Source organism: Leptomonas pyrrhocoris (genome assembly GCF_001293395.1).
Source record: "Leptomonas pyrrhocoris isolate H10 chromosome Unknown, whole genome shotgun sequence".
Classification (NCBI taxonomy): domain Eukaryota; phylum Euglenozoa; class Kinetoplastea; order Trypanosomatida; family Trypanosomatidae; genus Leptomonas; species Leptomonas pyrrhocoris.
Genome location: NW_015438361.1, coordinates 1 through 229,211, shown reverse-complemented (window position 1 = coordinate 229,211; position 229,211 = coordinate 1). Strand labels below are relative to the sequence as shown.

General features: G+C 54.0%; 77 protein-coding genes across 101 annotated transcripts; 18 read left to right on the top strand and 59 right to left on the bottom strand.

Moving 5' to 3' along the window:
* Positions 1-135: 135 nt before the first annotated feature.
* ABB37_03217 (beta galactofuranosyl glycosyle transferase) lies at positions 136-1,848 on the bottom strand (the record flags this gene model as incomplete). The annotated part of the gene is made up of 1 exon (XM_015800483.1): positions 136-1,848. Exon 1 carries the CDS (start codon positions 1,474-1,476, stop codon positions 136-138), a length of 1,341 nt encoding a protein of 446 aa, XP_015660490.1. The 5' UTR covers positions 1,477-1,848.
* Positions 1,849-2,552: 704 nt separating this feature from the next.
* Positions 2,553-3,327, bottom strand: ABB37_03216 (splicing factor PTSR1 interacting protein; the record flags this gene model as incomplete). Its single annotated transcript, XM_015800482.1, has 1 exon — positions 2,553-3,327. Exon 1 carries the CDS (start codon positions 3,261-3,263, stop codon positions 2,553-2,555), a length of 711 nt encoding a protein of 236 aa, XP_015660489.1. The 5' UTR covers positions 3,264-3,327.
* A 1,199-nt stretch (positions 3,328-4,526) lies between these two features.
* Positions 4,527-5,096, bottom strand: ABB37_03215 (beta galactofuranosyl glycosyle transferase; the record flags this gene model as incomplete). Its single annotated transcript, XM_015800481.1, has 1 exon — positions 4,527-5,096. The coding sequence occupies one exon, from the start codon at positions 5,094-5,096 to the stop codon at positions 4,527-4,529; it is 570 nt and encodes a 189-aa protein (XP_015660488.1).
* Positions 5,097-5,159: 63 nt separating this feature from the next.
* On the bottom strand, positions 5,160-6,228 carry ABB37_03214 (beta galactofuranosyl glycosyle transferase; the record flags this gene model as incomplete). Of its 2 annotated transcripts, none has more annotated exons than XM_015800479.1 (1): positions 5,160-6,228. In XM_015800479.1, the coding sequence occupies exon 1, from the start codon at positions 5,889-5,891 to the stop codon at positions 5,160-5,162; it is 732 nt and encodes a 243-aa protein (XP_015660486.1). In that variant the 5' UTR covers positions 5,892-6,228. The 2 variants fall into 2 exon arrangements, with proteins under 2 accessions (XP_015660486.1, XP_015660487.1); XM_015800480.1 differs by having other exon boundaries at positions 5,160-6,219.
* A 911-nt stretch (positions 6,229-7,139) lies between these two features.
* ABB37_03213 (putative importin beta-1 subunit) lies at positions 7,140-10,169 on the bottom strand (the record flags this gene model as incomplete). The annotated part of the gene is made up of 1 exon (XM_015800478.1): positions 7,140-10,169. Exon 1 carries the CDS (start codon positions 9,750-9,752, stop codon positions 7,140-7,142), a length of 2,613 nt encoding a protein of 870 aa, XP_015660485.1. The 5' UTR covers positions 9,753-10,169.
* A 1,464-nt stretch (positions 10,170-11,633) lies between these two features.
* On the bottom strand, positions 11,634-20,833 carry ABB37_03212 (putative mitochondrial calcium channel protein, putative,ion transporter; the record flags this gene model as incomplete). The annotated part of the gene is made up of 1 exon (XM_015800477.1): positions 11,634-20,833. Exon 1 carries the CDS (start codon positions 20,016-20,018, stop codon positions 11,634-11,636), a length of 8,385 nt encoding a protein of 2,794 aa, XP_015660484.1. The 5' UTR covers positions 20,019-20,833.
* Positions 20,834-21,427: 594 nt separating this feature from the next.
* On the bottom strand, positions 21,428-24,259 carry ABB37_03211 (hypothetical protein; the record flags this gene model as incomplete). The annotated part of the gene is made up of 1 exon (XM_015800476.1): positions 21,428-24,259. The coding sequence occupies exon 1, from the start codon at positions 24,059-24,061 to the stop codon at positions 21,428-21,430; it is 2,634 nt and encodes an 877-aa protein (XP_015660483.1). The 5' UTR covers positions 24,062-24,259.
* Positions 24,260-24,903: 644 nt separating this feature from the next.
* Positions 24,904-27,173, bottom strand: ABB37_03210 (hypothetical protein; the record flags this gene model as incomplete). Of its 2 annotated transcripts, none has more annotated exons than XM_015800474.1 (1): positions 24,904-27,173. In XM_015800474.1, exon 1 carries the CDS (start codon positions 26,932-26,934, stop codon positions 24,904-24,906), a length of 2,031 nt encoding a protein of 676 aa, XP_015660481.1. In that variant the 5' UTR covers positions 26,935-27,173. The 2 variants fall into 2 exon arrangements, with proteins under 2 accessions (XP_015660481.1, XP_015660482.1); XM_015800475.1 differs by having other exon boundaries at positions 24,904-27,148.
* A 3,399-nt stretch (positions 27,174-30,572) lies between these two features.
* On the bottom strand, positions 30,573-37,427 carry ABB37_03209 (hypothetical protein; the record flags this gene model as incomplete). Its single annotated transcript, XM_015800473.1, has 1 exon — positions 30,573-37,427. The coding sequence occupies one exon, from the start codon at positions 37,425-37,427 to the stop codon at positions 30,573-30,575; it is 6,855 nt and encodes a 2,284-aa protein (XP_015660480.1).
* Positions 37,428-39,937: 2,510 nt separating this feature from the next.
* On the bottom strand, positions 39,938-43,844 carry ABB37_03208 (hypothetical protein; the record flags this gene model as incomplete). Of its 2 annotated transcripts, none has more annotated exons than XM_015800471.1 (1): positions 39,938-43,844. In XM_015800471.1, the coding sequence occupies exon 1, from the start codon at positions 42,929-42,931 to the stop codon at positions 39,938-39,940; it is 2,994 nt and encodes a 997-aa protein (XP_015660478.1). In that variant the 5' UTR covers positions 42,932-43,844. The 2 variants fall into 2 exon arrangements, with proteins under 2 accessions (XP_015660478.1, XP_015660479.1); XM_015800472.1 differs by having other exon boundaries at positions 39,938-43,207.
* Positions 43,845-44,561: 717 nt separating this feature from the next.
* On the bottom strand, positions 44,562-45,010 carry ABB37_03207 (Ribosomal protein S25; the record flags this gene model as incomplete). 2 transcript variants are annotated; one of them, XM_015800469.1, is made up of 1 exon in its annotated part: positions 44,562-45,010. In XM_015800469.1, exon 1 carries the CDS (start codon positions 44,928-44,930, stop codon positions 44,562-44,564), a length of 369 nt encoding a protein of 122 aa, XP_015660476.1. In that variant the 5' UTR covers positions 44,931-45,010. The 2 variants fall into 2 exon arrangements, with proteins under 2 accessions (XP_015660476.1, XP_015660477.1); XM_015800470.1 differs by having other exon boundaries at positions 44,562-44,993.
* Positions 45,011-45,598: 588 nt separating this feature from the next.
* On the bottom strand, positions 45,599-46,468 carry ABB37_03206 (hypothetical protein; the record flags this gene model as incomplete). 3 transcript variants are annotated; one of them, XM_015800466.1, is made up of 1 exon in its annotated part: positions 45,599-46,468. In XM_015800466.1, the coding sequence occupies exon 1, from the start codon at positions 46,313-46,315 to the stop codon at positions 45,599-45,601; it is 717 nt and encodes a 238-aa protein (XP_015660473.1). In that variant the 5' UTR covers positions 46,316-46,468. The 3 variants fall into 3 exon arrangements, with proteins under 3 accessions (XP_015660473.1, XP_015660474.1, XP_015660475.1); XM_015800467.1 differs by having other exon boundaries at positions 45,599-46,458; XM_015800468.1 differs by having other exon boundaries at positions 45,599-46,345.
* A 395-nt stretch (positions 46,469-46,863) lies between these two features.
* On the bottom strand, positions 46,864-48,606 carry ABB37_03205 (hypothetical protein; the record flags this gene model as incomplete). The annotated part of the gene is made up of 1 exon (XM_015800465.1): positions 46,864-48,606. The coding sequence occupies one exon, from the start codon at positions 48,604-48,606 to the stop codon at positions 46,864-46,866; it is 1,743 nt and encodes a 580-aa protein (XP_015660472.1).
* A 951-nt stretch (positions 48,607-49,557) lies between these two features.
* On the bottom strand, positions 49,558-51,107 carry ABB37_03204 (hypothetical protein; the record flags this gene model as incomplete). Its single annotated transcript, XM_015800464.1, has 1 exon — positions 49,558-51,107. The coding sequence occupies exon 1, from the start codon at positions 50,872-50,874 to the stop codon at positions 49,558-49,560; it is 1,317 nt and encodes a 438-aa protein (XP_015660471.1). The 5' UTR covers positions 50,875-51,107.
* A 635-nt stretch (positions 51,108-51,742) lies between these two features.
* Positions 51,743-52,309, bottom strand: ABB37_03203 (putative mitochondrial hypothetical protein; the record flags this gene model as incomplete). Of its 2 annotated transcripts, none has more annotated exons than XM_015800462.1 (1): positions 51,743-52,309. In XM_015800462.1, exon 1 carries the CDS (start codon positions 52,220-52,222, stop codon positions 51,743-51,745), a length of 480 nt encoding a protein of 159 aa, XP_015660469.1. In that variant the 5' UTR covers positions 52,223-52,309. The 2 variants fall into 2 exon arrangements, with proteins under 2 accessions (XP_015660469.1, XP_015660470.1); XM_015800463.1 differs by having other exon boundaries at positions 51,743-52,306.
* A 911-nt stretch (positions 52,310-53,220) lies between these two features.
* On the bottom strand, positions 53,221-55,283 carry ABB37_03202 (hypothetical protein; the record flags this gene model as incomplete). The annotated part of the gene is made up of 1 exon (XM_015800461.1): positions 53,221-55,283. Exon 1 carries the CDS (start codon positions 54,925-54,927, stop codon positions 53,221-53,223), a length of 1,707 nt encoding a protein of 568 aa, XP_015660468.1. The 5' UTR covers positions 54,928-55,283.
* Positions 55,284-55,394: 111 nt separating this feature from the next.
* Positions 55,395-56,396, bottom strand: ABB37_03201 (hypothetical protein; the record flags this gene model as incomplete). Its single annotated transcript, XM_015800460.1, has 1 exon — positions 55,395-56,396. The coding sequence occupies one exon, from the start codon at positions 56,394-56,396 to the stop codon at positions 55,395-55,397; it is 1,002 nt and encodes a 333-aa protein (XP_015660467.1).
* Positions 56,397-57,720: 1,324 nt separating this feature from the next.
* On the bottom strand, positions 57,721-59,716 carry ABB37_03200 (hypothetical protein; the record flags this gene model as incomplete). Of its 2 annotated transcripts, none has more annotated exons than XM_015800458.1 (1): positions 57,721-59,716. In XM_015800458.1, exon 1 carries the CDS (start codon positions 59,329-59,331, stop codon positions 57,721-57,723), a length of 1,611 nt encoding a protein of 536 aa, XP_015660465.1. In that variant the 5' UTR covers positions 59,332-59,716. The 2 variants fall into 2 exon arrangements, with proteins under 2 accessions (XP_015660465.1, XP_015660466.1); XM_015800459.1 differs by having other exon boundaries at positions 57,721-59,706.
* Positions 59,717-60,274: 558 nt separating this feature from the next.
* ABB37_03199 (hypothetical protein) lies at positions 60,275-63,856 on the bottom strand (the record flags this gene model as incomplete). The annotated part of the gene is made up of 1 exon (XM_015800457.1): positions 60,275-63,856. The coding sequence occupies one exon, from the start codon at positions 63,854-63,856 to the stop codon at positions 60,275-60,277; it is 3,582 nt and encodes a 1,193-aa protein (XP_015660464.1).
* Positions 63,857-64,163: 307 nt separating this feature from the next.
* ABB37_03198 (putative DNA-directed RNA polymerase III largest subunit) lies at positions 64,164-69,397 on the bottom strand (the record flags this gene model as incomplete). Its single annotated transcript, XM_015800456.1, has 1 exon — positions 64,164-69,397. Exon 1 carries the CDS (start codon positions 68,982-68,984, stop codon positions 64,164-64,166), a length of 4,821 nt encoding a protein of 1,606 aa, XP_015660463.1. The 5' UTR covers positions 68,985-69,397.
* Positions 69,398-70,478: 1,081 nt separating this feature from the next.
* On the bottom strand, positions 70,479-71,736 carry ABB37_03197 (putative eukaryotic translation initiation factor 5; the record flags this gene model as incomplete). Its single annotated transcript, XM_015800455.1, has 1 exon — positions 70,479-71,736. Exon 1 carries the CDS (start codon positions 71,616-71,618, stop codon positions 70,479-70,481), a length of 1,140 nt encoding a protein of 379 aa, XP_015660462.1. The 5' UTR covers positions 71,619-71,736.
* Positions 71,737-72,543: 807 nt separating this feature from the next.
* On the bottom strand, positions 72,544-74,904 carry ABB37_03196 (hypothetical protein; the record flags this gene model as incomplete). The annotated part of the gene is made up of 1 exon (XM_015800454.1): positions 72,544-74,904. The coding sequence occupies one exon, from the start codon at positions 74,902-74,904 to the stop codon at positions 72,544-72,546; it is 2,361 nt and encodes a 786-aa protein (XP_015660461.1).
* A 789-nt stretch (positions 74,905-75,693) lies between these two features.
* Positions 75,694-77,628, bottom strand: ABB37_03195 (putative deoxyhypusine synthase; the record flags this gene model as incomplete). The annotated part of the gene is made up of 1 exon (XM_015800453.1): positions 75,694-77,628. The coding sequence occupies exon 1, from the start codon at positions 77,521-77,523 to the stop codon at positions 75,694-75,696; it is 1,830 nt and encodes a 609-aa protein (XP_015660460.1). The 5' UTR covers positions 77,524-77,628.
* Positions 77,629-80,999: 3,371 nt separating this feature from the next.
* On the bottom strand, positions 81,000-83,283 carry ABB37_03194 (hypothetical protein; the record flags this gene model as incomplete). Of its 2 annotated transcripts, none has more annotated exons than XM_015800451.1 (1): positions 81,000-83,283. In XM_015800451.1, the coding sequence occupies exon 1, from the start codon at positions 82,074-82,076 to the stop codon at positions 81,000-81,002; it is 1,077 nt and encodes a 358-aa protein (XP_015660458.1). In that variant the 5' UTR covers positions 82,077-83,283. The 2 variants fall into 2 exon arrangements, with proteins under 2 accessions (XP_015660458.1, XP_015660459.1); XM_015800452.1 differs by having other exon boundaries at positions 81,000-83,274.
* A 698-nt stretch (positions 83,284-83,981) lies between these two features.
* ABB37_03193 (hypothetical protein) lies at positions 83,982-86,129 on the bottom strand (the record flags this gene model as incomplete). The annotated part of the gene is made up of 1 exon (XM_015800450.1): positions 83,982-86,129. Exon 1 carries the CDS (start codon positions 86,082-86,084, stop codon positions 83,982-83,984), a length of 2,103 nt encoding a protein of 700 aa, XP_015660457.1. The 5' UTR covers positions 86,085-86,129.
* A 754-nt stretch (positions 86,130-86,883) lies between these two features.
* On the bottom strand, positions 86,884-89,348 carry ABB37_03192 (hypothetical protein; the record flags this gene model as incomplete). Of its 2 annotated transcripts, none has more annotated exons than XM_015800448.1 (1): positions 86,884-89,348. In XM_015800448.1, the coding sequence occupies exon 1, from the start codon at positions 89,191-89,193 to the stop codon at positions 86,884-86,886; it is 2,310 nt and encodes a 769-aa protein (XP_015660455.1). In that variant the 5' UTR covers positions 89,194-89,348. The 2 variants fall into 2 exon arrangements, with proteins under 2 accessions (XP_015660455.1, XP_015660456.1); XM_015800449.1 differs by having other exon boundaries at positions 86,884-89,336.
* A 599-nt stretch (positions 89,349-89,947) lies between these two features.
* Positions 89,948-92,306, bottom strand: ABB37_03191 (hypothetical protein; the record flags this gene model as incomplete). Its single annotated transcript, XM_015800447.1, has 1 exon — positions 89,948-92,306. Exon 1 carries the CDS (start codon positions 92,126-92,128, stop codon positions 89,948-89,950), a length of 2,181 nt encoding a protein of 726 aa, XP_015660454.1. The 5' UTR covers positions 92,129-92,306.
* Positions 92,307-93,334: 1,028 nt separating this feature from the next.
* On the bottom strand, positions 93,335-98,200 carry ABB37_03190 (putative calpain-like cysteine peptidase; the record flags this gene model as incomplete). The annotated part of the gene is made up of 1 exon (XM_015800446.1): positions 93,335-98,200. The coding sequence occupies one exon, from the start codon at positions 98,198-98,200 to the stop codon at positions 93,335-93,337; it is 4,866 nt and encodes a 1,621-aa protein (XP_015660453.1).
* A 3,825-nt stretch (positions 98,201-102,025) lies between these two features.
* On the bottom strand, positions 102,026-102,519 carry ABB37_03189 (hypothetical protein; the record flags this gene model as incomplete). The annotated part of the gene is made up of 1 exon (XM_015800445.1): positions 102,026-102,519. Exon 1 carries the CDS (start codon positions 102,374-102,376, stop codon positions 102,026-102,028), a length of 351 nt encoding a protein of 116 aa, XP_015660452.1. The 5' UTR covers positions 102,377-102,519.
* A 521-nt stretch (positions 102,520-103,040) lies between these two features.
* Positions 103,041-105,616, bottom strand: ABB37_03188 (putative mitochondrial hypothetical protein; the record flags this gene model as incomplete). The annotated part of the gene is made up of 1 exon (XM_015800444.1): positions 103,041-105,616. Exon 1 carries the CDS (start codon positions 105,552-105,554, stop codon positions 103,041-103,043), a length of 2,514 nt encoding a protein of 837 aa, XP_015660451.1. The 5' UTR covers positions 105,555-105,616.
* Positions 105,617-106,250: 634 nt separating this feature from the next.
* ABB37_03187 (hypothetical protein) lies at positions 106,251-106,599 on the bottom strand (the record flags this gene model as incomplete). The annotated part of the gene is made up of 1 exon (XM_015800443.1): positions 106,251-106,599. Exon 1 carries the CDS (start codon positions 106,536-106,538, stop codon positions 106,251-106,253), a length of 288 nt encoding a protein of 95 aa, XP_015660450.1. The 5' UTR covers positions 106,539-106,599.
* A 1,098-nt stretch (positions 106,600-107,697) lies between these two features.
* Positions 107,698-109,256, bottom strand: ABB37_03186 (hypothetical protein; the record flags this gene model as incomplete). The annotated part of the gene is made up of 1 exon (XM_015800442.1): positions 107,698-109,256. The coding sequence occupies exon 1, from the start codon at positions 108,958-108,960 to the stop codon at positions 107,698-107,700; it is 1,263 nt and encodes a 420-aa protein (XP_015660449.1). The 5' UTR covers positions 108,961-109,256.
* Positions 109,257-109,822: 566 nt separating this feature from the next.
* ABB37_03185 (hypothetical protein) lies at positions 109,823-114,269 on the bottom strand (the record flags this gene model as incomplete). The annotated part of the gene is made up of 1 exon (XM_015800441.1): positions 109,823-114,269. The coding sequence occupies exon 1, from the start codon at positions 114,113-114,115 to the stop codon at positions 109,823-109,825; it is 4,293 nt and encodes a 1,430-aa protein (XP_015660448.1). The 5' UTR covers positions 114,116-114,269.
* A 909-nt stretch (positions 114,270-115,178) lies between these two features.
* Positions 115,179-117,473, bottom strand: ABB37_03184 (hypothetical protein; the record flags this gene model as incomplete). Its single annotated transcript, XM_015800440.1, has 1 exon — positions 115,179-117,473. Exon 1 carries the CDS (start codon positions 117,333-117,335, stop codon positions 115,179-115,181), a length of 2,157 nt encoding a protein of 718 aa, XP_015660447.1. The 5' UTR covers positions 117,336-117,473.
* Positions 117,474-118,606: 1,133 nt separating this feature from the next.
* ABB37_03183 (hypothetical protein) lies at positions 118,607-119,861 on the bottom strand (the record flags this gene model as incomplete). The annotated part of the gene is made up of 1 exon (XM_015800439.1): positions 118,607-119,861. The coding sequence occupies exon 1, from the start codon at positions 119,663-119,665 to the stop codon at positions 118,607-118,609; it is 1,059 nt and encodes a 352-aa protein (XP_015660446.1). The 5' UTR covers positions 119,666-119,861.
* A 718-nt stretch (positions 119,862-120,579) lies between these two features.
* On the bottom strand, positions 120,580-122,778 carry ABB37_03182 (hypothetical protein; the record flags this gene model as incomplete). Of its 2 annotated transcripts, none has more annotated exons than XM_015800437.1 (1): positions 120,580-122,778. In XM_015800437.1, the coding sequence occupies exon 1, from the start codon at positions 121,207-121,209 to the stop codon at positions 120,580-120,582; it is 630 nt and encodes a 209-aa protein (XP_015660444.1). In that variant the 5' UTR covers positions 121,210-122,778. The 2 variants fall into 2 exon arrangements, with proteins under 2 accessions (XP_015660444.1, XP_015660445.1); XM_015800438.1 differs by having other exon boundaries at positions 120,580-121,327.
* Positions 122,779-123,223: 445 nt separating this feature from the next.
* Positions 123,224-125,513, bottom strand: ABB37_03181 (hypothetical protein; the record flags this gene model as incomplete). Its single annotated transcript, XM_015800436.1, has 1 exon — positions 123,224-125,513. The coding sequence occupies exon 1, from the start codon at positions 124,862-124,864 to the stop codon at positions 123,224-123,226; it is 1,641 nt and encodes a 546-aa protein (XP_015660443.1). The 5' UTR covers positions 124,865-125,513.
* Positions 125,514-127,259: 1,746 nt separating this feature from the next.
* Positions 127,260-128,926, bottom strand: ABB37_03180 (hypothetical protein; the record flags this gene model as incomplete). 3 transcript variants are annotated; one of them, XM_015800433.1, is made up of 1 exon in its annotated part: positions 127,260-128,926. In XM_015800433.1, exon 1 carries the CDS (start codon positions 128,709-128,711, stop codon positions 127,260-127,262), a length of 1,452 nt encoding a protein of 483 aa, XP_015660440.1. In that variant the 5' UTR covers positions 128,712-128,926. The 3 variants fall into 3 exon arrangements, with proteins under 3 accessions (XP_015660440.1, XP_015660441.1, XP_015660442.1); XM_015800434.1 differs by having other exon boundaries at positions 127,260-128,835; XM_015800435.1 differs by having other exon boundaries at positions 127,260-128,812.
* Positions 128,927-129,457: 531 nt separating this feature from the next.
* ABB37_03179 (putative mitochondrial hypothetical protein) lies at positions 129,458-132,301 on the bottom strand (the record flags this gene model as incomplete). The annotated part of the gene is made up of 1 exon (XM_015800432.1): positions 129,458-132,301. The coding sequence occupies exon 1, from the start codon at positions 132,119-132,121 to the stop codon at positions 129,458-129,460; it is 2,664 nt and encodes an 887-aa protein (XP_015660439.1). The 5' UTR covers positions 132,122-132,301.
* Positions 132,302-134,991: 2,690 nt separating this feature from the next.
* ABB37_03178 (hypothetical protein) lies at positions 134,992-136,350 on the bottom strand (the record flags this gene model as incomplete). Its single annotated transcript, XM_015800431.1, has 1 exon — positions 134,992-136,350. The coding sequence occupies one exon, from the start codon at positions 136,348-136,350 to the stop codon at positions 134,992-134,994; it is 1,359 nt and encodes a 452-aa protein (XP_015660438.1).
* Positions 136,351-137,121: 771 nt separating this feature from the next.
* ABB37_03177 (hypothetical protein) lies at positions 137,122-138,205 on the bottom strand (the record flags this gene model as incomplete). The annotated part of the gene is made up of 1 exon (XM_015800430.1): positions 137,122-138,205. The coding sequence occupies exon 1, from the start codon at positions 138,175-138,177 to the stop codon at positions 137,122-137,124; it is 1,056 nt and encodes a 351-aa protein (XP_015660437.1). The 5' UTR covers positions 138,178-138,205.
* A 689-nt stretch (positions 138,206-138,894) lies between these two features.
* ABB37_03176 (putative mitochondrial mitochondrial malate dehydrogenase (mMDH)) lies at positions 138,895-140,019 on the bottom strand (the record flags this gene model as incomplete). The annotated part of the gene is made up of 1 exon (XM_015800429.1): positions 138,895-140,019. The coding sequence occupies exon 1, from the start codon at positions 139,870-139,872 to the stop codon at positions 138,895-138,897; it is 978 nt and encodes a 325-aa protein (XP_015660436.1). The 5' UTR covers positions 139,873-140,019.
* Positions 140,020-141,106: 1,087 nt separating this feature from the next.
* ABB37_03175 (putative mitochondrial malate dehydrogenase) lies at positions 141,107-143,185 on the bottom strand (the record flags this gene model as incomplete). 2 transcript variants are annotated; one of them, XM_015800427.1, is made up of 1 exon in its annotated part: positions 141,107-143,185. In XM_015800427.1, the coding sequence occupies exon 1, from the start codon at positions 142,076-142,078 to the stop codon at positions 141,107-141,109; it is 972 nt and encodes a 323-aa protein (XP_015660434.1). In that variant the 5' UTR covers positions 142,079-143,185. The 2 variants fall into 2 exon arrangements, with proteins under 2 accessions (XP_015660434.1, XP_015660435.1); XM_015800428.1 differs by having other exon boundaries at positions 141,107-142,408.
* A 1,243-nt stretch (positions 143,186-144,428) lies between these two features.
* Positions 144,429-145,521, bottom strand: ABB37_03174 (putative mitochondrial malate dehydrogenase; the record flags this gene model as incomplete). Its single annotated transcript, XM_015800426.1, has 1 exon — positions 144,429-145,521. Exon 1 carries the CDS (start codon positions 145,380-145,382, stop codon positions 144,429-144,431), a length of 954 nt encoding a protein of 317 aa, XP_015660433.1. The 5' UTR covers positions 145,383-145,521.
* An 803-nt stretch (positions 145,522-146,324) lies between these two features.
* ABB37_03173 (putative mitochondrial malate dehydrogenase) lies at positions 146,325-147,562 on the bottom strand (the record flags this gene model as incomplete). 2 transcript variants are annotated; one of them, XM_015800424.1, is made up of 1 exon in its annotated part: positions 146,325-147,562. In XM_015800424.1, the coding sequence occupies exon 1, from the start codon at positions 147,354-147,356 to the stop codon at positions 146,325-146,327; it is 1,032 nt and encodes a 343-aa protein (XP_015660431.1). In that variant the 5' UTR covers positions 147,357-147,562. The 2 variants fall into 2 exon arrangements, with proteins under 2 accessions (XP_015660431.1, XP_015660432.1); XM_015800425.1 differs by having other exon boundaries at positions 146,325-147,516.
* A 1,025-nt stretch (positions 147,563-148,587) lies between these two features.
* Positions 148,588-149,789, bottom strand: ABB37_03172 (putative mitochondrial adenylate kinase b; the record flags this gene model as incomplete). Of its 2 annotated transcripts, none has more annotated exons than XM_015800422.1 (1): positions 148,588-149,789. In XM_015800422.1, the coding sequence occupies exon 1, from the start codon at positions 149,296-149,298 to the stop codon at positions 148,588-148,590; it is 711 nt and encodes a 236-aa protein (XP_015660429.1). In that variant the 5' UTR covers positions 149,299-149,789. The 2 variants fall into 2 exon arrangements, with proteins under 2 accessions (XP_015660429.1, XP_015660430.1); XM_015800423.1 differs by having other exon boundaries at positions 148,588-149,606.
* Positions 149,790-152,122: 2,333 nt separating this feature from the next.
* ABB37_03171 (putative mitochondrial Adenylate kinase) lies at positions 152,123-152,943 on the bottom strand (the record flags this gene model as incomplete). Of its 2 annotated transcripts, none has more annotated exons than XM_015800420.1 (1): positions 152,123-152,943. In XM_015800420.1, exon 1 carries the CDS (start codon positions 152,777-152,779, stop codon positions 152,123-152,125), a length of 657 nt encoding a protein of 218 aa, XP_015660427.1. In that variant the 5' UTR covers positions 152,780-152,943. The 2 variants fall into 2 exon arrangements, with proteins under 2 accessions (XP_015660427.1, XP_015660428.1); XM_015800421.1 differs by having other exon boundaries at positions 152,123-152,833.
* A 571-nt stretch (positions 152,944-153,514) lies between these two features.
* Positions 153,515-155,845, bottom strand: ABB37_03170 (hypothetical protein; the record flags this gene model as incomplete). The annotated part of the gene is made up of 1 exon (XM_015800419.1): positions 153,515-155,845. The coding sequence occupies one exon, from the start codon at positions 155,843-155,845 to the stop codon at positions 153,515-153,517; it is 2,331 nt and encodes a 776-aa protein (XP_015660426.1).
* A 544-nt stretch (positions 155,846-156,389) lies between these two features.
* Positions 156,390-158,201, bottom strand: ABB37_03169 (hypothetical protein; the record flags this gene model as incomplete). Its single annotated transcript, XM_015800418.1, has 1 exon — positions 156,390-158,201. The coding sequence occupies one exon, from the start codon at positions 158,199-158,201 to the stop codon at positions 156,390-156,392; it is 1,812 nt and encodes a 603-aa protein (XP_015660425.1).
* An 865-nt stretch (positions 158,202-159,066) lies between these two features.
* Positions 159,067-159,996, bottom strand: ABB37_03168 (hypothetical protein; the record flags this gene model as incomplete). Its single annotated transcript, XM_015800417.1, has 1 exon — positions 159,067-159,996. The coding sequence occupies one exon, from the start codon at positions 159,994-159,996 to the stop codon at positions 159,067-159,069; it is 930 nt and encodes a 309-aa protein (XP_015660424.1).
* Positions 159,997-161,444: 1,448 nt separating this feature from the next.
* ABB37_03167 (hypothetical protein) lies at positions 161,445-162,281 on the bottom strand (the record flags this gene model as incomplete). Its single annotated transcript, XM_015800416.1, has 1 exon — positions 161,445-162,281. Exon 1 carries the CDS (start codon positions 162,228-162,230, stop codon positions 161,445-161,447), a length of 786 nt encoding a protein of 261 aa, XP_015660423.1. The 5' UTR covers positions 162,231-162,281.
* Positions 162,282-163,835: 1,554 nt separating this feature from the next.
* ABB37_03166 (glucose-6-phosphate 1-dehydrogenase putative (G6PD)) lies at positions 163,836-165,662 on the bottom strand (the record flags this gene model as incomplete). The annotated part of the gene is made up of 1 exon (XM_015800415.1): positions 163,836-165,662. Exon 1 carries the CDS (start codon positions 165,516-165,518, stop codon positions 163,836-163,838), a length of 1,683 nt encoding a protein of 560 aa, XP_015660422.1. The 5' UTR covers positions 165,519-165,662.
* A 1,732-nt stretch (positions 165,663-167,394) lies between these two features.
* Positions 167,395-168,482, bottom strand: ABB37_03165 (putative ascorbate-dependent peroxidase; the record flags this gene model as incomplete). 2 transcript variants are annotated; one of them, XM_015800413.1, is made up of 1 exon in its annotated part: positions 167,395-168,482. In XM_015800413.1, exon 1 carries the CDS (start codon positions 168,373-168,375, stop codon positions 167,395-167,397), a length of 981 nt encoding a protein of 326 aa, XP_015660420.1. In that variant the 5' UTR covers positions 168,376-168,482. The 2 variants fall into 2 exon arrangements, with proteins under 2 accessions (XP_015660420.1, XP_015660421.1); XM_015800414.1 differs by having other exon boundaries at positions 167,395-168,479.
* Positions 168,483-169,501: 1,019 nt separating this feature from the next.
* On the bottom strand, positions 169,502-172,801 carry ABB37_03164 (hypothetical protein; the record flags this gene model as incomplete). Its single annotated transcript, XM_015800412.1, has 1 exon — positions 169,502-172,801. Exon 1 carries the CDS (start codon positions 172,700-172,702, stop codon positions 169,502-169,504), a length of 3,201 nt encoding a protein of 1,066 aa, XP_015660419.1. The 5' UTR covers positions 172,703-172,801.
* Positions 172,802-173,293: 492 nt separating this feature from the next.
* Positions 173,294-174,328, bottom strand: ABB37_03163 (hypothetical protein; the record flags this gene model as incomplete). Its single annotated transcript, XM_015800411.1, has 1 exon — positions 173,294-174,328. The coding sequence occupies exon 1, from the start codon at positions 174,026-174,028 to the stop codon at positions 173,294-173,296; it is 735 nt and encodes a 244-aa protein (XP_015660418.1). The 5' UTR covers positions 174,029-174,328.
* A 556-nt stretch (positions 174,329-174,884) lies between these two features.
* Positions 174,885-176,681, bottom strand: ABB37_03162 (hypothetical protein; the record flags this gene model as incomplete). Its single annotated transcript, XM_015800410.1, has 1 exon — positions 174,885-176,681. The coding sequence occupies one exon, from the start codon at positions 176,679-176,681 to the stop codon at positions 174,885-174,887; it is 1,797 nt and encodes a 598-aa protein (XP_015660417.1).
* A 551-nt stretch (positions 176,682-177,232) lies between these two features.
* ABB37_03161 (hypothetical protein) lies at positions 177,233-179,413 on the bottom strand (the record flags this gene model as incomplete). The annotated part of the gene is made up of 1 exon (XM_015800409.1): positions 177,233-179,413. The coding sequence occupies one exon, from the start codon at positions 179,411-179,413 to the stop codon at positions 177,233-177,235; it is 2,181 nt and encodes a 726-aa protein (XP_015660416.1).
* Positions 179,414-179,891: 478 nt separating this feature from the next.
* On the bottom strand, positions 179,892-181,258 carry ABB37_03160 (putative protein kinase; the record flags this gene model as incomplete). The annotated part of the gene is made up of 1 exon (XM_015800408.1): positions 179,892-181,258. Exon 1 carries the CDS (start codon positions 180,909-180,911, stop codon positions 179,892-179,894), a length of 1,020 nt encoding a protein of 339 aa, XP_015660415.1. The 5' UTR covers positions 180,912-181,258.
* A 449-nt stretch (positions 181,259-181,707) lies between these two features.
* Positions 181,708-183,084, bottom strand: ABB37_03159 (hypothetical protein; the record flags this gene model as incomplete). Its single annotated transcript, XM_015800407.1, has 1 exon — positions 181,708-183,084. The coding sequence occupies exon 1, from the start codon at positions 183,040-183,042 to the stop codon at positions 181,708-181,710; it is 1,335 nt and encodes a 444-aa protein (XP_015660414.1). The 5' UTR covers positions 183,043-183,084.
* A 1,362-nt stretch (positions 183,085-184,446) lies between these two features.
* Positions 184,447-185,443, top strand: ABB37_03158 (putative mitochondrial short-chain dehydrogenase; the record flags this gene model as incomplete). The annotated part of the gene is made up of 1 exon (XM_015800406.1): positions 184,447-185,443. The coding sequence occupies exon 1, from the start codon at positions 184,523-184,525 to the stop codon at positions 185,441-185,443; it is 921 nt and encodes a 306-aa protein (XP_015660413.1). The 5' UTR covers positions 184,447-184,522.
* A 1,074-nt stretch (positions 185,444-186,517) lies between these two features.
* ABB37_03157 (hypothetical protein) lies at positions 186,518-187,717 on the top strand (the record flags this gene model as incomplete). The annotated part of the gene is made up of 1 exon (XM_015800405.1): positions 186,518-187,717. One exon carries the CDS (start codon positions 186,518-186,520, stop codon positions 187,715-187,717), a length of 1,200 nt encoding a protein of 399 aa, XP_015660412.1.
* A 78-nt stretch (positions 187,718-187,795) lies between these two features.
* ABB37_03156 (hypothetical protein) lies at positions 187,796-189,256 on the top strand (the record flags this gene model as incomplete). The annotated part of the gene is made up of 1 exon (XM_015800404.1): positions 187,796-189,256. One exon carries the CDS (start codon positions 187,796-187,798, stop codon positions 189,254-189,256), a length of 1,461 nt encoding a protein of 486 aa, XP_015660411.1.
* Positions 189,257-189,933: 677 nt separating this feature from the next.
* Positions 189,934-190,677, top strand: ABB37_03155 (hypothetical protein; the record flags this gene model as incomplete). The annotated part of the gene is made up of 1 exon (XM_015800403.1): positions 189,934-190,677. One exon carries the CDS (start codon positions 189,934-189,936, stop codon positions 190,675-190,677), a length of 744 nt encoding a protein of 247 aa, XP_015660410.1.
* Positions 190,678-191,844: 1,167 nt separating this feature from the next.
* ABB37_03154 (putative membrane-bound acid phosphatase 2) lies at positions 191,845-193,922 on the top strand (the record flags this gene model as incomplete). 3 transcript variants are annotated; one of them, XM_015800402.1, is made up of 1 exon in its annotated part: positions 191,845-193,922. In XM_015800402.1, the coding sequence occupies exon 1, from the start codon at positions 192,201-192,203 to the stop codon at positions 193,920-193,922; it is 1,722 nt and encodes a 573-aa protein (XP_015660409.1). In that variant the 5' UTR covers positions 191,845-192,200. The 3 variants fall into 3 exon arrangements, with proteins under 3 accessions (XP_015660409.1, XP_015660408.1, XP_015660407.1); XM_015800401.1 differs by having other exon boundaries at positions 191,869-193,922; XM_015800400.1 differs by having other exon boundaries at positions 191,882-193,922.
* Positions 193,923-195,342: 1,420 nt separating this feature from the next.
* On the top strand, positions 195,343-196,258 carry ABB37_03153 (hypothetical protein; the record flags this gene model as incomplete). The annotated part of the gene is made up of 1 exon (XM_015800399.1): positions 195,343-196,258. The coding sequence occupies exon 1, from the start codon at positions 195,515-195,517 to the stop codon at positions 196,256-196,258; it is 744 nt and encodes a 247-aa protein (XP_015660406.1). The 5' UTR covers positions 195,343-195,514.
* Positions 196,259-203,246: 6,988 nt separating this feature from the next.
* ABB37_03152 (putative fatty acid desaturase putativesphingolipid delta 4 desaturase) lies at positions 203,247-204,379 on the top strand (the record flags this gene model as incomplete). Its single annotated transcript, XM_015800398.1, has 1 exon — positions 203,247-204,379. Exon 1 carries the CDS (start codon positions 203,315-203,317, stop codon positions 204,377-204,379), a length of 1,065 nt encoding a protein of 354 aa, XP_015660405.1. The 5' UTR covers positions 203,247-203,314.
* Positions 204,380-205,420: 1,041 nt separating this feature from the next.
* On the top strand, positions 205,421-206,485 carry ABB37_03151 (putative fatty acid desaturase putativesphingolipid delta 4 desaturase; the record flags this gene model as incomplete). The annotated part of the gene is made up of 1 exon (XM_015800397.1): positions 205,421-206,485. The coding sequence occupies one exon, from the start codon at positions 205,421-205,423 to the stop codon at positions 206,483-206,485; it is 1,065 nt and encodes a 354-aa protein (XP_015660404.1).
* Positions 206,486-207,526: 1,041 nt separating this feature from the next.
* On the top strand, positions 207,527-208,591 carry ABB37_03150 (putative fatty acid desaturase putativesphingolipid delta 4 desaturase; the record flags this gene model as incomplete). Its single annotated transcript, XM_015800396.1, has 1 exon — positions 207,527-208,591. One exon carries the CDS (start codon positions 207,527-207,529, stop codon positions 208,589-208,591), a length of 1,065 nt encoding a protein of 354 aa, XP_015660403.1.
* A 1,041-nt stretch (positions 208,592-209,632) lies between these two features.
* Positions 209,633-210,697, top strand: ABB37_03149 (putative fatty acid desaturase putativesphingolipid delta 4 desaturase; the record flags this gene model as incomplete). The annotated part of the gene is made up of 1 exon (XM_015800395.1): positions 209,633-210,697. One exon carries the CDS (start codon positions 209,633-209,635, stop codon positions 210,695-210,697), a length of 1,065 nt encoding a protein of 354 aa, XP_015660402.1.
* Positions 210,698-211,530: 833 nt separating this feature from the next.
* On the top strand, positions 211,531-212,138 carry ABB37_03148 (putative mitochondrial cytochrome c oxidase subunit V; the record flags this gene model as incomplete). Of its 2 annotated transcripts, none has more annotated exons than XM_015800394.1 (1): positions 211,531-212,138. In XM_015800394.1, the coding sequence occupies exon 1, from the start codon at positions 211,548-211,550 to the stop codon at positions 212,136-212,138; it is 591 nt and encodes a 196-aa protein (XP_015660401.1). In that variant the 5' UTR covers positions 211,531-211,547. The 2 variants fall into 2 exon arrangements, with proteins under 2 accessions (XP_015660401.1, XP_015660400.1); XM_015800393.1 differs by having other exon boundaries at positions 211,546-212,138.
* Positions 212,139-212,844: 706 nt separating this feature from the next.
* ABB37_03147 (hypothetical protein) lies at positions 212,845-213,369 on the top strand (the record flags this gene model as incomplete). The annotated part of the gene is made up of 1 exon (XM_015800392.1): positions 212,845-213,369. Exon 1 carries the CDS (start codon positions 212,959-212,961, stop codon positions 213,367-213,369), a length of 411 nt encoding a protein of 136 aa, XP_015660399.1. The 5' UTR covers positions 212,845-212,958.
* A 588-nt stretch (positions 213,370-213,957) lies between these two features.
* ABB37_03146 (hypothetical protein) lies at positions 213,958-216,138 on the top strand (the record flags this gene model as incomplete). The annotated part of the gene is made up of 1 exon (XM_015800391.1): positions 213,958-216,138. The coding sequence occupies one exon, from the start codon at positions 213,958-213,960 to the stop codon at positions 216,136-216,138; it is 2,181 nt and encodes a 726-aa protein (XP_015660398.1).
* Positions 216,139-216,789: 651 nt separating this feature from the next.
* Positions 216,790-220,044, top strand: ABB37_03145 (putative protein kinase; the record flags this gene model as incomplete). The annotated part of the gene is made up of 1 exon (XM_015800390.1): positions 216,790-220,044. Exon 1 carries the CDS (start codon positions 217,555-217,557, stop codon positions 220,042-220,044), a length of 2,490 nt encoding a protein of 829 aa, XP_015660397.1. The 5' UTR covers positions 216,790-217,554.
* Positions 220,045-221,987: 1,943 nt separating this feature from the next.
* Positions 221,988-224,007, top strand: ABB37_03144 (hypothetical protein; the record flags this gene model as incomplete). Of its 2 annotated transcripts, none has more annotated exons than XM_015800389.1 (1): positions 221,988-224,007. In XM_015800389.1, the coding sequence occupies exon 1, from the start codon at positions 222,019-222,021 to the stop codon at positions 224,005-224,007; it is 1,989 nt and encodes a 662-aa protein (XP_015660396.1). In that variant the 5' UTR covers positions 221,988-222,018. The 2 variants fall into 2 exon arrangements, with proteins under 2 accessions (XP_015660396.1, XP_015660395.1); XM_015800388.1 differs by having other exon boundaries at positions 221,990-224,007.
* A 277-nt stretch (positions 224,008-224,284) lies between these two features.
* ABB37_03143 (hypothetical protein) lies at positions 224,285-226,062 on the top strand (the record flags this gene model as incomplete). The annotated part of the gene is made up of 1 exon (XM_015800387.1): positions 224,285-226,062. Exon 1 carries the CDS (start codon positions 224,488-224,490, stop codon positions 226,060-226,062), a length of 1,575 nt encoding a protein of 524 aa, XP_015660394.1. The 5' UTR covers positions 224,285-224,487.
* Positions 226,063-226,444: 382 nt separating this feature from the next.
* ABB37_03142 (hypothetical protein) lies at positions 226,445-227,934 on the top strand (the record flags this gene model as incomplete). 2 transcript variants are annotated; one of them, XM_015800386.1, is made up of 1 exon in its annotated part: positions 226,445-227,934. In XM_015800386.1, exon 1 carries the CDS (start codon positions 226,561-226,563, stop codon positions 227,932-227,934), a length of 1,374 nt encoding a protein of 457 aa, XP_015660393.1. In that variant the 5' UTR covers positions 226,445-226,560. The 2 variants fall into 2 exon arrangements, with proteins under 2 accessions (XP_015660393.1, XP_015660392.1); XM_015800385.1 differs by having other exon boundaries at positions 226,448-227,934.
* Positions 227,935-228,445: 511 nt separating this feature from the next.
* Positions 228,446-228,997, top strand: ABB37_03141 (hypothetical protein; the record flags this gene model as incomplete). 2 transcript variants are annotated; one of them, XM_015800384.1, is made up of 1 exon in its annotated part: positions 228,446-228,997. In XM_015800384.1, exon 1 carries the CDS (start codon positions 228,581-228,583, stop codon positions 228,995-228,997), a length of 417 nt encoding a protein of 138 aa, XP_015660391.1. In that variant the 5' UTR covers positions 228,446-228,580. The 2 variants fall into 2 exon arrangements, with proteins under 2 accessions (XP_015660391.1, XP_015660390.1); XM_015800383.1 differs by having other exon boundaries at positions 228,469-228,997.
* Positions 228,998-229,211: the final 214 nt, after the last annotated feature.

The following is a 229,211-nucleotide window of genomic DNA, read 5'->3' as shown; positions in this document are numbered from 1 at the left end:
TCGTATCTCCTAAAAAGGAGAAGAGTAACGAGTTTATCGTATCTCCTAAAAAGGAGAAGAGTTGTGCGCCTTTGTATTGGCTGGGAGTAGTGTTAGAATCGCGCGACGCAAACAACAACAAAAGAAGAAACAGGTCTACATTGCCAACGATAAACGTCGCAGAGTGTAGCCATTTTTGTAGTAGGCGACTCCGTCCACGGAAACATTTAGCTCATTCAAGAGTTGCTCTCGCTTCTCTGGATTCACAAACGCGATGATCTTCGCAGACTTCGTGCGGTCCACGCGGGCAGAGGCATTGCTGCGGTAGTGCTGCAGACTGAGCTGAATCATTTCTTCCAAGGCACGCCGCCGACGTTCATTCAGCACGTAGGCGTCGAGCGGCAGCAGTACGCCCGTTGGCGCTTTCCCGTGGACATTCACCGTGGCTGGCTTCCCGTTCCAGTAGACCTCCGACAGCTTGTAAAGAAGAATCTCGGTCACTCCCCGCAAGAACACAAGCACGTCGCCAAGCTCTTTCGAAGCGGCGTGCGCTTTCTCCGTATCGAGGAAGTTGAAGCTCGGATGGAAGACGCCATCCTTCGAACCGAGCGCGCGAATGTCGTGGAGGCCCAGGAATCTCACTCGCTGCATATAATCGGGGTCTTCCCAGTAGGCGGGGTAGCAGTTCTCGTCGAAGAAGCCGGCTGTTTCGATAGCAAGGCGGGTTAGGGCATAAAAGGCCGCCTGCACGCTCCAGTCCGGGAAAAGCACGCCAGCGTGGCTGCGAAATATTTTCTTGCGTTCGTCAGCGTTCATGTAGCGCACACGGTCAGGCAGGTAGCGCGAGGTCACCACGACGTGCTCGCCATCCCAGGAGCGCAGCGGTACGGCGCGGAAGACTTCCGGCGTGTACTCGTTCGGCTCCGTCGCCACCTCCGCCATGAACTCCTTCAGCAGCCCCGCCCCGCTCATCGAGGCGGACAGAAACTTGGGCAGCGCATGCACCAGCGCGTCACCGGGAAAGCGCACGTCGTTGTTCGACGTGGTGAAGAAGGGCACTTCCTCGAAAGGGAAGGTCATGGCGTGGCGCATGGCGACGTTGAGGGCGCCGGCGTAGCCAATATTCTTTGGGTACCGTCGGATCTGCAATCGTGTGGTGAAGGAGAAGACGGCCTCCGTGGCGTCGAGAAACTCCGACGTGCTGTAAAGCGGCCCGTTCTGGACGTACATGAGGTGCTTAAAAGGCACGGTGACGTTGCAGACGAATTGCTTGATGTCGCGCAGCTCAAATGTGACGGGAAGAACCAAGTACGGAATAAAGGGCTTGTCGTCGCTGATGGGGAGCTCCGTTTTGGTCTTGCGGTTCACCTGCAAACGCTGCTCCAGGCAACCAATGAACTCCATAAAGCTGATCGCCCTCTCACCAACGCGAGGTGGTAGCGGATCGAGGCTGTTGAGGTGCAGCAGCATCTCCGTGTTCCTTTCATCAAACGGCATGTGCGTGGCCTTCGTCGTTGTGTCTGTCGCTCGTGATTCCCGGTGCGTCGCTGCTGTCCCCGTCGAGCCTCCACGACCCGCCTTCACCCGATCCTCGCCAAGATAGCCGGCAACATCATCCGCGGATAATAATTGGTAAAGAGCAAAGATGGGGATGCACAAGACAAAGACAACGCCGACGCACACAACGGTGCGGCGCCAACTGTGTCTTTTCATACTGAAGCGATGTTCCATTGCTCGCTGCACGTATCAACCTCCAAGGCCAGCCGTAAAGCACCAAGGATATCCTCTTTGAATGTGTACGTGTGTGGATGTGTGGGTGTGTCTCAATGTACGAGCGTATCCCGCCTCTATCACAGCACAGTTGCGTCTACGGTGGGCAGCGATTTAAACTCGAAGCACAGTGAGAGAGAGAGAGAGAGAAGTTACGGTAAAGGGGGAGAAAACCCGGCAGCGCGTCTCTCCTGCGTTCGATTTTATCAGCAATACAAAATGCAATTCACAACAACGAGAACCAATACTTGACGTCAAGAGAAGGTCGCGTGTAAATGAAACAAAGCACTAGTGTACGAAAGCAGCGAAAATCTTGTCGTGCATAGATTCGCGGAGGTTACACATATATACGCACAGTCTAAACAAAGCGAGCAACCCAAGACGTTGACAGCTAGCAGGGCAGAGCGAGAGAGTTTCGCTCGCACGACAGCCTCGCGATGCGCTGTTGATGAAAGAAGAAACCGTGCCTTTGTTCATGAGTTCGTTAATGCTACGATTTTTCCTCTTTTGGGGGGAATGGCATTAATGCCAAGTTAAGAAAAGAAGACACTCCAACAACAGAAAGCCAACGTGTTAAGACTCAGAACACAACACGAACAGTCGAACCTCATACGCGGACGGAACTGAGCCAAACAACCGTGCCGAGCCTGCGATCTGCGTGCGTCCCTCTAAATGAGAAACGTTTAGCCCTCGATAAGGAATACACAACACCGTCGCCAGTCCAAAACTTTTTTGTCTCCCGTAAACCACGAAAGTGATCGCCAACGTCCACATATTTATTACGACCGTAGCACCCGCCCAAATCAACGCCGGTAGTTTGGAGCACGCCGGCGTAGAGCGTCCTCGCGGCGCTCTTCGTATGCACGACTGCGTGACGACCCGATGTCCCCTTCGCGGCGAGACCGACGGCTATCGTCATCGTGCGACGACGAGTGCCGCACCCGACGCTCTTCCCGCTCGTCGGAGCGACGACGACGGCGGCTACCGCTGCTGCTGTTACCGCCGTACTGTCCGTCGTCGCGAGAACTGCGGTGGTGGCCGCGGTCGCTGCGGCGCTCGGAGTCGCTGCGGTGGCGATGGTGGTGGTGGCGGCGACTGCGCTCGTGGTCGTCGTCGTCGTCGCGCCGACTGCTATGCGGGCGTCGCTCTCGATCGCTACGCAGCTCTCGGCCATCGCGGCGCTCTGCCTCCGCGGGTCGGCGCGCACCTTCTTGCGTGTTGGTGAGGGCAGAGGAGCCGGTGGGCGCGGTGGCCGACGTTGCAGGCACGGCGCGGTCGTTCTCCGCTCTCTGCTGCTGCTGCTGCTGGGGCGGCTCACCAGCAGGTCCCGCGGTGGGGACCTGAACTGGTCGCATCGGCGGTCGCTGATGCCCGTGAGGGAACAACGCGTGGTACTGCGCCGGGAAGTCACGCAGCGCAGCTTCGTATCCGATGTAGTGGAAGTGTTCGAGCCACTCCTGGCGATACACGCGCTCCTTCGTTGCCTCATCGTACTCTGGAGGAATCACGTCCATGTTGAACGTTCGAGGTCTAAGTGCGGCAGTCGCCTGTATTCTAACAGAATAATTGTAGATGACTTAAGTAGAGAAAGGTGAAGGGGGAAATAGGAAGAAAGTAAAGGTTAGGTAGAAAATGATTCAGATTGCACAACATAATCATTCTTATATATTAAAGAACAGGAAGTTATAAACTCTTCAACACTGGTGAGTTTGCTGAGAAAATAAGATAATTTGTATGTTGCATTTTGGGGGATTACTAACGAAGTGGTAGCTTTCTTTTACAAATCCGCCTGCAAAGGGGGGCGGAATGGGGTTGGGCGGGCAGGAAAAAAAAAAAGAAAAGAGAATCACGACAGCTGAAGACTGTAGTTGGGAAAGAAGGAAAAGGAAAAAGGGTTAGAAGCAAGGATCCCTGATAATGTTCACTTCTCATTACCATCCATACATCCAATCATTCCTCGCTCAGGCTCTACAAAAATAAGTCTTTTCACACAAGAACTCTTTTGCTATTTTAAGAAAGCGATTGAAGAATACGACGCAGACGGAATGCAGAAGTACAAGGAGAGAAGACATGGAAAAAAATCAGAACAAAACCCTATCGTATGTCAACACACGCACGGCACGTACGGCGCTCGTCGAGTAGTTCCATTCCTTTTTGTTGTTGTTGTGTCCGTTAAAGTTCTACGGGCAGTGCAGATGCCTTCCCAGCGACTGTGATCAAAAACCTGCAAACACCTCATACCGGCCATTGACACATACGTAGCGAGAGAACGGCAGGTAAATAGAGTATATGTGATTCAGTTTTTGCGACATGTCAGCGTAGCACCTTTTTCGAAATGGCGCCGCACAACTCGCAGTGGTTGGCCCGCAGCCACACGCAGGAAGAAAAAGGAGAGGAAAAGAGAAAGAGCAATGAAAAATGATCAATGAAAAATGACAAAATAGAGGAGAGGTGGAGAGAAAAGCATACGAAGAAAGAGAGACGGTGAAGGTTAAAGCAACCTTCCGTCGCAAGACAAAAAATAGAGCTTTAGAATAATAGTGTTGAGTTTCTCGACACTGCTCTCAATGCACAGGTGCGGCATTGTCCACAGCCGCACATGCGATGTTGGAAAGTGTCCATACGTTTCATCTGCCGAAGTTCTCGCATCGCTGGGTGCATTTTGTGCAGCTCGCATCTCGCCACATCAACGGTCAGCGCAATGAAGACAGCCATTGGTGTTCGTCAGCTGTGTGCCCTTAGAAAGAAAGGAGAGCACGGTGCACGCCAGGTTAGCTCTACGCAAGCGAAGGTAGCAATCGCAGTGCATTGCCGTTGCGGTAATAGAGCACACCGTTGAGCACCGGTTTCCTCAGCTTACTGTACAACGACGCATTATGTGCGTGCATATAAGCAGTGGGGGAACGAAGCAAAATAGCCTCCTCGGGAGATAGGCTTTTGTACCACACCGCCACACGCAGCAGCTCTGAGATAGCGCGGTTGCGCTTCTCATCCAGGATGAACGCATCCAGTGGAAAGCGCTTTCCAGGGTAGGGCTCCTTCGTATCCTCGATCAGCCACGGAGCGCCACCCAGGTCGTATTTTTGATTAATGTAGATCTCTGGAAATCCTTTGTGGATGACGAACGTCGAGCCTCGAATAAAGGGCACGACATCGCGAAGCTGCGACGCAGGCGTGAACCCCGGTGCGGCGAGAACGGAGCCACCACCGAAATGCTGCATTGTCATCGCTTCAAACCCGGGAACGTTGGACAACTTGAAGCCCAACAGCTTCAGGCGGCGCAGATATTCCGTGTCTTCGTAATACGCAGGATAGAAATTCTCGTCGAAGTAGCCCGTCACCTCCATTGCGAGCCGCGTCAGTCCCCAGAACCCGGTTTGACAATTGTGGTCGATGTATAAGGCGCCGTACTAGTCCGCAAAGGCTTTTCGGCGCTCGTCCTTCGGCTGGTAGCGGATCCGGTCAGGCAGCAGCCGCGACGTCACAAGCACGTGGCGGCCATCCGTCGAGCGCAGCGGCACGTAGCGCAACAGCGCAGGCGTGTGCGCGTTCGGCTCCGTCGCAACCTCCGCCTCCAACTCCGCAATGCGCGCACGGCCGGCAAGCGAGCGCGCGTACATCTGCGGGAGCCCCGTCCCAAGCATGCCGCCAGGGATGCGCACGTCGTTGTTCGCCATCATGAAGAACGGCACCTCGTCCAACGGCATCGACAGCGCGTCACGCATCGCAACGTTCAGCGCAACCGCGTAGCCGTAGTTCTGCGGCATCCGCAGCAGCTTCAGCCGCGACGTGAACGCGAACGCATCCTGCACGCGGTCCAGAAACGCAGTCATGCTGCCCACGTCACCGTTCTGCACGTACGTTATGTGCCGGATCGGCACCGACAGGTTGCACATCAGCGCTTTCATGTCGCCCTGCTCTATCGTCACGGGCAGCACGAAGTAGGGTATCGTCCCGTTCACGTTGCTAAAGGGGTGCTCCGTCCTGGTCCGGCGGTCGACATTGAGGCGTGCCCCGAGGCAGTCAAGGAAGCTCTCCAGGCTGATGTAGCGTTCGAAGGACCGTGTGAGGTTCTCGTCAAAGAGCGGCGTAGTGCCCTTAACACTTACCGGTTTTTCGGTAGATTCTGTAGGGCTCTGCATGGAGAAAAAGGTCGTGCATTCAAGCCCCACCACGAATACCAGAAGCACCACCACGACGACAGAGAAGCGATGGAACCTCCTCTTCATTTCTGCAGCAGCAGCAGCAGCTCCGGTGTTGATCGGAGTGACGGGGGAATCAATCGGCAGCGGATATGTGCGTGTAGAGCACAAAAAGAAAACACGATTCAGGCAATAAACGAGACACCATGATGAAGCGTTCATCAAGCACACGCAATAGAAAAAAAAAACCTTGAGCACGCAACGAGAGACAGATAGACGTACCTTGTGCCGCTGTGGAATGTGCCGTAGTTGCATAAAAAGGATACCTAGGGCGTCTATTCACCAACGCCGTTGGCATTCAGAAGGGCAACGTCGAATATGGAAAGTAAAAGAGCAGAGGAAAAGGCGTAAGGTTGCGCTCCAGGCGATGGAAACGTGCGTTGGTGAAGTCGGTGTCCCGTTATCTGAAATGACGCAGATTGCAGACACAAGATGCCGCCAAAGCACCGGTCTTAAAGGCCCCCAAAACAACAGAACATCATGTTGCAGCAACGCATCCCAGTTTAAACGCCTCTCCATTTCGTGTTACCAAACATAATTTTTTTTTTCTGAAACACATCAAAATCTCACAGATGAACGCGTGGAGAAGAACTCCTATCAAACACAAAAAGGCAAGGAAATGTGAAACAATCAAAGAGAAAGAGTTTCCTACACGTTGTCTCTTTCTGTTTCGCCAGACAGATGCCGAAGATGAACACGGCAGTACAGCGCTACAAAACGGAATGACGACAAACATTATAGACGAGTGAGGGAAATCACGTTTTCTTTCTTGGTTTCCTTGCTCACCGACACCCACCCTCTCATTTTGCCCAGGACCCCCCCCCCGGCCCACACATACACACACACCAAACAAACAAAAAAAAAGAGTAGACACGAATTCAGTTGGGTGCCCGTCAGCATCACTTATCGCTCCACACCACAAAGCAAGCACAGTGCCTCTTTCCCCCTCCATAATTGGCGTAAACAGACCTTACGGGATAGGTTACTGCCGACACACACAAACGGTCAAAATGTAAAAAAAGAAAAAGTCCGAATTAAACGAGAAGATGGCTCCTATGACAAACTACCACACCCATTTAGACAGAATTAGCTGCTTTAGGGAGGGGGGGGTTAAATGGTGCTTGCAAATGAAAAAGAAAGAAATAGAGGAGAAAAGAACACAGAAAGACACATCAGCATACAAAAATATCAGGAACGCTCCAAGTTGGTGAGCTGGTTGCGAATCCACCGCATCTGCTTCGCGTTGTCGTCGTCGGTGGTGTTCGCCGTAGCTTGCTGCAACACATCGCTTACGGCAGCGGTGAGCAGCGCAGACTTCGCCTGCTGGCGCAGCTGCGGATTCGGCGCGTGGCGTAGCACCGAGGCCATGTCACCGATCACCATGAGGGCCGCCATCTGCGTATCCTTGAACTCGCTCGAGTTGGCGGCGGCGTGGAGAGCAAAGTTCAGAATGTTTGCCAAGTACGGCGCCAGTGAACCGATGGCGGTGTTCTTGAAGCACTGCGTGATGGAGGAGTAGAAAGACGCGGTGCTCTCCCACAGCGACATCACGTAGTCCTCGCTGTCGGGGTCGCCGCGGAGATCAATTTGGCAGCTGGCCTGGAAGAGCTCATTCACCAGCGGCATCAGCGTCGGCATGTACGGCTCAAACCTCTCCCCGCCCAGTACGTTCAGCACAAAGTCGCTGAAGCAGCCGAGGAAGGAGCACTTGAGCTCGCGATCGACCTCGGGGTTGACCAGGTTGTTGTACAAGGTGTTCATTATGTCCGTCTCGAAGGGCAGCATGGACTGACGACAGGACAGGCTAAGATCGCCCACGGCGGCCACGACGCCGTAGATGCTGTCCGGTTCGTCGAAGGCCTGCAGCGAGCGCAGGACGTAGGGCACCACCTGCGGCAGATACCGAGCCATGTTCTCCTTGGCCACGTACGCGATACTGCCGATCGCCACCAACGCCTCCTCCTGCACGTAGTCGGTGGGGAGGTTTAGCAGCAGAATCAACGCCTGCATCGATCCATCCATGAAGGGCATGAAGGCCTGATCCAGCTTGCGCGCCAGGGCGGAGAGGGCGCCGCAGAGCAGGCCCATCATCGTCTCCGCCTCGATGTTATCGCCACCCGGCTGCTGCAGGGCGGTGAGTTGGGTGCTCATGCGCTGCAGCAGCTGCGTCGGCAACTTCGCCAAGTACGCCTCGCGGCAGTCGTCAGCAGCGGCGTCCACCAACGCGTTCAGCGTCTCCTGCGCGGCGCTCTTAAACTCTGGTGAGCTGCCGTGGTCGATGGCGTGCAGCAGCACGTCGACGAGGTCACCGTAGTAGCGGGAGATTTCGTTGGTGGCCTGGTTCTCCTCCTCCTCGTAGGCGAGAGCGATGTTGTTGACGATGTGGCACGCACGCACGCCCATGCGGGGGTTGTCGCCGCCAATCATCGGGCCGATGTCGTTCATGAGGCGCTGCAGCTGCTCAGAGGTGCTCAAGAAAACGTCCACGAAGTTCTCGCAGACGAGGGCCAGCACCCAGGCGCTCGTGTCGGCTACCATCTCGTTCGAGTCGCGCAGGTACTCCAGCAGGCCCGGGACGGCCTGCGCTACGGTGTCTTGGATTGCCACCTGCCCGGCATCGTCCTGCACGCCGATGACACAGCCAAAGGCCATCACGGCCGCCTCGCGCTCGCGCCACGACGCGCTATTTATTTTCGCGTACACGAACTGCATGACCGGGGCCTGCACCGGGGCGCCGACGGCCTCGGCAAGACTCTGCAGCAGCTTGCCGCCCGCCACAGAGAGGTTCCAGTCATCTTCGGTCTGCCCATCCTCCTGCCGCACCAGCAGCTCCTTACAAATGTCCACAAGAAAGGTGAGTCCCTGTGCGCTGTAGTTCAGCGACCGGCTGACGTCGCCGTCCTCTTTCATGTCGCGCTCCACCTCGCAAATGGAGATCCAGAACTGAATCGCCTGCAGCCCGACCGACTCCTCATCGTGGAAGATGGCGTTGGTGGTGATCTCGTGCAGCTGACTGATGTACTCGGGTAGTGTAGTGTAGTAGATCTCGGCTACCTTGACCAGGCTCTCCATCGCACGCTCGCGGGTGCGCGCCGAGGACGACGACTTCGCCGTGGCGCACAGGGCGGTCACCAGGAAGGATCGCTGCTCCTGCACGTCCATGTTATCGTGAATGTATTCCATGGCGTTGCACAGCGCATTCGTGGCACTGAATTTGACGTCCTCGTTCGCGCTCTGCATGCACTTCAAGATGGCAGACAAGATCTCCGTCGTGCTGGGCTTGAGGGCCTGCTCCACCTCCTCGTGATCCTTGCCCTCCTCGCAGATGTATCCGATAGCGGTCAGCGCGGCTTCCTGATGCTGTTCTGCCGGCGAGTTGGCCGCCTCCACGAGAATGCGAAGCAGCTGCGGCCACTCACCCGAGGGAAGTTCAATACGGGCGAGACTACCGATGATGTTTGACGCGACGGTGCGCACCTCGCGGCTGGGGCTGCCAAGGGTGCCGAGCACCTCATTCTTGATCTGCTGCCGCACCTCGGCTGGGAGGGAACGCCAGCGCTCCTCCAGGGCACGACGGGCAGCGACCTCGCGAAAGGTGGGCGCCACGGCGTTCTTCAGCAGGGTTCCGGCCATGTTGCGCGCGAACGTCGGCTTCGACTCATCGCGAAACTCCTGCAGCATCGTTGTCATGAAGGTGGCGAGATCGGTGTCCTTGGCGTTGTTGACGGCGGTTTCCGCGGGCACACGCACCGACGGATCAGGGCTGCCGAGAGCCATCAAAAGATCGGTAACACTCGCCATTGCGGTGATAATTGTGCTCCTTCGTTGTGTGGGTGGGTGTGTTGATTTTCCCGGTAGTGATTTTCGCCTTCAACAAACGCTCTCTATATGTGTGTGTGATGTCAGTCTGTCTCGGTGTACTTATTTTCTACGCCTTTCGGTACAGCAGCCAGGACAACAATATGAAAAGAAGGAGAGCTTTCTTTTAGAGCTGGTATCACAGAAGAGAATTTAAAAAGCCTGACGGTTGCCGGTGCTTTTTTCTTGTATATAATTGTTAAGGTTAATTAAATAGTTTTGCTGTTCGTTAGTGAATGATTGCCGTCGTGGCAGTCTGCAACAACGACGTCAGTAAATCCGAGAGAAACAAGCCAGACACCGCACTCAGACCAAGTAACCCCTGCTAAAGCGACAACTGCGGGCGGACTGAAAACAACTAAAAAAAAACAAGCAAAAAAAGGTGAGATGACACACATCGTTTCATGTAAAGGGCAGGAGAGATCAGGAGAAGAGAAAGAAGATGCAAGAGGCAGAGTAGAATAGCCTTATCTGCTTTTTGAGCAGTTCCGCCAACAGTTTCCCTTTCGCAAAAAACCTCCGGTATGGGTGTTGTGGGGAAGTTAAGTATCCGACGTGAACAACACACCCAGACGGCGGTGAACGCAAACCGCTTAGCTGTGCATGCTGCAAATACGAAGGCGCCAATGCAAGAAAAAAGAAAGGATAGCGCACTCAACAGCGGTCTTCCGTGTGGTGAAAGGCGACTCCACCCCTCCCTCCTCCTTTCTCGACGAAAAAAAAGGTTTGCATCTTTTCACAATGGCAGAACGAGCTTGTGGAAGACGCGCTGCTGAAATGGATGGCTGCAAAGGAGGATCCATAAGGGTCGGCCATTGATACCTGTTGCCGCCACATCGTCCCAGGAGGTGTCTCGCCTCCCATCAAGAATACGCATTCCACACTTCTTTTACATATATATAGTGAGTATTTGTGGTTGTTCAGGTGGAAAACAGAGAAACTGTAGGTTGAAGGACAAAGAGAAGCTCTAAAAACAAACAAAAAAGTGAACAGAAACAATAAAAGGGTTTCTCTCTCTTTTAAAGAAGACCGTCGCAAGCTCCTCTTGTGTTTGTTTGCATTGTTGGCACCAAACACGCCTCGCCGATCGTCCACGCTTTCCTTCGCACGACATCTACTCATTAGCTCCTGTCGAAAATACGAGTGCTGAAGAAAGCTTGCCGTACAATCCAGATCGTTCATTTCGTGGATGTGTGTGTGTGTGTGTGTGTGCGAAGGCGTAAGAGATGCACAAAGTTCTACACTCTTTAGAAAACACAAAGAAACGGAAAAGAAAAAACCTTCACCGACACGTGAAGCTGCATGTGCTACGAAACACCTTCCCAAGGCGATACCAACGACAGAATAGCCACGAGTCCCAAGAACAACAGCCAAAGGAGGGACCAAAAGAAAAAAAAACACCGATACTCATCATCATCACCACTGCAAAGAAAAAGGAGACAAAAACTATGTTGCGGCTCACCAAACGCTTTTAGAAAAGAAGAAGAGAGCAAAAGAACAATGACGGAAGTAATCACAAAGGGAAAAGATTCTAGGTGATAAGTTACTTTTTTTAAAGTCACCCGCACAGCACACAAGAACAGAGTCCATCGCCCAACTAGTGAGAGTTCAGAGAGAAACAAAAGCTGAAACAGGGAAGAGAAAAACGGTACTTTGCCTCGCCGCCCTTTGATGATGGTGATGGTGGAGAATAAATAAAAATATATAGAGGAAGACAACTCACGAACACGCCTTAGCAACATGGCGAACACAAAAGGCCGTCTAAAATAAAGGCAGCATAAACAGTACGCAAAAACACACGCATTGCTGTTTTGTCATTTGCAGCTACTCTGGGTTGTACCCTATAGATGTGACATCTTTGTACGCAGAAGGCGACACCGACGCAGCAGCAGCGGCAGCGTGCAGGCGGCGGTCGAGTTCCTCCTGCCGCAGCTCCTCTGGGTTCGTGCCGAGCGGGGGCTGATAGTTAGCATTCATCGGATCTAAGAGGTACTGACTGTCTTGCGCCGGCGACTGCGACTCTAAGGTGCCCTCGCGGTACGGCGCGTCCGTGTCGAGGTCCACGTCCGCATCTGCGCCCTCGGCGGTCAAGCTGCCTGCACCGTCGTCGTCGTCGTCGTCGACGCGACGGTCGTGGAAGGCACGCGCGGGGCTATTGGTGTGGCTGCGCTCGTAGTGCTCTCGCTCCTGCGCCTCCTGCGCCCGCTTTCGTTCGAGCTTCGCATCGCGACGTTCGTGACGGCGGATGGCGTCCGGGGCATCAGGGCCGAAGCGCTTCTCCTCCGGTAAGATGGCGGAGCGGTACACCGCCGGCAGCAGCGTCGACGGCTCCTGCTCGCCCGCACGCCTCTGCGCCGCCAGTGACTCCCGCATCGCTGCAATGCGTGCCGCAACCGGATCGGCGTAGGTGCGGTCCGCCCCTGAGTTCGCCAGAGTGGCGTCCTTCGGCACGTAGAAGCCGCGTCGCTGCCCCTCTTCGCGCGGGTCCGGGCCGGCGAGGGATGTCTTGCCAAAGCCGTAGCCCGCGTAAGGAACGCCCTGCGCATCGCAGGCCTGCCGGCCAAGACGCCACAGCTCCGACTTGGCGATGTAGTAGTTGCGCATCGCCCGGTCACGGCGGTAGGCCGCTTGCACCAATGTCGCGGCGTATTGGTCCGCCACCGTCACCGAGCTCGGCTCCATCTTGGCGAAGGAGGCCGGCAGCGCGCCAAGGGAGCGCTCTGACAGGCGCCACGCGACCTCGCTTGGCACCTGGCCGCCGGTGGTCTGCGCGTCCTGCGCCTCGTTGAAGGCCATCGCCATGACACGTCGTGCCAGCGGCATCAACACTTCGTAGTAGTAGACGCGGCCGTTGTGGTCGGGGATGTTGTACTCCCGCAGCAGCTGCATCACCGCGACGCGGTTGTGGCGGTCGCCAACGCCCAGTGGCAGACGCAGCTCCTCGAGCAGCTCCGGCAGCGCCGATGACGCCAGCCACATCGTGCCGTTGGGGTCTCGCCTCGACCAGAGCTCGCAGAAGCGGCGCAGATCATCGAGCCGGGTCACGGCGGAATGCATGCGCACGGCGGCGATGTACTTGTCAAGGATGACAGCCATGTACATGGTGCTGAGCATCAAAAAGAAGCAGATGACGATGGGGATGTAGTAGACCGGTGCCCAGTCTGTCGGTCCGCAGCGCTTGCTGGCCCGAGAGCAGTAGTCGCCGTGGTCCATGCTCGCGCGCAGCATCGTTGCCCAGTCCTGTAGCGTCGAGAGGCGGAAGACCATTATCAACGAGTTCACAAAGGTGGCGAAGTTGTTGTAGGTGCTGTCGATGTAATTGCCGCTGTAGGGTACGATGTAGCCGAGGAAGTGCAGGCCCAGAATCGCAAAGACGTACACGGCGATCATGTAGATGAAGGTGACGCTGACCAGCCCCGGGACAGAAGTCTTCAGCACCTCGTGGAAGAGCGTGAAGTGCGTCGAGAAGGGCAGACCAATGCGGAGGAGGTGGACAATGCGCCCCACGCGCAGCACACGCAGCACGTTCACGTTGAAGGGGACCTGGTGGGTGTGGGTCGTGTTGAGGCCGATCTGGATGTAGGAGAGAATGCAAATCAGGAGGTCCCAGCAGTAGGCCCAGCGCGTGAAGAAGCGGGGTCCGTGCGCGACGAGGCGGAGAATGACCTCAAGAGTGAAGAAGCCGCTGAAGACGTACTGGAAAACGTCCAAGGTAACCCGCTGCGTGTGGTTCATGTGATACCACTGCAGCGCCATCGTCACCATATTGAAGAGCAAAACGAGCCCCATAAAGCCCTCAAACCAGCGGTTCGCGACGATGAAGTGAATGAAACGGGAGAAGGGGTTGTTCATGGGCAGCAGGCGCGCCTTGGGCTTCAGACGCAGAATCATGCCCTGCATGCGCAGCCACATCTGATGCTCCACCGTCGTGCCGGCCGCGTCCTCGGTAGCGCTCTTCGCCAGCATGTAACAGTAAATGAGGGCGGAGATGAACAGCGTGAAGAGGACGAAATGCGAGAGGTAGTAGTACGCGATGAACACCAGACCCAGGTAGGGGTGGCGGTTGCGCAGCGGCGGCATCACCGGAGAGCGCGAGTCGACCGCGCTGTACATCACGTCCAACCACTCTGCGCCGGTGCTGATCTCCACCGTTGTGAGCAGGCTCTCGTAGAAGTTGCGGAAGTTGCGCTGCGCCGGCACCCACCGGTGGTTCTCCTCCAGACACTGCGTGCGGTTCACGATGGACGCGTCAGTGCAGTAGTTCATCTTGTTCATGAACATCGACACGAAGAGGATGGCCCACACAATGTAGTTCATCAGCATCAGCAAGCACACGTTGGCCAAGGTCGGGATGCTGTCCCACAGTGTGCGGGCGACGAGGGACATGCTGCTGCTGCCCCACCGCCAGTAGCGCAGCGGACCCAAAATGCGGAAGCAGCGCATCACCTTCAGGTAGCGCAGGAAGATGTCTGACTTGCCCCACGAGACGAGCGAGATAACCACGATGAAGCAGTCGAAGATATTCCACAGATGCCAGAAGTAGGCGCGGCGGAGCGGCAGAACGACCCCCATGCTGATCCACTTCAGCACCATCTCCACTGCGAAGATCACGGAGAAGATGTCGTCGAGGACGTGCAGTGCCTTGTACTTGCCGCTGTTGAAGCTGCCACCAAAGTCTCGGTTGCCGTCCGCTGGTGCGTACACGGCGAGGCAGATGGACGCGGCGTAGATGACGATTAAGCTGATCGCCTCAAACCAGATCGAGTTCGCTATCGCCGTAACGGCGCGGCGGAAGGGGTTGGAAGAGGACAGCACAAAGAAGGTGTGATCCTGCCACGTCTCCTTGTACTGCCGCTCCTGCACCTGCTCCTCCTGCTTCTTCTGGTGCGCCAGGATGTAGGCGAGGGTGGCACGGCCGACTTGCTCCTCGCCGACGTGCAGGCCGAGCAGCCACTGCTGCAGCTCCAGTGCCTCCAGCGTGCGGTCCCACGAGCGCTCCCGCTCCGGCAAGTCCATGCAGGAGAGGCTCTCTATTGTGTCGAAGAGCAGCATCCCGCAGCTCCACGCCTGTCCCAGCACAATTTCCACCATCCGCTTCGTCGGCGTCACCTCGTGGTCGGCCTGCATGCGGGCGTAGCCGATCAGTGCGTTCAGCACCAGCTGCTGCGAGCTGCGTACGGCGGCCATGTGGCAGTGCTCGGCGTGCAGCTCCTCTGGGGTGCGTTGAGCAACGCCTGGCGGTGCACGCAGTGGCATCTGCATGTGCGTGTTGCAGTCCAGGCACGTCTCAAACACGCGGCGACCATCGTCCTCGACGCGGCTGCTGTAACGCAGGCGGGGACCCGGCAGCAGCAGGTGCTCGAAGTCCGCCACGTCAAGCTCGTTCATCTCCCGCATTTCCTCCTCTTCCTCCGCGTCGCCAGCGTTGCGCTGGTCGGGGGCGGCGCCGACAACGCGCGAGTTGCCGAGCCTCGTCAAACGCGGTGCGAGGCTGATGTTAACGTTGTTGGTGCGCTCCTCCGCCAACGAGTCGGCGACGCGGCTGGCGTACGGGTCGATCACCGAGCCACGCTGGCGCGCCGGGGAGAGACTGTGGCGGCTGGCGAGTAGGGGGTTCACGATCCCACGACTGCCGTCCACGTCGTCCAGCAATTGTTGTTGCTGCTGCTGCTGCTGCGTATTTGCCGTAGCGTAGGTGGTCGCCGGGACGGCGTGGTAGTGGCGAGCAAAGCGTTGCTGGCCATGGTGCTGTGGCAGGCCGCCCTCGCTGTAGCCCATCTCCGTTGCGGGCAGGCTGGGCTGGCGGTAGAGGCGGCCGCCGATGTTCACGTACTGCAGCCCGTCCAACAGCGCGCTGTCTGGGCCGTACGCCTCCCCGTCCCGGTCGGGGTCGTAGTCCTCCGTGTACGCCCATCCGCTGCTGTCGCGACCGTACTGATCGCGGTAATAGTGGTCCTTCGCCTCGACCAGGCGCAACTGCCGGGCCATGTCCTCATTCAGAAAGTACACCTCGTCAGGTGCGACGTCGCGGCGCTCGAAGCCGCCGTGAATGTGCTTGAACGACCGCCAGACACTGTAGTCAAAGAAGGGCAGCCGGAAGAAGCGGCTGCGCTGATGGCGAGTGTGGCTGCTGCCAGACATGAAGTAGTAGTCCTCCTGTTCCTGCTGCGCCTGCCACGCGTAGGTCATCACGGCAATGAAGAAGAAGCGAAAGATGAAGGCGACGCCGACGGTGGCGATGAAGTACATGACGGTGTACCCACCTCGGACGCGCATGCCGGACCACGACATGTACAGCCACTGATCGCGGTTTACAGAGAACGCCTGGGCGACGGCGTACGCGGCGTGCGAGAAGGTCTCGAAGTTGCCACGGGTCTGATAGTCACTCGTGCCGTAATCAATCCAGCCGATACGGCTGCCGAAAAAGCTCATGCCGATCAGCAGCCACATGAACATGTACATGGAGAAGAAGACGAGCGCGTAGATCATGTCCGGGAAGCTGTGCAGCAGCACCCGTGCAACGCGGCGCAGGGGTCGCACGGGAATGACGCGAAAAAGACGAAGGAAGCGGACCCAGTTGAAGACGGCCGTCGTGTTGGCCCTGCTGAAGCCGAGTTGGAAGAGCGAGATGACCATGAACGTTGCTTCAACGACGATGAGGGGATCGGTGAAGAACGGACCTGGGCCGAGGGCGAGCAGGCGGATCAGCAGCTCCAGCATAAAGAGCACCGAGAAGCACACACCAGCCACAAAGGTGCCCATCTCCCAGTAGTCCGGCATCGTGTCAAAGCGTGAAGCGTTGAAGACGGCGTTGGCGACGATGAAGAAGTACCAAATGTAATTGAACACGGTGATGGGCGCGTTTTCGCGGATGTTGCGCGCCATGCGGATCGGCGACATGCCACCCGCCACCAGACCCTCGCGTCGCATCCACCGTTTCTCCGTGTGCCCGTCGGGGCCGGCCTGCTCCTCCTCGTCCTCGTCCTCGTCGATGAGGTGGGCCATTCCCATGCGGCGCAGCTCCTCGTGCTCCTCGCGGCGCTCCTGTGCACGGCGCTGCCGCAGCAGACGCAGCGCTTCGTCTTCGTACCGGTTCGTGTACGCCAGAGGCGAGAGGCCGTAGCGGAACTGCATCATTCGGTGCTCCCACAGGTACTGCGAGATGATGCGGGGGTAGCCCTCGGTGAACATGTGGACGATGTTGCGGATGATGTTCACCTTGTCGACGAACGTCTTGGCCTCCTTGAAGTCGCCACCCTCCGGGTCGTTGATGACGATCTCCACCTGGTCCGGCCGGTTCGCCGACTCCGGCTGCTGCACCATCGAGGCGTGGAGGCCCCTGACCGAGCCGCGGCCGCTCATGCTGGAGGTGCGAGACATGGCACCACGAACGGACATGGAACGTCGGTGCGGCACCACACCGGCCGTCTCGCGTGCCATCAGCACGCTCTGCGCGCGCTTGTCCGATCCCAGCGGAGGGCGTGCGCTGCTTGCCGCTCGGCTGCTCCCTCGGGTCATGGCAGCACCCTCCCCTGACTCCCCGTTACTGTTGTTGAGGATCCCGCTGCCGTTGTTCCCGTTCGCGCGCGAGCCGGCGGTGGAGTTGTACATGTCGTTCTTGGCCGAGCTGCCGTTGTTTGTGTAGGGGTCCAAGAAGCGCAGCTGCTCCGCCTGCACCTCCTGCCGCACCGCAAACGGAAGGTCTGACTGGTGGGAGGCACCGATGGCGAAGGCGGCGGGGTGGTGCTGCACGGCGCCCACGTGGCCGCCCAATGCGAAGTCATCGCGCCCTTTTGCTGCTTGCGGAGACGCACCGCGGGCGGCGAGGGCGTGACGTTGGGCGTTGTCCGCCGTGCTGCTGGTGCGGCGGCGGCGACGCCCGTTTGCACCGCCGTCCTGGCCCTCCCCCATGATCAAATCGCCCAGGGTAGCTTCCTGCAGCCGGCGCCGGCGCTCTGCGGCCTCGGCGACGTCGCGCTGGCGAGTAAGCGCCAGCTGGAGCTGCAGTCGCTGTTCATCCGTCCACGGCGTGGATTGGATATCGCGACGGTGGTCCTTCTTGCTGCGCGGCTTCTTGCGGGTCTTCTCGATGGAGCTGCTGCTCGGCATATCATCGTCCGTCAGCTTCTGCTCCCTGCTGCGCCGACGCCGGTAGGTCGGATAATGGGAGACGTGGCCGTCCTCGTCGCGTGCCACGTAGTCGTGCAGGCGCACCATGGCTGACATGCGCTGGCGCTGCTCCGTCAGCATGTGCTCAAAGAAGTCTAGCTGCTTCAGGACGAAGAGACGACTCGTCTTCTCCAACTTTTCCAGAAAGACACCGAGGTAGAGGGAGGGAACAATCCAGGTGCAGATGAGAATCGTGAAGGCGTAATACAAGAACGCCATCACCGCCACTCCGTCGTTCGTCTCCAGCATCAGGCCGCTCCAGTCCTGGAAGGTCATGATCTGAAAGACGGACAGCATCGCGTGGCCGATGTCGTCGAAGCTGCGGAAGTCGTAATGCGGATTGGGGAAGGCGTCGACCTGGCAGGTGAAGAACTCCCCGCAATGGTGGCCCCAGTAGAACCAGTACTGGCCGGTGGAGACGCTGCGGCACACCTGCGTCGTCACCGCCGCCGTGAGCGTGTTGACGCAGCGGTTGTGCAGCGTCCCGACGAACAGCTGTAGCCCGAGGAGACCAAAGAAGAAGATGAAGTACACGAGTACGATGGTCACCTGGATCAGCCGGTTCGTGGAACGGAGGAGAGACTTGGACAACAGCTTCATGCGCACGGGAACAGGCACGTAGGAGAAGCACTTGATGGTGCGGATCAGCCGCCATGCCGTGAAGTTCCACGTGTACTGCCACCACGTGCACTCTAGGATCATCATCACAAGGCACGCCGTGTCAAGCCAGTGCCACGGCGAGCGGAAAAAGGCGCGCTTGTGTGCAATGAAGCCGCTCGCAAAGAGCCGTGCAATCATCTCGAACCCGAGCAGGCATGTGTAGAAGACATCGGCCCACAGCATGTGGTCCGGCCTGCTCATCTGGCTCCGCGGCGCGGTGTATCGTCCCCATGTCGCCTGAAAAATGGCGTAGCCGAGAATGATGAGGAGGATAAACATCTCCATCAGCCAGTGGTGCATGACGTTGTACACCACCACGCGTGGGGTCCAGCGGGCGGGGAAGATGAAAAAGGAGCTGTACTGCAGGGCAATGTCGCGCTTGTGGATTTGGTAGAGCCACGAGGTGCGCGTCTCGTCATCCCACGCGGTGTCCTCCGGCACGCGGCCGTTGGTCAGCGCGCGCAGCTGCAAGGTGTTGTGCACCGACACCACTGCCCGCTGCCGCAGTGGATCGTTGCGCAGACGCTGCGGATCGCACTCAATCACCGTGTCACTAGAGGAAAAGAACGAGTCATCGTCCGTGTACTCGGCGAACTGCTCCAGCAGCACCTCGTTGTCGTTGCGCGGCTGCCCGTCATCAGCGCGGTCGGCATCGGCAGGGTTGTACTCGACGAAGAACTTCTCAATCGGCTGGGTGTGGGTGAGTGGGAGTTCAAGAAGCTCCTCCACGTGGTCGCCGCCACGCTTGCTGTCCCCGCTTGAGACGCCATCATTGCCGCTGTCGCTGCGATCGCGCGAGGGGGCCGCCTTACGTGACGCCGCACGGCTGCCCTTGGCGGATGCTGCGCGGCTTCGCGGTTGTTGCTGCTGTTGGGAAGTACTGGTGGGTTGCGAAGACTGTCGGAGAGTGGTGCTGTCGCCCACACCACCCTGGTTCTGGTGGTGCGTGGTCAACGGCCGGCGTGCGGCGGAGTTCATCGTGGAGTTCACTCCGGCCCCGTCGGGGGTGTTGCTGCGGGGCATCGCAGGTCGGCTGTGGGAGGACGACGCACGACTCGTGTACGTGTTCGGCTGCAGCGCCGAGGCGTCGTTGTGGCGGCTGACGCTCTGCGGTGGTGGTGTGCTGGCGGAGTCGGCGCCTGCGATCGCGGAGCCACGCTGCACGGGTGGGAGCGGCGGGGGGAGGGCGGGGCGGGGGTACACGCCTTGGATGGTGCCGTTCAGCGGGACTACGCCGTCGTCTGCAGCTGTTGCTGTCTCTGCTGCCGTCTCAGCGCGGTTCGGCGACGCGGCTCCGATGCTGGGTGTTAACACGTGTCCATTGGTTCTATTGCCGTTGCTGTTGCCTAGCTGCCCCCGACTGTGATTGGGCGAGCTCATGGTTGGAAGTGTTGCTGCTTAAAAAAGAATCGTCTTCGTTGCAAAAAAAAAAGGCTGGTAAAGGGACAAACAGCGTTACACCAAAAAGAAAAAAGAAAAGACACGATGTGTTCGATTTGTCAACAGAGAGAGAGAGAACTGTTTTCAACAAAAAAGGCTCTCCCCCTTCACGCCGTCGGGGTACAGGTGACGGCTGACTGCAGACGATGCTATAACTTCTCTGTATCGGTGTAGTCCAGCTTGTCAACACCACACGTCGCGCAGAGACGCACGCACAGAACAAGTGGAAAATCTAGCGAAAGAGAAAGATTGGAAAGAAAAGAATATCTTTGAAGCAACAGAATTGGAAAGCAAGTTGTAAGTACTCTGAGAAACAAAGAAGAAAAAAAAGCGTGCACTGTGTCTTTGCGTGTTTGTGATATGGCAGAATGAATGTCTCTGCGCGGTTGCTTGACGGTTTCCTTTGCTTTTATTGTATATGGAGTGTACAATGGAGACAGCGTGACTGCGGTTCACTCTATTAAGCAGACGCTTCAGGCGGTCTGACGCTAAAACAGTTGGCGGGGTCTTCTTCAACAACAGACACCAGCACATACACTCGCTCACACAAGTAAGCGGTAAAGTGGCTGCTAGCTCTTTACGAACTCAATACAGAAGCAAGGAAGTACGGAACTGGGAGACGGATGCAATCTGGATTGTTTCAAAAAGAAAGAGAGAAAATATACTACGCTAACGCCGACGGCTATTCGGCAAAAGTTGAGGGAAAAAAAAACTCTTGCGTCGACTCTACTTTATCTTACTCTCCCGTTCTAACTGTGTGTTGCACGGCAGCGGTAATAACACGGGACATGAGAAAAACAAAAAGCGACCGAAGAAGAGGAAGAGGTAAAGAAAACGGGAGGACAGTTTTGGTGGAGGAAGTGCTGAAGAAAGGTGCAGTGAAGATCGTCAGCATCATTGCAAAAAGGAAGAGAATCACGACGGTGACTGCCGTTAATCACCCCTGCGCGCCGTGCGGTGCATCCCAAACGCGCTGCTTCAGTAACGAGGAGAAAAAACCTTAGTAGTTGGCCTTTCATCATGGCAACCTACTACAAGCACAGTCTCCTTAGAAATCTTTATATTTCCTCCTCCTCCTTTTTTTAATTGTTTATGGTCAACTAGCTTCCATAAATCCTACGATTTGGTGATGAGGATGACGCATCAATGCTTGAGCGCTCTTTGTCATCTGTTGATATAAATTTGTTGTACAGATGTTGTTGCACACGACTTAGAAAGGCATCTCAAGTGCACACACTCCGCCTAGCAGGACAAACACAGAAGCAACATATATATATATTTAAAAAGCACGTGCCAGTTTTCTCTTTTTCCTGCACGTAACGTGGAGTCAAGGACAACACGTGCAGCTCTCAGAGATCCAGCTTACGCTTCATTTCAGCTTGCACATCCGCAAACTGGCTGTTGGCCTGCTGACGCTCACTCATTGGCCCACTTCGCGGACCACCCAGCTGAAACTGGCGGTGCGGCTGAGCTGCTCGCGGCCCGGGGCCCATCACTTCCTCTGCACTTCCTTGATGTGTCGTCATCTGTTGCAGCGCCTGCTGACGTTGCAGAATCAGTCGCTCCAGCTCAGTCATTGCCGCCGGGTCGTAGCGTGTTTCAAGGTACTCCATTAAGCCTTGAATACGCGCCAGCTGGGCCGCAGAGGCGATGTGTGGGGACGGCACGTTGGACAGAGACGGCGGTGCAAATGACGGTGATATGGAGTCAACGAAGAGGTCGTCCGTCCCTGCTTTGCTGCTCTTGTTGGCGGACGACAAGGAAGCAGGGGATATAGTTGTTGGCTGACCACCGAACAGGTCGTCCAGCGTCGTCGATGTAGCGTTTGCAGAGGAAGTTGGCGGTGCTGCCGTCGCCGGGGGAGAGAGGCCCAGCAGATTGTCTAAATCGCAGTCTGTTTTGTTCACATTGACATGCTGCTGCTGGGTTCGTTGTTGTGCGGCGGTTGTTCCAGCTGCTGTTGCCGTGGCCATGTTGCCACTGCTATTACCACCGCAGTGGCGCAACACCTGAATAGAGCCAGCACCGCCACCTCCGTTCACTGCACTCTCTCCGGTTCGCCGCTCACCAGAACCCGCAACGGGCATCTCCGCAGCGACTGTCGCAACTCGGTTGGTGCGCCGCTGCGGCCGACCCGTGTCGTCGCCGCCGAAGCTAATTCGGTTTGTATCGCTGGGTGGGTCGAGCGCATCACCCGGTGGATCGCCGCGGCGGAGACTGCTGGAGCCGCCAGGCCGAATCGTCATCCCCTCGAAGGTGCTGTCGTGCCCACCAGCACTCCGCAAAGCTGTCTGGGGCAGCGAAGAGGCTGCCGACGGATTTGGAGACGACGACGACGACGATGGTGCCGCAGCGGGTGGGGTGCTGCCGCCCAGCAGATCCTCAAAGTGACTTCGCTGCGGAGCAGACGCTTCAGTAGGCGCCGCATTCGGCACGATGCCTCGATCCTTTATTGAAGGTGCAGTAGGAGCTGCAGAAATTGGCACGGCTGGAATGTTCAACAGCTGCGCAACCCTTCCCGCCTTCTCCTTCAGACTGGCCTGCACAACGCTGCAATTCGCCTGGACAAGGTGCGGCTGACGTGCGTAGAAGTCCGCCACGCCGTCATGAATGGCAGCGGAGGAACCACGCAGCACCGCTTCCAACGAGGCCAACGCGTTGCGTCGCTCCTGCCACGGTTTCTCCTTCACAAGATGCACGCCGAGCGCAGAGGCGAGTTGTACGCCGTACGCTCCCAAAGACGCATCCGCCTGCTCCCGCGCATCTGCGGACTCGCCCATGACGCGCAGAAGGCGCGAGAGGTCGACACGTGATGGGACCTGCTTCAGACAGGCAAAGGAGTGGATGAGCTCCTCCGCCGCGTCGTGGGAGGCATTCGACTGCGGCGCAGGTGAGGAAGGTCCAGAGGGGAGCGACACGGCACTCCCGCCGCGTGTTTGCGGATGCGACCGCGGGGGAGAGGATGAGGCGGACGAGGCGCGCTGATCATCCAGGACAGGCGTCATCGACGGCGGTCGCGTTGAAAGGTGCTCGACAGCTTCACCCATACGCATCGGCACGCTGACGCCCACCGGCTGATAACTTCCCACTTCGTCCACGCCGCGTCCCCCGCCAAGGTGCCCCGCAACGCCCTCCTGCCGCGTCGTCGCACGCGCAGCCTGCCCAAATTGGTCTCCGTAGAGGCGCTCCTGCTTGCCCTTCAATATTTCAAATTGCGTGATTAAACTCATGCCCGACTTTGCCGTCGAGGCGAGTTGCTGCAGCAGTGTTTTACTCGGCTTGTCCGCCGTCGAGGCAGCGCGCGAGGAGCCGAGGGCCGCCACTTCGCGCCGATGCGCCGCCCACCTATTCTCTGACGGCATCTCGCCGATGTGCGACGACGGGGCGTCAAAGGACGACGACGGTCCGCCCACCTGCGGTGGTGGATCACGAAGAAAACTGTTACCACCGCATGGACTTGAGGTAGAAAAGCTCGGCAGGACAGGTTCGGTGCCGCTGCCGCTGCCCCACGTGCCCTTCACGGCTTTCTGCTCGACAGCTGAATTGCCGGCGCCACTCCAGTCGCCGTTCGCACCTCCGCTTAACGTTGTCGGACCCATCGAGGCTGCCGTGCGCGTTTGAAAGATCGCCTCGAGAGCAGCCTGCGCTTCGCATCGCACCTTCTCATTCCAGCTGTCGGCGTACTTGACATCAAGCGGCCCACGGTACGTGGTGAAGTCCTTTACGACGTTGGCGTACTTGCTCAGCTGCAACTCCTTCTGAAATCCTTCTTGGCCGGTCTCGCACAGCACCTTGATGAGGTGGAGAGCCTTGTAGAGCACAAAGGCGCTGTTTTTGTTCTGTAGCTTGTCGAAGAGCGCCTTGATGAGCTGCAGCTGTGTGGCGTAATCCAAGTAGGTCCAGCTGGCCATATCCCGGTAAAGGTACCCCGGCGTCGGGGCCTCGCTGTCCGCCACGGCCTTCTTGAAGTCGGACTTGTTCATACCGGAATCCGTTGCGTCGGTGTGTATGTTTTACTCTACAAAAAAAAGATGCGGGACTACGACTCGTGCTTCGTTGATGGCTGTTGTACACACCAACGAAAAGAGTCGATGACACCTTCTTCCGTCGGTGGAAAGCGTGCTACTCCCTATCCGCCGCCAGGCCAGAAAGGGTGGAAACAGAGGAAGTCAAGCAATTCTTCTCGGAAAGAACAAAATGGGGAAAAAAAGAGAGGTAGAAAGGCCTACAAGCCGCTGCACGGGGATGAAATATAACAACCATTTGCTGACACCTGCGCTTCTGCTCGTTAGCCTATCTCGAAGGTGAAGACCCCCGAAAAGAGAAGCGCCTTCAGGTAAAGCGCAGCACATATTCTTCCTCCAGCAAACAGATAGAATTTCCGGTTCTCTTAAAGAAAAACACGACGAAGTGAACGATTGTGTACTCCTTTTTTTTACCTTTTTGCAGAGCGGTGTCGCATGGAGTGCCTTGCCTTTCCGTACACTCCGTTAGGCTATTTGGTGTTCTATGAAGCGGCCCAAATAAGAAGGGCCGAAAAGATATATCAACTGCGCCAAGAGAAGTATCTATGCATGAAAACTAAACGAAAAAAATCATGAACACAGTGAAGGGGCGTTGACGTGCGCCGAAAACACACGCATTTGGCATCGCAAACAAAAGTACACCGATAAAGAAATGGCGGCATAGCCAAATCACCATACCTCTTGCAAAGAATCAAGAAGACCCACCGTGCTTGTGAGAGCTCCCTTCTCTGAAGAGCAGCAGGAAGAAACACGGAGCACCAGACTTTAGATGACGGCGTCCGATTTACTCGTCCTTCGCTCTACTCGCTCTTCAGCTCCGCCGCATTCTCCGTTTTTGTGGCACCCCCTGATGAAATACGCGATGTCAGAAGCTCAATGGCGCGCTTCAGCTCCGCTACACCGGCGTCGCTTCGTTCCGCCTGCTCCTTACTCGCCGCCTGCAGCGCCTTCATGTGCTCCTCCTGCTGTGTCTGCTGTTGCTGCATGTACCCTACCAGGGCCGCGACAGCGTCTTCTAAGTTTGCGACGCGCTCCTCCAAGATGCGCTCTCGCTGCTCTCGGTGGTGGGCACGCTCCTGCGCCTGCAGCTGCTCCTGCTCGCGCTCCTCCCCTGCCACACGGTCGGCATCGGCGGCCTTCAAAGCACGTACGTGGGCACTTGAGGTCTCGCTGCTGCTACGTGCTGCCCCGTTGGCTGTTGCACTCCTCCGTGCCGCAACATCAGCCGTGGATCCTGATTCGGCCTGAGCCGGGGAGGACGGAGCGCCGAGATGACTGTAGCGCTGCTCGCACCGTTCGAAGCTGCGTTCCCTCTCGCTGTTGACTGAGGTGTCGGCGTTTTGGCGCACCGCGGAGTCGTCGACCGGCGGCGCGACGAACTCTCCTGACAGCAACGCATTGGTTGACGGTGGGGCGAGGGGGATCGGCGGTCGACGAGACTGGGCGGCAGCTGGGCGATCCGCACTCGTGCTCCGTGTGACAAGGCGACTGGGAGAGGTCGCCTCTGGTTTGCGTTTGGTGTCACCCGCCTTCGCTGAGCGGGCGGGAGTGCTCGATCTCGAGGTCGTGTGATCGGCGACCACGTGCGGGGGAGAAGAAGGTGCAGCAACGCGTCCCTCCGAGGAGCAAACGGACATGGAGGTGGAGGAGGCGGTGGCCGTTGCCGGCACCAGCGCCCGTGCAGCACAACACGCCGCGAGCCCACTGCGCCATATGAGCACCGTCTTGTCCGCTCCACCACCCGTCACAAACCACGCCCCGTCGTCCGAGAAGCACGACGCCGCTACCGGTCCATCGTGTGCCTGCACGGTACAGTAGAGATGGCCCTCCTTCACATCCCACAGCTTCGTCGTGCCGTCGTCGCCGGAGGAGAGCAGCCACCCGCCGTTGGGGGCGAAGTCGACGCCTCTCGTGCCCACACAGCCGGCGTCCATGTGCGCTGCAGAGTAGTGCTGGAGAAGACTGTACGACCCACCGCCGTCCGCACCACTCGCACCAGGCGCGGAGGAGGAGGAGCGACGCAGGTCGAACAAATTAATGTCGCCCGCCTCATCGCCGCTGGCCAGCACGTAGCCGTCGGGGTGGAAGCTGAGCGAGTTCACGCCGCCCCCACGGCCGTAGATGACGTGTGCGGCGTCGCGGCTGCGCGTGTCCCACACAAACACCACGCCGTCATCGCCGCCGCTCGCCACGTAGTGCACGAGGTGCGACGACGCGACGGCACGCGGCACCGCTAACGCCGTCACGCGAGTGGTGTGGCCACACGCCGAGTACTCCGTCACAGGAGAGGCAGAGAAGCCGCCAGCAAAGCGGTTCGTCATGCGTTTTGCCCGCGAGTGGGCGGAGGAGAGCATTGCGAGATCCCACGATTTGACAGCCTTGTCATCGCCGATGGTGTACAGTCGATCGGAGCCGTCCTTGGCGAAGGCGACGGCGCGAGTGGCACCCGTGTGCGCCCGCCACGCACACGCGCAGTTCTTTGCCCTGCCGTCCGGATACGCGCTGTAAACCGCCACGGAGCGCCGCTCGTCGGGGGACCAGACGCGGACGTAGCCGTCCTGCCCCCCACTCGCAAAGAGATGCGGGTGCGAGCTGTACGAAACGGAGAGGACAGGTCCGCGGTGACCCGTAAAGCGCACCGCGCGGGCGGTGGCGGCTGTGTCCCAGCTAATTACCGCCCCGTCCATTCCACCGGAGATGACCTTGGGGGTGACGACGGTGGAGGACGGCGCGGGCTGGAAGGCGACACTCCGCACGCCGTGATGATGGCCTCGCAGCGTCATGCCCAGCGTGGGCTGAAACGGAGCCGCCGCATCAGCGTTACAATACATGTTCGCCTTTTGTCTAATGAAAGCTGTGTGTTGTTTTGCTGTGTTTGGTGGTGCTGCAAATTTTCGCCAAAGAAGACGTCACACTTTTTTCCCAAATTGTTGTCTTTCGAAATAGCACTCGAATGGAAGTAGTGTTAGTGGAGCCTAACGTGAGAAAAACATGAAGGGGGCAGCAACTACTTGCCGGCCGCATACCTGCTCAAAGCTAGGTGCTTCGTTTTGCAATAAAGGACGATCCTTCAGGTATAAGACAACGCGAATCAAGATGGAGATGAAGTGTTGTGAAGCAGTTTAGTTCGAAGGCGGGAATACACACGGAGATCACGAACAAATAAACAAGCAAAAACCGCCTAAGGGCAAGTTCATGCGAGTCCATCAGTCTGCTGCGACTGCGAGTGGCAGCATCATCACGTTGCATCACGCGTGTGCCTTCAGCTTCACCAAAAACAAAAAAGACTTCGCAAGTTTATTCGTTGTAGCTTCGTGTCTATTCTCGATGCTCCACCGCTGCTGGGAAGACAACACCTCTTGCAACGGCTTCCCCATTGGTTTTTCTTTTCTTTTCCTTTTTAGATGCGGGTGTACAAAGGAACATATTTATATATATTATTTATCATACTCCCTGATAATATATATGGCGAGAGAGTTGGAACGACGATATAAGACGATACAGAGAAAGGTAGTCCGATGAAAGAAAAGGCTCTTGCAACGAAGAGGGACACCGCCAAATTGTCCACCTCCAGTTTGGGTCTTTAGAAGAATCGAGTGAGGAACGGCTCGCTTGAGTCTTTCAGCAAAAAGAGGGGGGAAAGGAAGGAAAAGCTCAAGCAGCCCCCTCTCCTTTTCCGTAAGGAAACAATAACACTCGAGTTGGGTTTGTTGACGTTCAATAGAAACACGGAGAGTCTTTTTGTTTTCCTTTCCTTCCTACGGAGAGGAAGAGGAGGAGGAGAGAACGCGCCAAATGATTTCTGAATAATTTTAAAAAAAAAGGGAAGTTATGCATTCAACGAATGGCGATGATAGCGATTGCCCCTCTTTCTCTCTCCCTCTCTCTTTGTGTGTTGTTGTCCAAGGCGTGAGCAACGCAGCTTCTACCGGACGCACGAGCCAGCTGTGAGACTCCAGCCTGCGCGTCACGAAAGGAGAAGAAAACGACATGAGAGAGAATAAGAAGCACCTCCCTACGAGTCCGCTTCACCGTATCTGCTGCATTCGTCAGGGGGGGGATGTTAGAGCGTCGTGGCGTTAAACGAACACACACACACGCCAAACAGGAAGTGTGCTCCACAACGAAACGAAAGAAGACAACGATGAACGTAGGCGTCGCCTACAAAACACTCAAAAAGAAAAATATAAATTCTGAGATACAATTAACTTCAACGCACGCTGCCTTCTTCCCGTCCACCATGATCATCCGCCCCACTTTGCGGATGACGAAAAGGCGATTAAGAGAAAAGGGCATGTTGATCCCTCTTCCTTCGTCGGCTGAAGTTGAAAATTATTTTGTTATTATTAGCGGATTTCCTCTCTCCTACAGCAATTTCCGCAGTGGGTGTTCCTCCTCCCCCCCCCCCCTGCCGCGCTGAGAGAACCCGGATGGGAAACAGAAGAAAAAACAAACGAAGGAAAGAGTTCTTCTTCTCATGAAGAAAGAGAGAGAAGGTGTAAGGGCAAAAAATTATGCGCGGCGTGCGTATGACGGCAGAGAAGAAGAAGGAGAAACAAAAACGCTCGTTGATGCGAACAAGAGGTGAGATGAAACTGCGTGAACTGCTCGACAACGCTCACAATCCACCATTTCTTACTCTTATTGCTTTCGACCGATTTGAATATCGTTTGCTTTTTCCCCTTCCCCTCCTTTCCTTATCTCGCGGAAGAGAAAGTAGAACATTTTCCACCATGACAAGCCCCCCAAAACGTATACAACAGCACTATCATCGCAGAGAAGGTTCGATAACAGTAAAAACAACACATTTAGATAGAACAGTGAGATGATGCCGCCGTGTGAATATCTGACGTCACACACAGAATCAAAAAAAAAGGTGTAAGAGAGACAACCAAAAACTCAAAGCAAAGAAGACTACGAACTCCGTCCCACCGGCGCAACCGACGTGCGAGTTGCACAGTCGAGTTTATCGATGTCGGAAAATTCATATCGTAAACCACCCTAAAGAGCAAACCGTTATTGTTGAGAACAATGCGTCTCCATAGGGCAACTTCTGAAAAGCGAGAACAGGCATCGGTGTATCAGCAGCAGAGCATTTAACCACCGAGCTAAAAAAAAAGCACCTGCACCACAGGATTTAGAAGAAAAAAACTGCGCAATGATAATCACAGCGCAGAGACAAACTCCACTTCCTGAAGCCCTATTCCATTGATGCGGCCCCTCTCAGCGGCACCACGAGAACAACGCTGCAGCGAAACACAAAGAGAGAGAGAGAAAGAGAGAAAACACCACGAAAGGCATGAAGGCGAAAAGGATGAACCTTGCTGCAGTGACGTTGACATCGCTTCAGCACGTTCGCTCCCTAAACCCCAAAAAAAAAACGAGGTCAGGCGGATCTGGGACGATAACAAAAATAGATCAAAAATAGAATCGTTTTCCATCATGAAGAATTGCCTTCACAAGGCAGAAAACAGTAAAAGGGGGAAAGAAGCAATAGAAGTAGGAAGGTGAAACCACGACCACCGCGGATGCTCATGGAACAGCGAATACCGATTTCAAAAAAAGTACACTAAACACTTGAGGTGAGACACAAGGAGAAATATTGAAAAGAAAAAAGAACGGAGGGAAGCGACAGTAGAAGAATAATAAAAAGCTAACAGCACTCTCGCGTCTTCGAAAAAGAGAAGAGAAAAAGGACTCGTTCATTGATTGAAAAACAAAACAAATGAACTTCACAAGTACTTTTGTACTTCGGTTCTCCGTTGTGCTTCACCCACGGATGAGGAGCCTTCAAAAGTCAGCAAAAGGGGGAAACGGTTGTCCACTTTGGCAAAAATCGTAAACAAATCAGCTCCCACACAACCATCAGAGGTGGCAACAACGGGTCTGCGCCACTTTTCTTTTAATTTCCTGTTTCTACGCGTCACCAGAAAATATTTTCTTTAACTTCCTCATCATTCTGCTCTTTCATTCTTTTAACACCAACGAAGCAAAAAAAAAAAATGATAAATAAACTAGAAAAAATATTCCAGTGATGCGTAGAGAGAGGAAAGTAAAAAAAAAGTGGCGCAGACAAAGACCTACAAATTTCTGAGAAAAACAGCATTAAGGACTGCGAATAGTACCCGCGGATGCTCATGGAACAGCGAATACCTATTTCAAAAAAAAAAAGGGGCCGGTATCCGTGCAACGCACCGACTGACGCTCGAGGCACGATACCGAGAAGCCCAACCACTAAAAAAGGCAGAATGCCGCTATGAGCTGCATTCGACCATCCACTCGAACAGCTATGAATTTAGAGTAAAAAATGAAACAAAGAAGTACGTGCAACGCGGCCTTCGATAATCCTTCCTGCTCATCGGTGGCGACCGTTGGTTGAGTGTTACGCACTTTCCTCCCTCGTGTGTTGCACTTCGTTTACTTGGCGACAACTTGAAAGGAGCTGACGGGTCCAAGTGGGTTGATGCCGTCACGGAAAAACAGTGCTGTCCTCATCACTGAAGTCTCCGGTAGACACGACTTCAACGCCTATGTCGCTGCGAGACAATTCGCTGTCAATGCCCTTCAGCTTGTCACACACAACGCCACCGTCGCGGTTCAGCGGATTTGCTCCACCAGCCGCGGTTGCGCTTCCTGTGGACCGTGCCTTATTACCTTCACGGCCCGGTTCATCTTCTAGCATCTCCGAAAGACCGAACTGATTCGCAAACCAGCGGAGCCGCATCTGGATCGCAGCCTTGCCGATCATCTCCTGCGTCTCGATCTGTATCCGTTCTGTAAACTCGACCTTGAAGAGCATGAAGTACCGCCTCACAAACGGAACGGTGGATTTGGCGTGCATGAAGGCGAAGCGCGGGTCTCGCGCGTCGTCGGCCGAGGGCGGCAGCGCACGCGGCAGCAGCGGTGACCACCACCGATGCAAGGGGTGGAAGGCCTGCAAGTCGAGCAGCGTGAGGCTCCAATCGACGTAGTTGTATTGCTCCCCGTTGTCCTCGCGGTAGCCCACGAGTGTGCGAAAGTTGTTCGTCACCCACGGGAACTCCAGCTCGCGTCGGTGCCGGTACAGCCACACCCTCTCTCGCGCCTGCGCCGGTGTCTCTTCTTCCGCCTTCTCAGCTGGCTGCCGCGACACGGGCAGGAGATCAGCGCCTGTCGCGATCAACGCCTTCTCGAGTAAGTAATCGCGTCCTCCTTCGTTGACCATATCGGGTGAGAGTATAGAAGCGTTTTGATCGCTGCAGACGCCTTCAAGGATGTCTTCGGCTGACGGCTGCGGCGCGAGCAACACACCGTGTTGCGCTTTCATCATCGCAGCATATGACTTGAACAGCGTTCGAATGTTGAAGAAGGCGGTGTCCTCGCTGATCTCGATGGCGTCGCGGCGACAGTTCTGCTCTTCGTAGAAGAGGTAGAAGGTCTTCGCTGCTGGGTTGGTGCGCTCCATGCTGTAGAACAGCTCATGACGCTGCACCCTGTCGTTCCACTGCTGTGAAAGGTCGCCAGCAGCCGACGTCCGACTGCGCAGCTTCGCCAATTCACAGAGTGCCTCCGTGTCGAGCTTGGTGCGACGCAAGAACGTTTCTATAGGGAAGTCGCCTATGCTCTCCGCATCCACACACGGGCCAGCACCACATATAAAGTTTCTATACTTCTCCGTGAGCTCCTCACAGTCGTCCATGAAGTTTGTGTCGAGCGGCGCGCCATGCGAATCGATAGAGCACGCGTCATCGTTGCCACCCGTCGCTTCGGCGAGGACGTCGCGCCGCATTTCGGCCGCGCTGGTGCTGACGCCCAACCGGTTCGACCGTCCGCAGTTGTTTCCGTCCGGGGGGAGGTTCAGAAAGACGGACCACTCAGCCGACAAATCGTAATCACCCCGGTAGAAGGAGCCTCCGTTGCTGTAAACGTCGACGTTCCTTTTGAGCCCCGCCGCTTTCTCGACTTTTTGGTGGTGGTGATACCAACAGAGAAGGGCGACTCCGGCGACCATCGCCAGTGCACCGAAGAGGCAGCCGATCGCGGCACGAGCCACCGCGCCCCCACTCACGCCTCCGGGCTTCTTCGTCGTCGTCGTCGTCTTGACTGTGCAGTTGGTGCTCACCGTCACGTAGTTCAGCGTCGCGCACACCGAGGCGTCGTAGGTGTTCCACGCGCAGAGGCTAAAGACGGTGTTCGCGGGTTGGCGCCGCACCTTGACGTCATCAAAGTGTAGTGTGCACGTTCCGCCAGCCATGCTGCCCACGCCCACAGCGTTCGCTTCGTCACTGCTGCTGCAGCAGTCTCCAGGCACCACTGTCAGCCGGTTGGTCTGGTCATCACCACCTCCGTTGGGGGCGGTGCAATTCTGCAGCGTGTAGTCGGTGCACATGTCAAAGCCGGCAGGGGGGAGGACGAGGACAGACGGTGCAAACGAAAGGTTCCGCGCAATGATCGACCACGCATTCGGCAGAGCCGACACGGAGAGGTTCAGCGGCACCCGGGCGCACAAGTACGTGCCGCTGTTCGACGGCCGCGTGGCGGTGACCTCGATGGCGGTATCGGAGACCCGCGTCCACGAGCCGTACGCCGTCGAAAGCGCACTGCAGTCGGTGGTGGTGCTGAAGCCTTCAAGAAGGTGGGACGTCTGCAGGTCTTTCTGCATCATAATCTTGCTCGATACACCCGTGACGAACGACGTGCCACGCACATCAAAGAAAGTTGGGGCAACCACGCTGATCTTCTCGAGGGACACAGCAGACCTGGTAGAAGAGTAGCAGAGGAAGTAGTCGCCCACTGGCAATGGCAGCTCGTTTGCTGACACAATACTTAGCGTCCCGTAGCCGCTTGCGTCCGTCGTGAAGCCTAGCGGCGCCAGCGTCTGCGCATTTGTGGCGCTGCAACTAGTGTCCCTTGCGGTTAACCAGAAGGCTGTGCGTGCGAAGCTGGGGATAAAAATACTCGCTTCTGCCATGCCAGTGGTGAGGGAAGCGGGGTACACCTGGCCGCGCGCCACAGGCACGCCCGCAAGAACGATAGCCATGCCCGCGCTCGTGCTGGCGCACAGGCTCGCCGTCGATAGGCCTGTCATCACGCTGCTGGACACACTTGTCGTGAAATTCAGTGAGTCGAGTCCCGCACCTGTCCCATCCAACACGGACGCGCATTGATCTGCCGATAGGTACACTTGCCTCTCCCCTGCGGACGATGTTGCCGTGGTGGTATCAAGGCTGCAGCTGTCGCTGGAGAAGGTCGCGCTGTAAGAGGCGCCGCGCACGACGGCCACGGTTGAGCTTTGTAAGTGTGGCGTGGTCACCGATGCGAACTGTGCGACGGCGACCGACGTGTTGGTCCACACACCCTGCCAGCACACCGAGACCGTTCCGCAGAGGTTGGCGTGGCTGTAGACGGTGCTTGCAGCGGACGTGTTGAAGCCTGGGGCATCGCCGATGTTGTTCGCGCAGCCGACCCCACCACTAAAGAAGGTGTAACCCGGTGGCAGGGGAGTGTTTAGCGTCATCAGAACGCGTTCAATTCCGCTGTTGATGAGGATAAGCGGACTGAGGGCTGCAGTGGGCGTCACGCGGTAGTTTTGCACCGTCAGTGTCGCTTTCTGCGTCGTAAACGCCACCGTTGGGGCTCCAACTAGATATGTACACACGTAGAAGACGGCGTTCTCGCCCACGCTCGGCATGTAGCCGGCCTCTGCCACGCTCGTCTGGATCTTTGAACTGCAATCAGCCTTCTTTGAAATCCCGGAGACCGCGAGGTACTTTGTATTCACGCCAAAGTCGGTGATGGGCGTATTGGCAACCACTGAAACGGCCTTAATGGACGCCGTGCCGTCGTTCGCGGAGCAGTTATCGCCGCGCAGCATCAGCAGTGATCCGCGATACGTGGCGACGCCCAAGGACACGTCACAGAAGTGCACCGTGCTCAGATTACCGTTGGCGTCGCACGGAGGAACTGTAAAAGTGAAAGCACCGTCCACCGAGTCTGTCACTGAACCGCCCAGAATGCTGACGTTGCAGTCGCGTTCTCGTGTTAGCATCCCTTGCTGGCTGACGGTACCGGCCAGTGTGATGGTGACGGTAGAGGCGCTGCTCGTGGATGAAAACAAAATGTACGTGGGACTCACAAAGCTCACCAGTGTTGTCGTCATCACCTCGAAGGCGTCCGCGTATTGGCTGCTTGGCTTCGCGCAGAAATGAATCGCCTCAGAGCCAGCGATGTCCGTGACCGCCAAAGTCCGCTGAACGTTGGGGATAAACGTGAAGGACTGCGACTCGGCTGCTGTGGTGCCGCAGGGCACGGAAAGGGGCTGCACAACCACCTCCACACTCTCTCCGTTGCCACCCGACACAGTGGCGCTAAAGTTCACGAAAGCCTCAAGCTGAGTGAGATTTTCTGTGAAGGACATGGAAAACGGATCTATCACCTCGACAGTCGAGTTGGAGCCTACCACCCTTGTTGCGGAAGCTGTCGAAACGCTCTGGCACAGTAGGAACGTTCCACGGCTGGGTCTCGCAGTGACATTCGTCCTTTCGCTGACGGGGTACTGCGGCCACGCGCTGCTGCAAGTCATGGAGGCAGCGTTTGCACCGCACGCCGCGCCGAAGCACTTCACCAGGTAGAGTGCAGCGTAGCTCAGCACCGGCCACCCCGCCACTCCGCCGTTCAGACTGCTCAGTGCGTACTTGCTCACCGCAGTGAAAGCGTTGGAGGTCAGCAAACCACCATCCACGTAGCCGAAGGTGTTGTTCAGCAGGCAACTCTGTTGGGCAACGCACACGCGCAGGTTCATCGTCGTACTTCCGGGGGGAGTCGGTGCAATAAACATATCTGCTGCGCCGCTACTCGCGTTAATAATCCCACTGGCGTACATTGTAACACTTCCTATATCACTTGTGCAGTCCACAATCTCGCTCACCACCACGAAGCTGTCCACCAACGCAACACTCGTGTAATCAGCAGGGAACGTCAAAGAAGCCAGCTGGCCAGCCACAAATGAGACGTTCTTGGACGTGATGGTTGCTGTTAGCGAAACACGCGTGATTGTGATAGTGCCGGCATCTTCGTACGTGTTGCTTGTCTCAACACACACGCGGTATCGGGTGTCCATCATGTTGTCATTCAGCGTCAGCGTCGTGACAGGGACGTCCGCGTCACTGCCTCTCTGCAGTGCAGGAAGTACTGTAGCAAAATTGGGCACTGTCATGGACAGTGGACAGGCGATGTCAGCAGACGTTAAATGCACTGCCTTGTTTACCACAGTATGTGCGCCACCACCCACAACTCGCAGCTGCTGTTTTCTTCTATATAGCTCAATGACGGTAGGAAACACTTGTGTACTGGTGCTCGCGGCATAGGCCACTTTCTTTGTTACAGCTGCGGAGGCTGTTCCATCTTGCATTCCACGGTAGGATGCACACACGACTACCGTTGGAATATTTTTTTTCTTCATTGTTAAAGTCACTGCGCCGTTGCTGTCTGTCACGCCTGACACCAATATGTTTGCCACACTCGAACAGTGCATGTCGTCTGTTAAAAATACGGACTGAAGTGGCTGGAGATTGCCTATCGTAAACGCAGTCTCCATCTGAGGAATAATCTCGCGTGACCACACCGTTGCGTCGCCGTAAACGTGCACACTTTGCATCCTTGAATATGGATTGCTGCTTCCTTTTAACGACGCACACATCATCCACTGCCCCTCCGAAGGAAAGATCACGTCAGTCAACGTGTTGTTCTTCGTCACAGTCGCCATCACAGCAGCAGATTTCGCCGCTCCTGTCACGTCCGCACACGTGTACCTCGGTGCAGGCACGAAAGCCACGGACACTCCACTTGGCAGAGTCTCTACAGTGTCTAGGGAAATAGTGACCGTAGAATTGATGTGCAGCGGACCGTAGTTCAGCTGAAAATCACGCACTGGAATTGAGCCAACAAAGGCGTACGCCACCACCTTTGTTCCGCCGTTGTCAGCCGTGCCGCTGGTGATGGGGTTCGATAAGCACCAGTACAACGTGTCCGCAGCATTCTCATCGATCGCGAAACTCGCAGTCATGCCATCCGTTACTGAGGCGCTTCGATAAAACGAGATGCATTCCTTGTCGTTTGATAGTCTGATGATGAACTCCGCGGAAGACTTCTCCGTAGAAGACAGGGAAAACGTCAGAGATAACCCAAAATTTCGTACCACAACGGACTGTTCAGTTGTCACAGCTGGCTTTGGAGCCACCAGTAATGTGTTTGCATAGTACCCATTCGACGACGGAGACTGGCGCACACACGCGTAGTACGTCCCTGTAGCTTGAATTCTCCACAACGCATCCGCAAAATTCGACCAGTCCTCCACAGCAGTGCCGCTGCAACTCTGCGAAGAGAAAAGCGCCACCTGCATGTTGCTCATTGCGCTGAGGGAAGGATAAACTCTTGTGGGCAGCTGCGCGTAGGCAAAGGCCGGTCGGACGCCATACTCGATTACGCTGAACATATTCGCTGCTGCGTAATACAGTCTTCTGCCCTCTGCAACGCAGAAATAGTACTCGCCAAGAGGCTGCGTGATGTTAAGAATAAGAGCGCCAGTTTTGTCAACTTGCGGTATGGCCGGATTTGGCAAATCACTGCAGGTCCTGCTGCGGGATAGAGCGCAGTAGTAGATGAGGTAACTGTTGGGATTAATTGTGACGACCGAATCGCGACCACCATAGTTGGGAGTTACGATTACTGGAGGCCCGCCAAAGAGCGTGTTGCGCAACGTCATGAACGTATTAGTGCCCCCACTCACAGTGGATTCCACCATGGCGCACACACCCACGTTGGCAGCTCCAATTTTCAACTGAAGTGTTCGGCTTTCCCCCAGTACGAATTTTCCGTAGCCAATGATCGGTGTCCTGCACTCTCCATCCGCATAATAAAAGGCAATAGTTGAGCCAACCGGTGTGGCGGTATTGAACGTCATCGTGACAAGTTCATCTGTAATGTAGCGCATAGGAATGGTCTGCATCACGTTCATCTGCAGCGGGTCCACCAACACCCCTCGGTCACCGCTGTTTCGATAACACCAGTATGTCTCTGGAACAGAAACCACAGGAGCTCTCAAGTCAACACCTACCGAGGCGCTCGTCACATTAAAGGCAAACCAGCCACTCGTTCTGCAGCCGCTGCTTGCGGTTGCCAGAGTCGTCGTGCAGCTAGGGCGTGACGATACGAAGAGCGAGTTGCCTCGGCCCTCTGAAGATAGCACCGCGCAAAAGGGAACATCCAGTAATGGCAGTGTGGGGTCGGTGCTGACAATCGCTAGCTGAGCTTCTGAGAGTCCGACGGCGGCAACTGCGCAAAGCATCGCCAGTAAAATGCGCAACCCACATACCCGCAGCATGAGTAAAGTGGCTTACTGGGACAGTCCCAATTTGGTGTGCCTATGATGAGGTATTCTGTAAAGACGAGGTGATGATAGTGATTAAAAGAAAAAGAAGAGGAGAAGTTATTTGTTCAAAGAGAGCCCTCCTTTTGACTCCAGTGTCGAAACTCCGGAAGGGGAACGCACACACGGTCAAGACGGGAAAAAAGCCCCGTCTGTTTCGTTGAAATAGCGCAAAGCCGTACAAAGGGGAAAAGAATCTGGGAGAATGGAAAAAAATCGATTTAAATATATACTGATGTGAGAGGACAGCGATTAGTGCTGGTGAAGTAAAATAATTATTTCCAAAAGAAGAGGTGATCTGAAGCGTTACTCGAGTGAGCTGCACTCAATAGAGTCGAAACAACAACGAAAAAGAGCTGAAAACAAACGAAGTCTGGAAAAAAAATTCTGAAAAGGCCACACCGAAGCACACAAGTTCGATGTACCTGACCGCGAAAAAAAAACCCTGCTTCTGAAAGAAGTGCTGAAGAAGACACAACTCGGCGCACTGAAGGAGCAAATGACTCTTTGCAAACTAAAAAAAATAGAAATAAGAAATTAAGCCAAAGGAGGAATAATCTTGGGGTGGTTGAGCGTCTTCAAGAAGCATGCGCCATCATAGGAAGCTCAACTCCTTGAAACGGTTCCGCTGCTGTACGGTTAATATATATACTATTTCTCTCTGTGTGCAAGCCTGACCAACGAACCTGTAGGAGCAAATCTGCAATGAGTGAAATACAGCGATTGAGACTAACTACTGCGGAAAAGGGTAACACGGCACTTAAAAAAAAGGTGTCGATAATTCTTTATATATATATATATCTGAAAGTAGAGGGGGAGGGGGGAGACAGAGGGGAAAAACAAAAGGAAAGAAAAATTACTGCTTGGGTTCTGCTGTGAAGCTTCCGCGCTGCCTTGTGAATGCAAAGCCAACGTGAGAAGAGCTTTTTTTTTAATGAATGGGCTTATGCGCCAGAATTCGGAAGGGAAAAAAAAAATGGTCGCGCCAACACCAAAGCAAAAGACGTGCAAATGTGCAGTGGTGACGGGCTGAGTGAATTCTGTGGGGTGCGATCGTCCTTACTCGTCCTCCAGCCACCTCGACTTGCAGCGGTGGCGCGAATTAAACTTATGAAGTCTTACTGTGTGACAGCACCGGGGTGATGCACGTTAAAGAACGGCAAGATTTGGAGGAAAGGGCGTCGTGGGCCAGACAGCAGCAAAGAGAAGATTATTTGAAGCCAAGTGAGAGAGGAGGGGGGGGGCAGGATGTGGAGAGACAGGGAGAGCAGTCAATAAGAGAGGAGCATGAATAGCGCAGCAAAGGCTTTGAAGGATGCCTTCACTCAACGAACAGCTCGAAGCTTTTGTTTGTTTGTCCCCAGCGTGCATAAGTGCGCTGGCCACGCAAGAGAGCAGATACGTTCAGCCTCAAGCTTCAACGAGAGCACAACACCCCGCAGCACAGCATCGCAGGACTTCGTCTGGGCCCTCGACTATTACATTCCTCAGACTTCTCACAACTTCTCCTCTTCTGTCTTCGCTTTTCTTTTCTCAAATTCAAAAATATATATTAACTGTTTGTAGCCGATTCACTCCGAATCATGAAATGCCAATTCCGCCTGCTGCAGATATCGCTCAAGAGTATCTTGCACCGTACACGTAAAGGAAAACGCAAGGAGGAAAAAAAAAGAAGGAGCACTACGTGAACATGCTGAAAGAGAGGAAAAAATAAGAATAATCAATAACCAAACAATGTCAGCCAAAGAGAAAAAAGAAGGGGGAATGGTCACAATGATAATAAAAGAACTGTAAAGGAAAGCAGAAACTGAGAAACGAAGCCAACAGAAGTCACAGCAAACACACACGCATACAAATAAATGAGAAAAGTCGGAAAACCAAAAAAAAAAATATGAACGAAGGTCAGCAATATGTGCCACACTCCGGAGATGTGGTAGCACGTCTCTGTACAAACGTCAGTGCACTGGCTGGTACGTATATGTGTGTGATTTATATAGTTGTAGTAGCATCACATCTTGAAAAGAAAAAAGAAAAATAGAATTTGCTGATAGAGCGAAACAGCAGCAGTAAAAGAAAAGCCAAGAGTAAGAATGACATGAAGGGGAAACGGAATTTTAAAAAATAATAATAAAAGATCGTTTTTTACTTTTCGCGGCGACGCCTCTCTTCGTCTGTTCTTGAACAAAATAGTTAGCCAGTGGTAGGCAACTTTCTACACCTAAAATTGTGCCGTTTGAACGATCCCAACAAAGAGGCGCTGAAGAGACACCGAGAAAGAAAAGACATCAACGCCTCAATTCGAAGCAAAAACACATTTTCGTTCTTTGGTGAAAATCACAAGGAAATGGAAAAAAAAGCGTGTTTAAAACGGTGAGCTGCAGAATCGGGAAAGGAGCCGCACAGTAGTTAAAAATGTACATACTCGCACACTAACGGACACGCTGAATGCTCGTGCGACGAAAGCTTTGCATGGACAGCAAAGGTTCGTCATCATCGCTGGCGTCCTCTAAATCCTCAAACAGAACGTGACTGTCCGCACTTGTGTTAACGTCTCCTTTGCCGTTGCTAGGTTGTGTCGCTGTGGTTGGAGCAGGTTTGGTTGCCTCGTGCCGCGACCTCTCGTTTTCAGTGTGCGGGAGCGCAGGAGAAGACGGGTGACGGCGCTGCAGAGGTTCGTGCGCGTCGCGCGCCACGCCAAACGATCCGCCCTCCCGGCTCGCGCGGCACAGCACAAAGAAATTCTCCGGCCGTCTGCAGGGACAGCAAAAGCAGCACGCGTTTTCGTTGCTTCCGTCGTCGTCGTCCGCGGCGCTCATGTCTGAGGAGGACCTTCTCGTGCGGCGTGGCATGTGCTCGCGGCGGTGGCCTACACGATCAGGCGAGAGCGCGCTTGCTCTGGGCGGCGTCGAGGGCTGCGTAATCGACAGGTTCTGTTGATCCAGTGGTTGCGTGGAGGACAAGGAAGGTGTACTGCGTAGGCGCTGACTGCGCTGCTTGTTAAAAGAAAAGTACGCGTCATCGTCGTCGCCATTGCTGCCGCTGTCGTCGCTGTCACCGTGGGTGTTGCTTAGGAGCAACGACGAGGAACAAGGCTTCGTGCTGCGCTGCTGTGGTGGGTGCGAGCTGCTCTTCGTAGGGAGGCGCTCCCCCGCCCGTTTGGCCGCACTTGCGGTCGTGACAGACACGGTCAGGTCTTTGAGGTCGGAGGAGGGCGCCGACATGCTGAGAGAGCTGGGTCGATGCACCTCCGTATCGCCCTTTGTTCTTCTTAGCTGGGTGCCCCGCTTTCCTGCTTCCTCTTCCGACTCCTCGTCCTCGTCGCTGTCGGGCACCACCGCCACCACGATGGCCTCGCCCTTCATGCCGTTTTTGTTTACTGTACGGCTGTTGCGACGCTCTTGCTCCGCCGCGGGAGCAAATGCCGATGTTGTGCGGGCCGGCAAAAAAAACTTCGACGAGTGCCACGCCTCTCCCCCTTCTGTAGTGGCGGCGGTTGCTGATGCGGTTTTGTCCTCCGGGGTGGCGTCCATTTCTCCTCGTCCTTTTACACCTGCTGCCTCACTACCCCCCTGGGTCAGCTTCTCGTGGGAGGAGCTGGAATACGAGCTTGCGCCGTACAACGCCGTTCCGTTCACCTCATCCGGTGAGCCAAACGGTGAAGCCTGCGCTTCAAAGGCGGCACTGATCGTGCAGTCCAGCGAGTTGCTCATACGATTTACACTGCCTGCCTGGGTGTTCGACTTGTGGCGCGAGCGCAGCTTCGAGAGCGACCCTGCCAGCACCGCGCTGCTCTTCATGTTTGCGCTGACCTGCTCGCGGCCGCCGTTGCGGATAATCTCCATGTCGTGGTGCCGCTGCTGCAGTGCGCGAAGACGCTCCTCCTCCTGCTTCTTCTGCGCGGCACGCACCGCCGTCTTGGAGTGCCGCGGACAGGTGCTCCGCTTAATGTGGACAAAGTCTGTCGCGGACACGTCCGTCTGGGCCGGCGCGTCGGCCTGCTCGGTCGCCGTCGCCAAGGTGCGCACGTCGCGCTGCAGGGAGCGGTACTGACCGAGCACAAACTTGCGCATTTCCTTTGTCAGCATCGGCTCCACGCGATCACCGGCACCACAGCTCTCCTCCAGCCCTCCCTTCACGCCCCCGCTCTCTGCTCCTTTCCTCGAGGCAGACGCTGAGGTAGGGCCGTCGTTGGAGTACACGGTTGAAGCACTTCGATCGAACGTGATACGACGCGCGCTCAGCGGCGGCCGCTGCGCCACACGCGGCGACGCCAGCACGCGCCCATTCACCACTTGGATGGCGCTGCTGCTTCCGTTTCGCTGCAGCACCGCAGGACCTCCATTGGCTTGAGCGTGTGGGCTGGGCACCTCGGTGGGGCTCACGGCGGAGGTCGGGAGCAACGTGCGCGTAAACGACGGTCGAGCGCTGCTGCGGCTGCCGCTGAGGGGGGTAGCCCCTCCGCTCGTCACGCTCGCCGTGCTGCTCGAGATGTGCGGTGGGGTAGGGCCAGCATGCAGCTGCGGTGAGACGCTGACCGGGCCGTTGAGCTGCACTTGGTAGGTGGTCAACAAGGCAGAAGACGGCCGGGCGTCGTCGTTCAGCGTGGGGGTGAACAGCGAGGAGCGCAGCAGCGGCGGCGCTGGTCTACCGTTCAAGCCCACTCGTTCCCCATTACCAGATAAGGCGGTGGACGGAGAGGACAGCTTCGGCCCGGCAGAACAAGCACCCTCCGTGGGATTCCCCTGCTTAGACAGGGAAGAGATACCCGCAAGGCTGCTGGAGGCGCTGTTGTTCACCGGTACACTGCACGACAGGTTCGAAGGGTAGGACGCCAGTGACAGGGTGGCGTCAGTGCGGGGTAAAAGGAGCGGGCCAGGACGGGAGGATCTGGGGCGTTGTACGCGCGGCTGAGTGGCGCTGATGTTCGCGTTGGCCGCGGCGGATGAGTGAATAGGAGGGTAATGGACAGCCGAGAGTGTGGACAGCTCCGTGCGGACGTCGTCGCCGTCCGACTCTGTTTGGTAACACGTGGCCGCCGCAAACGGTGCCTTTGTGCTGCTAGTAGTAGTGGTGGTAGTGGACGCAGCGAGCGCAGGGCTCTTCGACTCGTTATCTGCTGGTTCGGTGCTACCACGTTCTTCGGCCGTGCCGCTGCCTTCCTCCTGCTTTTCCTCCGGGTACCTCGAAGACACCAGTGAAGGTTTTGCCGGTGGAGAGGCACGTTGTCCACTCAGGCCGTGGCTCGCCTGCTGGAGAGTGTTCTTACGCTGTCGCAGCAGTGGCCGTACAAGTCTGTGGTTGGCGGAGTTTGGCGGGGCGCTGGGAGGGGTATGTGGTGAGGTAACAGCGACGAACCCGTCAGCGGTGTACGATGGCGGTTCCATGACGACGGGTGACGGCAGCACATCCGCCGAGACGCTCATAGCCGCGTGTGCAGACGATGAGAAGCGTGCGTTGGACCCTCGCCTGTTGTTATTTCTTGTGTCTGCGAAAAGCAACTCTTGTCGAAGACACACTGAGGAAAACAAAAATGTATATAGTGCGGGATTTGTGATAAATACATAAATAACAAAGGGTGATGCACGAACTGTCGTCGCTTCTCTTCGCGTTACATGCCCAATCCAGAAACGGAAAATATGCGTTTATGTCCAACGATACACGAACACACGTAATGGAGGCCTTTTAATTTTTCTTTTACTTTTAGAGAAAGGGGAAAACTCACCACAAGAAAGATAGCGCCAAAGAGAATGGGAAGAAGAAGAAGAAACAGAAATGAAACAGAAAGTGAAAGAAAGAGAGAAGAAGAAACCGATTATTTTTGGAATTTGTGGTGCTGAGCGTCAACTACGCACTCCAACAAGTGAAGAAGTACAACAAGAAAGGGGGGAAAGGACCGGACGCAGAGGAGAGCAGCGGGCTGCGGTTCTTGATTCGACAGATGAAGAAGGTTCTCGTGTGCGTAGGAGCACTGTGTGTCAGGGTAAACGGTTTACCCAAATGTGTGGCAGACCCAGAGTCAATCTCTGTGCTCGCGTAAGTGTGACTCTATGGGATCTTGTCGTGTGGAGGAGCGCAGTACTGCGAAGAAAGCCAAAAATAACAGTGACTATGAAGAAAGAAAGAAAGAGAGGAGCGACTCTGTTGTGCGCCACGCTCGCACGCAACGACAGTTACGAGACTTCGGTGCACGAGAATGACACACACCAAAACAAAAAGAAGCACCAGTCACACAAGAACAACGTTGAAGATACAACAAACAAGGCTGAGCAGACAGAACCACAACAAACGATGGTACTCGCTCTCCTCCTAAATGGAAAATACCGCGTTATGGACGCTGATGCGTGGGAAACAGAAAAAAAAAAAAGAAAAAGGGCGAGAGAGAGAGGAAAGAATCGTTTATTGAAGTGGAAGAGTTACAGTTTTTTCTTTCATTCTTCTTCCCGTAAAAAAGGCACCGCGAGACAACATGCGAGGTACGGTAATATAAAATCGGCCGGCTACGCAAGCGTACGGCGGCGCAGAGAGCGCACGCGCTTCCTCTTTGCGGAAATACGAAGAAGGACACAAGGCAGCTGGAACCGAAAAGATTCGGCTGACCTGGTGATAGAACAAGGCCCGTTTACACCCTGTTTGCACAGCTCCACGGAGACCTTCACGAATACTACTTCATATCTCCGATTCTACTACTTATGTTTTCTTAGTAATACGTACTGCCCGATCCCAGCTTCTCCCGTCACCCCGCTAGAAGTCGGGAAGAAGAGGGTGAGTCAGCACACATAGAAAGAAACAGAAAAGAAAAGTAAATAAAAAAGTTGCGAGAACACGCCAAATCAATTGGCGCAGGCGCCACTCATATTCTCTGCCCCTATCACTCACGTAATACTCGGGTGCAAAAAAATACAAGCGGCGAAGCGCGTCTTGAAAAGCTGAAGAATGCGAGGGGGAGAAGGCTGAGAAGCGTCGAAATAGAAATAATCCGCGAGCGCTACAAGCCCACCCGCAACTCCGCACATGTTGACTTACTTCCTACTTTGCAGCACACGCCCTCTCGTTTTACTCGGCAGCAGGGGCCGGGGTAGCGGCGGCAGCATCAGCCGGGGCGGCCTGCACGATGCGCGTGTACACGCGGGTCTTGTTCGAGCACGACACCAGACGGATCTGCTGCTCGCGGCACAGCTGCTTGAGGCCGGCGGCGGCGATGGAGACGGCGATCTTCAGACGGTCGGAGATGATGGAGGGGGTGATGAGCTTGTATTTGGGCACCTCGGTGCGGAGCTTGTCGTAGGTCTCCTTGTCGAACATCACGGCGTTCTGCAGGGCCTCGCGGGACTGACCCTTGCTCCACTTCTTGGTCGTCTTCTTGGATCCCTTGTTGGCGGCCTCCATCTTGGCCTTCTTCGTCTGTCCCATCTTCGGCGGCATGGTTGCGAGAGAGAGATTGGTTGCTTTGGGTGTAGAACAGGAAAAAACAAGCAAGTTAACACTACGCGTGAACGCACACTGCAGGAAAGGAAAGGTGATAGGAGCAATATAATAGAGTGTAGCGTGCCAACAAAGTGGCGTAAAAGAGAAGAAAGAGAGAGAGAAAGAGAGAAGGGATTCAACACAAATGGTAAACGCAGCGGAGTGCACGAGTGTCAACCCACCAAGAATGCAGACAAAAAGTCGAAGCACGTCGCTTTCGTGCGCAGCGAAACATCGGTAGTCAGAAAAAAAAGGGAAAAAGCGCTTTGCTGCCAATTGCAAGATCTGTGTGCCGTGCTCCTTCCCAATAGTTGTGAGAAGCATCCGTACCGCAAAAAAAAAAGGGCGAGACACGAGAAGGCTGTGGGTCTGTGCGTCTCGATTTTGATATTTGACTCCGCTAAGATAAACGTCATCGCTTGCATGTGAAAAAAAAAAAACACCCAGGATTGAAAAAGAAAAGAGCAGAAAAACGAATAAGGGTATAAGAGAAAGAAGAAAGAAGGAAAAAAAAGAACATGAACTAACTCTTTGTGGGAACCGCCACATTACCGTGTAATCGGCGAGCAGGACAGAGGACAAGCAACCAGTGAACGCCAAAGGGAAAAAAAGAGCTATTGATCATCTTACGGGGCCGCCACTTCCTCGTCCTCCCTCTCCGCCGACTCTGCGTAACCGTAGACGTCTTTGTTCGACAGACCCAGCAGTGCCTGCTCCACCTGCGCCATGTCACCTGCCCAAACCGCCTCCAGCTCCGTGCGAGAGAGCTGCGAGGACCACCCGTAGCGCTTGTTTAACGCGCGATATTTGCGGACATGCAGCACGTTCTGGATGCCGCGCAGCTCGTAGCGGCCGCGAGCGAGGCAGCGCTTCCACTCCGCCGCGTCGACCGGCACCAACGCGTTCGCGTAGAAAAGCTGCTGCACGTGGGCGCGGTACTCCGCCTCCGCTGAGAGCTGCGGAGGCTGCGCCGACAAATTCGAGGCAGAAACTCTACGATTGTTTTCCCAGCCCTTCGGCATGTATGCGTCTAGCATCTTCACCTCCTCACTTGTCTGCAGCTTGAAGACGACCATTCGCTCCGATGCTGCGTCAGCGTCTGCGGCGCCTTCGTTTTTCTCTTGACGACGCGTGCGGAACTCCACCGCCCTGCCGCGTCGAAGCGGTACGCAGACTGGATGATCGTCTGCGACCCGTAGGAAGAACGGGCGTGACAGCGTCGGTGATGGTGGCCTAGAATTGGCGTTTGTCGCTGCTGCCGTGCCTCGTGGTGTGAAAAAGCTGTCGAGTTGGGGCAGGAGATACATGAACTCGAGGTACAGGAGACGAACACGGCGGTGCATTTACGATACAGCGAACAAAAAATGGTGGCTGGTGTAGCGGAGTATTCAGATGTACCGCGAGGAACCCGTGTAGGGTACACCGGTGACAACAGAAGTGGGAAAAGAGGGGAGAAAAAAAGAAAGACAGAAGTATCGTTTCTGCTGTTCGTTGCTACCGATTTTGTTTTTTGTAAGGCGCGTGAAAAAGTGGAAAAGAAAGCGGAAGGAAGATTCAAAATAATGCCAGTAAGCATAATAGTAAGAATCGGTGACGCTCGTTAAGGATGATGCGCGTTGGACGTCACCTTTTTTCTCTCTCTCTTTCTTTCTTCCTTTCCCAGGCGAGAAAGAGAAGCCCTGCCGATACAGAACGGAAAACAGCATACATAGAGAGCAACGCAGACGCTATTCGCGAATGCACTCAAAACCAGATTTCTGCTCTTTCACTGCTATTAGTGCTGTCATTGTCATCAGAGAAACTAGCGGTTGAATAGCAGAAAGACGCTGCAACATGGCAGACGACATCTTTTCAATTAAACAAAAAGAGGAAGAGGCTTCTTTGAGCGTGCTCATTCTGAAGATGATGCGAGTAGGCACCTTTCAATGCGACGTTGGATCACATCCACTGAGGGCAGCGACCACGGCGCCCTCGCACCCACCGCAACGGACGTGTCCGCAACCTCAGTACCCCAGAGAAGGCGGACAACCTCCGTTTTGAATTCTGGATGGGGCGAGCATGACACAATGCGACTCACACTTTCCGCGATGCTGCGACACAGTACTTCACGTGTCAGCGGCGCGGATCCGCCTGCAGCATGTGCTGCAGACGAGACGTCGTCGTGCACTGCGGCCGCTGCAGTGCTGCCCTTCTCACGGGGCGGGAAGCTAAACACGTCGATGTTGGCCGACACCAGCTGCCCCAACGCCTCCTGCATCGCAGCAGCAATCTGCCGTGAAATACCGTGTCGCTCCTTCGACACCATCGCATCGCACGTTGAACGAGCGTTGGCTGCCGATCGTGCGAGCTCACGCAGCAGTGGAGTGGAGAAGTCAACCACAAAGGTAACGCTACGAGCTCTTTGTTCAGCGAAACTGTCCGGTCGGTTAGGCAGCTGTATCGCGTAGCTGTTCCCCAGCTTCCCACGAGCTTTGCACACGTCACGCCGCAGCTCGCCTGACGGCGTGCGGGCCCATGAGCCGCCAACAACTGCGAGGCTGACAATCGGCATGACCGCATCTGCGAGAAAATCGCAGATGCAATCGAAAGCGTTCGGCTCTGATCCTTGTGTGATTGGTGCTGATGATGCTGCCGATGCAGCACAAGAAGAGGAGGTGAGCGAGCATCCGTCGTGGGCAACGAGACACAGCACACAAATAGTGTTTGGTGGAAGAGGACTTTGTGGCAGCGGCACGTTGCCGTTCAAGACGGCGGCGATTCGCAACGGCAACGGCGGCAGGCTGACGGTTGCTGTGCAGCCATGCTGCTCGTGCCGCCGTCTCTGCAACAAGGACGAGCCCTCACACGGAAGCTGCTTGTGGCCGCCTTCTTCCTCTCCAGTAGCAGCAGCAGCAGCAGCAGCACCAGAAGAGTCTCGTGTGGCGCCTCTCTCGTATTCACCACTGCACCCCACAACCTCGCTGCGGTCGCCTTCGTCCGCACTGCTCTTCCCCGAAAGGAAACAGCGGTGAGACGTACACACAAAGTGCTGCGAGCCAAGAACGCCGTCCACGTGGCGGTCCCACTGCAGCGGCGGAACAAAGGGCGCGAGACGCACGAGAAGCCTCGACACTCCCTGTGTTGCGTAGCGGCGGCTGTTGAGGCAGGAAACGCCGTCACCTTCGCTGCCAAACGACGGAGAAAACAAATCAGCGCCTTCGTCGCCGCGACAAGATGACGCCGTCAGCAGGAGGGAAGTGACACTCAGCGCGTGCTGCAGCAGCGCGCACCACTGCAGCGTAATGTGAGACGCGTGTCCGACAAGGAGAGATACGTTTTCAATGCACGCAGCACCGTCTGCTGCGGCGGAGGACCAGTCGAATCGAGGGCCTTCGGATGCACCGTCCTCCTCTCCGCCGGTCTGGCGCAACAACACGGCATAGAACGTGATGAAGTCGGTTGGGCCATCGGCCCAGCTTGCCTGCGACGGCGCAGGTAACAACCTGTATTGTGCCGTATGTGATGTCTGCTTTGCGTCCGATGCCGCGGTGACGGGAGAGAGTTGCAGCAGCAGCGTTGTTGCCGTCGGGTGTCGGTGCAGAAGGCTGGGAAGGTGCGAGGGAAACTCGGAGCAGGTGTACACCTCACGTGGCATGTCGCTTCCTGTCCGTTTTCGGTGTTTGCTTTTTCTCGTTGCTGCGGTGGCAATGGCAGTACTTTTTGTCCTCACGTTCCGTCTTCGCTCACCGAGTTGACACAATCGTCGGACCCAAGAAAAAAAAAACCCCAACGTTTGATGAGAAAAGGAAGAGGCAGAAAGGGAAAAACGGGTGGGGGATGTGAGATACATAGGTTGCTCTACTCAAGGCCGCAAAGGCAGCACATACTATTACTATTATCGTTGTTGATCCGCCCTTATCAGCGGTGCTTCTCAGCCAACTTTTCCAGCAGCTCAGCGCCCGAAGCCGCTAATGCACCGGCTGCGTACTTCTAGTGGTGGAAAGCGTGTTCAACCCTCACTCGAGAAGAGAGAGAAAGAAAGAAAGCGGAGAGTACGACGGCGTCTTTGTCATTGAATTGGGAATGAAGCCACGCTTATTTTTACCCTCTCCATTGTCGCAAAAGCCGTTGGAACGAAACGGTGCTCCATGGTTTCCTACTCCGAATTTTGTCTGTGTCTTTGTTAGTTTGTTTGTCCCTCCTCCATGAACGTTATCCGAAATGAAGAAGAGCGAAAACAACCAAAAACAAAACAAAAAGGAAGCACGCGAAACAACAGCAAAAGTGCGTGCGTTCCACCTGTACATGGCAGCTGCGTAGTCTTCGCCTCAACTACCCACCAGAAAACATCGGGCACTGTGAAAAGTGCAAAGAAAGAAGAAAACAAACAAACAAACAAGAAGATAGCTACATTACATTCGGAGGTAAGCACCTATTCCATTGTATTAGCGCAGAAACGAGGAGACGGAGGGTATCGAGCACATCGAGTGCGTACATCTGCGTGGCCACAGAGAAGAGAAAAGAGAGATGTAGCACCTTATCCTTTTGCAAAGTTCTATAACCTCTGCGCCGTGCAGCTGGCAAGCGCTCTGACGAAGCCGTGCGTCTACGCGGGAACAGCATCAGCGACCTGTTCGCTCGACTTTACAGCTGCGGTGTCTGCCGGGGTTGGTGGGGGAAGTGGAGTGTTCGCTGACTTACGCGTAATACGCTGCACAAAGGTTTCAGTGGTTCCCTCCAACTGATCCTCCAGCGGCACCATCGTTCCATCGTAGTTTCCACGCACTTCCTCCAGCTTCTCCTCCATCTCCTTCTCAATCGCAGCCCGCTCTTCCTCGGCCACGCGTACGCTCTCCCGCAGACGATGCAGGCGATGGCGCAGCTTCACCACGAGCTCCGTTGCCTCAGCGGCGGACTGCGTGAACTGCTGAAGGTTCTCCTTCACTGCCTCGTACGACTCCAGCGCCGCCTTCTCCTCCGTGTCCATCTCCGTTGCTGCCGTGTTGTCCGCTGCTGCACTTTCCGCGGCAGCGCTATTCCCCTTCTCGACAAAGAGGGTTGAGGGGCGCTTAGCGGATGACTCCGCTGCTTCGCCGCCGCCCAGCGTCACCGCCTTCAACCAGCTCCGTGCCCGCTCCGTCTCATGACGTGTGTTTGCGCTACGCGGCAGCAGCACCGGTGCCGTCACCAGCTTCACGCGGTAGTAATCCCGGATAGCACGCAGCCATTCCCCCATGCATCCAATGGGGATGCTGACTTGATAGAGTGCGGCCACGGCGTGATGCGGGTTCGCGCAGAAGAGCTCCAGCTCGTTCATCAGGTTGTCGTCCAGCAAGTCGCACCGCTTCAGCAGGCTCTCGCTGCGGGTAACAAAAAAGTCATGGAAGTAGTTGTAGCTCAGCAGCACCTGGGCCGCACCCCACGTGCACTCCTCCAGCGGCTCGCCGCGCACCTTCATCACGAGCTGCATGGTGGCGATGGCGTCGTCTGGTGGGCAGGCGTACTGGCTGATCATGCGCAGGGCATCCTCTGGGCACTCCAAAATGTGCTCGTAGCACCGCAGCAGCGTCTGCCGGGCTTTCTTCTCGTACTCCTCCGCAGCGGGCTTCATGTCGCGTACTTCGATAAACACACCGCCCTGCGAGCGCCGTTCCTGCTCCACCACGAAGCGCTCCAGCCATTCGATCTGCAGCTGCAGTAGCGATTCTTTCTCGGCGGCGGCGCAGGTGGTGCTGCGCAACGGTTGCAGCCGTGGCTCGTAGTAGTGACAGAGACGCATCTTGTTGAGGGTGTATTCGGTGTGCAGGTAGCCAAGCTGGGCAGCCTTCGCTTCCACGTCGCTTTCCAGCTCTGCGAGCTCGGCCTCCTCCCGCGCGAGCTCCTCCCGGAGACGGGCGAGATCATCTGAGGGGGGAGCTGCCATGAGAAGCTAAGGGTGTGTTGTGTGTGTGTGTGTGTGTTGTTGTTTTTTGAGTGGTGAAAAGGAGGAGACAACTAATACAGATCGATGCAAAGAGAGAGCCCTATTCCGCAAACGGCGCCACTTGCTAAAAGGCAAATTCCTTTAAGCAAAACAGAAAAGTGAAGGTGTTTGGAAGAGCGGGCGAGGGCGGTTTCGCGTGTGTGGGTGTGTGTGTGCCTGTGATTCGGTGTTCTAAGGGAATGGTGTTGTTTTTTTTTTGAAGATGAGCGTAAATGAAAAAAAGAAAAGCGAGGAGGAGCGGAAATTACCAGAACAACGGCAAAGATAAGAACAAAGGAGGAGGAAAAAAGAGGGGCTTCAACAAATCTCAGGAGAGGCCTAAAATCATCACTCAAGAGTGTGGAGATCATTCATGATTAACTTGCTTTGTTTGCTTGTTTGGTGCACCGAGTACGTCGCGTGGCCGGCTTGAAACGAAGCTACGCGGTGTAGCGGCCAAAACGCATCTATTTATGGATGATGCTTATTGTCTTGGTGGTGATCCTTTCCGTGCGTGTGCGTCGCATTTATCTGCTTTTCACGTACTCAAAGCGTCGGCATCTCTACGTGCAAGCGAGTTGATCCGCACTCTGATTCGTTGTTTTTTTTAAGTATATTGCTGTTTGTTCCGACGTTCACCAATAACAAAAAAAAAGTTATGAAAGCGTGGCACCGCCAACGACCCAAGATGAGACTTCAGCGGACACTTCAGCCACGAACACAAATGCACCATGAAACGTCTCCTCCGGCAACAGAAACCCAAAAAAAAGAAGGTTGTGAAGATTTATGTCGCAGTTCGCCTCGATGATCTCTCCTCCCAGCGTTATCCCTAGCTGCGAAGATAGTTGGACCATCGCGTACGCGAGAACTCCTTCCAGTTCATGTCTAGCTGCTCATACACATCTCCTGACACCTGCGGCGGCCAGTTGATCTCCTCCTCCAAGCGGGTAAACGTGTCGAGCGGGAAGTACGACGCTGCATTTTGCTTATTGTGCTTCACCCCAGGAGGACGCTCCAGGTTGTTCAGCCGCAACGTGATGTTCACATCGGCGTGCTCGCGAATAATCTTTTCCACCTTGTTCATCTGCTCCTCACCGATATCTAGCTGCACCGTGACGTAGCGGGCGTACGTGATGGCTGTGTTGTCGGCATCACGGAATCGACTGTAAGGGCGAAGAATTCCCTCATTCGACATTTTACGAAGGAGGCCTCCGTGGTTGTAGATGTTGACGGCGATCTCGCGGAGCGCCTGTGAAGTGAACTTCCGCGGACGCGGCTTCATCACGAGTACAAGGGAGTAGAAGACCATCTCTCCTGTCTTCCTTCTGCAACGCTCCCGGCTTGCTTATTCCCAGACCTCTCGAAGCGTCCTTGCTGACGAAGAGACCTACCTACTTGTCGTGAAATCAAAGGCGATTGTGTATGTGGTTTAGGCGACGCATCAAGTAACAAAAGAAATTATAAAAGGAAGCAGTGTAAGAACGAGCAGCGATTTCAAATAGAGAAGAAATGGCAGCGGACCGCAAAGTCGTCGGCGGGGCGTCGCCTTAGCATGTCCCACCGGCAACAGTCGCTTTCCAGCGTGCGTTCAAGAATCCAATCGGAGAAAAGTGCGAGTGCGCGAAACGGCCGTTTTGTCTCTCTCTCTCTCTCTCTTCTGAAGAACGGGGAGGGAAAAGAGTTCTTGTTGCATCGCGGTTGTCTCTGAAGAACGCTTTTCGATTTCATTTCAAATAGTAGTATTTTGAGAGCGCGAGGACAGCGTGTTTCTTGGCTGTGCTGCTCCGTCCGCAAGGTCAGCGATTCCAATCCTTAACCAAAAAAAAAGACAAAGCAAATTACTCAAGTACGTTACGGCAGTTCGCTCGATGTGAAGGAGACAAAGAAGCAAAGAAGAACAGAGCATTTGCCAACTGTGCGTGCTGCAACAGACGAAGGGAAAATACGGCGTGATAGCCGTCGTGCGCAGCGCACAGCGACAAAATGCAAACCCCCTTTTCTTCTCCTCTGCTTCTTTTTGTGATGTAATTCCGATAAGAATTAATAATTTGAAAAACAAACACAGAACTAATGCAATTATGATCCACAGTCAACTTGTGAAGACAAAAAGAAAGAAGGAATACGGGAAGAGTGGTGCATGTGTGTGTCTTCTGCTTCCTACGTATATTCAACAAGACGTGTTAGCGAGGAAGACAAACACCACGAGGGAGGAGAAGGAAAAAGCGAAAAACCCCAGCAAACGACATCAAGGCCTTTTCCTTCCCTTTCCCTCCCCCTTTACCCACCAGCAATCCTCCCTCATTCACGTCACACCATCCCCGGCAGTCCCGTTTCTGCGCTTAAGAAGTAATTCAACACCACCGCGCTCGCCGTCTCAATGGAGTAGCGGTACGAAGCCTTGGTGAAATCGTGGAACTTGTCGTCGCTCATGTAGTGCTCCTTCTGATCCCACGACACGTACCACTCGTCCCGCGCCACCTGATTCGCGTTTGTCGTGCGGTTCAGCAAGTGTACGTGGCGGGACAAGGGAAACATGTCGTAGTTGGACACCCCGCGCACGATCGCTACGGGCACGTGCGGGTACTCGCGCGTCAGGACGTGCAGTACGCCCACCCCTTCCATCGACTGCACACACGACAGCTCCTTCGCCGGGTAGAGGCCCTCAAACAGCTCCTCCGTGTACTGCCGACACAATATATCAGAGCGTGGGCCGGCGAGAATCTGGCTGGTCACCACCTCCGCACAGTTCAGCAGTATCGGCGTCTTGGGTGGGACACGGTTGTAGGAGAGAATCATCTCGGAGGCGTTGAGCTTCGCCGTACCGCTTTCCTCGGTGGACAGCACGTACTCAGGAACCGCCTCGTTCACCTCCCAGAAGGCCTGCATGGCCTCCTTCACGATCGTCGGCGGCGTGGGAAACGGCCGGCGGTACATCGCCCCCTTCATCTGCTCCGCGAAGGACGAGGTCGGGTGGCGGAAGCTGCACGGGCCGAAGAAGGTCGTTGAGTTGTGCATTGTGCACCGCGGACGCGCGCACAGCGAGGTCAGCTCGTTTTCCTCCACGCAGTGCCCACACTCCTGCAAGAGGGAACCGTAGGTGACGCAGACAGAGCCCAGGGCAACCTTCTCCGCGTCCGGCGCCCACTGTTGCTGGCAGGTGGGGTTTGTGTCCTTCTCGTTCTTCTCGCTCGACACCGCGCGGTGGGCCGGCGGTACCTGCGCGTTCCATCCACCACCGCCCACCACCGGCGAAGCGCCTGACGTGCCGATGAGCGTGACGCTCTGCACGTGGAACATCGGCAGCTCCATCACAGCTGCCGTGCACGCCGCGGAGCTGGTCACGTATATCCCTGTTGTTACTGCCAGCACGGGAATGTGGCGTAACCCTTTCGATGCGTCTTCGTTGGCGCCGCGCTGTTGATTCTGAACGCTCCACGTCAGCGCGTCCCGGTGCGGCTTCTCGAGAAAACCGAAGGTAGCAGAGCGACAGCCGTCGATCTCGAAAGGAGTGCTGTAGCGCATAGCGGCTTGGATGAAGTACAACTCGTGCATGCCCGAGTAAGTGCCGTTGTCGGCGGCCAGAAACACCTGCACTGGAACAGGGGACTGACCGTCTACGTCGGCGGGCGATGCAGCATCCGTGTGCTTCTTGTTTCGATTCGGTGCCTCGCGCCGACGCAGAGTTTCGGCGCCAGTCGCGAGCTGTCGATACTGATGGACGTAATGAATGGTGGCCTCCAGAGCCTCGTCGCCGTCTTTAAGCGCTACGCCGTACCGCGTGAGGGCTGCGGAGGCGGCGACGGCACCGAGCTGACTTTGCTTGGCCTCGCGTACAGCCAGCACCCGCGCCGCCTCCTTGTTCGCCTCGGCAAGCAGCTTCTGCGTTTCGTTGGGCACGAAGTAGTAGCCGTCCAGCGGGCGTGGCAGGTCGATACCGCCGCGGTTCGTGTAGGCAAACAGCAGATAGGCCAGGACCAGAACGAAGGCTGCGTTGAAAAAATTCTGCGGCAGCATGATGTGTGTCCCCTTTGTCTTGTTTTCTTCCACAACGACGACAGCGCTGCAAATGATCGTGACCGCCACTGGTGAATACGTTTGTGTGGATGTGCGTGACAAACGGAAGCAGCGACGCCAGCTTGTACTTCGCGGTACAGTAGAGTTGCCAGACGCACTGCGTACGGTGATATGTTGGTACAAGAGAAAGATGAGCGGAAAGAGCCGTGGTCTTCTTCTTTCTGACGCTTTTATTTATATGCGTATATAGAGAGTAGAGACGCGACTTGGTCAACGGAAAGTGATGTCGCTTCTCTTCTCTCCTGTTATCTTCTCTGTTTCTCCTTTACGCTGCTGTGAAAATGAATGTTCAAACTGTGCAGGAGGGGAGTCACGTGCATTGAATCAACGGCGAAGAGCAGAAGAGGGAGGAGGAAGAGAGAGAGAGGAGTAACGCATTTTACGCTGCCCTGCAGGAGTGTATTTTTTCATATCAGAAATCGAACCGTCAAGGGATCAGCAGGATTCAAGAACCTGCCGAACTGGGAGTAGAAGTCCTGTGGACTTGTTCCCGGGTGTTTGCTGTACATGTCCGCGACCCGCAGAGCAAACAGAAGCGCTTCGCTTTCGGCAAAGTCGAACTCATCCGGCTCGACCCTCGTGGCGAGGTTGTTCATGAAGGCCTTTAAGGCCTCCACAACCGCCCGTACGATCGGGACCGGCAGCTTGAGCTCCATCGCCGTCTGGAGCTCCAACATCAAAATCGCCTGGCCTTGTGGCAGGCGCAGCACAGGGACCCAAGAGCGCACGTCGTGCCACTGAAACAGTCCCGGCGCCGCTGGCACGTCGAGAGGGTACGGCTCGCGTCCCCGCAAGATGCCTTTGGCACCGCCCGCCACTGGATGTTGGAGGGTGCTGAACGGGGGCGGGGGTGGGCGAGCCGCGAAAGGAGCAGCCGGTGGTGGCGAAGGGCGCACCGGCGCCATCGAGAAAGGGGGAGGAGGGGGCAACTGTGCACCCGTGCGAGACCGCGGGGGCGGCGTAGGGGCTTCTGACGGCGCCGGCGCGACAGCAGCGGCAGTTTCAGCGTCCGTCGCAGGGCGTTCACCGCGAGCGGCCTGTATCTCCGCTTGCAATGCTGCGAAGCGTTCTTCCATCTGGCGCTGGTTGGTGCGCCAATCTTGCTCTCTTCGGAGCGCGTCGGTCAGCAGTTGCTGCTGTTCGCGCAACTGCCGGTGGAGCTCCTCGTCCCGCGAGAGGATCACCGCTGCGCGCTTCTCCGCTTCCTGCGCAGCCTGCTGTTGATGGAGGGCCTCGTCGATCTTGCCTCGCAATTCGCCCTCTATGTTGCTCAGAGCCGTGCGGCTCTGATTGAGGCGCTCCTCGGCCTCCGTCTGGCGGCGGTGCACATAATCATGATGCGCCGCTTGGGCCTCTAGAAAGCCCTGCCGCCCAGCAGCGTGTAGCTCTTCGGCGTGTAGGCCCTCCATGCGCGCGCGCGGAGCGCCGCATCGTGAGCGTTGAGGCGCTCACTGGTTCTGTCCACGCGCTCTTGCGCGGTGGCCAAGGCAATGCCTTGGGCGGTGGAGTACCGTTCTCCACGTGACGAGGCAAGGTTACGCTCGTGCAGGGCGAGCGCCTGTGCGTCAAGATAGCTCTGACGCGCGTCCAGGCCATAAGTGGTGTTATTCGCCGCCTGCACGGCGTTCGCCACATATTGGGCACTGTGACCCAGTTCCTGCGCCTGACGCAGGAGCGAAAACTCAGCTTGCGCCAGAACGTCAAGCTGCACCTTTACCGTCGCCTGCGCGACGGTGATCTCGAGTTGTGTCTCGAGTTCCCGAGTGAGAGGAGCCACAACCGTTCCAGCGCGTACGATCGACACACAACTGGCAGTGGAATCGACGTACGCTGCGTCGTCCCACGGCAAAGCTGGCCATTGGTCCAGCTGGAGGGATAGTGTCGCCGTTAGAAAGTTCATCGACATCATCCCACGATAAGTGGATCCTCCGAAAAATACAAAAATACGAAGTACTGCTAAACTCAAGCAGTTGAGGATGAAAGGAAAAAGTAAAGGGAGTCAGAGAGAGATAGGGTGAACAACTGTCAGGCTAGGTCATTCCATTCGCAAGCTCCAAAATAGATCCTGTTTGACTTTGTCAAGGCTTTTGGATGCGAAAAGGCTCTAGTGATTGTATCTTGCACGAAGCTCTCGCTCCGTAACCAGTAGCATCAGCCACCAGTCTCGAAAAAAGGCAGTTCCACCGCATGGCGGACGTCGTCTGACATTTGCAGGCCGAGTAGTTGAAAGGCGGCTGGTTGTCCTAGAACGAGTCTTCTATTTTTCTTTTCTTTCCTTAAATTATTAGCTTCCAGTTTTGACGGCTTCCTCGCTGATCTGCGATGTGATTAAATGCTCTCAAGAAAAAGATCAACGTGGTACCGCAGGTTAATGTGGTGGTTGTCATTACCTTCTGCGGCGTCCCCGTCATCGATTAACGTGCTGGCGCAAACAACGTCCTTGTAGAATCAACGGTTGGATTGAGTTGTGCGCTTTTTAGAGGTCCTCTGCAGTCGAAGCATGGAAGAAGGGGTGTGGGGAGGGGCGTCTGTGTACAGTCAACATCGTCACAGGTAGCGGAACGCCGAAAGTCAAAACACGCAGCTGAGATACGAGACAGGAGCATCGCGACCCGCAGTGATCGCCACGTTCGTGTCTTCTCGCACTACGCACGGTCGTCTTTGAGTTCGACACTCCCAGGACTTCACCCAAACGCGTGACGCACGCGGGCGTGCACACGTACCCGAATCGACCTACTCGAAGGCCCGCCCCCCAAAGAAGAAGTTCGACACGACGAACGTCACCGTCTTGACAGAGTAGTGGAAGGAGGCGACCACAAACTTCTCATACTCCTCCGCCGACATGAACTCAAAGTTCTGCTGCCAGGTGTACGCCGCAATGTCGCTCGTTGTGGACTCACCGGCAGCAGCGGCCTCGATCGCCTGCGCCACTTCAGGACTGACGGCCACCTTCCTTGACGTCACCGCAGCCCTCCACACCTCCGGCTGCACGTAGTGCTTCTTCAAGGGGTACATGTCGTAGTTCGAGGCGGTGCGCAGCACTGCCACAGGAATCGAAGCGACCGCGGCGGCATCGGCGGCCATCGACCGCAGAAACCCCACCCCCTCCATCGCCTGTACACACACGACATCGTTCACCGTAAGCGGCGCCCGCACCGGATCTGCGTCGCGGTGCGGCTCAGCCGTTTGTCGGTACATGGAATTCAGCGTGTGGGCGGTGTACTCGCGGCAGAGGAAGTCACGCTCTGCGCCGACGTTAATCGCGTTCACCGTTGACTCGGCACAGGTGACGAAGGACGGTTTGGCAGGCGAGACGCGGCCGGCGGCTTCGATTGCCTCGTTTGCGGCCCAGAAGCGCTGCAGTCCCGCCTCCACCAACGGCGGCATTGCCGGCCACGCGCGATCCGCCGAGGCCGCCTTGATCGCCTCCGCGAAGTTGTTCTTCGTAAAGTACATATTGGGCTCTCGCATGTATCGGATCTCGAAGCCGGAACAGTGCGGGCGGCTGCACTGCGTGTGCCGCGTGCGCTCCGTGCAGCTCCCACTCTCCATGAAGAACGCAGCGGAGGTGACACAGACGCTGCCGATGGCGAGGGGGGTGGCGGCGCCGACCAGCCGAGGCGCACAGCCGTCTTGCTCGAGCTGAACGCCCGCCTTGGCGTGCTCGAAGTTGAGCTGCGACGGCGACGGCAGCGGAAACTTCTCACCGGCATCGACGGAACTCTGCAGACGACGGGCTGCCTCCGCCTCTGCCTCCTGCACCTCCTTCAGGGTCTTAAACAGCGCTGGTGGGGCGGCGTCGGCGTTCACTTCCGTGTCCGGCTCTCCTTGCCGCATTGCCGCATTCTCTCGCTCCACAAAAGCCGCGAACGCCGTCGTGTTCCGCGGGTCCCAGCCGCCTACCATCGGCGAAAACCCCGACGTCCCGATGAACACGATCGACTTGTACTCGACGTGGCGCGCGTGGCGAAAGCGCAGCACGCTGCTCGTGCAGAGGGTAGCGCTGATGTAACCGATGCCCGTCGTGACGATCAGGCTGCGAATGGCATGTCCATCTGCGTGGCGAATGTAGCCGAGCTGAGCGGATTGGCAGTGCGCCAGCTTCAACACCTCTGCGTCCTCCATGGAGTTTTGCAAGATGCCAAGCTCGTGCGCGCCGGAGTAGTCACCGCTGTCGGCACACATGAAAACCTGAATCGGCTCCTCTGCCTTTTCAACCTCATGGTTGGCGTCGGTATGTGGGTTGGTCGAGGTGAGGGCGAGCGTGCACGACACCCAGCAGCCACACAGAAGCACCGCCAGCGCCAAACTAACCCACCACCGGCGAGAAACCGAAAGAGACATGCTTCGACACTTTCTTTTCAACTATTTTTAACTCTACTTTATTTTTTGTGTCACACGCAGCTGTTAATTGGGCTAATTCGGTCAACGTCAGGTGAAAGGCAGAAAGATAGTAGTCGCCGAGAGAGAGAGAGGGAGGGAGTCGTGAGCGTAGACGATAGCGTTGAGCCCCTGAACAGACAACAGAAAAGAAGTGTCTTCGATATCCTCCCAATAAGCCGTTCAACTTCGGCTTTTAAAGGGAAAGATGTCACGAGGATATGTATGTGCTGTTGTGTTTTTGGATGTGGACGATAAACCGAAGACGAAAGAGCCTAACGTTTGCGACGCGGTTCGATAGTAACCGATCACGCTTGCTAAAAGAAAAAAAAAGCTTCTTCACTAAACTATTCAGTTGAGGGCAAATTAGCGAACGAGGAAGGCAACAGAAGAGAGGAAGGTGATCATAATGAAAGAGCGTCCAGCATCTTTTGTATTTTTGAGGACTTGGCTTCTCCGTTCTACAACACGCATGGCACTGCCGACACCAACAGCAAAAGAGGAGGGAAAGATGGAAAACTACGAAGGAACGAAAATGCGGCACAGACGTGGAGAAGAAAGAGCGCTACGCTTCAATTAGGTCTCCGTCCTTCAACGGCTTTTGTTTTGCTTCTTTGTTTTGCTTGCGCTCTGCTGTCAAGAGAAGTAACACGGAAACGACGTTGATGAAGAGAGTATTCCCTCCTCGTACATCTTTACTCATTGCAAAGAAAAAAACGCGGACGCGGCTGGCAATCGACAACGAGCACCTCTTCCGTTTCGCGTACCCGCCGCAGAGGTCGTACAAACTGCAAGAACGAAAGCGCCTGCGCAGAGTCCTTGAAAAAAAGGAGAAGAAAAGCCCAGATGTGAATTATCGACAAAACAACGAACAACAGCGACAAACTACCGCGATTGCAACAATGCCTCACGTCAACGGTGCGGATGCGGATGAGGAACCGAAGTCCACCAAAATGGCCAGGTTCTGCGGCGACATCTCCTCCTGCACCGCGGCCAGTTCCTCGCTCGGCGGCAGTTTCTGCAGTGCGCGGAACTGCGCCGGGTAGACGCGCTCGACTACGCTTTTGGTGACTTCCGCACTCACCTCCTTCCGCACCTTCTCATTCCCGCACAGCGCCGGCAGCAGCGGGACCGGCTCGGGCAGATGCCCCTTCGACGCAATCGTGTTGTACACGTTCACGACTTGCTTCAGCGCTCGTCGCACGTCTTTCTTCGGCACGATGCGCCGATGCTCCTCTGCTTCCGACTCCCCTGGCGCCTCTGCGCCGGCGGTAGTGTTGGCAGCAAGCACTGAGGCCACCACAGTCTCGGTGGACAGCGGGAAGTAAAACCAGGCAACAGCGTCCTCCCACTGCAGCAGCAGCCGGCGACGCAGCGCGTTCATGGCAGCGCCGACCTCTGCTCGCAGTGTATCGAACTCGTACCGCGTGTCCCCGTTCTCTGCCGTCTCGCCACTCGCTGTCGCTATGTCCGCATCGGCCGAGCCACACAGCAGCTCAAGAACGTCGCTGTGCTGTTCCATGATCTCCAGCAGCTGGTACAGGACGTTGTACTGCAGAATAGCACGACAGGGATCGTCGAGGTGGGCACGCAATGTCCCGTCCTCCTGCACATACTGCGCCGCCCTCCACAACGCGTTCAAGAGCTCGCGCACAAAGCCCGCCACCTCCGTGCGAAGGTGGGAAGCACTTCCTGCACTACCGCACGCAGCACTCCCATTTGTGGCCGCCGATGATGCAGCAGCCTCCGCCGCACCCGTCACGTTCTGCCGCTGCTGTTGAACGGATATGGCGTGAAGCAAGTCGGCCTGTCGGGCCGTGTCGCGAAGAACAGCACGCAGCACACTGCAGTAGGCGGCCACTTCGGGAGACGGTGGCAGCACCAGCTGCACGAGCACCCGCATTAAGTCCTGCGCGCTGTGCCGCTGCAGCTGCTTGTCGCTGGCTTGGCGGAACTTCGTATTCGTGGCGGAGGAGACGGAGGCGGAGAAGTCGCTTCTCGAGTCGTTCGTTGGTCCACTGACGGACAAGTTGGACACACCTTCTGCGTCTTCGCCGTACGTCATCGACGTCAAAAAGCGCAGGATGCTCATGGAAGAGGAGGCAGAACCCTGTTGCGCAGACGACGCCTCCCCCTCTGACCCCGCCGCGGTGCTGTTCAGCGCACTCGACGAAGCCAGTCGGCGCAGCGTCGCCGTGTAGTGAATCACGCCCACCGTGCTGTCGAGCAGGTGCGCCGCCAGCACCCGCAGCAGGCGCTGGAAAACATCGCGCGTCTGCTGCGGTGCGGTTTCGCGGATCAGCCGGGTCAGGGCTGCCTCCTCCCCCAGCAACGGCGTAAGCGTTGTGACGCTGTAGTACTCAAAGAGCTGCACGAGTGCGACGCAGGTCTGCACGCCGTTCAGCGGGGCGTGCAGCACCGACGACGCAACGGCCTCCAGTTGGGCGCGGGTTGTGACGGTGGCGTAGCGCTGAAGCACGGCGTTGGACTCGTCGCTACCTTTACGGCGAAATGGTCCGAGTGGAGTGCGACCGGTGGCGGCCATGAAGAGGCGCGTTAAGCCGCCGGTCAGTCCACGCGGACCTTTGTGCGGCGCCGGCGCACGGTTCTCCGCCACGCCATCCTCTCCCGCGTCACCCGGCCCGTTCTGGCCTTCGCACCTGGCTACCCCCAACGCAGACGCAGAACGCCCGAGACGGGTCAGCACGTTGTCCAGCGCCGCCTGGATGTGCTTGCATACACCACCGAAGACGCTGTCGAGAAGCACCTGCTGGCGTGCCACATCCTGCTCTACGCGGTCGGCGTCAATCAGCACCGAAACTGGCGCGTTGGCTTCTGCGTTCGCGCCTTGTCCGCTCCCTCGACGACCCGTCTGTGCCTCTGCCTCGTCGTTCATGAAGAAGGTGTGGAGAAAGTCCTGCTCCTCGACGATTGTCTGATGCAGCCAGGCGCACAGCGAGCTAAAAAAGTACGTCGGGTTGTTCAGCTCCGCTTCGAGGGGACGGGCGCCCATGCCAGCCTCAGCGACGTCCCCCGTCGTCGCGCCGCCTGCGTCCACTCGCGGCTGCCCACCGGACTGGTACATCCCACTGGACGTGTTGGCGGAGCCGGTCGTGAGGAGGTGGAAGTAGCGCCGCAGCACTGACGCACGTCGCAGCCGCGCCACCTCGTCCAGAAACTTCTCGTGCAGCAGCGGGCTCTCCTCGTACAAGAGACGCACACAACGAAGCTGAAAGCCCGTGACTTCGGGCACGTCCGCCGCAATGGCGCCGACGCCGCCGGTCGTCGCCCCCGCACCCGCATCTCCCCGTCCGGCCGCCGTGGTGCCAGCGGTGGCCAGCAGATGCCGCGCAATTTTCTCCGTTGCCCGCGCCACCGCCGTGTACGTCGACTCCATCACGGCCGCCGCGCCTTGGTGGTATTCCTGGGACTGCATAAGCTCGCTGCTGCGCCGGTGCACCTCGCGAGCGCGCTCGAGCACGTTGAGGAAGTTCATATCCACCGGACCCTCATCCAGCACCTGCTGCTCAGCCGGGCCAAAGTGGTGCTGTTTGCGGAAGTCGTCGACCTCCTTCTCGTGATGCTGCAGCAGCTGCAGCTCCACTTGGTGCATGTGGATTTGGTAGAAGAAGTCCTCCGCAGCGCTCGCCGAGCCGCCGGTGGAGGTGGACAGGGCGTTCTCCAGCCCTGTGCACTTCTCCTGCAGCGCGTTCACCTCCGCGGCAACGCGTTGGTAGCTTTGATAGACGGCGGCAAACTCGTGGAGAAAGCTCTTGTGCATGTCGATGGCGCGATGGTCCAGCGCAGAGCGCAGCGTCGCCGAGGTGATGGCCTTGCCAAAGCCACTACCACTTGCTGCTGCTGCCCCTCTCGTGCCGGGGCTGCCGGTGTTGCTACTCGTCGATGCCGCCTCGCTGTCTCCTTTGTCTTTGTTGGGCGACGAGGTGATGCCGTCGGCGTCCACGCTGTAGAAGTACCCAGGCAGCACCTCGTCCACGTAGCTCGCCAGGTCTTTAATGTCGCTGCTCGTTGTAATATCCAGTAGCTTGGATACCTTGCGCTGCGTCGCACTGTTCTTGTTTGACGCAAAGGTGGTGGTCGTGGTGGTCGTTGTTGCAGCTGCTGCAGCGGAGGTGGCAGCAGCACTAGTAGAAAGTGGAGCCGCATTCGGCTGTCGTGTTGGCGAAGGGTCGAAGGCGGCGAGTTTCGACGAAGATAGCGATGTCGACGGGACGATCTGCACCTTTGCAGCGGGGGCGGCGCTGAAGGCAGGCGGTGCCACGCCGGGTTCTGACATTTCAGCCGGGGGAGGAAGGGCGGAAGCATCGGCGCGTGGCATCGCCTGGGAGATCGAGGGGAGTCCTGCAGAAGGGGTAAATTGCGGCTGCATCACAAAAACCAAAAAAAGAAACAGAATACTAGGAATGGCAAGAGAAACGGTAGGACGGGAAACGCCCTTCAGTTCTAAGTAGGCGTACTGCGCTCCCATTTCAGGTGATTAGAGGGGTGGGTTGAAGGGAAAAGAGTGAAAAAGACGTTGCTCTGGGAGGGCGAGGGGGTTCGGGGCTTTTACAAAAAGAAAACAAAAACATCGCAAAGACCACCACGTCTTTCGTTACGCACACGTTGAAGTGGCCCGCCTTGAAGTGTTGTTTTCTTCCTTTCTTTTCTTTTTTTGCTTCCTTTGAGTTATGCCATCCGTGATTACCTTACGTGCGAGCGCCAACGCACTTTCTTCTTTCAAAAAAAAATCCACGAAAACTCACACAGACATGCCGCGCTCACCTATCCAGCTGCTATGAAAAGAGATCCAGCTGAAACACACCCTCCGCGGAAAGCGGCCGCGATGCGTAGTTGCCGTGCGGAGTACGATGGTGGTAGCCGTTCACGCCGCGCGACGACGCCGCCGCACAGGCCGCATAGGAGTTGCGCAGGTACACTTCTTTGGGTGTCAGCTCAACCTTCGCGCCCGACCTCCCGACGTTGCGCTTCGCCGCTGCAGCCGCGGACAGACCGGCGGCGGCCTCCGCGGCAGACGGTGTCGCCATCCGTCCCGTGTTGCAGCCCGGCGGTGCGACGCTGCCCTTGTCGAGCAACACGTTGAAGCTGCTCGTGCCGAGTGGGATGGGCTTCCCGATGATAATGCTCTCCGACACGCTAAGGTTGACGTCCTCGCGCTCCGCGACGGCGGCGTTGTACAGGTGCTCCGTGGTGCGCTCAAACGAGGCCATGGTGAGGACGTTGTTGTTCATCTTCTGAATACCGTACCGGGTAATGCCCAGCACCACGCCCCGGCTCGTCATGACGTCGGCGAGCAGGTAGATGTGTCGAATGTCGATGTTCAGTGAGTAGGCCTGCAGGATGCTCGTGATTTCCTTCACGATGGTCTCACGCGCCGCCTCGATGCCGAGAGCACGCTCGACCACGGCGACGTGGTTGCAGGTGGTGTGAATGCCGTCCACATAAGGTAGCGACATCACCGAGAGCAGCTCGGCGCCCTCTGCGAGCAGCTTCGCGCCCTTATCCGCGATCATCACTCGATTCACGCCGAGCACGCCGCCGACGACCAGCTCGGGCAGCAACGTCAGTAGATGCTGGATGTTGAAGTAGACTCGGGACGGGTCCTTCTCGTAGGGCATCACAATCAAGCAGTCCCGGCTGATCACTTGAACACAGCCTTCCGACAGGTGCCGCAGAGGAGACATGGGACGCGCAGCAGCGGCGTAGAGGCGCTGACACACGACGGCCGCGTCGATTGGCAGCATTAGGCGTCGAATCAAATCCAAGTCAAGAAAGATTTGAATATAGTACTGGCGCGGCGTGACGACCTCGACCATCTCCCGCGTCACCTCCTTCAGTAGCACGCGCTCCATTAAACCCTTCACCGCACGCGCTGCCTGGTACGGCGTGCGGCTTCCGTTCCCGAGATCCATCGCGGTGAAGTCATCCTCTAACTTAATGGGGGCGGTGATGACGGGGGTGGCGATGTTCTTGTTCGAGTTGATCACCTCGACAAGACGTGGCACACCCTGCGTGATGCTCATGCTCGCCACGCCAGCAAAGTGAAACGTGCGAAGCGTCATTTGCGTGCTGGGCTCGCCGACGGACTGGGCAGCGATGGCGCCGCACGGGGTGCCGGGCTCGCACAGCTTCCGCTGCAGCTTCCGCGCACACGCCGTGAGAAAGTGTAGCAGCATGCCTCGTGTCAACGGCAGCAGCTCCGTCTGAAGAGACTCGGCAAAAGCGTGGATCTCTGCTGCCGCTGCCGCCGCTGTTGTCGCCTTTTCCTTAGCATTGACGGCGACGGCGCCCTCGCCGGGGTGCGCGGCCTTGCGCTTCGTGTTGCGTGATGCTTTATCCGGTGCTGTGATCGCCGCACGGCTGTCCTGCGTCCCTACGTGCGCGTTCGTGGGCAGTTGGAGCTTCTCGCGAAGCCGTACCAGCTCCCCCTGCTTCTTGTGGAAGAAGGCTTGGAAGTCGCCTCGCAGTTTCTCGGTGCCGTGCTGAGCAAAAAACTGCAGAACCCGCAGGCCACCCAACTCGGTGGAAGATGAGGATAGTTTCATGTGCGCGACACGCGACATCGACGCACCGCCCTGACGGATGGCGTTCTCGGCCTCCAACACACGCCCGCACGCCGCCAGAGTCGCCGCCTCCCCGTGCAAGCAGCGCAGCACAAAGCTTTCCACTTCACTTGGCAGCAGCGACACTGCGTGCCACTCCGCGTACAGTGCTGCATACTCACGTAGAAGTGAGTCTGACGCGGTATGCTCGGCCTTCGACACCGGCCCGCGTAACACCGCCTCCACCTGCGTGCGGAAACGGGCGTAGGCGGCGCGGTTGCTCAGCCACTCCTGCTCCAAGTTCAGCGGCGTCCCGTGCATCCCCTCCATCAGCCACGGGTCCATGCCGTCCTCGCCGTAGCAGAGCTGCACGATGCCGCCCTGCACGCTGCGCACCGAGGCGTCGTAGCCGACGCTCAGGTTTTCCATCGCCTTACTCAGACGGCGGTAAATGTAGCCCGTCTCCGCCGTCTTCACCGCGGTGTCGACGATGCCCTCGCGACCCGCCATGCTGTGGAAGAAGAACTCCGTCGGTGAGAGGCCGGAGTAGAAGGAGCTCGCCACAAAGCCACGCGAGGCCGGGTCTTCGGCAAAACGTGCGAAGTGCGGCAGCGCGCGGTCCTGAAACGCGTTCATGATGCGCTTCCCACTCACCGTCTGCTGGCCCACACACGCCATCATTTGCGCGGTGTTGAGCGCGCTACCTTTACTGCCGGAATTCACCATGATCAGCGGAGCGTTCGACTTGGCGTCAAGAGCCTGCACGGCAGCTGAGCCGCACGCGTCACGCACCTGCGAGAGCTCGCTGTTTAGCATCGATTCCAAACTCTGCTTCACCGTCATACCGGGTTTCGGGATCAGCCGGCCCGTCTTGGCCAGCGAGATCATGCGCTCGCACCGCTCAAACGACTCGGCCAGGACAACCGCCTTCTTCTTGTTCAGCGACGGCGTTGGGGAGACGTCGCCGAGGCCAAGGGAGAAGCCGTAGTTCTGCAGATACCGCGAGGTGAACTGTGCAATGCGGGTCATGCAGGTGGCCGTCTGCTCACCCCCGCTGAGGGCGTAGAGGCGCGCGAAGAGACCGTCCTTAGCGCCTCCACCGAGCAGCTTCTTGTCCAAACGGCCGGAGATAAGCACGGAGTCCAAGAAAGCCACGTAACCTTCCGCCGGGTCGTCGTGCGCGCCGGCGCCGGAGTAGAAGCGGGTCTTCGCCTCCAAATTCAGCAAGAGTTGTGTCTCAGGGGACGGGCGCAGGATCAGCTCGATCAGCTGCTTCCCCGTCCACAGCTCCGCAGGCTTCAAAATGGCAGGGACCGGTAGCGCGTACTGCGTCTCCGCACCCAGCCAGTGCGAGACCATTTGCGTGAAAGACGCACGATCGAAGAGCGCGTCACGCGCCGTGACCAGGTACGCAGCCGTTAAGAAATCCTGTGTGCAGGCGATGATCGGCTCGCCGTTCTTCGCCGTGATGATGTTGTGGGCGGTGAGCATCAACTCCTTCGCCTCCGCGCGGGCCTCCTCCGTCTGCACCACGTGGATGTTCATCTCATCACCGTCAAAATCGGCGTTGTACGGCGCACAGCAGCACTCGTTGAAGCGGAAGGTGCGGAAAGGCAGCACACGCGCGCGATGTGCCATCAACGAAATGCGATGGAGGGAAGGCTGGCGGTTAAAGAGGACGTAGTCGCCGTTCATCACGTGGCGTTCTACGATGTCGCCGATGCTGAGTCGGGCGGCGATGGCCTCGCGGTCGCGTGCGTTGCGCAACGACTTGCGGGAGCGCTCTTTGGACAAATAGACGGTCAGCGCACCGGGGTGTACGTACGGGCCATTGCGCACCAGCCGACGCATCAGCTGGATGTTCCCTGCAAAGACGCGCTGGGGATAGGTCAGCACCCGCGCCACACGCAGTGGGACGGCCAGTTCGTCAATGCGCAGATTCGGGTCGGGTGAGATGACTGACCGACCTGAAAAATCAACGCGCTTGCCGCTTAAGTTACCGCGGAAGCGGCCCTGCTTACCCTTCATGCGCTGCGCGAAAGACTTGCACTCCACTGTGCGCAGGTGCGAGGGGAATCCGGGCAACGCCGCGTCCAGCAGCCGTGCCACACGTGTCTGCAGCAGCTCCCACGTCTCCACACTGCGCGCGGCGTCGTTCGTGCCGTCGTTCATCATGTCAGAGCAGATAAGGATTTCGTTGTACTGCGTCGTCAGGTCGTCCTCGCGAATGTGGTTTGTCATGGACATGCCTCGTGGTCGCACACAGACGGGGGGCACCAGCAGCGTGCTGATCAACAGGCTACATGGATTGGTCCCTGGCTGCAGCCCCAACAATGGAACCTGATCAAGAGGAATAGCTTCGAATAGTTCCTTTACACGCTGCGGGTGCAGAAACTCGTGAATGTACTCCTTATGCGAGCCTACATCGGCGTTGTGCAGTACCGCCGAGCGCAGTTCATCTTGAAGGAACTCCTCGCGGTCCTCGTTCGCCTGCTCACCGCGGCGCGGTTCCACGAGATACTTCTCATGCACAATGCGCATCGGCCGCACGCGGCGCACCGTCCCGTTCAACCCACCGCACACGAGGCACACACGCGTCTTGTAGGCGTCTTCCTGGATTGTCTTGATGAGCGCGGTCCGTTGCTGTGGCTCGAGGGTGGTCGACCGCAGGCGGCGAAGGTAGTAGTCCCGCTCCCCCCGCGTGAGGAGCACGTTGGAGCAGCGCTTGCAGACGGTGCGACACACTCGGATCACCGTGGAGAAATAGCCAAGGTGAAACACTGGTGCCTCAAGGTTAATGTGGCCGGCGTGTCCGGTGCACTCGGTGCTGCGCTGCCCGCAGGTGGTGCAGACGGACTGACGATCGCTCGGGCCGAGACGGCCGTCGTTGACGCCGAAGTTTTTCTCATTGCCGATGACGCGGTGGCACGGCAGCACGGAGAGGCGGTGGATGGCCTCATCGGAGAGGAGACCGTACTTGATGGAGGTGATCTCCACAGGCTTGTCCAACAGCGGTTGCACGAACTGCGCCGTCGCGGACGCGCTAAGTGCCATCACAGAAGGATACAAAGGGCAAATCAAAGCTATAATTTATTCTCTGACAAAGAGAAAAAAAAACCTTGTCTTCGCTCACTAACAACGCATTCACTGCGCAGGTCTTCTTGAATTTCCCAAAGTTTTAGGCCAGCCAGATCACCACTACCGCTTCAGAAAGTACACGATTGGCCCGCTTCCTCTGTTCTGATTTAAGACGACAAACAGAGAAAGGATCAAAGCGCGAAGCGTGAAGTGGCACAGCTCAGTTGGATTAGAGTGCCGTGTCCTCAACACGTAAGGTGTGGAGTGGCACTTACGGCGCTGACGACGAGAACAGAAAAGACTACGATGGCCTTCTTTCTTGTAATGTTGTTGCTGATTCACACCCTCCAAAAGGTCGTCAATTGAAGTACAAAACTGTTCTGGCCACTGCTCCGGACGAACGGGGAAAAGGGCGAAGGGGAGGAGGGGGGGGGGGATCGTTGTGAGAAGGAGAAAAAAAGGTAATGCGGAAAATCGCAAGAAACGGAGTCAAAGCGAAGGAGAGCGCAACAAACACCGAAGTATGCATAGCCAATGTATGACGCCTCACTGAAATACATTAACCGCCGGCAGAGTTGCCTGCTTCGTACATGTCAGTTTTCAGTCTTCAAAGATCTCAGCCTCAAAAAAAAGGAACTGCAGAAATAGTTTCCGGCAGCGCACAGAGCATTACTACTCGCGTTTGCACGCGGCGCCGGGCTGCAAAAGGCAAGCTCACCAAGTGAGAAGCCGCCCACACGCACACTCCGTTGCGAAGAGTGGATGAGGTGTGTGTGTGTGTGTACTCTGCCTGCAAGGCAACTCCAACTTTGAGGCTTTTACGAATGAAAATTGTTCTTGTTAACGTTTAAAACAGTTCCTCTTAAAACAACATCGGAAAGCACAACTTAGAAAACACTTAATAATGATAATAAACCTTATCCATACCGACAAAAAAGAACGACCTCAAACGATTTCGCGACAGCGCTGCGTCACAACGCGCTCCTCATTCCTCATCGAAAAGCGCGCCCGTGACGAAATGAGAAACACATGGAGCAACAAAGAAACATGCCTTCTTTCCCCCTCCTTCTTCCCGGCCAACTTCGCTGCACGGTGCCGAGTAAACAAGAACCGCAAGACGAAGCGGTCCGGGTGGGTTTTTCCATTTCCTCTTTCGTAGCGCCCACTGCGCCATACAACACCAGAAGAGGAAGAAGAGAAAAAGATGGTCAAATAAACGACAAACAAAAGGTGTGCTCGTCTTCCAAATCAAACCGATCGCTCGCTTCTGCTTGAAGCTTTCACTACAAGAAACCTTCGTTATAGATGCACTCGCTCAAACACTCCAATCGCAGCCAACCAAAACAACAGAACATGTAAAAAAAAAAAAATGTTGAAATCCTATTGCATGCACCGTGAACAAAACTAGCAAGGTGTACTTCAAAACATAAAGTAGATCGTCAAGACAAGGGGCTTCTCTGTACTTTCCGTTTACGCATCCGCGTTTGTCTCCCTTCCGAGCCAGGCCACGATGGGTGCTACCTTCGCGTGCATATCCTTCTGAATCTTGGGATCCACGTCACTAAGCGGCTTCTCGTCTTTGGCCCAGTCGATGATACTCTGGTCACGCAGCACGCCCTCGACGAAGAGCATAAAGAGCAGCACGGCAAATTTTTCCGCCGTGTAGTTGGCAGCAAACTCCTTCGCACACTCCCGCAAGAAGGTCTTCTGAATCTTCTTCTCGCGCTTGTAGAAGTCCGTCAACTCCTTCTCGTCGTAGCCCTCGGAGCGCGAGAACAACTCCGGCACGGTGCATAGGCGCTTTAGCAGGCGGGCATGGATCCGCATCGTCGAGAGCAGGTCGTCACGGTGCTCTATCTGCATGCCGGAGAGCACCATCGGGGGCCCGTAGTGCTCAGGCAGGTTGTACTGGCTCAGCAGGCGCACCGTGTACCCCACCAGCTCGTCGTTCTTTCCCCACGACTCCTTCAGCACACGCGCAAAGACCGCCTTCGGATCCTCGCGGTCGTCGGCGAGGTCGGACTTGCTGACAGTTTTAGACTCCGTCTCCTTCTTACCCGTCGCCGTCGCAGCTGCATCGTCGGCCGAGGGCTGCTCGCCCTTCTTGCGGGCCTCTGCCGTGTGCTTCGCGCTCTTCAGCTCATCGCGATGCTTGTCGTAGTACTGGATCATGAACGTCTTGGTGCGGTGCTCGAGAAAGGCGGAGCGCTTACCGCACGCGCCGCAGACCATGCTGATTTCGGGGGCACCCTTCTTGGTCTCGTCCAGGTGAATGGTCGTCTCGGGATTGCGGCAGTGCTTGCACAGCACGAAGCGGCGAATAAAATCGTACAGCTTGTCCTGCATGCGGTCCTCCGGGTGGGAGCCCATGAGAAAGAACTTGTCGTCCTTCGTCGACACCGTGCGCTGCGCACCGAGCTCGAACTGGAAGTACTTCATGAGCACCTCCTCTGGGCGGTTGATCACGAGGCAGATGTCGTGAATGTTTGGGATCACCGTCTTGATGCCGTTGCCGCTGCCCTCGACCTTCGTCTGCAGGGCCGGCATCTTGTAACGGTAGTACTGATCATCCTTCTTATCCGGATCCACCGGAATCATTTGAGTCGCCATCTTGACTGGAAGGTGGTGGTGTTACCGGAGTAAAATATCAATAAATATATTGAAAAAAGATGATAACAGTGTACTCGTGGATGTGATTGTATGTGGGAGGGGAATGGGACTTAGTTCTAAGTTGATTCATTGGCATTTAGTGGTTGTGGAAAGAACGGCACGACGGTACGGAGGTGATAGCAGAGCCCATTAAAAACCGATTGATATAGGTCGTGTATGTGTAAAGAACAAAAAAGAGGAGAAGGAGAAGGAAGTGACAGAAGTGGATTGAATCATGATCACAGTTTCCAGGCTGCGCATTCAAGTTTTTCTTTCTTTTTTTTTAGGCTGATGCGGAATGCGCAGCGCTCATACGATACGACAGTGAAAACTGTTAAAATAAAAATAAAAAATGGCCATAGAGCACGCACGCACATATAGAGGAGTACGCGAGCATAAGAGCGGCTGTCTTTCGTCCTTTACGGTCTTGTGAAAAGCAAAAGTCGGTAGCCGGTAGAGATGTCTCCGTCGTATGGGAATTGCGCTATTCTGTGTTATTTCCTTCCTTTTCCTAACCGTGCAGGTTCATCGATTTTCCTCCACAAAGAACTAAAGCGAGAAAGAGACGGAAAGAAGCGGAAACGGCGGACTAAACAGCACGTTGTCCAAGGCGGCGCCACTGTTTCGTTGCCCTTCTTTTTGCTGCAGCACAAACGAAAACCTCCGAGATGTAAAAGCAGTAGAAGAGAATCTACAAAGGAGATGAATTGGGGTGAGCGAGGGAGGGAGAGGAGGGAGCAGTCCCCCGGCGCTGACTCTGCCTTGCACGCAGGAAATACAACAAATACACAGCCGCCAATACGCAAGTAAGTAATAAAATGTCTCAAAATTAAGAAAAAAAAGAAAATGAGAAATGTTTTGCTGTGGCACCGGGGAGAGCGGAGCATCAGAAGGCGTTGACGATATCCCACGTATCCGCCGCTCGCAACCGCTGCGTCAGCGATGCCACTGTGTCGCACTCAATGCACATGTTTTCCAGCAGCGCCCCGCTTACACCGTCCGCCGAGCGGTTAAAGACCTCCAACGCAGCGTGCAGCTCCGCCACTTGTGCCGTGGTAAGGTGTGGTTGACCCTTTGCACCGGCCGTCCCCGCCGTGAGCTCATTCACAAAGTAGTGCTCTATCATCTCCGTCGCACACTCGTCGTTCAGCATGCCCATGTCTAGCGTAATATCCATCATGTTGGTGCTGGTGATGCGGGGGTGCACCCTCTCCGGGTGGTTCGTCGTGAAGACGGCGATGAAGGAGTCGGGGAGATTGAAGCCGTTGAACAAGTCGAGGAACCTCTCCACCGTGAGGTGCACGCGGTCCAGCTCCTCCAGCCGCTCGTCCTCCAGCACAAACGAGTCGCTCTTCTTCGATGGGGGTTTGCTGCTGCTGCTGCTGTCGTCGTCACTGTCGCCGCCGTCGTCGTCGTCAGGGCTGCTGTTCTTGTCATTTTTCGATGATGCAGAATACCGCTTTTCCTCCCTCGACCCCGCCGCGGTGGTGTCTTCTGCCGAGTCCTCCTCACTCCCCTTCTCATCCCTGTTGGTTCCGGTGCTGCTCTCTGTGTCGTCTTCGTTCGTCTCTGACGTGGTGGCCTCCTTTCGCGCCGCCGCCGCCTCTGCTTGCTGCGCCTGAGCCGTCTTGCGCTCGCTCTGATCGCGCATCAGCGCCTCCCACGCGTCTCCAATGGCGTCAAAATCTTCAAAGACGTAGATGGACTGATGTGGCCGCACACTAAACCGGTGCTCGTCGTGGTCGTCACCGGTGTGTGCCAGTTCAAACGGCTGCAGCAGCTTCTGCAGCTCGTCCACGGTCAAGATCTCGCTCATCGACACCACGACCAGGTTGCGGCGCAGGTGGCGGGCCAGCGCCTTGACGAAGGATGTCTTTCCCGTGCCAGGGGCGCCATAGAGGAAGAGGTTGAGTCGCGCGACCACGCCCGGCACGCCGTAGCGACCCCGCTCTTGCACAAAGTCGTCGATGACGGACAGGACGTGTGCCTTGGAGGGGAAGAAAAGCGACTTGAAGGTCTTGCCCATGGACTGCACCGAGTCGGCTGAACCGCCCAGGCCGACGTGACCCCCAGAGAGGGTGGACGGCCCGATGGTGACACCAGCGGCGATGCCGTTGTCCGCTTCGCCCTCCTCTCCCTCCTCCACCACCATCCTACTACCGGCAGCCCTCACCTGCCCTTTTCCACCTTTCCCAACAGCAGCCGAAGAGCTTGAGGGCACCGTCTCTGCCGCAAGTGACGCGCTGTCGAACACGTAGCAGCGGCCCGAGAAGTCACCCTCCCACTCGCGCCGCACGCGCAGGCCGGCGACGCCGCTCTTTGCAAACATCGGCAGCGCCGATGACGGGTAGATCGCCATGAGGGGTGTGGTCTTACGCTGCGCGGCGTGACCCAAGTACCAGCCGTGCGCACGTGCCAGAAAGCCCTCAATGACATCACCTGCCGCGCGCGTTTCATCGTACTCCACCGCCACCCCGGGCGTGTTGCTGGCGTGGCAGAGCGCCTGCGACCGCTCGTATGGTAGCGGACGGCGGTACTCAATAACGATAAAAGTTTCCTCCTTCGGGTTTTCGTCGTTGTCGAATTGGGTACTCTCCTTCTCAGAACCGCCTTTGCCTTCCTGTTTTCCATGGCGCTTGCGTCGGTTCTGCGCTGGTTGGTCGAAGGGATGCTCAGCGGAGCTGATATCGTCCGCGTTGCCGTCCACCGGCGGCTGCGCGTGCTCGTCCATGTTCTCCGCGTACTTGCGCATGTCGTAGAACACGTACTGATTCAACTTATCCACCCGATTCATCTTGGTCAAGCCTCTCTCGCCGCTGCCCTGCGTGCGATGACTCGCGCCGGAGCTCGCCTCGTCTTCCTCGCTTCCTGACTCGTTTTCCTTGCTCTTGCGGTGCCGGTGTTTGTCTTCGAGCGAGCGCACAAAGAGCCCTGGCTCCACCTGAATCGCCTGCCCGATGGTGGGCATCACGGACAGCTCCATCGCAGAGGCAATGACACGGCCAAAGAGCGACTTGTAGCGGGTCGAGTACGGCACCCACGACTCATCGAACTCCTCCACGTTTTCGTAGATGAAGGAGTACTCGTAATCAGCGATGCTGACCGCGTCGCAGGCGTTGGCCCCCTGACGCAGAGTCCGCAGGTAGCAGTGCGAGACGTAGCCCATGATGCTGTGGATCATGAGGCCATCTAGAACAATGCGATTGGGGTAGACGCGCTCCGTCACCGTGGCGATTTGACGCTCCATTCGAGAAGTCAGCAGCCGGTACACAAAGTTAGGCCACGTGTGATGGAAGAAGGAGAACACCTTCAGAAAAAGAAAAGGGATGACGGCGACCAGAAAAATACTCGCCAAGGAACTCCCTGGTCCAACGGGAGAGGAGGCTAAAGGCGAGACCCCTGCAGCGTCGAAAGTGTTCATCGTTTCGTTTCTTTTCTTTTTTCAACGGTAGCAGAGAGAGTGTCCAATAGAGTACTTGGTAAAAGGTTTTTTAGAAATTAGAGAAATGCAAAGACCACGCAAACTAGCGCAGCATCGACAAACTATGTGCAGTCGTGTTGGCCTTCTTTTCCCTCAAACAGTGGCCTTTGACAAAATTGCACAAAAAAGAAAAGGAAAGACAGGAGAGAAGGAGGCAAAATGAAGAAGAGACTAAAATGAAGTTAGTGCCGGGCGTGGAAGAAAACTCCCGCAGTGCTGTGAGCGCACATTCGATTCGACAACGCCAAAAAACGACTCCGTTTTCTTTCTTCTTTTTTTCCCCCGTTTACTCGGAAGCTTTCCAAGTGGCTTCGCTAGCCTCTAGGTGCAACATGAAGTTTCTATAAATGATACGGGTTTCCATCGAAGCTCTTAATGTTAGTAGACGAACAGGTGCGTCATGCTCAACGCAACGTGCGCTGAAAAGTTCAGAACCGGATATATGTACAGCACAGAACAATCAGAGAGTGTGAAAGCACGTACGAGTCCGTTGGCTCCTAGCTTGGTGTTGGTGGGATACAGGTCGGTGGCTTTTCACTAGCTATGCGTTTGCATCTACGCGTCCTCTACCTTCTCCCCTTCGGCAAGAAGTGCCGGCGTGGTACTGGAGGACGGAGCTTCCGCCTCTTCTTCATGTCGCGAACGACGCGCCCCACGCCTTCGTCCTCTCTTTCTCGTAGGATTGGCATTCGTTCCGCGGTGCTCGTCATCAGCTTCTTGCCGGCTCCGTGCGACGGACGCGGAGGCTGGGTGCTGCCGGTTGCGCCGACGCGCCGCCGGCACAAATACCTGCGCCACCAGCAGCGGCAAATAAGTGGTGACCTCACCGTACACCTTCACAAACTCCCCCTCCATCCGCACCTTGCCCCACGACAGCGCCTCCTCCGGCTTCGCGCCCGCATCTGAGCCGTCGAACTCCTGCCCGTTGTTCAAAATAATAGTGTAGTCTGCCCCATTGCGCATGAGGTTCGCGTTGCAGATGTGGTGCTTCACGACGCCGCCGCCGCAGATCAGCATGCCCGTCTTCTTGCTCTGCATGGCCAGCTTGTTGATGGAGTGGATGTCACGCACGAGATCCAGCTGCAGTGGCTCCTCCGTGGTCGTATCCGACGTGCAAGGCTGCGCAGTAACCAGGTAGGAAGTAATATCGCCGTCCACAAAGGAAGGACTGTACAGAGGCACCTGCTGTACGGCAGCCCAGTACACGACGGTGGTGCGTGCCTTGTGCAATGCAGCCGCGCGGCACGACGCACACCGGTGTGCTCCGGCGTGTGGAGCGGCTTCCGCGTTCGCAGCGTTCTCGGCGCTTGTTTCCTTCGTCGTCTCCCCGCCGTCGCCATTGTCGCTTGTCTGGTGTTGCAGGGTGTGCAGCGCCTCCGTCATGATGTCCACCAACCAGAGTCCCAGAAGCGCCCACACCTCGCTCGGTGTCACGGACCAGCTGCACACGTCCAGGTACTTTTCTGGAGGGGGTTTGGCGGCGGCGGCGGCGCGCAGGCGTTGCTGACGCGCGCACAGGCGCTGTGCAAACAGCTTCATCACAGCGTCAAAGACCGCCGACTCTGCCGTGCCCTGGGAAGGGTACGAGACGTTGCCAAAGTGGGCGTTTGTGCTCGAGGTCCGCTCCAATTCCGAGGCCGAGGCAGAAGTTCTCTTCTTTAGTCTCCTCGAAGCAGGGGCTGCCGGTGCAGCTTCTTCGCTCGCGTAGTGCGTCACCCTGTACGGTGCACAGGCGCAGCGCACGTCGTGCTCCACGCCACCGCCGCTCACCACGACGCAGCAGAGAAAGCTACGAAAGGGCGGTACCGCCTCGTCGGCCAGCGCGCTTGTGCCGTAGATGTCACAGTATTCTTTTTTGAGCCGAGCAAACATAAGTTGGTCTTCTGATGCGTCCTCCGGCGGCGGCGGCACCTCCTCACGGCTCAGCGCGGTCGGGTTCGGCACGACACCTTCCTGCACGAGGAACCGCACCGCTTCACGGCAGCCCGTACCCAGCAAGTTCGCCGTTATACCAAGAAACAGATTCGGGTAGACGTGGTCATCGCGACTGTGCAGTCGTTTCTGCCGCCCTTCAGTCTCCATTTCTGTCTTATCTTCGCCTTCGTTGCTGCCGTTACCATTGCCGTTGTCGCGTGGCATTAATACAAATTTCCCGTCTTGGATGAGGTACACCTTCGACGGAGCCTGGCGGCGCAGCATCACCTCGGCAATGTGGCACGCGCGGCCGAAGTGGGTCGCCTGAAAGCCAAGCGAAGGGTAAAAGCTCAAGACGTGCTGCGGATTGTGGAAGTCTGAGGAGGGGCCCTGGACGCGCTTCAACTTTGTGATCGCCTCCGCCGCCCCCGCCGAGGACACCAGCACAGCCGACTCCGCAACGCCTGCCATGAGCTACGTTCTTTTTCTCCTCCTTCGTCCTCTTAGGTCAAAGGGAGAAAGAATGCGTTTTTTGAAGGAAAGAGAGCGCAAAAGACAACCAGTTGAATTTTCACTCGCACCACGTGTTTACGCGGCACAAACCGTGCAGGAGGGGGGGGAGACGTGAGCGGCAGAGGGGGATTAGCACGTGTGAAACAAAAAAAAGGCAAGAAAAAAGGGGAGGAAAATATAGAAGGACGGAGAACGCAAAGAGCTGGAAAGAACGCTGCCGCACGCACACCGATGAATCCTGCACATTGCACACAAACAGGAAACCCGTAAAGAACGATTCCACCTATGAATTCCTGTGCGGGTTTATGCACAGCGCATCTGCGGTCGGCTGGACACTTAGCTTCAACCCCTGGTTCAGTTGAGAACGTGATCAATACGCAGATGAAACCATCAGATGTGGTTTCGGAGGCGTTCTCAATCAGGAAAAGACCTCTTCCTGCAACGCTTCAGCCTTTTCGTTGCCGCAGTCAACGGGGAAAGTAAAAACAAAAGATTGTTCTCCCGACTCGATCAGTCTGGTCTTCTTTGCTGCTGATTTCTCGCTGATGTTGGCTTTTTTTGTTGTTTCTCGAGTTTTACGTCCAGTTGTGCTTCCACTCAGAAAACAAATATATATGTATATATAATGGGGAAACAAATGATGCTATAGAAATAGATATCATAAACCGGTTAATACGAAGTTTGAGAGAGAAAGGAAAAAAAAAGAAGATCGCAACAATAAAACAGACAAAAAAAAAACTTACGTAGCACAGCGGATGCGTGAGTCTCGGCAAGCTGACCCTGTCAAAGGAGACCGCACGAAAAAAAAAACACCCAAGACAGGGGGGCGGGGAGACTACCGCAGCATCGGACACCGGAAGCAGGCCCTCTATCGCATGGTTCACAAGCACAAGATGAATAGAAAGGTACTTATAGAAAGAGAAGGGAAACCACCGTAACGTTCAGAAACAAAACAAAAACATACAAAGGGGTCTTTTTTCTTCACAAAAACAGAAAAGTCAAAGGAGGAAAAAATACGAGTTGAAGTTCGGACGCGTGACGCGGAAAAGAAGGTGAACATGACAAAGCAACAGTGAACGTCGAGTCGCATCGAAAAGACGACGCGATCGTCGGTGGAAGTAACGAAGAAAAAAGAAGTGAAAAAAAACTTCTCCGCCTCGCTGAAAGGCACAGATCTCTCTCCCCCTCGCTCTCTCGCTGCGCGTACTCAAGCCTTTCTTTATTTGCTTTAGCGAAGATGATAGCCGGTTGAAGCAAAGACAAAAAAGAAACGGTGGCCTCTCCGCATGAAAGACACAACTGTCAGCAAACAAACAAACCTGAGTTGCACAGTTCGCTCTCACGTGTGTCAATCTCTTTGGATTTTTGCTTTTTCCTTTTTCAATCGATCCCACACATCACTTATTTCGGATTAGAAGGTTCACCTTTGCAAGACGACGACACATTTTCTACGAGCACGTTCGTCAGTTCAAAAGAATAAAACCAAAACCCACGCGATTTATTTTTCCCCTTTTCTTTCCCGTTTAGAAAAGGTCTTGCGTCCTCCCCGCAGGCTTTTGTCGTCCAAATTAATAATAAAGAAGAAGCGAGGAGCAACCGCCTCATCTACCAATACTAGGTAATGAAACAGAGGAAATTCAAAAAAAAAAAGAAGCTCCGTCCGTCTTCCACGGTATCATCTGTTGAGAAACAGGAGTTTAGCTTAGCGGGACCATGAAAAGAAAGGAAAAGAAAGGAAAAGGAAAAGGAACGAAGAATCCACGACAAAAAAAGAAATCAAAGGTATATGTATATATATATATATATACAGGACAACGTCAAGGGAGCCTCGGCAAATGCCTCCGCTTTCGCTACCTCTCTCATTCATCAACCACCATTCCACGGACAACGACTAACATTTAAGAAAAAAATATATATCGCGAGCCGGGAAGAGTATCGGAAGAAAGAAAGAAAAGAAAGTCACGGCAAACATCGCATGATAATTTATTGTTCTATTTTTGTTTGTTTCTTTTGAGGGTGGGATCAGCTCTTGTTTCGATCCTCTTCTTCTTAAGAGGGCTTCCACAAAGCCGACAAAATACAGTATTTAAAAAAGAAAAAAAGGAAATGAGGAAGGTGCGCAGTGAAAGCACACACGACGCAAAAAAAAAGAGTGGAAAGGCTGTTTGGCCGGTTTTTTTCCGTGGGCGTTAGCACCGTTTGATTCTCTTCGAAATGATCATACGAAAGAAAGAGTCCAGAAAAAAAGAAAGGCCTGAAATCCCCCTTTCAGACGTCTGTTGGGGAAAGAGAGAGAGACAGCTTCGTGTAGCGCAGTGACGAGCACCACCCGGAAAAGAAAAAATAATAATAATAACAAGCAAAAGAGAATAGTAGTGGCCCTGAAGGGGTCACTACACCGCATAAACACAGCAGAGAAAAGGAGGAGGGGGGGAAAGCACAAACGCGGTCATGGAAGTCTTCGAGAGCAGAAGAAGAATATATATATATATACATCAAGGGATGTCCCCCGTTTCACTTTGTCTAAACCATGCTGTGGTTAGCGTCAAAGAAGAGGGGGGAAGAAGAAAAAAAGGTGGCGAAAACAACGACGTAGATGAGGTGGAGAGGCAACAACGACGAAGCTAATGAACGAAGTAGTCATGGTAGAAGGACGACCAAAAGAAAAAGGGGAATCAAGCAGAAGAGCAACACCTCGTTTCCGTTAAGCTGCACATGGCAGGGACAAGTTGGCCGTTGTGAAGTCCAAAGAGAGCAACGGAGGAACCGCAATTTGCGTAGGCGCACATTCGCGTCCCCTTTTTCCGTCTTCCCAGCCCACTGCTGTTTGAAAGACATTCGTGCTTCATCTAGTGCTGGTGTAGTACAAAGAAAAAAAAGGTAAGTACAGTGATATTGTATCTCACGATAACAAAAAGAAAAGGAAAAACTATGAAGTAAGAGTGGAGGCAGCACAACCCGACTAGCAAAGCAGGAAAACAGAAAAATGTATTACTCCCACAATTCTCTTTGGCGATCTACTCAGAACTTTTTTATTAAGTTTTTCGCTGTGGATGGGGGAGTAGAGACTCTAAAAAGGGAGGTGGAAGACGGCGACACACACACTGCGCCTCTCCGAGGCGGTACGACTTACCTCAAAGAATACGGATGAAACATGGCTGCGCGGATTTCCTTCTCCAGCGTAGCCGTCAACCAGCACTGGCGCAGCTTTTCTGTTTTCGTGCTTTCCGTCTCCTCGCCTCCACCACACTCCGCATATTTGGCATAACAGGAAAAGAGGAAGAAAGCATCATTGCGATTGCACTCGTTCACGAAAAGCAAAAAAATAAATAAAAATAATAACAGCCAAATAGAATAAAGAACAAAGTAGTACGATCTACCAGCAAACACGATATCTTGTGTTTCTTTCCTTTCGTCGTTTCCCAGTTGATCGCCTACTCGAACACGATCGGGTCCTCTTCCACAAGCAAGCGGCGCTCCTCCTTCTCCATAGCTAGGCCTGTACCGTTTCGGGACGACTGCGTGCTCGAGCTATCGCTTGACAGTGCGTTGTTGTGCACACCGTTGATCGCCGCGCTGAAGCTCGCCTCCGGCTGCGCTTTGGCGTGGAAGGCGGCATCGGCGTTCTGCGAGCGCGGCACGTCCTGGTAGAGAAGACGACGCGAGTTCTGGAACTCCTTCGCGATTTCCGTCTTCATCCAGCCTACAATGAACGTCGGTGCCCACCCGTTGGGACTCATGCATGAGACATACGTGCAGTACGTCTTCGGCCCCATCATCTTCAGCCGCCAGCCAAACATGACGGCCCCGCGCACGCATTTATCGTTTTCGATCTTGACGCCTGCGGTGTCGCGGAAGTCGACGCTGGTGCCGTAGATGTAGTAGCTCTGCTGCTCCGGCACGTAGCGCTTCTCAACGAGGTAGATAAAGTCGCGCGCTGCAACCGGGGGTGGGGCGGTGTAGCGGTTGTACTCTACGTGCCAGTCGCGAAGGCCCATCTGGGCGATCTCTTCCAAGTGATCGTCGTCGTTGCCGACCCACTGCGCCGGCAGCTCCGGGTTACGGGTGATGACTTCGTACTGGTAGAGGTTGGTCGAGTAGCGGTTGCGATCCTTCAGGTTCTGCGCGTGCATGTGGCGGAGAATCTGCGGGGGCGAGATGCCGTCTAACGTCAGCGTCGCACGGGCGAAGTTGTAGGTGCCGACATGAGGGCGGGTGAAGAGACGAATATCGCCACCGTGATCCGTGAAGTCCACCGAGTGGAAGGGTTTGTGCTGCTTCGGGTCCGCGATGCTACCACACAACAGCGGGAGGTCGTCGCTAAGGAGGTCTTGAATGGCCGCGTAAGAGTCATTCAGCACGCGTTCCACAGCATCGACGTCGTCGCGATCTTCAATCACCTGCAGCGGTACCGCGCACGGGTACGGGGGCTGATCGGAGCCCGCCGCCAGGCCGGTCTTCGTGGCCGCCTTGTACGCCGCATCACCAATCGAAGAGACGAACTTGAACATCGTGATGGAGGCAGAAACTACGGAAAAGTTGATGTGCTTTAAAAACAAAAGCACCGAAAAATAGAAAAAATCGGAGAAGAAGCGAGGCAGAGGAGCGCAAAGTGCCAGCTTTTGTTTTCTTCTTCTTTTGATAGTCAGAGAAAGCAGAACAAGACAGAAAAAAATACTTAGGTGACGCCTATAGAAGTGCCAAAAAAAAAAACACACAGAAGGCGGTTCTTAATGATGAGGTAAAGCCAAACCAAAACACACAAAAAAGTGAGAAAGTAAAGCGGAGACAACAAAGAAGAAAAGGTGAAGGCAAATGAGAATCTTTATTCGCGGCCCTTCGTATAAATGTATACTTGTCCTCACGAAAGAGCAGTCAGCTTGTGGTTCACCAAACGATAAAGTAAGAAAAAAAAGGTCAGCTAAAGAAAAGAGAATAAAAGAAAGCACACACACACACAGAAAGGCGCGGCGAGACAGAGGAGATGATGGAGCCAACTTACACTAGCAGGCAGAAAACTGTTCTTTTAAGATCTGGTTTCGTACTGCTCCGTTCGTTGATGATTCTTTTTTCTGTTGTGTTGTGGTCTCGCGAAGGAGATGGGCTCAAGAAAGACAGAGAAGAAGAAAGTTAAGCTAAAACGTGTTATAGCAAAAGCATTCACTTTAGCAACGCGAGGCGAAGTCGGAGAAAGCAAAAAGAAGAGAAAAGAAAGGATCTCCGCTTCGCAATGAGCAAGAAAAAAAAAATACGAGATTGAACGAGAAACACAAAATGACTAATGTGTCCTTTGTTGTTCCTCTTTGCAGTGTTCTTTCGAATTGCAGTTTTCAAACCGTATTGTTTTTGGTTATTATTTCTATTACGACTGAGAAAAATGGAGAGGAAAAGAGAAAAGAAAGGAAAAGAGGGACGTGGTTGCTCCTTTTCTTGCTGTGTGTGTTTCAATAACAACAGTAATAATAAGGGGAGCACCGTCACCACGGGTTTATTTCTTTGTTGTTATTATTATCTGTTGCGAGAGAGAGAAGAGAAAAACAAAGCAGAAAATATATTTCTTTTTTTTCCAGTGAGAGCTGAGTCTTTTAGATATACTTGATTTCTTGTCGATCGGGAGAAGTACAGCGGCGCTGCTGATCCAAAATCAAGCTACTCAAGTAAGTATTAGGTAGTGTTGTGCTTCGTCGATTTAAAGGAGTCACATTAGCTACAATTTCTGTGAGAGTGTGAGTCAGGCGCGTGGATGTCGGAGCGCGTGCAAGGTGCAACGAGAGGGGGAGAGAAGATAGAGACAAAGAGGGGGTGGGAAACAACAAAAATGAGGAGGTCGCCTCTAAGCCAAGATGGAAATGCACGTTTGTCAGCTTCTTGCACTGCCGCCTTCGTGCATTCGGTGTTGTCGTCTCGGTGTTATAAGCACCTTTACATTTGTGCGTTCTCGCCTTTCTGTCCTTCACACAAACTCGTCGGCGGATGAGCAACGACGGAAGACAGTCAACAAATGAATACGAGTAAACACCACGACGATGAAAAGAGAAAGAAAGAAAAAAAAAACACGCGCAGTCAAGAGCAGCTTTCAATTCAACAGACACGTCGAATCGCTTGTGGCGGTGGTGGTCGTGGTGGCTCGTTGAGGGGAGATGGTTTTTTTTTATGCAAACGCTTGCAGGCAGTTTTGCTCGGTTACTCGTTGTTCCAGCGCCGCTAGGGTAAGGGGTGAAAGCGTGTGTCTGTAAGTGTTTGTGTGTGTGTGTGTGTAGGGATCCTCTTACTTATACCCACGCATGAACATGCCATATCTTTCTCGGCTCGCCTCTCCAAACCACCCCTCGCCATTTCAGCTTCCATCGGGCAAACACAAAAAGGAAAGACCGACCACGCAGCTCCTACGCGACTTGGCCGGTTCCATTTATCTTTCAGGGAATGTCATGCTTCCACGCCAGGCGCACAACGTGCCGCAGCGAGCGCATCCACTTACCCATGATATCCTCGGCCATTTCGTTGCGCAGCACCACCGCAATAATGCGCCGTCGTTGCTCTTCCACCTCTTCAGGATTGACGTTGAGCTCGACATCGAGCGACCCTTTGCCTGTCCCATTGTTGCCGTTGTTTTGAATACGCTCCAGACGACGGTTGTAGCCGGAGAAGTCCAAGAACGAAAGGAAGAGCCCGTTTGCCGGCGCCATCGGAATGCCACGGCGAATGCCTTTGCGCAGCAGCACGTCATGAATGTACGTGTCCGGCAGTCCCGTCGCTGCAATGCAGACCACTGCACCGATCATCTTGCGGATTTGGTTCAGCATGAAACTCTGTCCATCGAGCTCGACACGCACCACTTCGATGCCGCCCTTGTAGACGTCACGGATGTGCTGTCGCATGCGGTCACGGAGAGCCGCGTCGACCGCATCGGAAACTTTCCTGGTCACGCCTGCTCCCTCAGCGGAGCTCTCGCCATGGGTAACTCCATCTTTCAGGCCCTCTGTAATGCCTGCCTCCGTCAGCCACTCCTCGTACGTCGCCGTCACGCGCTCATCTGGTGAGTAGAAGTGGTTCAGCGACCAGTGGTCGATGCTTTGTTGCAGCAGCGCATCCTCAGGCGACACCACGAAGGGGTCGCTGACGCTCACACGGCGAATAAACCGGTGGCACGAGGCGTCGTAGCTGCGGCCGCCCGGAGTGAAATTGTGGTAGCAGTGCGTCCCTTCATAAGCGTGAAAGAGGCGGCGAGTGTGCTCGAGTTGGTCTGCTGGTAGGCGGTACCGCGCCACGTGCTGCATCACGTTGGTGGGAATGGTGCGGAAGAGGATCATCGTTTCAAAGAGGCCATCGTGGAAATGGGTAGCGTAGTTGTCGGCCAGGGTGCTCGTCTCCGCCTGCGCCAGCGTCTCCCGCACCTCTGCGTCGCTGTCCTCGCTGTCCGCCTCGCCGGCACTCGCCTCCTCCCCCGCCGCATCCTTTGCGTGCGTTGAATTGGAGTCGGCAGCGACCTCTACTGTTGTCTCTGGGGGTAGGTCATTTGCGCCAACAGCGTTTTCCTCGCGCTTTACGTTGCATGCACCTTCTGCGGAAGCCATCGTGGCCGTCTTCACCGGCGCAACAGCGACGGCTCTTGCACGCTTGCGCTTCGGAAAGTGTCCTTTGCTCTTGCGTGCGCTGTTTTGCTTTTTGCGTCGCTGCGCCTCCTCCTCCTCCTCCGTCAGCGGTGCCGCACTCGGCCGTGCCGCTTGACACTTCCCGACCTTGCCCGGCACAAACCCGACCTCCCTCAGCGTCGGCTGCGACGGCGCCAGCGCAGACGGGAAGTAGTCCGTGGCGTACTCCCGATGGGCCATGAGGGAGAACGTGGGGAGGTAGTACTCGTAGCGACGCCCACCGCAGTTGAGGTAGGCGTTGAAGCTGCGCGTGACGGGCACCACGGCGTACACGTGGAGGTCGTGAGGGAGGGCCAGGTTAAGCAAGCGCTTCGCCTCCTCGCAACTGAATGCTGTCTGCAGCTCCGACTCATCCTCTTTTTCCTCCGAGCCGGCGGTGGTGGTGGGAGGAGCTGCCTGGCTTGTACGCTGCCGCTCCTGCTCGATGTGCATCGCGGCTTGGCGCTTCTCCACGTAGGCGGGGTCGTACGGCAGCATAATGGCGACCGAGACGACGTTGCGGAGGGCGTGCACCCCCTTGTCGGTGCGGCTGGCACGCTCAAAGTTAAGGAGCTGCTGCACCTTAAAGCTGGAGAAGTTGATCTCGCTCACCATGTCCGTCTCAAAGAGCGCCTTCATGAGGGCCTCTTCCACCGTCGGGTACTCCGGCAGGTGGTTCCACTGCAGTCCACAGTAGCACTCACCGACGTAGCCGAAAATAATCCCCACTTTCTGCTTGCGCCGCAGAGCCTTCAGCCCGTCCGGCACACGGTAGTACTTGTGTGGTGTGCAACCTGGAATGATGGGCTCCAGCGGAGGGGCAGGCAACCCCGCAGCGGAATCTGCCGTTCCATTGGCGGTGGAATTTGTCTCTGCTGTGGACGACATCTTCAAGCTCACTGAGGGGAAGTACCGTCTTCTACACAACTTACTTCCGTTTTCCGGAATGTTATTAACAAAAAGTGAAAGAAATCATGAAGAAGAGATGAGAAGCAGGTGTGACGGTTCCCTGTCAAGTGGAGAAGAGCCCTTTGGAGTGACCGTGCGCTGCGCATTCAGCACAAGGAAAGAAAAAGAAGAAGCTCAGTGCTATTCGTTCCTGCTAACAGTGCCCTCCATCTGAAAACAGGTCACTGCCTTCAGCCTAATCTTGCGTGCGCGGCGCAGCACGATTGGAGCATGAAGCATGGAGGCATAGTGGAGAAAATAATAGAAAAGGTTTCCTAGAGATTTTCATCCTTCTCCAAACACTTGCTTCATCCTCTCGCGGCGCCTCAACAGCTGTCAGTGGCTGTGTATGAAGCGCTGACGGTCAGTTTGCGTCCGTGCAACTGTTCAATCGCCCACACCTGTGGGTTTTACGTTTTGTTTTTGGAGAACTTGTTTACTCAGATAAATATTATTATCATCCGCCAAAAGAAAAACAGTGAAATAAGAGTTTTAAAAAAGAACTGTTATTCGACAAATTAGGTAGTTGTTAAGCCCTCCCCAAAGAATAGTGAGCGGGGGGAGGGAGAGGGTGAGCCACAAAGGGGGCGAATTTTTTTGCCTACCCACTCCCACACCCTCCAGCGGCGTCGCCATTCTTCACAAATGCGTGGTGCTCGCACTTTTTGCGTGAAATAGGAGGGGAAAGAAGAAGAGGTGGGTGTCGCCTGTTGGTTTGCTGCTCGTCCTCGCCTGTTTGTCACGCCATCTTCATCTTCTTTTTCTTCTTCGCGGCCACCGCTGCTGCGCCATTCGATGTGCCAACCTTCGCTTTGGCGCCGACGCTCTTCATCTTCTTCGTTTTCTTAAGCGACTTCTTCGCTGGTGCGTCACCATCTCGCGGCTTCGCTGAAGTCGAGACTTCTGCCGCGGAGGTCTGACGGAGTACCTTCGGCATCCCGCTCCTTTTCTTCTTCGTTTTATTCAACGGTGATGCGCTCTTCGAGGCACGCGCCACGTCGTCCTTGAACCGCAGCATCCCATCTGGTCCGACACTAAACATATCCTGCGCCTCGTCGTCGACCGCCGCCGCTGCTGCACCATCGTCGTCGTGGTCCTCGTCAAGGAATAGATCCGCGCTGGAGCTGACCTCCGCCTCCCCCTCCTCCTCATCGCCTGCGTTGCGACGGTGGCCGCCATCGCTGTGGCTGTCCTCCTCCCCCTCCTCCGCCTCCACGGCCGTGTCGTCGATGCCGAAGAGCTGGGCCGGAATGTGCTCCACCTCGCCGCTCATGCCCTGCAGCAGCGTCTTCCCGCCCTCCGTCAGCGGCACGACCAACACGCCGTTGCGGGCAGCCGACTGCACGACCCAGCGTCCACGGCGCGGCTCCTTCGCCATCGCCACGTACAGCACATCGCCGCCGTCGCTGAAGCGCAGGGAGTTGACGATCGCGGGGACGGGCAGGGCTGCCACGAGCACCAGATGCGGCTCCACTCGCCGCATCGTGTTCGTTGCTGACGTCGAAGAAGCCTCTTGGCCTTCGGCCTCCTCGGTGCGGCGACCAGGTGCGGTGGCGCCGGCACCCACCCCGGCTACACGCCACACCCGCACCACTCCGTCATAACTGGCGGTGGCCATTACATCCGCGTACGGCACGGCGGCCACCGCCGTGATCGGGTTCGCGTTGCGACGAGCGCCGCTGCTGGCCGACGAAGAGGACCCACCTGCCACTCGCGCGCTCGCGTCTTCTTCAGCGAGCTGCACTGCGGCCTTCTCAAGCCCCGTGCCGTCGCCGATGAAGCCGTAGCCGTGTGCGGCCGGCACGACAATCAGCGGCTTGCGTCGGTTTAAATCAAACACAATGATGCTACCATCACGGGCGCCGCCAATCACGATGCCCTCGTTCAGCATCGCCACCGCCTCCATCACCACATTCGGCGCCGGTGGCTGCGGTGTGGCCGATGCGTGCGCACCGCTACCGTTTACCAGGACGTCAGACGGCTTTGTCGGCGCGTAGGTGTAGGCCTGCTGCGTCGCGGCGTCGACCTTCCAAAACCGCATCGTGCCGTCCTCGCCCACTGTGGCAGCCGTCTCCTTGCGCAGACCGTCAATAAAGTGAATAGCGCCCTCGTGTCCAAACAGCTTGTCCATCGCCATCATCTGCGGCACCGACCACACACGTAACGTGCCGTCCTCGCAGCAGGAGTAAAGCGTGGCGGTGTCCATGCGGAAGCGCAGCCCCGTAATCGGCTTGCGGTGCATAAAGAGAAGCCCCTTGTGGACCTTCGTGAGCGTCTCCCATACGCTGATCGAGCCGTCCATCGCGCCGGCGGCGACATACGAAGGGCAGGACATGTCTACAGTGGTCTTCTCAAAGACGTCACGAGTGGTAGGCCGGTTGGCAGCTGTGTCGCTCACGGCAATGGAGACGATGCCGGTGGGCAGCACCGGCTCCAGCAGCACTTTGCGACGTCGCTGCGCCTCCGCCCTATCGCTCATCGTCATGCCCGTGCCGCTCGCGGTGGTGGAAATGTCGACTAGGTACACCTTCCCAGACTTATCCCCGTAGACGATGCGGTCGGTGCCGAGGGCGGCGACGCACGTGATGGAGTTGCTGTTGTGAGCGATGCGCACGGTGTGCACGTCGCGCAGTTCCATGTGACGGCCCAGATAGTCCAGCACAGAGGTAGAGACGACGCGCTGCTTCACGCCCGCGGCAAGGCGTGCCTCCTCCATCAACAGCGCGCGGCGCTCGTGAAAGACATCGCCGTCGAGGTCGTCGTCAAAGGTGATGTCCTGCAAACGTGTGTCGATGTGGTCGCCGAGGCTACGAATGAGCTCCGCCCGATTGTCGGTGCTGCTGGTCCCCTCTACCGCATCCGCCCGCGTCAGGACGCGGTGCGGGGGCTGCGCGTCCTTCTCTGCGTGGTGTCCCTGGCCCTTTGTGCGTGTCACCGCTGCGGAGACACCCTTCTTGCGCTGTTGCACCGCATCGCGGTGGACCTTCTCCTCCTTCCGCACCGTCGCACTGATGGCGGCCCGCTTTGCGGCCTTCTTCTTGGACAGCATCGCCGCTCTCGCCAAAATTACACTGCAGCAAATACGCACAGGAGCCTCTCCTTTAAAAAAGAAGGGAGAGAGAGAAAAAAGAGAAAGAAACAACTGGCTTGCTGCTCTTCGTTTCAACCCCCAGGGGCAATGAATTAGCAGCTGTGCACCTCACTTTTTAAATGAGAGAGAGAGAGAGCGAATGTGTATGCGTGGCGGGGGAAGGGGAGAATACGGGAGAGCAGAACACACGAAAGTGGTTTTTTTCAAATAGTTCATGTGTCAAAAACACAAACAAGAGAATGCGCAAAAATAGGAAAAGGGAAAAGAGAGAAGGAGAAAAAGAGCAAGGAAGTACAGAGGAAAGCTCCAAACAATCAGGAAAAGACGCCCATTTCGCAGCTTATTCCTCTCCTTTGTTGATGATTTCGACATTCACGCACAGCGTGCTGCAAATGGGTGAAGCTCGACGTATCCGGCACGTCTTCCGTCTTCTACGTGTATTTTCAAACGCCACGTGTCATCTCAGAAAGCTTGGAAACACTTTGCTTTGCACCTACACCGATGACACATCTTCTACTATTATTTCAAGTGATGATCCGTCCCTTCGCCTTCTTTTTTTTTTTAATCCGATGTGCTTTTCTGTGTCTTTTGGTATCTTTGAGTGGGATATCCATCGACAACTGAAAAAGCTACGAAACGTAGAGCGTCAACACGCCCCGACGGCTCTGTTCTTGTTGTTGCTGCTTGCAGACGCGTTATCCGTCGCGCAACGTCACACCTTCACAGCGCTTTTTTGCGGTTGTTTTCCGACCAGCTGACGCACCACGTAGCGCCTGCGACGCTGCACCGCCATGAACAGCACCCGCGCCACCCAATACCACGCGAGTGCGTCTGGTGTGGCTGCGGGAAAGACAACGGCGAGCTCCGCGACGCCCAACGCACGCACCGCCTCCAACCAGGCCGAAAAGGACACCCCGCGCCGTGACAGGTGCTGCGGCTCCTCATTGCTGTCGCTTCCCCGTCGCTGACTATGCAAAGCGGTCGCGCGATCACCGGCAAAAGAAGGATCAGCGTTGCCGTCCGCCACCTCCACCTCGTCTACGTCATCAGGGATGCCCAGCGGGGCCCACGTCGAGAAAAAGTGCTGCGCCAGCGTCGTCAGCGTTGACACCGTTGGATGCACGAGCGCAAAGGCGACGGAGCTGCTGTGGCGCACCAGCAGCATCGACGGCGAGGAAGACGAGGCCGGCATGGAGCGCAGCTGCGCCTGATAGCGAACCACGCACTGATGAAACTCCTTCACTGCATCGACGGTGGTCAAGTTGAGCAGCGGCGAAGGCTGACACTCAAAAAAGAGACGAACGTCCGCGGTGGCGTGGGGGACGGCGCGCATGGCGGCCGCAGCAACGGCAGCGGCGGCTTCCGTCGTCGCGTGCGGCTCAGCCATCTCGTCAGAAGTCAAGAAGTCCGGGTCTCCGCCCTGCACCACCAGACCGTACCACAGCGGGACGCCTGCGCAGCGACTCGACGATGAAGTCGACGGCAGCGGCGAAGGCGAGCGCGAGGGCGGCGAAGCATTGGAAGCGCCGTGCGACCCGATAGGACAGTAGGAGGCGTGCAGCGGGCCGAGCAGCTCCGTCAGCAGCGCTGGCGTACGGTAGCAGATTTCCTCCTCTAACTTGTGGTAGAAATTATCGCTGACGGCGGGGGCGTAGAGCAGCTGCGCGAAGCGACGCGTGCACCGCGACAGCGGCGTAAAATCATCCTGTCCGGCGGAGACGTGCAGAAGCAGCAAATTTTGATCCCCTTTGGCCGGCCACAGGCTCGGCCACACGGACAGCCCCAGCTCGCCGCGCAGATCGCGTATGTAGCGACTAAAGTCCACCGCGTAGCACCAGAGGTAGCCGGCGTTGTTAAAGCGCGGCAAACAGACGGGTGCCCAGGCCTCGCCCACCTGGCGCCGCACGAGGGAGCGGGCGAACCGGTACAGCAGCAGGGCGTCATCGACGTGTAGGCCGCCGCAGCAGGCGTCCGCGGGCCCAAAGGCGAGGGGAGCGGCTCGATCTGCCTCGCCGGGCGACATCGCATACGTCTCCGGTGGCCCTACGGCCGCCACGAGGTAATCTTGATAGAAGAGGAGACTAAAGAGCTGCTGCGCAGGAGGGGCGGCCACGTCGTCGGTGAAGCGGAAAGAGCGCAGCAGCGCCCCTTCCACAATACGACGCTTTTCGACGCTTAACGTGAGGGTGGCCATTGCCCCGACGGCGTAGGTAAGTCGTGAGGCGTAGGACTCGATCAACTCACGCAGTGCGGCCCGATCTGAGTCGGTGTAGATGCACATCACATCAAGGCTTGGCTGCTGCTCGAGGAGCGAATTGATGGTGGGTAGCACAAGCAGAATAAAGTGATGCAGATGCCGCAGTTGCGCAGCGCAGTAGCTCGCAACCGGCGGTGTCGTGCAAGCGTAGGGACAGCCCTCCTCAGCGTCGTTTGCGTCTTCGTGGCGGGCGGGTGAGGCGGGGGCAACCGCGCGCTGCGCCATAACGTACATGAGCTCCCCTTGCACGTAGAAAAACAGCGTGAGGGCCTGCACCTCGTGCTCGCCGCCTTGAGCAGGATCTGGACATGGCTGATAGTACACTGCTTGGCGCACCTCATCGGAGGTCGTTGCATCTCTCGCGGAGGAGGAAGACGCCTGCCTAGATGAAGGCTGGCTGGTGTGCGGCACATCATCGTTGTCCGCGCTGTCGTCATCGCTGGCGTCGCCCATGTGCAGCAGCACCTGCAACAGCGCAAACAGCGGACTCATCCGCTCCTCACCACCGTGGAGGGAGAAAACCGGCTTGCCAGCCCGGGTAAAGATGAAGACGTGCTCAGGATACTCCCAGAGCGTGCGCATGGGATCGTCATCATTACCCTGCACGACAGCGGCGAGACTGCCGGAGAGAGACATTGCGGCAACGCTGCTGAGCAATTGATGTTGCGGTTGAACACTTCGTTCGCCGCCGCTTCGTTATATTATGCTGTTGCAGCTGTCGGTGCGGAACACGAAAGCTGCTGTTCAACGCGTTTCGTTCTGTTTTGTTAAGGTAGAACGTGGATACGTAATTCCCTTCCGTGTGAGACTAACTGGAGCACATGCGCCCGTCAGCATTCGAATAGAAGAAAGAGGTGTAAAAAGGCACGAAGGGTGAAGAAGTGGCCCTTAAGTTAAATTCGATCACGGAAAGAGATACTTTTTTGGGGAGATAGTCCCTTCTAATGCTTGCCGCACGCATGCACGCACGCGCATAGCCGCAGCTTGTCACCCAAAGTGTTCCTACGATCGACATATCCGAAAAGGTCTATCTTGTTTTTTACTTCGTTTTTCACCTCGGAGATGAGCTGCAGTGTTCATCCGACTGACACACGCACACACACACACACACACACACACACTATTTGAGACCGGACACCGTTAAAAACAAACAAAAGAACACTGATGATAGTAAAGCAACCACTACAGCGACAGGTCACATCCAAGAGCACTTTCACAAAGCGAAGAAAAAGGCCACAAAAAACTACGTGCACAGACAAGGAAACCAAGAGTGACTTCGAAAACACAGCGACGGCGATTCTCTCGCCCACATTCTGACTACCGCGCGTGCTCACAGATGTCATTCGAATGAAGAAGAGGAAAAAAATAGTTCTGAAGAATCCGAAGAAAAATAAACGGAGAAACACAAAACCCACAATGATGTGCTTACTTTATTATTGAAGAGAGGAGGAAGAGGAGAAGGAAGGGGTGGAAATAGAGCCTATTGACGCTACCAAAACCGCAGCCTTGACAACCATCGCAGCCCTCCTTCCTCCACCCAGAAAAGAAACAAGAAACAAGAAACCTGTCGTGAGGGCCAACAACAAAGAAAAAAAGAAGGGAGGAATTACATGTGCGTAGCAGCACCTTCTGAGGCAGAATGAATTAGACATTAATAACAAAAAAAAAGAAGAAACGAATGAGATCATTAACCAAAAAATACTGTTTTGTTTTTCCCCGCAGTTGTCGCCTTGGCACTCTCTCCCATCATCTCCGTCCCCCAAAAAAAGAAAAGAAGCTGTGTGGTACGGTAATTTTTTTTTGCTTCTAGAGCTTCGTCAACGCACACCTACGCACACAACGTCAATACTGTGGAAGATACTCGTCTACCAAAGAGCGTAGCGGGACAGCGTTATTGATCTGCGGCTCCACGGTGCTAGCTATGGCCTTCAGCTCCACATGCTGTCGCAGCAACTCCACTTTCAGTTCGAAAGTCACCGACTGCATATCGCCGGGAGCATTTCGTAGATGCGGTTTTAAGGTCCTCATCTGTTCGTTGGGGACATCTGGAACGAAGCAGGGGGCAATGACGTAGTCCCCTGCCGGCAACAGGGGCAGCCTTTGGGGTGGCGCGGTGGATGCCGTGGCTGCGCGGCCCGCGCTCCTGCTGCACCACGTCGCTATGCCGCGTGCAATGCCGAGGAGAAACTCGATCCTGTCTTCAGTCAGGCCGGACTGCCGTATGAGCCCGCTGATGTGTGCCAGGGCTCGTAGCGTCTTGGTGCGCTGCCCCGAGCCAGTGAAGAGCATCGTCCGTGCGCAGTGTCGCAGCCGCGTCACAAGTCTACCGGTCGGCTCGTTTTCGGGGAAGTGCGTCTCCGTAAACGGCGATGTGTTTTCGAGCTCCACGTCGAAGTACAGACCTAAGCTTAACACATCCTCCCCGAGCCCGAGCCCCGCCTCCTCCTGCATCAACAGCCTCCACGCACCGCTTCTCTCATCAAAGGTGTAGCCCGCACGCGCGTCGGCGAACAGCTTGCGCAGCTCCGTGTCCTGCGAAACGACCTTACCCATAAACCGCACGCGGCATTCTTCGGGTGAGATCAGCAGCCCTTCCGCGAAAGCGCGTACCACAAGCCACCGCACGCTCTCAGCAGGGTTGGCGTACCGGATAAGAAGGAAATAGGCCGCCTCCTTCACCTTGTCGCGTGGCAGAACGAAGGCGCTGAGGTACACCATCGCGTGATATTCCTGCCGCATCCGTAACTGTCCGGGTACCAGAACCTCGTTGCGGTCCAGCAACACCGTGTGCGGCGTGACGGAAGACAGCGCTACCCCCCTTGTGTCAAGACCGCGACTCGCCAGCACCAAGTCACACTGATCCGCCGCGGATCCCTCGAGTGCCTCCGTCTGTTTCACAATTTTTCGCACCAGAAGCAGCTTCAACGATGCTGGAAATCGTACCCTCAGGTCACCGCCGGTGCGACACAGCCGAATGCAGAACTCGTCCGGTTGGCTGAGGTGCAGGTGGTACTGCGGACCGACCCACATTTTTTCAGCGGACATGCCGTTCTCCCGCAGCAACACGATGCGCTGCCGAAAGGTGCTCCGCGACCACGTGCCCTGCACAGTGCGCGAGTTGACGTTCAAGCTGGGTGGAATGGAGTGCATCGCAATTGTCGGTCCATTCAGCTTACGCTGCCCTTCATCGCCTTCGAGGAACTGCTGCAGGCGAGACTTACGCGTGCGCGGCGTGCTCTCCTCTGCTGCTCCTTGCGCGGCACGCCCGCCCACAAATGGCACACACCTTGGATTCCCCAACTCCAACGGGTCCAGGTCGCTGTACAAGGTCAAGGTGTACGAGAAGCTGTTGGGTCGCTCCTCTATTCGAAAGGCAGAGGCGGTTCTTGCCTCCATCACCACCACGTACTGGCGTGTCCCAGGCGAGACGTCAAAGGCAATGCTGAGCATTGAGTTGGAGTAGCCGCTGGTGCCCGCCAACGCAGTCTTCATCCACGGTGCCACGTGTATGGCTGCCATCGACGAAATCAAGTGGCCCGACATCTGCCACGGTGACTCTGACTCCCCGGTGAGGCGGCGAGCGACGCAGTTGCCGAAGGTGCACGTTTGCGCGGGCCGGCCGTCCCGGTTGCGCGCCACCTGCACGATGGAGGGCAGCGTCGTCACCTCGTACACGCGCAGCCGCAGCTGCACCCCGCCGTCGGAGCAGCTGTCCACCGTGTCGACAGAGAGCCCATCGCAGGGCCACGGCAGCGGGTACTGCGACGACGTGTGTGGGGTGTACACGAGAAAAACCTGCGTGCTGGCCGCAACGTGGTTGCAGCAAATGTGGAACTGTGGTTGGTAGTACATCTCCCTATCCATCAAGTCCGCGTCGTACACGCCGTGGCAGCACAGCCGCGTCGGTTCCTTCGGCTTCAGTCGCGTACCATTCTTGCTCCACAGCGTGGATGGGTTGAGGCTCATGGAACAGTGATCGAAGTACGCCGCGGCCTCCTCCCACGTCAGGCAGAACACGCCTGCTTCGCGGTGGACGGCGCTGTAACCGATGCTGCTCAGCACCGCCTCCGACAGGGACGTCAGCACCGGCGGCACAAACTCGGCCTGCGTCGGGTCCTTCGTCGTGTCGCGCAGCATGACAGCCCGAATGTGGCGCCCCACCTTGCTCTCCGTGTTGTCGATGCGCGAGATCACATCCACCACGGGAAAGGAGACCGGCGCGAAGAAGCTGCGGGTGCGGCTCAGCGGTCCATGACGCACAAACGCCGTCGCATTCTTCGCCTCCTCGCTCTCCCTCAGCCTCACGAGCGACATCACCATACGGCCCTGGCGGTACATATCCGTCAGCTGATCCCACATCTCGGAGGCGTACAGCATGCCGTCCCAGTACAGCTCGTTGCCGGCGCTGTCGATGAAGAAGTACAGCGTCTGCGGAATCCACCCGCACAGCTGGTGCATCACCTGGTTGCTCTCCATCAGCGTCACGTTGACGCCACCGCCGTTCGCCTTCAGCAGCGCCTTCTCGAGCAGCGTCGGGAAGAACTCGTTGGCGCTCGAGGTTAAGCAGCGGAAGATGCCGGTGACGGGGTCCATCGGCACCACGTCGTCCACCTTAACAAGCCGCGCCGCGCCGTTCACGATCAGCGGCACGCAGTACATCCCACCCACCGGGTTCACCACGGGATACCGATACCGGTCCTGTGGGTGCAAAATGCGGAAGAGACTCGGAACTCTCGGAAAGAGGTTGCGGTAGTGGGCGAGAGACTGGATGGCTGCGTGCATCGCGGTGCGGCGGTGGTCCCGATCTGCCCGGGCGACCTGGCAGCCGTACACACGTCCATCGAAGATGCCGTAGACGTCGGCCTGCCGCACAATGGAGCACCCGTACAGCGTGACGCCGTCCTCGGCGGGCGCGCAGCGGGCATTGACGGCGCCGTGCTGCCGCGTCATGGTCGGCGCCGGGAAGGTAGTGGAGGCGCCCCCGTGCATTTCCTCCGCGTAGAGGTCGTGTGTGAAGGGGTCTTTGAAGTTCTTTGGGTACCCCGAGGTGCGGTCAAACACGCCGGTGACCAGGTAGCCACGCTTCGCGTCGTCCCAGCTGTGCAGCCGCAACACTCTCCCTTTAATGGACACGTTGCCGCTTCTCTTCACAAACTTGAGCGTGAAGAGTGACATGGCGTTGTGTTGGTAGTAAAAGTGCACCGCGTTCTTCCACAGCATCTTCAGCATGAACTCATACGCGCTGCCTCGCCGCGCTGGTCGGTGTGGCTTGGCCGTGGCTGGCGTCTCCTCCGCCACCTTCGTTGTGGAGCTGTGTCCTTTCATGTCATTGTTTTTCTTCTGGACCACGATTTGCTTATCCTCGCGATTGTCGCGAGTCCGGCACGCGCCGTTCTTACCGCCCTTTTTGCCGCGCGATGCACCAGGTGCGTACCCGTGGCCTCCACCCATCATGTCATCGCGCCCAAAGGCTTCGTAGATCGCGTTCTCAATGTCGTAATCTGCGAGTACGACCTCCGTCGCTCGCATCAGCACATTCGGCTCCTCGTCGTCCTCGCCACACGGTGGAGTCACGGGAACGTTGCGGTGGCCGTGGTGACGCGCATCCTGCGGTCGAAGCGAGCGGGTGCCCTGATGCACCTCCGACATGTGTAACGCATCCAAATACCCCTTTGGAATGCCAGCCACCCGATAGACCTCAGCCACGGTCGCATAGAGCTCCTCCATATTTCTGGTGTGGAAGGCGGCCTTTCGTTCCTCGTCGGTGGGCACACGCCGCGGTGAGCGCTCCACAAAGTCGGTCCCGTGTACCACCGCAACTGGGCTGCGGCTGCTGCGGCTGCTGCGGCTGCTATGTCGGCTCGACTGCGTCGACCTTGAGCTGGCGCTGCGATCCTCGTCAACGTTGTAGCCGTGGTCCTCGAAGAAGGAGACGATGTACGCACTGGCGCGGAAGCACTGCACATCGGCGTACGTCTCCTGCCGCATGACGACGCGGTTAACAAAAGACTTTTGGTCGACGAAGCTTTCCTCGAAGCTGCGCGTGCGACGGTGGGCGGTGGGCATCAAAATGGAGCTGCTTTGCGCTGAGGGCGTCGGTGTCGGTGAGTTGCGCCCGTCAGAGCGCGCTTCGGACCACCCTTCGCTCTCCACCGCCGCCGCCTCCGTGGTCTCCTTGTCCCTCTCTGGGGAAGTGTTGCTCTCCGTCGTTCTCTGCTCGCTTCGACTAACGCTGGTCATGTTGTACCAGTCGTCCTCGTCCTCCGCGTGGTCGCTTGTGTGAAAGCGCGTGGCGAGTCTGGCGAGGATGTGCGACTGCACCACTGGGATCGTGCCTCCGCTCTCCCCCACCTTGTCGCCGTCTTTTCGGGTGCTAGACTTGGGCTCCAGCGTGGAGGGCTCCGCCCCGGCCGCTTTCGGCGACGAAGCATCGGCCACGATATCATCGCGGTGGTCGAGCAGGAATGAGAGGGCCTGCAGCCCACCAGCTGACATGACAAAACTGGGGACCTCGTAGCCGTTCATGAGGGAGTTTGCCCTCGCGTCCAACGTCTCAAAGCCATTCGGGGCGTCGAGGTCCATGTCCTTGTCATGATCCATGAAGTTGCCTGTGGCGAGCGGTGGCACGGTGTTTGCGTCGGCAGCGGTGGTGGTACGGGTGGTGGGCAGCGCGTTCGCGGGGAGGACAGGTGGGTTGGTCGACGTCATCGGTGCCCTCGCAGGTGAGGATGACTCCATTCGTCCATTGGGAAGCGGCATGGGGGGCAGCGTCGCGGCCACCGAATGAGTCGTTAGCTGTGTCCCGGCGGAAGGTCGAGAAGAGTGCAGCGGTGCGTTGAGTTGAATCGAATCATCGCTGTCGTCTCGGGACGCTACTCGACGTGCAGTGATCGGGGGTAGCCCGTAGGCGGCGCTGGCACCGGGCAGGGTTGCCACTCGCAACACAGGGCGCTGGTCTTCGCCGGACATGTCGCCAACAGCGATGCTGATTACGCTGGAGGAAAAATAAAATAAAAAGGGTGTATTACGAAGACCAAATGAACAGCAAGGCAACAAGAACGAAAATGCAGATCCAAACTAAACAGAAGAAACAAAACCTCTCCCCGATGGGGCATCACCAAAACCGAGCAGAGATACGACCACGGAAACCGAAAAAGGCAGCTCGTACGTTAAACAAAAAAAAAACAGGAAAGAGGGATTTTATATGTATAAAAGGACAAGAGCAGAAGACAGCCCACCGAAAGAGCAAAGACAAGTAGAGGCACAAATGTTCAAGAAGAAAAAAAGGATAAAGGAAAAGGAAAAGAGGCAGAGCGGATAAGAACAGAAAAAGTCAGGAGAGTGAAAATGGAAGAAAGGGGGAAGAGGGAGATGAAAAGATACACTTGCACACACGTATCTATATATGAGTCGAATGAATTAGAAACCAATTATATATAGAGAGAGAGAAGGAGCGATAGACACGGTTCACCACAGACGTACACAAAAAAAAAATGAAGAAAGAATAGCTGAAAAAAAAACCCGGGCAATGATCAAGGACAATCAACTCCACCAGCAACAATATCGTGAGCGCGGAGGGGAGAAAAACCGCACTTTTGGTAGAACAGCAGAACAAGGTAGACTCCAATTCTAGCGTAAATAGCACCCTTGCGTGACACACGCAAAGAACGGCACGCTTTGATTATAAAGCGTCTACAAAAAATAGTTGGGGTGGTAGTTGTGGTTGCCCGCCAGCACCCATAACACATACAACGTACCTTCCCTTCTGTGTCGTGTCGCGGATTATCGGTGACTCTGCAAGAACCACCGCTTTGTTGTGTGTGTGTGTGTGTTTGACGGCGAACGGAGAAAGGAAAGGAAAGGAAAGGAAAACCATAAAGTGCAAGAGTTCTCCTAAAGAGGGCATTTGTGCACGACGCTGTGGGCGACTGTGGTGCTCTCAAAAAGCGCCTCGCAAATCAGCGGGCACCTTGGTTAAAGCGCGACCGAAGCAGGTTATAACGTGTCGCGGACTCTATTTCAGGAAGATTTACGGGTACGAGAGAGAGATCGATGCAAAACAGATGTCACACCTTTGTGAAGAAGAAGCTGAACATTGCCAAGGGTGGCATGGCGACAGGGCAAGGGGGCATCGGGTGCATGCGGGTCAGCGCTTTACTTTGCATCCCCTTTGCTCCTCTCCCCCTTTTCCCTTGACTACGACGTGTAAAGTCGAAGCTCTCTCCCACCCGCCCCAACGACCTCAAGCTTTGTGTTTTGGTGTTCTCTCCACACACACAGCTCGTCTCACCACATCGCCTCTTCACCCATACAATGTCCGCCCTTCAGGAGCACATCGCCCAACTGGCGGCCCTCAAGGATAGAGGGTCGACGACCCAAGCGGCGTACGATCTCGCTGTCGCCAGCGCTATCAAGAAGTGCGAAGAAGCGACTGTGGCGAGAATTGTGGGCGGCGAGACGCCGGACGGTTTTGGGGGGAGGGAAATCCCTCTCCAGCTTCCTCCAGTCGGAAGAACCGAAGAAGATTGAGCCGTGGCGTCGCAAGACGGAACTTGCGGAGACCTGGCACCACCAGATGAAGGTGGAGGTGGGCAACAAGGACAACATGTCCGAGGTGCGGGCCAGGCTACAGAGCGAGTTTGTAGCACGGGCACGGCACGGAGGCCTCCCCCCCAATGGAGGTGATGGTCGCGGCATACATGCTTTTTCCTTCCCTTGAGGACACGGAGTACGAGGCACTCCACCTGGCAGCGATCCTTCTGAAGGTGCCTCCCAGCGAGCAAGCGTTGTACCACAACTGGTTCCTGGCTCGACGCCTGTACGGACAGAGGGCGGACACACACGGCAAGTGGGTCGTGCAGTTGCAGTCGCCGCTGTTCCCGACGATGGGGTTGGAGGCGGAGAACCTGTCACTCTTCCGGAATTGCAGCGCCAACTCTCGGCGTTGCAGCGGTCGCTCAGTGGCCTGACCCAGACGAAGAAGGCTTCGAAGCAGTCCTCCGCAAAGACGCTGTCATCGTCTGTGACAGACCGGTTCAGTTTTGTAAGGTGGGCTCCACGTCGATGGACTCAACGTGCTCCCCTCCGTGCCGCCACCCCTCCACATCACCTGCGGAGTTTGCGCGGGGTACGGAGGCTGCTTCCCCCTCGAGGACGCTGGGGGAACTTGGCGAGGTGGGCCGGAGGACTGCTTCGAAGCCTTCTTCGGCGGGTTTAGGACACTGATGGCCCGCTGCAACGCCGAGAGTTGGCGCTGCAATTTAGCCACTGACTGCTCCGACACAGTGGTGTGAAGGGCAGCCATCTGCTGTCCATCCGGCCCAAGTATCGGGGCGTAACCCCCGCCCAGAAAGACGGGGGACGGGCTTCTTGTCGTAAAAACAACGCCAGCCCCGCTCCCCACGCCCCTCGTCGGCGCCACCCACCAGCTCCTCCACCTCCCGTAAGAGGGATAGGTTTCCCGCCTCTAACGCCATCGTCGAGAACAGCGGCGACTGCAACTGCACGACCTGCACAGAGGTCTTCTCCAAGTGTGGCCGAACCTGGAGATGGAGCATTGGGGTGTGCGGGCGACAGGAGCGCGGTAGCGACGACGGCGGGCTCTACATGCTCGCCTCCTTCTTCTCGCACTTCTACCGCGTCGCCATCGGCGCTGCCTAGACCATCGCACATGGCCTGTGTGCGTTTTTCACGCGGGCGATGCGCGAACTCCCGGCAGCGGGAGAATACGAGCGCGACTTGTGCCAGGAGCTGGAGCTGCGGCCGGGACAGCTGCGGACTTCAAGTCCCCATAAAACGGAACTTCAGGGCGGCCACACGACGAGTGTGACGGAGGAGATCGAGACGCACGATCTCTACGCGGAGGAAGCCGCAAGGCGCCAGCTGTGCTTCAATGCTGGTCGCGAGTGCCTTGGCGAACGTGGCTGACGGCCGACGGAGGGAACTGCGCGTGCATGCTACGTACATGCGAGCACATCGCTGTGGCTTTGCCAAAGGGCAGCCAGGAGATGTCGGTGAAGCCCTTGGAAAGATGCGGCCTCGCGTGTTGCTCTTCGGCAAACCGGGCTACCGCAAGAAGCCAGGCCTTCTGGACGCAGCGGATGCGTACACCAGCGCCGACAAGGTGATTTTTGTCCAGAGCACCGCACACGACGGTCCCAGTGGGATCGAGGCCATCCACACTTGTTGATAACTCCCGATGCATCCGGAGATGACAGCGGTGGCGTGCGATGGCGCCGGGTCCGCTTATGAGCCAGTCGAGAATTCTGGCCGGCCGACCGATAACAGGAGGAGGAGTAGCTATGGGGGCTGGCTGGGGCACGCGTGGAGGACGGCCCCCGTTTTTCGTCCTCTCCCCAGGCCGACACCCACACGTGAGAACACGAACCCCCACAGGACAAACTACCTAGCTAATACTACTACGGGGACGCGGTAGGGTCCTTGGCCAAATGTCTACTACAAAGGATAAATGAGTCTCACGGGAGCTTCCGCGACGTGCGACGCGATTTATGCGCGCTTTTTTCTTCATATGTGTCATTTCCGTCCAAGCACGAAGGATATTACTATTACTCCCCACGAAATGGTCCCCTCCGTTAAACTGCACAAACCCTGTGGCGAGTCAGGGTTGCGCTCAACATCACCACGGCGTAGTAGGAAAATAACTTCAGCAGTCCATCGCAGGGTTTGCGTAACCCGTAGATACGCGTTTTTGTGAGCTGTATCGAACATGTGACCTGCTGCAAGTCTCTTCCGCATATGCACGACCCAGACCTGTCCGCCGAGCCAATAAGCCCGTAATTGGACACGCGGACAAGCTGCAGATTCTTGGCTTCCCCACTTAGTGGGTACTGGACCCTGACACCACGCTGAGGTGGCTGGCATCATCAGGGGGATTTATGGCAGTCATGTGGAAGGAAAGCTGCAGAACACAGGCGACCAGCGTGTGTGGCAGCTATGCTATCACGTTCGTACTTCCCTTCCTTCTCTCACCACCTCCTTTTTCAGTTGTGTGCCGTGTACTCCGTACTGTTTGACGGAGGGGATCACATGTGCAGTGGGGCGAGAGAGGGGCAAAGACCAGAAAGGTGTGAAAACGATGACGTGCGAGTGGCGCAAAAAGAAAGAGAACGAACAGCGATGGTGCACCGAAGAAACGCTCCGCAACCCCCCCCCCAAAAAAAAACGGGGGGAGGGCGACGTAGATGGCAAAGAGAGCAGTCCCATGTTCTATTTTCCATGTGATGCTCTTTCACCTGTGTCCTTCGTATTCCTTCACTTTCGCTAGTGTCGTGGCGCGCAGGTGAAAGGAAAAAAAAAAGGCGTTGAGTGGTACCTCACGGCACGAAAGACAACAGCGAACGAAGAAGCCCTTCGCGTCTTGGCGAGACCAGCAGCAGCACCACCCCAGCAACAGTGGCCACCCTATGAAGGCTCCGCAACGAGCAAATATGTGTTCCCATATTCTTTTTTTAGGTTTCTGAGGTAATCTGTGAATCGTGCAACATGGAAAAACAAAACAAATAGAAAGTGCACCACCAACAAACTTGCACTACAGAAAATCCACGAGAGACGGCACGCATGGCGTGCCATCCTCCGACGAGAACGTAGGAACGGAGAACCACGTCGGCGGGTGCCATTGTCCGCGGCTGAAGATGAAGAAGTACATCACCTCATACAAGGCCGACTGGTAGAACAGACCGTTTAGAAAGCCGCGCGGATCGCGCCAGGCGAGGTTGCTCCACATGTGATGATCGCAGTACGTCAGCGGAGACACGACATCCCACTTCTCCTTCATCTGCAACACCGCTTCTTCCGCCTGCGGGGATGCGGCGCTTGACGTCAACGATGGAAGGGGTTTGGCGTTGCCGTAAGGATCAACGGGGTAGCGCATCTCGGGCCACATCGCCCGCCACGTCGTCATGATCACATGGTAGGAGGAATAGCCCGTGTAACGTGCGTTGGGGCGCGGGAGTGGCGGCGTCGACGCTGTGGTGAGTTCAGATGTCGTCCCGCGCTGTTCCACGGCTGTGTCCGCCGCTCCCTTCGCCGCCATCTGCTGTGCCTTCAGCACCTGCCGCACGTTGTGCACTACCACCGGCACCTGCGCAAACACGGCACCGTAGCTTTTTGCAGAGGGGACGCCGGCCACGTCGCCGACGGCAAACACGTCAGAGAAGCGGCGGTGCTGCAGAGTGGTGGGATCGACATCCATGAAGGAGGTCTCATCGGCGAAAATAGACTCCAACTCCGCCTTCGTCTTGCCCAGCAGGGGATTCTTGCGAAGCGCTTGAACTGTCGCTCCAGCATTCGCCTTTTCAGGTGAGGTGTCCTTCGCCCACGCATCGGCCACCGTTCGAGCGCCTTCGGTCAACGCAGGCAACACGCACTCCTCCACATACCGGGTGCGATGCAGACCGCTCTGCCGCACAAAACCCGGTGCCCGCAACGCCAGATCCAGCACCACTAAATGAAAAGGCAGTCGCACCTCGGCGTTGTTCTTGTAATCGTACAGCGTCACGGTGTTGGTTTGGCTGTCAAGCGACGTCGCGTACGAGTGATACAAAACGTGGAACCGATCTCCTTCCCTGTCGTGGCCGTGCCGACAACCCAGCTGACGCTCGCGCCAGAAGCGCTCAATCACCTCATTTACTTGGCGAGGAGCCGGCCCAATAGGCTGCAGATCGGCTGTCACCGCAAACAGCTGGCAGAGGCTCAGCTTGTTGTAATACCAGAGATACTTCCAGATGGTGTTGGTGCTGGAGACGAAGGTGCTGTCGTGCTGGCGGCTGCTGAAGTGCATGCACCACTGCGATAAGAAGAAGAGCGGCCACGACCGTGAAGACGAAGCGCACAACGACGAGGATGTGGCCTTCTTTTCTGCTTCGCTCGCGAGACGCAGCGCCACTTCATCTAGAACCGCAGCCTCGCTATCTCCGTCATTGGAGCTGCGCATTGTCGATGCCGCACCCCTCTTCTCCCAGCGATCTCGAACTGCTTTCCACAGCGTCGACAGCACGGTGGGGTCCTCCGACGACGCAAACGCCTCAAAGGAGACGGAGTCCGTCGCCGATGACGTTGGCCCGGTGGTGACCGACGTCGCCGCGGTGGCGGTGGTGGACGGAGCTCCCAGCTCTAGTGTCACACAACCCTCACGTTGCTTCCCGCTGCCCTTCCCCACCAGCGCACGAGCGGCCTCCATCTGCCACACAAACGAAGCAGGGGGCATTTTGATGTGCACGATGTTGCCGGCGAAGACGGTGGCGAGACTGTCACGCGTGGTGCCAGGGTTGACCGCGATGCGGTAGCTGTCGATTTGATGCAGTGGTAGCTCGTTGCGCAGGTGACCTAGGGTACGCTGTGCCCCGGCCGCCACAACTAACGCGTCGTACGAGAACACTGTCGTGCCGTCAGACAGATTTGGGCTTCCGTCCTCGTTTATCGAGATGGTCGCCGGCGTCTTGGGCCCGCCGCGCCACCACCGCACGAGAGAATTCACAGCATTCGTGGCGGGCGTCTCCTCGTCGAGGGACTTCGCAGAGGCCAGCATACCAGGCGAGCTCCGCACGTACACCTGCCGTGCCTCCGGGTCGACTCTCAGCACCTCCGCCATCACCAGGTTCGCATCCCGCGTCACGTTCCACGTTGCGGGGGAGCGCAGGGAATCCAAGCCGGTGGTCGTCCCCAAGTCGTAGCTGCGGTGCCCCACGTGGGCGAGCGGCACCTGGCCCTGAAAGATCTGCTGACGATCCTTCTCAATCACGGTGATGTGGACATCTGGTGAAGCGCTCGCGATAAGGGCGGCCGTCGCGCAGCCACCCGCGCCGGCACCAATAACGACCACCTTCTGGCCGCACCGTTTGCGCATGAGTTCCTGCTTCGCCTGCCGGTTGCGCTGCTGCACCTTTCGCAGCGCCATGATGGCCGCCACCACGCAGGTGAAAGTAGCGACGACGGCCGTCGTATAGAGGAATTCCTGGGCGTTTTGAATCTGCAGCGGGTGGTCCTTCTCCTTTTTCTTCGGCGTCCGAGGGAGATACATCCATCGCAAACGCGTGCGACGCATGGCGTGTATTAGTGCTGCAACTATGCAAGCAAAGTTTGATGGAGTAATAAGGAAAGGCAGCTGCAGAACGAGAAGGCGTTTGTTTCATAGGAGCATCAACGGCGAAAACAACGAAGAGGAGAAGAACAGCACTGGAAGTGAATCAGCCTTAAAATAACACTTACTCCGATGAGCAACGAGTCAGACCACATTTGAATTGGCCTGCGCAGACGCATACTATTACAAGCTACAAGATGCCTCCTCAGCATACCTTTCAACGGAACCTACAAGAGATACATCTGGGGAAAAAAAAACGACTCTTTTTCTTGCAATTGTTGCTGGCCCCAATAGCTTTCGCAGAACAAAGCTCTTTCCTATGAATACTATTTTTTTTTCGCTGTTCAACCAGCTTTCACAGTGTGTGTATGTGGGTGTGGGTGTCTTTGAGCGAGTAAAGAAGGTAGGCGATTGTTTTCCTTTCCTCGCCACTCCCACTCCGATGTGCACCTCCATGAGGCATATTGAAGCTATACATGTGTACATACAACGTTACTTTAAGGCGGCCACGACTCCCTCAATGGTCTTAATCGCACAGGTGAGAAGTCCAGCAGCAAACACTTCAGACGGTGGGTAACATCCGCAAAAGGTAAACTTCTGTGTGTGTGTGTGTGTGGCGGGCTAACCCAATGTTGCTGCCTCGTTTCTTTTTAACTTGTGTCACGCGGCACTCTCACCCTTACATTCATAATTCATAAACTCCGCACTAGTGAAGTATTCTGTCAGAGCCGCTACCGGATTGTCTGGCTGTGTCTGCAGCACGCGACGCAGCCCTTCCTGCAGACTACGGCTTACCTCAGGGTGAGCGCGAAGGTACTTGGCCTGTGCCACCTGCTCAGTCTGCAGGTTGGACTTCAGCGCTTCGCGCTCCTGTTCGCTGAAGACGGCACTGACAGCCTCCGAAAGCGTCGGTGCTGCCATGAGCCCGGTGGGGTCTAAATTACTCATGTTTTGTGTGCTTTGCCTATGTGAGTGTGTCTGTGTGCTACTATTCTTCCTCTTCTGCATTTTTTTCGAAATCAGCATCAGTAAGAATAGCAAAGGCCAATTGTACACCATGGAGCGATACCGTTGGAGTGCAGGGACAGGAGAAGAGTGCGAAATCAGGGAGAGAGAAGCAGTCGAGGAGGGAGGGGGTTACATACGTATGGCGGGCTATGCTGCAAGCGCACAGTAGATTCATTTCCCTTCGCGTTCTTTTTCCTTTCCTTTCTTCTTTGCAGGCGTTAAAGAGTTTTGGTTTGAATGGAACGCAGCGCCTCTCTCCTTTCCCCGCCACAACGGAAGAACAAAACAAAAGAAGAAAAGGCGCTTCTCACAAGAAGGAGCATGCCGCTCCTTTTTTCTCGTTGTTACTTCTTCCACCCTCGAGCACAACGTGTCATCGTTTTCCCGTCCTTCACCCAGCACTGCCCTTGAAGAAGAAAAATAAGAGGGGCTTCTCTTCTTGCCTCTCGTCCTTTTTTGTATTTTATGATTATTTTTGTGGGTAGCAAATACAGGAAGGCGTCTGTGCAAATGAGAAGCTGTACGACCCAGGCGACGCAATGAAGTGCAGCGTCGCAGCGTGAGTGAACGAAAAACAAAAGAGAACTTACAAAGATATATATTTATGGGGTACTCTAAAAATATATATATATAAACAGGTAACATATACTTGGGCCATGTAGTAGAAAACAAAAGGCCAGCCTCTTCCACGATGAAGTCCTTTCTCACACGGTGGCGCGCCAGGTTTTGGCGCCAAACACGAAGTAAAAAATATGCCAGTCTTTTAACGCAACAAAGCAAAAATAGATAATACAATTCCAGGTCGCGCGATACGAGGCCTTTGTTTTCTTATTACACGCTACAACAGGAAGACACAAAGCTACAGCCACAAGGAGACAAAAAAATAGGAGAAAAGCACAAGTTTTTTTAACGTTGAAGATGAACTTGCCTTTCTGGGTGTGGAAAAAAGAAAGAACCTTTTCATATCTTCCTTGAGGAATCCATAATAATAATGATAGCGAGCAGCGAGCCTTTTGGGGTCCTGTACGAGACAACGGCGCTCAGCCACATCCCCACCACGGTTGCATCAGCGCAGCCGTGTTACACGGTTCGCACCACCTTACCACAGCGACGTCTCTGGATAAGCCTGCGGGTAGAAAGCTTTGCCGGTGCGACGCTCCTCGGCGTCACGCTCCTGCGCTTTCCATCGCGACTCCGTGCGCTGGGCCAGCGTGGGGCGTGGCTGCCGCGGCGCCGGACCAGTGCCAAAGATAAAATCTGGACGGCTCTCCTGCGACTGGCTCGCACCGCTCCGTGCACGCGCTCGCTTGAAGTTGAGAGTGTCGACGTCTTCGCCGCACTGCTCGCGGTTGCGCGGGTCGATGTGCACCATTGTCGGCTTCGCGTAGATGCCCTGACGCACGCCGATGGGGGGCGGGGAGGGGTACTGCTCTTTCGAAACGTCCGCCGAGTCGTACGGCACGGGGCTCTCGTGCTCGCGACGGTCGCGCGGCTTCACAGGCGGCTCGACGGGTGCGGAGCGGCGGTTGCGCTGGTCGAAGAGCCGCACGTGGGAGTTGGACGTCAGCTGCGTGTCCTGGCGGCTGCGCGAGTCGTCCAGCGCGTACGGCACATTACGCTCGATCGATGGGGTTGGAGAGCCGAGGTTTGGCGCGCCGTGGTACTTGGTTGTCGCCGCAATCTGCTTCACGCGGGCGTCGCTGCCCTTCGCGTACTCGGCGACGGCGGCCTTGCGGGACAGCTTCTCCTGCGACCTCACAATCGCGTAGTCGCCGTGCTCTTCGCGCAGCACCTTGTTCACCTCTGCTTCGTACTCGGGGTGCTCTGCCTTGAGGCGGCGCAGGCGGCCCTCCGCCAGTTTAAAGGAGGTGCTCTGCGCGCCGTTGCCCACGTCCGACACGGGAACCTTGGGTGGTGGAGACGCACGATCTGCCTTCGACAGCGGGGTGTAGTAGTAGGACTTGAGATACAAATTGCACTCCTCCCCCGGAGGCTGCTCCACGGACGACTGCTTCGTTGAGTAGTACGCGTCGGCTTGCTGCTGCTGCTCCGAAGCAACGTGCGCACGGCCGTAACGGCCCTCCTCGCGCTTCGCGTCATCGGATAAGTTGGTGAAGAAGTTGGGGTCGAGGTGGCGGCGGCCCTGCGGGTGCTGCTTCCCGCTCAAGACCCCCGCCCGCACGCCGGGGCTGAAGCGGTGATGCAGCGGCGCGCGCTGGACGGCGACGCTGTTGTTGGCTGCGCTGGGCATGAGGCCGGTGGAGCCGAAGGTGAGACCGCCTTTGGGGTAGAGAGCCACGTGGGCACGGCCGCTGGGGTGCACTGGCGGCTCCTTCTCTCCGAAATTCATGGCAGCACTCATCGTTTTTCTGTTGTTGTTGTTGTTTCTCTAAGCTTCGATTAAACTACGTTACGAGAAAGAAAGGAGAAAAAGATATCGGTCTGGCTAAAACTTCAGACAATAGCCGATGGTTCAGCTTTGGTGCAAAGCACTCGTGTAATTTTCTGAATGTGACTACGTTTTAATCTGCAGAAAACAGAGAGAGTAAATGGAAAGAATGATGGTGCACTTAGAATAGAAACGATTCGGCAACAAGGGGTACTCTTGCGTAAAGAAATCAGTACAAGTATCTGGCGACAGACAGCAAAATAACTGCTAAAAAAAAAATGAGAGTTAAGAAGAGAGAAATAAAAAGCGAAGGATTTTTTCTTTCTTTGCTGATCAGGAAATAATCGGCGTGAAACAGATAGAAGGGAAAATGTATAGAGAAGCGCACGTCTATCGGAGCCTCGAAGGCTTACCTATCAGACATTGTAGGGCAATAGAAACGAGTTGGTCAAGTTGCTTCACGTAAACGCAGTTGATCCGCTTTCTTCCGTATATATAAAGAAAATAAGGACTCATTCGTCTTCCACGAATTGTATGCTGCCAACGAGTATTCGCCCGTTTAGCAGGGCTGCTTGAACGCGAAGTTTTGTGTAGCCATTCATGGCCGTGGTGACATGTGCATCTAGCGTGTCCATGTAAAAGCAAAAGCTGAGAAAGCTGGCACCAACAAATCAGCGTAAACAACTTAAAAAATAATAATAGCAATTACACGCAACCATATCTATGTTTTATTCTACAAACAGAAAAAGATGAAGAAACTCTATCGGCACCCCAACGGTTTTAATAGCAGGAAATAACAAAAGAACTCTAGCTCGAGTTTAGGGCCGGTGCTGCCTTACTTTTCAGCAAAAGAGAGGAGGCTGTGAAGCTGCCGCCGCAGTGGCGCACGATCCTCTTCGACCTCCGCAAGCCGGCTCTCCAGCGACGCGTTCACCTTGCGCAACGCGAGCAATTCGGCCTTCGCCGCCGCGTGCGTTTTCGTGATGGACTCACTCTCTTGCCGAGAAGTCTGAAGTTGCGACTGAAGGGAGGCGATTTGGCTTGTCATGGACTCTTGCCCGAAGGCTTCAGCGGCGGCGCCATTCGCTAGCGTTTGCTTATGCGCCTTCTTGATGTCGTGTAAAGCCTTCTCCGCCGTGGCCAGCTGCACCTCCTTCGCCTTCAGAGCAGCTTCTGTGGTGTTTACGCGTTCCTCCAGCCCAACCACCGCCTTCTTCAACGTCAGCAGACCCTGCGTCACACGCGCCTTTTCCTGCGTCAGCGCGTTCACCTGCTGATGAAGACTCGCCTCGGTGGTCGCTGCGCCCCTTTGGAGGTCCTGCAGCTGTGCGCGAAGTTGTCGCTGCGCCTCCTCCGACTGCCTGCGCAACTCACCAGCCGATGCGGTGGTGGCGTCTTCAGCTGCGACAAGTCGCGTGCGCAGCGCACGCAGCTCGTCTTCGTGGTCTGCATTTTCCCTCTCACGGTGCCGCTGCCCCTCCTGCCACTTCGCCACCCACTCCGCGCGCTCCGCCTGGATCTCTGCGGTGCGAACCTCCAACCGGTGCTCCAGCTCCGCCAGACGACCCTCACGCTCAGCCAGGTCTTGGCGAAGTTGATCAACGGAGGTCTGCAGCGACGCCGTTGTATGCAGAGCGTCCGCGTACTTTTTGCGGGCATCGTCCAAGGCAGTTTGCGTGGCTGCGCATTCAGCTTCCTTCGCCGATAGTCCGGCTTGGAGTTGCTCCACTTCCGCTTTCCAGTTTTGCTCGTCCTGAAGCAGCTGTGACGTTTTGGCCAATTCGGCGTTAGCGCTGGCCCACTGCGTCCTCAGCTCGTTCAGCGTCGTCGCAAAGCACTTATTGGCAGCTGTGAGGCGATCGCGCAGCTCCTCTGCGGTGTACACTCTGCCCTCTTTGTGGATTGAAGAAGGCGGCGGTGGAGTGTCGTGTGCGTCAGCGAGCTCCTCTCTTTCCTCTGCCTTCTTGGGAGCAGCGTAAGCCGTCAGCACCGCGTTCTTCAGCGCGGCCCAGCGCTGGTCATCATCGCCGTGCAGGCGCTCAATCCAGTCACGGATGGCGCGAAGCACGGCACTCGCCGCACGCTGGCACGCGTCGGGTAGAGCTGACGAGCCGGAAGCGGCCTTGACGTTGCCTCCTCCGCTTTCGCCTATGCGTTTTGCATTGAAATCGAAGGCGCTCTGCGCTTCAAACTTGTTCACCGCGTCATCAAACACCTCCACTAGATCGTTCCAGCCGCGACCATTACCGTTGCCTAGGCGTGAAAGCTGCGTAGCGTCGGTGGGAGAAGTCAGAATAAGCTGCAGAAGTGTCTTCTGCGCCTGTTGTCGCTGCCGCTCGGCATTGCGCAGTTCCACATCGTACTCAGTGAGCTTCGTTTCGAGCTCCGTTATGCGAGATGCGGCAGAGGTATCCGCGCCTGCCGCTGTGGCACCCGTGGCCTCCATGCGCTCGTACCTCTCGGAGAGCCGCCGCAGCTCCGCTTTTGCGTCTGCCCGCTCCTTTGCAAGGCGACCCAGTTCTTCTTCCAGTGCCTGTATCCGCCCCTTGTACGCAGCCGTGCTGGCCACAGCTTCGGATAACGCTGCTTGTGTCTGCTGCCGTTGCTGCTGCAGCTGCTCTTGCCGCTCCTCTTGTTTCGTCAGCGTCTGCCGCAGCTCCCGCTGCTGCTCCTGTAAGGCCTCGATCTGACGCTCTTTGTTGGCGAGCAGCTGCTCCCGATCGGCGGTGTTCTGCGCGTACTGCTGCCGCCACCGCTCGCGTGCCGCCTCCTCGCGGCTCGACAGCATCGCACGCAGCTCGTGAAGCTCTGTCGTGAGCGATGTCGTCTTGTCCGTACTCTGCCGCAGCGCCTCCTCCTTTCTCAACAGCTCCTCTTGGTGTTCTCGTTCTCGCTGGGTCATCTCCCGCAGCCGATTGTGCAGCTGGCTCAGTTCTTGCTCTGCTTCCGTCGCGCGAGACTTGCAGACCTGTTGCTGCTGCTGCAGTCGCTCGAGATCGGCGTGGGCCCTCTCTTTCGCTTCCTGGGTGCCGCGCTGCGCGTCCCGCACCGATTCGTTGGCGATGCGTTGTGCGTCCTTCAGCACGTCGACGGCTTCCTCCGCATCGCGCAGGCGACCGCACAGCGCCACGCGCTCCTCCTTCGCCTCTGCTAGCTCGTGCTCGAGTAACACGCACCGCTCCTGCAGGCGCGCGGTGTTCATCTCGTTCTGCGCCGTACCTTCCTCGTGCTTCGCGCGCATCGCCGACAGCGCCTCTTCGATGGTGCCGGTTTGTGCTTGCAGTGTTCGCAGTGCGACCACCAGCTGCTGCTTCTCTCGCTGAAGTCGAACGATGAGCGCGTCCTTGTGCTGTGACTCCACCAACGTCGTCTCCACTCTTTGTTGGACTGCAGGGATCATTTCTTTTGCTTCGCACAGTTCCTGTTGGAGTCGCTCGCACGCACGGTGCTCCGCATCAAGCTGCGATGCCGTCTCTGCCTGCTCCTTCTGGAGGGCGACGGCGCGTACCTCGAACGCGTCCGCGACCTCCTGCAAGTCCCTGCCGTGAGCCTCTGCCGCATCCAACTGCTCTCTCGCCTGCCGCAGCTCCTCTTCTAAACCAGCAATGACGGTGCCGCGCAGCAGCTGCATTTGCGCCGCGGCACTCCTGAGCTGCTGCTGCAGTTCTAGTCGTGCCTCGTGCGCCTTGTCCACGTCGTCCTGTGCTTGCCGGACCACCTCCTGTAGTTTGTCGCGCAGACGTGCGTTTTCCTCCTGAAGGCGCCTCTGCAGCGAAGCGCTTGAGCTTGCAACAACAGCAGAAGAAGAAGAATCATCAACGAAAGACGTCTGCTGATGCGAATCCGTTGCAGGAAACCCAAAGACGGGGCTTTTGTTGCTGCTACTGGGCATAGCGCCGGAGTTCATCGAATGGCCATGCAGCGCAACCAGTCTCCCTTCGTCAGCTCCGCCTTGAGGCCGCAATTCAAACTTTTTGGATCGCAGCTGCGTCTGAAGGTCGTGGTTGATGTCCTCCAGTTGGCGAATTTGGCGGCGCAGGCGTGCGATTTCCAGCGTTGTCGCGTTTCCCGGCTCGGCCAACAACGTCACTGGTCGCTCAGCCGAGCGCTGCTGCTCCTTCAGCTCTTTCTCTGCCCGCACGAGGGCACGCTGAAGTCGTTCCAGCTCCACCGTCGCCTCCGCGAGTACCGTTTCTTTATCCACGTCCGCCTGCTGCTGCAGCTGTGCCACTTGCTGCTTCATCCACAGTTGCTGCTGCTGCGTTTCACGGTTGCGCTGCGTTGCATAGAAGGACTCCCGCTCTTGATAGGCAGTTTCGACTTTTCTCAGCTGCTCCTCCGTCTGATGGAGCTGCGCTCTCGTTTGTTGGAGCGTCGACTCCAGCTCCCGCTGTTCCACGCTGGCGTTCGACGCCTGTTGCAGTGCATCTTGCAGCTGCTCACGAAAGCGCAAGCACTGCGCTTCGTACTGTTCCACCAAGGCCCGCCTCTCTTCGTCCCACGCACGTGTCGCCGCCTCTGCCGCACGCGACGCGTTCATCTGCATCGTCTCCGCCACTGCTGTAGCAGCTCGCTCATGCACCTGCTCACTCGTCGTCAGCGTCCCTGCAGAGGTCACCGCCTCATCGCGCTCCCGCGCCAGTGTTTCGCACCGCTCCTTTAACGCGTCAATTTGTTCCAGCAGCTCCTCCCCAACACCGATGCAACGAAGCAGCTCCGTTTCCTTCGCTTGGAATCGCTCCCTGTGGTGCCGCAGCGCCTTCTCGTACACGCGCAGGGCAGCGTAGACGGCGGGGTAGTCGCTTTGGACGCGTGCCAAAACCGAATTCGAAAGGGTTGGAAAGGGTTGCGGCGTCGGAGGAGGAGAGGGGCTAGAGCGACCGGAGCTGTGGAAGTGGCCAGCTTGCAGGTCGGCAGCCGTGTCGCCTTCGTCTGCATCATACGAGCTCGTTAAGTGACCGTGGAGGTCACCGAGATGGAGGGGGTTGCAGTTTGGCTTGCTGGACGGTGCTCGTGGGTCCGCAGCAGAGGCAGAGAAGGCGCCGCCGCCGCTTCTTCGATCGAGAAGAGTGGAAGTGCCCGGCAGTCCCTCATTCGAGGCGCGAAAGCGACTTCTTGATTGCTGCATCGCACGGCGCGTGGCGAAGTGCGCAGAACGTTTGCTGCAGAAATATATATATATATATATATATAGGCGGTGGTGAAAGGTATAAAGGATTGGGTTGTTGACAATGACTTTATGTGTACGCGGTTATGCTCGGTAAACCCGCCTGTCGGTGCCTGATGAACGGAGTTTTCAAAGAAGGAAAAGAGGAATCGGGAGAAGAAGGCGAAACGCGTGCGGGACGAAGTGAACACAATAAAGATGCACCAACGACCGGCAGAAAATAAAAGGACAGGCGGACAGAAAAGAAGCTCGCGTCTTTTTGTTATTATTATTACTATTACTATTCAACAGAAAGAAGTTATTGCCTCTTCTTTTTCCAGCTGGCCAATACATTTCGCAACAAGATTGCCCGCGTGCTGGCACGCGTTTTTCTACCTCGCGTCAAGGCCGCACCGACGCATCGGGGCCGCGTTGACCAAGAGAGATCGTCTCCTTCTCATCGTTAACACTACAATTTAAAAATGCCAAAAGGTATTTGACAGTCATCTACTTGCAGCATCGCACTTCACAGGGAAGAAGAAAGAAAAAAAAAGAAATAGAAAAAATGGCTAAACAGGCGAGATGACATTCTGGTGTAATAGAAAAGGAACTCTAAGACAGCGACAATTTCCGTTTTTTTCTTCTTCTTTCTGTCGTGCCAAATCACAACATCCAGGCTGCTTCTCCCCGTCTCACCCCCTCGAAAAAAGGGGTGAGTAGTAACGTCAGTGTACATCTTCAAAGAACAAGAAGAAACAAGATAAATACCAAACGTTTCCGTTGAAAAGAAACTGGTCAACTCTATACACAATCAGCGCCAGAAAAAAAGCTGAAGAGGGAAAACCTAACGCTTCGACGTTCGTTTGACGGTCTCGGCATCGGTGTGCTCAGCAGCTGCATGCCCAACAAATCCGCTAACTGTGTGTCATATACACCCTAGACAACAACAAGCTGATTTCGCAAAAAACAAAAACAATCATAATGGGAGCAGAGAGATGGACGCTATCCTGGAAAGTCAAAAAAAAAAGGAATCATCTCCAGGAAGTTAGTTCGCGTTGAGCACGAGCATATCAGCCCCACCCGCACGGCCCATCACCTGCTGAATATCATCGTCGATGCTGCGACGCGGATCTGCAGCCCCCACCACCGGCGCGGCCGCCTGCAAGCTGGCCAGCTTCGCCTGCAGAATTGTGTGCAGTGCGCTGAACCACTCTACCTGCTGCACGCCCGTGTCGTGCGTGTCCTCCAACTCGCGCCGCTTCACCTGCATCTCCTTTGTCCGCGCCTCCAACGTGCGGGTGACGTCGTTGAAGTAGTCGGCGTATGTTTTGTGCTGCGGGTCTAAGGAGGCGCTGGGGTCGCTGCGGTACTTTTTTGCCTCCGCCGTGCGCTGCGCCTGGGCATCGAGTAGGATGCCCTGCGTGCGCACTCGGTGGTAGAGGGACTCGTTGGCGGACGTCTCCTCCTTCAGCTTCGTCACCTCTTCGTCTATCTTCTGGATATCCTCCGTGAGCAGCATTTCTTGGTACTCGTACTGGGACTTCTTCTCCGACCACTCCTGATCTACCTCCGCCGCCGTCTGCCGCACAGCACGCAGCTCGTTAATGAGCGGCGCCAGCCGTGTGCGGCCCTCGCGAATGGCCAGCGTGAACTCCTGCACCACGCGCGACAGCTCTTCGAGTGTTTTCCCCTTCACCTCCTCAATCGCGTCCTTCTCGTGCGTCAGTTTCGAGAGGGCCTCCACGGTGCGGCTGTAGCCCTGAAGACCCAACTTGCTCTCCAGATCCCCAATAGCGGCGTCCAGCTCGTTGTACTGCTCCTGCAGCGTCCCCTCAGTGAAGGTGAGCGTGCCCCACTCCGTGCGCAGTTCGGCAAGACGGGTCCGCATGCCCTCCGTCGCCGCCTTCTTCGCACGCACCTGATTCGAGAAGTCGCGGAAGTCGTCGCTGCGCAGCATGTTGGTCGCCGACTGCAGCTGCGTAATGCGAAGCTGGCGCTCACGAATATCATTCAATGCCTTGTTGTTATCCGCCTGCAGGGAGCTCAGCTCGTTCAGCACCTCCTGCTTACGGGCCAGCACGCGTTGCACCTGATCACGGAAACGAGGCAGCGAGGCGCCATCTGCGCCGGGCTGCTGACGTTGCGCGATGCGTTGATTCAGTGTCCGTAGCTCGTCATCCAGCTTGCGCTCTTGCGCCGTCAGCGAGGCCATGTCCAGCGGCTCCGAGACGAGCTTCTCCAGCTCCGCGTTTTCGTTTCGCACGGCCTCCAGCTCTTGCGGCAGCTGGTCTTGCAACTTCATTCGATTCGTCTCTGTCTCATCCTTCATGCGTCGGATCATCATCTCGACCCGTCCATCCGCGGCATCGCGGCGCAGGTTCTGCAGTCGTGTGCTGATCTCGGTGCGGCGGGCCTCGGCAAACACCTTCGCCTGCTGCTGCTCCACCTCTCGCTCCGCCAACTTCGCGCTCTCCTCGCGTGCTATCCGCAACGACTTACTCGCCGCGAGCAGCATCTCCTTCTCGGGCACCGTCGCAAGCTTCTTCCGTGCCGCCTCGACGTAACCCTGCAGGCGCTCTTTTTCCTCTTCGAGCGCGGCCACCTTGCGACGGGTGTCGACCGGGTCTGCGAAGGTCGAGCGCAGCCGCTCCACACTCTGGTGGGCCTTGATGAACTCCGTCCGCAGCGCCTGGTACTGCATGTAGAGCCCACGTACGTCCTCGTCCTGTGCGCGGATATCGTCTGGCACATCTAGCTGCTGCAGGAAACGTGCCAGGTAGACACGCTTCTCATTCAGCTCCATGTGGGTGAGGATCCAGTACATCGTCGGGTACACCACCACGGGCTCCGCGTCGGCAAAGCTCTGCGGGAAGCTGCCCTGGATGAAGACCGGCACCCGGTAGCCGAGAATCTTCAAGAGGAAGTCTAGCATCTTCGCCACGGACTCATCCGGGGAGACGGACTGCATGTCCATCTTCATGTTCGGCTGCAGTTTGGCAAAAATGTCGTTGACGACCTGCAGGAGGTCCATGCCGCCCAGCGCATCGAACTCCACCAACGAGTAGTGACGGTCCAAAACGGTGTTCACCAGCTCCACAATCTGCTGAAGCAGCTCCTCGGCGGAGAGCTGGGACGGGTCTTCGACAGGTGACATCGTCATGCGGCTGTCTCCAGCTCCTTGCGATGTGGGGGAGGCAGACATGACGGAGACACTCAAGGAGGAATAGGACGCCGATTCTGTTTAACTCCTAGATAGTAACAACAATACACGAGAGAAAAAACCTGTATAAGAGCCAGAAAGAATGCGCCCGCTGGAGCGGTGACTTGATCGAGAACTACTTTCAGCAAAAAAAAAAAAAGGAGAACGACCGCGTACAGTAGTAGCGTTGTTTAATTTTAAACAAATGCGAAGAGGAAGTAGAGCAGGAGGAGTAGAAGAGTTTCACAGAATGCATAAACGGGAAAAGAAAGATTAGGGTACAGAGAGACGGCTTTAAATGGTGAGCGCAGCGACCGCATCACGACAGCACGCGTAAACGACAGCGGCAGAACGTGAGTTTAAGGTACTGGTGTTCTTGTGTGTTCTTTTCTTTGTTGCTGTTTGGAGCGGATAGTGTTGACCGCGCATTGACGCAAAATACGACGAGAAACAGCTGCTCGCGTTACTGCCCAGTCAACAACTACCGCATCCGAAAGAAGAAAAGCGGAGCTTTGGAAAACCGAAAAGGTACGGCCGCTGCATATTTGACGGCTTGCTCTTTTAGCACACAGTTCGCAACGCTTGCTCAAATCGCACCGCAGTTATATAACTTGGTGTCGTTGTTGTTGTTGCTTTTTTACAGCAGACCTTGACGCTTTGCGCGAGCGGAAGCGAGAAAGAGAAAAAAGAGGGAGGTCCTGTCAGCTTAGATTTTATAGTTTTTTGAGCAACAGGCGACAACATCGCCACCATGTTTTGCTTTTGCTCCTACGCCTCGCTCGCTTACCACTCCAACGCCGGCTCCTCACGCCGTTTTTTGTCGCGATTGTTGCTGAAGAGGGGAGGGGAAACAAAGGTGCTGGCCGCTAACAAACCAGAAACAAAGAGGACACAGTTATTAGGGGTGTTTTCCCTGCTCATGGAAATGGACATCGGTCGCAACGTTGCGTGTGTCTATTGCCGGCGCGTTTAGAGAGTGTGCTGCGATGCGGCAATGATAAAACAATGCGGGCATGTTCCATTACGCGAAGAATGGTTCTCCCATCCTGCGTAGCAAACTTTGATGACACGCAAGTCATCCTTCAACCAACGTGAGAGCGCTACGCACACACACACACCACCATCTTCGAAACAACAAAGCCGAGGGGGAAAAAAAGAGGAGATAAAGAAGTTGCCTCACGCATCACATATCGCGCAAAGGCAAAAGGCGGAAACACACACACACACACACAAGCACACACAAGCACACCCCACGCCCCACAACCACCGCCTTTTTAAATCAGCTTCCTCTTGACGATGATGTCCTTCGTGAAGTAAAAGGTCAGCCAAATCGTGACGGCCATCACCGTGACGACGGCGACCATTGAGATCCATATTCGCGTAAACGTCGTCTCAGCCGTGACGCGCATGCGGGCATACCGCTCCTCCAGGCGCTCCGAGGAGGTGTACAAGGAGAAAAGCTGCAGCTGCACCGCCTTCAGCTCATCAAGCTGCTGCCGCATCTGCTGCGACGTCACGACGGTATTGGTGTCGAGCAGCTTCTGCAGGTCGGTGTTCTTGTTGGCGCGGAACATCAGCCGAATCATTTTGGCGTACTCTCGATCTGCCTCGGAGGTGAAGGTGTCCGCCGCCTGCCCGTTGCCCGCCGCGTTGACCACCGGGTTGCTAAGACGAGCAACGTAGGTGGACGTAGAGTGGCTGGTGGAGGCCACCTCCAACAAGCGAATTTGCACCTCCTCCGGTGCCGCCCGATCAGCTTGCGTCGACACTCCTGACGGGCGCATGAGTCGAAAGCACGCGGCGTAGTTGCCGTCTAAGAAGCGCGCGCCGGCGCCGGTGCCTTCCTGCGTGGGTCGCACCGTCAGTGTAGAGCTGCGCGATACCTCCTCATCTTCCGTCACCTCCGGGTTGCCTTGACGGTCCTTGCCGCGCCGCACAACGTTCGCCGCGACATTCACGCGATGCAGCTCCGCCGCGTCAAACAACTTCGTCCCCACCACGTTGTCCGCCACGTCGAGCACGGCAACCGACGGGGCGGAGGGCATTGGTTTATGGATCGACACGACGACATCCGCGCGGCGGCCTACGTCGGTGACGTTGGAGTTGTAAGTGAAACGAATGACGCCGCCCAGTCCGTTGTCCAGCGCCACGAGCACGCACACGGCGTTGGCGGAGTTCTGTGACACGTAGTCTTTTAAGAGCATCTTTGAGTTCGCCGGTGGGGGGAAGTCTTTTGAGCTGAGGCGAAAGGAGAGGGCCGCGTGCGATGCGGTGGAGCACCACAGCAGCAGGAGGAAAAACCCCGCCAACAGCGCTGGTCGCATCGTTCTCATACAGCCTTTTTCTCCTTGCGCTTTATTTGGCTTTTGACAGTTTTTGTTGTATTCGAAGTGGTGGGCTGCAACTCCGGTGGACACGACTCTACAATGAACAAAGGAAGAAGAGCACTAAACGACAGCTCACAGAACGCTGATGAGCGAGGGCAACAAATATTGAAAGCGTTGTACAATACGGCTGTCGTTGCATCCTATTTGGTAATGTTGATTTGAAGAGCGGCGTGACGACGTGCAGATGAGGGAGGCAGAAAAGACGGAGCAAGAAGAAGAAATAAAACAGGAGAGAGAGTTTTGATTGTATTGCCGAGCTCCACCGATGTTGCAGTGGCGCTCCTTCCGGACTCGACAGCTCTTCAAAGACGACGAATAGCCGGTAAAAATCGTTTTTAAGAAAAGAACCCCACAAAGACGCTGCATCAAGTACGACAACAGTGATACCTTTTTCTTTTTTACTTGTTTTTGATCTTCTCCTTATCGCCGTGCATCACAAGAAATGCACTGCGCAATACATCGTTCGTTGCATTGCGATGTGGGAAGAAATGAAAATTGATGGCGCGTACAGTTTAACATGCCTCGGTGCAAAACGATTCTTCAGCTTACACTTCTCCTCTGCCAAATTTGAGGGTGAGAGAAGTCTGCGAGAGAGATCTCGTGAAAGCAGCTTCCACACCAAGTCACACAATTGAAAAAGAAGAAAAGAAACACGGTAAGCATACCATTAAGGCGCAGACGTCAATTAAAAATAAGTATAAAAAAGGCGGAAGAGTCAGCAGTGAAGACGGCATGAGCTTATTCCCTGAGTGAAGAAAGAAGGAAGCGCGTGCAGGAACATCTGCATCACTGATTCGGCCCACGTTGTACTCCGCGACCAAGATCATAGAAGGTGTCTCATCGGCCGTTGTATCTTCCCTTTAGTTCGCATCCTCCTCCAGAGGGGGCAGGTCGTCGTCCTCCTCCTCCGCACCCTCCGACGGTTTCTGACCGGCGGCAGCGCCGAATGTCGGGAGGCCGCCCGCAGGAAGTCCGGCGTGCTGCTCTGCATCCTGCTGCCCCTGCGCCGCCATGAGCTGGCTGAGCATCTCCGAGTACTGCTCATCCATCTCGTCACCGCCACCATCACCGTCGAGGCCGAAGTCACCCAGGTCATCCGAACCCGCGTCGTTGTCACCCGCGTCCTTCCATTTGGACCAGTCGATGTTGATGTTGGAGTGCTTCGTCTTCTCCTCCGTCAGCCGCGGCCACTCCACCTCGTCGTCCTCCGCCTCCTCGAGCGATTTGTGAAACTTCTTCTTGAGCTTCAGCTCAATCTGGCGCGGGCGGACCACGTGCTGACTCTCCTCAGGCGAGATCGGCGCGTAGAAGTGGAGGGTGTAGGCGTAGTGCTTGTCTTCTGGGGCTGTACAGGAAAAATAGAGCACCTTCCCCTCCTCCTTCATCTCAACCGTGACGTTTGTGGTGTCCTGCAGCGCAATCGTCAGGAGGACGTACTCGGGGCGTTGGGCCCAGCTGATGGGCGGCACCAAGGCTCCGCTGGCACACATGGCAGTCGCAACGATCAAGAAAAAAATAGAGAGAGAGAACGGTAAAAGAACAAAAGAATTGGCAAAAGAAAAAAGAACACGAGAACAGTGCAAACAAGAATAGGAGTGGGTGAATCCTGAACATTCAACCGAGGGCGTGCACACAGGGGGGAGAAATGATGTGAGGAGAAGATGAGCCGTTTGTGCACCGTATCACAGGAGAGGGAGAGGGAGTTTCACAAGGAGAAATAAGTGTGTGAAAGTAAGTGCAAAAAAAAAAAGGAAAAAAGAAAGGAAGCTTCACTTCTCGAAAGCGAAACGGAGAAAAAGGCCTAAGCTGTGGCGTCTTACACCCTTGCATAACGGGTGCAGAAGCGTTCTACAGAAAAACGCTTCTATATGAGCGTTGGCCAAAGGACTCGTTGATTTAAGGTCGTGCAGCTCCTGAAGCCAACAAACGTAATCAGTTATACGTATCTTTTAACGTCAAAAACACCACTTCTTTGATTCATTCCGGATTCATTTTAGTTTTCGACTTCTATTTGTCTTTTTTAGGTAAAAATAATAAAAAAGTACACAGAGAAAAACAACGGCCCTCCTGCATCGATGTCCAAGTTTAACTCGATACATTGCATTAAACAACTTTTTTTAAAAAGGAAGGAAACGAAAGTACCGGCTTCCACACCAGGGAGTGTTGATGTGCACCTCAGCGGGCACCGTTCACGGCTGCCATGAATACAAACTACACCTAGACAGAACTTCTTTCTCTCTCCGCATTAGCCCACGGCAGAAAAAAAAATAGAAATTTCTCCAAGAATTGCTTTAGATGTGTCCGACAGGAAGGAAGAGAGAACACGATTTACGCAATGAGAGCTTCGCCTTTTCAAAGAAGCGTTGTGCGACAGTGAAGTCGTGGCTCTTTCATCTTTGCTTTCTCCATTTTAATGTACATGCTTGCTGCGCCACGCTCCGCTTCTCCGGTGTTTTCACTCAGTCTCTGACCCGCCGGCAAAAGTAACAAGAAAAGAGAAACCTAAGAGCTGAACAGAAGCGCAGTGTAACACTCGGGGAAAAAAATGAGAGGAATTTATTGGGCATTGGTGCTTTTCACTCAGAGGTGCAATAATCGAAAAGAGTTCATCAATGCTGATGAGCCGCAGCGATAACGTGCCACCACGTTTGTTCCTGCTATGACGGAGAGAGAGCGCAAACAGGCGGTAAAGGAAGAAAAAACGGGAAGAAGTAAACAAATAAATGGCACCTCCGCGGACCTTGGACGAGGCAGCTCCGGCTGCGCCGCGCGAATTTTTTTTTTTGGAAAGAAAAGAGAAAGAAGTGTCTTCCGAATGCTGCGATGGGAAAAAAAATTTTCGACAACGACAGCCGTCAATTCTCAGCGTGAATGCGTCATTCGTTGCTGATCCTTTTCGCAAAGCTTCGTTCACGCAGTGTGTGTCTCCGTGAGTGTGTATTCAGGTGAAAGGGTGAATGCATCGAACAACATGAAGAAGCGAGGCGGGTCGGAATGAGAGCTGATCGTGCCGACGTCTTGCAGCTTGCCATAAAGCTAGAGAAAAAATCTAGTCGGCTACTCTCAGATCAGGAAGAAAGGAGAAAGGAGAAAGGAGAAAGATCAATAAAGTGCAAAACAGTGTCGTTACATCCCTGTATCGTTTTCATTTTCCTTAAAGGGTAGACGGCGTTATTTTCTTTTTGTATTTATTTTTGAACCAATTAGAACTTTACGAAAGGGAGTTTCTTGCAGGCTCAGATCGTCTGCATTTCCACCTCGTGGGGTTGGAAAAGGGGCGGGACGGTGGGAAAAAAGAAAACAGCCTTTCCTGGAAAAAGGTCAATTGGAGGGGAGAGAAAGAGAAAGGGAAAGTACACAACGCGTGGCTTTCGATTCATCTCCCGGCGATTTTTTCCTGGCGCAAGCTCTCAAGAAGAAGAGGCACCGGAAGAGGAACGAGAAAACCAAAAAAAAAGTCCAACAACAACAAAAACCGGCGGCAAAAGGGAAAAAAAGGCGTCTTCACACCTGTATGTGCTCTGCCATAAAACTCGTGGTGAAGACGTCCACGTCGCCCTGCACAAACACCGCCGTCTCCAGCGGTTCCACGCGAAGGGTGTAAACGACGGTGCCCGTCTCGGGCTCCGTCGCCGCCTCTGCCTTGCCAAGCAGCTCAATACGCGCCCTTGGGTGGAAGGCAACCTTCACCGAGGCAACCACGTCGGTGGTATCGTTGTAAAAGGCCCAGCGGTGATGCGTCTTGTCCACCAGGCGGAACAGCAGGCCGTTTCCGTGCTCCTTGAAGCACTTGTATACTTCGTCGATGTGGGGCATGATCGTTGGATCGGGATGACCGTGCGCGTACATCGGGAGCTCCTCCGGTACGGGGACGGCGGGCAGCGGCTGGGCGGCAGCGGCAGCAGCAGCAGGAACAGCAGGAAGAACAGTAGTAGCGAGTGGGGGAGGAGAGGAAGAGGCTGAGGCATCGCGGACCGCTTCCGTTCTGGGGAAGTCACCGGTGCTTGGTGCAGCGGACGTCGACGGTGACGGTGTCAAGGGCGGCGACTGCACCGGTGTGGCAGAGAAGGCGAGCTCGTAAGTGGCGGGCGTGCCTACCAAGAAAGGCACCGTCGCGAGCGGCGGCACCTCGACCGCAGCCACCACGCCACCCTCACGCTCCGTATCCGCGATCACCTGCACGCCGGGCGCCACCTGCACGCTACTAGAGTGCGGGAAGCGCATGTTCGCCGTCATGACGTACTCTGCGGTGTCGTTGTAGAAGGCCCAGATGTTGTTGTAGTCGTCCACGATGCGGAAGAGCAGCCCATTGCCGTGGTCTTTAAAGCACTTGTATACATGGGACTGGTGCGGCATCACCCTGGCATCGGGGCCGCCATGCACGTACTCAACGGGCTCCTCTGCCGTCTTTGGAAGGGCCGGCGGCACAACCGGCTCCGCAGCGAAGTCCAGCGTGTACGTGACCGGGTGGCCCTCGATAAAGGATTCTGTGGCACCGGGTGCGATGTGGAGTACACAGCTAATGCTCTTCTCCCCTGACTCCGGCGGAGCGCCGGTCACTGCCGTCTTCCCCAGCGGACGCACCTCAGCGCCGTTCGCGAACACAACGCTCACCTTCATCATGAAATCCCGCGTGTCGTTGTAAAAAAGCCAGCGAGAGGCCTTGTCATCCACGAGGCGGAAGAGCAGCCCGTTGCCGTTGTTCTTGAAGCACTTGTAGATTTTGTCGTACGGCTCCGTGGGACGGCGGTACTCGAAGGCAACATCCTTCGCCGGGGCGGCCTCGGTGCGGAATTCGAAGTTGAACCCCTTCACATCGCCCTCGATGAACGACTCCGTGTAGCCGGGCTCTACGTCCAAGGTGACCTCGGTCGAGCACGTGTCGTCTGAAAAGCCGGCCGCGTTCGGCACCACGTGCAGTGTTGCCCGCTGCAGAGGTTTGATGACGCTGCCGGGTGAGAACACGGCGTGAACGTGCATAATAACGTCGACTGTGTTGTTGTAAAAGAACCATTGCTTCTTTTCCACGTTGACGAGTCGGTAGAGGAGGTCGCGTCCTTCGAAGCAGCGATAGCACTCCTGAAAGGCGCAAAGTGGCTCACCGTTGACGAAGTGGATCGACTCCACCGGCACAAGCTCTGTCATCGCTTCGGGTTTAACTGTATGAATCGTGAGAGCGAAAACCCTTTTTTTTGTTTGTATCCTTTATATATATATATATATATATATATACCTATGCAACAAAAGAGAACAGCAAAGCAGTGGGCAAAACAATATATATATGTATGTGTAAAAACAAAAGTAAAACCTTAAGGGGGCTCTGCGACTCTTCGGCTCGGCACCCGCGTATAAGAGTCACTGTTAAAAAAAAAGAAAACAGAAGCAGCGTGGAGCCTCACCTCTGTTGGTGGTTCTTAGTTCCGGACGGTGCGTAAGTTCAACAATTCCAATCTCTCGTCTTTTCTCTCTTATGGTGTGACTTCTTTTTGACACTCAATGAATTAAAGAAAGACCAAAAAATATATACGGAGAGTTCTGCGGTCGTTAAATGGATGAAAGAAGGCGGCGCGAAGTTTTGTTACTTTCAAGCGCGCTTTTTCTCTTTCTTCTTCTCGTTTCCTCAAGAGGAAGAAGGACTCGATAGAAGTTGAAAGCCAGCCGGTTTTCTTTTCCCTTGCTTTTGTAGCCGAATTTGGGAGCCTACACACAGTTTAGTTCACAGGGTGATGTATGTACTCCTCAGCGTGCGGTAAACTTCGAGAGAGCAACGAAAACTCACATAGAAAATAATACTATGTGTGTGTGAGAGGTTCACGGTTTACGTGAGATGTCAGTGTGTTTCGATGCATAGTAGCGCCCACGCACGACGGAGAAGAGGGAAAGGGGAAAGGGGAAGAGAAGAAATAGAAAAGGCAAAACATTCCAAAAGCAAAAACCTTTACCTATTGAGTGGATTGAGGAGCGAAAGTTGTGGAGCACACATATCCCCACTAGAGAAGCAGCGACCTTTTGGTGTAGTGCAAACGAGAAGATTCCCTTTTCATTTTGTTGCCACGATCGTGAAGGGCCTCTGGAAGAACATAAAATGCACATCTATACTTCAGCGGCCTTCGCAGAAGTGTTTTTGGCTGTTTTGTTGCTTGGTTGTTTGATTGCTGTTGCATCTCGCATGTATATTCCGCGGGAGTTTGCGGCTGCTGGCCATCACTCTAACGCATAAACTTGTTGACGGTTGAAGCCGAGTGCGGTGCTGAAGCGTCACAGAAAACAGAGAGAGAGAGAGAGAAAAGAAGAGGCTTTGAAATAGAAAAACGTATAGAAACGAATCGATATATATATATATACATGCGTACTTTTGTGCGCCTCCCTGTCTCGGCGTATATCGCCGTCAATCAACGGCTTGCCATCTCGCGCTCCCCGTACCGGGTACCCCTGAACAGAGGAACGGCACATATAAGCACAAAGATAAATAGTAAACAGTAGTAATGAAGAGAACACAAAAATAGCGCTACTGTGCTCTACGAAGCCTCGATAAATAAATAAACAAAAACAAGGGGAAAAAAAAGCTCGGCCTCATAATAGTTCGCCTTTTCCACTGCACCGCTGGGCCGATCAATTCACAAGAAACACGGAAGGAAGGAATGAAAGAAAACAAAGAAAAAGGCACTGGAAAAGGGGGAATAGTACGCGACTCACCTCAGATCAACACCAACGGCGTCGACTTCCTCTCTCGCCATCTCGAGAATCTCAGGAGCACAGTCAAACGAGAAGAAAAAAAAAAACCCTGTAGCCTCTCTAACGCAAGAAGAAAAACTATGTAGGACAGGCATGCTCCGTTCCTTTCTGCCTTTCGCGTCCTTCAGCACGTTCACAACTGCAGAGAACATGCTGCTGGTGGTGGAGACACCGCGCAAGGGTGCAACAAGGTGTTCGCGTGGAAGAGGTGATATGGAAGACGTCATTGAGTACGACTCCCTTTACCACTGCTTCAGAAAAGAAAAAGAAAAAGAACAACGTTTGTCCAATGTCTGAATCCGGAGCGCTTTCCTTTCTCTTTTCGTCGTGATACAGTCGAAAAAGACACCTAAGGAAGCTAAAGAATCAGCGGATACGCCTTGTTGCAGTAGCCACTGCATCCCTTGACTTTGTCTTCCGCTGCTAACGAAATGAGCCGACCCCATATTCAAACACACTACTCTAAGTGGTTTGACATTCAACAACACAAAAACAAAAACATGAGAAATGAAAACAAAGCTTGAGAGGGATTGTAAAACAAGAATGGTTAGCGGTGAAGATGTAAACAATGACAGGAAGAAAAAGAGAGGAATGCAAAGCGCAGGGCACAGTGGGTCTTTGTATGTGCGCATCTGTGTCTGTGCGTGAACCGCTACATGGTGTCAGCTACTCCTTGTATGTCCTCACCCTCTGCCTCTTCCCTACAAGGCTCTGAGTGTGTGGGTGTCTTGCCCTTTATTTGCACTGGGAGAATCAGAAACTATGAAAGTTCAAGGAGAAAGGTATGAATACCCCCACCTCTTTTTTACTGCGCCTGAGCCGCGGCAGCAGCCCTGCGCTTGCCCGTGAACTTTGACTTGAAGCCCTTGACGCTGCCTTGGACAAAGGCCTCCGTGGAGCCCGGTGGAATGTTGACGGAAAATTCATCGCCTTCCTGCGACGTCGAGCCCAGCGGGAGCACCGCGCCGTCCGCATCAAACGAAAACGTCGCGGTGAACTCAACGTCAGCCGTGTCGTTGAAGAAGCCCCAGCGGTGGCGCTGCGTGTCCACCAGGCGGAAAAGACGGGCATCGGGCTTGTCCTTGAAGCACTGGTACACCTCATCGTAGTTCACGAGGTTCTTGTCTGGCTCGCCGGTCTGGAATTCCGGGTTCTCCTCCGGCGCGGTCTTGTTCACGCTGTCGGCCACCACAGACACCTCGTACTTGGAGGGCAGGCCGTCGATGAAGTGAACCGTCGCGAGCGGCGGCACTTCAATCGTCACGGCGTAGGAGCCGTCCTCTTCCTCCGACTCCACCACCTCCGCCCCTGGCGCGAGGGCGATGCTCGGTGAGCCGAAGAAGCGCACCTTCGGCCGCATCACGTACTCCGTCGTGTCGTTGTAGAAGGCCCACATCTGGTTCTGGTGGTCGACGATGCGGAAGAGCAGGCCGTTGCCGTTGTCCTTGAAGCACTTGTAGATCTTGCAGTTGTCGAGGTCCACCACGTTGCGGTCCGGCTCGCTGTGCTTAAACTGCACGTCCTTCGGGTCGAGGCAGTTCTCGTCGATGGGGTCGGCGTTGAAGGCCTGGCGGTACGCAGCGGGGCTGCCCTCGATGAACTCCTCGCAGTTGCCCGGGGCGACGGTGATTTGGTAGGCAACATCGTTGCCCGCGTCCTCGGCCTCCACCTCCAGCGTGTTGCCGACCGGCGCCACGTCCTCGGTGCGCGGGAAGGTCACGGTGGAGGTCATCATGAAGTCCTTCGTGTCGTTGTAGTAGTACCACTTCTTGTTCTCCTCATCGACGAGGCGGAAAAAGAGACCGTTGCCCTCGTTCTTGAAGCACTTGTACAGCTTTGTGTAAGGGGGGAGGGTGTTGCGCTGGTTCATGAACTTCACGTTCGTCGCCGGCATCTGCTCCGTCTGGAAGTCTAGCGAAAAGCCGTTGGCCTCGCCGTCGATGAAGACCTCCGTCGCCATCGGCATCACCTCCACCGTAATAATCGTCTCCTGCAGCTCTTCCTGGTCCTCCACCGGCACCGCCGTCGCTTTCGCGCGCCCGGCAGCTTTCACCTTGCTGTCGGCGCTGAAGTGCGCCTTCACGCGCATGACGGTGTCCTTCGTGTCGTTGTAGAAGGCCCACTTGTGGTTTGTGTCGTTCACAAGACGGAAGAGCAGGCCGTTGCTGTCGCCCTTGAAGCAGCGGTAGACGTGGTCGTACGAGAAGGCGGGGTGGCCGTTCTCGAACTGGACTTCCTGTGTCACCTCGTCAGTCATGATTGCGATGATAGAAATGAATAATAAGAATAAGAGTGCTTAGTGCTCTTATTGCGGTTGATATTGTTGTTCTTTTTGTTGTCTTGCTATTGTCTTTTGCTGCGGGGAATTGTGTCGTGGCACTCGCGTAAGGTGGGTGTGCGAGGGAGGGATAAATAATAAAAATGGAGAGACGAAAGGTAGATGCACCTCGGCGGGTAAGGGGAATACAAACTGGAGTAAGATGCGTACGGGCGCACGTCGGTGGGGCGGACACGCCGAAGTGCCAAAAAAGAGTCATAATAGTAAGAGTAACAGTAATAATAATAATCAGAGCGCGTTCAACACGCGGTGGTAAGAGGCATTTAAAGAAGAAGGACAAACGGCAACAGCAATGACATCGAAGAAAGGAAGAGACCTGGGCGCGAGCAGCAAGAACGCGTGCGAGCGCATCTCCTTCGACACCAGCCAAAGGGTTTCCCACTCTTCTCGGGAAAAGAGCGGAAGCCAAGCATGCAAAAAGAACAGCAGAAAAATCACTCATCAAAAAAGGCTTTACTTGCGGCATAGGCATAGTGAAGTGCGTGCATAGCAACAGCCATGTAAGCAAGGAAAACGGTCTTTCTTTTACTATTATGCAAACGGTGTAAAGGATGTCTGTGATGAAGTTAGACTACAGAGAAAAGCGCGGAAGAGGAAAAAATATATATATATATACGTCTCTCTGGACTGCTCGTGGATAAAAATAAACGTTGCCCCTCCCTCCCTCAGTTGTCGTAGTCCTTCAAGTCCCACTTGGAGAGCTGGTTCATCAGCTCCACCCGCGCTCCACTTGACTTGATGAGCTTCTCATCGATGTACCACTCCTGCCGCTCCAGCGGGCTTAATGCGAGCTTGCGCAGCTTCGAGCGGCGCCGTGTCCGCAGCTCCTGCGCAAACAGCGTTTGGAAGTTCACCGCAGCCTGCGCCGACGCCGACGCTACACCGTCTTCCCCTGCCGCCTCCTTTGCTGTCCCGCCGTCCTGCAGCGACGGCACACCATACCCGGCCGAAGCGGACGTGGCGCGAAGCAGCGCCGGTTGGTGGCCGACGGCGAGGAAATTGAGCTGCGCAGCGGCGGGCTCGTCGTAGAAGTCTGGCTCCAAGTACGAGTAGGTCGGCATCAGATCGGTCCAGTGATGGCTGGTGAGCTGGGCGGCGTCGCGGGGGTGGTACTCGTTGTACTCGAAGGAGTCCTCCCACGCCACGCCGTCCTGCTTCCTCTTCCCCCGCTGCATCATGGAAAGTCGTTGCGGCGACAGCGACGGAGAGTTGTGGCGTGCAGCCGCGCATCGACGCACCATGGCGGGGTTCTTTGTGAAGACCAACACATCCTGCCACCACTCCTTCTGGTACAGCCGTGTCAGCTGCCCTTTCCACGGTGCCGCATCAACAGCAGCAGCAGAACGAGACGATGCGTTCTGTGACGTACCGTGTTCATCTTCACCGCTCTGCTCCTCCAAGTGCTGAACACGGCGTGGATACGTCACCAGTGCCTCCTCAAAGGCGTTCAGCTGCGCAGCTGCAGACGCAGGCGAGGCTGAAGCGTGTGCCAGACACCGACGTCGAAGTACGAGGTCGTAATAACCGTCCAGCTGCGCTACGACCCAGTCAGCCAGCGACGGGCTGTTCTGCTGCTCGCCCTCGCGCAAAAGAAGATCGACATCGTACGTGCGTGGCAGCACCAACACCACGTAACCGTCATCGCAAAGAAGAGCGTCGCTGCCACGACTAAATTGGGGCTCCCTACCTGCGAGGGTTTCTCCTCCTTCTACAGAGTCGGGCAACGCCGTAGGCCGTCGTTCCGTTACGTCGCCGCGCAGCGCTTCAATGGTGTGCCGTAGTCCCGACCACGTAGCAAGCGGGCTGCGCCGACCTGCTGCAGGAACAGCATCGCATGGCAGAAAAGGAAGAAGGAGCTGCTGTGATACACCGTCGTCGGCTGCTTTGCGCAGGAGAGACTGCCACCACGACGTGCTCTGCAGCGACGCCTGAGCTCCACCGTGCGCAGAGGTGACCGGCCACACCGTGGTCGAAGCTGGGGGGTGAATGTAAACCACCTGAAAAGGGCTCCCATCCGCACTCGCACGCGATTCTGCCAGAGACGGCGCGGCGCTGTCCGCAGTGTTTTCTGCACCGAGGCGCATCCCAGTGTACCCGCGGCCTTCTTCTCGCGCTCGCCGACGGCGTCGCTCTGCCGCGGTAGCGCTTGTAGCGTCTACGTCCGCCGTGCCGCTACTGAACTGTGCTTCTTGCAGCTTCCTGGATATCTCATCGTCCTCATCGTGTTTGCGCGGCATCGGCAAGCGGTCGCAGCGGCGAGTCAGCAGCAACTGGTCGCGGCGCTTGCTGCGCTGTTCGCGGACGTGCTCGTGAAAGGTCGCTTCGGTGTTTCCCAGCGCGTGTGGATCGGCGTCGGCGGCCACCACGAGGTCGGCTCCGGCCCTCAGCAGCAGATCCGTTACATACCCACTCTGGCTGCAAACATCTAACGCACGAAAAGGGGCGTCGGTGGCAGCGGCAGCAGGCATGCGGAAGTGCGCCAACGCTTTATGCTGACGCCACACCTCCTCCGGCGGTGTGCTAGACTCCTTACCCGCCAACATCCATCGCAGAACATGCACGTACGGCATCTGCTCCGCGGTGCCCTCGGGGCAGCACAAGCCGTGCCAGGGGTGCAGGAGGTATCGCCTGCGGTAGTACGCAGCGGCGGCGGCACCACCGCTTTTTGCGTGCTCGTTCGTGCCACTGTTGCTGCCGTGGTGGCGTTGGTTGGGCCGAGCCGCACCCCAGCGCACACCGCGATGATATCGACTATAGGAGTAGAGGAGGCTGGTCAGTAGCGGGAAGGACAAGACGTCACGGTGGCCAAACGCGCTGCGTGTGGCACCTTGATCCTCGTCGATGGTCTCATTGAATGCCGCTGCGGTGGGCATCGTACTCGGCACACTCGTCCACACCCACTCCTCCCACTTCTCCAACAGTGTGCCCGCTTCGTTGTGCAGTTTTTCTAATGTGTTGTCTTCGTTTGTGTGCTGTCTCGGGACGCCCGCGAGCTCCGCTAAGTACTGCGGAAGGTCGTGAATTTCTTCCGCTGCGGCGGGCAGCAGCACGAGCTGCTCCACTGCCCGCCACCACTCCCTTGTCACCTGCACGTACGCCGCTAACGAGGTAGGCTGCCGTGTGTGGAGCATCTCGGCCAACAGGCAGCTTGCATGAATATGTGCATCTGCGAGCGTGGAGTGCAGCACCGGGCTGGCAGGCGTGATTTGCTGTACGGGAAAGGCAGCACAGAGGCGGCGAGAGGAGACGCAGGCCAACGTCGGAGCACACCGAGGCAGCGCCGACCACCACAAATGGTCTAATGCTCGATGCGACTTCAGTCTTCGCATTCTCAAGAAATAAATAAATAAATAAGAGGCTACGCGTGAGCACCAGCGAAAACAATGTCGCTTACCTCCAACTATATACTGTGGGTGCCCCAGAATATGGCGCGAAGGAAAGCGTCGCTCTCCTCAGCCCTCGTAGCACGAAGTTGGCTGCGAGTGTTGTGGCGATGGCTGGGTTGAGCTGCCCAGAATCACATGAAGAGAGGTGAGGGAGGGAGGAAGAGTGGGTAACACGCGTGATTCAAAATACAAAAACGCAAATGAAAAAACCTTCAGCTGACATGGTTATTGGGAGGAAATAGCATCTGCGTATTTACCGCTCCTGCCATACACACGCGAATGGCGGTGCGCTGTTTCAGTGGCACTTCAATGAACATCGAATCGAGAAGAGCAAACGAAAATTAAAGAAAAGAGGAGAACCGAAGAGCCGTTCCATTCCACACCTTCTACGCTAACGCCGACCCATGAAGTTGAAACCCAAAATCCTAAAGCTGCTACACGCACAGCGAAAGAAATGGGAAGGAGGAGTGTCACGTAGCTTTCAGGTAACTGGATTCAGATCAACCTTTTCTTTTTTGTTGTCCTGAGACGAGGAGACCGGTACTGAGAAGCGCCATCACAACGCATCGCTTTTGCACGCGATGCACACGTCGAAATCCTACCGCATTCGAAACGGCAGTCAAAATTTAAAAGAGGAGAAACAAAGCGTATGTCGTTGCTTACCTTTTTCTCTTCAAATATTTCAGAGTTGAGAGATGAAAACGGAGCGAAAAGAAAAAAAAGGTCTTGGAGGATTCATCCCTGTATGTTTGCTTTTCAGACATGTGCTTAGTACATTATTATTCTTACTCCTACCGCTAGTGTAATTATTATGAAAGATAACGGGTCTTCTTCCCTTTCGATGTCAGCATACGTACAGCCAGCAAAACAAAAAGCTCGAGTGAAAGAGTAGAAGGAGTTCTTGACACTCCTTAAAATATAAATCAAAATCAAAAAACAGGAGAAAAAAAAATATTGTGTACGTACCCTGCTCGTTACATGGGCTGCTCTGCCAAAAGAGTAGATGATGCATCTATATATTTTTTTCCCTTTCTTGCTTTTCAAGTGGAAAAACTCGCCGATGCGCAGGAGGAGCCGCTTTCAACAAAAAAAGGAGAGGGAGATGCAAGTACGAACCCATTTAATAACTTAACCACAGCTGAACAGTGATTGCGCAACTTGAGCGTCGCTATCATCAGCTGCACACTGATCAATTAATGGAGGTTCCCACTGGAAGACAAGCCCAACCTCATCTTCCCGAAACTTATTAGTATTTTGTTATTATTCTGCTATGATCTTCTCGATAGGCGTATACGAAGAAGAGAAGAAAGGGGAGAAAAACGTGTTAAACGTAGCTGTCGTCTTTACGCTTCGTGTGTGTGTGTGTGTGTGTGTAGCGCACTGCGGTCGCGTCTACGACACAAAACAGCATGTGTACAGCGATAACGAGGGAGTATAACATATATATTCGTGCGCTCTGAAGAGAGAAGAAGAAAGGGAGATACTTTTTGAAAGTAAAAGACAAAGAGTAACAGGAACGTTTGAAAAGAAAAAAAGGGAGGGGGAGGCGCCAAGCGCGGAGAGAGCGCAACGACGATCAATGAGATGCCCACTACAGTGGGGATACGGATCTGGGAGTAGCAAAATGAAAAACAATGGAAAATACCACAAAGAATAAGAAAAAAAAAAGCGATCAAATGTGGTACCTTCTACTCGCTTAGATTCTCAGCAGCGTTAGAAAAGGAAGGGGGAGAAAGGCACAGTAGCGGGGCCGCACACTGATCGCACAAAGAGGCGGTGGGGGAGGAAGAGCTGTACAGGCATCTGATCAAACGAAAGAGACAAAGAAAAAAAGAGCAAGCAACGTTGTCGGTATTGGGGGAAACGCTCACCACCCCTCAAGACACACCAGTTGCTACTAGTGCTGTTACTTCAGCAAATCTAAATGACATAGTAGCACGCAAAAAAAAGAAGGCAGTAACTTGAAAAAATATGAATAGACTTTTAGCGTCTTCATAGACACCCAGTGCGCACTTGCATGGTCGCATCCATGCTGTTAACAAAAACAAAGTAACATTATTTTCTTTATTTAAAAAAATGGGAGATGCACGCTGACAAAAAAAAAATAGTGGGACCGTTTATAGAAGACACTCAAAGATTCATTCAAAAGAAAACCAGAGCGACACTATAAAACCCACTCCCACTACCACTTCTCTGAGAACCCAACGTGAAGAGAGTGGCAGGGTGTGGGATCGGACAGAGTGTAGCGGAAAGCGACAAAGAGGGGGAGGGGGAGAGACCCAGATGGGAGTAATTAAAACAGGAAAAGGCGGTGGATGAGAAATTTTTAAATTCTTCTTCTACTCAATGAAATAAGAAAGAAGCACAAACGGCATCGTGAACAGTTGAGAGGACAGAAACACCAGAAAAAAACAATACTAATAGCAAGGACAAGGACAAGGACAAGGACAAAATTTTGATGAGCGTGAAAAACGATGATTGTAATCTACACGAGTATATGGATCGTCATCCTAAGAGCCACTTGTGCGTCTTCTCCCGAGATGGACGTTTCCGGCGAAGTTGATGGACAAGAGAACAACATACATCATTATTATTTGATGGAATATCTTCTGCTTCCGATATTTGAAAGAAAAAAAAAGGTAGAATGAAGTCGCCTGTCTGATTCATAATGTAGTGGAAATATTGAAGATAAAAATAACAACAGAAATATCTTTAAAAGAAGAAAAAAAAACGCATCGTCAGCGCAATGAGAGAAAGCGAATAACAATCATGAGAATAACCTTTAGGATAATCTGCTGCTAGGCCTTGCGTGTTCAGCGGTCTGCGAAGACGCCAGACCACGAAGCATGCAAGTGGGGCGACCAGTAAAATGCCGGTGCATCGGGAGAAACCGTTGTCGTGCTCTTACGCTTGCCGCTCTCCCGGGCGCTGTCCCGCCCACAGCCGCTGTTCGAGCGCGCCTCCGAGGTGGGTGAGCCCAGCGTGACCAAGAAAGACCCAATAGAGCCGCACGGGCTCGTGAGGGAGTAGCTGTGGCTGCGTCGCATGGCGGAGATGCGATGGACGCGCTTCGCCTCCCAGCTCCCTCCCACCGCCGGCCCGGCCGCATCGTACGCGACGCTGATGGACGGCGACCGCGGCGACAGGCCGTAGTAACAGGAAAGGGGGCGGTCGAGCAGGGAGGACGGCGTGCCATCCGCGTAGTGGTCCAGCGCGGCAGCCGAGGCCGTCTGATCCTTCGCTGCCATGGTCGTCCTCGTGGTGGCTGGTGCGAGTGGTTGCAGGGAGGCCGCGAGTGGGGACCGCAGGAGAGACGTCCGCGCCCACCCGTCCCGCGACAGACACGGGGAAAGGGTCTCCGTGACCGCAGCGCGTGCCGGCACAGCAGCCTCGCGTGCACCACCCCGAAGGTCATCGCTGAAGCGAGACGTGTCGTCGTCACCGTCGTCCTCGTCCGGCCCTGACACGACAAGTCCATTTGCCGGTGCAGGGCTGATGAGAGCCTTCGCGTACTGGTCTTCGCCGTCGTGATCCTTCTCTTCCGTCATCCCTACAGCAGCAGGAGGAAAGGGAAGCGGCGCGGTGTTGCGCCCTGCCTCTGATTGGGCCGGTGAGAAGCAGGGCCATATGGATGGGCACAACGCCAGTGTGGTCGCCGAGTGTACATTCACCGTGGACGTCACGTCACGCACGCTGGGTGGCGAGTGTGTCGCAGCCGCATTGGTGGCGGTGGTGACGTGCAACGTCGACTGGCGCCGCCGCCTCCCCGATGTAGCACGACGAGGAAAAGCAGGGGGCTGTGCGACGGTCGTCTCCGCTGTGTCGGAAAGCGGCGTGAGATCGTTCCACATCGGTGTGTACTCCTGCCTTTCGGCATCTTCCTTTTGCTGTGCACGGTGGCAGGCGCCGCGCTCAGCAGTACGGTCGGGGTTTACGCACCGGCTCGTCCGCAGTCCTGCCACACTGTGTGCCTCCACGTAGCCATCGAAGGCCGCAGCGGTGCCCGCAGTCAAGGAAGCAGGCGTCGTGGAGTGCGGCGCAGCGATCGCCGTGTCTATCGCCGGACGTGTGCGGGAGAGGGGGGCGGGTGTAGTCGGCTCCGCGGCACCCTGCTGAGAAGCACGATCCGTGCAGAAGAGCGGGCTGCAGACGTTTGTCGGGCGATGCGACATACCGCACCAGTGCTGTTGGTGTTGGTGTTTGAATACGGAGCTGAAAGCGCGGGTGCGTGTGTGGATACGTCGCGATAATGGAAGTTGCTCCACGCCAGCCTTCGCCACGTATGAATGCTGGCCTTGAAGAGACAAGATACGAATGAAGATGGCACCGGGGGGTGAGGGGGAAGAGGAGAAGCACATCCTTTTTTGTATGGGTGCGTTACGAGACGGAAATGTCTCACTCTTTCGGTTGATGCTTTCATTACGTTGTCGCAGCAGGAGAAGAGAGGTTGCTTCGCAGCACATAACCGCTCATTCGTCATTTGCCGCTCGGATACCATGTTTTTTCTTTCTTAGAAGAGTATCTGCAACCCGAGCATTCGGAAGCTGCCCGGCTTCAAGCCTCACGTCGGTGAGAAGGAAATACGATACCATTCTCGTCTCTGCAAAGACGTACTCACACGTGCTACGGTCACTAAATGTTTTTTTTCTCTTTTTTATGTTCCGTATTATTCGCATCTTCTTAACGCGTGGCAAGACAAACGTCAGTGGTGTTATTCGCAGATTATTAATTGGCGTGGCGCGCTTCCACGAGCAAAGACATGCACTTCAGCACTCCAAGAAGGGCACGCGTGGACCCGCACGACAAACGGCAGCTTTTCTCTTTGCCCAGCTGCTTGCTGATCACCGCAAGGTATGTAAGCAACGCAAGAAGGAAGGGAAAAAAGAGGAGGGGGCTTTTATTCACACACACACACACACGCAAGGCACGCCCTACCTTGCCTCTTACTTCTTACGGTTCTTTCGCTTGCCGGACGCCTTGCGCTTACCGTGGCCCTTACGCGAGTACTTGCGGATCTTACGGATCTTTTCAAGCTCCTTCATCATGTGCAGCCGCGGCTTCGTCTTCGCAGGACCTTTTATTTCCTGGCGCAATCGCCGCAGCTCCTGCTGCACCACAACCGGCAAATCATCAAAGTTGTTCGACGGCAGCGGCTTTGCGGTCGGCACAGCGCCGCCATCCCCTGTGGAAGAGGCGGTGGACGAGGAGCCCGGGCGCGCAAAGAGAGGTTTCACCTCCACCGTCACCAGCTCATCCTCCGCCACGCTGGATGACGACCGCGTCGCCGTCGCAGCAGCATCACCTTCAACTTCCCCAGCTTCGTGTCCAAGCATCACGCCTGGCATGGCGTGCGAGCTGTGCGCGACGGTGGCCAGCCGCTTCGCCTTCTTGCGCTTGCGAGAGGCATCTTCCTTGTTTTCCGCCGACGCCTTGGGCCTCGCATGCGCGTCGCGTGCGGCCTCCTCGGAGTCTTCGATGTACACCCACGGCATGTCGCCTTCCATCTCTTCTTCTCCGCCTTCCTGACTGCTGTGGTCGTCCACATTCCCTTCGCCGTAGTGCCCATCTTCCTCTTCTTCCTCTTCTTCGTCTTCTTCGCCAAAGCCCTCGTCTTGCCGGTCAGGGAGGCGGTAGGTGTAATCCGGTAGGATGGGCACTCGAGCGTAGTTGTTGTACGCACGACGCGCCTCTTCCCGTTGTCCGCGGCGGGTCTTGGCGTTGTCCTTGCGCAGCTTTCGCTTCATATCCACAAAGGCTTGCACCCGCCGCTCGTTCTTCTTCTTGTGCAGAGTGAGTAGGTAGTTGCGGCGGTCCGCATCGTCGAAGGTGATAGCCTTGGGGCGGGTAGTCGGGGTGGGGGTCTCCTTCACCTTCTTGCCGCTCTTCTTGGCCAGCATGCGCTTGTAGTTCTCCAGCCGATCCGCCTTGAAGCCCTTGCGGGACTTCTTCTTTTTGGAGGCGTCACCGGAGTCGGTGCGGGCATCGACGTATTTGACCATTGTGTAGCACTACTCCGAGCTCTGAGCTGTGTGCGTGGCGAGAGCAGGATGGGAGGGGGGTGCGGGGGGTAAACACATTTAAAGGATTCAATACACGATGATACAAGCATCGACGAGCACAACGGGAGGAATGCAAGAAGGGAGGAAAAGGGACGCACAGGAGATTTGCACGCAAATTGAGAAAAGGTAAAAGGCGTGAGAGAGAAACGGCATCGTTCGCCAATCGGCGAGGGATGATCAACGCGGTCGCTACGGAGGAAAAAAAAAAAGAGAGGAAAACACACAAAGGAAGATAATGTGCGTAGGGTCCGCTACCACGGTAAACCGAAAAGAAAACGGAAAACGCTGATTACTTGAGCAGCGCAGGTTTCCGTGTTTCTTTTCTCTACTACTATTGTTGTTATTAGTAGTAGTATTGGGCCATTCACGTGCTGAGAGAGGGAAGCAAAAACAAAAACAAAGAAACAGCGAGCCAGAAAAAAAGCACGAGCATACGCATAGGTGTAAAACGGTAAAGACAACTCCAACAGCGAGCCTGTGACCGCGGGGAGAAAAGCCACTAACGGCGATTATATACAATAGTTGAGAAAGGAAAGGAGAGATAGCGGTGTCTCCCCTTAACCCGATAACACCCATCGCGGACATCACGCCTCAGCGTCCGAGGACCACGCTTCGCCTCTGCTCCGCCGTTTTCGAAGGAGGTGAAAAAGGGTTGCTTTACTCATCAGGGGTAAGATGGGTCTTGACGCCCAACTCAATACCCTTCCCGCACTCGTCGTGGAGAGCCGGGATGCAGGTCTCGAGCAGCTGTTGCTCGTACACGTTCAGCTCCGGCATCGGCAACACCCTCTCCACCCCGCCCTTGCCCAGCTCCACCGGACAGGCAAAAAAACGGCAGCTTGGCTGCTGCAGATCGTTCTCCACGTAGCAGCACTCCACGATACCCTTGTCGCCACGTAGCGCCTTTAGCATGGCGAAAGTCCACTCCGACCCCGCGTAGGCCATCGACAGCGTCGCCGACCCCGTACCTGCCTTCGCCTTCACCACCTCATCTCCCGCAAACTGGATGCGGTGGGTGAGCTGCTGCACCTGCTCCTGCGAGAGCGCCGGGAAGCGCGAAAGCAGTGGCACAATCGTCTTCCCGCTATGGCCGCCAATGACGGAGACATCCACGTCGTACGGGTTCAATCGCAGTGCCTCCGCGACGAAGGCGCGTGCCCGCACAACATCGAGCGTGGTGATGCCAAAAAGCCGGGCCGGATCGTACACACCGATCTTCCGCAGCGTCTCAGCCGCCACCGGGACGGTGCTGTTCACCGGGTTGGCTATGACGCCGATGATCGCCTTCGGTGCGTGGTGGCCAACGGCGACGGTGAGGTCGCGCACGATGCCGGCGTTCGCGTTGAAGAGGTCATCGCGGGTCATGCCAGGCTTGCGCGGGATGCCGGCAGGGATGAGGACCAGCTCTGCGCCATTCACGGCTTCCTCTAATTCTTCGGCAGCGTAGCCGGTCACCTCCGCAGGCGAGGGAATGTGTGAAAGGTCCGCCGCCACGCCCGGGGCACCGCGGATGTCGTACAGAGAGAGTTTTGTGACGAGAGGACTGCACTTCAGCAGCAGGGACAGGGGCTGGCCAATGCCGCCGGCAGCACCGAGCACGGCAACGCGTGAGAGCAGAGACCTCGAGGGACGCATGAAGAGGATGTGAGAGTGTTAGCTATTCTGGTTTTGTTCGCTTAAAATCTTTTGAAACGGCATAAAAGCAAATATTGTTGCACCTGTGTTAACTGTCGACGATGCCAGCTGCTGGTCTTTCGCGCGAGGAACAAGATTCAAATGACTGACACATGGAGCCGACGATGTCCGTTGAAGAGAGGTGGAAAGCAGAAAACGAAAGAGAGGAAGAAGAGATCGGCGATGTACCACTATTCAGGTTGAACAAAAAATCTCGTAAATCAAGGGCGTAGTATTACTCTTGCATTCATTTGTGAGTTGAGGGCCGCAGCTGCGGCGAGTTGGGGTTCAACCATAACGCTGCTTCTTTAGCAGAAGCCAGTGTCCATCTCATTTCTGTGACCTGGCGCTTTGCTTCGGTGGTGCACATTTTCATTGCAACAGAGTGCACAGATATTATTTTCTTTTTATTTTTGAAACATGCATTATTGTCAAATGGAAAAGTAAGGAAGCAACGCGTGCCTCCATTTGTGAAAATCGCTGAGTGAAGGAAGAGAAGCAGCCACCAAAACTTACACAAAAAAAAAATAGAAGAAAAAACAGGAGGCGCAAAAAGCGGGTGCCGCTCTTTCCCTTGCAGTTTTCCTCCATGCAATGAAAGAACGAGACACGAGAGTTAAGCAATCGAATCGAGTGCGTGCGAACGTTTGCTTCTTGTTGATGCTGTTGATTTGTTATGGTACCACGGTCAACTATCGGTTTTTTTCCCTGTTGCGGTGGTGATGGGGTTTTGTTTGTTTGTTTGCTTGCATTTTGCAGAACCGCTTTTGCCTTTCAAAGTAAAGAAGCACGACAATAAGAACGTTTTGCTGGTCATTGAAATTGTCGCTGTCATTTGCGTGTGTGTGTGTGTGTCAAGAGAAACGAAAGCAAGGACATAAAAAATGGAGAACCTCGAGAAACACTTTAGTTACACGAAAGTCAGAAACAATCAAACAAGGGAAAAAAAAAGCAATGACAATAGTAATACAGAGGGAGAAAGAGCGCGAAACGAGGCGAATCTGCGCGCGATAGCCTCCCTAGACGGTAGCTGTGTTGATAACAGCTGGAAAAGGGAATTAGCAAACGTGATGTCATGAACAACTCAAAAAAGCACATCACAACACAAAGCTGCGTGAGTGTGTGTAGGTAGCCAGAGCACCCCATGAAAAGCCCGCACCAACTTATATTTGTAAAAGTTCAGAAGTTGAAAAACTCATTCGGAAGGTTTGCTGGTGACGAATTGAAGTCCCTTTCGGATGTTCTTCTCCAGGTCTGCCAAGCAGCGATCGAGCTGCTCCTCCTCGTACTCGTTCAGCGGCGGCAGAGGCAACACGCGCTGCACTCCGTGCTTTCCGAACTCCACCGGACTGGCAAAGAAGCGGGTCGTTTCCGGGACAAGAGGGCTTTCGACCATGCTGGACCGCACGAGACCCTCTTCGCCGTCGAGGGCGCGCATCACGCAGTCCGCCCAGTCCGCGACCGCATACGCAGCGGACAGCGACGACGACCCGCGCCCGCCCTTCGCATTCACCACGACATCCCCGCCGCGCCGCACCCGATGCGTCAAATACTCGGCCTCCTCCCTCGTCAATGGAACCCCAGACTGCGAAAACAAGGGGACGATGGTTTGCCCACTGTGGCCGCCCAGCACGGGGATGTGCAGCTGTTCCGGGTCATTGCCGGTGAAGTCCGCCAACATCGACTGGGCCCGCATCGTGTCAAGGGACGAGATGCCGAACAGCTTGCGTGGGTCATAGGTCCCCGCCTGCCGCAGCGTCTCTGCCGCCACCGCCACCATGCTGTTCAGAGGATCGCTGATGATACCGATGACGGCGCGCGGCGCGTACTTCGCCACCTCTTTCGACAGATCCTGTATGACGTGCCGATTCGCGTTGAAGAGGTCCTCGCGAAACATGCCCGGAGAGCGAGGAATGCCCGCGGAGATCAGCACGAGATCGGCGTCCTCCAGAGCCCGGTGAATGCCTTTGGGGAGGTGGCCCGTTACCTTCACCTTGCGGGGAATATGCGAAAGATCAGTCGCGTCGCCGAGTGGGGAGACGATGTCGTAGAGGCGCAGCTCACTGACCTTGCGGTTCTGCACGAGGGCGAGGCAGAGCGGCTGCCCAACCGCACCGCTGGCACCGAGGACGGCGACCTTAAAAAATAGTTGCACGGATCGACGCATCCTTCGAGAATTAAAATGCGTGAGGGGGGGAAAGCTCAGCGGAGTGCAATTAGTTACCGAAATAAATTAGAGCAATATTTTCCTTCTCTCTTTCACTCTTCCTTTTTTTTGCTGTTTACGTTGTCTTCGAGCCGACGTGACACGAAAGTGAGTTTTGAAAGCAGATTAAATTATAACGTTTTGTTTACATGTATATCTTTGTGTGTGCGTGTGTGTTTGTGTTTGATGTTGCAAAAGAAAAAAAAAGAGAGAACGAGAAGAGAAGGTGTTGCTGTCTGTCTGTCTGTGTGTGTGTGTGTCAGCTTTCGGCTCATTTATTGTTTTTTGACTTGATATTCACACCAGGAAACGGAGTACATGCAAAGCGTAAGTGCACGTTCGAATTTGCAAAACAAACGAAGGCAAGAAAATAGGGCGAATGCAAGTAATGCGACAAGTAAATGAAAAAGAGAGAGAAAGGCGAGAAGAAAAATCACTCCTCAGAAAAAACAAAATGCATCGTGATAAGTGGCGGAACACGTTGCACCCTGAAGTTCCAAAATCCAACACAGTTCTTCGCGACCTTTTCCAACGGAAGAGTGACAACGTTTGACACGCCAAGAAAGGGTCCCGACAACGATGTCTCGGTCAGTGCTTCGGAGCAGACGGCCGGAAGCACGAGAGGATGCTCGCAGTGAACCATCCTAAAGGTGGGAAAATATATATACCTTCAGTGGCCAAACAATTCTGCCATTTCAAGTGCCTATCATGAGGAAAGAGAGCTGTTTTGAAACGTCAGTTCTCTCCCCGATTGCGGTCCCAGCACGTGGTGTCTCCTTCAATTGCACCGTCCGAAGACTGCATTTGCTTTGTTTCGACTTTTCGTTCTTTACTCAAAGTGTGTTCACAGTCGTCAAGACTTGCACACGGCTACTCTGGACGTCCGCTTTCATGGTTCTTTTTTCCTTCTCTTCTCATACAAAGGAGAATACGCAGGCAATAACCGTCCTGCATCGGAAGGAGTTTGCTTAACTACAAAACAAACACCGCACGATGCAGATAGAAGCGAGATGCGCAGGTGAGAAGGGAAGCCGAAGCTAAGAAAAGCATATAAAGATATGTAAGACTAAAAGCATAGTTGTAAAAAAAAAAAGAAGAGAAAGGACCACATATATAAGTGAGCTAAATAGAGAAAGAAGAAATGAATATGTGTTCGTCTAGAAAGTGTTTTTTTCTTTATCTTTTCCTCGCCCCTTCGTACCAATGAGAAAAAAAAAAGAGCAAAGAATACGCTTGAGAGAGCCAACACTGCGAACGACCACGCACATTCTGCTATATATATATATATATATATAAGTGGGATCTTCCTGGGCAGATTCGCTCTCGAAAGCGCTGTCGCTTCCCTTTGACAACGTCACCTCCGCGTACGCCGTCAACATGCATTGCTGCCATTCACGCCGTCGCTTCAAAGACATGTCGGAAAACCAAGCTAGAAAAGAAAAGAACATTTTTCTTGAGCAGATCACGCATCATCTGTATTTACCTTCATTCGTTCGCATTATTTTCTTCTTTTCCTTCTTTAAGATTTCGGAAAGAAACGGAAGCAATCGCCTGCCAACAACAAAGAAGAAGACACGCGACGGCAAAAAAAATATGAAAAGGACTTTTGTTTTCGAAGAAGAAAACGTCACTGCTTTGCCACATGTGTACGGAGAGTCAGCTGGCCGCTGGCGAAGGAACACGACAACAACGCTAAGAAGAAAAAAAAGAAGAATGCTTTTATGCAGCTGAGAGCGTAGCCCCTCCACTTTTCAGTCTTTCCTCGGCTGCAAGTGCCTCCGCATCGTCACACGCTATCGATCTCCATGATTGTGCTATTCTACGGAAAAATAAAAATGAGCCTACAGTATCAAAATAAATGGGAGGAAAAAGGGGAGATGATATAGTAATCAGCGAGATTACTGGTAGGAATAATAAAAAAGAAAATATGGCCTGATAGAACAGGACAATGCAGAACGAGGAAAAGACGACGAATTCATCTGCTTTTGTTTGTTTCCGTTGTTGTTGACGATGTTGCTCTCGCACTCGGCCGCGACTGACGACGTTCGAATAAAGAAAAGTAAAGAGAAGGAATGCAAAACAAAAAGGGAGGAAAAGGAAAAAGAATCGCTAACGCCATCTTAAGAAGACACTGAAGGCTGCAGGCCTCATCAACAAGAAGCCTGCACGTCGTTCGCAGACAACCGGCAACGTGAACGCCCATATTCACACAAAACGCTGAGATGGGACAGCATCTGTCGCTTTGTATGACCAGCGCCAGCATCCCTCTCCTCCTTTCTCCGCATTGCCGTCACTTCCGAGTAGGCGGTTTTTACTTGCTACCGAACGCCACACCCTTCTTGATGTTGCCCTGCAGGCCCTCCACGCATTTCGCCAAGAGCTTCTGCTCAAAGGCGTTCAGCTTTGGCACCGGGTGGATCTTCGCCACACCATCCTTGCCCAGCTCCACCGGCGAGCTGAAGAAGGCGCACGACGGCTCCACCGTGCTCTCCACGTAGGTGCACTCGACAATGTTCTTCTCGCCGTTGAGAGCGCGCATCATCGACGTGGCCCACTCGTTGCCAGCGAAGGCCATCGACAGCGTCGCCGACCCCGCCCCCGCCTTCGCCTTCACCACCTCATCACCGCCGAACTGAATGCGGTGGGTGAGCTGCTGCACCTGCTCCTCCGACAGCTGCGTGAACTCGGCGAGCAGCGGCACAATCGTCTCCCCGCTATGGCCGCCGATGACTGGGATGGACAGCGTCGTCGGGCTCTTACCGATGGCGGCGCCGACAAAGGTGCGGGCGCGGACGTGGTCCAGGGTGGTGATGCCAAAAACCTTGCGCGGGTCGTAGCAGCCGACCTTCTTCAGTGCCTCCGCGGCGACCGGGACGGTGCTGTTCACCGGGTTGCTGATGATGCCAATCACCGCCTTCGGCGACGCCTTGCCAACCGCCGTGGCGAGGTCGCGCACGATGCCGGCGTTCGTGTTGAAGAGGTCATCGCGGGTCATGCCAGGCTTTCGCGGGACACCTGCCGGGATGAGGACGAGGTCGACATCCGCCACCGCCTTGGCGAGGTCCTCCACGGCGTAGCCGGTGACCTTGGCGTCGGTGTTGATGTGCGAGAGATCCGCCGCCACGCCCGGGGCGCCCTTCACGTCGTACAACTTCAGCTCCGTCACGTACTTGTTGTTCTTCATCAGCAGAGACAAAGGCTGGCCGATACCGCCGTTGGCGCCGAGCACGGCAACGCGGGTGAGGCACCTCAGAGAGCAGCGCATTGCGAAGTAGAGATAGAGTATCGGAGAAAAAAAAGAGCGAGTTAAAACACAAGCCGGGGCTTTGCTGAAAACTAGAAACTGGGGGGTTGGAAGTGGAGAGGGAAGAGGGTAGCTTGAATCTCTTTTTATAATAAAACCTGAGTGCGTGCAGATAGTCAAGCGGTGCAACGCCGTTTCGGTCAACGAGCAATGGTAGCGGTGTAAGAGAAACAAAGGTAAAAGCACCAACACGTTTTTAGTGCGAAAAAACGGCGTAGGCGTTATGCACAACAACACGTGCAGGATACAGGAAAGAAGAAGAAAAAAAAGTGAGACAGAGAGCACCAACGATTGAAGCAGACTTTGAACAACAGCTGCCGTGCCACTACGGAAACCAAAAAAGAAAGGGTTCCACCACACCCTTTCTCCAGTCCCCCCAAGAGGCAACTTAGAAGAGAAGAAAAGGGGGCACCGGAGGCATTCCGCAATTTGGCTCAGCAATGCCACCGTTGGGTCGCAAGAGACGCCAGAGATGCCTGCATCATACGGCTGTGTCCAGTTGCAAGCGATTTTCCCGTTTGTTTGGCTTGTCGAAGATATGGTTGCTTTTCATTGCTATTTATGCTTGTGAATGGTAGCAAGTTTGTAAGGCCATCAACGCTGTGCTGCCGGGGCGCTTACGGAAGGCGCACCCCCGCACACACACACACACACACACACACACACACACACAACGCAGCACAGCTCCGCACCGCCACACGTACAGAGGGAGTTACGCTGACAACTAAAACAACGGAACACGGTCACCAACAGCAACCCCAAACTAAGGTCCTTGAAACAAGAAAAAAAGATGTGAGAAAAGGGATAGGAGCGGTGCTACCAGCAGCTCGGCGCAGCACTCAGCCAGCCAAAAAAAAAAGGAACGTAATAGTTTAGACAAACGCAAGTCCTTCTTCCCTCTTCTCATTCTTTGGATGCGGCCTCCGTGCCTGCCTTCACATCCTTCACGAGCTCCGGCACAGCCGTCTCAATCAACTCGTTCTCAAATGACGTCAGAGGCCCCATTGGAAAAATTCGTTCCACCCCGTCGCGGCCAAGCTCAACACGGGAGCTGAAGAACGGCACCTCCGTCCGCATTGTCGACTCCACCAACGCACACTCCACAATGCCGACGTCACCGCGCAGCGCCTTCAGCAGCGAGACGGCAAAGTCGCAGGCGGCGAAGGCCAGTCCCAGCGCCACCGGTGGGGCCACCTCCGTGCTGATGGCGTCGTGTGTGTCGGCGCCGACAGCCGCTTCAACAGGAACGCCGTAGCTCTGCACCTCCGACGTAATGCGAATTATCTCCTCTGGTGGCAGACGCAGGCCGGTCTTTGCGATGAGGGGGCACGCCGTGACCCCGCCGCGGCCGCCGACGACCGGCACGTTCACATCGTACGGGTTCATATGCAGCGCTTCCGCGACCAGCTTGCGGGTGCGAATCACGTCCAGTGTAGTCACACCGAACAGCCGACGCGGGTCAAAGGTGCCAGACCGCTTCAGCAGCTCTGCGCAGAAGGGCGTGAGGGCGTTCACGGGACTTGAGACGATCGCGAGCTGTGCCTTTGTGTCGGACGTCGCCACGGCCCGCATCACGCGACGCACCGCAGGCGCCGAGCCACGCAAGGCGATGTCGCGATCCTCGCGGAGGGGGTCGAAGCTGCTGCCGGAGCAGACAAGAACCACCTGGGCGTCGCGCAACAGCGCCGGCCACTCCGCCTCGTCACGCGCGTAGCGCACCTTGGAGAGGGTATCCATGTGCGACAGATCCGCGGCCACTCCAGCAGCAGGCACGGCACCGTCTACCGCGGTGCTACAGCACACGAGCTCCTCCACGTGCGGATTCATCTTTAGCAAGAGAGAGAGGGGCTGGCCCACCGCGTTGTTGCAGCCGAACAGCACGACCTTACCGCTTTTCATAGCGACGGGGGCACGGCGGAGAAAAAAGAATCCCATGATTGCGTGCCGCTGTAGAAGCGGGGGGCGGGATCAAAGTCTGGTTGATATCGTTGTATCGTCCACAGCGTGACGCTGTGGCGTGAGTGCAATCTTCTCTGCACGGAAGAACCACCGAGATGCGAAGAGGCGGCCGTGCCCTTGCCGCTTTTTGCGCGCTGTTGATAAAACGGCAGAAGGAGCACGATTCGTAAGCGCGCAGACCTAAAACAGGAGGGGAGGGCAAACAGTGAGAGAAGAAAAAAAAAGCCAGAAAAGAGCGGATTAAAACCGATAGGAAATGCCACACAGATTTCTGGGTGCCGAGTCGTTGATTTACGCAAGTTCTGTCATCCACAAGTCTCGATCGTGTCGAGCACCACCATTTTCTAGGAGGTTACCGTAAAATGAATAGCGTCGGGCAAGATAACAAGATTGATAAAGACCGCTAGCTAATTCTTGTTTGCTCATTCCATAGAACTTGAAGAAGACCCTCCAAACGCAGCTATTTTTCTCTTTAAAACTAGCGAGTTGTATTTCTGCAAATCATTGATTCCTTCCTTTTTTTAAAGGTTTCTTTAGCAATTGAATTAGTCGTTTTGTCTTACTTTTTGAAGGCATGCGAAAAACAGCAAGTGCAATTCTGGCTCAAGCTGTTCCAGAGAAAAAGGAGGTGCATAAGCGTGAATACGCGTCGGCGAACTCTGCTCATCTGAAGATCGAGTGGGAAACGAAAAAACCCGGCAGGTGAGGTCGAGAGCGAAGATGACGACAACAAAATCACAGAGATTTTTTTTGAATTCGTAAGGCGTAAAAGAGTCCTGCGTTGTTCATAGACGTACAGCAAGATGTGACGAAGGTGGAGCTGCATTTGGCATTCTCGAGTCGTGCGAGGCGCGGATTGCCACTTTGCAGGCAGTGTGCCGTGCACTGTTGATTTGCGTGAGAAGAGAAGGAAAAAAAGGAGTTCGGCCGAACAGGTACGCGCATGTCTGCCTCTCTGTCCGTGCATGTATGTGTATGTATGTGCGTGTGTTGATGGTAGAGGAGGCCAAAGCTTAGTCGATCGAATTCAAAGGGAAAAGAAGAGAAAAGACGAGAAAAGACGAGGGACCGCCGCAGGACGAGCTTCCCCTCTCCTTCCTCCCTTTCGAAGGAAGACAAGATGGAGAAAACAAAATAAAAAGTTCTTTTCTCGCGGTTGCGTCGGCTGCGGCGGCACGCATCACGTCTCCGACGTCATCACACGTTTTCACCAAAACCGCCACCACGAGGATGCGCTGCCACGGTGGATGCTCTTGGCCTTCTTGCTGTTCTGTGCGTAGTAGAGGCTGTCCAGCACGGCAAACACGTTGTTTCGCACCGCCTCCACGCTGCCGCTCGCCTCCACTGTGGTCCACGCCTCGTTCGAGAAGGTCGTGCGCAGCTCGCTGAGTTGCCGACGGTACTGGAACATGCGCTGCATGATCATCTCCGGCTTGTCCTCTGCCCGCTGCTCCAGCGGCTCACCGGTGTCGTCGTCCTTGCCGTCGACGAGAGGCGGGTTGTACACGTTGTGGTACGCACGACCCGATCGGGGGTGAAACCAGCGGCCGCCGAAACGGGACTGCAGCACGTTGTCCGGCACGTCCAACTCCACGACGACGTCGACTTTCACATCTTCCGACTCCTGCATCAGCTTCGACTGCTTGCGGGTGCGGGGAAAGCCGTCCAACACGAAACCGTTAATGCAGTCGGGCCGCTGTGTCGCCTCGCTCACCACCTTCACGAGGACGGAGTCGGGGATGAGTTCATCGCTGTCGATGAGCTGCTTCAGCGTGGAGCTGTGTGCGCTGTTGCCGAGGTGGACGGCGTTTCGTACCGCCTCGCTGGTGGAGACGTAGCACAGGCCATAGCGCTCCTTCACCACCGAGGCCACGGTGGTCTTTCCTCCCTGCGGTGGTCCTTCAACTACAATTTTCATTGCGTACTGCCTCTCCCTCTCTCCTTCTTTCTATCTCTGCACTGTGCAGCTGCTGTTACTGACTTTGTTGTTGTATTTTCGTTCGCCTTCGCCTTTTACGTAAGTAGTGCTAGTGGCAACCCTGAACAGCAAATCCGCTGTCAATTGAAAAGAGAGATCTCGTTTTGAAAGGTAAAGTGGAGCCGCTTCTCAAGCCACCCAATGCGAGATTCAACTGCTGACGACAGTGCCAATGTCAATACCAATGCGCGCACGATGCTCAGCACCTTTGCGAACACCTGTGATAACTGCTTACGTTAGCAAACCCTGTTTTCAATCACCGCGTACCAGAGAAACAAAAAAAACAACAGAACAAAGAGCAGAGTTACGGTATGTATTATACATTTCATCATGAGGAATACATAGATTGTCCAACAACAGTTGAGCTCCGACAGGAGCTCTGCGCCACCTCGGACCGCTCCACTGCAAGTAGCTTGCGAAACCTGGTCGCTTCGTTGCCGCATTCGAAGTGTTCAAGTGAATCAAAGTTCACTGAGAAGAGAGAAGGGGACAAATGGAGCTGCGTGAATGGTGCCTGTTAGCACAAACAAGAAAGCTGTGTTTTGATGTGCGAGTTATTAGTTGCTACTGTTTGGTTATTATGATGGAAGCATAGCATCGTTTTGTGTAGTTCTGTGTTTCTTTTTTCTTCTTGCAATCGACTGTAATAATAATAATTATATGTGTATGTGTGTAAACCACAACTATCCTACCTAACAGAACCTCCTTCTCATCCATTTCTTTTTCTTTTTAGTTTTTTGTTTTGTTTTTTAAATAGCATTGGGGCCCACCGAAAAAGATCCCAAGTCATTCAAAGATACAGTCTGCTCGTCGCAGACGCCTGCCCGTCCACGCACACGCGCAGCGTCGCATTAACACAAATCATAAACACTGGGCGTCAACGTAGCCTTTTTTTTTTTTGCTTTCACTACTCCAAGTCTGGTAGAGACGGATAAGTGAGTGAGAGAGAGAGATGCACGATCTCCTCCAACTATCGAAGGTAAAAGAAAACGCACGCCAGTGGGGAGAAAGAAGAGGAGAGAAACCCAAATTAAAAAGCGGTCTTTATACGAGCACCAGGAAGAAAGACAAAAGAAAGGGGTGTGTTTGGAAAGAACGACGAGTTGTCTCCGATATTGAAAATAGAGAAAAAAAGGAAGAAAGAAGAAAGAAGAAAAGAAACAGAGGAAGTGCTACGCGCACTACAAGAAATTGATGTGTTCGCATCCATGAGTACACAACTTGTGAAATCAGTAAGAAGCGTGATTGAACTAGAGGGAGAGCGAAAAAGGAGTAAGTAACACAACTGTAAGATCATGGCGAGCAAAACCAAAGGGAAAAAAGCTTATAAAAGAAAGTGAATGATGTCACAACACTGTCTCGTGACCGGGTCACCATAACTCAGTTCAACACAACAAGGAGAAGAGATAATTGAAGAAGAAGAAAAAAAAAACTTGTAGAACGGGGGCTGTGACATCGATGCAGCGACGAAACATGTCCCGTTACTACTTAGACATTTGCCAGCCCTTTCATTTTTTTTGTTTTATCAGTCTTCTTTTTTGTCGCACAGTTCTGCAATCGACACCCAGTTTTGTTGAACCATTTTCTTGATTTCATTCCCTTCTTTCCCTTCGCCGCTCCCATCGTGCTTTGCTGCTGCTGCTGTCAGGCACGTGCTTCTCTCCTCCCATGACACCCACCCCCTCATGTCTCATGTTTTTCATTGTTTCTTCTCCGTGCCATGACACACGCGGCTGCTGGACTGCCTTCGTGAGGACGATGCAGCTTGCATGTATCACTGGCGTTTTTTTTTGGGGGGGTGAGTGCTGGTATGTGTGCCAAGGAGGAAAGAAGGACCACAAACAAAAAAAAAGGAGAGGAGCTGAAAGCTGGGAACGAAGGAGAAGCTCTCAAGTACGCGTGAAAGAAATTCTGGTGTCAACACCAATACCCTGCAGCGCCTCACTATTTTGCGCTGTAAAGGGGCTGCTGTCTGCAAAGCGCGACTACATAAATTTAACATGACTGATAGACGATATTTAAAAAAAAAAGTTATGAACAACGAAACAACAAGAGGGAAAAAAAGGAGAAACAAAAAAAAAAAGGAAACGCTGTCAGACTACCTCTTTACATGCTTTTTTAATTCTTTTACTTGAAGTGTAGAGAGAGACATATCAGGAAAACGTGAGGCGTTCGTAGAAACAAACAAACAAAGTGAGTTGACAGCATGCTAGAGCAAAGAAAAAGGGAAAACGAAGAAAAGGGAGAAAAGGGAGAAAAACAACAGTAAGAAAAAAACGAACCTGTGTCCGTCACAGAAAGGCTTTCCTCGCAACGCACGCGTCATTCACACGCCTATGCGTCGCTGTCATTGCTGTCTTTTTCACGCCATCTTCTTTTTTTCCTTTCTTCTTTCATCTCTCCCTCTCTCTCTGCGTGTGTGCCGCATCGCATTGGTTTGCTGTCCTGGTCATTCGCACTCTGCAGAGTTCGACATTTTTGAGCTTCAAAGGAGAAAGAAAGAAAAAGGAAAGAACAGGAGATTGTTTTCTTCTTTTTGCAAAAAGGAAAAGATAAACTACAATGCTATTTGTGAAAAAAAAAAAGAAGAGAAAAATAAAAAGGTCTCCTACAATTAAAACGCTCCAGCGCGCCTCTGTGTGTGTAGAGCGAGACCTTGCGCCGAAACTGGCCACCTACGAAGAAACCTCATTAGTTGCAATTCCCCTATAAAAATTTGTTTCAGATACAGACTCTTTCCACATGTTTTTTTTCCCTCCCGATTTCATTTGAGCCCGGTGGCAACGGCGATTGGATCGAGGAGAGCGGCGATGTTCTTGCGCACCTCGTCAACGGTGCGGTCGGCGTTGATCATCGTGTACACACCAAGTTTACTAAAGTATTCCGCGAGCGGCCGCGTTTCATTCTTGTAAATTTCCAAGCGCTTCTCGCACACGTCCCGGCGGTCGTCTTTTCGCTGATAAAGTTCCTCGCCGGTGACATCGTCCTTGCCGGGGGACTGCGGGGGGCGGAAGACTTCGTGGTACGTGCGGCCGCTCGCCTTGTGAATCCAGCGGCCGCTAGTACGCTGCAGTATCACCTCGTCCGGGGCGCTGAACTCGATCACCTTGTCCACCTTCTCGCCGGCCTCGTCCATCAGTTGCGCCTGCTTCAGCGTGCGAGGAAACCCGTCTAAGATGTAGCCGTAGCGGCACTCCGGATTCTTGATGCTGTCCTTCACGATTCCAAACACGATATCGTCGCTCACCAGCTTGCCGGCGTTCATCGCGTCCTTCGCGAGCAGGCCGTTCACTGTCTTGCGGGTCACCGCCTCGCGCAGCATGTCGCCCGTGGACAGGTGGCACAGCCCGTAGCGCTCCTGCACGTAGGGGCTTTGCGTGCCCTTGCCACAACCGGGAGCGCCCATTAGCACAATCTTCATGTCTGTTGCGGAGGGTGAGAGAGATAGCGAGATTAGAAAGCGTGAAAGTCGGCTGCCACAAAGCAAAATTAAAGTCCAAAGAAAAAAGGAGAGAAGAGAATAAAACGGCGTCGAGGGGGTAGAGACAGCAGGGCAGCGAGGAAAAGAGCAGGAAGAGTAAAGCTGGCGAGAAGAAAGGAAAAAAGAGTTGCGGAGACACCAATCAGATGAGCATACGTCGCTCGGTTACTGACCTGCAGCATGATGAATAGCGACTTTCGAAACACTATAAAAGAAAACACATTTTTCCGAACGCAGCATATTGGTTCATGGGCATACCCGCAGGAGAAAAAAAAAGACATGCACGTGAGAAAGCTCACATCAGACGGGAAAAAAAAAGGTGGTGTTCTATCAAAGGCAGAGACAGCGTCAAGCAAGCTCACCCATCCGTTTCCTTTGTTGAGGTAGATTGGACAGCGCCAACTTTCTATTTGTCGTCTTTTAGTACTACGTTTGAGCAGCAAATTCGTTGTGGGTGATGTGCATTGCAGTGGAGAACTCCTCTCAGCCGTGTTTGATGCCCTAAACGCCTCTCTATCGGCCCATCTATCTAGCAAGCCTTTCTTTTCTTTCTTGGGGAGAAGAGAAGCACTAGGAGAAAACAGAGCCAGCTCGGTTTTGAAAGCAGAGCTGTTCAGGAGAGTTATGGCAATAAACTTCTCTACGTGCGTAACGCTGCGCCGTGTTGCACCTCTGCTACTGTTGCTGTTGGTGTAGGACAGCAGTGCCGTAACGCCGAACGAGCTCTCCTGCAGGCAACGGAGGGAAAAGCGACCGGTGTATCTCCGCCAGACGATCGAACTTCGGGTATCCCTTGTGGTGTTGCGGGACCGACTTCGGGTTCTCTGGGGCCTCCCATGGGATGACGCAACAACGATCACAGCAGTCGTTGGAGTAGCAGCGAATCTTAATCGAGCCAAAGGTCAAGTACAGCTGCACGTAGGTGGCCTTGTGGATGCGTTGCAGCCGCATACAGAACTTACTTTGCTTTTGGAAGACGTAGTAAGCGCGAATGGCCTCTTCGTATTGAGCGTTGATGCGCTCGGGCGTGATGGCGGCACTCGGAACGAGTTGCGCCTCTAAATTTGTACCAGCAGACTTGGACGCTTGCTTGTACTCGGGAGCGACGCACCAGAAAACCTCCGCCAACAGCTTCTTGACGTTCTTGTCATCCACCCGCACACGTACACTGCGTGGCATGGGCGGCATCGGAATGTCAAAGGGGCTTGCAGTGGTCTTCGCGAGCGCCGCAGGATCCGTTGCGGTGGGCTGATACCGCAAAAGCCTAAACCCGCTCGCCGTTGCCTTCTCTTTCTCCTCCTCTTCCCCTTCTGTGGTGGTCGCTTTCGATTGTGGTTCAGTTGCTAACTCGGAGGCATCGCGGATAATGCACGCCATGTCCAACACCCACGCGCTGATCACATCCTTCGAGGATCGTAGTGACACCGCTGATGCGGATGACGACGATGCACCTCCACTCTGCACCGTCAACGCTGCGTCAGCTTCTTTTGGTATCAGAGCGGCCAAAAAATCCTTCAGTTCTGCTGTCGCAAAGCGTGTGAGGCCGGGAAGGAGAGGGAGAAGATAACGGCAGTACAGCATCAGCTTCCCTACCAGGTACCGCTGCTGCTTCTGCGTCTCTATGTCCGTCGCGTACACGACGCTGTGAATAACGGCCGGTGCCGCACTGCCGACGTGTACGTCTGGCAGCGAGATGCCAAGCTGGCCGAGCTGCTCGGCTAGCAGTTCATCTCCGGCGCCTTCCGCCAAGGGCTTGCCGGCGCCGTGGCTGTCCGGCGCTTTGACGTTGTACGGGAGACGGAAGGCGCGCCAACGTGTGTAGACGCCGAAGTCCACGCACTCTAACAGAAGCGCCGCCCGCTTTGCGTTCTCATCCTTCTCTTTGGCGCCATCCAACTGCGTGCGTTGCAGCTTCGCGCGCAGCGCCACCGCAAACGCGTGCAACTCCCTCACCGACTCGACCGCAGCTCTATCGGTCAGGCGAAAGTGGACGTGGAAGCTTAGCTTAACCTCCTCCAGTTCAGACAAGCTCGACGCCGCGGCTGTGCTCGGCTGGTGACTGAACTGCACACTACTGGTCAACACGAGGCACTCCTCGACTTGGGTGCTCCACGCAATTTCAACCTCACTTCGCAGAGTGCTGAGAATGGTTAGCAAGGCCTTCTCCACCGCTGCGGCGTCCAGAGTAGCAAGGCCACGGGTGTCGCTGTCTTGACGAAGCACCGACAGCCTGTTGCTATCGTCGACAGCAGCGTTGAACGCGAGGTCCACGTCGAAGTACGGATCCACCGGACACTCCTCGTCAACGAGGACGTAGATGCTGCGGTCCGTTGGTCGCGGAATGGCATCCACAAACTTCGCAATGGCACTGGTGCGGTGCGGAGGACGCGCCGGCTTCCCCTCCCCCTCCTCCCCTCTCGCAGACGACGTGGTGTTTGCTTCCACTTCCCACCGGGCGAGCACGTTGAACATTTTGCTCCCTTTACCACCCTTGCGGTCCAGCGCTACGGGGACAAGTCCGCGGTGCGGCTGATAGCCACGCGCGGTCAGTGCCTCCACCCTGGCCGGATAAAACGAGGAAAGGAGCTGCCGCGGATGCGGGATGCGGAGCGGGAGGGACTTTGGCGGCGTGGCAGCGGCATGGCGGCGCAGCAGCGCAGCCGTCGCGTCACCCGCGTAGAGGTGCGTTGGGCAGCTCCAATAAGTGTCCGCCGGAACGGCCACCTCCTCCCAGGCTTCCCTCAGAACGTGGTAGACGCCGTCGTCCACCAGGTCAGCGAGGGCCTCGAGCTCGGCGTCGGCGCTGTGCGCGCTGATGGCCCCTCCGCGAGGTCCAGACACGAGAAAGAGCGGGTTGATGGAGTTGCCGTAGCCGCCGTCGCTGTTGTCGCCATCATCGAAGGCTACGCTGTCGTGCTCTGATCTGCTTCGTTTTCTGGAGTCGTCCGCAAATGTCGAAGACGACTGCAGCACGCTGCCCTCCTCGGTGCTACGGCAAAGAGACATGGAGTTGGCGCAGGGAAAGAGGCCAGCTATGGCGATAACAGTAGCCGTTTAGATATGTAAATAGGTGGCGAAGCTTCGCACAGCCCTATCCATCATGGTGTTCGTACCTGCCTTGTGCCTCCGCACGTGTGCAACGAAAGCAGCCGCGCACTTGTGGGAGGATTTTAAAAAAAAAATGTGTGCTTTTGTGAGGAAGAAAGGAAAAGGAGGGGAGTTAAAAGAGACAAGAAGGCGGGATGTTGTGGGTACAAAGTTGCAGGCGCCGAACTTGTCTCATCCGCATTCACGGCACGAGAAGCAGAGGCGTAGCGGTAGCCTATTGCTCCGAGCGAGCGTGCCACACATCCTCGTATGTACGTACTTGATGAGATGCAAATGTTCCGCTGAAGAAGTGCAGCAAGGTGTGCCATGAGCTGAAAGCGGCGCTCACTGAGGTGCAAATGAGCGTCAGTGTCTCAAGCCGCAGCTCAAGGGAAAAAAAAAACAAAAGAGTGAAAAAACATTGACAACGCCAACGGTTGAAAACGCTCAGCTTTCGGGTCCATCAATCGTCAAGGCCGGCAGGTATGAAGATCAAATTGCGCTCCGCTGACATGCAGGTAAGCTGCATTTCTAGCGTAGAGAGACCGATCACAGCACGGGACATCGCCTCCGCCGTACCTTCCTCGTCTCGAATAATTGATCCCGCCTGAAGCACCTGGATCGCCCCACTCACGAGGTCAACGCGCGCATCGATGTACTGATCCCGTATGAGAACTGTAACAGCGTCCATGAACTCCTTTGTAGAAGCAAAGCAAAGATCTTCTGCCGCGTGTGCGATGTCCGTCACGTCTCGCGTGTTCAGGTAATGAAAACAAAGGGCCCTCTTCACGCTTTCCAGCAGCTGTTGTAGCACCGTTGGATGAATGTGGGGGCTGTTGGCCAGATAGCGCGTAGCAGCCGCAGTGGCGGAGCGCCACGCCGTCCCAAGCTGGCCATCGTGCAGAGCGCGTAACGACGCGTTCAGATCCTCGCAATTCTCGTGCAGCTCACGAAGCTCTACCCATAACGGCAGCCGCTTCGTCACAACGTGCAGCGGCAGCGTGGCTACCGCGGAGAGGAGGAGCAACGTGCTGAAGGTAGCCGCAGGCGTGATGACTTCCGTGACAAGAGGTTTGTATTCGGCCAGGTAGTAGTCAGCCCCACTGCCAGTCACGTGTGAGCTGGATGGCGGGAAAAGCGTAGCCAGCCGCGTGTGCACCGTCATCGCTGCTTTGGAAGCGTTCGTCTTTGCCTCCGAGCTATGTCCCGCAGTGTTGTTCTCTGGGAGGGCAAAGGGAATGAAAGGGAAGCGCGAGGCACCCCAGAGGTGCAGAGCGGGCCGATCGCCCGTCCCCAGCACCGCCGCGGCAAACTTTTCAAAATTCCCGGAGACGCCGTCCACGTACGCCGCGACGGTGTGGAAGAAGACGCTGTAGGACGCCGCCAAGCTCCAGTACGCCTGCGCCTTCGTGAGCGTCCCAGCGGTCGGGTCCGCCGCCGGCGTTGGCTGATGCGTTTCCTGCCCGTCCCCCTCCTTGATGTCAAACCGCTCCATCAGACTCTCCACACGTCGCATCTCGTCTAGCGCGCGGGTGCTGTGCAATGCCCTCTCCACGCCCGCCACGCCGCTGCGTCCGCCAAAGGCCAGCGTCACGTACGTCCGCGCCAGTTCGAGTACGGCGAACACCGCCACCGGCTCGCCGCGTGCACACACCCTGGTGATGTAGTCGGTTCCTTGCTGCCAGATCGTGCTGACTTCGTCCTCCGCGCCCAGCGCGGCGGCGCAACGCATCCCACTTAAGAACGGTTCCATCACCTCTACCGCGTCGCGCAGGCAGACAAAATGGTAGTCGACTTGCATAGACGACTCCTCCGCTCTGTCACTGGTGTCGAGTGCGAAGCCCCACGGACTGCCAGTGCCGAGGTGCCACCACTGAACGACGGAGGTGCTGGGCCCACGGTTGCCTTCCGCGACGGCGGCCCTGCCTCGGCCCCCAACACCCCCAGCGGACGCGGTGCTGGCAATGACGGAGATCTTTTCTTTATTCTCTGCCAACACCGCACGCACCGCCGCTGCTCGAGACGAGACGGTGTGCTGTACTGCCTCCAGGTCCACGCCGATGTCTTTCAGAGAAGCGTCGTCGCCTCTGTTTTGCTGATCCCATTGCCGTAGCACCTCCACCTCACCCAGATTACAGCTTTGCGACTGCAGATACTCTCCGAGAAGCCGCAGCGCTTCGGGCGTGGGACGCGGAGTGGCGCCGCCAAACACGTGTGCGCTCAGCCGTGAAAACACCTGCAACGGTGGGATGGTGGAGATATCTAAACTTGACATTCTGTTTCGTCGGTTGTGCTGAGTCGCGTGTGCGTGTGTGGATGTGATTCGAATATGTGTACGGCGTGCAAAACGACGCTTCCAAAAAGGTTTTGTTTTTCCTGTTTGTTTGATTTGATATATATACTCACCCCTGCCGCTGAAAGCGCAACCGATAAATACTTGGCACAAGGTTTGTTTCTCCACAAATTCTCACCAACACAGATGCGACTTTTCCCGTTAAAGAGTGAGAGTGGAGAGGGAAAAAGGGAGAGGAAACGATGGCCATTGGAATCTTGCTTTTGTAGAGCCACTCGCGCCGGCATAGCTCGAGCGTGTCGGTGACTTGTGCTATTAAAAGAAAAAAAAAAAGAAACCATTTTTAGTTTTCTTCAAATGAGTATGCCATCGTTGGCATAACGGTGCGTGTTGTGAGTATTACATATGTGTATGAGAAATCCTTCGAGGCAGCAGAACACCATTGCGCAGCTTCCACGTGGCAGTCGGTTGACTTTCTTCTTCTTCTTGAGAGTTTGTAGAAAGCGTAAGTTGGCCAACATACCCTTCGTTGTCATCGCACCCGCGCGAGGAGGGAATCATTAGCAGAACAACACGCATCGTTGCAGTTACACAGAACGCATCATTTAATTTTTTGGGGGGGTTTTGTGTGTTAATTACAACGGTCACGCTGAACGTGACCGCCCCAAAAAGGACTGTATTGTAGTTAAGATTTTGTGATTCCGACAGTGTTGTTTTGCACCCAACACACAGCTCAGTCTCGGCAGATGCACAAGCATATTATTCTATTGACATGAGCGCGAGTGCACCTGCTGCCGCTGAGGTGTCAAGTGTTTTCATGTTTGTATGAGTGGGTGAGGTAGGCAGCCTACCAATACTGTGGGTACGGCGATCGCGAAGGCACCAAGTTGTTCAGCAACCACGAGAACACCGTTGTCAGGACGGACCCGAAGAGGACGGGTGCGATGACAAACAAAAACCCTTCGTCCTTGTAATAGGCGTTGATGGTCGCCGTCGCGGCGGAGATGACGGTGGCGCTGGCGGGAGGGTGCATCGTGTTGGTGAACATCATGAACACGAGATGCAAGGCAACGCCGATGGCTCCAGCAGAGTGCTGACCAAAGGGTTGCTCCTTCACGGAGCGGAACGCGTTCGTCAAGGCAGTGCCGATGATCGCGGCGGAGACGTGCGAAATGATGACGTTGCGCGGCTGGGCGATGGGTGCCTTGGGCACCGCAAACACCACTGTGCAGGACGCGCCAAAGGCAGGGAGGAAGACCGTCAGAGTGTGGTTAAGGAGAGGATGGATGCCGTAGTGCTCAATGAGGCCCATTACCATCAACGTGAGGGCAGTGAAGACAAACGCAATGAGCTGGTCCCAGGAAGGATAAAACCCGTACACGTCTACCGACTGATCGAAGCCGAGGACGCGGCTCCAGTACCACCGCGGGAAACGCGATATTGACGGCCACCCGTGTGGTGGTTTGACTTCCTTTTTGCCTTCCGGCGCCGGCTCTGGCACCGGCGCCGGCGTGCTACCCTCGGATACCGCGAGATCCTGGTCGCTGTCTAAACGAATGAAGGGCTCGTGTGCTAGGCTCGATGACAGCTCACTGGCGCTCAGCTCACGCAGCGGGCGGTTCGACAGCTCCGACGCCGAGAGCTCCATGCCGCCTTGCCCGGCGAAAAGGCGAGATTCGACTTGGAGCGGTGCCATGGCGACAAAGGCGTCGCCGCGCCCATTTCTCCCCAGCAGTTCACCCTCGTCCTCGTTCGGTTGAAAGGGAGTCGGCATCATGGAAAGCTACCCAGCTACTTTGCCATGAACACAGATACAACTGTTATTTGTAGATATATATATGTTGATGTGCTGAAAGATTACAGCACGTTAACGTAGGCGTAAACTTGCCACAGCAGCAGCAGAGCGTGTGTGCCAGCCGTTATACGCGGTGCGAAGCCAACGAAAAAAAAAAAGAAATTGTTAACAAGACAACGACCTGTAAGTTACCGCTGTTTACCTCGATCAATTAAGCACGAGTGTCAGGGCATCATAAAACAAAAATAGAAGGAAGAAGAGAAATAGGAAGAAGTGAAAGAGATGACTCTCTCGTTGCATTTTTTAAGTTACGCATGGGGTCACACACAGCGTTGGAAAGCCAGCGCACATCATGCGTGATGATGCGTGCAAAGACTTCAGCAGAACAAAACCTTCTATCATTCTTCTAATTCGCGTTGAATGTTGCAAGGCGGCGAGGGAGTGAAAGGCTGTCCTCCGTGTATCGATCAATTTCAAAGAAGCAGGCTTGATGCACCATGAGACGAACGTCGCACGCGGAGAAGCGCGAGCTGCTAAAACTATTTAAATGAAAAAAGTAACAACAAGAAAAGGGAAGAAAAGAAGTACACGCACAGACGCCCTCGTCTTAGATTTATTACTTTAACAACAATAACAACGTGCTGCACTATGTGGGAAGGAACAGCTTCATCGACTTCAAAATGTTGTCAGCAGGAAAAAAAATAGTTACGCATTCGCACCATACGCGGAATACGACTAAGATAGAGCAGGGGATCCCCCGCGCAGGTGGATCGCACAGTGGTGGGGAAAAATAGCTGCAATAATTGTTCGGAGAAGGCACACCCTTCTTTTTCCCATCGGCACCTCGTCTAAAACGCGTGGAGCTGCCGTGAAAACTGTTTTGTGGCTTTACGTTTTTTTATTCTATTTTTCTTTTTGATGATCCCTTTTATATATAGCGGGGCTTTCAATTAAATAAAAGTACTAAAGGATGGCAAGAACTGTCGACGAAAACAGAAACCAGAAGTGTCACGTAGACGTTGACCAAATGTACCCTACCGCAAAAACGCCTCTCATCCAAGATCAGCGCTGAACACACAGAAAAAAAACAGAAGACCCGAAACACAGAAGGAAAGGAACAGCGAAATGCGAGATCCTCTCGACAGGAGGAAAACAGAAACAACAATAATACTCATAATGGTCAACGGCGATGGCAAGCGAGACCCCAAAGAGTAGAGAAACACAACAGCGACAACAAAGCAAAGAGCGAACAACACATGAAGTACTACCACTGGTTTTTTTTCCTTTCCATTTTCTTTTATGAAGTCGACTTTTTCTTCTTTAAAGTGGAACTGCTACGAGGTGGATGTCCTTCTCACAGTTACTCCGCAGCCGCATCCAGCATTTTGCTTTTTTGTTTTTTTGACTGACTGTGTGCGTGCGTGTGTCTGCTACCACCACACGGGATAGCAATGTCTCCAGGGAATAATGTTGTTGAAGAGGACACCGAGGAATACAATGACAAGAGGACCTACCGTTGCCGGCGCCACCATAAACATGAAACCCTGGTCTTTCATCTGACCGTAAAGGTGAAAAGCGGCGAGACAAGTTGTGGCGGACGCCGACGGCTGCAACGCGCCAAACAGCATCATGAGAGCCGTCATAATACCCACGGCAAACGCGCACGCGATTTGCTGACTGAGAGGCTTGGGCAGGTTATTGGTAATGTGGGCCCACGATACACCGAAGAAGGCGCCGATGATGTGTGTGAAAACGATCGCGCGCGGTTGGGCACCGGGGGACGTGAGGAGGCAAAACACCATACAACAAGAGGCGCCAAACGACGGGAGATACGAAAGGAGACCTTTGTCGTAGGGCTGCAAGCCGAACGCCTCGATAACGGCGAGCACCTCCAGAGTGATGGCGGTGAAGAGGAAGGCGGGGATGCCGTCCCAGGTGGGGTTCCAGAATGCGGGCCCCGGCTGGCCGGCGCCCTTCAGTCGGCGGAGGTACGCAAGGAAGGGATTTTCGTGTGTGCGCTCCACCACTTCCTCCTTTGGGTCTTGCTGCACTTGCACCTCAGCATGGACGTCGCTGGGAGAAGGACTGCTTTCCAGTCTGTTGCCTTCTCCCTCCGCGTTGTACGGCTCGTGTGAGGGGAGAGGGACGCGGTTCTCGCCATCTGCGTCCTCTCTGGCACTTTCATGTGTCGAACAAGAGCCACCCGCGCCAACCATGATGTCGTGCGGTAAAAGGGAAGAAAATAATGAAGAGTGAATGGCAATCCTTTAAAAGAAGAAAGAAAGAAGGCAAGAAGGCAAGGTTTGATGAAACAAAGAAAAAAAGAAAAAGAGGGTTTGGAAAAGGGATGAAGTTCAGATACAGAATGAACAACGACGAAGCGGTGGAATTGGTTGACCAGAGAGAATGCTATGAGAACAAATCATTTTTCTCATGCTTCTGCTACGCGAGGTACTTTCCCAGTGACGTCTTACAAATGCGCATCCGTCCTTTTCGCGTCAAAAGGAAATATGCGTATACCACGCGTTGAAAGTCGCCCATAATGTGTTGTCGATACCTCATTAAATGCCGGAGGTGTTGTCTTCTGCTTCTCTTTCATCCTCCCCCTCTCATCGCTTCCATAGAGGCATATTCGTCAGTAGTGCATGAACACAAACGAGAGGAACCGACAAAAGGGAAAACAAGTCATATAATCAAAGAAGACCAGAAATAAAAAAAAAGATATATGGGAAAAAAATAAAATACAGAAGAACGCGCCAGTACAGCTGTGGTCCGGAAAAAGAGAAAGAGTGTGTGTGGCACATGCGCGGCAACGTGACCGGCGGGCTCTTGTCCCTGGCTGTAAAAAGTTTATCGGGAGGGAGGACATTGCTGCCAGACGTGGCGTCTTCGGCGAATAATAATAGGAAGAGAAAAAGGGGGGTACCTTTCTACGCTCGTTGCATGAAACCTTCACTGGGCGCATTCCCTTCACACGCACACAAGTGTTGGTTGGCGATGTGGGTTTTGAAGGAGTTGGAAGCAAGTGAAACTCGAATAAGATAATAAAAGAATGTTCTCGTAACGGTAAAGAGAAAACGGCGTCGCTGGCTCTCGATTATTTTTTTTGTGACGTGTTTGCACGCGAAAGTAACAGAAGCGGAGGGAAAACAGCGAGTACACGGAGGCGCAAAGGTGTGAATGAATATTGCGCTTCTCCGCGTGCTTTTGAAAACCACATTCGTTGAACGTTGACACTGAAAAATGAAGGGAGAGAAAGATGTATCACAACGAGAGCTCCGCAAAAAAAAAAAAAAGAAGAAGGAGCCAGAAAATAGCAATAGTACTAATGATGGTTGACAGTGTTTCAGCGTAACACATATGTCACTGCTCGATCCAGCTCAACCCTTGATGCATGAAAGGCTCTTCCCTCCTTTTTGTTGTTGGCAGCTCCCTCTTTGTTGGCTTTCCCTTCACCGCGGTCTTCCACCCTCCAAAATGAATTTATGCCCGCTCATTTTACATGTCCGGAGGAGAGAATAAAAAATGATGAAGAAGGGAAAAAAAGACATGCAGCACGCCGTCGAACGCCTCTTTCACTTCTGTGCTGTATGCACAAATATCAACGGAGGAAAAAAGTCGGGTCAGTTGAAAATGATAAAAGCCGGGCGCCCCATGCGTGTCGATCCTGACGTGGAGCAAAAGACGTGTGTCAGGCAAGCACGCAAGGGTACGTTGTGACAGTGCTGCAATATCGCTTCACTTTTGTTTTTCCTCGCCTACCCCACGGTTCATGTGTCCGTTTGGGCCTCATAGCGCACCAGAGATCCGTTGTAATGAGCTTACAACTTGTTCGGGGGAAGCCAGTGGTAGCCCTTCTGGAACTTGAAGCCGCTGTTGATGATGAAGTCGTCCGCCTCCTTCGGGCCACGCGTGCCGGCCTGGTACAAGATCGGCTTCAGCTCGCCGCGGTCGATCTGGTGCAGAAGCGGGGTGAAGATATGCCACGCCACATCGAGCTCGTCCTTGCGCACGAAGTTGGTAGAGTTGCCACGAAGGGCGTCGTTGATGAGGCTCTCGTACGCCTCGGGGAGGTGCACGGAGAAGCGGGAGTGGTAGGTAAGGTCGAGCTCGGTCTGGTGTGTCTTTCGGAGGTCCTCGTTCAGGCCGGGCACCTTAGATGTGATCTTCATGTACATCGCCTCCGACGGCTGGGCACGGATGACGAGCTCGTTACGCTGCGCGGCGTCGCCGTAGGGGCGAATCTCATCCTTAAACTGAATGCGAATGGCGACATACTTCTGCTCCAGGGCCTTACCGGCCTTGAGAATGAAAGGCACGCCGGCCCAGCGGTCGTTGTTGATGTGCAGCCTCACCACGGCAAAGGTGGGGCAAGTGCTGCCCTTCGGCACGGTCTTGTCCTCCAGGTATCCGGGCATCGACCCGTCCGCAGAGGCGGTGTACTGGCCAAGCACGCAGTCCTCCTTTGCGATGGGGTCAATGCACTTCAGCACCGCCACCTTCTCATCACGGATGCGCTCCGCATCGAGCGAGTTCGGCTTCTCCATCGCCAGCAAAGCAAGGATCTGCGTCAGGTGATTCTGCATGACGTCGCGAATGATGCCGATGCTGTCGAAGTAGCCCCCGCGGCCCTCCGTGCCGATCGTCTCCTTGAACGTGATCTGCACACACGCGATGTTGCTCGAGTTCCAGATGGAGCTGAAAATGCGGTTCGCAAAGCGCGTCGTGATGATGTTTTGCACCATTTCCTTACCCAGGTAGTGGTCGATGCGGTAGACCTGCGACTCATCAAAGTAAGGCTCAATCGCCTTGGACAGCACGGCAGAGCTTTCGGAGTCGTGGCCGAACGGCTTCTCGATAATCACGCGAATCCAGCCGTGTTGCGGCATCGCCCCTTCGCGGATGCTCTTGCACGCAACGGCGAATGCGCTGGGGGGCAGTGCGAGGTAGAAGAGCCGGTCACCGCCCTTCTCTGCACCCTTGAACTCGTCCTCGAGCTTGCGAATGTGCTCATCCAGCTTCACGAAGTCCTCCGTCTTGTCGTAGTTGCCGGTGAAGTAGGTGATGTGCTTCAGGAAATCCTCCACGTGGCACCCGCGCTCGGAGAGTCGCGTGAAGTACTTGGTGAGCGTCTCGTGCTTCCACTTCTCCACGTCGTCCTGCTTGGTGCGGGCGTAACCGACAATCTTGATCTGTGGAGGCAGAAGGCCTTCGCAGAAGAGCTGGAAGAGAGCCGGGAACGTCTTCTTCTTGGCCAGGTCGCCGCTGGCGCCGAGCACGACCACCGTCAGCGCGCGCACCTTCTGCTCTTCACTTACCTTTGGCACGATGCGCTCGCAGACTTCCACCTTATCCGTTTTCTGGAGCTCCAGCGCGGTTTTCGAGAGAAACTTGAAGACATCATCCGGCTTCTTCTCAAGCACCTGCTCGCGAAGGCTATCCAGGATGTGGTCCACATCCACGGTGTAGGGGTCGCGGTCGAGATTGGGGTGTTCTCCAGACATGGTTGCGGCTCAAGATGTAAAACGAGTTCGTAGAAAGAAAAAATGGGAGATGAAGAGGTTCGGCACCTCGAATAAATAAAACGAAGAGAAGCGAGTACGAAAATGAGAAAAGGAACTTTTTTTTTCCGTATGTGCTACAACCCTGTGCGTTGTCGCAAAGTGGGACACGTGTGTGTGTGTGTGTGTGTGTTGACGAAAGCTCGTTGGGCAGCAGAGTAAGAAAGAACACAAGATGCAAGGCAATAACGGAGAGTTGTTCGGTTCAGTCAGAAGAGAAGCAGCTGAATTGCATCTTAATGCGAGTGTTTTCATTGTGTATTCTTTGTGCGTGTAAAAACAAAACCTCTAGATGTTTAAGCTATCGGAATCAACCATCAGCTCAACAGCAGGAACACTTAAAATGTGCTTTTGCTGAAAAAATCTTTGCACTGAAAGAGAAAAATGAATACAAAGGAGCCCATGCAACGTTGTGAGCTCTCCGAAGACATTAAACGACTGTGGTACTGACGTATCTTATACTTGTCATCCAGCTGTAATTCTTATTTTTAAGCTGAAGGACATTGAGTGCCTACAGTGAAAATGTTTGATGTTTCGTTTTTCTTGCTGTTGTTGATTTCTGTTTTATGTTGTTTTTGAAGAGGTTCTTTCATAGAGCCTGCACTAGAACTAGGAGAAAGGAATACAAATAATAAGTGCTAACTCCTCCAGTCTTGCGACGGGGACTTCGTAAGAATAGCAAACCGGAAAGGGAAAAATGAAACAAGAGAAAACCCCACTCTGCGTGCATGCGGAAGATAACTAGGTTAGGTGTAAACTGGCGTTTACATCTTCAGCACAGGGAAATGAACAGGAGAGGGATAAACTTCGTCTGCACTTAAGAATTAAAAGCATCGGAGAAAAAAAAAACGAATCTAGTAACGTGTTTTCTTTTCTGGCTTCCAATGTCTGTGGTTTTTTGCACTTTTCCGAGTCGGCAGCTTGATCCCAACAAACAAAACAGAAAATGTGTAGTTTCCTGCAAGAAAGGAAGATTGTAAGGAGGGAAAGGGAGATAAAAAAAAAATTATAATAATAATAAAGATCAAGTAAATACGTTCGGGACGTGTAGACGCTTAGTGGAGCGAATAACAAGGGAAAAAGAGCTAAGTAGTAATTTCAATAAGTCGTTTACGCACACAAAGTAAAAATTCGTGTCTCAGTGCTTGGTCGTTTTTAACGGAGAGTGTGATCAGATTTCACAGCTCCGCAGCTTGTTTCATTTGTTCACTACACAAATACGCACAATAACGAAGTCTGTTTGTGTTCTATTTTTTTTGTTTGTCCGTGTTTTTTCTTTTTTTTCGGAGGAAGCCAAAGAAATGAGACGGGTCTTTTTTGTTTTTAACTGTTAAAAAAAGGGGGAAAGAAATGACTGGTGGAAAAGAGAAAACAACGAATACCAACAGGGGGGAAGAAAAAAAGAGCGGGCGTATTTGACGGCACACACCACTGGTCGTTCCTCAATCGCGCCAATGCGAGTAAAGGCGCATCCGCACGTTCTTTTGTGTACTGAAAGGGAGAAGAAAAAAGTTACAGTAACAGTAAAAATAAACGTTTTGGATATAATTTGTAACCGATGCAGCAAAAGAAGGCTTCGAAATGTGTAAAAAAAAAAGAGAGAACGGAATAAATATCAGCAGACAGGAGCACGAGAAGAGCATAGCTCTTTTTCAAAGGTTCAGCTGTAAGTGGCTGTGGAAAGAAGAGCCAGAGATGACCGATAAAATAAAATGTTCAGCCGAAAACAAATTGATGTCTGCCTCAGATATTATTCAGTCGTAGAGAGGGGCGAAAAGGGGAAAAAATCCCTGCAAGATGCACGTTACTTTCTCCCTTTTTACTCTCTCTGCGGAGCCGGAGCATTGTGAAGGTTCTTCGTTCCAAGCTCCGTCAGCTTCTTAAATGCCTTCGCGAAGTCGCTGTTAAAACGATCGTTGTCCTTCGCGTACATCTCGACGTACTTGTGATACTTGGGATCCAAGAGGAGGGCGATGTCGCTGGGCAGCATCATCAGCTTTTTCGTGGTGCGATCCATCATTTGCAACTGCTCGACGTTCGGGTTCACCTCCCACTCCTCATCGAGGAGAGTCGTGAAGAAGGAGTTGTCAAACCCATTGGCGTCATGCGTCCACGGCCCGACAAAACCGGAGTAATCCTGATGGCATACACCGCAGGTGTGGGCACCAATAAGCGCCACCGTTTCTTGATCGTTGAAGCCGAGGCGCGTGAAGACGTTGCGGACGTGCTTTTGAGTCTGCGCGGCGTCAGGCAGGCGGCCATCCGGCCCGCAAACAGACCCATCCTTCGCATCCACGCGTCCCCAGCTGAACGGGATCTGGGGACCGCCCATGTACTCGATGGCGACGTACGAAGCCAGCACCCACAGGTCTGCGTAGGAAATCTGAGGGTACTTCTTCTTCAAGGGCTCGAGCGCCTTTCGCGGCACATCGAGACCATTGTTACCGCTGTAGAAACACTCCGGTTTGAAGCGCATCGAGGCCGAGTTCGGCGACCCATCCTTCTTTTGGCAGTCGTACGAACCTGCCTCGTGCCAGGCGAGGCGCACGAGAGACGGTCCCAGCGGCAGATTATTCGAAATTAAATTTTCGATATCTGCGCGCAGCGCACGAATGTCAAACGGCGGCTCCTCCACACGCGAGCCCCAGGGAGCGCAAAAGACGAAGGTGGCGCCACCAACGACAGTGCCACCCGCCACACCGACGAAGAGACCCGTGACACGACGAGCACCGGTGGAGAAGCGGGGGAGCGCGCGGGGGAGCAGACGCTGCCCGAGGCGGACGGTAGCAAACTTGAACATGGCGTGAAAATAGGGTAGGTAGAGGCTTTTTGTGGTTGTTATTGTTTTTGGTGTTTTTGTTGATGCTGCGGTGGATTTAAGGGCGGTAGCAGAAGTCAGACTCTTCTTATCGTTGTCACGTTTCGCAAGAAAGGAAAAAAAGAATCGGGGGAGCGAATTATTGCGAGGAGCGCGGAGGAAATGTGGTCGGGTTAAATGGGAAGAAGGAAAAAGGTGTTGTTACCAAGCCAGAAGGAAACGAAAGTGGTTAGAAGTGGAAAATGAACCATTTTTAATGCCGATTCAAAAACGGAGCTTGCGCAGTGCCCGCCAGAACCATGCTGTCGCAAAATGTATGAGCTTCCTTCCGGCATGTCCGTTCGCCGGAGCCTTTTCATTGCAAAGCAGATATACTAACTGCATTTTCCGGTGCGCCGTGTGCCGTGAACACTTTTAACCGTGTATCGTGGAAGGGGTAAAACTGGAAAAAAAAAATCGCAAATACCAAAAAGGATATTAGAAACACATCTCAAACTATTCACTCCCTCTTCCAACGAAACGAATCGTAGAAGAATATGGATGAAGGAAAGTTGTAAACAAAAATGAGAAGGAAAGGAGGGGCAAAGGAAAGCTGCGTGGAACAACACCAGCGTACGTGCAAAAAAAAATATGTGTGAAGGTAGACAGGAGGTGAAACCGCGGCAGAATATATATATATATAAATGAAACGAAAAAGAAGAGGCTGGATCCAGCAAGAAGCAAGGCGAAGAACTTGCTTCTGAATAGAAAGCAGCACGCACACTCGCAAAAAAACAAACAACCGTGTGAAAACGAGCATTATCAGTCGGGAGTTCCTTCCTTCACCAAATGTATTTTGCTCTGCAAAGGACTTCAAAGACAAAAAAAAAACGTACACGTTACCACAACCCCGCCGTGTACAAAAAGACTGCGTAAGCACAAACTTTCCTGAAGCGTTGAGAGCTGGGAAGCAGAGGTGCGTTTTCTTTATTTCATCGAATCGTGGCGAAATTTGCAGCAGGCCGTTTACCTTGCGACCTGCACTCTCATTACCAGGTGGTGAACAAGAGAGAAGGAAAGCTGGTTTCTTCGAACTGGAGAAAAAAAAGTAAAACGCGCTCCAACTTTCTCATGCTTTTTTGGAGGGTTTCAGTGTTTTCTCATGGATGTCGAGTCGGCTACTGACTTGTCGCGACAAGGTTTGCTTGGGATCTGGGCTGTCCTTGTCGTCTAGGAGAAAGGAGTGCACACGCGACTCTCCATTGTTGGTGGCTTCTAACAGGGGTGGCTCGCTCATCGCCACACTCGCGTGGTTGACGTCGACCGACCCTGTCGTTTCCGACACAACGTTCGTGTTCCACCGATCCACCGTTTGCGACGGAGGAAGCCGGAGCGGGGACGGACCAGGGCTGTTGGGGCCCGCGCGCGTCGAACCGAAATCGCTGCGTGGAAAGGTCGGGCCGATCACGTTCGCGCCGCTTCCACCGGCCCCGCCCCCCCTACCCGGCGACAGCAGCCCCCTTGGAGAGCGACCCGCGTAGGCGGTCGTACTGCGCTGTGTCGAGGCATGCCGAGGCATCGTCCCCAGCGCTGCGAAAACGTTGCGGATGGGGTGGCGCTGCGGAACGTGGGCGGCCGCCGTGTCCGAGTTGCCCCCCAGTTCGAGCTTCGACGACGTCCGCACCGGAGCCATCGCCGCATCGCCAGTCCAAAAGTTCTTGTACACCGTGACGATCTGAATCACGGCGTCTGCGGTGAAGAAGACCTCCTGGCCCTCCCCGGCAGTGTCATTCGTCTCGCCGCGCCACACCGAGTCCAGCGTGTTGAGCAAGTCCAGTGGACACGGATTGGGCTGTGTAAAGCGCTCGATGCGGTTGCCTGGCGCCATCAGCGGGATAATCGTTGTACACCTGCTCGCGGAGGTGTAGACGGAGAGGCGCGCGCCTTGCAAAAGATACGCCGCGTACAGGGCCATCACGCGCCCGGTGACTTCGATAGGGTTGCTCGTGTTGAACTTGCCCACCGGGGGAAGGGCACTAGCGGCGACGCGGCGTCCGACAATTGCCTTGGTGACGCTATCGTCATCGCCCAAGTCGACGAGGCATTGCGTAGGCGCCAGCACGCTGACGCTTCGCATGCTGTCCGGCGCGCATTTAATCAAAACAGACTGTGTCACATAGGGATGCACAGTGGATTGCTGGCGCAGGAAGGAGAGAAAGCCGATGGTGCTGTTGAAGTACGCATGGAATGCGTCTTGCACTTCCTTCGAGACGGCACTGGGCTTCGATTCGGTCATCAAGACGCTGGACTGTGCGGGAAAGAGGCAGGACCCGGGGACGGCTATGCTGCCGGCTTGCGGACACGAGGCCGCGACAAGGGTGTTGACGGTGCGCGCCTGACGCAGCTGATCCATCATGCGGCGCTGAAAGGACAGGCAACTAGACGTCTTACGCCCGATGCCGGTCGAGCTCGACGGCCCAGCAGTTTCAGGGCCTGCCGGTGAAAGGCAGAGGGCGACAAAGAAGCGCAGCGCGTGGGTCATCTGGAAGTGATCAATCGTGCTCGAAAAAGTGCCGGCGTTGGAGACGAGCCCGTCGATGTCCATCGTTCTTGCGCGTCGGTGCATGCCCAGGGTGCTCCCCTCCCGTGCCCTCGGCGAGGCATCCGACCGCTCCGTGATCGAGCCTGCGCCAATGGACTCCGAGTGCTGGCGGATGTAGCCGAGGAACTGCTGCTGCAGCGCCATCGAGGTAGAGGCGGCTGACGTGTCCTCCTCCGGCTGCGGCACAGCGCTCTTCGACCGCACCACCGCGACGCGCACCACCCGCACCACCCGCAGCCGCGCCGGTGTGCGTAACACCCTGACAATGCCGTACACGGTTGCGATACTCAAAAGCTTCTTTCTGCGACGGCGGCGCGCGGGCGGGGCGTTGAGGTAAATCGGATAGGCCGTGAAGATGCCCAGCGTGAGCAAAACCACCACCGACCCTATCGACAGCGTTAAAAAGCCGGCACAAACGACAAGAACGAAGACGGCGATCTGCCGGCGAGAATGACGCGCGAGGTGGGCACTGAGGGCGAGCTCGAAATACGTGTCTTCCAGCAATCCACGCGAGAAGAACACACGCGCCCGCAGAAGGCTGTTCAACAGTGCGTTGTCCCTGCTGTAGAGGTAGGGTTGAAAGTTGTCTGCCCCGCTCGGCATCGCCGGCGACGCGTTCGTGCGCGACGCAGAGTCGCTGATGGGCACGCAGTAAAACAATGAAATGTTGCGGATAAACAGCAGCACGTGGAGCGTCGCCATGAGCACACACGCCACATCGAAGAGGTCGGCGTATAACGCGACCACCACCATTGCAAGCGCCATCGCCGTCTTGCGCGGCACACGCCACGACGCGACGTCGCTCACACGCAACACCACGTCCACCAACGCGACGTAGGGAATGAGCACAAAGCGGATGGCCGGTGAGTTGAGCGACTCCGCCTCTGTCTCCGCCTTTGCGTCTTCGCCGCCTGCGGTGGAAACGCTCTGCTTGCCCGTGCTGTGCGTCTCTGAGCCTTTCGTCGAATTACGGCCCAGTTCCTCCCCTGCTCCGTTGTATAGCAGCAGCCGACCCTTTGGCACTCGCCCAAAGGTGTACCCGTTGATCTGGAGCGACAGGAGCGCGCTACCGCTGCTTTCGCCTTTACCGAACATCGCGTTTGTGACCAACGTGTCCAGATTGTGCGCCTCTACGGTGCTGAAAATGGTGCGCTTTGCTTGCATGGCGATGCTCACGGTGCGTCGCGCAGCCATCATGTCACGCAGGGTGATTTTTGCCACGCCAATACAGAGCGGCGTGTCGTGGCGGTACTCGTTGGTAGTGACGTTCCCGAGTGCTTTTTTCACCGTTTGCTGCGCATCGTAGTCGAGCGGAGGTGGCAGTTGCAGAAGGCGTATCTTGATCACGCTGTCGGCCGCCGCTAGCGGAAGAGCTGCGAGGATGACCTCGTCAATGGTTGCGCTATGATAGGCAGTACCAACGTCGCTGTTGTTCCAATTGCTCTTAGTGCGTGCCTCGTGTTGTTTCTTGCACATTCGAGCAGAGATAACCTGGCTCTCCAGCTCAATCAAGCGCTCCACAACAAGCTGCAGCTTAAACTGCGGTGTATAGCTTAACTTGTGTGGAATGCGCAGCATCGGCTCCGCTGAAGCGGTGCACTTTGAAGAATTATCCTCTCCGCCGGTGGAGCCACCATGGTTGGCTAAAAGCTGCTTCACTCGATAGAAGCTTTGCGTGTCGAAGGCGCACACCTGTTCCGCCTCGCTCAAGCGAATTTCTACGTGCATTGTGTGAGGTTTTACTTGGCCGTGGTGCGGCAGCTAAACTAGCGTAGCAAGGATGCAACAACGAAAAGGAAAGTGGAGTTCCCGTTGCTTCTCGCGGCTGTGGAAGACAGAAGATGTTGAAACCGAGTGTTTATCAGGCAACAGCACGTAGGACAAGAAACAAGGGGTCTTGAGTGAAAAAAAAATGGAAGAGCGCATTTAGAGAAAAACATATAGGACTTTTCTCCTCTGACACAGACTTGGAGAAAGAAAAAAAAAAGGTCAGCGCAATGGGACTCACACGTCCGTCCTTCGTTGAACGCTTTTCCAACTAAGGCGATGGGTAGGAGCAACCCCAGACTTTGCAACTTAGAAAACCCTTCAACTAAATTAGAGAAAAATGATTATCAATTGGTCAATCAGAAAACGATGAACGTCTCGCAAGCTATTACATCAGTTCGTGTTGTGGTTGCTTCCTTTTGAAAAGTAGTAGCGCCAACGCTGCAGTAAGATTAACGAAAAGGGGCATTACGCAGGCGCGCATATATAAATGGCATATCCCGTCCATTCAACTGCCTCGGTTCACGCAGAAACCTGCCGCTACTCCCAAAGTCAGCTTCTCATGAAATTCTGGGACATACGACATACAAAGAGCGAAATGAGCTCCGTCACAGCAGTAAATTCATTGAACATGATCTGTTGTCGTACTGCAAACTCGCGTGCCACTATTTGCGTGGCCCTCACGTAGAGCGCCACGGCTTGCAGCGCGCCGCTCTGCGCAGTGGTCATGTCGGAAACCTCGCCCTCATAATCCGGGGGAGGTGCGTGAGTTGTGATACGATCAAGCGGCGCCACACGCGCTGGTTGCAACTGTGGCACAGGAATGCCGTCGTCCGGCGCAGTGGGCAACGCGGTATTGCTGTCGCTGGACCACGAAGAAGTGGACAAGGCTTCCATGAGTGCCTCAACTACCTTCGACCCGTTCTCCGCGGCTGATCCACCACGGTGGCCATCAGCCATGTCCTTTGGCGCATCTCGGTCTGCGTCAGCTAGATTGCCAGAGTGCGAGACTGCAGACCTCGCCTCGCCACCGGTAGCGTCTAAACTCGGCGACAGCAGCGCGAGCTGACCACCAGACGCTGCACGCATCGAAGATCGTTCACGCTGCGGTGTCATCATGTCAGTATGTCGTTGTGGGGAATAAGATGAGGTGGTCAACGAAAGAGACGTGCGGCCTCCGGAACTTTTTTTTCCCGGGTGCAAAATCGATTCAACTAAGGTCTGCTGCGCGATCACTTCTTCAAGGACCTCACCCCAGTGGCTTTGTTTTTGTCGGCCTTGACTCATGTTTTGGCGCACAAGCACATCGATAAGGCTTCTTGGGCAATCTTTATAATGCTATTCAAAGAGAAAGACCAAATTACCAGGCAGACAGGCTGCGAGGCGGTTGGGCTAACTGGACTAGAAAGAAAGAAGGACACCAAGAGCACGCAACGAAGAAAAATGGGAGTTCTTCCAGCGTTCTATGAACTACAATTTAAGAAAAGTAAGACAATGAGATGTTTCAGCGTTTTGCGCATGGAGCTTTCACTTAGCGCACCTGGTCGCTTTGCATCGTTTCCAGGAGAATACAATATATACATTTCTGTGTATGTGTGTGGAAAAAAGAAAAACACAAAGAAGAAAAGAATGATCGAGATGTAAAGCAAAAGTACGAAGATAAAAGTTTTTTCAATGTCCTCGCATTGAAGAGCAATGATACGATGGCTTTTAGTGATTTTGATCAAAAACGGTTTCCAGAAGCTTGCCTGTGAACGCGCTACGCAATATATCGACGCGTACGCACCGAGATGATGCGCGAGTTTAAGACGAGCAACAGGGGAAAGAGCTCTGAGAGCGTCGTATCCTTGCTCGTTTTTGCATCGATTAAAAAAAAACTGTGTTGTCGTGGTGATGGTTGCAATTGAAATTGATACAGCTTTGCTGATGTTATTGGATTAAGCGTTATTATCGGGAGTTTTGCTTCATAGAGATGGGAGTGCGTAAATGCGTCGCGTGAAGCACTGCGGTCGCGCGAACTAAACTGAGCCAGAAAGAGCCGTCGACTCATCTTCTTCTTGACCTCACAAGAGAAAAAGAAATGAAACAGCACAGCTGTCACCAAAAAAAAAAACTACTGCTGCGAAGCACGTCAGTAGGGGCGCTACTGATCCTTCTTGGTCTTCTCTGCAGTTATCGCTTTACGCTCCGCAGCCTCGACCTTCTCCGTCTTCTCTCCCTCCTCCCCCCTCCCCCCATCGTTGTCCCCCCCGCTTTCGCCGTCGAAACGAGTCATATCAACGGGGTAGATCCAGCGCTGATAGAGCAAGATGGCAAAGACGACATCGTCCTGAAAACACGCAAGGCGATGCAGCCACGGCATTTTGATGACAAAGGCGAACAAGTCGTCAATAACGGTGTTGAGGGACTTGTAGATGAACGTGCGCCAGGGCAGCTGACCAACACTCTTCATCTTGTAGTTGATAAAAATCTGGGGCGTCATCTGGGCAAATCCGAAGCTGTAGATGAAGTGGACTTGAGTGGAGACGATGAAGGAGTACCAGTTGCGATGCGTCTTGTAGAGGGCGGAGTACACAGCATTGCCGGCCAGGAGTGGTATCATGGCGTAAATCAAGTACCGCACCGCGACATCGTCGTGCTTCTGTGTCTTGGAGTCGTACGAGTCGTTGAAGCCGACAACGTACCCCGCTATGGTCAAACCTTTCGGCTTTCGGTGTGCCGTGCTCGACGTCTGCTCCTGAGAAGCGTCGCCCTGCGCCTCCACTTTGGTGACCTTCATCGTCTTGGCCAGCTTCCAGTACTCCATAAGTGCCCCCAAACCCGAAGGCACGAGTACGGCCCACGATGTTTCGTTACTGTCGAGGAGGTAGAGAAATATGATTGTTTGGAAATAGCAGCTGATCACGATACTCCGCACAGAAAGCCCGCGAAAGTCTTTCTTGCCCCTCCAAAACTTCACATCATTCGAGAAGGCCAAGAACTCAAAGACGGTGTGCAGAAGCGTGACGATGGCAGTCACGGCAAGAAGGTAGGGGTTCTTCGTGCTCACCTCCCACAGCATCCGTTTCGTCTCCTCGGCCTCTGAGTGCCTCGAGAAGCCAATACTCACCTGCGACGCCATTGATTTTTCGAACTGCGTGTACAGCAGCACCTTCCACAGCGGAAGCGGCACCACCTGCACGGTGAAGTTGAATGACTGCGCAGCACTGCTTGCGTTCAGCTCCGCATAATGCTCACGCAGAACCCAGAAATTGTTAATGTACAGCGCAGGACCATACCTGCCCTTCATCGAGTCCACGACCGGCGTGAAGTCGAGGTATGCGTCGGGCAGAGGGCTATCGAAGAACACAACAGGGCTCAAGGTAACGTCTGGTTGGAAGTAGCCCTTGACGACGGCGTCGCTTTCCCCTTCGCCACTCCTACTCGGCTCATTGTGGCTCTTGTCTCCAAAGAGATACTTTTTGTGCACTGTCTTGTCGTGAAAAAAGCGGATGAGCGGTGATGTGGCAGAAAAGGCTACGTGGCGAAGTATCCATGTAACCTTCAGCGTTACCGAGCAGTTAACGGCAAAGCAAGCGCTGAGGTCCACCGGAACAGTCGTGTTGAGCTGGGCAGCAGCTAGAGCTTCGTGGTTGAAAAGAAGGTTGCCGTATTCAATCGGTTCAAACAGCGGTGGCTCCGTTTCGACAACAATGCTGAATGGTTCCCGGTCTCGCGCCAACGGTCGCAACGGTCCTGCGAGGGACGATACAGGAGATGCACCTCGCATGTCCTCCGTCGTGCGCGATGTCGAATCGACTGGCGGCTTAGAGAACATAAAGTTAGAAATAAGCAGTGAAATCATGATGTAGAACACCGCGTTGGACGCGAAAGACCATCCGCCACCACCGCGGTTTGCGTTCTCCTCCCCACGCCGCGTAGGTGTCTCGGTAGCCACCATTGCATTCAATGTGTGGTGCGGCGTTTTCCAGAAATAAAAAAAAAGAGACGAGCTCTATCACGGTGGAACGATTCAACCTTCCGCGTACGTTACGTATGATCTTTTCTACCGTATTTATTATTATTCAAAGTACGTGTGGAAAAACAATGTTGAAAAAGAAATCGCAGTAACGCAGCAATGAGAGGGTTAACAAAAGTGTGTCAATGAGAGAGTGCGTATTATGTAGGCCGAGAATATATTTTTTATGGAAAGCAACCCAAACACTTTACATTTTTTAGCGAAGAGGATCTAGAGCGGAGGCTTAAATGTTGCGTCGTTGAGGCGAAATACCGAAGTGGAGAGCACCTTTGTTTGTCTGTTTTCTGAGCTACTTTTTACGTTACCAAAGCTTGACTTGTCACCACAAACACGGGATAAAGAGGGTAAGCATGTACCGCCACAATTTTTGTAGCCTCATGGGAGAAAAACGAAAAAAGAAGAACAGTCGTGGATCTCTTTCCTTTCGTTAAACGAATATTTCAATGAACGCCTCATTCTCTCTTCAATAATAGCTAACGAATGAATCCCAGCGTGGCGCCGGCATCCCACCAGTCCAGCACGCAAAGCGTTAAGTTCGCCGCTGTGAGGAGGCCGCCCGACAACGCATTGGTGAAGTGTTCTGCGGGAAGTACTCCTGAGAAGCGGCTAAAGAGCTGTGGGCGCAAAGAGCTGTCAACCCCCTTTGTGCTGCGGACAACATCGAAAGCAGTCGGCCCAAGCAGTACGCAAATGACACCCGTCACACAACAAACAAGTGCCATCACAAGCACCGCCTGCCAAGCCTGCAACGCTTTCTTCGCCGTTCGTTTGCGCCATATTTGCGAGTTTGTGAGCGGAGCTGACACACCTAACATCTTCCTGTATTCGGCCCGCGCCATGTCCAGGTTCCACGGAGTGTTTGATCGCGGCGGTGTCAACACCCGCGGCCCTCGGTCCTGTGCGATGAGACGGCTGACGTCTGGATCACGTACCTGGCACAACACGTTTATTTTCGGTTGGGTCGCTCCTGCACCTGCGCCGGAGGCACGGCCAAAGGCAAATATACACACGTGCTGCAGATCAGCACTTGCAGCAATATCAACTGCATCCGCGTTTTGTCCGCGCTGTCGACTGTATTTTCGGCCTAACGTCATGACGAGGGTTTTGTACTTGAGAGACGCAATGTCCAGCCAGGTGACTTCTTCGCTATCGAGGTCGGTCACAACTCCCTCTTCCTCTTTCGTTAGCGGAGACTCGCAAATCGTCGGGTTAATTACGTTTTCGGTGTTGTCAGCTTGCTCAGCGACAGAATCCATTGCGCTTTTGCTCGCAGCAAGGGCAGTTGGTCCGGCTTCTTTGGCGCGAGGAGCGCTCGTTTTTGCGCTCTTCTTCACCGATGTGATGGGTGCGTCCCACGGAAGCAGAAAAAGCTGACAAAGACACACGAAATGAGCAATGTACACTAGCACACGGTACGGGCCAGGAATTCTGCACGTAAAAACAAACAGGTCGTCCACCGCGAAACTCAGTTCACTCAACGCAAAATTCGTCCAGGTAAACCTAACGCTCCCCATATCCAAGTATGTGAGCGGGAGTGAATACTTGCGCATGAGGAAATTATCGTAAATGTTGGGCGCGAACTTGTACAGAAACGACATCACGTACACACCGCCGTACAACATGCGAAAAATCTCCTCCGTTGACACTGTGGGGTGCTCGGTGAGGAACAGTGCCATGCTTGCAACTCCAGCGCACCCCAGCAGTACCGTCGCATCGCGGAGAACATCAAAATAAGAGTTCCCCGTCACCTCTTCCATCGAACGCTGCTGCGCAGAGGTCTTCGCCATGGATATACAGTAGTAAAAGAGACTGATGATGGTGGCGATATTGAACCCGCTCACGTATAGCGTCTCGTGAACAGTGCAGAAAAGCAGAATCAACATGTTGCAGCCCAGTCGCAGTGTACTGCTGTTCTTTGCTTTCGTGGGAAACATACGAGAGAGAGCCATAAAAACGCCCATAGCCGCCCTGCTTGATATTTGAAATCCACGGAATGAAAGCGCTGATCGCAAAGTCATCAACCCTTCGTGATATTGGTTTGCAAGCGTAAATTGATGGTCGCCGCGCGAAAGTAGCATGTTGTAGGCATCCTTTATGCGTTCGGTTTCGTCGCGACAATACTGCCCGCAATTAGGGTTGTGATCCGGGTGCCACTTTTTCATCATGTTACGGTATGCCCTCGTGATCTCGCTTGACGTCGCAGTGGAAGGGACTCCCAACGCCTTGTAGTACGCGTCTGTTTCCACATCGATCAAAACGCGCCAGAGAGGCCAAATGGACCATAACACCGCAAGAAACGGTACGAGGAGAGTCACTATTCGGAGAACAAGTTGCTTGCGGCTCTTAAATCTATTGCCAAAGAGTCTCTTTCTCTCCAAATACTCCCTCAAGCAGCACTCAAGCCACTCTCTATCCAATTCTTCGTTTTGCTCGTCATCATCACGTGATGGGGACACTAGGCGAACGGTAGAGTCCTTTTTCGACTTGATAGCAAAAACTCGCGCCATTCCCTTCATGCGCTGCGTGAAACGTCGAAAGTCGCTGTTCTTCTCCAATACCTCTGACAACAGATCGCGCGAGTCGTTCGCCGTGTCATCCTCGATAACTTTCAAGTTGACAGGCAACATTTTGATATCAGCACTAATCAAAGACATATAAAACAGCACTTTCGTGAAAAAAATAATAGATACGAGAAAAGGAGAAGGACAGCAGAAATATGAAACAGAGAAGTGGAGAACGATCACGCATAGGACCCAAATATTCAAAAGATTGCATTGTGTTATTCTAGAGACTGACATGCAAGGCTCATATTCGCACAATGGCTGCTCCATGGCAAAAAAGAGGCAAGGTATATTTGTCGAAAGAGGAAGAAACAGCAGTGGTCGGTAGAATATGTCATTTCATAGTCCATGCTTTCCTATAAATGTTCACTTCAAGAGCTTTTGATATCCTTTTTTTAATGGAAATGCAGACATGAAGGGAAAGACAATCAAATGTAAGCAAGGATGAAAAATAAGAAACACACTGCGAAGACTCACCAAAACAGAAGGCAGTAAAAAAAAAAAAACAGCACAACAAAAAAACAGCCAAGTGTCGTTTTTCTTCGCCATGAATAGCTACTATTCTTTTATTTTAGGAGAAACGAGGGCGTTGTGCGCTTTGAAAACCTGGCCGTGGACGGGAAAGCGCCGGCAGCTCCGAAATTTTTTCTAGCTCCTCAGAAATGCTAAAAATGTCCAACCGATCGGTGGGTTTCTTGGTAAGCATTTTTGAGCGCACAAGCTCCATAAGAGGCTTAAATTCCTCAGGACAGCAATCTTCACCTTTTTTATACAGCTTGGGGACAGCCGTCATCACGTCCATAGGGTTGTCCTCGAAGGGCATTTCGCGCAACACAAGAACGTAAATGATGACTCCAAGTGCCCAAATATCAGCCTTTGTATCAACACGGTCCTTCGACCATAAGTCAAGGGACTCAGGAGGACGATACAGTAGCGTCATCTTTTCCCCAAGCTCCGTCTCAGTAACTGCAATCTCTTCCGCAGACTTCGGTGCGTAGAACTGCCGCGTGGCGCTTCCAAAGTCGCACAACTTCAGTCTCCCGGTCTCAGTGAATAAGAAGTTGTCTGGCTTGATGTCCCAATGAGAGACAGGTGGTGATTGAAAGTGCAGGTGGCCAATTGCGTGAACGATGTTGTCTACTATTTCGTACACCTCGCGAAGCGAGAACGCTTGAGATGACTGCAAACGATTGTTTATGTATTCCTGTAGCGACGGACCGTCGCAGAATTCCATCACAACCCACATCTCAGGCAACGGAAAACCTGGACGGTAAAGCATTTCGGAATCAAGGTATGTGACGATGTAGTCATGAGGGCACACGTCGCGGTAGATTGTCATCTCTTCTACAACATTTTGCTGCTGATTCATCTCAGAGAATACATAGCGCTTCAGGGCAACACGCTGGCCTGTTACGTTATTGTATCCCTCGTAAACAAAAGCGTACCCACCTTCGCCGACAAGCTTTACCGCGGAGTAATCGATCCCTTTAATAGCAACGCCAGAAGGATGTGAGTTGGAGCTTGATCCAATGCCATAAGAGTTGATGAGCCCTTGAACAGGCTCCGGGCACAGCGATAGGTAATTGCCCATTTTAGGCGAACTCTTTGTGGTTCCGTTTGTAAATGGAACTACGGAAGCTATGCGAACAACACCGGAAAGGGGAAACTGGAAACCCAGGATCGTTTAAGGGAATCGTGGGGACTGAATACTTGAGGGGTAAAAGTGGGGTGCTTTTTATCTAATTAGTCGCACTGAAAACTTCGCAAACAAAGCTACACAAGAGGGCAATAAAAAAAAACAATTCTGAAAGTGGAGAAGCCTACGATAAACTTCTTTTGGTATGCTGACGTGAATGTTAACACTATCGTGAGATAGAAGTTGAAGGCAAAACAAGAATGTAGAAACCTTTTCTAGCGGCTTTACTAGACATGCGCTCTTCATGAGTGATTAAGTTTACCGAAGTGATTACGAAGGTACAGATGCAGCGAAAAAGAAAGTGGTGAACACAACAAAACTAGCAAAGAGATAATACAAAGCAAGTCCCGGAAAAAAAAAGGCACTAACCTCTGACAGTTAATTAACCGACCTTAATCTCGTTATCATTTCAACAACGACGTTAGGATGCAAGACATCAGAATCCAAGAAGTTTCGGAAAGCCGTCTATCATGACTGTTCTCTTTGTTTCAAACGACACCGCATTGTAAGGTGCTATGGATGTTTAAGACGGCAAAAAGCAAAAAAGAGGAACACCAATGTCTACTTCAATGAAACGCTGTGCCTCACACAGGTGTAAAAGAAGGAAAAGATAGAGTGAGCACAAACGGATCGCCGTTTGGTTGGCTGTTTATTCGCTGTTTGTTCGCCCACTTGATTCGATGCGAAAAGTTCATTGAAACTTCGAGAGGTATTCCATTATCGCTTCATGTCGCCAAAGCTTCGGCGGCCTATCGACTCGAGTTCCGGCCAAGGCGAGCGTCTCTATGTTGCGACAGTGAATTAATTCTTTAATACCATCGCTGTTCACTTCAGTGCCGAGAAGCGACAACCATCGCAGCGATGGCAACCAACCCAACGATGTAACATCTGTGATACGAGTGCAATCGTCCAGGACAAGTTCAGTCAGCGAAGAGCAATGGCATAAGCCATGTATGCCTTGGTTCGACACCTTAGTGCTCCAGAGATGCAACTCCTTGAGGGCAGTGAGGCAACCCAGATGATTAACATCTGAGATGTGCCTGCAGCCACCCAAGTTCAATTTCTCGAGGTTTTCGCACCCAGTTAACCCTACTATACCGTCATTTGTGACATTTGTTTCGTGCACAAAAATCTCACGTATTTCCTTGAGCTTCCCCAAGACGTTGATGTCGGTTATTTCCCGGCAACCCCCAAGATTGATGAGCTTAAGATGCCTGCAAGTCTCAATCCCTGTCATGGTGTCGCTGGAAATTGGTGTGCGGCCTAGCAAGAGAACTCGTAGCTCTGGGAAAGAAGCGGCATCAAAACTGTTGATTTTTCGGCAGTCTATCAGGCTCAATGTCTCCAGCGCTCGAGCGCATTTGAGCTGATCCAAATTTGAAACCGCAACGTTTGTGTTATCCAGAATCAGGCGGTACAACGTGTTGTCCTCTAAGTACGAAAAAGACTCAGTGGTAAAAGCGGTGGTGTCACATATCTCGACTCGCTCCGCTGAACTGTTGAGCGCTTCACTCCACGACTGGACAGGACCGCTAAATCCGGTGAGGAAAATACTACGAAGTTGATTGAAGGCCGGAAGTGCGTCGTTGGCGCTCAAATAAAAGTTTTCTAGACGGAGGTCCACCAAATCGTGACGAAGAATGCTCAAAGAATGCAGAATCTTTTCTTGCACTTTCACCTCAACTTCGTCTTGATGTTTCAGCTCGACCCGACAAATTCTGCTGTGTGACCAACTGCGCTTCACAACGGAAATCAATTCACATGCAGTTATTGAGGCGCCGCTGCTGGTGATGGTCACATCTCCTTCATAATTCCACCAGCCAATGAGTGGAACAGAGCATTCTGCGGTGACGGTGATTGCGATGCCTTTTGGGTCGATGAAAACCCGAATTTCGCCAAATTGCAAACCAGAAGTGATGAGAATTTCGTGCCGCGCGGCTGGCGACAGCGCTCCAACCATCTGCGTTCTGCGCGTTGACGACTGGTCGGCATTCTCAAAAAAAGCATTTATCTCCCGAAGAAGCATCTACAAATGTACATTATTCCGTTTTCATGGAACGCTTTGCCTTTGATGTAACACGAAAAACAATTTAAGCATGATGTCATAGAAAACACGTAAGTATTTGGTCCGTGAGCCCCAAAAGCACAACGAAACCGGGGTGGGACCAATATGTACGCAAGGAATTTCACATAAAAAAGATGGTGTGTGGATACAGTTCATTCGGAAGTAAGACAGTGATTTAACGCACGAAACCGAATTCGAAGACCTCACTTTGCTTTCCGTGTTGCTAGAATGTCCAGCATATTCGAAGAAAAGCGAACGGAAAACTCAGACAGTTCACGAGTAGAGCTTTTGATTCTGCGACCTCATTGTGTCAGCCCATGGTTGTTCGCGTTGCTTTGCAACATCAGAGACGTCACTTTTCCTTGAGCTTTTACAGATCGTTGAAGAGCAACGGAAGCCAAACTGTGTATTAAAGTGATCACAAGACGCTTTTGCGAATTGCGGTGCTCCACATTTCTCATAAGTGCTGTCTCCCTATCAACGTTCGAAAGGGGGTTTCACTGTTGGCAAAGCCGTTTTTCCGCCAACACCCAACGTGCACTATTGAAATGACATTTCTTCTCCCTGCCGCCCCAGCACACCTTTACCAGCAGCGTTGTTTCTACCTCTAGTCAGCGTCAACCCCGCCCCCCTCCCGCTATCCCTCTGCCCATTGCGTTTCTTCGACTTCTGTGTAGTGGCAGTTCTCGTCGTTGAGGTTTTAACAGCTGACCTTCGGATCCCTTCGGCCATTTGCCCAGGGAGACTTTGCGACCTTTTCATAGTCTCCTCTGCATCCCTTCTGCCAAGTTCTGTTGGAGGTGAGTCGCGCAAAACCTCACCTATTCCTCTGGTCTGTGTGCTCTTCAATTGGATGATAGGCACCACTTTAGCTCACTTGCGATAATACTACGCAAACGAAGTGAAAGTGATGCAGCTTGTGCGTTGTCGCAGAAGACTGTAACATAACTGAACCTCGCAGGTCATCGTCTTGTATTGCAAGCCCTATTTTTCCTAGTACCGCGCGCTTACATAGATGAACATTTCTTTGTAGTTAGCGTCAGCGTTTATCAGACTTGGTAGGCACAACGACAACAAAGCACCGCAACACGTTAAAGCCCATGAATTCTGCCAGAGGTAAAAAAGATGAGGGAGGGCAAAGCTTTCGTTTGATGTAGCGATGCGGCGTAATTGGTTCTCTCTTTGATCGACCTTGCTTCAGCGCATAATGGTTGCACTCGCTCTATACTTCTCAGAAAATCTGAATCGTGAATGATTTGTACGTACAGTTGTTTCCTCTTTCTCTTCGTTTCTCTCTTCCTTTTTCTCTTCCTCGCTCCACATCTGCATTCAAACGCTACACCTGTCGCTATTGTCATCCATTAAGAGTCTCTCTGTTCTTTTATTTAAGTATCGCTAATCACTGCTAAAGGTTCCAAAGCGTATCTTTCCTGCCAGAAGAATGATCGGCTTTCTCTCTACCATTGGTGCCGCGGCACTCGGCGTCGTCCTGTTCAAGGTCCTAAGCTTTGTGAAGATCAACTACATGACCTCCTTGAACATGAAGAAGAGGTACGGGAAGGCTGGTGACTGGGCCGTTGTCACGGGTGCCAGTGAGGGCATCGGTCACGCCATGGCCATTGACCTTGGTCGCCGTGGCTTCAATGTCTGCGTCATCGCGCGCACGCAGTCGAAGCTTGACAGTGTCATCGAAGAACTGAAGCAAATTGGCGTGGAGGGCAAGGCTATCCCGTTTGACTTTGCCTCTGCCACTCCTCAGAATTACGACAAGTTGTTTGCTGAGCTGGACAAAATTCAAATTGCCGTGCTGATCAATAACGTCGGCGTGAACTACAGTTACACGAACTACTTCGATGAGGTGGATCTCGAGACGGACCTCCGCATACTCAAGGTGAACTGCGAGGCGACCGTGCGCATGACCAAGTACATCGTCCCTAAAATGAAGGCGAAGCGCAGCGGCGCCATTGTGGTGATGGGCTCCGTCTCTGCCGTTGTCCCTGCTCCTTTTCTCTGCACGTATGCCGGCACCAAAGCCTTCAACGTCGCTTTTGGCTCTAGTCTCCACTATGAGCTCAAGGAGTTTGGCATTGATGTCCTCGCCGTGTCGCCCAACATGGTGGTAAGTAAGATGACTCAAGGTGTCAGCACTCGTAAGCCGCGTGAGACGTTCCTCATGGTGAACGCCGCTAAAATGGCCCATCAGACCCTCAACAAGCTTGGCTCTGTCCCGAAGACACCCGGCCACGTTAACCACGCCTTCCTGGAAGCGGTCATGACTTCCCTTCCTGTCAACCTCGTGTCCAACAAGGTCCTCGCTCTTCACAAGAGCATCAAGCGCAAGGCGGAGCGCAAGCGCGAGTAAGTCTGACTTCGCGGATAGAGTAAAACGAGTTTACTTCTACTCGTAGTTGCATCACATGCATGCACACATTTATGTACACATTCATATATCGCAATACCACGGCATTGCATTCATTTCTGTGATTCTTGCCTTTTTCTATATTGTTTGTGCATTTTTGTTTTGTTGTGCCCACAACACCTTATGTGAGCCTATCTGTTTGCACAAAACGAAAGGTGTCGGTGACGGCAGCGGTCAGATACAGCTGTCGTAGAGTCCTTTAGCGGAGATGCTTCCTTCAGTAAGATGAAACTTGTAACAGAGAAATTATTAAAAAGCAGATTTTGAAAGGAAAGAAGAGTAAATATCGAGTCTTGAACCTGCCTACAGATGACTCAACGGAGAAGTGTTCGCTGAGACGTCCATAAAGCTTTGTTTTTTATGAAAGTGATGACCAACAGGAGATAAGTAACTTTTTCTGGGTATCGGTCTTCTGTCGCACGTCGACTGAGACAACTCATACTTTTGTAGAAGAAAAAAATAGAAACGGTGTGGAGTTTGACGACGTGGCAGCAAAGAAGCGAGAGGAGAATAAGGACGTTCGCCGTGGTTGCAAAGTAAAGTGTGCCTAGGTCAAGGGGCCGATGCTTTTTAAAAGTTGGAGACTGCCAGAAAACCTTTCGCTGAAGGCCCACAGCAGCTGTGTGTATGTGGCTAGCACGTTGGGTGACACCATGTCCGAGACACAATAAGCAGCATAACCGTTCAATACACAGTTGCACACCAGGTAAAGCTTCAGTTATGCTGCATAGCTAATCCGTTCAGCTGTCAGCGGCATATCGGCTTTTGAGAGCTGCTTAAAAACACTTGTATTTTCATTTTTGTGTTCTTGTTCTCCTCCACGTTTTTGTTTGTTATTTCAGCCGTGATTCTTTACCGTTATCGCTCAACCTTTCAATTACACGCGCCCTTTTACTATCGCCAGTTCTGCTTATGTGAACAATGTAGCTAGGCAATTTTGTCCTCTTCTTCATACGATCTCTCCTTGAGCGTCATGTGGTTACGTAACACTCTCGATGAAACGTTAATTTCGTGCCCATGATGAATTGGTTTATGAATTACATCCAAGTTTTTCTGCAGTGCTTCCAGCATGATCAAGCTGCGGCAGAAGGAACCAAAAACCAGACGCCGAACGATGTGCTCGCTTCCATAGGGTTGGATGCTTTGTCGCAGATACCCAGCTACAGTAATCCGTCTCAGTTCGGTTGTCTGACCTTCGCGGCAGCGCATCCCAAGACTCGATTGATCTCCGAGATTCTTTCGCAGGCTGCGACCTTCAAAAATTTGTCTCTGTGCTGTGTGAGCGGCGACGTCGTACATCGCCTTCAGTACGGATTGCAGCCGACAGAAGACACGCAGCCCATTGAAAAAATCACCTGGTGGCTGAATAAGTGCGACCTTCCTTTGAGCGTCGTGACGTGTGGATCACGATGGCGCACCATCGCATCATTGCTTCCTCTGGCGCGACTGAAGATGCTAAACATTGATGTGCCGGAATCTGATTTTACTCTTCCTGATGTTGCTGCGCTCTCGATCGAAGAGCTAACTTTGACCAACGCACCTCGCATTGTGCTCGGCTCAGAGCCGTCTCAAATGATGCATCTCCGCACACTGACTGCGGAATCTTGCTCTGCCGTTGACGTTAAACTTCTTTTTGGCCTTCCAGCGCTGACGACGTTTTCCGTCTCAACCAACGAACGGACGGTCGATATGCATAATTTTTCAGCCTTCGCTCTTTTGGAGACAGTTAGGATCAGAGGCGCGAAGTTGCAGAACCTTTTAGGCTTCGAACTCTGCGCGTCGCTCACCAGCGTATTTTTTCCTCTCGGTCTCGAGTTGAAGAGTCTTTCGCCTCTTACCGCTGCACCTTCCCTGCGCTTCATCGACGCGCATGGCAGTGGCTTGCAAGAGGTCGGCGGCACTGCAGCCTGGCCTGCTCTTGAAACAATCGATGTTTGCCATTGTAAGCACCTGATGAGTCTGTCAGGTCTTGCGCATGCTTCATCTCTGCGCTCCATTTACGCAGCAGGCAGTGGCATTCGTGAAATTACCGGATTACAGAAATGTCTGGAGCTTTCTTTCATTGATCTAGCGCATTGTGTGTATCTGACTACGCTGGCTCCATTAGCTGGTACTCCTCAACTCCAGTTTCTCCGAGCTAACAACTCCTCGGTCAGTGATCTCAGTGGACTCGGCAGTTGTCCGTCTCTCAGGCACATCAATGTGGAGTGCTGCTGACGCCTCACAAATCTCTCACCGCTTTCTGGGGCCCCTCGGTTGGAAGAGATTCACGCGAAACAAAGCGGCACTCGCAACATGAGCGGTCTCAATCTGTGTCTGTCCCTTGCCGTTGTCAACTTTCAGCATTGCAAAGACTTGGTTTCCCTTGCTCCATTGACAGGAACGCCGATGTTGAAAATCGTTGACGTTCGCGGAAGTGGAGTGAGGGATATCAGTGGTATCGAATCGTGCACGTCCCTTGAGCAGCTGGATGTCGGGTGGTGTGATCAACTAAGAAGCCTCGCATCGCTGGCCCGGATGTCTTCGTTACGAAGCCTCAACGCAAACCGCAGCGGCATTGAAGATATCACCGGCCTCAGCACCTGTCCGCAGCTTGTCAGTGTAAAGTTCGAGTACTGCGATAAGTTGCTGGATCTATCCGCCCTCGCTGGCGCACCTTTGCTGAGTGCAATAAACGCGAACCACAGTGGTGTCCGTCCTATCACCGGCTTAAGCGATTGTCCGTTGTTGGAAGATCTCAAGCTTGAGCACTGCTCACATCTATGGACCCTTTCTCCGCTTGCAAACTCTCCGATGTTGAGAAGCCTAAAAGCGAGCCACACCGGCGTGCGCGACGTATTGCCACTCTTCAGCTGTCCTCGCCTTGAAACTGTGAAGCTGAAGCATTGCAGCCAGCTGAAGTCTCTCTCAGGCCTCGCGGGCGCCCCAGCGCTCCGACTCGTCAAAGCTGGCTTCAGCAATGTTCGTGACATCTCCAATTTGGCGCAGTGCGTCGCGCTGACCACTGTTGAGCTCGATCATTGTGAATGGCTGACGATACTTTCGCCATCAACTGGGGCGCCGCAGCTGCAGCGAATCGGAGCAAGCCACACAAAGGTGAGAAACCTCGACGGGCTTCGGTACTGCTCGAAGCTGGAAATCATCGACGTCAGATATTGCCCCGTTTTAACCGATGTATCACCTTTGTCTCGTACGCCGAAACTCCGCATCATTCTCGCCAGCCACAGCGGTGTGCAAAACATCACCGGCTTGAGTGAATGCCCTGAACTCCAGTGTGTCGAGTTCGACACATGCAGAAACTTGTTCAGTCTTGCTCAGCTTGCAGGTGCCCCTCTGTTGGAGTCTATCAAAGCAGCCAGCTCATGTGTTCACGATCTTTCTGGGCTCAATACGTGCCCGAAACTCACATCGGTTGATCTCGAGGGATGCAAGCAACTGGCCACCCTTGCTTCCCTGGCTGGCGCACCATCGCTTACGACTGTCAACGCAGCCAACAGTGGAGTGCAAAGTATCGAAGGTCTGGGAGCGTGTTCGCAGCTCAAGACTGTCTTCCTTGACAGCTGCAAAGACCTTTACAACCTCACGCCGCTCTCTGCGGCTGCACACCTGGAAGTGATACGAGTAAGCAGGACTAATTATAGCGACGCTGAATGCCCTCCAAGACTCCGACTGCTGTTGCTTCTCAACGATTCTAAAGAAGAAGACAACGGAGACGAGCTTCACAACAACTCGGGATACGCCGACTTCTGGGACTGAGCAACGGAATAGCAAGCCGACGGGCACGAAAATGCGCCAGTATGTTTTCTCACCCACACGATGCTAGCCGGGACTTTATTATCTTTCTTTCGGGGAGCGATTTTCACTCTCCCTTATTTGAAATCGCGTTCCTTGGTGCTCATTCTACTACTATCGACATTTTTGGTTTCATAATCCCACAGATATGAACAGTAGAAAGCTTTCCCCCAGCTGTCTTTTTCCATCTTAGAAAAGCGAAAGGGCAGCACTCAAAAGTAGGCTGTCAGGGATTGCCATCTTTGGAGTTTTCTCTGAGCATGAACCTCTCACACCAGGCAGCTCAGCGACGACAACGCTATACTTGTCAGCGTGAAACAACTAGACTTTGCGTTCGCCAGTTACAGTCCTCCGTTTTCGCATTTCCGGTAGTCTGTCTGAAAGGAAACAGAGTGTTCTTTGACTGCCAAAAGAAATTCCTCTCCCTCCCATCTATCCTCCTTGAACTCTCGTTTACCGCGACGGACTAGTGCCGCAGCCTCCATCGCTTCTTCGCTTTCTAAAGCGTCTTTTCCAACCACTCTTCTGCCGACAACACAATGTCAGACTTTCTAACGCATGTCGTGGCTCCCAACACGCTACAAAGCAAGGGTTAGGTGACTGCGGAGCAATACGGTGCAGCGCTTGAGCGCGCGCCAAGGATGGCGCAGCACGCGATGGCGAAAAGCACGGCGCCTGAAGCAGCAGAGAGAGCGTGGCCGGGACAGCCAGCTCCCCAGCGAAGGCTTTTTATTTCTCCGTCCAGACGGCGGAGCAAGGCAAACTGGAACTCTTGCGTCGGCAGACGGAGGCGGTCGACGCGTGGCATCGCCAGATTGCAGCCCAACTCGCTGACGAAGCGGTTATGGAAGGGGTTTGCGACGCATGCGCAACACGGTGCACCGGCCCCACTAGAGGTGATGGTGGCGGCATGCATCTTGGTCCCGAGAACGGAGAATGCCGCATTCGAAGCCCTGCACCTTGCCGCCATCGTGCTGAAGATTCCCAGCTACCAGCAGCCGCTACATCACAGTTGGTACGCTGTGCGGAAGCTGTGCGCGGACGCGGCGGACGCACATGGCCAGTGGATCGTAAACGTGCAAGCCCCAGCCTCCCATCCGTGGAGCTCGCCGCACAGGACTCATCGCCTTTCCACGTATGCGCGGAGGAGTGGGCCGGTGGTGGCGCTGAGGCGGGTGGCGATCCAGCCTGGACCAAGTATTTCGCAACGACGAAGAACGGCATCCTGCTCGGAGGCGGTTATGCCTCCATCCTCGGCCCTGACGGGCAGCAAACGGCAGCCCTCGACACGACGACGGTGGAGCAGTCCATCTCGTCGATCCCGAGAGAATTGCAGTCCCTCCAGCAGCCGCTCACCAGCCTTGCTGACGGGCCATGTGAGGTAAATAGCGCGCTTGTGAGGCGGGCATGCCCGGCGAGGAAGGACACCTGACAGGTGATGGCGTGAGAAGGAGCACGTGAGCAATAAACAAACCGCAGTCGTCTCCTTCCCGTTTCTGCTGTGCGCCTATGCCGAATGCAATGGTGAGAGGTAGCTACAGCTGCTGGAGACCTTGCACGGCTCTGCACCGTGGGAAGCGGCGCAACGAGACTTACGGCAGTGTGTGCGAGCTCGTCCCCCTTCTGCTCCCAGGTCAGGATACGCGCCACCTAGTGATGACGGAGGAAGAGGGGAAAGTGGATGGCTGTATGTTTCCGTAGCGCTCGCGCGGGAGCCCTCTTACCTGGATTGCGCTGACGGCAGAGGTTCGGATCGGGTGCATTCAACGGATCGGAGAACTTCGCTCCATGCCAGAAGATCCCATCGACCTGCACCCATCAACCGCGATTATCCCTTTGCTAGCACCAACGGTCGTAGCGCGGGCGTGGAAATGCTCATCCGTCTCGAAAGCACTCGCGTCGACAGACGGGGCGCTACGGAGCGTCACACTTTACACAAATCCGAACGGACGCTGCGAAGAGCACCATGCGCTTTGGTCACGTGCGGCAGACACTCCGCCATGCCTTCACCTCCTTGTTTCCACTCTCCCTCCTTTCTTTTTTTTGTTTTCAGGGACGGTGACAAGAAGGAGGTAGCAGTTGGAGCTTGCGAATAGAATGACCTAGCCTGAAGAATTATTCGTCCTACATCTCTTTTCCCCTTTTCCTGTTTTCTCCTTTTCAACAGCTAGAATTCAGCAGTTCTTCCGTTTTCTCCTTTTTCCCACCCGCCCAACCCTGAACTCCCCATTCACCAAGCGGGGAAGCGTAAGGCGGGCTACCCACTTCGTAGAGTCTGTTGAATAGTTTGTTTTCTTTGCATGTTTTTAACTACTGATATTTACAGTGTGTTGTAAAACCAAGAAAGATAAATTTATGTAATTCTCATGTAAAGGTTTGACCTGTTGGTAGGTGATGATTTGTAGGGTGTAGGTTATTCCACTGGCTTCACTCCTACGACAAGCTAGTACCAATCGGTGCGCTATTTATACTTCCCTTGGAACAAATCCGCTCGACACCTCCCTCACCTTCCTCCCGATCTCTTCCTGTTGTTGTTGTTTTTACAAACGATGGAACTATTTTCACATCCCGTCTCAGCAAAACGTACTAGCTGCACGACCGCTCTCGCTGTTGTGGTACACCTGGGTAGAGATAACTGACCTTTAACGACTCACACGCTTCCAAATCTACGCGCACTCTTTGAGACACTCGAAGAGGAAATATCAACAACACCAACGCACAAAAGATCTGCAAGAGGACGCGAGTATTTCAAAGCACTCTTGCCGAGTTACGAGCACCAGCATACTGTAGCGGCACGACGAGCGCTGTTTGTTTTGTTGAATTAAGTACAGAGAATCAAAGCACAACTGCTTTGCAACGAAGGCATTGTTTCAACATTCCTTTTTTGTTACCCTCTTCTCCTTCGACAATGACTTGCGTGCTTCGCCTCACGTTGGTGGCAACACTGGTCGTGGCACTGGTGGCCCTCTCCGCTGCGTACGCGAAGACGGATTCGGTCGCCGCCTCTTCTGGGTTGTCTTCCAGTGCAGAAGGAGTGGACTTGGAGGTGGTGCTGGTCCAAGTGCTGCACCGCCACGGCGCTCGTGCCGGCACGCCGCGGTTCAACACCTCCGATATCTGCACCGAGGCTCCGTGCGGGTACCTGACCTGGGCCGGTGTCAAGATGCTGCTGAACACCGGTGCCTACCTGCGTAAACGCTACAATGAGGACACGACGGTGGTGAACACGCCGCTGTTTCCGTCGCCGAGCTACAACCTTGATGTGTCCTATAGCCGCTCCTCGGACGTCCTTCGCACCCTGCAGAGCGCCGAGGCCTTCCTGCGCGGCTTTTTCCCGAACACCACCAGCCTCTACGCGGCCATCCACACGGTGGCGGAGGCTACAGACATTCTGCTGAACAGCAATGTACAGCCGTGGCTGAAGTTCTTCTACTCGAACAACAAGCCGTTGCTGCATAAAGTGTGCAACCCTCTGACCGACAAGCTCTACCCTGACTGGACGGAGATTACGAAGATTGGCAAGGAGGTTTTTCTTGAAGGTTTCTGCAACGTATACGAGACACGCTCGGACTGTGTGCGCACTCTCTTCGACATTGCCGCGGCGAAGATGGCGGTCGGTGAACTGGATAAGTTCCCGCTGTTGAAGGCCAACTATCAAAAGATTCAGAGCATCACGCGCGTGCTCTTCGCTTACGAGTATCACTACGACCATACCGACCCTCTCATGTTCAAACAGGGTGGCCGCGGTCAGCCTTTCCTGAAGCAGCTAGTGCAGAACATGGACAACCAGATCGCTGGCACGAACACGTACAAGCTGATGCACTACAGCGGACATGATACAACGCTGGCGCCGGTCTGGGGCACCCTCGGCGACGAGTCGGACACGGCCATGCTGCCTCCATTTGCGCAAATTATGGTGGTGGAGCTGCTCAAGTCCAAGTCGACGGGCGCCGAGCAGGTGCGCGTGCTGCGCGGCGCGCCGGGCCAGTCCCCTGACACCAACTTTGTCTTCGACTGGGACAATTCGTGGAACTTGCGCTGCATGAACTCGTGGGGCGCCACCTACATTGCAGATGGACACACCTGCCCGTTTGAGGACTTCAAGCGTTACATCCGCTGGTCGGAGCCTGGCGACGCGCGCGGCTACTGTTTCCTCGATCCCGATTCTGTAGCCATTGCAAACTGCCCGTCGGGGAACAGCGCCTACGGTCCGCTGTCCAGCACGTGCCAGTCTTACCGCGCCGCCTGCCCGTCCTTCGCCTGCACCAACGGCTACACCCTCGACGGTGCCTCCTACCAGTGCGTTTGCTCCACCGACTCCTGCCTGGGCGGCACGTCGACCCGCGCCACCACCAGGCCGGGCACCGCCAAGGCGAAGGGCGCTGCCAGCGCGAAGGGCACGGCTGACCAGACAAAAATGAGTCACAACAGCGGGCTCAGCGCGGGTGCTGTCGTGGGGGTTTCCCTCGGCACCTTCTGTGTCGGCGCTGTCATCGCAGTCGCAGTGACGACAGTTGTGTGCGTCTGCGCGAAACGCCGTCACCAAAACGCCACAACGAAGCACGGTTTTGTGGCGTTGGACGACGGCCGGAGCAATAGGATCGAAGCGCGCGAGGAAGAGAGTGCTTAAATATCACTGCACGACCAAATCAAAAAGACTTTTTCTCGGGGTTTTTTTGTCTCTCTTCTGTTTTATTTTTCCTTTTCAGCATGGTTGCAACAAGAAAAGGGCGATCACCGTTGACGTTTTTGTCGAAGAGACGGTTCCTCTTTTTGCCACAAAGGAGCGTCATCCAGTGCTTTATCGCGCTTTCTCTGCACGGACGATCTAAACAACCGCAAAAAATCAGGTCGAATTTAGCTGACGTGTGTCGCGTATCTTTTCGTTTTGTTTCGCACACTAACTACGAAAACGCTTTTTTTTGTTTCTTTGTTTAACGCATAACCTTCTCCGAAAGTGAAAGTTATTATTGCTTTTCTCTTCGGCTCAATTGATATGGCCCTTTCTTCCTTGATGTTTGGTTTCTCTCGCGTTCTTCTCTCCGCGTTTTTGTGTTGGTCACACGAGAACGTCATTTTTTTCTTTTCTGTCTTCTGTATCACTTTGTTGAATTGGTGAGGAGAGGACGTAAAGATAGCTCACGGGGGAAGAGCAAGGGGAGTTCAGCGATGGCCGCCGCAGCTGTTGAATCGCTGCCGTGGTTCAACCTGGCAACAATACTAAATCGGTTTTTCGTCCGTTATGGTTTGCGTGAGTTTTATTTTTACGCTTCGCGCCGCAATTAGATAGTTATGAATTATTATTTAGTAGTCGAAATCGCTCTAAGATCTTTTTTCCCCTGCCCATTTATAAGAACTCAACGTTTCAGCACCTGAAATTGGAAACGTTGAAGTAGCACAGAAACACACGTTGTTATCTTAACGATGGGCTTCACAGGGAGAGCAATGAAAGCAAAGCTCTTTTTAAGACACGTAGTTCTTTTCTTCCCTTCGTGTTCACCTTTTAGCTTTCGTTGATCCTGGTGATGCGACGAGCAGCATTCCTTGACTTGGGAGTCCATGCGCACACCGTTTTACTTTCTTTTTTCTCTTTCTTGTTAAAGCAGAGGAGCACCGAGAGGAGGGGTAGAAACACAGGATACATCACGAGGCAGCAACGACACAAACTGCTTCCTTGCGCTCTTCGCGGTTCGTAGAGCTTGTCAGTTCACGCGGAAGCGGTCGTTTCTCTTTCCCTCCCTACATAAGCTTCCGCTTTCTTTCATTTTGTGTTTTTATCAGAGCACGAGCGACTCACTTCTTACGGTGTTACGGATATTAAATGAATTCCAATATCCCAACCGTCCAAGGTTGCAGTGTGTCGTGAAAGTGTCGTGTGCAAAGAATGGCAAACGAATAAGGACACAGCAACTCGAAATACAGTGCGAGGTAGCGCTCAAGTCGGCAAAGCTGTTGAAAGGTGGAAAGCGATCATAGGGCTTTGACTGCCAAAAGAAATTCCTCTCCCTCCCATCTATCCTCCTTGAACTCTCGTTTACCGCGACGGACTAGTGCCGCAGCCTCCATCGCTTCTTCGCTTTCTAAAGCGTCTTTTCCAACCACTCTTCTGCCGACAACACAATGTCAGACTTTCTAACGCATGTCGTGGCTCCCAACACGCTACAAAGCAAGGGTTAGGTGACTGCGGAGCAATACGGTGCAGCGCTTGAGCGCGCGCCAAGGATGGCGCAGCACGCGATGGCGAAAAGCACGGCGCCTGAAGCAGCAGAGAGAGCGTGGCCGGGACAGCCAGCTCCCCAGCGAAGGCTTTTTATTTCTCCGTCCAGACGGCGGAGCAAGGCAAACTGGAACTCTTGCGTCGGCAGACGGAGGCGGTCGACGCGTGGCATCGCCAGATTGCAGCCCAACTCGCTGACGAAGCGGTTATGGAAGGGGTTTGCGACGCATGCGCAACACGGTGCACCGGCCCCACTAGAGGTGATGGTGGCGGCATGCATCTTGGTCCCGAGAACGGAGAATGCCGCATTCGAAGCCCTGCACCTTGCCGCCATCGTGCTGAAGATTCCCAGCTACCAGCAGCCGCTACATCACAGTTGGTACGCTGTGCGGAAGCTGTGCGCGGACGCGGCGGACGCACATGGCCAGTGGATCGTAAACGTGCAAGCCCCAGCCTCCCATCCGTGGAGCTCGCCGCACAGGACTCATCGCCTTTCCACGTATGCGCGGAGGAGTGGGCCGGTGGTGGCGCTGAGGCGGGTGGCGATCCAGCCTGGACCAAGTATTTCGCAACGACGAAGAACGGCATCCTGCTCGGAGGCGGTTATGCCTCCATCCTCGGCCCTGACGGGCAGCAAACGGCAGCCCTCGACACGACGACGGTGGAGCAGTCCATCTCGTCGATCCCGAGAGAATTGCAGTCCCTCCAGCAGCCGCTCACCAGCCTTGCTGACGGGCCATGTGAGGTAAATAGCGCGCTTGTGAGGCGGGCATGCCCGGCGAGGAAGGACACCTGACAGGTGATGGCGTGAGAAGGAGCACGTGAGCAATAAACAAACCGCAGTCGTCTCCTTCCCGTTTCTGCTGTGCGCCTATGCCGAATGCAATGGTGAGAGGTAGCTACAGCTGCTGGAGACCTTGCACGGCTCTGCACCGTGGGAAGCGGCGCAACGAGACTTACGGCAGTGTGTGCGAGCTCGTCCCCCTTCTGCTCCCAGGTCAGGATACGCGCCACCTAGTGATGACGGAGGAAGAGGGGAAAGTGGATGGCTGTATGTTTCCGTAGCGCTCGCGCGGGAGCCCTCTTACCTGGATTGCGCTGACGGCAGAGGTTCGGATCGGGTGCATTCAACGGATCGGAGAACTTCGCTCCATGCCAGAAGATCCCATCGACCTGCACCCATCAACCGCGATTATCCCTTTGCTAGCACCAACGGTCGTAGCGCGGGCGTGGAAATGCTCATCCGTCTCGAAAGCACTCGCGTCGACAGACGGGGCGCTACGGAGCGTCACACTTTACACAAATCCGAACGGACGCTGCGAAGAGCACCATGCGCTTTGGTCACGTGCGGCAGACACTCCGCCATGCCTTCACCTCCTTGTTTCCACTCTCCCTCCTTTCTTTTTTTTGTTTTCAGGGACGGTGACAAGAAGGAGGTAGCTGTGCGTTGAAAGACACAATGGTTCCACGTGGAGGAGATCGCTCCTTGAGAGAAACCCGGAATGCAGCCCCGCCAAAACACGCCAAGAACACCCGACGCCTTACAAATATTCCAAGAAGGGTTATTTCTGATTTTGATGAGTGCCGATGATGGCAGACAACGGATACAAGCTACACAGGTTAACCGAAAAGAACAGAGAACGTCTCCTGCCAGGTTGTGACGAGAGCCTCCGGGGGACGGTGGGAGGGACAAACGGAAGTAAAAACTACGACTGCTGAGGAGTTGCAAAAACAGATGAAGAAGAAAAGTGCAAAGGCTGAAGCGTTTACTAGAGAGAGGGAAAGAGAGAAGCGTAGAAGAAAATGTTTGGAGAACGAAAAGGTGGTGGTACCATTGTCAGCGTCTCGATCGCTGAAGGCTTTGCAACGAAGTGAAAGAGTCCGTGTCTGTCCGTACAACGTCCTTTAAAGCTCTACAATTGTTGTCACACTGAAGATGAGAACCACTGAAGACAATTCTCGAAGCGGGTAGTCCGACTTACGCTTCACGGTTGGGCGGGTGGGAAAAAGTGAAAGTGAAGCACGCCAGAAACCACGGCGACAAGAATTACGGAAAGAAAGGAAAAGAGGGAGGACAATTCTCAGGTGAAGTCATTCCATTCGCAACTTCACAAAATCTAAAACAGCTTCCTACGCGCGGCACCCCGGCCCCTCCGCGTTTGTTGTGGCCAAGCGCCGGCCCACCTCTTCAAACTGTCCTCGATGACCCTGGGCCGCGCTTACCCGATGCAAAATTACTTCGTCAGATGGGTCCGTGCGGTGCCTATGGCCCACATCACCTTAGGTTTTTAACTGTGAGTGTCTCCCCTGGAAGATGCACAACGGCACCGAACTCTCCACTTGGTAAAAGGCTGACGCGAGTCTTTTGGGCCGAGGTGACGCGTTGCAGTTCCACTGAGCACACCGCAACGCGAGTCCAGGACTGTGCTCGATGTCACCCCAGCGCAGAAATAAAATGACTTATGAGGTCCAACATGGAGGATTTGACGCGCTGAGACCCGCGTTGACGTAGGCAACCGTCCTGTGTGAGAGGTGTCGCTGTGGAAGTGAGTGAGTGAGGTGGAGGTGGTCAGGTGAGAAGTGGTGAACCAGGGGACACGTACGGAGCCGAGGGCATGTCGGCTAAGCGGCAATGAAGGCACGCAACTACACTCGCCGCCTGTACAACATGCGTTGCAGCAGGCCACCCCACCGCGACCAGTCGCGGGAGGCACATCACGTCAGGATGACTAGCTTGGTGCCCTTTTCTTACGGCTGGCCCCCGGCCCGGAGGACCCCCCGCCGCGCCACACACACACACGGCAGCAGGGGGCCACCCGAGCCGGAGGCACCGGGAGGAAACACTGGGTGGACGCACGCCAAACAGACGTGCAGGGAGAGAGAGAAACAAAGGAGAAAACAGACACACACGGCACGGGGCACACAGCGAAAACAAGAAAAACAGGGAACACATTACGGGGTGGATGGCGTGGTGCGACGCAGCGGAAAGCCCAACAGCTGCGCTCACACATGCACACACGCCCAAGACAGGAAAACAGGAAACACAACACTCGGGCCATGTCGCAGGCGCCGACGCGGAAGCTAGAAGAGAAAGAACGACAGAAAACACAGTACAGCAAAAACAATGGAAAGTACTACCAGGTACACGACGCACAACGGACAGCACTCAGACGTTAACGGCCTGTGGTGCACCGATCGTGCCGGTCACCACCCCGTCCCCGAGCAGGGGGTTAAGGAAGACAGAATAAAGTGAGACAACGCCCACGGCGCGATACCCTGCCAAGAGAACCAGCAGGGTCCAGGGCCCGCCCAGGGACAAAGCATCCAGAGACGTGAACGGAAGAACTGTAATAAAGCTCTATCTACTGAGACTTATAGAGAGACGCGAAATGAAATGAGGTACAGGAGCGAAAACAATAAAAAGAGAGAGGAGGAAAGTGAAACCGAAAGACCGAAAACGAAGCTCGTGTGCCACCGATGCCGATAGAAAGGAAACAAACAAGAGAACCAACCTCATCCACCACACTACACAAACTGCTCTCTCCCTCTCCTGCTACCGCTATCACCTCCGTGCTCCGGCGCGCTCACAGTAAAGTTCGCCACGCTCGCGCACATCGTACGCGCAGTCGGGGGCAACAAGGTAGCTGGGCGGCAAATCCACCACCGCGAAAGCAGCAAACATACAGGGCGGGCGGGTGGGCTCTGAAAATACAAACGCAGGTCTCAGCAAACCGAAGCGTAGCTGCTTCGTACGTGTGAAGTTGTACGACAACAGCGAGCAGCAGAGAGAGAGAGAGGGGAGGGAAAGAAGGAATGGGACTAGTGACAAACAGCGAGAGAGAGCACGCACGGATCCGCCCAGCCAGCCACCGGCCATCCACATACCATCATGACCATACGTGTTCACCGCAATCAGCAGAGAACTCAACACACATACAAGGTTGTGCCATTCGATGACCGCCGCCTCCGGCCACGGGAATGAAAGGGTAGTTTATTTGAAATATCTTACTTCCATTTCTCTCAACCTCAGAGCGACGTGTACCCGTCCGCCGAGCCGATAAACCTGCGGCTGAACTCTGTAGGTCGCAAGCGCTTGGTTCACTCATTTAATGCGTACTGAACCCTCATACCACGTTGAGATGGTCGGCATCATCCGGAGAGCTATTCCCCAGAGGAAATAGAGAAAAAACAATTGACCGAAATAATTAATACGTTCCCTGCAAGGCTTCAAACAAATCAGGATCTCTAGTTTCCGGAAAAAGGCAGCGAAGGCCTACACCCATCAGCTGCCCTCAGTCATTCCAGCCACCTAAGGCAGCTCCGCCATCCCTCAATACTTCTTTCAGTGTTTCTCAACGCTACCTCAACCCCACGAGAGCCACCGACACAACCGACAGCAACGGGAAGGGAAATACCCAGAATCCCTTTGACATCGACCAGCACTACCAACTTGCGTGGTGAACCCGACAGCACATCCAGTTCCCAGTTGTCTTTCAATCGTACACCCGGGATTTTCTTTTCAAGAATTGTCTTCAGTGGTTCTCATCTTCAGTGTGACAACAATTGTAGAGCTTTAAAGGACGTTGTACGGACAGACACAGACTCTTTCACTTCGTTGCAAAGCCTTCAGCGATCGAGACGCTGACAATGGTACCACCACCTTTTCGTTCTCCAAACATTTTCTTCTACGCTTCTCTCTTTCCCTCTCTCTAGTAAACGCTTCAGCCTTTGCACTTTTCTTCTTCATCTGTTTTTGCAACTCCTCAGCAGTCGTAGTTTTTACTTCCGTTTGTCCCTCCCACCGTCCCCCGGAGGCTCTCGTCACAACCTGGCAGGAGACGTTCTCTGTTCTTTTCGGTTAACCTGTGTAGCTTGTATCCGTTGTCTGCCATCATCGGCACTCATCAAAATCAGAAAGAATCTTTCTCTTTGGAAAAGTCTTCTGGGAGCACCAGCTCCCCACGGCAGCGTTGAAAGGGTTGAAAGGAGGGAATTCCGCGAAACTACTCTCGCTAGGATTCAGCAGCTCTTTCATTTTTCTGTTCTTCCCACCCGCCCAACCCTGAACTCCCCAGTCACCAAGCGCGGAAGCGTACGACGGGCTACCACTTCGTGGAGTTTGTTGAATAGTTTGTTTGTGTTGGAATGGTTGTACGTATTGATAGTTACATGGTGGTGTAAAACCGGGAAAGATAGTTGTATGATATTCTAATGTATAGGTTTTGCTTTCTCCGGTAGGTGATTATTTGAATGGTGCAGGTTATTCTCTTGTCTTTCGTCTTTGTCTGGATAGCGAGTAACTTGTCTCTTGTGCATTGTTGTCTCTTGTTGTGCTTTGTTGTATCAACATTTTACACTATTTGTTTTGTTTAACAAAGGAGGTTATTTCACTCAGGTTTCAATGCTTTATTCCCATACTTTTGTCATATGTGTCGTTTTTATCAAAACACGGAGGATATTGCTAGTACTCTCCACGAAATGGTCCCTTCCATTCAAGTACACAAACGCTGTGGCGAGTCAGGGGCTGCGCTCAAGATCATCACAGCGTAATAGCAAAACAATATCAGCGGTTTATCTTACGTTTTTAGCAACCTGTTGACACGCGTTTTGTGAGTCGTATTGGAGGTATGAACTGCTGCAAGTCTCTCCAGCATGTGCACGACCCAGACCTGTCCGCCGAGCCAATAAGCCCGCAACCGGACACGAAGACAAGCTGCAGGCTCTTGGCTTCAACGCATAGTGAGCACTGGAGCCTGGCACCACGCCGAGGTGGCCGGTATCATCAAGGCTCGTAACTCTTTCTCTTATTAGAATAACCTACACCCTACAAATCATCACCTACCAAAAGGTCAAACCTTTACATGAGAACAACAGCTATTCTTCCATAGAAAACTAGGAATATGAACACTGAGCATAAGGAAAATAGCACAGGAGTGTGGCCGTCTTTAATTGGAGAATTAAGATGCTTGTTGCTTTGTCTAGAAAAGAAAAGAGGGAATGCCAAGGTGAACCAATGTGGTTAGCCAGTGTGTAAACCTTGAGCAACGAGAAGGGAGTGAGAAGAGAGGGGAAGATGGATACGAATACCAGGGAGAGCATAGCAGAGACCCAATCGGCTCCGAAGAGAATGTTCCCTGCAACGAAAACACTGTAGGACTCTGACTTCACAATCGTGCACTGTGATCGTTTAATAGCCGTCGCTCGAGTTCTTTCTTCTTGCTGCTTAACGCACATGATCTGAACCGCAGGCATTAGGTACAGTAAATCAAAGCAACTAAATCATCTACAAAGAACGGAGCACAACAGTCTAATGCGCAGTGGCAACGGAAAAACCTGTTGTCCCAACATGCCGTTTTTCTTCACGATCGACCTTTTTTTCTCTGGGGAGAGGGGGGGGGGGGTTAGCACCTATCGTTCGTTGCGCCGGGAAGGATTGACCACCGAATGCTGGGCAATGGCAATTTCAGGGAAAAAACGTACTGCTGGAGAGGCACAACACTCTCGAAGTATTGCTCTGGTTTACAGCATTGGATAGCACGGGGGTGCTTTCCAAGGCGAAAAGCGGTGTTACAGTAGTGCTTTGCGAGGGGTAGGTTTTGAAGTGCTGAGCCCGGGGCGAAGAGTAGGAGATGACGTATTTGGGTACGCGATTAAGGCCGCTGTCGGAGACGTTAAAAGAAAGTCGGACAGGGAAGAGGGAGGAAAAGATCAGGAAGCAGGTGGCTTCATGAGTGGCGGCGGGGCACCTGGGGCGACAAAAGACGCATGGATGCTGGCTTGACAACTGCGCCTGCCGTCTGACAGCATGTGAAGTTCAGGCATTGCAGCGGACTAAGAAAGATGCAAGCCGCATGAGGACTGTCGGACAAAATTGGCTTTCTGCTCAGCAGCTTGCTGTGCTGGTCGTGAGATAAAGCGTAAGTGTCTTCTTTGTCTGCTTGTTTCTCGGCCTGGAAAACAATGCATTATGAACGTCGCAAGCGGAACACTACTGGACTTTCAAAAGAAACAATGATTGCAGAATTTGCGCGTGTGTGCACTCCAGTGAGTTTATCGGCAACTACCTTACGATGCTTTTGAAGTTTGCGAAATCTTTCTAACCTGTCGTCATATCACTTTCCGTGCGGAGGATTTGATTGTTCTCAAACTGGATGGTGGAATTTTCCTGTGTAAAGTGCTTGCAAGTTAAACATGATTTAACGCGTCAAACGTGCTAAATCGTTCGGGAAAAGTAGACTCTTTGGGAGCTAGTATGAGTGATACACCAGCTGTATTTTCTTTCTATGTATTTTGATTTTTCTAGGATGACGGAAATACCGCATTGTCGTTATTGTTAATGTTCTTCCGCAGTTGCCGTGATATTATTAATAATAATAATATGGGAAAGTTTTACTTCTCCCTTTCAATTGGTCTTCGTTTTAAATTCGAGGAGTATTATTCCTTCCTGCGTCAAAGGTTTCTCAACAACAATAGTGATTATCGGGCGTTGAAGTCGGTGCTTTCAACAACTCAAACTTCAAATTAAGGCGAACAACAGCGCGTTGTTATTGCAAATGTATCTCGTTTTTTTTCCTCCTCTTTCACATGCGAAACTCATTTGGTTTTCCCGGAAAGATCTTGAACATGCTTTACGTGATCGAACTGGTTCCCAATTCCTTTTTCTGCCCCATTTTCAAACTGCTCTTTCCGTACAACGTCTTCTTGATTTCTTTTTAAATTACTGCTTTTGCCGATAAAGTGCTGTTTTTATTCAGAAATTCATTATTCGTCTGTTATTATTGTTCACTTTACAAGAACCGAGCAGAATGCCTCTGGATTCCATGTTTCAACGCCGCGGTCGGGATGACTATTACTGGTCTGACACCGAGTACACGCACAAAACACGCAACCGCGAGATGCTGAAGGCGCATGGGGCTGAGATCAAGAAGCTTTTCGGTCCGGACCCCTGGCTGCGTCGTCTGTTGACGCCGTTCGTGCTCCTGCAGCTCTACCTCGGCTACCGCGCCAAGGACATGGGGTGGCCAACACTCTTCCTGGTGGCGTATTTCGTTGGTGGGACGATTACTCACAGTGTATTCCTGGCCATCCATGAGATTACACACAACCTGTGCTTCATCACGCCCTTCTTCAACGACGCGTACGCCTTCTTTGCAAACCTCGTTGTGCCTGTGCCGTATGCGATGATGTTCAAGACGTACCACGCCGAGCACCACCGGTACCTCGGGTGGGATGGCATTGACTCCGACCTGCCGACCCGCTTTGAAGGTAAGTACCTGTCAAACTACGCTGGCAAGTTCTTCTTCCTGTCATTCCAGGTTCTGTTTTACGCTTTCCGCCCGACTGTTGTGCGCACAATCAAGTTTGAAAAACTGCATGTGCTCAACTACATTGTTCAGCTCTCTTTTAATTTACTTGTGTATTATTTCTGCGGCTGGTGGCCTCTGTTGTACTTCCTTCTTTCGACCTTACTCGGAACCAGCTGGCATCCACTGGCAGGCCACTTCATTTCGGAGCACTTTGTCTTTGTTGGGAATGGTGGTCAGGAAACGTTTTCGTACTACGGTCCGCTGAACTGGGTGATGTGGAATGCGGGTTACCACGTCGAGCACCACGACTTCCCCAACGTTGCCTGGACGAAGATCGCACAGCTGAACACGATTGCACCCGAGTTCTACGTGGACCTTTATCGGACGAAGTCGTGGCCTGGGACACTCTTCGACTTTCTGCTTGACCCGAACATCAACTTGTGCAGCCGTGTTGTGCGCGAGCGTGATGCTGCCAAGCGCGAGAAGCTGCTACCCACTTCTTCTGGTCGGATGAAGGCCGCGGAGCCGCACGTGGGTCCTTGCAAGTGGAACAAAGATGGCTAAGGTATTTTGACCACTCGCAGTTTTTGTTTACGCGGAAAGCTTTGTCTCTTAAACCGATCCCGTTTTTTTTTCGTTACAAATAGATACAATTCTTTTGTATGTATTTGTAGCAGCTGCTTATAACTACGGTAATATATATATGGATATTTTTGCGCGTTTGAACTCTGCTAAAAATTGAGGTGCCGAGTTGATAGGCATTTGTGCAACTAGTGATCGTTCGACAACACGCTTTTTTTCTCTCTCTAGATTGCGCTGAGATTTTTTTTTATGGACAGGAGACGAACGTCGAAAAAAGTGTTTCCAAATTCTATTCGATTGTATTGCTTTTAGCTGTGCTTTGTATTTTTTATTCTAGAAAATATAACGAGTACCAGCGCTTCATTAAAGACACCCTTTTTCGGTTATGTTTTCTTTTCTTGTTCGTAACAATTAACGATCTTATATTTGTATTGCTGTTCTACAATTGGAAGCTTTCTGTTTTTTTTTCAGCTGCCTTCCTTTTTCTCTTTTGAAATGAGTAACGAATGGAATGTACCCAGCAACAACAACAACAAAAACTTCATTTTGATTCCACTAATAAAGATTGCGTAGATTGCAGGGAATTGTAGAAAAGAAACTGTCCTTTACGAAGAAAAAAAATACGTTCTGAAAAAAGAAAATGCATGAAATGTAAATAAATCATCTATAAGTACCTTCGTGTCAATGTACTAATCAACAATAATGCTTGATAAACTAACACTGTTGCTTCTCTTTGGTCTTTCTTTGTTCTTATATTACTATTGGTTTCTCACACAAAAGTAAAAGATATTGTCGTTGTCATTTCCCCCAGTTTCGGTAGTTTAGCTTCTTTTTCTCTTTAGATAAGTAAGCTGTGCGCGAAGAAATTGAAGCTTAAAAAAAAAGTCGACGTTGTGTAGCACTCTTCTGAGACACTCGCTTTATCAGGCTCATTAGATTAACTGATAACCGCCTTTATTGGAAAAAAAAGGAGAGCACGCATTCGTTCAAATTGAAGAACTGGTTGGTAAAACGTTGTCAACAATGCCTCTGGATTCCATGTTTCAACGCCGCGGTCGGGATGACTATTACTGGTCTGACACCGAGTACACGCACAAAACACGCAACCGCGAGATGCTGAAGGCGCATGGGGCTGAGATCAAGAAGCTTTTCGGTCCGGACCCCTGGCTGCGTCGTCTGTTGACGCCGTTCGTGCTCCTGCAGCTCTACCTCGGCTACCGCGCCAAGGACATGGGGTGGCCAACACTCTTCCTGGTGGCGTATTTCGTTGGTGGGACGATTACTCACAGTGTATTCCTGGCCATCCATGAGATTACACACAACCTGTGCTTCATCACGCCCTTCTTCAACGACGCGTACGCCTTCTTTGCAAACCTCGTTGTGCCTGTGCCGTATGCGATGATGTTCAAGACGTACCACGCCGAGCACCACCGGTACCTCGGGTGGGATGGCATTGACTCCGACCTGCCGACCCGCTTTGAAGGTAAGTACCTGTCAAACTACGCTGGCAAGTTCTTCTTCCTGTCATTCCAGGTTCTGTTTTACGCTTTCCGCCCGACTGTTGTGCGCACAATCAAGTTTGAAAAACTGCATGTGCTCAACTACATTGTTCAGCTCTCTTTTAATTTACTTGTGTATTATTTCTGCGGCTGGTGGCCTCTGTTGTACTTCCTTCTTTCGACCTTACTCGGAACCAGCTGGCATCCACTGGCAGGCCACTTCATTTCGGAGCACTTTGTCTTTGTTGGGAATGGTGGTCAGGAAACGTTTTCGTACTACGGTCCGCTGAACTGGGTGATGTGGAATGCGGGTTACCACGTCGAGCACCACGACTTCCCCAACGTTGCCTGGACGAAGATCGCACAGCTGAACACGATTGCACCCGAGTTCTACGTGGACCTTTATCGGACGAAGTCGTGGCCTGGGACACTCTTCGACTTTCTGCTTGACCCGAACATCAACTTGTGCAGCCGTGTTGTGCGCGAGCGTGATGCTGCCAAGCGCGAGAAGCTGCTACCCACTTCTTCTGGTCGGATGAAGGCCGCGGAGCCGCACGTGGGTCCTTGCAAGTGGAACAAAGATGGCTAAGGTATTTTGACCACTCGCAGTTTTTGTTTACGCGGAAAGCTTTGTCTCTTAAACCGATCCCGTTTTTTTTTCGTTACAAATAGATACAATTCTTTTGTATGTATTTGTAGCAGCTGCTTATAACTACGGTAATATATATATGGATATTTTTGCGCGTTTGAACTCTGCTAAAAATTGAGGTGCCGAGTTGATAGGCATTTGTGCAACTAGTGATCGTTCGACAACACGCTTTTTTTCTCTCTCTAGATTGCGCTGAGATTTTTTTTTATGGACAGGAGACGAACGTCGAAAAAAGTGTTTCCAAATTCTATTCGATTGTATTGCTTTTAGCTGTGCTTTGTATTTTTTATTCTAGAAAATATAACGAGTACCAGCGCTTCATTAAAGACACCCTTTTTCGGTTATGTTTTCTTTTCTTGTTCGTAACAATTAACGATCTTATATTTGTATTGCTGTTCTACAATTGGAAGCTTTCTGTTTTTTTTTCAGCTGCCTTCCTTTTTCTCTTTTGAAATGAGTAACGAATGGAATGTACCCAGCAACAACAACAACAAAAACTTCATTTTGATTCCACTAATAAAGATTGCGTAGATTGCAGGGAATTGTAGAAAAGAAACTGTCCTTTACGAAGAAAAAAAATACGTTCTGAAAAAAGAAAATGCATGAAATGTAAATAAATCATCTATAAGTACCTTCGTGTCAATGTACTAATCAACAATAATGCTTGATAAACTAACACTGTTGCTTCTCTTTGGTCTTTCTTTGTTCTTATATTACTATTGGTTTCTCACACAAAAGTAAAAGATATTGTCGTTGTCATTTCCCCCAGTTTCGGTAGTTTAGCTTCTTTTTCTCTTTAGATAAGTAAGCTGTGCGCGAAGAAATTGAAGCTTAAAAAAAAAGTCGACGTTGTGTAGCACTCTTCTGAGACACTCGCTTTATCAGGCTCATTAGATTAACTGATAACCGCCTTTATTGGAAAAAAAAGGAGAGCACGCATTCGTTCAAATTGAAGAACTGGTTGGTAAAACGTTGTCAACAATGCCTCTGGATTCCATGTTTCAACGCCGCGGTCGGGATGACTATTACTGGTCTGACACCGAGTACACGCACAAAACACGCAACCGCGAGATGCTGAAGGCGCATGGGGCTGAGATCAAGAAGCTTTTCGGTCCGGACCCCTGGCTGCGTCGTCTGTTGACGCCGTTCGTGCTCCTGCAGCTCTACCTCGGCTACCGCGCCAAGGACATGGGGTGGCCAACACTCTTCCTGGTGGCGTATTTCGTTGGTGGGACGATTACTCACAGTGTATTCCTGGCCATCCATGAGATTACACACAACCTGTGCTTCATCACGCCCTTCTTCAACGACGCGTACGCCTTCTTTGCAAACCTCGTTGTGCCTGTGCCGTATGCGATGATGTTCAAGACGTACCACGCCGAGCACCACCGGTACCTCGGGTGGGATGGCATTGACTCCGACCTGCCGACCCGCTTTGAAGGTAAGTACCTGTCAAACTACGCTGGCAAGTTCTTCTTCCTGTCATTCCAGGTTCTGTTTTACGCTTTCCGCCCGACTGTTGTGCGCACAATCAAGTTTGAAAAACTGCATGTGCTCAACTACATTGTTCAGCTCTCTTTTAATTTACTTGTGTATTATTTCTGCGGCTGGTGGCCTCTGTTGTACTTCCTTCTTTCGACCTTACTCGGAACCAGCTGGCATCCACTGGCAGGCCACTTCATTTCGGAGCACTTTGTCTTTGTTGGGAATGGTGGTCAGGAAACGTTTTCGTACTACGGTCCGCTGAACTGGGTGATGTGGAATGCGGGTTACCACGTCGAGCACCACGACTTCCCCAACGTTGCCTGGACGAAGATCGCACAGCTGAACACGATTGCACCCGAGTTCTACGTGGACCTTTATCGGACGAAGTCGTGGCCTGGGACACTCTTCGACTTTCTGCTTGACCCGAACATCAACTTGTGCAGCCGTGTTGTGCGCGAGCGTGATGCTGCCAAGCGCGAGAAGCTGCTACCCACTTCTTCTGGTCGGATGAAGGCCGCGGAGCCGCACGTGGGTCCTTGCAAGTGGAACAAAGATGGCTAAGGTATTTTGACCACTCGCAGTTTTTGTTTACGCGGAAAGCTTTGTCTCTTAAACCGATCCCGTTTTTTTTTCGTTACAAATAGATACAATTCTTTTGTATGTATTTGTAGCAGCTGCTTATAACTACGGTAATATATATATGGATATTTTTGCGCGTTTGAACTCTGCTAAAAATTGAGGTGCCGAGTTGATAGGCATTTGTGCAACTAGTGATCGTTCGACAACACGCTTTTTTTCTCTCTCTAGATTGCGCTGAGATTTTTTTTTATGGACAGGAGACGAACGTCGAAAAAAGTGTTTCCAAATTCTATTCGATTGTATTGCTTTTAGCTGTGCTTTGTATTTTTTATTCTAGAAAATATAACGAGTACCAGCGCTTCATTAAAGACACCCTTTTTCGGTTATGTTTTCTTTTCTTGTTCGTAACAATTAACGATCTTATATTTGTATTGCTGTTCTACAATTGGAAGCTTTCTGTTTTTTTTTCAGCTGCCTTCCTTTTTCTCTTTTGAAATGAGTAACGAATGGAATGTACCCAGCAACAACAACAACAAAAACTTCATTTTGATTCCACTAATAAAGATTGCGTAGATTGCAGGGAATTGTAGAAAAGAAACTGTCCTTTACGAAGAAAAAAAATACGTTCTGAAAAAAGAAAATGCATGAAATGTAAATAAATCATCTATAAGTACCTTCGTGTCAATGTACTAATCAACAATAATGCTTGATAAACTAACACTGTTGCTTCTCTTTGGTCTTTCTTTGTTCTTATATTACTATTGGTTTCTCACACAAAAGTAAAAGATATTGTCGTTGTCATTTCCCCCAGTTTCGGTAGTTTAGCTTCTTTTTCTCTTTAGATAAGTAAGCTGTGCGCGAAGAAATTGAAGCTTAAAAAAAAAGTCGACGTTGTGTAGCACTCTTCTGAGACACTCGCTTTATCAGGCTCATTAGATTAACTGATAACCGCCTTTATTGGAAAAAAAAGGAGAGCACGCATTCGTTCAAATTGAAGAACTGGTTGGTAAAACGTTGTCAACAATGCCTCTGGATTCCATGTTTCAACGCCGCGGTCGGGATGACTATTACTGGTCTGACACCGAGTACACGCACAAAACACGCAACCGCGAGATGCTGAAGGCGCATGGGGCTGAGATCAAGAAGCTTTTCGGTCCGGACCCCTGGCTGCGTCGTCTGTTGACGCCGTTCGTGCTCCTGCAGCTCTACCTCGGCTACCGCGCCAAGGACATGGGGTGGCCAACACTCTTCCTGGTGGCGTATTTCGTTGGTGGGACGATTACTCACAGTGTATTCCTGGCCATCCATGAGATTACACACAACCTGTGCTTCATCACGCCCTTCTTCAACGACGCGTACGCCTTCTTTGCAAACCTCGTTGTGCCTGTGCCGTATGCGATGATGTTCAAGACGTACCACGCCGAGCACCACCGGTACCTCGGGTGGGATGGCATTGACTCCGACCTGCCGACCCGCTTTGAAGGTAAGTACCTGTCAAACTACGCTGGCAAGTTCTTCTTCCTGTCATTCCAGGTTCTGTTTTACGCTTTCCGCCCGACTGTTGTGCGCACAATCAAGTTTGAAAAACTGCATGTGCTCAACTACATTGTTCAGCTCTCTTTTAATTTACTTGTGTATTATTTCTGCGGCTGGTGGCCTCTGTTGTACTTCCTTCTTTCGACCTTACTCGGAACCAGCTGGCATCCACTGGCAGGCCACTTCATTTCGGAGCACTTTGTCTTTGTTGGGAATGGTGGTCAGGAAACGTTTTCGTACTACGGTCCGCTGAACTGGGTGATGTGGAATGCGGGTTACCACGTCGAGCACCACGACTTCCCCAACGTTGCCTGGACGAAGATCGCACAGCTGAACACGATTGCACCCGAGTTCTACGTGGACCTTTATCGGACGAAGTCGTGGCCTGGGACACTCTTCGACTTTCTGCTTGACCCGAACATCAACTTGTGCAGCCGTGTTGTGCGCGAGCGTGATGCTGCCAAGCGCGAGAAGCTGCTACCCACTTCTTCTGGTCGGATGAAGGCCGCGGAGCCGCACGTGGGTCCTTGCAAGTGGAACAAAGATGGCTAAGCTATTTCGAACTAGTATTGCCAGCGCAACACCGACAACAACAAAAATTATTTTTATAACTTAGTTTTTTTGCGACTTTAAGTTCAACTACACTACCGTTCTATGGATTTGCTTCACCAGTTAAAGTCGTTTCAAAATTAAAGCTTACGTTTCTTATTTTTCCTGTTTCTGTTCTTATTTTACGATAGTTGTGCTGAGGTAGGTCTGTTTTCTTTGTAGGTTTCTTTTTATATCAAAAGCAGGCGACCATTCAATTCAGATCTCTCTGCGCCGCAACTTTCCAAGACAGCAAAATCCGCTTGACATAGCCTCAAGTGACGGCGAATACTCCGCAAGGCGACCCTTTCGCGATTTTCAGTAGCAAAATGAGGAGTCTGTCTTACCATCAAAGTATATGAGAATGTGCAATTCTTTTTTTTGCGCATGGCATCTGCCACAGATAAATATTTTTTTTCTTGTTTCCAGACAATGAACGCGAGTCAGGCAAGCAGATTTGTTCGTGCTCATTTTTTTTTTTGCCAAAGGCCTTACCTCAAAAATGAAACGAAGAGAATGAACACATTGAAATGGGGACAGCTCAAAGAGATTGTCCGATTTTCAATTGTCAAACGGGTGGGAACCAGTTCCAGTTCCAACTACCGCTCTTTCGATCGGAAAAAGCTATTCAGTTTGCGTGCTTGATTCTTCAGGAAAAAAATTCCTCACCTTCTATTTAAGCGTCGAGTAACGCATATTCTGTTCTGGCAACACCACGCGCGAACATCCCTTTGCTTTCCTTTTCTCTCTTCTTTTTTTTTCCTATTCACATACTTCGCATGAAAATATCTTTTGTAGCTTTTCGTCCACTAGAATGCAGCGCTTTTGCATCCCCTCTCTGGTCGCAGTGTCGTGCGCCCGCACCTTCTTTGGCAAGGGCTGGGACAATGCTGCCCTGGACACCATCTACAGCAGCATGCTCCGCAAGCCGGAGGTGAACGACCGCATTCGCACCCAATACGCCTCCACGATGGATCCCCGCGACGCCGATGTTCTACGGCGCCTCGGTGAGGTCTCCAAGGAGAACAAGACGTTCATTCGCGTCTTTCTTCCTCCCCATCTGGGTGATCCTCACCGTCTGCTGAAGTGCTACAGCCTGATGGCGTACCCCATCCTGGACGATAAGGGTGGCCAGCTGAAGGTGGAGATGGACGGCCACAAGTTGGACGCGTTCGCCGATCCAGACGACGACTACTCCAAGGTGGTCATCCCGCACATTGAGTTAGTCGAGTTCCTCGCCAAGTCTCTTTTGGAGACCATGAAGTGGGAGGCGACGCCGCGAGGTGCTGCTTCGCTGCTAGAGTCGCTGTACCGTGGCGCCGAGATTCCGGATCACGTGTTCCAGACCCCCGCTGTCATTGAGCGCCTTGACGAGTACAAGAACGGTAACAAGGTTATCAACTAAAACTGCAGGAAGTGAGGTTTGTATCAAAAAGCAAGAAAAACAGTAGCAACACCTCAAACTCATTTCAGACAGTGGAGCAGACGGATATTTTTTTTTCCTTGTCGTCAAGTTTTTTACATAGCATAGGAGTATAGTATTTGTGTTTTCCGTCGTTTTGTGTTATTACTTTTGTTTTGTTTTCAACTAAAAAGAAATGGAGAAGGCAAGAACTGGTCTCAAGTAGGAAACCTCAGGAAATAAATCAACAAATTCAGTAGCAAGCGTTCTCTTTTCGTGAGTCGCTTTTCATTTTCTTTTTACGTTGGGACTTCCCAATAATCTATCATTTCCCCTTCGCATTGGACTGCGTTCTCCTTTCCAAAACTAAACAGCGGTATTAATATGTTTTGCTTGGGTGCCAGAGATGGCATCAGGGCGTGTCGCCGCAGACATTGATACACATAAGAGACGACGGTGAGGTGCGGTCAGCACGTTGCGTGTAGTTACCCCTGAACACTGCGCTGTACTAGCGTCCCACTGCTTGAAAGAGAAAACTGAACTGTGCGTTTCAGAAGACCTAAAGGCATTACTTTTACTGTTGTGAATAACAACAACGTCAGAGGAAACACAGCGGAAATGTTCGTTTTCGTGATGACACCTTTACCTCTACTGTTTCTGCCCTTTGCTCTACTCTTCTCCCTCAAATAATGTACGTCTCTGTCCGTCAGTAGTGTTGGCGCCGCCGCGCACGACCTTTTTCAACAGCAGCTGCACACTAGAAAAGGGCAGCCTAGAGGTCTTATTTACGTTTCTACTGTGATTGACACGCGAACGCTCGCTCATGGCGAGTACCTCCTCAACTCTCGAAAGCTTGGCAAAGTGGACGGCGTCAGAGAAGACTCGGCAGGAGCGTCTTTACGCCGTCACAGTGGCCGAAGAATCTCTACTGTTACATATGCTGGAAGAAAGCATGATGCGCGAACGATTAGAGCAGCGCTTCCGGCACGAACGCGCACTTATAGAGCTGAACTTGGAAGAGTCTGCACCACAGCCGTTGCTTCGTGTTAGCCCTCATCGAGACGCTCTGTCACGTCTGTGTCTCACAGCTTTAGACAAGGATGAGCCGCTTCCGTTTGACAGTATTGATCGGTTGACGAATGAAGAAGTTGAACAGATCTGGCAGAAAGAGAAACGCAAGCTCCAGCAAAAAATCCTCTCCGTGAGCGACCGCGTCCGAAAGCTGTGTAAGTGAAGGCTGTCTTGTTTAGCAGCTACAATGTTCTTCTGTAGTTATTTACGAAGGGTACTGCAAAAGACTTTTCGTTGACGTTGAGCCCATTTTCACCTTTTTATTACGTTTCTAGGCGAATCTTTGCTCCCTGCCGCTATTGTCGTTAGTAATCTGCTTAGATTTTCTTTTCTTTCTCATGGTTTGTACAATGCTTGAAGCGCTTCACGTGGCTTCCATACCTTCCTTATACCCCTGCGTTAGAAATTGAGTGCGTGATGACTCGAAATCAATAATCGTCAAATGCGAGACCCGACGAACATTCCAAAACAGCATACGCTTCATCTTTTTTTCTGCTGCTGCCACGACAATTATTTTGGGAAAGGGCGGGAATCACAATTTACTTTTCTTCCTTCCTTTTTTCTTCTTCTTTTGTGATTGCCTGTTTCTCTTCTTGACGAACAACAAAAACAACAAAAGTAACTTTACACGCACACACGTACACAAAGAAGCCGGCCCCTTGACCGGAGTTTTACCAATCAAGGCCAAATCGTTGCTTTCTTCGCTTTTGTGCTCATCTTTTTTTTTTTTCCCGCCACGCCAAGGGCAATCATGGTGAAAAAAACCGATACCTATGTCCGGGTGCTGCGACCGGGAGAGTCGATGATGCTCGGGAGAAAATTTAGCGAGCTTGAAATAGTCCTTTTTCGTCCGAAGCAACACACGCGCTTCGAAGAGAATCAGCTTTCGGACCAGCAGACCGAGGCAGATGCAGCCGGGCCGGATCGCGACAGTACCTCTAAGGAGTCCGTAAACTGTTTTAGTAGCGCCACTACTGCCCCCACTGCTACCAAGGTAACGTTTACAATGGGACCAGGATCTGCTGAAGCTGCTCACGCTGACAGAAAGAAGAATGAGACAGCAGCTGCGGCACTCAACGCGGCCAATGGCTTGACACGTGATGCAGCCCTAGAGCTCCTTTCCGACGAAGGCACGGGGTCACTCGTAGGGAAACGAGGGTCCAACGGCGGCAACGAGGTGAGGTTCGGTGACTTCGCAGCTGATGCTCCTTTGTTTTTCGACACGACAGTGTGCATTTTCTATGATGAACTCACAAAGATGGACTACGTCGCGACAGGTCGCACCACCGCAGACTCCAAAGGCATGCACTACATTCCTCATCTCGTTGTGCTGGGAGATGAGGCGGGCACTGGGGCATACTGCAACTACAACATCACACGCCCCGATGGCGAGTCGCTGCTGGGCAACAACAATGACGCGTTCGAGGACGACGATGACGTGCTCGTTAGCCGTAATGCCGCGAACAACGGGCCGATAACAATGGGCGCGGCTGACGGAGTCGCGGTAAACCTGCGACAACTTGGAACATGTACTGGATTTATTGTCTGCGCCACACTGTTCGGCAAGGACGCGAGCCTTAACCGTGAGCCCAACGTGTTCTACATGATACGGAAACTGCGAAGCCCTTCGCCACTTTGCCTCGTCCCGTTGTGTGTATCCGGAGAGCTAAGCAAGAGTTGCATTTCGCTCATGATTCGGAAGATAAAAGTGCACGGGGACTCTACGTGGGAAGTTGTCAACGTCAACGAGGGCCTGCCACTTCAGGATGTAAAAAGCCTCGTGTTGAAGCTGCAAAACAGGGGTCTGAAGGACCCTGCACATTTCACGAGAGATTTCGAGATCAGTTCCTCCTCGAACCGCGCGAGCGACGGAACTTACGGGGCCGTGGAAGAGAACATTGTGAAAAGCAGCTCCGACAGCAGCAACAGCGAGTTGGATAATTCCTTTTCGCAGAAGCACCTCAGTGAAGCTCAGGAGCAGGAACGCAGTTTCACGTCGGAGTGCGCCTCCTTTTCTGCCGATCGTCACAACCCTGCCACCCAAACGCGTGGTGGCCGTACCTTTTCCGGCCTGCTCGTCCACGTTCCCCGCGTGACGCGCGAAGGCCGGCGACAATACAACGTTGGCCGCTCTCATGTGCAAAGTAACCTTTTCGATGGCGATGCTTCCGAAGAGGACGAGGTGCTTGACGACGCCATGCGAGCTGTCGTGCCGTGCTACGCTAACACGTCGCTTATACGCTATGACGACGGTGCGTACAACGTTGGGTCTAAGGTGGAAAAACTTGTGACGCATTACATCGATCACCGCGAAATGTACGGCCTCGACACCGCTAGACACAGATTAACAGGTGGTGGCGGTGCTGCTGTAGCAAAAGACGGTGTTTCCAAGGAAATTCTCCCGCCGCTGCTGGGAGGGACGCGGGGACGGTCTTCGGCGGACTGGGGTACGCCAATTCCGGTGCTGGATCGCTGCCAAGTAGATGAAAAGGACAACATTGCCGCACGGCCTGAACTGCCGCCCGACTTGCTGGTTACCTCGCAAGACAGGCGTCTGGCGGCGGCAATGATGCAGCGTCGAGGTTCCTTTCACCCCGCCCTGAAAAAGCGTCAGAGCATCCTCGGGCGAGGGCGGCGAAGCTCATCCATACGACCATCCGTGGCTCGAAGAGGACCATCTCGCCCCTCTCGCACCGTCGGTAAGGAGAAGCGGAATCCTCGGCGGCGGCAAAAGGCAGACCGGAAGGCTGCACGAACAAAGTCAGTCGCAGCAGACTCGGCAGCGCGGGCCGGTGGGGGTCGCGGCGCGGATGGGATGCCTCGAGTCCGATCCGCCTCTCGAAATCCTAGCCCTTCGCCGCCGCGTTCAAAAAGACATCAATTAAAAGCCCACATTTCCAGCACCAAGCACAAGGGTGACGGAAAGCGGTAAGACTGATATTCTAACAAACGCGGCGACGATATTTCACTCTTCAAGAAGAGAAAACGAAAAGGGACTAAAACATGTACAGTACTTTCACACACCTTGTTTATTTACTTGAACTTATGTGTAAAACGATAAAAACACAAGTTTCTTTTCGGTGTGGTGAATCAATTGTTTTGCGCGCCTCTTGGCAGATATATATATATATATATATATACGTGCGTAACACCAACTAGGTTTGGAAACCAAAAGGCCTTCCGACACACACACACACACACACAAACAATAATTAATTTGCAAATGGTGACAACGCACCTTGTCTCTGTTTCGCCGCGACGTGCGTGTTAGCGCTGTGTTGTTGTGAAAGTGGCCGACGAAGAACAGCGACAGCGTCTCGGTGCGTTTGTCTCCGTCACGTCATCGGCTGGCGACAAGCGAGTCGAAGACCTCCTTTTTTTTGGGTATAGCCGTCTCTCTTTCCTGTTCACTGAAGAGGAGAATAAGCCCAAGCTCTTTCGAGCGTTCGACTGTGTTTTCACACACACAAAAAAAGATCAGCCTTTTTCTCCTTGGCTCCCTCTCTTGTTACATGAGCTGTCACTTTTTCTCCTCTTACTTTTAACTCTTTATTCTTCTCCAACGACAACAACCGAGTAAATAGAATGGCCGTACGCGTCAAAACTAAAAGTGCAAAAGTCGAATTGGGGTTCCCGACAAGTGTTTCTTTCTCCTTGTATTTTTGTTTTGCCATTGGCTGATTGTTTGTTTTTCTCTTTTCTCTTTTCTCTTTTCCCATATTTCTTTTTTTGTCCCGTCGCGCATCGAAAATAGTTTAAGGATGCTAGCGCATCCGATCCTCGCTTCCGAGGATGATGAAGACTATGTAATACGTGTGATTTTCAACCTCCCATCTCTTCTAGAAGCTTTCTTCGACGCCATTGAAACAATTTGCGCAGAACCCTCCCCTCCGGAAGAATTCAAGACACGTGCAGAAGTTCTACATCTTACAATACAACAGCGCCTGCTTGTGTTACAAGGGGTGCCGCGCGGGGCATTCCGTCACTACGATGAACTGACTGGTAAAGAAACAGAACATAAGGAACTGCCTAAGTTGATTGACCAGCTTCGCCATGTTTTTCTTGAGAACAAGGTGGACATTGGGCCGCAGGCGTTGCTGTGGCGGAAGCGCTCTCTCTCTTTAGCCAAGGACTGTGCTGATCACATGAATCGGTGTCGTGTCCGTTTTTCATTCCGCACAAAACTGCGGCGCGAGTTTGTCACATTTGGCTCCGGATTTTTCTCGTTTAGCATGGTGGCTTTCGGCCTCACGGGACTTTTTGCGTGCGCCGCTGTCATCGTCCTTCCGCAATACTCCCTGCACGAAAAACAGGCGTGCCCGTGGGCTGCGTCGCGTGTGTGCTGCTCATGCTTTCGGGCTCTCTTGTCGCCTACAATTGTGTCACAGCTGTCCGCTCCCTGCACGTCTTGTACGCTCAGCTCTTTCACGAATACTCCATTGCAGGCGGATCGCCGTGCGACATTCTTCTTAGCTCGTTGCAAGAGCCTTTCTCAAAGCCGCGAGGTAAAGACGGCCCCCGCGACTCACCAGGAAAGAGACTGGAAATGGGTCGGGAGACGAAGATGGGCTACTACACAATACCCTACGGTGAAAACAACGGGATCGGCTACATTGAGGGCAAGCAAATGAATGCGCAGGTGGTGATGATTGCATTCGACAGCAATTTCCAAATCACGTGGTGGAACAACGCCGCGGAGGTAATGACGGGCTTTTTGCAGGACGGTTGCATCGGCAAGCCACTTAACGAGCTTGTCCAGTGTCCGAAAGACGAGGACGTGTGCGCGCTGATCAAACAGACACGTCGCGGAAACCTTCTTAAAATCAAGCTGAGGTCCCTGACCGCCGCGCCGACAACACTTAGCACCGTGGTCGCGCCCATCCTCAACAACGAAAACACGTCGATTGGTAACGTGCTCATTTGCGCCAACTCGCTAGATAATCTTCGCGAATACCGCATTTACGTTCAAAACTACCAGGTGAGCGAGACGATCAGCGCGCTGTCGGCCCTGTCAGAGCGCTCTACGTTAGCGCACGAGGATGCAGCACTTGTTAACTCACTCACCCGTTTCGTCAAAAGTGGCCTAGCCAATCACATCGAGACCTTGGCACGCGGCATGGAGTCAGATTGGGACTGGACGAGCGTCGAGCAGCTGCTTGGGCGGGCGTTGGGGCAGCGAATCGATCAGCATGAAGTTCTGGTAGACCCCCTGTTCCCACCCACACTGTGCGTCCACCCTGACGTGCCCAAAACGTTCGGCGCCGTGGCGGAAATGGCGGGCGGGCGCTGCACCGTTACGCTTCAGATGCTGAACTTGACGGGCAACGTTTTCTCTTTGGCGGTAACGGTGCTGCTAGGCCCGAAGTGCCGTCCCTGGGACCAAGTTCAGTTAGATAAGCAACTCGAGCAGCTGCTGCGCACCACCTCTGGCAGCGTCTACTACCTCGAAGAGCGAGTCGTTCTGCACTTTCCGTGTCAAGTAGCGCCGATTCTCGACGACGTCGACGACAGCGAGAACAACCCGACATCCGATCAGGCCCTGCAGCTCACACAGGCTCGTGCTATCATCAACTGCACCGTTAACGTGATCACTGCAATCACCAACATGGTGGACCAGCATAACCTGTCGCTTATTCTTCTGAAGACGATGTTCGTGTCCCTCGCTAGTGTGCGCGAACGCAGTGACTTGGAGCAGCGCCTGTCGGCGCGTCCATGCGACGTGGACGTTGTCGTGTGCGATAGCGAGTGGCTCAGCTCGTCGCGTGACCTGCTCATGCAAAACGATCACGGCGCCATTGTGATTCCGCTGATCAGCGCGCAGATGTCCGTGCCTGCTGATTTCAAGTACACAATTCGTATGCCTCTTGTGCGAAAGGATGTCCAGCAACTCATTTTGGAGGTCGGCAAGGCGGTGTCAATGAAGAAGAACGCCATCAGCGCGCGTGAGGAACGCGAACGCATTCTCACCTTCCGCCAGGATTCTCCGTGGACACGCGGCAAATTGCTCGGGCGCGGGTCCTACGGTGCGGTGTATGAGGCGGTGAGCGATCTTACCGGCGGCAAGATGGCCGTGAAGATGTTCTACTTCTCGCACGATGTAGAGTCGTCGATTAGCACGCTGCTGAACGAAATCTCCATCATGTGCAGCCTCAACCATCCCAATATCGTACACTACTTCCATTGCGAGCGTAAAGACAACAACGTTAGCCTTTTCATGGAGTTGTGCGAAGCCTCTCTCACTGACATCATCGTGGGGCGGCGCCAGAAACCCGCTCACTTGTCCGTGGTGCAGATTGTACGGCAAGTTCTCACCGCTATTGCGTACCTGCACAGCCGCGGCATTACACATCGCGACATCAAGCCGCAAAACATTCTTCTCAAGGGCGACACCGTAAAACTCACCGACTTTGGTACCGCGGTGCAAGGCAAGGCGGCAAAGGAGGTGAAAGGGACATTCCGGTACATGGCACCCGAGGTGTATAAAGGTGACCCACATTCTCTGAGCTGCGACATCTGGTCCATCGGCTGCCTCGTCTGCGAGCTCTTTGCGTGCCCGCCATCATTCATGGAGCACTCAACCTTGCTGGGCGAGATGAAATCGACAGAGGAGTACCTGGCGGAGGTGCCCCAAAACGCTGCGCTGTGTGATTTTCTGAACAAATGCTTCCAGCTGGACCCGGAGCGTCGCTGGAGTGCGCGTGATCTTCTCATGCATCCTCTCATTTCTGGCAACACCGCGACATCATCTGTGGTGAAACTGGAGACAATCTTTGACGCGAAGTACACCAGTCGGCAAGATCCGTCGATTCACTCTGTATTCTCACTACGGTCCGCGTAAACGTGGGGAGGAGGGAGTGCGCCGGTAAGACGACAAGACAAAAAAACTCCTCCTACTCACGTTTTTAGGCTTTGGGACTGCTGTTTTTTTTTTTTTACAGTGAACACTCAACTATCCTGTCCTATCTGTATTTGTGAGCGCTGCAGCGCTCACAACGGCTAAGTTAATGACCTGTAAAAAACACAGGTTGGGCGAATGTAAGAGAAATAGTTATCTTGTCTTTGCTACATTATTAGTGTTGCTACTGTTTTTTTCTCTCTCTCTTCTGCGATAAGCGCACCGCAGAAATGAATTTCGTGAAGATGTTTCTCTATTGAAATTTCTTCACTCTACTGAACTGAAGAAAAGGAAGTTCATTCTATGAATGGATGCGTCACGTTTGGCTCTTTCGTCTCCCTTTCCGTTGCAACTGCTGAACGCTACTGTGAGATTTATTATTATTATATTAAACTTACAAATTCGTGTACTTCCTGACGATCATCGTTTTTGCTTTTATAAGCTCCCTGAAAGTACACTTCCAAACTCTTGATATTTATTATGTTTACACAGCTTTCTATAAAGCTTCTGCACCGTTCTTTTTCCCTTGCGTCTATTAGTTTTACTTGTACTGCGGATGAAAAGCATCGCTCTAAGAGGTGCATTTTCCTCTAACCTTTCTCAACTGCTGCGTCTGGATAGCTTTGCAAATTATCTTTTTCTGCTTGTGTTCTTTTTTCTCCTTTTCCTGTTTTGGATTGTGTACCTCTAAGACCGAAGTTTTCGTTCTCTTTCTCTTGCCTGTGTGTTGAGTTTTACTGTTGGATGTAGTCTTTCTTTCTTTTTATCAGTATGGCTGTCGGTTAAACGCACTTAATCGTGGAACAATTGCTAGCGACTGTTACTGAGACGAAGCTGAAGTCTGTTTGCTCCACCCAAAGGTGAGATGCGTTAGCCCAAGTAATCTGACGTTTCAATCGCTTTACCCTTTCCTTTTTTCCCCTTTTTTTCCTCAAACAAACAAACTGTAAAGAAGAGCCTGGGAACAGCTTTTGCTTTGAGAAAACATATGTCAGTACATCATTCATGTACTGTTGGTGGGTCAGTAGGGTGAGGTTTGCGACGACGAAAGACGAGGAAATCGACTAGTAAACCGTGATTAGGTTGTTAGTGTCATCCCATTGCATGTTGCCACATTTTGTGTCGTTCGTTTTGTCCGCACACGCTCTCTCCGCATAGATGTGTCCCAGAATCGTCTTACCATTGTGCTTTTTTTCATTTGCCTCACACCGTTGAAAACGGAATGTCTTTTCATCTGTTTCCATAAAACGAAAAAGGGTGTAAAAGTGACTCACCTTCTTTCGCTTTCTTTTTCTTATTCCTGTCGCAATATCCCTAGTATCTGTTGGTTAAATTGTTTGTCAACGTTTGTGTGTTTTACTTGATGTATCAGGATGATCCTTGCAATTTAAATGACTGTGATGGGGCAGATAGATTCACGAAGAAAATCTAGAACCCAGAGTCAAGGTTTGCAATCTTTATACCTCAGTGTATTACAGCTCAACGTGTTTATCTTTCTTTTTCTCCTTTCTTTATGCAGCTCAGTGACTGATTGCTTAATAAATAGTTCGCTACCGCTACGCCAAAACGATCAACAACTTCTTTTCTCCTTCAAATTCCTCGATTACAAATCGTGTGCTTGTGTGTGCTTGACTTTGGCATGTAGGTTTTCTTAAATGGGGAAAGCCGCGTATTAAGCATCAATTTCGAGTTCACCGTCATTATCATCATGACTGGCTCTGAAAAGAACTTTGAAAGAGACTAAGCGAAAACCATGTGCTGCAGACAGTTGGGGTAACGCGACCTTCTTCCTGTTGTACTTGCTCTTCTGTTTACTCTTCTTCTACTCTCTTTCTCTCTTGCTATCCAACATGGCTTGTGTCTGCACAAACAAATCTTCAAACACAGAGTCACCGTAAACGGCATGAATGCTGCTTCATGTTCAGCCTGCTCCGGACTCGGCGAATCCTTCGTTGCGCAGGACGCGTGCTGGACCCGGAAGCCCTCCTATTATCCGTTTTAAAACATCAGTCTACCTCTCTCCCTAACAACAACAGTCTTCCACTCCACGGTTTGCCAGATCTCAGAGAACCAGCACAAGATGGAATCCCAACCGCCAATTCTGATGCGCAAGGTGAGAGCTGTGGAGCTCCCTCTTCTGAAGACTACAGAATCTTTTTCGATTGCTTACAAAGCAAGAAGGAGACGTCAGCAGATTCTTCATTTCACCAGTCTCCTAAGCCAACTCAAAACTTTCCAGCGGTGGTGTCCCAGTTAAATTTGGAGCCCTTGAGGTGCTCTCCTTCACAGGGAGACGCGCACAGAACATCGCAGAGTGCCGGATGTGACGACTTGTGTTTCACTCTAGCGGCCGCTGAAGCAGACCCCAACGTCACTTTTCCAGAAATTTTGACGCTATGGGAGAGCTTTGTAGAGGGATATGGGGCGTACTACGCGGAGCAGCTTTCTCCCGATCTACGCCGCCGCGAAGCTGCGCTGCTCAATTACAAGCTCGAGGATCCCGTGCTGGGGCAGTTGGCGGCGATGAAAGGTGGATCGCAGTCACGCAAAAAGACACCTAAGTATATTGCGGACGTTCTCCAGCTAGATACACAAGAAAGTGCACGTTCTCATCCAACAAATTACGCGATGGAAGGGGGACCCTCATCAACTCCGTTTGCGTGTTATGGCCTCCTTCACTTCTCCGCCGAGCTGGGGGACGTCGACTACCTCCACTCCCTCTTCCATCGATTTCCGCACGGGTTTCCTCTCCGCTGGCTCTCTACCCCATCCGGCTTTGACCGAGATGACCGCTTTGGGGACGGCGGGCTTTTCGGAGAGGCGAGGACGTCGAGCAACTTTGGTGTGACGGGCTGCACGACGTCTGACTCCGCGCATCAAACGCATCAGACGCAGGGGCGACGGACAGAGTTGCGTTCGTTTGCGCAGATAGCCGCGTACTGCCCGGACCACCTGGGTCTCTACCTGAGCCACCTGGCCGGGATGAGTGGCCACATCGCTTACATCGCGTTTCTCATCAGCGTGCTTGGTGCGGACTTCGTGCTTCGGGAACAGCGGTGCGTGCCACCTATTTCCACTGCCTACACGTGGGGAATACAGCGGTATATGAGCGACCTAAACGCAACGCAGTGCGCCGTGGCCGGTCAGCAAGTTGCACTGCTGGAGTGGATCGAGAAGGAACACCCTCACGCGTTACAGAAATTGCACGCCAGAAAAACATTGGATGCACTGATGATTGCCGCAATGTCGAAGGACGACAGCACCGACATCTTGGACTTTTTTCTCTCGCGCGACATGCCGCCCATCAGATCCCTTCTCACGGTGGAAACAACATCTGCCTCCGCTGAGCGCGTGGGCATGCATCGCGGCGTTGCTGGGGTTGGCAACCAAGACTTGCAGAATTCAGGTATTCTGCGCCTCCTATTCGCTGCAGCGGAGGTGGGGAACGCTGGTGTGCTTCGGTGGTTTAACGGAGTGCTAGGCAAGACAGACGTGCGGCAGCTGTGCGACTCACACGGTGCGACCATCCTGCATCATTGCGCGCGGGGCCGCAACGCTCCTCTCCTGGAAACGCTGCTGCCGGCTTCCGTGGAGGACGGCGGCGCCGCATCGAAAACAGGCGAGCTTTTCTGGAGGCCACTGGATCCGCTCTGGGTCGATGTCGAGGACGATCAAGGTCTCACGCCTGCCACGTGGTGCGTGATGAGCGCGAGGCGGAGCAAAGACGCAGTTGATACTCTCGAAGTACTGCGCAAAGCGGGTTCAAACTGGCCGCGACAGCGGCAAAACGGCGTCTCTTTGTTGGACGTCGCAACGCGGTTTGTGTCGAGGCATTCAAAGCTCGCCCGGTACATTACAATGCACATCCAACCTCCCGGTAGGTCTACCGCTCCTCCGCCACCGTAAATCATACTTGCCGTTTGATGGCAACGGATCCCGAAACAGAAACTCAACGGTTTTCTTTCCTTTTCAAGCTGCTCTCTCCCTTTTTTTTTTCGTGTCTAAAATCCTTTTTGAACGGCAGTACGGCGAATAGCCGAAAAGGAAAGAAAACGTGTAGTGCCGCGCATAGTTGAAAGAGGCACCGACGCTTTGTCGTTTTGCTCACCTACGCTGCGCACCATCATCAGCCAACTCAACTCATCCGTGGCTTTTACCTCTTCCGCATTTTCTCATTTCACAAGGTACTGTGATTGCTCACACCTGTTAAATGGGTAAGCAACCCGCAAAACACACAGTTTGACAGATTGTGATAGAGACAACAGACCTCTTTTCTCTGTTGCAGATGCCCTCGCGTGATGCAACTATCAATACCACTTTAACCAAGTTTCCACCCCACAGCAGCTAATTACGTTCATTAAAAACTCTCGTTTTTGCATTATTGGAATGGCATCGGAAGGTGCCGTCAACACCGCAAAGGAATTTTGCAGGAACGAAGTTTACGAAGCGGACGTGGCATTCACGCGCGCCAGTCTCGCCGATGTTCCCGCAAACGATGAAGGCTTGAGGTTGCTTGCGGCAAACGGGAACTGGTCGGAGGTGCTGGCACTCGCGGAGAAGTTAGACGCACACGTTGCGGCGAAGGCGCGCCGGCATCCAACGAGGTACGCGACGGTTTCACTCACCACCCCTGCGTGTGCGACAAGGCCTGCTCACACTGTTCCAGAGAAAGGGACGGAGGCAGGACACGCAGCTTCTCCTCCGTCGATAGGGGTGTCGCCGTCTTTCTCCCCTGCTCTGGAAGACTGTTCTGCAGGGGTGGTGGCGCCATCGCCGCTGTCCACAGATGCAGCGGTGCGGAATGCGCGACTTCCGTACGTGTTGGTGCAGGTCACGGCAAATCTCAAAATGCGTCGCATCGTGGCGGCGAAAAAAGTAATCGATGAGTTGGGCGACGTTGAGGGGGAGGGCTTTCGGCACCCCGTTACCCGGGAAAGCTTCGCACCCTTTTCCCTCCGCCTCATCGCCGCGTTTCTTCCCTTGTACTTCGGAGTTCCGATGGAGGCGCAGAAGAAGTTGCACGCCCTCCTAGAAGAATGCCTGCTGCGGGAGCGGCAGTGCGGTGCGGCGTTGCACGAAATGTCCACGTCAGGCAGCTCACTTGACGGTGCAACGAACACGGAATGTGTAAAGCGACTGTTGCGCATGTGGACGCAGCGCGTTTTTCGGGTGCAGCGCGCACTTTTGCATGTGCACATTCACATGAATCAGCAATCTCTGGCCCACTGCGTGGTGGAGCAGGTCCTTCGCATCGACCACGAGTGGCACAATACGTTCCGCGTGCTTTCCGATGACCTCTACCAGCTCCGTCACGTGCTTCATTTGCAGCAGATCTTTTGCCTCGCGCTGCACGTCGGGGACGCACAAAAAGCCCGCGAAGTGCACCGGGCTATCCGCCAAACAGCAACGGAACTGGAAGCGTCATCCGCGCCGACACCACCAACCGCTCTGACTAACAGTGCTCTTCTGGCGCTGGTCGCGGAGTCGTGTGACGGGTTCTTGGCGGTGTTCCAAGGCGACTACAACGAAGCCGTTCAGCTGTTTCGTGATGTGGTGGACCGCTGCACCGCAGCAAAGAAAGCGTTGAAGACGGGTGACCTTATCGGCAGCGGTAGCGCAGGTCTGACGAGTGCCGCAGACGGCACCATCAGCGAGCACGCACTGCGGTGGTGGACTTTGCAAGAAATTTGTGCAAATGCGCAAGTGTCGCAGGTAACGTGTATGGCGTACTGCAGCGACGCCGATCCGGCAAGGTTGATACAAAACTTGTGCACCACGATGGAAGACTACGCGAAAGCGGAGCCACATGTGTTGTGCAACTCCGACCCGTTCGTCGAGAGTATGGTGCGCTTCTACACACTGGCTGGCGAGCGACACGCCAACTTGGAGCGCCTTTCAGATTTGCTGGAGGTTTTTCGTTGCGATCGGAGTTCACTGCCAAATTTGGAGGCTCTTGTGTAACTCTCTTCTTTCTCTTTGCTTGCCTATGTCGTACGCTACCGTGGCAAACTCCAACGTTTATTTTCTCGATGAGTGGACGTATGCCACACGAGTGCTACCGCTTTTTTTGCTTTCTAAACACGTGAAGCGGTGACGAGCTACACTGTCTCCACGTCGGTGGTAATCCGCGGGGCTGTGAAAGGAAAGCAACCGCATCGACTTTTCTGTCGAGCGCCATACACGTTTGCCATTTCTCCTTCTCTGATCTTCTATTCCCGTGCTGTTCCTATTCCGTCGTCGAGAAGGTTGACGTAGAAGAATGCTGAAATCACATACACACAAAAAATGTCTCTCTCTCGCTCTCTCTTCGTTTCTGCCTAATTCAAAAACATCTTTTCGCTCAGCAGACCGGAAGAATATATATATATTGGTCTATTAGGAGGCGTTAGCATTTGCGTTGACTCATATCTTTCTTTTCTTTTTGGATGTTGCATTGCCCTCTCTGAATCGTCATTGCTAATGCTACGCCCAACTCGACCACTCCGGCGCTCTGCTGACTTGTCGCGACGTTCCAGTCAGGGCTCGCAGGTGGCATCGAACACCGCCGTGCCACCCGCTTCAGACACGCGTGACAACGCAAATTCTGCGTTTTCAGCCGCTGACGGAAAGCCTGTCTATCAGAGTACGACTACCCTTCCTTTTCTGCGCCCTTGTTTGACAACTCCACTTAAAAACCGAACTTTTGGCGCCGCTGAGCCGCCAGGGAAACGTGCTTCCCGGTGTGTCACCACAGCAGAGCTTGCCGATGCGCCGTCCTGCACTGGCACCCGTGAGTCCGGGCTTATGCGTCATGACGATGGCGCCGCTGTGTGCTTCGCTGCCACACCGCCGTCAGCTCCCGAGCCTCTCGCCGCGCAAATGAGCGGTGCAGATGGTTCAGTTCTTCACCAACGCGGCCTTCTACCAGCTGCGACGCAACGCCTCTTCACCTCCGACGAGATTGCGCAGCTGCGTGTGGAGGCGCGGCTCGAGTACAGTCGAGGAAGACGGCTGCAAGAGCGCAAAGACGTTATACACGAAGAAGGGCAGGAGCGCCGCCTGTTAATCGAGGATGCCATGAGCCAGGCGCAAGCACTCCGCGACTGGGAAAAGGAGCGCTTTGCGGCCCTGCTGCGGGCAAAATCTGCGGAGGCACTCCCGCTTCAATTGTTGGAGCTGCGCATTCAGGCGCGCCTCACGCACGACTACGCACGTGAGGACGCTGAGCAGAGGCGAGAAGGCCGAGCGGCGTGGATAGATCAGGTGGCAGAGATGAAAGCGACAGTCACCAAGACGGAGACAAGTGCCGTCGATCGACGGGCAGCCTCGCACCGGTTCCGCGCCGCCGTCACCTTTGTCGTGGTGCAAGAGCACAACATCAGGACCTCTTTGGAGGAGGAGGCGGCGCGTCACTGGACGGCCTTCTTTCAAGCCGAGGAGACTAGCAAGGCTGAGGCGGCGCAGCGTGCGTTGGTGCGGTTCCTCAACACCCCAGAGCAGCTCGCCATCACCGCTGCGCGTGAGCAGCGAGAGCGTCGGCAGGCAAAAATCTTCGCGAAACAGCGCAAGCTGTTCGAGGAGCAACAGGAGAAGTTTACGAAAGGTTGTCACCATGCGACCGGTGGGGTGTCCGTCTTTGAAGGTGACCCGCCTAAAAAGATCTGCGGTCGATGCCGCGTGAAGTGGGACGAGAAGTTGGGCTACTTAGTGCCCCTTGACCGCACTACTAAATCCCACCCCCCTCCTCTTCCTCTGCCATCCGCCTCTGTCACCGACGCAAAGCAGCACGCGCATGCAGGCGCCGTAGCAACAGGAAGCAAAGGTTTTGCAGCGGTGAACAAAGCAAAGAGGTGATCTGTTGGTTTCAAGCACACCATCGTTGCAGTGTATTCTCCAAGCTCTTTTCATTCTTTCCGCGCTTTGTGGTTTTTCACCGTGATGGGCAATAGACGAAATCACCACCAGCTTTATGCGCAATGCGTTAACGATGTACATTTATATCCTTGGCAATCTTATGTCCTTTTTTTTAAAATCTGAAACTTCTCACGGACCTTTTTGTTTTGTGTGAGAGCAGCTATCTGCATCATCTGCGCTTTTCACGCCAAACAGCATTTTTCTACGTTCTTTTTCTGAATAATGCTCCCCAAATGAGCTTCTTGGTGTGCTGCTCCGTGTAAACTGCGGAGAGGGAAAAACCAGGCCCAGCCTCTCTGATGCCAGCATCTGTTGCTAGTAAGAGCCGACACTCGTCGTTCCTTCTTGGCATTAAATGTAAGACAAACAAACAGAGAATGCCGCTCCTTCCCCCCTTACTCTTGTCTTCTCATGTACTTCAATTTGTCCTTCTTTTTTTCCCGCCTTTTCAGATTGCGTCCATTCGCCCACGAAGAAAGAACGAAAGAAGAGAAATCCGTAGCCGGAGAACTGCCATCACGCAGCTACCGCACGTCTTCTTTCTGATCGCTTTTATCACCAGCTGGACTTGCTCCACTTCAACACGATGAACGACTTCCACAAGATTCTCGAGGAGGATAAGGCGTACCTGGAGAAGGTCGGCATGCGCTCGATTCTGCAGGAGTTTGTTACGGACACGATGGAGGATCACCCGGCCAACGTGTACGAGTACATGGCCGCATGGGCGACAAAAAAGGCAGTCCATCGGCACGCCACAAAGGAAGAAACTGTGGGGGAAGCGGGTGGCATGTACCCAACGAATGAGTCACCCAATGGTGTAGCGCATTCCAACTTTTCTGAATCGCGCCCGGACCCGCATCTTCGTCGTCACGAGGGTGCCTTTGACATTGGACATCCTGTGAAGGAAGTGCCCGCAGGGGCTGACAGCACTCCGGAGCCGAAGGTATCCTCCAAAGTGATTGATGAAGTCTCAAGCGCAATCGAGGACGCCCGAGAATTGTAGCTAGCTAAAACAAAAACAAAAACACTCGACGTGCAAAAGGCAAAGCGTCAATGACTAATTTCATCTTCCGCTCTTTTCTCTACAAATATATTATTGCAACTCGATAAATAGAAGCTGCCACCAACACGAGTTTATGTTTATGTCTTCATCACCAAGTGCACATTGTTTTTCTTTCTGGAAAAGCTTAAGTATATATGTTTAAATATATATTATT